Source organism: Hyperoodon ampullatus, assembly GCF_949752795.1.
Source record: "Hyperoodon ampullatus genome assembly, chromosome: 6".
Classification (NCBI taxonomy): domain Eukaryota; kingdom Metazoa; phylum Chordata; class Mammalia; order Artiodactyla; family Ziphiidae; genus Hyperoodon; species Hyperoodon ampullatus.
This window is the reverse complement of record NC_136919.1, coordinates 117,796,872-118,010,089: the sequence shown is the minus strand read 5'-3', so window position 1 is coordinate 118,010,089 and position 213,218 is coordinate 117,796,872. Positions and strand designations below refer to the sequence as shown.

Genomic DNA, 213,218 nt, shown 5'->3' with positions numbered 1-213,218 from the left:
TTAAATAGTACCACTCAGAGGCTGCTTGGTGGAATGAAGAGAACACGGAACTTGGACTCACTATGTTACCTTGGACAAGTCCCTTCCCCTCTCTGAGCCTCAGTGTCCAAATCTGTAGAAGGGGCTCAAGAACATTACTTAATTCCACTACATGAAGCTGTTCTAGTATAGGAGTGACCATTGCATTTGTGTCGCCTCTGTTATGTTCTCTTAAGAAAAAAGGCAGTAAGCAAACACAAACAGAAGGAAAGGAGAGCAAGAGAAGAAAAAGTGTCAATAGTCACAAGTATTTGACAGGAAACTGGTTCTGTGCAACCTTCCCACTTCTAGATAAATATGCAGAGAGTCTCATTTGAAAGATGCTATTCTTAGGCTCAGTGCACATGAATGCAAATAAGTACTAAGGGAAAAACTTAACTGTTAACCACACAGTTGAAATACAAGTGAAATAAACCACACATAAAAAGCTCGTCCGTGTGAGCAATACATTTGGACGTTTTCAATTGCTTCTCTACAGAAACAAATTTTCACAAAATATACCATTGTTGCTACCTCTCTTTGGTGGAAAGTGGAGCCCAACATAATTTGAGGAAGGACTATGGGTTTTTTGCTCTTCACAGCAAAATGAACCTGAAATGACCATAATCTCAGCTGTGCTGCTTTTGATGACACAGGAGCCCTCGTTATCGGTAGTCTTGGTTTCCATGGCAAATGACATTTCAAAATAAGAACTTAATCCTTTTGGCTCCCAACTAAATCAGAGAACATTCGCACCTTGAGGACTAGTTCAATTTATAGATGGGAAAGCTAAGGCCCAGAGTGGTACAATGATGGGTCTCAAGTCCTATGGCTCCTTTGATTTTGGCAAAGCCAGAACTGGAAACTGCCACACCTGATTTCCAGCTTAATGTCCTTCCCACCATATTATTTAGTTTAACTCAATGGCTATAGACTGAGGGGCTATACCACACTATCTCCTATTAATTGATATGTTTGTCTATAGGTTTTCCTTTGTAAGTGCCTGGCATTTATTTCATTCTGTCTCTTCAGCCTTTTAGTAAACGATCCCTTTCCATTTTCCAGTGTCTTCGCTTATCAATCAAATGGTCCCTTTCTGCCAGTGTTGGAACATTGGCAGAAGGAATAAATGAAGCAGAACTCACCACAACCACAACTCAAATAATTTCCAGTTTCTCCAAATTTCAGTTAGGGGTCACACACTACTCCTATACTGGTACCATAGATGCTTTACAGTGGGAGGCTCATGGTTTGGTGTCTGCATTGCAAACAGTTAAACCCAATCTAACCCCAGACAGTTACATGCCAATAACCCTTGCTGGCCACTGTGCACTGTTGATTTAATCAGTAAAGTCCTGTGACCCTGGGGAGCCCAAACCACTGCCCACATTCTAGAATTTGGTGAACACGTCTGCTTGTACTCCAAGTCCTTTTCCGTCTTGGATTGAAGGGCCTTAATCTCAGTGTTCAAACGGTGGTAACATGTACCAACTTGTTAGTTCGTTGGGGCTTCATCCGGCTTCTCTATCTGTTCCTGGCATTTGACTAGCAGAAGAAGCTGGCCTGAAGGTCTACAGTGGATCTGTCCCCTGGGAGGACCACACATGTTGTTTTGTTTCCAGTGCCCATTGTGATATGATGCCTAGCATTTTGTGTGACTATGGTTCATGGAGCTGCTGTCTTCAGAAAACAACAGATCTCTTTCTGAGGGGCAATTCCCAGTTCCTCATCTAAAGCTGATGACTTTACCATATTTTTCCCTCCTAACTCGCCTAGGTTTTGATTGGTTTAGCATTTCTAACTCAGCATTTCCAATCAGGAAACTCTCATGAATTTTAGTGACCTCGTAGAGCCCTCCCACCACCAGCTTTACGGGTGACCATTTCAAGCAAGAACACAGCATCTTAGGACTTAAAGAAGCCTTAAAATCCATCTAGTCCAATGCTATTATGAGGTTGCTCTACCAGTAAAGGTTTAGACACCTCTGGGGCAGAAAATTTGTTACATTGCATTTTGGACAACTCTGACGACCAGAGAATGTTCATCAAAAATGTGCTTTCTTATACTTTACACCTAGTGGATCTAGTTCTCCCTGCTTGGGACCACTGGAAACATGCATCGTCCGTCTTTTATATGCAGCTCTAAGGTCAAGTATTTGAAGACCACTATGAAGTCCTCTCCCTGTCTTCTGCCTTAGCCTGTGTCTTCCCTTCCTCAAGCTAAGCATTCTCAGTTCCTATGGGGCAGTCCTACCAAAATGAATTTGATTTGAAAACATCCTTTGGTATAGAATCTCATCAAAAGCTTCCCATCACTATTTCATTCATCCAGTCATTCAGCATTATTGTCAGTCATTGCACTTGATGATAGAAATGCAGCATTGAAATCAATGCAGCCATGACCTAAAACAGCTCATGGTTCAGTAAAGAGGAAGAGACATAAAGGAAGCATAGCAAGCATCATAGCACAGATGTCCTTGGAGCGGTGGTGACACAAGAAGGGAATGAATGGGAATCAGGACACAGTTGCACAGAGGAAATACTCAAACAAGATCTTGAAGAAAGAATAGGAATTCACCAGGAAGAAGAGGGGAAGGGTACCCTACACAGAAGTACGTTTCTTCTTGGATTCCCTGCCTCGGAGGACCACAAGGAGTTTGGGGTGGTCCAAGAGGGAGCCTCAAGATGAAGAATGGAGAGATGAGGAGCTCTAGTGAAGGCTCAGGACCTTGTATGTAGTACGGTCCACCCCACATTCAACAAACACCCACCAAGTACAGAAACCATTTGTTTGGTTTGATACCCATGATCCAAACTAAGAGTAAGAGGCTCTTTCGACGGATGAGTGGCGATTTTCGTTTGGGGATAATATGTAAACGAGGCACCTTCTCCACAACTAACGGCCTGTGGGTCTAGTCGGGGTTGACAGGTCAGGTGGGCTTTTGCATATTTCAGAAGGGCTGGTGACTCTCTGCTTTTGAATTACGCGGCTGAGTGATCCAAATAGCAACATCAGAAGTGGAGAAGAAGCACAGATGTCCCCCAACTTGTTTCCCTCAGATTCTCCTCAACGTGTGGGGACAAAGAAACTCCAGGAGAGCAGGGCCCACTGTTCTGAGCCTTTACGGACCCACTTCTCCCTCTGTGCCCAACCCTGTGTGCCCGGGACTAGAGACAGGTTGGATCTGGCACTGCTTTTGGAGGGGCCTCTCCTTCTCTCCGCCCACCCCGCCACCCACAGATGCCGCATGAGGCGGAGCTACTCATAGTCCCCAGTAGGAGTGTCTTCTTGATTGAAGTGGTGGGTAGGCTGGTGAGGAAGATCCAGAGACCCTAGTTGTTGCACCTCTCCTCCCCCACTCAGGGCAACTCCAGGGGGCCCCAGGAGTATCAAATATTCCATCCAACTCCCAGACACTTGCTGAGACCTCCTGGGACTCGACATCCCTGGCAAAGGAGTTCAAGGTTACCTGATGGGGGCGCTGATGTCTCCCAAAGCAGCAAAGCTATATAACTTCACCATCAAGGGTCTGGTCACTAGAGGTTTATTCTCTTTCCAGAGTAAGTTGCCTTAAAGATCTCAGGTCTTTTCAGTTTAAAGTTCTACGAATACAACTACTGTTGAAAACCAATAGTCAAACATGGATTTTTGTCATATTTAAACCAATGTGTAGTGAAGTAGCTGTTGTGATGGATTTGAAAATAAGTTAGAATGGCCACCACCCTTCAGAAGCTTGGGGTCTAACTGGGGTGACAAAGCGTAAGCAAAATTACATGTTATTCTTGGTTTTTTGCTTTGTATTTACAATTTCTGCATTCTACCCCTCCCACCTCCACCCTTGTACTTTGTGTGCATTTTTTTTCAGGCTGATGCTCTAAGTGGACAAAAGCAGGTGATTACACAACAGGAAATGGCAGAAACTGAAGATTTTGTGGGTCAGGAGCCACAGCCAGGTAACATCCCTACCATATCATCTGATGAAATGAATGGGAACTATTTACCATTATATAATCAAGGGCAAATGAGCTGAGACTGTATTGAACTATAGTCATTGTTCCTTGCTCTTTATTCAGAAGCTGCTTTCTCACGACACATTTTTAACAGTGAATGAACATCAATTATTTCAATAACAACTAAAATATCCCGTTCATAGTACAGTGAGTTGTCTGACCAGCAATTACATTTGTGCTCCCCCCTCCTTTAAAAGAAGGTTCCAGGAAACCATCTTGGGTTTTCTGAGGGTAGCACTCTCAGAACGGGCAAGGTGAGCCCCTGGAATCACTGCAGATGCTTTCCTTAGAAGGAGAGTTGTAGGGTGAACAACACTGGAGTCCGTGAGGGTGGCCCCCCTTCCTAGAAGGCTGGGTGTAGGGCCCCCGGAGACAAGGAGGGAACCTTCCCTCGAAGATGCAGGGGAGTAACCCCTATGTGCAGAAAGCAGGGTGTATCACATCCTCTGTGTTTTGAGAATTGAAGAGGAAAAATTGCTTCACTCCTGGGGATGAATTCCTTTAAGGGCAAGGGATCAGTGTTTCTGGGTCCGTGGGGGTAGTGCTAGCATCTGAAACGTGGCTGGGCATGAAAACTGAAGGAACTGCAACTTTGGGGACCCCTTGGTTGAGGTTAGCCCTGAAGGCGTGGGGCGCTCTGCTGGGAAGATCTGCGGCAGGTTCTGGCAACGGTCTGGATCAACACAGAGCCTGTATTGAGAGCAGTTGTCAAAAGCGACACCTTGTGGCAATAAGAAGCAACAGCAGCAGAGACTAAGGTAGACTTCTTTGGATCGCTGGTACTCACCCCTCTGCTCTTCCTTCGAATAAATCAGTGTAAAATGCTGGAAAAGGCGAGGGAGCGCTTGAGCAATTACAGGGAAGAATGAATGTGGCCAGTTCACACCAATTCATTCCGGTTACAGTTTAATATAAAACCACTACCCTTAAGTGGTTTAAATCCCAGATGAAGTACTTTTTCCTTTCCACGTGGTTTTTCATTTTAGAAGTTGAAGAAAAAGTTTAAAACCTTGCTGTTTTATCTGACTTCTCAGCGTTTGCTTTAGTTGAGAAATACGCTTCCAAACTTTTATCAGATTAATTGCCAGTCTTTACAAAATTGAAATAAAGGCCAAGATACACGGGCTGTATTGAGACTCTTTCGTACATGTGGCTAAGATACTGTGCAAACGTTGCTTACACAAAAGAGTTCCCGAGTTACAGAGTCAAGATCAAGGCCCTCCATCCTTTTACTTTCTTTCCACAGGCAGGGTGGAAACACACTGGAATTCCAAGACACCGTTTATAACATGTACTAAATTGTTCTTCAGCTGGCTGCTGGCCGCTGGCCGCTGGCCTAGGGGCCCAAATTGCATGTTGGTTTGGCTTTGTTTTTTTTTTTTTAATGGTTAAAAATTATTTGCTTTATTTTGTTAAAACTTATTGGCAGATTTTCTAGAATTTCACTTGATAGCTTCAGTCATGACATATTTATAACTCTAAATGTTTTTCTTTTCCACACTCTGGGATCATGGATAAAATAGAAGAATAAGTTATAAACATCGTCCACAATATCAAACCATAATGTATAATAATTTAAAGTATTAAGACTGTAATTGTGCATCCAAAAACATTGGACTTGTAGTTTACATCCTTGGCGTTTTGTTCTTGCTCTGTCATTTGCTAGCTCTGTGCCCGTTATAACAAGTCACGTGATCTCTCTGGAACTCTACATCTCAATTCATACATATTTTACATGGTTTTCCAGTGTAAAATCCTGTGATTCTGTCACCCCCCCTACTATCAATATCTAGGTTCAAAAGTTTAACCTACAGTGTATTCCCTTACTTAAGCTAAATTATTAAAGTTAGCTATTGATATTTGCATATTATAATCAAATAATCTGGGGACTTTGGAAAACCTTATCTGGCTCCACTTTTTTTTAACTTTTTTATATTGGAGTATAGCTGATTAACAATGTTGTGTTAGTTTCAGGAGTACAGCACAGTGATTCAGTTATACATATACATGTATCTATTCTTTTTCAAATTCTTTTTTCCCATTTAGGTTGTTACGTAAGATTGAGCAGAGTTCTCTGTGCTGTACAGTAGGTCCTTGTTGGTTGTCCATTTTAAATACAGCAGTGGGTACATGTCCATCCCAAACTCCCTAACTAGTGGCATGTTTTTCTTTCTTCTTTGCACATTCCACTCCGGCATAGCCACTGAGCCAGCAACCACTTGGTTGTTTCTAAGGCAGTCCTTAGACTGAGCCAGGATAACTTCTTTGAGTGGAGCTCACTCGTAAAGTTAGAATGTCTGAGAGAGAGGGTCTAAGGACAAGTTCTCTCAACTCCTTGTCACTGTGTGAGCATGAGGGCGCAGAGATTCGGGCTTTGGCAGACAGCTCAGCCTGTGCTGCAGTACTCTGTGGGGTGTGAACTGGCTCCAGAACACAGCAGAATCTGTGCTGGAAGATGCCAGGCCGAGGCCGCCTGAGTTATCTGGGAGACCCGCGTCTGCAGGCCAGTGGCAGAGGCTGGGCCTTCTGCTCAGGTTGCCACCCTGGGTCCCTGAGCGAAACTCCCTCTCTGTGGTTCTTGAAGAAATATGAACCCTGTGTCATGTTCGGTTTGGAGGCCTCACGCCCTTTTATGAGCTTAGAGAGTATGACTCTTGGGGTCACCTGTTTTTCCAGGTCACCTCATGGCCATTTCCTAAGGACCACGCCAGCCCCAGGGGCACTGGGTTAGAACCATTTCCAACAATCTTGACTCCAAAGATCCACCTACTGCCCCTTTCTAACCAGGTGAATCCTGCCAGGGGGGGTGTTGTCTAAAATTCACCCAAACACACAGTTTTGGTTACACCCTTTCCTGAGGTTTATGGACCCTTCCAGTTCTTCACTTCATAACTGATGGAAGCCACTAAAGTGAATAAATCTCTGCAGAACTACAGAGATTTTCTTCTTGGCAATTTTTTTTCTTGCCCATGTAAGGAAGCAGCTGCTAATGTCTTTCAGTGAGGAAGCGGGGGGAAAGCCCACCAATTTAATCTCTGAAGGATGTCCAGTGGGAGGGCACCCTCCAAAACTCTTGTATTACTTATATTGATATTTTTGTCAGCCGACTCATTTTACAGATGAAGAAACGGAGGCTCTAGGAGAAGAAGAGATTTGCTGTGGTCACGTGGCCTGCTATTTCCTCTGATTCTGCTCCCAATCAATTTCCCTGTTTGAAAAGATCTCCCAGGGGCCTTTCTCCACCCCACGCTGAGCCGTCTTGTGCTTCTCTTTACACTCTTGGCATTTGGTGAAGAATATCGAGCCATTTTGTCTTCTCAGGATTCCCAAACAGGAACTTTTCACGCCATTTTAACTCATCTTCTGGGGAGATACGTTGGACTCTGCGTTTTGGAACTAGATGCAGAGTCCTGGGACTCTGGGAATCAGGAATGGCCCAATAGGGCTGCTTCTAAAATGAGCTCACAGACATCCAGGGCTGGCAGGGGTCCTCCTAGACTCTTTGGGTTTGTGTATCGATAGAGGTCAGGCAAACACAGCGACCCCTGAACAACTCAGGGATTAGAGCGACAACCCTGTTTCAAAGTCAAAAATCTGCATATAGTTTAAAGGTCAACTGTATACTATGCCCCCAAGACCTATAATTTTATATAACCTCTGTTTATCTCTAGTTGATGATGATTTCTTTAAAGAACCAATGAAAAAAAGAAGACGGTCAGATCGAGACCAGCGGTTCCGAGCGTTTCCCTCTGCGGAACAAAGCGCCCTTAAGGAATGTGAGTGCCACGAAAGGGCTCTGCCACTTGTTTTAACGTGGCTCTGTTCTTTTCCAAATGTGTTAACATGCTCAAAGGAAGAGGTTACATTCAGAGCAGGATGGAACATCTCCGAATGATCCCGATCCAAAAAAGGAGGCGTCCTAGTCTCTGCAGAGATAATGTAATATGACAGTTCATCTCTCAGAATCTGGATAGGAGGCTTGTTACAAAAATAATCTCTTCTTGATTAGAACTGTGAATGAAAATGGTTGTTTTGGTTCTTTCATGGGTATTTATATGACGTCCTTGCTTTTTTTTTTTCTTTTTATGACCACAGGAGAGAAGAATCTAGAAGGGCTACAGCCCATGGTGAAGCACATGCTGACTTCTGTTACACTGAGCCTCAGAGCAGGCTGGCTTCATGGGATGCGCTCATGATCAATGATTGCTCTCCCACAAGCTATTATCTCTTATGTCAGATAACTTGTTCTCTTGTTTAATTGGCTTTTCATTTCTTTTTTTTTCTCCTTTGTCTGCAATATTGAGCAGATTCCTCTTGTGGAGACCAAGTACTTGATCCCTGCCAGGTACATCCCGGCTAATACATCTCTATTGATTCCAGATGAAAAACTGGAGTCACGGACCAGAAGGGTTTTGAGCAACACTTACCAGAAACTCATTCAGTCTGTATTCCTGGATGACAACATCCCTAATGGTGTCAAGTACCTCATGTGAGTCTGACATCAGCTACCATCAGATCTTACTTGGATGTATTTCCTTAGGTGGTGGTAGGTGCTTTTCTCCAACAATGAAAGGGAATTTTCAATTAAAAACTGAGCAAAGAAAGCCAACAAGTTCTGTGGCTATGAGCCATTATTGTTATTTCCGATAGTTACCATTCATTGAGCTGTCACTGCTGCTAGGTGATCTGCTAGATACTTTATATATATCAAATTTCATTTAATTGTCCCAATACCCCCTATAAAGTAGGAGCCATTACTATCACCCCCATTTTGCAGAAATTGAGGCTCTGAGAGGCCAAGACATTGACCAAGGTCACACGGTTGGTAAGTGAAAGGGCCTGGAATCCAGCCCAGGCTGTGGAACTCTGAGCCTGTGCCCTCAGTGGCCTGTGCCCAGCTGACTAGAAGGAGTTGAGTGGTGTCAAGGCTTCATCTCTTGCCCAGTAAGAGCAGTACGGGGGCCTCTCACTGTTGTGGCCTCTCCCGTTGCGGAGCACAGGCTCTGGATGCACAGGCTCAGCGGCCATGGCTCACAGGCCCAGCCGCTCCACGGCATGTGGGATCTTCCCAGACTGGGGCGTGAACCCGTGTCCCCTGCATCAGCAGGCGGACTCTCAACCACTGTGCCACCAGGGAAGCCCCCAGTAAGACTCTTAATGTTGCTCCTAATAACACTTCACCTCTGCATAAACTTTATTTCTAAGATCAAGACTATGTCATTTCCATGGAACACAAACAAGGAGACCTCACATCTATATAGACATTGTAGAGTTTGTGTAGAATTATCATTACCAAGTATTTTTGCATAATCTCGTTTGATCCTCATGACAACTCTGTATAGTAAACGGGGATGAATATTCCCCTTTGACCAGGGAGAGAACAGAGATTCAGAAAGATGCGGTGACTTGCCCAGGTTTAGAACTCAGTTGCTTTGTGTTCTGTTCTGATGATCTCCCTACTATTCTTCAATGACCGTGACAATGGGCATTTTTAAATTGATCTAGAAACAGGCTTCTTGCCTTGATTGAAAAACCATCATTGGACCCAATCTACATCGGATTATTTGGAAGCACTGGGGCTGGGAAGAGCTCCCTGATCAATGCCATCATCCAGCAAGCCATGTTTCTGCCAGTGTCTGGAGAAAGTATATGTACATCATGTATTGTTCAAGTGAGCTCAGGCTGCTGTGAGCAGTATGAAGCCAGAATCCACCTACTCTCAGACCAGGTAAGTGTTGCCTTCCTCCCTCCCTCCCTCCCTCCCTCCCTGTTATCCTCCCTCTCTCCCTCCTTTCCTTCCTCCTTCCTTCTCTTTCTTCCTTCTTCCTTTTCTTTCCTTCCTGCCCTCTCTCAGAGACTAACATTATGCTCCTTGTAAATAGAGCTCACGTCTTCGTTAAACGAAAAGAACACAGTACAGAATGAGAAAGTCCAACAGAACAAGATGGGGGTTCTAGTGGGTCCTGTCTCAGCTCTCTATGGGACTTTGGGCAGGACGTTTCCCTCTTTGGGTTCCTGTTTCCTCATGGACAAAACAAGGGGGTTGGATTAGATGATCCCTGACGGGATTAGGTGATTTTAGATTTCCTGGGTGTGCAGCCCCCTGCCCTCCACAGGGACGATGGATTTCTCTCTTTGTCAGTGTCTTCTGTATCTGTGTCCTGGGGGGCTTTGGCCCCCCACTCTGCCTTGGCAGGAGTGGAAGGAGGAGCTGAAGAACTTGACGAAACTCCTGCACAGGCCTGAGGAGCTGGGCAGAGAAGAAGAGGATGCCTGGGACAGGGGTGATGCAGTGGAGGAAGCCATGTGGAAGCTACAAATGGTTTATGGAAACGGGGTGGAAAGGAAGAGCTATGAGGAGTTACTAAGGGCAAAGCCCAAAGGAAAGATCCCCACCTCCAGAGTCATCACCCTCAAGGCGGAAGAGGTGGGTTCAGGATGTCTTCATGAGTCTCAAGGATAACAGTTGAATCCATTTAGGGGATTTGCACAAGGCACAGTGTTCTTATTGGAAATAAGTTGATACCAAAATCAGAAGTATCCATGAGAAAGTGGTTTTTCATTATTTACGGCTGTCAAATGGGAATTTTTAGTGTCTGAATGGGGAGTTTTTGTTCACAGGAAAGACTATTTACAGTTACTTGAAGATTAACTAAGGATGATTTGGTGGCAAATAATTTAAAAAATAAGCCCAATTTTTAATGGCTTAAACAAATAGGGATTTATTCGTTTTCTCACATAAGGAGTCTGGGGACAGTTGGGTCTGTGGGTTGGTTCAGTGGCTCAACCATGGCCGCATCCCTCTGGTTCCACCGACCTTCCACATCTGTTGCCTCATTGTAACAAAGTTGCTACTGAAGTGCTGGACTTCACAGCTAGCTTCATGGAAGGAAGAAAGAGATAAAAAGGTGGCACCAACCACATCTCCTCTTTCACTGGGAAGTAAAAGCTTTCCTAGAAACACACCCAACAAATTTCCATGTAGACTTTCTTGTTCAGAACTGAGTCACATGGCCTTTCTGAGCTGAAGGAGAGTCTAGAAAAAACAAGAAGCAGACTTGCCAAGATTGGCTGAGACCAATCTCAATCCACTGCCTTCCCAAATAAACAAATAGTCAGGATGCTGCTGGTGCCAGTGAAGGGCAGGATGGATACTGGATGTGCACCTAGTAGAACAATGCCCTCTTCATTTTTATGATCAATATTCATTTTATTTAAATTAAAATTCGATTTTAAATTAAACCAGAATACACGGGCAACTAATATGTAATTTATTAATGTTGTACATTTAAAAACCTGGTGTTTCTTGCATCTTAAAATTCACCTTTAGTATATTGTTATTCTGTTTGTAAATCTGGCAATTTTTGTATAAAACAAGAACAATTACTTACACTTGTTCTAAAATTTAATGTTCAATTATCTCCTAAGTTTACCATAGAAAAGCCTCCTTTAAAAGTTACTGCTACTTACATAATTGATCAACATGTCTTTTTATAGTTCAAATTTAATATATTTGATTCTTTCAAAAAAATTGAAATACTTGACCAGGCATACTTAGAAGTCAAATGAATTAAACCTTTCAAGGCATTTAGCTCTTATATATCTAGAAAATGGAACAAATGTAGTAGCCATTTCTTATATTTAAATGGCTATTATAGTTAAAACTCATTATGCTTCTAATATCTAAAACATAGACCGAGCATGTCCAAAGAAACATAATGATGATAAAACTGGTCACTTTATCTGAATACACATAACTTACACCAAGGTATCAATATAATATTCATTTCTTCACTACTCTGTATTTAGAAATATCCCTTCCTGGTGTTACGAATTTACCCATTGAAACATGAGGAACAGAATTAACATCCCTATGAATGAGGGCACAAATTCAGAGTTTGGGCCAGGGATTGTAGGCTGGGGTGAGGGAATCTGAGTTTCCCTCCCAGAATGACTCGCCTCCACCAGTTTATTGAGTGGAGCCCTCTTCTTATAGAAAGCCCATGCTTTTTCTTTTATGTTGCTCTTTTTGTATCTCCTTTATTTTTTAATCAAAATATCTTTTTTTTTTTTTTTTTTTTCGCGGTACGCGGGCCTCTCACTGTTGTGGCCTCTCCCGTTGCGGAGCACAGGCTCTGGACGCGCAGGCTCAGCGGCCATGGCTCACGGGCCCAGCCGCTCCGCAGCATGTGGGATCTTCCCGGACCGGGGCACGAACCCGTGTCCCCTGCATCGGCAGGCGGACTCTCTACCACTGCGCCACCAGGGAAGACCTAATCAAAATATCTTAAAGAAATTTTATCATTTCCTCTTTCACAATTTCTTGTGATTTGATTAGAATTGATGAAAGCTCTTACTCCCTACCCTGCAATTAAATCAGATTGCAACAAATCCTCTGACTTAATCTCAACTCTCTTAAGAATTTACTTTATCTTTCTTTCAGGACCATTCTGTAGATATTTATTAACAATGACCACCGTGCATCCCAAATCTTCTGTCCCCTGAAGTATCCCATAGAGATTTGCTGCCATACACAGTTGCTGGCATGAAGATGTCCTTGTACCAAGATATGTTTCGTGAAAAACAATAGGCTGAGAGTGATTCCCCATCTCACCCACCATCATTAAAACATCCTGGAAATGCCTATATGTCAATATATTTTTTGGCACTTGGAAGATAAATTTTAAAAATCTTTTTGAAGATCAACTTCAGTTTTCAATCTGGAAAATATGGTCACCATCTCACTATCCATTTTCCACAGTCAGGGCTTTCTGGTAATGAACATTTCACATTAACCATGTGGGAAGAATCCTCTCTCTCTCACATTTAGAATATTGCATATGACTTCCATTAATTTTAGAACTGGAATGGAATTTAGAAGATACACTCATTATCTGGTGAAGCTATAACTTTCCTGAAGCCCTGTTCTAACTGACTTTGTTTTCTGCATCTGTCAGTTAAGGAGCTTGAACTTCCTGATCTCCAGCGTCCTTTCTGGTTCTGAGTCTAGACCCTTCCAGGCTGGAGCTGAGGTCTCCTGGTGCCTGTTGCCCAGGTGCTGCTCTTCACGTTTCTCAGTGGACCTTCGATGAACCTGAGTCACAGCCCATTCAGGGTAGACGTGCTGGGAGGCTGTCTGGTGTGTGTGACCTGTACCTCTTCCTCAGGCAGGAGAGCTGTCTCTCAAGCTGGACCCCTACATCCGGACTCAGAGGAGAGGCTGGGATGAAGGATCAGCTGAGACACAAATCTGGCCCTTGATCAAACTGGTGGAAGTGACTCTTCCCAGATCGGAGTTGATTCCAGAAGGGGTTGTGCTGGTGGACATTCCAGGTACAGGCGACTTCAACAGCAAGAGGGACGAGATGTGGAGAAAGGTGATTCTCTTTCATGTGGCTTTGTTCCCTCTCTCCTCAGCTCCAACACCCTTTCTAAAGCAGCAAAGAATGCTTTGCTTCCCGCTTACAGGATTTTATGAGCTCATCGGAGTTAAATTCTTCCACGTTCTAAGCCTCTGGGCAATGGCAGGATATGGTTGGCCAGAGAAATTGGGGAGGGAGGAATCATGAGTATGTGACAGACGAAAAGGGCCAGCAATAAAGTTGTCCAAGAGTGAGCAGAGGAAACAAGGCCAGAGCAGGAGAGGGAGGCCCAGATTTGGGTACAAAGCAGAGAAGCCAATAGCCATGCACCAAGGAACCAGGAGGTTGCTCCCGTGTTTGGTTGTAGGGAAGAGAAACTCACTAAAGCAAATCCCAAGTCAAGAAGGGTTAATCAAAAGGCTATCAACGGATCTCACGAGACACAGCCAGGACCACGTATCAGGCTGGAAGCAGCTATTTTCTTGCTCATCCTCTGCCTGGTCCCTTGTGACCCTGTTTCTCTTCGTGCATCTGTCTGCAGAGTCCTGCTTCTCCCTTAGCTATTAGCGCCCACGTTGTGGAACAGGACCACCTTAGCTGCGTCTCTGAATGACACTGCTATTCCTGTGCCTGTCACTGTCTGACTATAGTCTCTATGTCTTTTAGTTCAAATTCCTCAGAAGGAAAATCTGATCAATTACCGCCCAGCTAAGGATCAACTCTCTCTGGATTAAGTATCCATCCCTAGTGTAGTCAGCTGTGCCTGAAGGGGGTCGATGAGATGAAAGTAGGTAGGAGTTCAATTCTCAGCAAATGGAGCATAAGCCGATAGGGCGCCCCCCACCCCGCCGCCAGATGTGTTTGCAGCCAGATAGTTAAGCACCAGGGCAGTTTGAGCTGTACCTAGTGATTAGAGGCTGGGGGATTTTAAAGAATTTATCTCTTTGTTAATTTGCTTTCTGTTCATCAAGCACATACAATATGTAAGGCTATGTGCTAAGCCCTGAGGATGCAAAGATTATAGCTAATAATAATAATAATGATAGCTGAGCTAATTTTATAGCTAATAACCCATGCAAGAAGGCTCAAGAGCCTCTCTGCTGTCAACCTCTACTATATCCTACATGATAAACAACACAAAATGAAGAGTGAATGAACAGATACAGAACATGACCTTTTATGTTAAGAAGCGTGTGTGTGTGTAATGTTTGCAAATGCATGGCAAAAGTCAGATTCTGCCTTCTGGTAAGGTACATACCCAACTGTTAACAGCAGTTTCTGTGTTTCCTACCGCTCTTTACTACAGACACCTCTGTATTGTTTGCATATTTTGCCTGAACATGTATTATCTTTAAAACTAAAAAGATGAAAACAAAATAAAACAATGTTAATGCGAAGCAGAGCCTTCCCTCAAGGGGCTTAGAGTCTACTAGGAGAAATGAAACAGGCAGATGACTAAATACGTGGCAGAAAATGATGTAAGAGAAGCATGGGGAGCTATGAGCTCTCAAAAATCGAAATCACCTCCAACCAGAGAGCTCATTCCTTCAACAAACAGCCACTGAGCATCTACTCAATTTTATAATAGGCTCTGGATAGACAGAGACAAAGTCCTTGCCCTTGGAAGGCTCATAGTCCAGAAGGGAATGAAATACACTAATGAACAAAGCCCATTACTTAAAAATGAAAGCACAAGGTGATGACTTCCTTTGGGAGGCGGGTGAGGCTTCAGAGTGGACACAGATGCTCAGCCTCCACCAGGTAGAGGAGGCAGGTGGGAGTGGGACCCTGAGCACCGTTTCAGGCCGGAGAGCAGCACTGGCGGAGCCCAGAGGGCTGAGGGCGTGGGGGAAGCATGGAGAAGGCGCGGAAGCCAAGCCTGGGAAAGGTGGGGTGGGCTTTAATACCATGCTTCCTGGGGAAGTTCGAGGGACAGGAGGGATTCGGGTGAGTGAGAGAGAAAGAAAGGGCGTCTTAGAAGGAGCTCAGGAGCGCAGGGTGGGAGGGAACACGGGGCACAGGACCAGAGCCAGAAGGGACTGGGAAGGAGGGCCAGTGTCTGTGAGTCACGATCAGTGCAGTGGCCGCCGAGAAACTCACTGCGGGCCCACTGCTTCTCTGTTATAGGTAGACTTTAAATTCAGCAGATTTGCACTAAATGAATGACTGTGGGCCGGCTTTGTGACTGTGGTTTCCAGTAAAGATCAGGATGACAGCTTACAGATAATCAGCCTGTGCCCTGATTTTACAGATAAGGAAATGGAGGCTCAGAGATGGGAAGTCATTTGCCCAAGACCACACAGCTACTGAGTGGCAGAATTTGAACCAGAGAGCAGGTTCCTACCTTCCCAGCTGAGGCTCTGTGTCTCACCCCCCCAGGACATCCCCTAACCGTTCTTCAAGGTGGAGGCAGTCCCAGCATCCTTCACCCTTGGTGGTCTGCTCAGGCCTGGCCGGGAGAGCCTTTGTTTCTGCAGGGTTTCAGCTCTTGGAGCGGAATTGCCAACCTCCTCCAGTTCCAGGCCAGTCCCAGGGAGCGACAGCCTGAGGAGGTGGCCGGCCTCTCTCACAGGATGGAGCCATGGCTGCTGCCAGTTCAGATACACCGGACAGCTTATCAGAGGCCGCTCAGAACAGAGGAGCTCTGAGGAGGTGGGGCTGAAGCGAAGTGATGGCTCCCAGCCTGCTTCGCTTGGTCGCAGCTCCCCCCCGTGCTTGTGGTTTTGTGATATCCTCTCCTGAGAAGTTACTAAAGACTCCCCTCCTTCCAGGGAGAACAGAACACGATGCCTCTCCCCCACCTCCCCAGCTGCCCAGCAGTACCTTCCCTACACTAGAACCATGAAGCGCTCAGACGTCCCCGTGCTGCCTGAGTCACCTGACCTCTTGGAGGCCCATTCTCATGGTGGGAAGGGAGGAGGGTGGCGATGGCAGGGGGCCATCCTACCCACTCCCAAATCCAGTGGCTCTTGTCTTATAGATCGGCTTTTTTCTGGTGTTTTCTGTGACTCTAATTTTGCCAAATCCTGGCAGTCGGGAGCTTTGTGTAGGGCCTGAACTTTAACCACTGCAACCTTTATGATTGCAGTTCTCTTCTCTTTTAATACACATTTATGAAGCATCTGTAGTTTACCAGGACCAGGGGAATATAAAAGTGAAAGAGGCCCTGCCCTAGAGGAGGAGCTTCATCTTCCACAGCCTGATGGAATAATCTGAAGCACCCCTAAATTGGTTATAATTTGGGAAGTGGGAGGGAGCGATTGGTTTTATTTTCCTGCCCGAAGTTGAGTCCATCCATGTAGGGGAGGAAGTTCAGGACCCATAATTGTGTGGCCTTAAGCTGATCCTTTGCCTCTCGGGGCCTGTTATGTACCTTCTTTATAAAACAATGAAGTTTGTTTGACTCTTGAGATGGATGCTTTCGTAACAATGATCCGTGAAGCCAAGAGTTTCATGGGCAGAGGGTGCGGGACACAGAGCAGGTGGGGACTCCAAACCCTCCACCCCCAATTCAACTATAGCAGTTCTATTTTTAAAAATCAAGTTTGGCAATTGGAATTCTTCCTATGATTTCATTTGAAAAAGGCTCCACCATTAAAAACATGTTTGAAACCCCCTGCTCTAGATCAAGCTGTCTCAGCCTCAGCTCTTTTGACATTTTGGGTCCAGCAAATTCTTTGTTGTAGGGGCCCGACCTGGGCATTGCAGGCTGTATAGCAGCCTCTGTGGCCTTTACCCACACTAGTGCCCCCTCAAGTCAAAACGGCTAAAAGTGTCTCCAGACATTGCCAAGCGGCGTCTGGGGTATAGAATCTCTAGTTAAGAACCATTAGTATAAAGCCAATAATGATTTAATTAGCAACTCGCAAACTTGTCACAGCTTTTTGTACAAAGTGCTGTTCTGAGGAACCATAAACAAACTCAGTCCTGGCGTTGGACCAGCTTTTCATTTATATGGCGAGATAAGATGAGTGAAACAATACAGTCAGAGAAATGTCACAAGGCAACACACTATTGCTTGTCACATGAAAGCTGCATATTAGCTAAAGCAATACATATGTGATCAATGAGTAGGTTGCAATTTCAGGTTCATTGGCCTTTGCAACTTGAATCACACGGTTTCTGGCTCCCTGCTGCCACCTGGTGGTAGTATGCTGAATATGCAGGGGCAGCCAGACATCAAAATGATGCCCTGTGGTGACAGCTTTGGGGTAGATCATGACCAAGACTAGCTCTGGAAGAACAATAATTTTCCCTAGAGGACAGCTGAGGTAAATCAAGTCCATGATGGATCTGGAACTGGAGGTCTGATTTCTTGAATTCTATCAATGACTACTGCCCCAAACATCTCTGAAGCCTCTACTATGGGCCAAGTACTGTGCTTGAGGTGATGTGGATTCCAAGCTGAAAGGTGCAGCCCCTTCCCATCCGGTACCTCACAGTCTGGGTGAAGAGGGGGAGAGGGGTATAGAGTGCCGGCCGTGTACAACAGTTCTGCCTGAGAAGTACTGTGGCAGGTAAGTCCAGGTGCTGTGGGATACAGAAGTGGAGGTGGCCAACTGAGCCTCAGGTGGCCCTTGGCAGTCTCAGATGGCAAATGGAGGTCAAGCAGAGGTCACGGCAAGGGCAAAGGCCCCAAGAGATAGATGAGCAATTTACATCCCAGGAAGTGTAAGAAGCTCGTATGGCTGGTGCCTAAAAGAATGTGGTGGGGGGCTTCCCTGGTGGCGCAGTGGTTGGGAGTCCACCTGCCGATGCAGGGGACACCGGTTCGTACCCCGGCCCGGGAAGATCCCACATGCCGCGGAGCAGCTGGGCCGGTGAGCCATGGCCGCTGAGCCTGCGTGTCCGGAGCCTGTGCTCCGCAATGGGAGAGGCCACAACAGTGAGAGGCCCGCGTACGGCAAAAAAAAAAAAAAAAGACTGTGGTGGGGAGGGATGAGAGGTGGGGTTGGAGAGAGAGTCAGGGCACAGCATCGAGACAGACATGGTACATTAAGGAAGCACACGCTCTACAACCGAGGCACCATTGATGCTCTTAAACATGCTGTGGTCATGTTTCACAGACCATTGATAAATGCTCAGTGATCTGGCTGATCACCGACATTGAAAGAGTTTCTGGAGGGAGAGCCCATGAAGACCTTCTGAACGAGACCATCAAAGCCTGCCAAAGGGGGTTCTGCAGGGACATGGCCCTGGTGGTCACCAAGACCGACAAGCTCCACCTGCCGGAATATCTAAGGTACGGTGCTGGGCTTACAGGGATGCGGGCTTTCCTCCATGGGTCCTGACTGCCGTAATTACGGTAACAACAGAGCTTTGAGTCATGGGCATTGCGGACTCAGGGAAGTGACCACTGGGGATAAAAGAGAAGTCTGGGTGATTTCCTGGGACATCAGGAACCTTGGGTAGGTTGTCTTCGGAATCTTCCAGAGCAGCTGCTTAACGCCCGACAGGCTGTGCTCTACACAGCTCCAGGGGCGCCACTCAGGTGTCTGAGATGCAAAGAGCAGCTCCTGGCATTTTACAGAGTGGTGGACCTGCCCGTCCCCCCAGATATGGGAAGTGTAGACGCCCCACAGCTAGTGGGCACTTCCTATAACACCGTCTGGCCCGGTACTGCTTTGAAGTGTCAAGATTCTGTTTCAGATTTGTCTCCTCCTGAGATTTTAAACCCACATGGAGCAAGGTTCTCAAAGTTTCAGAACTTGGCCCAAAGTGAAAGCATTCTTAGACTCATACTCTTAACAAAAAATAATGAAGGGTGAGCATTTTAGAGCTTAATAGATGTTAATATATGTTGATTTCCATGCACATGTCTGTTGCCCCTGTAACTAGGAGGACTGGAACTTATCTTCCATGTTGGGACACTCTGAAAGTGTAAGGGGTTGTTATTAATCTTTACAGAGGATCAGCAAGTGTACACTGGTCTGTTCTGGGGACATGGGACATATGGTCATGGGCTCTACCCTTGCCAGTGTTTCTCTGCTCTAACAAAAGCTTCTCCACCTGTCCCCTCTGCCGTATCCCCCCCCACTTGAGTCTACTGTCTCCAGGAACTAACTAAGCAGAGAAAAATTCCTCAGTGAAGAAACAGACTAAGACTTTTCCCCCAACTTCTTGCTTTCATGGTCTAAGTTGGAATTTCAGCTCCATCATTTTTTTGCCCTGCAAGTCCATTCACCCCACTCCCTACCACAGAATAGTATTTCAAATGCTCCCTTTCCAATGCCAGCTCTAAAACTGAACAGCTGAATTTAATACAGCTGAATTTATTAAATGTTTATTGAACACTGTGGTAGGGGCAGCAGATTCAGAGAGGCATCTTGCTTAGTCGCTGAGGTCACTGTCTTAAAAGAGGATGAAAGGTTATATGAGAGTGACAAGTAAAGTACCACGGGACCTCGGAGAGTGAGGGCTGCGTTTTGACTGAGCCAGGTGGTGAGGTCACAGAAAATTCCACCGATGACAAAATATTGAGAAATTAAGATACTTTTTTCAGATGGACACTGGAGGTGGGTCAGAGCCTCTGGACTGAAGAAAGAGCTTAGGGAGAGGCATAAAGGCATGACAGTATATGCTGCTTTCAGGGAAAGTCAAGACTGCTGTGACACATCATGAGATAAATAATTGTTACATTTCTCATTTCAGGGAAAGAAAAGTGGGAAGTGTAAGTATGGACTAGTTATTTTTTCTTTTCTTTCTTTTTTAAAGCTCAATTGAGATATAATTGATAGATAAAAAGTTACACACATTTAATGTGAACATCTTGATGAGTTTGGACGCGTTCTTCTTAAATAATACTTTTTATGATTAGTATTATATGATTCGAACACATGCACATTTGTCTGGGCCAGAGGAAGAGCTGCCCCCAAAATGTGCATCTCATCCCTTTATCACTCTTGTTAACCCTAGACTCTTTGCCATGCTTTCATTTCTTTTCACAATCCAGCAAGCTATTCAAAGTCAGCGAGAGGCTGTTTTAGAAAGAAATGAAATGATAAAGCTACAAAGGAATAAAGTTCTCAAGGAAAAACTAAAGGTAAGTTAACAGATTCTCCTATGCATTTTTCTGCTTTTCAACCACTCAGATTTTGAGAAACACCTATTTGGTCTTGTGCGGTAGCAAGGGCAGAAGCTTTGGAGTAGACAACTTAGTCCTGCTGATTCATTACTTTGTGACCTTAGGCAAATTACCGTACCTCTCTGAGCTTCCATTTTCTCATCTGTAAAATGGGGGAATAATAATGTCGACTGCCTGTGATTGTTGGAAGGATTGAATGAGCATATGGTCTACTGAGAACTACGTGCAGATAAAATCAAGGATCACAGTGCAGGTTGAAGTGTGCTTGGCTAGAGGGATGCAGCAGGGCTGGGGGAACACAGAGGAAGGGTGCCCCAGTCACGCGGGCCGCTGGGGGAGGTGGTGTTGAGGAGAAATTCAGGGAAAACTTCTCAGCCTCTTCAGCAGAATTTTAAAGAACCAGTAGTCTTGAGCGAGGTGAAGAAGTTGGAGAAAATATGTTTGATACAGAAGGAAGAACATGGTTGAAAAAAACTGCCACGCTTGGTGAATTATAGGCAAGTAGTTTTGAATAGCTCAGCAAGGGGCATATGCAGGAGTGTTGGGAGAAAAGCCCTGAGCTCTATTTTTCAAGCTTGGGTAATTGTTCTGTGGGAATCTTGCTGTTTCTTAAACTATTTTTATTATGCTGTCACTAAAATAGGTACAAACATAAAACCCCTTCCTGTAATAGTCTTATGCAGCTATAAAACTGAAACCAACTTGAAGATAAAATGTAAACAAAACAACTTAAGTGTTATATCACAGTTAGTATAATGTGATAGAAGGGATGGTTTTGCTGAAACTAAATCTCCAGTGTTGGATTTAACAGTAAAAACACATGGCCTTAGGTCCAGTTCTATGTTTAATTGCTTTCTGTATTTTGACTTCAATTATATTGATGCAGAAAATGTCTGGCGTACAATGTGGAATTGGAAATTTCAGGGCTTTTGTTTCTAATTCAGAATAATCAGACCTCATACTCAAGCCAAAGTCTACCGAGCAATTCTTGAATGTTGATTTTAATGAGGCAATAACTCAGTAAAGCTGTTCTTATTCTCTTTAATTGTTCTTCTTGGCGTTAAAGAAATATGCATTTTATGAGGACCTAATTATACTGTTTCTGGAAGCAGAAACATAAAATACCTCAATACACAATTTACAATTATATTTATTGCTAAAATATGTGGCAAATTGGTATGTACAAGATAGGGTCTGGGCAACAATACATCAGCTTGCAGGGTGACTGGTTTTGATTCTTATGGCACAAGTTCTTTTAGGTCTGCACACCTACACCTCTGATGGCTAGGTAACACCTTCATTCTCCAACCACTTCTTTTCAGTTTGAATTATTGTGAGACCTTTATTTGTACTGCAGACCTTCATTTGGAGCAAATTTAATTTTGATCATAGAAAATATGAGTCAGAAGTTGATTATAGGGTAGCCACTCATAGAGATGTCTATGCTTATTTTTTTAATTATAAAAAAGAAAATTAAGAAAAATATTGTAAGAAAAATTTCAGGCTCCTGGAACTACACTTACTGATTTCAATTTGGAAATATTATGCATCTTAGAAAGGTGATTTTCTCGGGAATATGGAGAATGGATGGTGGGGAGAGGGGCTGGTGAAGACTGGATGTAGAAAGACCAGCTGGGAGGCTTTTTCTGTCATCTAGGTGGTGTTAAAAAAAAAAAAAAAAAAAAGAAGTGATAGGGCTTCCCTGGTGGTGCAGTGGTTAAGAATCCATCTGCCAATGCAGGGGACATGGGTCTGAGCCCTCCGGGAAGATCCCACATGCCACGGAGCAACTAAGCCCGTGCACCACAACTACTGAACCTGCACTCTAGAGCCCGTGAGCCACAACTACTGAGCCCACGTGCCACAACTACTGAACCCCACACGCCTAGAGCCCGTGCTCCACAACAAGAGAAGCCACTGCGATGAGAAGCCCACACATCGCAACGAAGAGTAGCCCCCGCTCACCGCAACTAGAGAAAGCCGGCGCACAGCAACAAAGACCCAACGTAGCCAAAAAAAAAGAAGTGATAAGAGCCTGAACTAGGCAGTAACCATAGAAATAGAGGAGAGGAGATGCATTCAAGAACTAATAGGGGGTTCAGATGCATAGGTCTGGACGACTAACTGTATGTGGCAGGTAAAAGAAAGCTGGGTTTTGATGTTCTCAGGCATGTCTTTTAAGCTGATTATTATACAGCATTTTGCCTTTGCTTTAGCAAACCTGTAAAGAAAACCTATGCTACTGCGCCAGTGCCTCTCTCCTTCACTCGCACATGACTACCGCACTCATACTTCTGACACCAGATGTGTGGGAGTTTGCTTCACACTAAGCAATTCTCTCTGACACCAGCTGGGCACCTTACAATTTAACTCAATTTGACATGGTCTACCTGGAGATAGCGTCAGATCCCACAGGTTAAGGGTTTAGTCCCACAAGACTGCCTCCCACTTCAGATATGAATCGCAAGAAGTAGGTCCCCAGGTTACCCACAACTCTGCCTGACTTGGCTACAAATTGGTTCCCATGACCTCCTCTCCCTTGCATTGGGTTATTTGCTAGAACAGCTCACAGAACCCACAGTGAAACACTCACATTTACCAGTTTACTATATAATAAAGGATATGATAAGAGATGAACAGCCAGATGAAGAGATACATAGGGAGAGGTCTGGGAGGGTCCCCAGCACAGGAGCTTATGTCCCCATGGAACTGGGGTACACTGCTCTCCAAGTATGTGAATGTGCTCACAACCTGGAGGCTCTCTGAACCCCACACTACTGGGATTTTATGGAGCTGCATCAGATAGACATGATCAATTATTAACTCCATTTCCAGCTCCTCTCCCCTCTCTGGAGAATGGGGGTAGGGGGTAGAAATTCCAAGGGATTTGGGAGCTCTGTGCTGGGAACTGGGGCCAAAGACTCAATGTTAGAATGAAACCCCCTATTTATAAGGGGTTTAGGAGCCCTGTATTGGGAACTCAGGGCAGAGACCTCTAGATAGATAGAGAGATAGAGAGATAGATAGGTAGATAGAGATAGAGCTTATTATTTTGTAATACCTTATTATTTTACTCAGTTTGAGGATTATAATGAACTCATGGCTTTTCACAGAATTACTGTGTTCTTTTTGATGTTCAAGTTCACATCTTGGCCAATGGGAGCCTTTAATTTAAGCTGGTTCCTTTTAGCATTACCCAGACATTTAAAAAAATATATCTTTCCTCTCTGGCAACAAGAACATATCCAGGCCCATTTTCTTTTTCCCTGCCCCAAGGCATGGAACTATTACTATCAAAGAAACTTGGGTTGCTTTTAGCAGAGAATAATATTAAAAATAAAAGTTGGGGTGCAAGAGGTACATATCAAATAATTCATACAAGTAAAGGAAGTGGACAGGGTGATATCACTGCAAAGTCATTTTAATGACGAAGCTAGAAAATATAGATTTTTTTTAAAAATGGGGTTGCAACTAGTTCAAAAAGATACATGCACCTGAATGTTCATAGCAGCATTATTTACAATTGCTGAGACTTAGAAACAACCTAAGTATCCATCAACAGATGAATGGATAAAGAAGTTGCAGTGTATATATGTGTGTGTATATATATATATATGTAGATAAATAGATAGATAGATAGAGATATATCCACACACATACATACATACAATGGAATACTACTCAGCCATAAAAAAGAATGAGATTTTGCCATTTGCAGCAACGTGGATGGACTTGGGGGGCATTATGCTAAGTGAAATAAGTCAGGGAAAGATAAATACTGTATGATAATGGCTTATATATGGAATCTGAAAAATACAACAAACTATTGAATATAACACAAAAGATGCAGACTCACAGATATAGAGAACAAACTAGAGGTTACCAGTGGGGGGGGAGGGGCAATATAGGGGTGGAAGAGTAAGAGGCAGAAACTATTGGGTGTAAGATAGGCTCAACATGGGGAATATAGCCAATATTTTGTAATAACTGTAAATGAAAAGTAACCTTTAAAAATTGTATAAAAATTTTTTTAAATGGGGTTACAAATTATATTCCTGATTTCAATCTAACTCCAACTTTACTATATGCTTTTTGATTCTGCTTCCATCTTGTGTCACTTCTATTCTGAGCTTCCAGGTTTTCTCCTTTCTTATATACAATATCTTCTTACAAACTTAATACCTTATGCTATATATAGTTATTAAAAACCATGTATGTAAATGATAACAGTGGCTCATCTTTCTATAGGATAATCTGATGAGCATCTACTTAGCTCTTGGATCCTACCCTCCAACTGTAACTCTTTCTACTTCTCTTTAACAATAATACGGAACCTGCTACTGTAGCCATCCCATTGACACTATAAAAATACTTCTTTGGATTACAATAACAAGAAGTGTCAACTAATCTTCAATAGTTTTTAGAAAAGATATACAAAATTTAGAGGAAAATTTTAAATAATGCAAACACCTGGGTAAAGCTAGGAATACTCCTTTCAACTATTTTAAAACTCTACTAACATTTAATTGCACATTAGTTTTATCTCCCAGGAGAAAGTGGGGTCAACTTTCCCTAAACATTTTCCTAGAGTCAAAACTATCAAGCAGGGAAAAAATAATAATCTTGGCAGCTCCTTTATATAACTTTAGTCCTGACTAGAGTGTGGGGCTTCTAGCAATCTCTATTCCAGCCTTGACTAAATGGGCTCTCAACTTGCCAGAGATGCAGCTTCTTGCCTCTCCCAGTGGACCACTCACTCAGCCTTTTTATATCTTTGCATCAGAAGAAGGTTGACAACTCCCTACTGTGTTCTACCACCCCCATATACCCATGCATACACATGCATACTCTTTATGGCTTTTCTCTTTTAAGTGAGAAGAATGAAGGATTATGAAACATCATTTATGTGTCATTCTAGTATGACTTCTCTGTGGTGATGTTTTTCTAATCATAAAAAATTTCTCATATGATTCTTAATTCCTTGACATTTAAAACCATCATTTGCTTAAACATTACTCTGCATTTAAATGTGTAGGATGACTAACCACCCAGTTAAGAAACTTGCACTTTTATAGGACCTTTGCCCAGTGTTGTGTTGTGTTGTGCTGAAAAATTGATACACGTTTTAACAGTCAGCTCTCTGTTTAAAAAACAAAAAAGGCCCAATGTGTACCATTTGCCGATTCCTGTGGTGTAAATACTCCCTTGCCAGTCTCAAGGTACCAATGTGCTGGTGCTGAGGGGGGAGCCGGGAGGAGCTGTGTACGGTGGATGCTCAGGAGCTGGTCCAAGCTGGCTCCTGCCCATCGCTGCCTTTGTTAGGGTTGTGCTTCTTTTTCCAAAATGGATCCTGGTACTTTCCCCGCTCTGAACATTTAAATATACCTTTTTAAAAAGCTGAGGTATAGTTAATTTATGATGTGTTAGTTTCAAGTGTACAGCAAAGTGATTCAGTTATAATATCTATATCTATCTATCTGTCTATCTATCTATCTAACCTTTTTCAGATTCTTTTCCTTTATAGGTTATTACAAGATATTGACTATAGTTCCCTGTGCTATACAGTAGGTCCTTGTTGTTTACCTGTTTTATATATAGCAATGTGTATATGTTAGTCTCAAACTCCTAATTTATCTCCCCCCCCACTATCACCTTTGTTAACTGTAAGTCTGTATTCTATGTCTGTGAGTCTATTTCTGTTTTGTAAATAAGTTCATTTGTATCATTTTTTAAAGACTTCACAAATAAATGATATCATATGGTATTTGTTTTTCTCTGCCTGACTGATTTCACGTAGCATAAGGCCCTCCAAGTCCATCCATGTTGCTGCAAATGGCATTATTTCATTCTTTTTTATGGCTGAGTAGTATTCCATTGTATATATACCACATCTTCTTTAACCATTCATCTGTCGATGGACATTTAGGTTGCCTCCATGTCTTGGCTATTGTAACTAGTGCTGCTGTGAATATAGGGGTGCATGTATCTTTTGGAATTACAGTTTTCTCCAGATATATGCCCAGGAGTGGGATTGCTGGATCCTATGGTAACTCTATCTTTAGTTTTTTTTAGGGTTAAATACACTTTTGAACTATTTTCTCTATACATTTCCTTCTAGAATTGCTATTTTTTTAACTCCCAAGAGAATCTCTGCAACAGTGTCCTCACGACCTCTGACCTTGTAAGGTGGACAGAAGGGAGCATTTGACACTGGGACTATTGCTTGTTCCTACAGGGCTTGTGCAGAACTGAAAGCGAATGAGCTAAAGTTTGCTGAAGGCTCTTGTGGAGCATGTGCATGGTTGCCTTTGCAGCGGTTGAGTTATTCTGTTCTCTGTGTGCCTCTCTCACTTCAGAGAAAACTGCCAGCAGACTCCAGGGTTCTGGATGACTCAGAGCTGGTGTACACGGTCAGCGCCCAGGAGTACTGGCAGCAGACTCTCCTCACCGAGGAGGAAACTGGTAATTTATACATATATATTTTTTCATCTCAATCACTCCAAGTCTCAGGATTAAGCTTGGGACTCTGAAGTTCCCATTCTAGAACTTTCTGTGCCACACTTCTAGTTTCTATACCTATGAGCAGCTATATGCGTGTTTCTCTCTGCATTGTTGTGGTGCCTGAGACCACAATTCCTTTCTCCTCCAAATCTTACGATGAGTTGTCATTTCCTTAGTGTTTGCCTTGAGAGTCCTTGCTCACCCAGGCACAGGTAGAAAAAGCATCCATGGCATGCTTTTTCTTTGGGGGGGTGGGGGTAGGGTTACAGAACATGGCTCCTTTCTTCAGAGAACTTGAAATTTACCTGAAGAGCTAATATAGTAAGTCCCCTACATACGAACGAGTTCCATTCCGAGAGCACGTTCATAAGTCCAGTTTGTTCGTAAGTCCCACAAAATTAGCCTAGGTACCCAATTAACACAATCGGCTATATAGTACTATATTGTAATAGGTTTATAATACTTTTCACACAAATAATACATAAAAAACAAACACAAAAAATAAAGAAAACATTTTTAATCTTACAGTGCAGTACCTTGAAAAGTACAGTAGTACAGAATAACAGGTCGCATCCAGGGGCTGGCATGGAGTGAACAGGCAAGAAGAGTTACTGACTGGAGGAGGGAGAGGAGGTGGGAGATGCTAGAGCTGAAGGATGGTCAGCAATAGGAGATGGAGGGCCAGCTGCAATGTCACTCACACCTGATGTGGATGGCACAGGTTCTGGTTCCTTGCTGGAACCAGATGCACGTTTGCATCTTTGAAAGTGTGCAACGTGAAGGTTCGTAAGTAGGGGACTTACTATACTAAGCCACGTGCAAAAATCAAAGTAAAAATGAGACTAGTTCTATGGTGCTCTGAGTACAGCAGAAATTCAGAGGACTCAGGACCTGTGTGACTGGATTGCTGAATGAAAGCTGGGTGAGGAGGCAGGATCTGAGCTTGACCTTGATCTCAGCTGAAAATGGTTTAAAATGGGCCTATGTGTCGCTAGACATGGATGAGTGTCAAAGGCGATTAAGGAGCAGAAGATGTGAAAAGTTGCCAGAAATGGGGAACTGCTTGAACAAGGATATCAAAGAAATAATCAGCACGGCACAGGCAAGGAATAATATAGAAACATTTCCACTTACAGGGATAATGGAGGGGAAAGTAGCATGACATCTGTTATCTTCCGACTAACAGAGGATTCGGACTAAGATATGTGTCTAATCTGGAATTGCACGTGTCAGAGGTCCTACCCTTTCTACAGCAAGCATGCACTATTTTGATGTTAATGGTTATTTGATCTAGATAGAAAAGTCTAGCGGGACCAAATGGCTGAGGCTCTAGAAATGTGAGCCCCCGGTTCTATATACTATCCAGGTAACTACCATCCAGAGGGAAGTGCCCGTTTTTTCAACCAGCCTGAACTTTTCCACAGAGTTTGTTCTCTACCACTGAATAAAATGAGCATGCGTCACTGCTGATGTACCATCCATAGTTGCTGCTCCTAGACTGGGGAAAACAGATAGGGTGGTTTAGTGAGCAACCCACCCGCATAGGACCTCAGTGGAAGTTAATTCAGACTGCCAGCTTGATCTGTTAACTTGTAAGAATTCTATGTCCCACCAACTCTGGCCTTTTCAAATTGTTTGTGCTGCCTGTGAATTCCAGAAATCCCCAAGTTAAGAGAATATATCAGGAGAAGGCTCTTGGATAAGAAGAGGAGGATGGTGACCAAGTATGTCACTGAAGCTTTTGGCCTGTTACTCCTCACAGACACTTTCAGCTGCACGGACAACCTGCCGGTAGGAAGACCCCTGGGCTGTGTGTCCTCTGCCTCCTGGCCTGGGAAGAATGCTCCCTCTTACCAAGTTAGAAAATTAACTCACCGTAATCTTTCTTTTCTCATCAGAGGAAGACCCTAAGCTCAGAGAATCTAAAGAGAGCAGAAAGATAATTCAAGGGTTAACATTGTAGCCTTTGAGTAAAAAAAAAAAAAAAGAAAAGAAATAATGTTTTACCTACGACAGATGGGCTGAGAGGAAAAGGTAAAAATAGTCACTTTTGCCTCTTTTGAGACTTGAATCAGGTAGAATGTGCTTAATGGCAGGTGGGATTTGTCTACTTTTACTGGAATATGTCAGTTCTTGGTTATCCTAAAGAGGCATGTGTGCACATACAGTCCAAAAAACGTTCTTCTGCCTGTGGACTTCCTGCATGGCCTGGTGCTGTCGGAATCTCAAACTCAGAGCAGCGTGGTTATATAATGTAAGAGGAGGGCCTTTCAGCAGAGAGATATTATCTTCATGGTCTAGAATGCAGGTCTTCTGAATAACCAGTTAAAAATGACTTTTTTCATAGTAGTGGACAAAGTTATCTTTTTAATGGATGAATTTTTTTACCCTAATAGAAGAGGGATAAGCTGCTACATTCGAGGTTTGGGAGAGTTTGGGAGAAAGCTTTGTTGCTGGAATCAATCACCATCTGCATTGTTTCCTTGTGAGGGAATGAAAATACAAACAGACAAGCACATAGAAAAACAGAACTCTGACCCACAGCCTGCAGCAAACTGCCTGGGAAACCAACCCCCCATCTACAATGAACAGCTCAGGAAGCCAGCCTGCTCTAAAACTTGTAGGAAGTTAGACCGCTATCTCTAGTAACAATCTAAGAAGCTAAACAATAACTTCTGAAACAATCAGCCCCAAATGGCCAGACCTTTGTTAACCACGGATGGCTTCCCTTATCCCTTTTTTTTTTTTTTAACTGTCATCCATATTTTATGGCAAAGAGATTGCCATTCCTCTTAGGTGTTTTCACATACGAGCAATGGCTGCTTACAGAACAGAAAAAAGAATTTAAACAACCCGAAACACACAAAAACAACCCATCAAATTCAAATGACAGAAGTATGGCTGGAAGGTTACATCTCCCGTCCAAACTAAACCCTTTAGCAACGATTGCATTGCCTTCAATTCTGCAAATGACAGTCTCCCAGCAGGCTGCATTATTCTGACCCCACACATCCTCACTATAATTGGCTGCCCATGAAACTCTCATCACAGACAGCCTTGTTAGCTCATGGGCTTCCCTAATCTTTATCCCTGCTTCCAACTGAGGACCAATCAAGAAAAGATAAATATGCATCCTCATGAATCACATAAGATCCCTGCTTCAAGGTCTCCACCTATGGCTGCCCCATGCCAGGGGGCTCTGATCAGGGCACCAGAAGCCTTCCCACCCCTCTGCTTGCCTTTGAGTGTCTGCCAAACGCAAGTGATGGCCCCTGACTCTCTTGCTATAGCAAGCTCTAAATTAATAGCCTTTGTGTGTTCTCATTTGGTTGGTATTTCTGTATTTCCACACTTGCTGTCAGCTGTCAGATTTGCACAGCCAAGCTGTCTGACTTCTTGTTATGCAGAATAGGGAAAGGGGAGAGAAATATGTACCAGTAGGGCTGGTCCTGAGAATGTGGGACAGTGAACCTGGGAGGGCCCTGTGGAGTGATGAGCAGAGGCAGCTGGTGGGGACCTGACTTCAGTGTGAAAAGTAAGCAATGTCAACTCTTTTATTTTTAATTAACTAATTTATTTATTTATTTTTGGCTGCGTTGGGTCTTCGCTGCTGTGCATGGGTTTTCTCTAGTTGCGGCGAGCGGGGGCTACTCTTTGTTGTGGTGCGCAGGCTTCTCATTGCGGTGGCTTCTCTTGTTGTGGAGCACGGGCTCTAGGCACACGGGCTTCAGTAGTTGCGGCGTTTGGGCTTCAGTAGTTGTGGCTCGAGGACTCTAGAGCACAGGCTCAGTAGTTGTGGCACACAGGCTTCGTTGCTCCGCGGCATGTGGGATCTTCCCGGACCAGGGCTCGAACCCGTGTCCCCTGCATTGTCAGGTGGATTCCCAACCACTGTACTACCAGGGAAATCCCAGCAATGTCAACTCTTGATGGTCCACACAGTGTCAGTCAAATGTCCACATTTTAGAAATTAAAAGTGCCATATATAAGTGCCATATAGAGCAAGATTCACCATCTTTTTCATCGTATTTCTTATTCCTTGTTTGGGTCTAGTTCTGTGTAAGAAAAAAGAAACCCTCCTGGAATCTGAGATTTTCCAATTTGACTTTTGTCCTCTGAAATACTAGCGAATGTTTTGACATTCTAACTTCCCCCCAAAATTCTTTGGGGTGAAAGTTGCCTCTCTGCCCAGAAAAAGATTGCTTTTGGAAGTGCTGATGGAAAACGAATCAGATGTGGTGCTGTGTGTGGTTGGTTTATTTTATAAACACCAGGACAAAGCATTTTGCAATCAAAGTTGGAGCGTGGTATGGAGGTGCAACCTGTGTAGGGGATCAGTCCCTCCTTGTAGCCAGACTGCAGGTGACAGAAGACACAGAGGAAGGGGCTGGCTGGCACTTCTGTGATAGCCTTTTAGAAGGAGTTGCCAGCAGGCTTACTCAACATTCTTTGGCCTCAGATATTGGTCTCAGTCTTAGTTCTCTGATGAAAAGCTGGAAGCCAAGAGTTTGTCAGTTCCTTTGCATTCTGGAAAAAAAAAATCAAATCTAAAAATATATGTGACGGATCATTTTTTAAGACTGTGACTCAAACCAAAAATTTCAGAGTTTGGATAGTTAGTGATTTTAAATGAACAGGGATCTAGTCTTTATTTTTAAGAATCAGTGGGAAGTTGATTATGATGATCTCAATGTTGAATGAGTCCTGCGTTTATTCATAGTAGATGCCAGCCTTTCCCCTTCTTGCTGCTCTTTTGTTTCCAGCCCCTTCCCTTCTTATCATTCTTTTGCTTCTTCAACAAGGATTCTTTGAGAGTGAGCCTTTGTGAGAATCTTGCCCATGGAGTTTCTTCTCATGACTTTTTTCTTCTTTCACTTTGATCACTAGTGACACCACAAACTCCAAAGAATCTAGAAGGAACTCTGGGGGAGAAAGTACAGCTTATAGAATTCTAACTAGTGAAAACTCTGAAACTCCCCAGGGCTTGCCTGAAGTGGAATAGTTTCCATAAACTTCTAAAACTCCTCTATTCTGAGACTCAGGGTATAGGAGTTTGAGGCTGTTTTCAGGACCATTCAGCCCCATTCACTTACTTCACAGATGATGCCCTTGCGATCCAGAGATGCTAAGTCATCTCTGTAAGGTCACACCTCAATTCAAGAGCTATTTCTGTCATCAAATTTGGAATACACGTTAAGAGCCTACGTTATCCAGCCATTTCTCCATGCCACTCATTCACCCCAGAAATGTTTATGGACCGTGCTCTCCGTGCCCTGCCTTGGAATAAACAAACATGAATAACAGAGTCTGTCTCTCCAGCAAGGTCCTGGCCCAGGGCAGGAGACACATGGTCTGAGAGAGACACAGAACAGCAGGGGTGTCCTAAATGCAACGGGAGCCCAGGAAAGAGCACCCCAACTCTGCCCGGGGAGTCAGGGAGAGCATCACATGGGAAGTGACTTTTGAGCTTTGGGCATATGAGAACATGGGAAGAGCACATGCAAAGGACCAAAAGGATGGCACGTTTGGGGAATGGTTGCAAGTTCAGGGGCAGCTACGTGGGAGGAACTTTGGGGCAAACAGAGAGCTGCTGGTGCTGGAGAAATTGATTGAGTTCTGGCCACGAAGGACCTTAAGTGATGAGCTAAGGAGTGTGGTTTCTTTCCACTGCAGTCAGGCACCGTGTGGTCCCCAGGGTTCTCATACAGGGGACAGACACTACAAAGTTCCCAGTTTGGAACCTAGAGGTCAAGGCTGCCCCTGGCGGTCACTCCCTTGTATTATTTGAATAGATATTTTCTTCCCTGACTATTCTCCTTTGAAGCAGGAAACAAGTCTTTATTTTTGTGGTCCTGTAGCTTTGCTGTTTATTTAAAGTGGGGTCCAGAAGATCAGTATTACCTGGGGCTTGCTAGCAATGTAGAATCCCAGGCCCTTGGGTTTGAACCAACTCTTCTGGTGATTTCTATGCACGTTAAAGTTTGAGAAACCCTATCCTCCAAAACTGCTTTGTGCACGAAGTTCATTAAATATTTGTTGAATCAGATGTCATTGGAAAAATCTCTTTTAATGACCATTGGATTTTTAAAAAATATTTATTCTTTCAACTAACCTAATGGATTAAACCCCAGGAAAAGTTGCAGGAGGATATATCTGTTCGATTCTCCAATCCCACAAAGCTTAAGGAGGTCTGTGCCCTGAAGGGTGCCTTATTGGGATGACAGGGAGGAGTCCACCATGGGTGATCTGCTCAAGCTAAATCTTGTGTTGGTGACAGACTTAAAGAAAGCAGAGTTGGAGGAAACAGTGCCTTTAGGGAGGGGGTGGCCTCATGTTCCTGATGGCCCTTGTCCCTAGAACGAATACTTGCACGTGAGTGGCCTGCGGAGATTTGTGGAAGAGGAGATACAGCTGCTGGAGAAGGCCATCGACCAGTGCTTTGCCTGCATAGTGCAGCCTCTGCAAGAAGGGGTCCAAAATGCCAGGAGTTCCTACCGACGGATCCTTGGGGCGTGCCTGGTGGTGAGTGACCCTCTAAAAAGAAAAACCGTGATGTTCGGTGAGGCCTGCCTGATTCTCCACCTTTTTTCACTATCCATTGCTTTTGAAAGAAATAAAGAGCTAGAAGAACTTAGGAGAGAGTGAAAATTGCACACAGGAAAGCATATTGAGTGAATTGTTTGTGCATTGTGAGGACGCAGGGAAGGGTCCATGTGCAGCAGAAAGAATTGGAATTTAGGATCCGAGGGTCTTGTTTGGAATGCCAGCTGCAGCAAACATCCTCTCTGTGGGCAAGGCCCTAAACCCACTTAAGCCTGTTGGGATTTTTCTTCTGTAAAATGGGGATGGTAAACACTTGCCCAACCTATTTCACAGGGCTGATGTAAGTATCAATTAGATACACAGTAAGAAAGCACCCTATAATCTCTCACTTGGCACACAAATTGTTGTTTTATCTTTTAATTATTCAATAGTTATATGGGGTTTCTAAGGGATGAGAGATAAGAAATGTGTGTGGTTGTTTAAGCCATGAAGTTTGGGGTAATTTGTTTCATAGCGATAGGCAACAAAGTGACCTTGGAGAGAATTGTTTCTATATGATGGTGGAAGATCCCAGATCACAAAAAGTGAATGAGTGGGTGGGTGCTGAGAAGGTGAAGGCACGAGGTGGGAACCAGTCCTCTGAGACAATGTGCTTGTGGAGGAAGGAGCATCATCAGGCACCTTCAGGCTTCATCCCAGGAACCGTCCCCTCTCTCCTCAGCCCTTCAATGGCTCCTTTACTCTGTGACTATGGGCACAACCCAGGGCGTTCCTATTTGATAAGCAACTTGCCTTTGCGATCAGATATTTGGGCAGACATGTATGTACTAACATCATATCTTTAGGTAACATAGTAAAATAGCCTAAATGTCTAATCATACGAGAATGCTAAAGTGAATTATGATACATCCATATGACACTACGTGGTTGTTCAAATAATTTTTTGGAAGTATTTACAATGAATTCAGGAAATGCTCATGTTATAATATTAAGCAAAAATGGCAGAATATTAAAATAGAGATAGATGATAGATAGATTGGTATGGGAAGATAGATATGGATAGATAGAGATAGTATGATGTCAGTTGTACCATGCTACATGGCCATTCACTTAAAACATATTCCCTTAAAACATATATCATTGATTAATGATCACAAAGGCCTCTACTGAAATTTCAGTCAGTGCAAATGTATTTTTTATTCTCTTTACTGAGGATCAATCACCATGTGGCTAAAATTTATCAAGTCTCTTATAGCTCTAGCTTCATATTATTTTCTTCTTCCGATGTGTGAGTTTATGTCTCTGGGAGAAAATATTACAAAGAGATACACATCAAGTTACATTTTATCAAATATCTAATAAAAAGTGTAAAACATCGAGGCTGTGCTCGGAAAACCTAAAACACATACTCGCGGTAGAGTCAGAGCACATTTTCACTGAATAACTGCTCATTTAGCACATATTTATCAAGCATGACCTACACCAGGACCAGATGGTGAGGACATCACGCTGGATGAAACATCGGGCCTGATCTGAACCAGCTGATGGTCCAGTTTAGCAGTCTGATGAGTAAAGAGACAAATGCAAAGCTGTATGTAAGCAGAGAGCAGAGGATGTTTTGGGAACCCAGGGCAGTGGCACCTGCCAACTTGAGGTGTGACTGCTGTCCTCTCTGTGTAGCTTAATAATACATTGAAAGATCATGTCTCTACTCTTCCCTGTGATTCTCAGTAATGGTGTTTGGCCAAAGGCAGTGCAACTCTGATCCCGTGAATTCTAGGTAACACCTACTAACTCCACTATCTTATTGTTTAATTATCCAGAGGAGTAAAGGAAACCAGGGTTTTCACCAGACTCTGAAAGCGGTTTGCCTGAAAAACGGTATCTATGCCTCCAGGACTCTTGGGAGAATAGATCTGAACGAAGCCATCACGCAGCCCATCTATGAACAGATTGATCCTGTTTTCGGAGGCATTTTTAGGTAAAGGATCCTTCACTTGGATCCTCTGTGAACAAACATCCGAAGAACACTCATCTTTAAGTATTTATACTTTGGACCTGGAAGGGTCCAGAGTAGCTTGCAACTTGAGGAGGAAAACTTAGTCTTTGGCAAAACACAAAAGCCTTAGTTTGGTTTACTTGAAAATTTCCTCCCTCCCCAAAATAAAAAGTTTCCCATGGTGACCTGGAGTGCAGCTGGAGATGCTGCTTTCAGATTAATATTATGATTCCCATTATTTTTCAAATATCTCCTACATGCACTGGGGATCCATATAGATCTGAGCCCAGGACAGGGGTATTTTGGGTGGAGAGTGTGGAGTTAAGGAAACACACGGCCTTCGTAAATTTCCCTGAATGAGAAAAGGAAAAGGGGCTCACGATGACTCTGCTTGCTTTTGACACACAGCATGATCACACATGGCGTGGGGTGGGGGGCTTGAACCTTCACAGCGCCCCGTCCTTCCCTTCTTCCTTGACCTCCAATCCTTTTCTCCATCTACAGAAACAGTCTCTCCTAATCCCCAGCCTGTCCCCAGTCTCCCTCCTTTGCCCCTGGCATTTCACCTGGCCTACCACCCTCTCCTGTTTGAGCCATTCTACCTTTGCTCGGTTCTTACTCAGTGCCCACACCCCCGTGCCCCCAACCTTCCTTTAAATTTGTTTGGAATCCTGCTATTCTACCTACACTCACCCACCCCTGTTTACACATCTGTAGGGTAAACTCCAAATTCCTTGGAACGGCCTTCAAGACATTCCACCTGCTTCCAACTGGCCTTTCCCATCTCTCCCCACCCCCCTGTCAGTGTCAACCCCTGGCTTTAACCAGCCTGAGGACAGCAAAGAGCAACTGAGATGTACCAGGAACTTGTACTAAGCACTTTGCATGCATCATGTCATCCCATCCTCCCCATAACCCTCTGAAGTGGCTCTGGTCTTCTTACAAGTGAACACACTGCCATTCGGAGGAATCATATAGTTTTCCCAGGGTCACCCGGCTCATAAGTAGAGAGCTAGGACTTCAAGCCTCTGCCCTCTCCTCTACTCACCTGATGCTTCTTATTCCCGGGAGGTCCTGAAACCTAATTCACTATGTCGTCCCTGTGGAGAATGCCTCCTCCTTCTTTTCACGTCCCTAAATCTTACCCATCTTTTAAGGTGTAGTTCGTCCCACCCTTCCAAGTGGGAACACCTGGGCAGCAGAAAGACTATGAGTTTTGAGGTTAAACAGATCAGTGCCCAAGGTCTGGCCCTGCTACTTACTAGCTGTGTGACTTTGAACTCATTAGCTACTGTCTCTGAACCTCAGCTTTCTCATCTGTAAAATGGACATCATTGCACGGACTTCATTATAGGAATTTTATAACTGTTAGATCTCGTCCGCCTTCTCTTAAAAATGAGTAAAAGAATACCAGCTAGTTTCCTCTTTGTTTTAACCCCACAGTAGCCACCGTTGTCTCTTAACATGTTATGGTGCTTTCCCCTGTAGGTCTGGGAAGCCCGCTGATGGTTCAGCTCTGATGTCCCACATAGATGCTTTTAAGCACTCTCTGCAGGAGAAGATGACGGAAATTGGGATAAGAAATGGCTGGAAATATGATAGCTATAAAAAGAGTTTCCTGATCCAGGAGGTAAGATCCTTATAAAGTGAAGAGGGCAGCGAGGTTGGGTAGTGGTTTTCTTCCCAGCAGGATTTTGGAGGTTGCCTGTCTTTTCCCACTTGTTTCCCTGGAGTGTCCAGGGTCTGGGTGGACCTTATAGCAGGCACTGTGGGATACAGAACATAGTGGGATGGGGCAAAGAGAAGCGGTCCTGAGTCTGCTACAGACGTAGCAAGCTTTGTCCCACTGAGAAGCAAGCAACAGTAAATGCTGAGATTGTCAGGTAGCCCCAGTTCCCAAGAAGAATCTTCAAAGAATCCTTAGAAGTATAAACATTTGAATCCACTTGTAACATTCTCACTGACTTCTTTATCATTTTTGCCAATATCATGAAGTATTATCCACAGCGGTGAAGTTTAAAGAAGTGTCTTTTTTTGCAGATCATTTTTTAGTTTTGAGTCCTCAAGACTCTTGTCTGTGACTCATTCTCTTAGTCCAGGCTGTCTTAGTCTGTTTGGGCTGCTGTAACAAATACCGTAGACCAGGCAGCTTATAAACAGCAGAAATTTATTTCTCACAGTTCTGGAAGCTGGAAGTATAAGATCAAGGTGCAGGCAGATTTGGTGTCCGGTTGGGCCTGCTTCCCGGTTCACGGGTGGCCAAATTTTTGCTGTGTACTTACATGGCAGACAGGGCCTTGTCTATAAGGGGAATCATCCCAATTGGGAGGGCTCCCTCCTTAAAACCTAATCACCTCCAAAGGCCCCACCTCCTAATGCCATCACATTGGGGTTTAAGATTTCAACATAAGAATCTGAGGGAACATGACTATTCAGTCCACAGCACAGGCCCAGCCCAAGTTACAGGGTAACACTAGAGAAATCGCCTGTGCCTCCCCCAGCCTCCCCCAAATGCCCCATCCCAGCAGCTTGCATGCACCCGAGTTCGACTCTGCATATAGTTATAGAGTTTTCTGAGGTGCCCGGCACTGTGGGAAGCACTTGGGGCTATAAAAGTGCTTCAGATAAAGCTCCTGCTTGTGTGGAGTTCACAGTGGCGGAGACGTGTGAACAGCCAACGATAATACAGGGCAGAGGAGGCGGTGGCCGTACACGGGAACCCCTGCCCTGTTTCTATTAAGGGATTGTCACAAATGGCTTTTTGTTAACGTGGATTCTCAGATAAGCGCCATCCTGGGAGGCCTGGAGGGACACATCCTCAGAAAGAAGAGGAGGATTTATGAGTCTCTCAGCACCTCTGTTCAGAACGACCTGAAGCCCTGTTACGAAGGTGGGCCCCCGAGAGTAACTTTTCCACCTCCTCCGGGGTCTGTCGGCTCCTTTAGCATCCTTGTCTGCTGCTCCCTCTTCAAAGTATTTGTCCTCCTGTGTCCTAAGTCCCCATAACACTCTCGGTCTACAAATTAAAACCAAACAATTGCAAGGGTGTGGGGAGAGGTCATTCATGAACCATTTCTATCTGTGTGTTTCTAGTTCTTTCTGTCAACCCTTTATCTAGACACCTTGCTTCTCTCCATGCTGCATCTCAGCTAATTAAACTATAAAATCCATTATCCAATTCTCATTCTTATTTTCTTTAAGTATTTGTAAACTCACTTTCCAGCTTTTTCTTGGTTTGGTGGTCCCACTGTTCTTTTTTTCTGGGGTGGGCGGGTGAGTTTGCAATTTTGGAAGCTTCTGCTTAATTCACTCATTAGATTTTCAACATGAAAATGATCTAAATATTGAGTTAGTGTTTTGTATCATGTTATTCTATTTCCACGGTGTAGAAAATGGTGCTACATGTATGAATATATATAAGTGTATGTATAATATATATGTGTGTGTATGTGTGTGTGTGTATAGTTTGTTTGCTTGTCTTTTTTTTAAATGTGCTTTTTAAATTTATTTTTTATTTTAAAAATAAATTTATTTATTTACTTTTGGCTGCGTTGGGTCTTCATTGCTGCATGCAGGCTTTCTCTAGTTGCGGTGAGCAGGGGCCACTCTTCATTGTGGTGTACGGGCTTCTCATGGCAGTGGCTTCTCTTGTTGCAGAGCACGGGCTCTAGGCATGCAGGCTTCACTAGTTGTGGCACGTGGGCTTCAGCAGTTGTGGCTCGTGGGCTCTAGAACACAGGCTCAGTAGTTGTGGCGCACTGGCTTAGTTGCTCTGCAGCATGTGGGATCTTCCCGGACCAGGGCTTGAACCCGTGTCCCCTGCATTGGCAGGCAGATTCTTAACCACTGCACCACCAGGGAAGTCCCTGTTTGCTTGTCTGTCTTTCTGATGCTAAAGGTCTCTAAGCAAGTCCTTGCTGTGCTGTGACTGTGACTATCATTTTTGCCAGAGGCAGCTCAGATCACGGGCAAAAAAGCATGTGAAAGAATGAAAGATGTCCTCAGAAGAGGGCTGGACCGGCAGGTGGCCGAGGGCATGTTCCAACGGGCTCAAGGAAGGATGCAGCACCAATTTCACCAGCTGAAGGTATTTGACATCCATGGTTTGAATTCCAGTCTCAGAGAGGCTCCTGGGGGAGCACAGGAAGCAGGTACAGAAGACAGAAGAAGTAGTAGTTGTTTGGGCCCAAATAGAGCCGGATGCCTTCTCCAGAGAGGGCCCAACCGATGGCCATGATTCTGGGGAGGAGGCCAGCCTCCACTGCCACCACATGCTGGCTTGGGCTTCTCTCTGAGGCCGTGGCTTCAGAAATGCAGCCCCTCCATCTCTCTCCTGCCTCTTTCCTCTTTACTGAGTCATCACTAGGACAACTGTAATATCTAGAGGGGATCCTAGGCTCTTCACAAACATGAGTTCATTGAATCCCCAGCAACTCTGTGAAGTATACTATTATTGTTCCCATTTTACAGATGAGAAAACTGAGACAGAGAGAGGTGTATCAAGAGGTCACACAGCTCGTAAGTTACAGAGCAGGGATTTGGGACCAGGTAACCTGGCTCCGGCAATAGCATAATCTTAAGACAGATTTTTTTTTTAATGAGGGAAAATGACTTGTTTACATAAAATACCAATAGATAAATGCCAGTCAACTATTATAAGTCAGTCCATTACAGTCCCTGGCATAGATTTAGGTGTGACGCTATCTATCTCAGAAGACAGTTCCTAACAGTTTCCTCAAACCTAAGTGCTTCTGTCAAGTACGCTTGGATGATCTTATCCCAGCCCTGGGTCTCTTAGCTTGCCAACCCCTCCCCAGGTAATATAAATTCTTTGTTTTAATCCAAGGACTGCTGGCTGCCCCCCACCCCACCCCAGGTCCCAAGCCAATAGGGTTTCCAAATTCATCAGCCTCAGTCCAGGCTTAGCTGACTCTCTCCCAACCTCCTGAGGACCCCGGCTCCTTGCTATTTCCGTCCACCTCTGAACCAGCCTGCTTCCTGAAACCTGCTTCTGCACAATCTCCTCTCCCCGCATCACCACGGTTACGGAAAATACCTTTCTCCACAATACAAGGCATGTAATATCTCTTGGACCAGGCTAAGAGGTATCTCATTTACCAGGCGTGGTTTAGTTTCCATCATTTAACATATTACCACCGACTACAAATACTTGCAGAAAATTTGCCAAACTCTACGGCTGCCAATCCCCACTGAATGTATAAAAACCGGCCCTAAGGTGCCCAAGAAAACAATTCCACTGAAAAATGATTAGCACGCTGAGTGTGTACAAATGTATGAAGGTGAAACTGGGCAAGACCACAGAGGGCTCCCATTCTCTGATCTCACCAACAAGGAAGCTGAGGCCAAGGGCCTGAGGTACTAGAACAAGGTTCACAGATGCAGCCGAGATTAGAGCTTTGGGTTCCCAGCCTGGTGCATTGAAGAAAAGACCATAAGACTTGGAGTCAGGTTCAAGATGCAGGTTCAAAACTAGGCTCTGTCAGGCTAGTGGAGAGTCCAGTGTTTTTCAAAGGGAGGCAAGAGATGCTTAGAAGAGGAAAACTGGTTTTAGTTGATAGAACGACTGAGAGTAGCAAGAAGACATTGCTCAGGTAGTTGGAAAGTTATATATTAATGGTGTATTATGAAAAGCAGGAGGTCAACTAACATTTACGCAGTGACTAAATGCATGATAGGACAATGGGACGGTGACCCTCGCTTTGCCTCTGTTTCTGTCTCTGTGGTGGCTGTTCTCCCCCCACCATGCCTCTGTGCCTCCTCATTACTCCTGATTTGGTCATTCATCATCAGAGGTACAATTTCCATGAGTCTAGGAAAGGAGATACAAAGGCAGGTGGGACCCCTCAGAAATGTTGTCCTGATGACCCTGGTCACCCAGGGGATTCTCAAGTGGTCCACCCTTGGACCTGACTTTGAAAAAGTTGCCAAAAGGCAAACTTTGAAAAAGTTGCCAAAAGGCAACCCCAGTCGCTAACACTCTCTCTGGCTGGGGGATTGGGTGGGGTCCCTTTCATGAGATTCCTTTCCCTTCGGCTGTGCCCTCCTAACAGAATGACCGTCCTTTGTCGTGTAGAATGGAATCACGGAGAAGGTAAAAGGCAGCATCACCACCATGCTGACCCTTGCTTCGTCCCAGGGGGATGGGCTCTACAAGGAGCTTGCAGGTAAATACACACAACCTTTGCATGAAGGGTGATGATGCCGACACCCCTCCCACCAAACTGTGGTTGCTCTTTGCTGGATTTAAAGAAATTCAGTTAGGAAGAATTTCTAGGGCAAGGGATGGAGATGCTGAGGACCATTAGGACTGCCCCCTCCTTTGCTGAGCACCCAGTTGAGACCAAGCATTATATTCGGGTTTTGTGTACAATGTCTCACCACATGCTTACATTCACCCTCAGGGGCAGGCATTCTTGCTCCATTGTGCAGATGCAGAAACAGAAACTTAGATAATGTTTCGAGAATCCATAGCTGGAAAGCGGCAAATTCAAATCCATACCTCTGTCCTGGTGTCTCCATACACCCATTCTTTTAGATTGATATCTTCCCATGAGAAGCCTCATTTTCTGGTTGTGGTGGAGAAGGTTTGTTTTCATCCACCAGGAAGCTGGGGATGCAGCACCAGGGGCATGTGGTACAGGCAACCATCTCCCTTTCACACCATGGGCTCCACCAGGTCCCCTGGTGTAAACTGGAAAGTGTAAACTGGTGCAAACAGCAACTGGGCAATTTCTAGCAAAATTTAAAATGTGCGCATCCTTTGGCCCAGCAATCCTTCTTCTAGGCATTTATCCTCTGATATCCTCATACATGGCAGAGTGGCATGCGCACAAGGTTATTCAGGGCAGCATTGTTCATGGTGTCAAGACCTCAAAGATCCATCCGTAGACTTAGGGGTCGTGACTGTTAAGCTCACTTAGCTACACCACTAGTAGAGGACCTCGCAACTGGTTAAAAAAAAAAGCAGCTTTATATGTAGCTGTAAGAAACAAGCTCCAAGATATAAAGTAAAAAAAAAAAAAAAAAGCATGTAATGTGTTGCCATTTGTGAGAGAAACAAAAAGGAAAAGCATATGTACGTGTCTGTATATGCAGAAAAATCTCCATGGGATACACAGGAACTGGTCACACTGGTTGCCTCTAAGGAGGGGAAACTGGAGGCTGGAGAATGGGGAGGGTGGAGACTCGCTTTGCACTGGGTCTTTTAGGTTTTAAACTATGTGCACAGTTGCCTGCTTGGAAAAAAAAAGAGCTGCTGCCTTTGGAGAGTCCATCAGGGTGAAATTGGTCAGGGTTATTTCCAAAGAGAAAGCCATAATTTCCGCTTCTAAAGATCTGTCCTGCACTTATGTATTTCTTTGGAATTCATCGTTCTCTCCCAATTCTGGCTGGTGAGACGGCGCTCTAACCTGTTCCTAATGGTCTCCGGGAAGGAGATACGACACCCTTGCACTGCACTTTATTGGTCTTTCCCATGACCATCTGTCCTGAACCTGTTTTAAGATTAGAGTCACCCAATCGTGTCTTCTTTTAAGAACCACCCCCCCCCCCAGGGCTTCCCTGGTGGTGCAGTGGTTGAGAGTCCGCCTGCCGATGCAGGAGACACAGGTTTGTGCCCCGGTCCGGGAGGATCCCACATGCCACGGAGTGGCTGGGCCCGTGAGCCATGGCCGCTGAGCCTGCACGTCCGGAGCCTGTGCTCCGCAACGGGAGAGGCCACAACAGTGAGAGGCCCGCGTACTGTAAAAAAAAAAAAAAAAAAAAACCACCCCCTCGAAGTGGTCAACGGTCTTCCAACTCTCCAGGTCTCACAGACAGAAGATGTTCCCCTGAGTTTGATGTAAATTACTCTTTGCTATAATTTAAGACCGTCTCCTTTTCTTCCCATCACCAGTGAATATACACTATGTAGGGAGTACTGTGCCAGGTACCAAAGAGGTCTGAAACAGTGCCTGCTCTGAGTCTTAGCTGGTTGTTAAGACAAGATGTGCAAGACTGTAAATCACAATAGCAGATCATATGCGTTCACTCTACAAGAAACCACAGCCCCCTCCTAGGCGCTGGGCAGTGTTCTAGGTACTCAGGATACAGCGGTGACCAATACAGACAAAAATCTCCACCGTCATGGAGCCTACCACCCAGAGGGCAGAAGGTAGGCAGGAAGCAGAATAAATAAAGTGTGTGGTAAGCCAAAGAGCGATACATGCTATGGAGAAAAATAAAGCAGGGAAGGAGAGAGAGAGGTCCCGGAGGAGGGGAGAGGGTGGCCAGGGAAGGTCTCCCTGGAAATGTGACATTTAAACAAAAACCTGAGGGAGGGGATGCACTTGGGCACCAGACTGTTATTCCCACAGTGCAGGAGACAGTGGTTATTCAGGGCTGGGACACTGGGGTAGCTTCAAGTAAGCTGGGCCCTAGAATGGAGCCTGGAAGGATAAATATGATTTAAGAGGCAGTGAGGAAATGGGAGACCTTCTAGACTCAGGAGAAAGGCAAATAGACTCAGAGTTCTGACTACCTTCTTTTTTTTTTTTTTTTGCGGTATGTGGGCTTCTCACTGTTGTGGCCTCTCCCATTGCGGAGCACAGGCTCTGGACGTGCAGGCTCAGCAGCCATAGCTCACGGGCCCAGCCGCTCCGCAGTATGTGGGATCTTCCTGGACCGGGGCACGAACCTGCGTCCCCTGCATCGGCAGGCGGACTCTCAACCACTGTGCCACCAGGGAAGCCCCTGACTCCCTTCTTGGTCAAGGTCTTGGCTCCCATCACTGGCCAGCTCAGGGTGGGTGGGTCTGAGTCATGATGCGGGGCATATAGGGCCATGGGTGATGGAGAGGCTTTTGGGAGCAATGCCAGAGCCAACCCCAAGGTCAGTCTGAAGTGTCCCTTCAAAGAGGACTGTTTGTCAGGGTTCTCCAGAGAAACAGAACCAATAGAATGTATACGTATGTCCATATATATAGAGAGAAAGAGATCATTTTAAGGGATTGGCTCATGCAACTATGGCAGTTTTGTGCATCCAAAATCTGATAAGGGAGGCCAGCAGGCTGGAGATACAAGAAAGACTTGCAGTTCAAGTCCAAAAGCAGTCTGCTGGAGAACCAGGAAAAGCTGACATTGCAGATGAAGTCTGAAAGCAGTCTGCTGGAGAATTCCCTCTTGCTCAGGGGAGACCAACCTTTTGTTTTAGTCAGATCTTCATCTGATTAGATGAGGCCCACCCACACTGTGGAGGGCAATCTGCTTTACTCAGAGTCCACTGATTTAAATGTAAAGCTCATCCAAAAATATACTGACAGAAACATCCAGAATAATGTTTGACCAAATACCTGGGCACCACAGCTCAGACAAGTGGACACATAAAATTAACCATCAAAAGGATCCCATTTGATTGCAGATCATGGGCTAAGAACCTGAGATGCCAAAAATAAGAGCAGATTCACTTAGAACGGCCACAGCTGTGGTTAGAGAGATTGGAGAAGGAGAGAGATGCCTGGAAAAGACTTGGGGGAGGTTTTGTGTGGGGTGTGCTTTATATCTCCTTCCACTGAACACTTATGAGGCCTTTGTAAAGACTCAGTGATTTCACAGACGTTTTTTATGGGTAGGTTTGTGTTTATTTTCAAGGTGCCCCCTATGCTAAGATAAGCCTTAAGGTAAGAGCAAGAATGCCTGGTTTGATCGAGCTATTTATAAAACATATTGACTGGACTCTCTGGTCTCTAAGCTCCATTCTCAAGCTCACATTCTGGGACAGGTGACCGAGGTCAGAACAGGATTCTCGGGGGATTTGTTTTCTGGGGACATTTCTGAAAAGGACTAACTCCTAATGCTTACTTTCTGCTCTTCTGTAGATGTCAAAAGTGAATACAAGGAGATGGAGAAGCTGCACAGGAGCCTGAGGGAGGTTGCTGAGAATGCACTGCTGCGTAGGGGCATGCAAGATTTCCTTCTGAGAATGTCCCCCAGCAAATCCGGCCCCCCCAAAACATAGATTTAATTCTTGGGGCTTAGCACCATGGAATACAAACCTGGAGGCAAATAATCAGATTTACTACTGTTTGTTAAAAGCTAATAAAGAACACCTCCCAACTTTGGGGGCTTTACAGACAACTCAGTATATTGTTACTTCTGTCATAAGCTGAGTACGGAGCAACATTGTTTCATTTTTCTACTATTGCCAGAAAGAGTCGTCTTGAAACCCTCACGAAGGTCTCAAGCTTTAGGGATAAGAAACTTGTGCTTTACTGGAGAAAAATATCTAAACAGTGAAAAACTTATATGTGGAATCTAAAATATGATACAAATGAACTTATTTATGAAACAGTACAGACTCACAGACATAGAAAACAAACTTATGGTTACCAAAGGGGAAATGGGGTGGGGAGCGATACATTAGCAGTTTGAGATTAGCAGGTAAAAAGTACTATATGTAAAAAGGATAAACAACAAGGTCCTACTGTATAGTACAGGGAGCTATATTCAATATCTTGTAATAAACTATAATGGAAAGAATATGAAAAAGAATATATATATATATAACTGAATTGCTTTACTGTACACAGAAACTAACAAAATATTGTATATCAACTATAGTTTAATAAAAAGCAAAAACCAAAAATAAACATTGAAAAACTTAAATATTGTGGGAAAAAATTGCAAAATAAAGCTTTAGGGACCCAATTCTATTTGCCATTTTAATACTGATGAGACTTTTGGGTAAGGAGGTAACATTGTGCCATGGAAACAACATGGGTTGTTCTGTGGGTTGAGAGCCAGACAAATAAGAGACCTAGCTTCACCAATTCTCAGGATTGTTATCTAAAATGAGCACTTCTCAAGCATTTTGATCTCAGGACCCCACTCTTTAAAAATTATTGAGAACCTTAAAGAGTTTTTTTGATGTGGGTTATATTGGTTGATATATACTGTACTCAAAATTAAAACCAAGAAAAATTGTAAATAATTATTTACTAATTCATTTTAAAATGACAATAATAAACCCACTACATGCTTTCATAAATAACATATTTTTATGAAAAGAAAACTTTTCAAAAAAATTTAGTGAAGAAGAGTGACACTATTTTACACTTTTGCAAATCTCTTTATTCTCTGGCTTAATAGAAGACAGCTGGATTCCCTTATCTGTCTCTGCATTCAATCTGTTGCAATCTTTCTGGACAATGAAATGAAAAAAATACAGTCTCACAGATACAGAGGTGGAACGCGGAAGAGTCTTTTAATAGACTATTAGGTCATTTCTGGATATTCGTCTTTGATATTACAGTCTTGACAAGTGGTAGTTTCTTAAAGATTAGTTGCAGTGTGGAATCTGAAATCATATTGAATTTTTTTTATATCCTGTTACATTAAAATACATTTCTATCTCATATTCTGAATGTATCTTTTACCAATTGTGGTGTCAGGCATTGGTCATTTTGAAAACATTCATTCACTGGGTTAAGCAGATCTTCCAAATGTTGACATTTCACTATATAATACTAAAAATCATATTTGTTGATATCTCCACCAACTTCACCAGGAAAGTTTTGAAGTACTGGGAATCTGTCAAGCTTGTGGTGGAAGATACAAGTTTTATAAATATCCATTTTCCCCTAAAAGCTCAGCTTATCATTGGCAACAAATACTGTCAGTTGTTTTCTTTGAAGTGATAGTTTCATTTTGTTCATTTTTGAGAAAATGTCCACGATATAACTAAGTATGATTAACCATAATTTGTCTGTCAAATGCCATTTCAAACAAAAATGATGTTCCATGAAAATAGTGTCAAGTTCAACTCACAACTGAACCATACAAGTGCTCTTCTTTGAGGCAGTAGAAGGGCTTTAAGTGTACTCCCCATTCTGTCACATAAATTGGCATCTACTTAAGGGTCAATAATGAATAGAATTAATAACATAATATTTCACTAAGAACATTTTAAAGTGAAACTGGTCTTTTTTTTTTTTTAACTGCAAGTGCAGAATAGTGAGAAATACAATAGTTACTAGAATAGTTTGGCATTGCCTTGGCTCATGCTAAGGTGCAAGTGGTTTTACTACTTTGTTTTTAAACCTTCCATGTAAGGGTCAACATGGTAAAAAGAAAAAGGCAATAAAGTCCTAATTCTAGTATAAAAATAGTTTGACCGGGCTTCCCTGGTGGTAGAGTGGTTGAGAGTCCACCTGCCGATGCAGGAGACACGGGTTCGTGCCCCGGTCTGGGAGGATCCCACATGCCGCGGAGTGGCTGGGCCTGTGAGCCATGGCCACTGAGCCTGTGAGTCCCGAGCCTGTGCTCCACAACGGGAGAGGCCACAACAGTGAGAGGCCCGCGTACCGCCAAAAAAAAAAAAAAAAAAAGTTTGACCTACCAGACCCCAGAAGTATTTCAAGAACCCCTGAGAACCACTGTTTTAGACAAATCATTTGAAGTCCCTCAGCTTCAGGCTATTTATCTGTAAAATATGATAACAATAATACCTACCTTGAAACTACTAGGGGTGTCAGGAAGTTTAAAATAATGCTTCCAAGAATGCTTTTGACACACTGTCCTCAAGAGTATTTGATAAATGGTTGTTATTTGGGGGCAGAACAGAGGTATCATGGTTTAATGGCTTGTTTATTGGGATACTTGGTTAATCCCAGCTCTTCTCACTACTAATATGACTTTTGACAATTCCTTAACATCTCTCAGATTTCATTTTCTCATATACCAAACGAGGGAGATGAACTGGATGGTTTTTAAATCTTTTGTGTCTTTAAAATTCTAGGATTTTTAAATTCCTCCCTTCTTATTTTGGTGGTTTTTTTTTTTCCCTGAGTAAGATAAAACATGATTCATCCATTAGGTGGGTCTCAGTGCTTCCTTTTCATTTTAAAATTCTAAACACATACAGTTCCATTGCAGTTTGCATAGTTTCACTTTTTATATTTCAAGTGAGGAATGTGGATGACTTCTACTTCCAGCCATGCATGAGTAACAGGGACCAGATTTACCCTCTGGCCTTAAGCCACTAAAAAACAGACACCAAGCAAGATTTATGAAACAACGGTTTTCAGGTAGGAGAAAATAATAGTGTGGGACAAGGATCCCTGCCAGAAGGAAGACAAAAACGGTGAGCCCTACTGTTGCCCATTCTGCTGCCTGAATAGAGTTTCCAGGTCACAATACAGGAAGGCCGAACCCAAACAGAGTCTCAGGTCTCCCTGAGTTGAGACAGAGTTCAGAGTTTGGCGAGTCCAAAGTGGTTAGAATTCACAGGGTGAGTACCATGAAGAAAAGAGATGTACAGAGAGAAAGCTCCAGAGGTATGAAGCAGGTTTCCCTTGAATCTTAACTGAGTACTGACTAGCACATGCAACTGCCAAGAAAGAACCACTGGAAAGGAGCGGGCAGAAAAATACCTAAATCTCACATCAAGCTAGGGGCAGCCTTGGTGGAAAGACCTTCATACACATGGGGTGTCAAGTAGAGTTCTCAGAAGAATATTGCCTTAATATTGAGGCCAAAATAGTCCCAGATTAAAGGTTGTTGTGCACCCACCTAACAAAGTTTAAAAACAAGCTTCAGAAGGATCAAACTGTTTTCAAGTAACTGCATCCCAAAACAAAACATGATAGCATTTAAAGGAATAAAACATTCCAGCACCCAACAATGGAAATTTCACAAGGTATGACATCAAAACAAAAATTACCAGGTACGCAAGGAAGCAGGGAAATATGACCCATGTGAAGAGAAAAATCAGTAGAAGCAGACCCAGAAATGACACAGGTGACAGAATTAGCAGACAAGGATATTAAAATGGCTATTATAAATTTACTCCAAATGCTCAAGAAGATAGGATAAAAGATAAACATAATGAGGAGAGAAATGAAAGAAATGAAAAAGACCCAAATGGAACTTCTCGAGATAAAAAAATTTAATGTTCAGCTGGAATTAACAGCAGAAGAGATGCTGTTTAAAACAAAAAAAAGACAGGCTTCCCTGGTGGCGCAGTGGTTGAGAATCTGCCTGCCAATGCAGGGGACACGGGTTCGAGCCCTGGTCTGGGAAGATCCCACATGCCGCGGAGCAACTAGGCCTGTGAGCCACAACTACTGAGCCTGCACGTCTGGAGCTTGTGCTCTGCAACAAGAGAGGCCGCGATAGTGAGAGGCCCGCACACCACGATGAAGAGTGGTCCCTGGTTGCCACAACTAGGGGAAGCCCTCGCACAGAAACGAAGACCCAACACAGCAAAAATAAATAAATTAATTAATAAACTCCTATCCCCAACATCTTCAAAAAAAAAAGATTACTTTTTAAAAAAGGTAAATATGTGAGGTGATGGATGTGCTAGTTAATTAACTTGATGGGGGAAGTCCTTTTACAATGTATATGTATATCAAATCATACCAAATCATCATGTTGTACTCTTTAACTATCTTACAATTTTATTTGTCAATTTTACCTCAATAAAGCTGAAAAAAAAGAGAAAAGAAGAGTGAGCCTGAAGACAGCATAACAGAATACAGTCAAAATGAAACACAGAGAGGAAAAAAACTGAAGAAAATAAAAGAACAGAGTATCAGTGAATTATGAGACATCATAAAGCAACCTAAAATATGTGTTACTGGAATCACAGAAGGATAGGAGAGAGATGTAGATATGGAGAAAAAAAAACATTTAAAAGCACAATGGCTGAGAATTTCCCAAACTTTATAGAAACTATAAACTTAAAGATTCAAGATGCTCAGTGAATCCCAAGCACAAGTAAACAGGAAAATCTCACCAAGACACACCATAAAAAATTGCCGAAAACCAGTGATGAAGAGAAAATCATAAAACCAGTGAGGGGGGGAAGATATTAAACACAGAGGAATAAAGATAAGAATGACAGCAGACTTCTCATCAAAGGCAATGCAATCCAGAAGAGAGAGAAATGATCTCTTTAAAGAACTGAAAGGACAAACAAAACAAAACCATTAACCGAGAATTCTACACCCAGCAAAAACATTTTTCGAAAACCAGGTGATACAGACTTTGTCAGACATACAAAAGCTGAATGAATTCATTACCAGAAGATTCATATTATAAGAAATGTTAATAGATAACTAATAAGAACCTACTGTATAGCACAAGGAACCCTACTCAACACTCTGTAATGACCTATATGGGAAAAAATATCTAAAAAAGAGTGGATATATGTATATGTATAACTGATTCACTTTGCTGTACAGCAGAAACGAACACAACATTGTAAATCAACTATACTCCAATAAAAATTAATTTAAAAAAAGAGGACTTCCCTGGTGGCGCAGTGGTTAAGAGTCCACCTGCCAATGCAGGGGACATGGGTTTGATCCCTCGTCCGGGAAGATCCCACATGCCACGGAGCAACTAAGCCTGTGTGCCACAATTACTGAGCCTGCACTCTAGAGCCCACGAGCCACAACTACTGAGCCCTTGTGCCACAACTACTGAAGCCCACGTGCCTAGAGCTCATGCTCCACAACAAGAGAAGCCACCACAATGAGAAGCATGTGCACTGCAACGAACAGTAGCCCCCACTCGCTGCAACTAGAGAAAGCCCATGTGCAGCAATGAAGACCCAAAGCAGCCAAAAATAAACAAATAAAATAAATACATTAAAAAAAAGAAATATTAAAGAATGTTCTTCATTCAGAAGGATAATGGTACCAGATGGAATTTTTGATCTTCATAGAGAAATGAAGTACACTGAAATAGTAAATGTGTGGGTAAATATATAAGACTTTCTCACTTTTCTTTCATCTCTGAAAGATTTAAAATATTGTTTAAAGCAAAAAGAACAACACTGTATCACAGGGTTTATAACATGTAGAAGTAAAATGTATCAGTATGACAACAGCACAAGGCCAGGAAAGGAGAAATGGAATATATTGTTGTAAGGATTTTATATCTAAAGTGATATAATATTACTTGAAGATAGAGTGTGATAAGTTAAAGATGTATACTATAAACCCAAGAGTAATTACTAGAAACACAGAAGAAAGATATCTAATAAGCCGCTAAAGGCAGTAAAATGGAATATTAAAAATACTTGAATAATCCTAAAAAAGGCAGGAAAAGGAGCAAAGGAACAAATAAAAGATGGTAAAATAGAAACATATAGCCAGATGGTAGATTTAAACCCAACCATATAAATAATTACATTAAATATAAATGACCTAAAACACTAATTAAAAGGCAGAGATTATCAGATTGGATTGAAAAATGCAAGACCCAACTATGTGTTGCCTACAAGAAACACTATTTATTTATTTTATTACTCACTAGATTACTGATTTATTAAAAAAGGATACAAATCAATAGCCAAATGAAGAGATATATAGGGCAAGGTCCTGAATAATGGAGCTTATGTCCTTGTAGGGCATGGGGCCTGGCATGGTGGCAAGTAGAAGTATGATTCACCATCATGAAGCTCTCAGAAAGGGGAAGAAACCCACTTTAAATATAAAGACACAAGTAGGTTGAAAGTAAAAAGATAGAAAATATATACTTCAAATCCTAACATAAAGTTAGAGTTGCTATATTAATATCAGACAAAGTATTGATTTCAGGGATAAAGAGAGTCATTGAACAGTGACATAATGGTTAATTCATCAAGAGTATATAACAATCCTAATTGTACACCACAAACAATTTCAAAGTACATGAAGCAAAAGCTGATAGACCTCAAAGGAGGAAAAGCCAAATCCACAATTACAGTTAGATATTTCAATACCCCTCTTGTTAGTTGATACAACAAGTAGAGAAACTCAGAAATGATACAGAATACTTGAATAACGTATCAACCAACATTATAAATTGATATTTATAGAACATTCTACTCAACGGCATCAGAGTACACATTCATTTTGGTGTACTTGGAACATTTACCGAGATAGGCCCTATCCTGATCCACAAAACAAGTCCCAATAAGTTTAGAAGTGTTGAAATCATACAGAGTTTATTCCCTGACCACAGTGGAATTAAATTAGAAAACAATAACAGAAAGAAATCTGGAAAATCTCCAAATATTTGGAAAGTAAACAACACACTTCTAAATAACCTCTGTGCAAAGTGAGGTCTGCAGACTAACATCTTGTTGGATTTATATCTCTCTCCTCCAAATCTTAGTTTTTCCCAAATAAAATTACCTCGTTGCTAACAGGAAGTGTAGAGTTGACTCCAGCCAAAGCTTAGAAAGTTAGTCGGAGCTGGCACTTGGAGTGGGGCTGTTTGTTAACTGCCTGAAGAACATAACCAAGAGCTGTCTGTTAGGAAGGCACTTAGCTGGCAGAGCAGAACAAATGGGGAAGAAGCTGGGGCAGAGTTTTGAGTCCTGGATGATGCTAACAAGAATCCAGGAGAGAAGATCAGAACAGATGCCAGAAAGAAAGGGAAAGCTTATACAAAGGTTACACACGAAGGGTGGAATCAAGAGGAATACAGGAGATTCAGGAACAAGAGCTGCTGGTTCAGGTGGTTAATGTCGGGAGCAAGTCTTTCATTTGCACCAGTCAGAATGGACATGATTAAAAAGTCTACAAATAATAAATGCTGGAGAGGGTGTGGAGAAAAGAGAACCATCCTACACTATTGGTGAGAATGTAAATTGGTGCAGCCATTATGGAGAACAGTATGGAGGTTCCTTAAAAAACTAAAAATAGAGTTGCCAAATGATCCAGCAATCCCACTTCTGGGCATATATCCAGAAAAAACGAAAACCCTAATTCTAAAAGATACATGCACCCCAATGTTCATAGCAGCATTATTTACAATAGCCAAGACACGGAAGCAGCCTAAATGTCCATCAACAGATGAATGGATAATGAAGATGTGGTATATATATATATATATACAATGGAATGCTACTCAGCCATAAAAAACAATGAAATAATGTCACTTACAGCAACACGGATGGACCTAGAGATTATCATACTAAGTGAAGTAAGTCAGAGAGAGAAAGACAAATGCCATATGATATCACTTATATGTGGAATCTAAAATATGAAACAGGGACTTCCCTGGTGGCACAGTGGTTAAGAATCTGCCTGCCAATGCAGGGGACATGGGTTCAAGCACTGGTCTGGGAAGATCCCACATGCTGTGAAGCAACTAAGCCCATGAGCCACAACTACTAAAGTCCACACGCCTAGAGCCTATGCTCCGCAACAAGAGAAGCCACCGCATTGAGAAGCCCATGCACCACAATGAAGAGTAGCCCCACTAGCCACAACTAGAGGAAGCCTGCACGCAGCGGTGAAGTTCCAACGCAGCCAAAAATAAATAAATCAATCAATTAATTAATTAAATTAAATTAAATATGACACAAATGAACCTATCTATGAAACAGAATCACAGACATAGAGAAGGGTGGGGGAGGGATAAATTAAGAGTTTGGGGTTAGCAGATACACACTATACTATATATAAAATAAACAAAACAAGGACCTACTGTATAGCACAGAGAACTATATTCAATATCCTGTAATAAACCATAATGGAAAAGAATATGAAAAAAGAATATATATATGTATAAATGAATCACTGTGCTGTACACCAGAAACAAACACAACATTGTAAATCAACTATACTTAAAAAAAAAAAAAAGTCTTTCGTTTGGTCCTTAGTCTAGCCCACGGGCTCCATCAAGGTTATAAGTCACAGCTGATCCATCTTCCCAGGAAATGGGACACTGGCTAGAGTTAGGCAGGATGCTACCATCAGAAACAGCAAGACTGGGGTTCAAGCCAGGCCTTGATTCTAGAGGAGACCAGGGGAGAATTTACATTGCCCAGAAGACTGGGAGGTGGGCAGGGAAAACAATAGTTTTTGAAAACATAGCTTTAAATGCCACATAGTATTCTGATGTAGAGATGTACTACCCTTTATTTTACCATTTTCCTATGGTTGGACATTTATATGGTGCTGTTTTTCTCCACTGTAAATAATATCGTAGGAAATATTCTTATACAGATAAATCTGTCTCCATCTCTGATTTTTATCTTCAGGATGAATTTTTAAGAATTCCATTACAGGATCTAGTATAAGAGCATTTTAAAGTCTCAAATGTTTTCAAGAGACACTGCTTATTAGGAATGAGAATTCCTGTGATACCATTTTTTTTAAACCAAAAATGAATACTATTCTTTTCTGCAGTAGGTCCATGGGATCAGATTTATAATATTACTGCCTTGTACTGCTTGGGTTGACATTTTTCTTTATACTTTGAAAGAATTTCAAACTCAGAAAAGTTGCAATAGTACAAAGAACTCCCATCTACCATGTATCAACTTGCCAACCTTTTATAACATTTGCTTTACCGTTCTTTATGAATGTATGTGTGTGTGCTTGTGCATATACCTGTCTCAACTATTCCAAAGGAGTTGTGTATATCATGTCCCTTCACCCCTAATATTGTAGTGTATTCCATAAAAACAAGTATGTTGTCTTACATAACCCCAATATAATGACCAAATTCAGGAAATTCAACATCAGTATAATACTATCACCTTATCCACAGTCTACTTTCAAATTTCATCAACTGTCCAGTTGGCTTATAAAGCAATACTTTTCGGTATAGCATCCAACCCAGGACCAAGAACTTCATTAGATTCCTTTAATCTCAGACACATTTGAGGAATACAGGCCATCTGTTTTATAAAATGTGGGTTTGTCTGATGTCTCTTCGTGATCAGGATTAGATATCTTTGGCTAAAAACAACCACTTAAGTGCCTCATCCTTTTTAATGAACAGAGTCGGAATTCACCACTGACCTCTTGACAATGAGGGAAGAATCTGGAAACTAAAAGCAGATACAAGTCTAGAAGCAGGTCCCTCACTTTCTGTCCTGCAGAGCAGTCCTCACTAGCCCATGGGGGTGAGTGTGTAGGGCAGGGAGATTGAGGAGGACTGGGAATAAGCCTCCCAGTCCCTTAGACCTGGAATGTCATCTGCCCGTGGCTTCTGGTGACCAGGAGGCATTGCCAAGATACTTTCACAATGTGGAGCAGGAGCAGGGAGAAGGCAGTGGACCCTCAGCTCCATATCAGCCTGGGGGTTTCAGGAGGCAACACCTTCCTTTCTCAAGCTTCCCTGACTCTCCAGATCAGCTGAACCCCTGAAGCGTAGGGCACATCTCAGAACACAGCAGTTGTGGGGGACAAAAGGCATGACCTTTGCCACTAAGCAGAGGACCCTGCCAGGCTGAGACCACTAGCAGCTCCCTGTCTCCTGACCTCCCTTGGTCTCTCCTCCTCTTGTTCATTTTCCAGCAGCTCCCTTCAGGCCCCACACATCCTCCTTTGGGAATTTCTCCCTTTTCTATCTTCTGGTGAAAGCTCCAGAGCTCATGGCCAAAGACTTTTATATATATAAACCTGAATCACTTTGCTGTACACCTGAAACTAATGCAAAATTGTAAATAAAATATATGTCAATAATTTTTTTTAAGTTTAAAAAAATTAAAAAATAAAAAATGTTTCACTGGACATAAGGGAATGTGTTGTTTGTGGAGCACGTCATTACCTGACAACATGGGATAAATGAGGTGTTATTATCAAAATACAACAGCATCAGCATTTCTGTGTCAAGGAGAGAATTGAGAAGCGACCTCTCATTTTCTCTGAAAGCATCATACCACGCGCAGTGTGGGTTACCAATTTACCTTCAGTTCTTCTGTTTCTTTTGCATTTCTCTCCATTCTAATTGAATTACCCAGAAAAGTGCGAATGTGTGCTGGTTTATTCTCTTCTTTCTAACTACCATGTCATAGCTCAGTATATCTTCCCTTCTCCCAGCCACATGGTTTAATCTGATTAGGGATAAAGAGAACATTGATAACAAGCCATGAAATCTGGATGAGACTGTGTTCTAGACACCCCCTGTAATAAGAACCACTTTAAATTTCTATTTTAAAATCTTGCTGCCTAGTCTTTATACAAGTCTTCTCATTTATTTTTCCCTCTGGCAGAAACATGTGGGTTCTTGCTGCTGGAAAGGGGACAAGTTATGTGACTGTGGTCTTTGTCTTTTGGCATCACATGGAGAAAAAGGCAGATTTTACTTTAAGTGAGAAGATGAGAAAAGGCAGTATAGACAGGTAGAAAGAAAGCTGATGACCACTGATTGGTGCCCTCTCTCTCTCTCTCTCTCTCTCTCTCTCTGAAGTCAAAACCTGTAGTAGAAAGTTTTTAAAAACCTGGTAGAATTGTTGAAACTCTGAAACTACCTGTGTCTTAGAAACAGTTCAGGGTGATTGAAACATTCCTACTCAAGTCCAGATTGGGCAGAGCCAACATTAGGTAGGAATAATTGAGGACAATTAAGGACTATATTTAAGCATGTACTTCTTTACATCTTACTGAGACTGTTCAATTTTTGTTATTTTGATAATGACATTTATTTATGCTATTTGAGTGAGTATAATAAAGGGGCTCAAAGAACTCAGGAGAAGAAAGGATGAACAGTGTGAAATTAGAAGTTTTTAACAAAGAGTTAGAAAATATAAAGAGGAACCAAACAGAGAGAAGAATACAATGACTGAAATAAAAAATACACTAGAAGGAATCAACGGTAGATTAGATGATACAGAAGAACAGATCAGCACACTGTAAGTCATAGTAGTGGAAATCACTGAAGCTGAACAGAAGAAAGAAAAGGGAATAAAAACAAATGAGGACAGTTTAAGAGAGTTCTGAGACAACACCAATCATACTAACATTTGCATTATAAGGGTCCCAGAAGGAGAAGAGAGAAAGGGTCAGGAAACATATTTGAAGACATAATAGGTGAAAACTTCCTTAACCTGGGAAAGGAAACAGATATCCAAGTCCAGGAAGCACAGAGAGTCCCAAACAGGATCAACCCAAAGAGGACCTCACTGAGACACATTGTAATTAAAATGACAAAAATTAAAGATAAAGAGAGAATATTAAAGCAACAAGGGAAAAGCAACAAGTTACATACAAGGGAACTCCCTTAAGGCAATCAGCTGACTTTTTAACAGAAACTCTGCAAGGCCAGAAGGGAGTGGCATGATATATTTAAGGTGATGAAAGGGAAAATCTACAACCAAGAATACTCTACCCAGCAAGGGTATCATTCAGATTTGATGGAGAGATCAAAAGTTTACAGACAAGCAAAAGCTGAAAGAGTTCAGCTCCACCAAACCAGCTTTACAAGAAAGGATAAAGGGACTTCCCTAAGCAGAAAAGAAACTAGAAATATGAAACTTATGAAAGGAAAATGCTCATTGGTAAAGGCAAATATACAAGAGTAAAGGTAAAAATCAACCATGTACAAAGCTAGCAGGAAGGTTAAAAGACAAAACATTAAGTATGGGAGGAGGGAAGTAAAAATGTAGGGTTAATAAAATGTGTTTGAACTTAAGAGATCAGTAACTTAAAATAATCGTGTATATATATATATATACATATAGATAGATAGATTGCTATATATAAAACTCATGGTAACACAAACAAAAAATCTATAGTAGATACACACACACACACACACAAAGGAATCTAAACATAACATTAAAGGTAGTTATCAAATCACAAGGGAAGAGAGCAAAAGAAAAAAAAAGGAACAAAAAAGAAAACTACAAAAACAACCCCCAAACAATTAACAACATGGCAATAAGTACATATCTATTAATAATTATTAATACTTTAAATTAAATAGACTAAATGCTCCAAACAAAAGATATATAATGGTGAATGGATAAAAAAATAAGATCCATGTATATACTGCCTATAAGAGACACACTTCAGATCTGAAAACATACATAGCCTGAAAGTGGAGAGATGGAAAAAGTATCCCATGCAAATGGAAATAAAAAGAAAGCTGGGTTAGCAATACTTATATCAGACAAAATAGACTTTAAAACAAAGACTATAATAAGAGACAAAGAAGGACATTACATAAAGGGATCAATCCAACAAGAAAATATAACAATTTGTAAATATATATGCACACAGCATAGGAGCACCTAAATACATGAAGCAAATATTATCAAATATAAAGGGAGAAATTGACAGCATCACAATTAGAGTAGGGAACTTTAATACCCAACTTATATCAATGAACAGATCATCCAGATAGAAAATCAATAAGGAAGCATTGGCCTTAAATGATATATTAGAACAAATGGACTGTATATATACATTCCATCCCAAAGCAGCAGAATACACATTCTCTTCAAGTGCACTTGGAACATTCTTCAGGATAGATCACTTGCTCAGGCACAAGACAAGTCTCAGTAAATCTAAGAAGACTGAAATCATATCAAGCATCTTTTCCAACTACAATGCTATGAGACTAGAAATCAACTACAAGAAAAAAAGCTGCAAAAAACACAAACACATGGAGGCTAAATGATATGCTACTAAACAACCCATGGATCACTGAGGAAATCAAAGAAGAAATTTTAAAAATATCTGGAGACAAATGAAAATAAAAACACAATGATCCAAAATCTATGGATGCAGCAAAAGCAGTTCTAAAAGGGAAGTTTATAGAGATAAAAGCCCACCTCAGGAAACAGGAAAAATCTCAATAAACAACCTAAACTTACACCTAAAGAAACTAGAAAAAGAAAAAAAAAAACAAAACCCAAAGTTAGCAGAAGGAAAGAAATCATAAAGATCAGAGCAGAAATAAATAAAACAGTGACTGAAGGGGGAAAAAAAGAAAAGATCAATGAAACTAAGAGCTGGTTCTTTGAAAAGATAAACAAAATTGATAAACCTTTAGTCAGACTCATCAAGGAAAAAAGAAAGAGAGCCCAAATAAGTAAAATTAGAAATGTAAAAGGAGACGTTACAACCAACACCACAGAAATACAACGGATCATGAGAGATTACTATGAACAATTATACACCAATAAAAGGGATAACCTAAAAGAAAAATGGACATATTTATAGAAAGGTACAATCTCCCAAGACTGAATCAGGAAGAAATAGAAAATAGGAGCAGACCAATTACCAGTAATAAAATTGAATCAGTAATTTAAAAACTCCCAACCCATGAAAGTCCAGGACCAGATGGCTTCACAGGTGAATTCTTCCAAATATTTACAGAAGAGTTAACACCTTTCCTTCTTAAACTATTCCAAACAAAATTGCAGAGGAAGGAATATTTCCAAATTCATTCTATGAGGCCAGCATCACCATGATACCAAAACCAGACAAATATATCACAGAAAAAGGAAAATTATAGGCCAATATTACTGATAAACTTAGATGCAAAAATCCTCAACAAAATTTTAGCAAACTGAATTCAACAATACATTAAAAAATCAGACACCATGATCAAGTGGGAATTAGCCCAGGGATGCAAGTGTGGTTCAATATCTGCAAATCAATCAATGTGATAACCAATTAACAAATCAACAAGAAAAATAAAAGGAATCCAAATTGGAAAGGAAAAAGTAAAATTGTCACTGTTTGCAGATAACAGGACACTATATATAGAATATCCTAAAGATGCCACCAAAACACTATTAGAACTCATCAATGAATTTGGTTGCAAGACAAAAATTAATATACAGAAATCTGTTGCATTCCTATACACTAAAAAGGAACTATCAGAAAGAGAAATTATGAAAATAATCCCACTTACAAGAACATCAAAAAGAATAAAATACCTAGGAATAAATCTAATTAAGGAGGTAAAAGACCTGTACTTAGAAAACTGTAAGACACTGATGAAAGAAATTGAAGACAATGCAAACAGATGGAAAGCTATATTGTGTTCATGGTCATTTTAACAATGACCATACTACCAAAGGCAACCTACAGCTTCAATGCAATTTCTATGAAAATACCAATGGCATTCTTCACAGAACTAGAAAAAACATTCTAAAAATTATATAGAAACACAAAAACCCCAAATAGGCAAAACAATCTTGAGAAAGGACAAAGCTGGAGGCATCATGTGCCCTGATTTCAAACTATACTACAAAGCTATAGTAATCAAAACAGTATAGTACTGGCACAAAAACAGACACATAGATCAATGGAACAGAATAGAGAACCCAGAAGTGAACCCAGGCATATACAGGCAATTAATGTATGACAAAGGAGGCAAGAATATGCAATGGGGAAAAGACAGCATCTTCAAGTGGTGTTGGGAAAACTGGACAGCTACAAGCAAAAGAATCAAATGGGAATACTCTCTCATACCATGCACAAATATAAATTCAAAATGGATTAAAGACTTAAATGTAAGACCTGAAACCATAAAACTTCTAAAAGAAAACATAGGCAGTAAACTATTTGACACTGGTCTTAGTAATATTTTTTTGAATATGTCTCTCCAGGTAAGGAAACAAAAGCCAAAATAAACAAATGGGACTACGTCAAACTAAAAGACTTTTTTTTTTTTTTTGCGGTATGCAGGCCTCTCACTGTTGTGGCCACTTCCGTTGCAGAGCACAGGCTCCGGACGTGCAGGCTCAGCGGCCATGGCTCACGGGCCCAGCCGCTCCGCAGCATGTGGGATCCTCCCAGACCGGGTCACGAACCCGTATCCCCTGCATCGGCAGGCGGACTCTCAACCACTGCGCCACCAGGGAAGCCCAAACGAAAAGACTTTTTGCACAACTAAGGAAATATCAACAAAACGCAAAGGGTACCTACTGAATGGGAGAAGATAATCAATATATCCGATAAGGGGCTAATTTCCAAACTATACAAAGAACTCATGCAACTCAACATCAGAAAACCCAAGAAACCCAATTAAAAAATGGACAGAGTGTCTGAATATACATTTTTCCAAAGAAGACATACACATGGCCAACAGGCACATGGAAAGATACTCAATGTTACTAGTTATCAGGAAAACGCAAATCAAAACCAGAATGAGGTATCACCTCACACCTGTCAGAACAGTATTATAAAAAAGACAACAAATAACAAGCGTTGGCCAGGATGTGGAGAAAAGGGAACCCTCATGTGCTATTGGTGGGAATGTAAATTTGTGCAGCCACTATCAGAAACAAAATGGAAGTTCCTCAAAAAATTACAAATAGACCTCCCATACGAACCAGAAATCCTACTCCTGGGTATTTATCTGAGGGAAAAGAAAAACACTATTATCGAAAAGTTATATGCGTGCCTATGTTCACTGAAGCATTATTTACAATAGCCAAGATATGAAAGTAACCTAAATTCCCATCAATAGATGAATGGATAGAAGATGTGGTGTATACACACACACACACACACACACACACACACACACACACACACAATGGACTGTTACTTGATCATAAAAAAGAGTGAAATCTTACCATCTGTAACAACGTGTAACAATATGGATGGATCTAGACGGTATTATGCTAAGTGAAATAAATCAGAAGACAAATACTGTATTATTTCACTTATATGTGGAATCTAAAAACAAAACAAATGAACAAACATAACAAAACAGAAACAGAGTCATCGATACAGAGAACAAACAGGTGGTTGCCAGAGGAGAGAGGGGAGGAAAGAAATAGGTGAGGGAGAGTAAGAGGTACAAACTTCCAATTGCAAAATAGATGAGTCACAGATATGAAATGTTCAGGGTGGGGACTATAGTCAATAGCTACGCAATATCTTCGTACGGTGACAGCCATAACTATGGTGATCATTTTGAAATGTATAGAAATATCAAATCAGTATGTTGTATAACAGGAACTAACATAGTGTTGTAGGTCAATTGTATTTCAAAAACAAACAAACTCATAGAAAAAGAGATCAGATCTGTGGTTACCAGAGGCAGGGAACAGGGAGGGGGAATTGGATAAAGGGGGTCGAAAAGTACACAGTTCCAGTTATAAGATAAATAAGTCCTAGGGATGTCATGCACAACAGGATAAATGCAATTAACACTGCTCTATGTTATATATGAAAGTTAAGGGAGGAAATCCCAAGAGTTCTCATCACAAGGAAAAAACGCTTTTTCCATCTCTTTCATGTTAAGTCAATATGAGGTGATGGATGTTCACTAAACTTATTGGGATAATCGTGACATATGTAAGTCAGATCAGTATGTTGGACACCTTAAATGTATACAGTGCTGTGTGTCAATTATATCACAATAAAACTGAAATTAAAAAAGAGATTATATGCACTATGACTACCTTTTAAAAAAGTGTTTCAAGTGCTGCTCTCCTGAGGCATAGAATTTTAGAAATATTGCTGGTGGACTAATAACCAACAGATCAAATCAGACCCTACACTGTAGGTTCTCTGGCTCCTATGGACGTCTAATTATGCCTGGAAAAGGGAGTGTACACACTCCCTGCTGTAAAATATGCTAATAAAGACCTCAGCCATAAGACAATCAGATATGCTGCAGATTCTTTTCCAGTAGGGATAAAATTTTACATTTTCTCCACAGTCTTCTGTTTTCTTCTATCACTTGTTTATAACAAAGTAAGAGAAGAAGTTTTTCACGATGAGCCTAGACATTGCTCCAATTTCTTCACAGAAATGGAAAATAATGTCTGCTTGGTAAGTCAGAATCTGGTTTGCTATACATATTCATGGGTGTCTTAGTCTGCTGGAGCTGTTGTAACAAAAAAACACAGACTGCGTGGCTGCAACAACAGAAATTTATTCTCTTCGGTTCTGGAGGCTAGAAGTTCAAGCTCAAGGTGTTGGCAGGGTTGGTTGGAGACCTCCCTCCTTGGCTCGTAGAAAGCTGCCTTCTCACTGCAGCCTCACACCGTCTTTCCTCTGTCTGTGCTCCCTGGAGTCTTCCAGTGTGTCTGAGTTTTCTCTTTTTATATGGACACCAGTCAGATTGGATTAGGGGCCATTCATCAGCTTCATTTTAACTTAATTACCTCTTTAAAGACACTATCTCCAAATACAGTCACATTCTGAGATAGTGGGTTGTTAGAGCTTCCACACGTGAACTTGAGGGGGACACAGTTCAGCCCATAACCATCAGCCAGTCGTCCCAGAACCAAGGGGCGCCTGGTGCATCCTTGACAAGACCCAATGCTGGCTGCCTCCACACTCTGGACATGTGCTCTTCACCACTCCTTCTCCAGTAATTCATGGTCGGCACTACCTATCTACTAAGTCTGATTAGGGCTCCAATGCCCAAGAGTAAGCCCCCCCTCATGAAAACTTGCAATTTAGCTTTGGAGATGTGGAGGTGACCTCTATAAACAAAACCAAACCTAAAGAGAGGTCCAAAGAGTTATGGGGCTTCAGTGGGGAGAGGGAGCTTGTTGCCTGGTGTCCTAGTCTGTTTGGGCTGCTATAAAATACCACAGGCTGGGTGGCTTATAAACAACAGAAATTTATTTCTCACAGTTCTGGAGGCCGGGGAGTCCAAATCAAGGTGCTGGCAGATTCAGTGTCTGGTGAGAACCCACTTCCTGGTTCATAGCTAGGGCCTTCTCCCTGTGTCTTCACATGATGGAAGGAGCAAGGGAGCTCTCTGGGGCCTCTTTTATAAGGGTACTAATCCCATTCACAAGGGCTCCACCCTCAAACATAAATTGGTGCAGCCACTATGGAAAACAGTTTGAAGAGTCCTCAAAAAACTGAAAATAGAGATGTCATATGATCCATCAATCCTATTCCTGGGCAGTTACCCAGACAAAACTATAATTTGAAAAGATACATGCACCCCTATTTTCATAACAGCACTATTTACAATAGCCAAGACATGGAAGCAACCTAAATGTCCATCGACAGATGAATGGATAAAGAAGATGTGGAGTGTGTATATACACACACACACACACATATATGTATATATATACACATATATATGTGTGTGTATATATATATAATGGAATATTACTCAGCTATTAAAAAGAATTAAATAATGCCATTTGTAGCAATGTGGATGGACCTAGAGATTATCATACTAAGTCAGAAAGAGAAAGACAAATACCATATGATATCACTTATGTGTGGAATCTAAAATATGACACCAATGAACATGTCTATGAAACAGAAACAGACTCACAGACATAGAGATCAGACTTGTGGTTGCCAAGGGGGTGGGGTGGGGGAGGGAAGGATTGGGAATTTGGGATTAGCAGATGCAAACTATTATATATGGGATGGATAACTAACAAGGACCTACTGTATAGCACAGGGAACTGTACTCAATATTCTGTAATAATTTAAATGGGAAAAGAATTTGAAAAAGAGTAGTTACATGTATATGTATAACTGAGTCAGCTTGCTGTACAGCAGAAATTAATACAACATTGTAAATCAACTATACTTCAATAAGATTTTTTTTTAAAAAAGGGCTCCACCCTCATGGCCTAATTACCTGCCAAAGACCCCACCTCCTAATACCATCACACTGGGGGGTTAGGATTTCAAAATATGAATTTTGTGTAAAAATATTCAGTCCATAGCACCTGGGTAGCTGTAGCCTCTTCCTGAAAAGTGACTGCAGGAGACGGTAAGCTGAGCTGAGCTAATGGCACTGGAGGGTGTTCGAGTTCAAGGGCCCTCACTCCTCCAGGCCCTCCTCCCTCTTCAAAGGGTCATGTTCTTGATATCAAGAGGGCAGGGAGCCAAGAGGTTGGGCCTCTGTTCAGTAAGGCAGAAGTCAAGACAAAAGCCTGCTCACGTAAGAGGATGAGAGAGGACGTGAGGTCATACTTCCCCAGACATACATGAGCATGCCCCATGGATGTCCCTCTGAGGCTGTCCATCTGGAAGGGTACAGTTCCCCAGATGAGTAGATTCTGAAAATGCACACATTAGTCTCTCCTCTTTCTCCCCATCAATTCTCTTCCTTCCAGAGGGCAGGGGATAATTTGGGTTATTCTGAAAACAAGAGCACACGTAGAGATCTCCATGATTTCTTCTTGGGTGCGTGAAGGTCAGCGCTTGGAACTTGCATGTGTATATACAAGTGACCAGGGAGTCTTGTTTAAAGGCAGGCTCTGATATAGCAGGTCTGGGGTTGGAGCTGGAGATGAGATGCTGCCTTTGCAGCAGGCTCCCGGATCTGCTCAAGCTGCTGGTCTCTGGACCACTCTTTGGGGAGAAAAGAGGGAGAGGAAGTCAAGAGCCCTGGCTACAGGTCCTGCCTCTTCTGCTGGGATGCCTGCACCAGTTACTTCACTTCTTCAGGCCACGGACCCCCTCATCTCCAAAATGGGGAAACAGTGTGGCACTGAACTCAAAGGTCCCTTCTGGATCTCACATTCTAAGAGACTAACGTGAAGTTTGCCAAAGGGGTGGGGCATTTTCCCAAATGATAATAGACTGGATGAAGAAAGAGGAAGGCCACAGTAGATAGCAGTGCTGCACAACTCCAGGGATGCATGTGAGTGGGACCCCCTGTATTTGTACAATGGAGCAGCCCCAGGGTTACCAGGCAAACTTTTCTATGTCTGTTTATTCCCTTAACTCGAGTTCCCACAAAAGTTCCTCTCCATGTAGAATGCATTGCCAATTTTTAGAATTGCTGTATGCTTGAGGGATCAGTACTCCTCCAACTGCCCACTAATGACTGGTCCCCCAGCCCCCTGAGAAGTGCTTTCACCTCTCCATCAGAAAAGACTAGGCCTAAAAGGGCCTGGTGCCTGGAAGAGGAAGCTTGGGCGCAACTGCTCAGTGCTTTGAATGTGTGCCAAGGTGTGCTGTAATATGAGACCACATGCTCAAATGTGCCCAGCTGAATACTGGAATGTCAGCACCAAAGGGGTCCTGGGAATCACCAGGGTGCAGAGAGGTCAAGGGTGTGGGCTTGGCATGTTGGCACCTGGATGCTTGGGCTTCAACCTTTGGGCAAAATGCCTGTGGTCTCTGGAGATGCTACTGACCAGTCATGCAGGGGAATGGGCTCAGTAGTTGTGGCATGCGGGCTTCAGTAGTTGTGGCATGAGGGCTCAGTAGTTGTGACTCACGGGCTCTAGAGAGCAGGCTCAGTAGTTGTGGTGCACGGGCTTTGCTGCTCCGCGGCATGTGGGATCTTCCCGCACCAGGGCTCGAACCCACGTCCCCTGCCTTGGCAGGCAGATTCTTAACCATTGCGCCACCAGGGAAGTCCCAATAAGTGTTTAAAGATTGGCTAAAACAATCATGGATTAATCAATCACAATAATGAACTAGTGTAAAATTACATGTGCAAAGAATTTTTAAAAATTAAATAAATGGGGCTTTTTTCTCATATTTATCAATAGAGAATAGCAGAAGTGATGCTGTAGGACTTCTGAAGCAGTTCATAAAAGACCATACAGCCTCTGCCTGGTTCTCTTGGAATGCTTGCTCTCAGAGTGCTCCCTCTTGGACCCCAGCCATCACTCTGTGAGAGACCCAAACTACATGAAGAGACCATATAGACAGTCCCAGCTGAGTCCCGCATAACAGACCGAGTCCAGTCCAAATCATTGCAGCCCAAGTACCAGATGAGTAATGAAACCATCTTGGAAGTAGACCTTCCAGCTTCAGCTGTTTCAATCTTCAGCTATTTGAGTCACATTTAGCCATCTGAGTCTGCCCAACTGAATTCCGGACATCATTGCCTGGCCTGCCCACATTCCTAACCCATGGACTCCATGAACCTGTTGAATGGTTTTAGTTTCATGCTATGAGGATTTGGGATGGTTTGTTACACAGCAATAGTAACTGATACAAACCATAAAACTCCCCAGAGTCTCAGGAACTGACAGTACCAGATACCTTTCGAACGAACCAGTTTGAAGGTAGAGCTTAAAACTGGATGATTTTGAGAATCTGTATATTAAGCATTTCAACTCCCAGCCAGTCTCTCTGACTCTATACTCTGGGGAAATTGTTCCTTCCCTTCCCCAACAGAAAACTGTGGGCTGGTCTCTCGGGGGTTTCTAGACTGAGGAACATCAAGCCTGGTTATATCATACTGATAGCATACTGAAAACAAATTAAGTACACAGCAGGATGCTGATGCCTACTTGTCAGCCCTCTTTCCCCTTCAGCTCCCAGAAAATTGACTGCCAGTCTTAGACTCTCCAGAGAGAAGGCTGAAGATGATCAAACAACAAGAAAAAAATATTAAAGACAAATATTGGGGGTTCCCTTGTAAAACAGCCCATTCAGATCACCCCCACAATGAAAGCCTGAGTTGACCCACCCACATCCACAGATTTTTCAAAGAGCTTTTTCAGTCCTCCACTCTTAAACACAATCAAGACTTTAGAGAAAAGTCTCTCAAATAAGAGATAAAGACCAAAACAAAGAGAATATAAGCAGCTTAGAGGAAACAGAGACCATTACAGGGAGAAGAAAATATTACTTAGAAACTATCATTAATATCTTTAGGGAGGGCTTCCCTGGTGGCGCAGTGGTTGAGAGTCCGCCTGCCGAGGCAGGGGACGCGGGTTCGTGCCCCGGTCCGGGAAGATCCCACATGCCGTGGAGCGGCTGGGCCCGTGAGCCATGGCCGCTGAGCCTGCGCGTCCGGAGCCTGTGTTCCACAACGGGAGAGGCCACAACAGTGAGAGGCCCGCGTACCGCAAAAAAAAAAAAAAAAAAAAAAAAAAAAAAAAATCTTTAGGGAGACATGTGAAGATATTGCACTGATGAGAAAAGAAAGTGCTATGATTAAAATGTATCACACAGTAAGAAACTCCTGGAAATTAAAAAATTTGCTAGCAGAAATTTTTTAAAATTAAAAAGGGCATTTGCAAGATAAATTCAAGGAAATGTCCCCAAAAGTAGGACAAAAAATGAGAAGATGGAAGCCGGGAGTGAAAAGCTGGGAAAATTAGAGAACTTGTTCAGGAAGTCCAACATCTAAATAAGAAGAGTTTTGAAAAAGAAAAGGCAGGGGGGAGGGAGGGAAGGAAACTGTGAAGGGAATAATTCAAGAAAATGTCCCAGAAATATAGAACCTGAGATTTCAGATTGAAAGGTCCCATTTAGTTCCTGGAACAATGGGTAAAAACTGACCCATATCAACACTCATCTTTGTAAAATTTCAAAACACTGGGGACAGAGGAAGTTTCAAACACTTCTAAGGAGGAAAGGACGAAGGTCATAGGAAAAGGTCAGAGATAAGAATGGTTTTGAACTTCATAATATTGGAAGCTAGAGGACAATAGTAGAATGCCTTCAAAATTTGGAGGAGAAAATATCTCAACTTAGACTTTTATACCAAGACAAACTATCAGTCCAGGGTGAAGGTAAAAGTAAAGATATTTTCAGCTGTGCAAAGTCTCCATAAAAGTATTCTACCATAAATGTGCTCCACCAAACAAGGAAGAGAAAGGCAGGATAATAAGAAAGCAGAGCCTCCAACCCAAAACAGAATCAAGGAGAAGCTCCAGGATTAAGGTGAAGGAAAATTTCTGGATAATAGCCATGAACTAGGTGTAGACGGCAATTGGTCTACATGAAGCCAATCAGAAAGTCTGGGGGGGATATCTACAGAAATATAAATTAGTAGGATATCTGATGTATTTGATTATATCTAGAAGAGAGGGATGCAAATGATGCTGGGCGATGGGTGGAGACTGGAGAAGAATTCATGATACATAAATAGAAAACTACAGAATCAGAAAAATAAGATAATTACTAACTCCACGGAAAATCAAATATTGTAGAAGAAAATATGTCACATGGCTTGGCTGTAAATAGTATCTACATAGTCATAATAAAATAAGCTGAAAAACCGTCTAAACAGAAGTATGATATGGCTTTACTAGGAGGGCAGGGGAAGGAATGTGTTTGAGGTGGGAGGTAGGGAAAGCTAATTCTTTTCTCCACAGTGGGAATGGATAATGCATAAAACACACAAAAATCAGGAAATAGCAGTATAACTGTGTTATTTAGAAAGATGGAAATAAATATAAAAAAATAACAGTTTAAAGACTGAAAATGGGTGCCTATGGGAATTAGGATTTGGGTTTGAGCATTTAGGGAGCTGTTGTTTCATAATAAACCTGTAGAACTAATTGATTATTTTAAAAAATTATTTAAAATGCATGCATATCTTTGATAAACATAAAATCTAAATTAAAGAAAGAAAACCTTCATGTTGCACTAGCTGTGATATATACCCAGTGCTTCAGGAAGGGAGAGAAAGAAAGAAAAATATTCTATCACTTGATATTCTGTCTGATTCCTTCACTCTTCCCCCCACTTCTTCTCTCTCTCCCCTTCTCTTTTTCCATTTATTTGCCTTGTTTTCCTCTCTTTTACCACCATAATTCTTTCTCAATTTCTCTTCAACATTTTCCCTTTTTTCTCCTTTTCTCTCTTTCTGGCATGACATGTAGCCAAAACATCTTTATTATTATTACTTATTATATTTATTGAACATAGTGTTTCCTGTTCTTAGTTCTTAATATTAAAAGCATGCATGGAATGTTCTTTCTTTCCCCCAACCAAAGCAATCTAAGCAGCAAAGTCAGTTTAAGTTACTTTTTAACAAGGTGGAAAACATTTTCATGTAAAGGCGCTCTTAGACTTGGGAGAGATGTCAGAGGTCACTGGGTCCAACCAGTCACCTGGTTTAGGAGACCCTCTCTGCGGTATTTCTGTTCAGCACAGACTACCCAGGCTCTGATTAAACAATGTGAATTTTCAGTCATCAGCCAGGACATCCAGAGCCAGACAGCTCAGTTGTGAATAAGAGCTTCTAGACGTCGAACGGAAATCTGCCTCTTTCTCTAGGATTAAAAAAAAAAAAACCTAACACTGCTCCCCATGACAGCTCTTCATATATCATCTGTCAGCAGAAATCCCAACCCCATGAGTGATTTCTGCTCTGGGCTAAACACTACTCTTTCCTGTTGGTTTCTGGACCCTTCTCCACCCTACTCACACCCGTGGGCACCCTCTAAGCTGCACCTTACTCTTCCAATCAGAGGCACCTAGAACTGAACATACTTCACCAGGTGGGAGCTCAGTGGTACAGACTGCAGGAGCTCTGTCACCTCCCTTTTTCTGCTCACCATGCTTCTGCCGATGCAGCCTAAGTTTTGAAATAGCTGAATATCTATTTCTCTCAACTCTTGCTGACTTACATCACCCTCAAAGTCATTTAAAATCTTATTTTTTTCTCTTATGTGTTCCTGAGAGGCCTGGTATCCCATAGCCTGTACGTAAACAGATGAGTTTTTCCAGCATTGCTGTCTATTTCACATTTATCCCATTAATCTCTTCTCACAAGTTTTGGCCCCAATTTTCACCCTGTTTCGAGAAGTTCCTTATGATTCACTTGAATGAACATGTTTCGTTCCCAATTACAAACTGCTCACATTAAAATTACTTCATCACCCAATTCCCAAACAAAATTTTCATCACCTCAGCTCCAAGACAGATCTCCTTCAAGCCCCTCACTATATGACCCATGTTGGATCCCCTGGGCCATTGAGTTTGACAATAGGAGGAAGTCCGGGCCAGCCCTCCTCTTGGGTCTCTGGCCTGTGCCTTTGACGGGGAGTGGGATTCATGGCCTTTACTGCCTACAACCCCGGACCAGTGTCAGAAAACTTGAGCTGTCTCCTGTAATCCGTCATCCATCCCCACATCTTCTAGGAAATAAATGAAAATGAGCCGAGCACGTGGGGACAGATCAGATGGTTGGGGGGGTTCCATACTGGACGCGGAGCAGGGAACCCCACGAGGTGGAGGCCCCTGCTCCCGCTGCCTCGGACTCCGTGCCAGCTGTCAGCAGCTGGACACTAGCGAGAGAGCCACGTCACAGTGAATACTCCATCTGTCAGGGGCTGTCAACTCTGAAAAATGAAAACAATGGCTAACATTTGCGAAGTGCTTTGAGTTTTCAGCATTGCTCTCCCTTGTAATAACCCTTGAGACGGGAAGGCCGGGGAGTAGCAACCCAGTGTGACCGATGAGGAAACCAAGATTTGAAGAGGTTCGGAGATTTGCCCACAGCCCCAGCGCTTGGGAGGGTGGAGCTGGAGGCAAGGTTGGGCATCCTGCCTGCAGTGTTCTCACCACAAGGCGTCTCTGAAGCCAACTGTCAGGTCATCCGTTAGTAAGTGTTGACCTACCAACTGCGCTGGGCCTACTGCTGGGCTAGATGCTGGAGGGGGTACACACAAGAGTATGACACGTGAACCCTGACCTCCACGAGCTCAGAGCAAGCTATGGCACTTTGTTCAGGCACCTGAGCAGGTGGGGCAGCCTCTGAGCACAAGAGCCATGGAGAGAAGAGGAGGCCCACTGGGTGCAGGATGCTTCAGGAGAGGGGCAGGGCATGGGCTGGTCCTGCAGGGTGAGCTGTGTTGGAAAGTCTGGGGAGATGGGGGTAGGGGCCAGGCAGTGGGTGGGTGTGAGTGGGGAGGGGAGGGGTGAGAAGGGACCGGCCTAGCAGGGGTCAAGGTGAAGAAAACAGGATGGAGAGGGTAAGCCGGTGGCAGCTACTGGCCTTGAGCAAGGAGGTGAAACCCATGCTTTAGGCGTCCAGCTCACGAACATTTATGGGGCTGTGCTGCAGCCTGGGGTGGCAGTAACAAGAGGGACGCGGTCCCTCCTTCAGGAAGGTGACAGGCAGGATTATCTTACACCCTTACAGGATGAACGCCTCCTCCCCACATGACAGTAGCACGAGACATCTTCTACTGTTTGGTACTCAAAGGAATACGACTGACAATTTTCTAAAATTTGTTTTGGTTTAATTGTAAACAAAGTCTTTTTACTATTATAGCTCAGAATTTCCTTCAGCATGCACTGTAGAACACCAGCCCTGTTCTCTGTGTGCACTTAAAAAGGGAGAAAACTTAATATTCCATCCCCCTCTTGGAGAGGCACCATGCTCAATAGCATCTTAAAGGCTCTGATAAGTCCTGCAATAAAAGGACACTTTTTTTTTTTTTTTTTTTTTTTTTTGCGGTACGCGGGCCTCTCACTGTTGTGGCCTCTCCCGTTGCAGAGCACAGGCTCCGGACACGCAGGCTCAGCGGCCATGGCTCATGGGTGTAGCCGCTCTGCAGCATGTGGGATCCTCCTGGACCGGGGCACGAACCCGTGTCCCCTGCATCGGCAGGCGGACTCTCAACCACTGCGCCACCAGGGAAGCCCAAAAGGACACTTTTGCTTTGACCAGAGAATCCTTTTTCAAGGGACTCCTACAAACATCTCATGAAACTAGTGGGCTCACAGTCACTGTCTCATCCCATCCGATCCTCAGAACTGCCCTGTGAGAAGGGGTTATTATCTTTATGTCCAGTGAGAATGCTGAGACTAAGAACTTAGTGCTTTGCCCAAGGACATGCAAGTAGGAACCCTCAGATTAAGGTCTGGACTCAACACTGTGAGTCTATGGCTTTGTCCGAATTCAGGCGTACAGTGTCTGAATCATCTTTTTTTCTTTTTTAATGAATTAATTTTATTTTATTTATTTTTGGCTGCGTTGGGTCTTCGTTGCTGTGCATGGGCTTTTCTTGGTTGCGGCGAGCAGGCTTCAGCAGTTGTGGCTTGTGGGCTCAGTTGCTCCACAGCATGTGGGATCCTCCCGGACCAGGGCTCGAACCCATGTCCCCTGCATTGGCAGGCGGATTCTTAACCATGCCACCAGGGAAGCCCTGAATCATCTTTTGAAGACAATTATTGTATTTTTCCTAATTAACAAAGTATACATACTTATTTGGGGGTGGGGTGGATACAGAAAGTTATGGAGGAGGAAATAAAATTCACTAGGAATGACTTAAAGCTGATCAGACATAGATTCTCCAGAGGCCTGGGCTGTTCCGATTCAGAAACCCCTTTCCTTGGGTACATTCTTCCTCCCCTCACATTTAGCTCTTATTGGCAGGGGCCGTTGGGGCTAGTGGCTGGAGGTGGTTGATGGATTTCAGTTAAGATCAGATGGGTGCTTTGAGATAAACAATAAGATGACAAGCCAGAAAGCATTTATGTTATTGATCAAACAAACTTGTATAAAACCACGTAAGCCAAATTCCTACATTATTTCATGTGTACAATAACTACTTTTTACCAAAACTCTCCTGAACAAGACCTAAACTGACGAAATTCACTGTATAATTAAACAATAGTTACTTTTTTAAAACGGTAAATGTAAATTCTGGGTTTTGAGAGATTATGTACTTTTCACCAGGACATTCCTATGAAGCCTACAATGACAGAAAAAGATAAACACTGGTTTGTGAACCATGGACAAAAATTGTTTTTTAATATTTATATTTCACCCGAACCAGATTAAAAACAAATGATGAAGAAAAGACTAAAAGTAAAAATTAATGAAGAATATATTTTTGTAGAGCAGGCCACTAATAAAGAAATAACTAGATCGTCACATTCATGGAGACAAAGTATATGGGAGCCCCCAGGGGCTGGGGGAAGGGAGTGGGGGTTTATTATTTGATGGGTATGGAGTTTCCATTTTGCAAGATGAAACAGTTCAGGAGAAGGGCCGCACAACACTTTGGATATACTTACCTACTGAACTATATACTTAAAAATAGTCAAGGTGGTGTATTTTATGTTATGTGTATTTTAGCACATTAAAAAATAAAAATAAATTAGGCGTTTGGGATTAACAAATACACATTACTATATGTAAAATAGATAAATAACGAGGACCTACTGTATAGCACAGGGAACTATATTCAATATCTTGTAATAACCTATAATGGAAAAGAATTTGAAAAAGAATACATATATATACAAGTATATATGTGTGTGTGTATACATATACATATATATATATATATAACTGGATCACTTTGCTGTACACCTGAAACTAACACAACATTGTAAATCAACCATACTTCAATTAAAAAAATAAATAAATAGCAAACTATAGTGAAGATATCTGTAAAAAAAAAAACCTGAATATATGATATGGACCTTTGTGCTCGCTGGAAAAAGAGGATGATATGAGAAGGGCGGTGGCCTGGGCCTTCCCACTGTGCTCAGAATAATCCAGGTCCTTCCTCCTGTGTTCTCTGTGCTCAGCCTTGCAGTCCTCCTGTCTGCCCCGCTAGCTTGTCCACTTTGTCTCCACACTGGGGTCTGTGAATCTACTTGCTCCCTGTGCGTAGAAAGCTCTTTACCCAGCTCTTCACACAACACATATCTGTGCAGCACTCGCTGTGTGCCAGGCACTGGTGTAGGCATTTGGGATGCATGAGTGAGTTGCCTTCTCAGAGCTGGGCTTCTACAGGCCATAAACAATACAGTAGTAATCATTTGCAAGCATAGCGAATTATGTGGTAAGTTAAGTCTATTGGGATAATGGGAAAAAAAGACCAAAAGTGGAGTAGCGTAAGGAGAATCTCCAGGCAGGTCCTGGAGAGCAACTTTAAACAAGATTCTTAGGGTCAGCTCCACTGAGAAGGTGTCATTTGAGAAAAGACTGGAAGGAGGCAAGATTTCACCTTGCAAACATGTGGGGGAACCACTCCTGGCAGATGGAACAGTCAACACAAATTCATCAGGCAGGGACGGAGATGCACAGACAGCTGGGAGTTCAGGTAAAAAAATCAAACTAAGTAAGTATAGTTACAGGAGCTCAACTTCACTGGTCGTCAAGGAAATGTAAATTAAAACCACAATATGACGACTCCACAAAAGATAAACATCACTAACACAGGCGAGGATGTGGAGCAACTGGAACTCTCATGCTTTGCTGGAGGAAGGTAAACTGGTACAATCACTTTGCAAAATTCTTGGGCAATATCTACTGAAGCTGAACACAGGCCACCCTAGGACCCAGCAATTCCCTTCCAGGGTATATACCCAACAGAAATGCACCCATTTGCTCACCAGGAGACATGCACTGAATGATCATAGCAGCACTCTTTACAACAGTCGAAACCTGGAACCTACCCAAATGGCCATCCACAGTAAGAAAGGATATTCACACAATGGAGTACTTACAGCAACGAGACGAATGGACTACTGCTAAGCACACGGGAACAATCTCAAACATGATGTTGAAGCCAGACACGCAGTGAATGATTCCACGTTAATGAAGTTCAAAAACAGGCAAAATCATCTGCGGTGATGGAATATGGGATAGTAGTTATCTGGTTTGGGGGCATCAGGGACCAGAAGGGGCACGAGGGGAGCTTCTGAGGTGTTTGGAATGTTCTGCTCTACCCTCAGGTGCTGGATTCTATTCAGTTTGTGAAGAATGTACAAATTGGATTATGATTTGTCCGTTTTTCCTTAGATATGTTAAACTTTTTAGAGTTTTTTTCCCCATGTTTCATTTTAGAGTTTTATTTTGGTTGCCTGGGGACTTTAAAAAAAATTCTGTGTCTTTTTAATCCCAGTCACACACACACACACACACACACACACACATATATATATATATATCCTGAGATTACAAAAAGAAGTTAAACTTTTTAGAGTTTTTTAAAAAAGATTCTTGTTGGGGGGGAAAAAAAGAGTCTTTTGGGGGAAAAACCTGGCCTGAGGATGAATGTGTGAGATTCATCCAACCTGAAGCCACGAGGAGCCCCTTGAGGGGTGCTGGGCTATGATTCTCTGCTCTCATACCTTCTCTCCCCCTGGACCGAGATCCTGAAGGACAGGGGCTGGGTCTAATTCATGTTTGTAGAAATATTTGGAATACATTGCATGAAGGTTATGTAACAGACGTTTGTTGAATGAATAACTGAATGTATGGAAGGAATCCCTGCAGATGTAGAGGCTCTAGAGGTAGAGGACAGTTGTGAAAGTTGCATCCGAGAGCCCAGCGTCGTGACCTTCAGTTTCAGCATTGCTGGGTTTCTCCATATGAAAACTGAGGATGATAACTCTCTCCCCATCTCCACCCTAGACAGTTGTTGGGACAATCAAATGAAATCATTCAAAGAAAGCAGGAAGCCCTTGAGCACACTGATGTGCCTCATTGGCTTCCACATCCATAGATGCAGCTACTGCAGAAGTTTATTCTACTCTCCTTCAATGTCATCACAGTTTCATAATACCATCTGGTGGGAAATGCCTATTATAAATGCCTTCTGCCATTGAATGGAAGCAAGCTTTTTGGACCATGCTGATTTCAGGTGGCAAGAGGGTATCATCGGAGCTATGAGCTGCCAGAAGGACTCTCATCCACTAGAAGACATGCCTCCCAGGTCACTCCTATACTTTGCTATCAAATGTCTCCTCGCCTGTTTGGGCAGCTTTATTCATAACAGACAAAGATGGGAAACAACCCAAATGCCTATCAAAAGGAGAATGGATAAACAAGTTGTGCTCTACGCATATAATGGAGTATTACTCAGCCAAAAGGAAAAGACAAAGAACAAACTACTGCTATGTGCACTGATATGGACAAATCGTATCACTATAAGAAGTGAAATAAATCAGGAATTAATGAGAGAAAATCATGTCCTTTGCCTGAAGCTACTGAGTTTAAAAGGCTAAGCTTTGTTCCTCCTGCAATTTTAGAGTTTAATAGTTCTGTACCCACTCGTGGGTCTCACATGCAGAGAACGAGAGCCCTCCATGTCTGTATCATCAATTACCAATGGTAAGGAGAGGCTCAGCCAGTAGTCTGGGCTGCATTTGGGTCCCCATCCTTCCTTTCCCCTATGGGCAGGGCACACCTGTATAGGAGTGTTAAAAAAAACACGTACCCTCCTACACCGTTGGTAGGAATGTAAATTGGTGCAGCCACTACGTAGAAGAGTAAGGAGGCCCCTTAAAAAACTAAAAATAGAGTTACCATATGACCCAGCAATCCCACTCCTGGGCATATATTCAGAAAAAACAAAAACTCTAATTCAAAAAGGTACAAGCACCCCAGTGTTCACAGCAACACTATTTACAATAGCCAAGATATGGAAACAATTTAAATGTCCATCGACGGATGAATGGATAAAGAAGATGTGGTACATATATACAATGGAATATTACTCAGACATAAAAATGAATGAAATAATGCCATTTGAAGCAACATGGATGGGCCTAGAGATTGTCATACTTCATACTAAGTGAAGTAAGTCAGAAAGAGAAAGACACATACCGTATGATGTCACTTATATGTGGAATCTAAAATATGACACAAATGAACTTATTTACGAAACAGAAGCAGATTCACAGACATAGAAAACAAGTTTATGGTTACCAAAGGGGAAGGGGGTGGGGGAGGGATAAATTAGGAATTTGGGATTAGCGGGTACACACTACTGTGTATAAAACAGATAACCAACAAGGACCTAGTATATAGCACAGGGAACTATATGCAACATCTTGTAATAATGTATAATGGAAAAGAACCTGAAACAGAATATATACGTACGTATAAATGAATCACTTTGCTGTACACCTGAAACCTTGTAAATCAGCTATACTTCAAAAAAAAAAAAAAAGCCTTGTTTCACATAAGTAGGACATCACCAGGGTCTCACCAACCACGGCATTTATTGCTAATATATACATCTCCACCATGAGATCCCTGGACATAACATTTTGAGCACATTTCCTGCTATTTGTAAGATTACATTCCCAGGAATATTGGTGACTTGATGGGTGACTAAAACACACTTTTTTTCATCAGAGGCAGTTAGGGGAGTTGTTCGGGGCACAGACTACAGTCAAAGTGCCTGGAGTGGAATCTAGCTCCGCCACTTACAGGCTGCTTGACCTTGGACATATTGCTTAGCTCTTCTGTCTCAATAAAGTGGGAATAATAGCAGTACCTACCTCATAGGGCTATTGTCAAGGTTGAATGAGTTAATACATGAAAAGCACTTGGAATTGCCTAGCACAGCGTATATACTGTGACGTGTTGTTTTCTCACCTCTTCCTCCCTCCTCCCCTCTTTCTTCCTCTTCCTTCTCCAATTATTATTATTATCATCATCCTTATGATATAATTACTGGGTTTTTTTTCCTGTAAAACGGAGCCTTGGAGCCTCACATTGTAGCTGCCTGCCAGGGCCGGTCAGAAGGCGCAGTCACTGCAAATGACCAAGACATTTGTGACTCAGCTGTGGTTCCCCCAGGCAGTGGGGGGTAGGACGGCGTACGCAGAAACTGACCATGTGCCTCCGTTCAGACTATTTTTGGAATTTCCCTGATGCCTCTGCCATCACCACCTCAACCTGAAGGTAATTACCCCCTTAACATTTTGGTGAAATCTCCTTTTTTACACGTCATCAGTTATGCTTAGGTTTACACTAGGTTTACAGTTATCTGTGCCCAAGCCCACTTCTTGGCCTGGACTGCAACCCCCTGCGGCCTGCGGGGTCCTCTCATTCACCTCTGTATCCCGACCTTTGCACAGTGTCAGTGCTCCAGAAATGCTGCCTTCCTTACTGAGTTGCATTGAACTTGACTTTGGGAAGTGCCTTCAGCACTCCCAGAACGCTCTTCTGAATCAGGCAATCTGTGTCCTTTACGGGTGGATGTGACTCCAGGAAAACACAGAAAGTAATTCTAAGCTAAGTTCGGTGAATGAACCGAGCGATGCCAATTCCGTCCTATGAATAAATTTACGAGGCTGGTTTTCTTGCGCGGCTCATAAGCCAGGTCTAGCTGCCATTCCGCTAGAAGCGTTCCCAAAATACCTTGAGCAGGGCCTTTAGAACAAGCGGGTGGAGTCCCCAAGACCGAGGCTGCTCTGGATCCAGCGGGTGTTCCTGCGTGGGGCTGTAATGCTCAGATTGGCCACTAGAGGGAGACGCGTTCCAGACCCCATAGGAGCCTCGCAACTGCTCCAAGAACTTTATAAAGCCCGGCGGCCAGAGCAGCTGCAGTTCACAGCTCAGACAGTACCTCGCAGAGCCGCTGGTGCCTCCACAGAACACCTCCCGAGCGCTGCCCAAGGCTGACCAAGGCGGGGCACCAAGACAGGGACTCCCACTTGGGCACAAGGTTGAGTCTTGCCTCCTGACCTGATCCTCCTGGAGAAGTGACCCCCGAGACCCTGGGCACGGTGCAGCCTCTTTCTATGACTCCATCTGGATTTGGCTGGCAGTGGGAACAAGCTCTGAGGGGCTGCCTGGGTCTCGGGGTGGTGGCAGCAGCCAGCTCTCCAGCCACCATGGCAAATGCCAGGAACTGAGGGGACGGTCGCTGCAGCCTCACTGGGGGCCCTCAGGTGAGTCTTGGTGCTGACTCTGTCCTAGCACCTGGGCATAGCTTCCTAAAGGCAGCCAGGGGTCACAGGGCGCTGGGTTTGAGCATCCCCAGGACGTGGAGCGTGGAGGTGCTAGTGCTGGGTGGGAAAGTCCTAGCTGTCAGCCTGGCGGATCTGCTGGGCCCTCATCCAGCTGCCTGGGCTGGTGGGTGTGAGCCTGCATTTGGGAGCCAGAGGAAGCGATTGCTTTAGTGGCAACTCTGCCAGGCTCATGTCACAGCTCCAGAGCCTATTCAGGGAGCAGATGGGACAGGTGACAGTCCCTTTACGTGTGCGTGCGTGCCTGCAGGTGTGTCCAGTGGTGAAGCGTATGAAGGCAGAGCTTATTTATAAACCATCTGTGCCTCTCCAGCTCTGGGTTATGATTTAGGTGAACTAAGTACCGTTAGAGGAGGAAAGGGCTTAAAACCGACTTAGCGATTCTGTCTCCAGAGAGGGCCACATTCAGGGTGATCTCTATTTAGTTTTGATGAGTTACGAGCCCTGTAGAGTTAGATGCGGGAACCCAGCAAGGCTGGGGCCACCCCTTCAGCAGGAAGAATTGATTGTGTCCTGCTGCTGCCCAGAGGGGTACTTGAAGCACCAGGCTCCAGCTCTCAGCTCTGGTCTGCATTCGTGATTGCCTTTCGCAAAGGGATCCAGATGGCATTGTTTCTGGGATTGGCTAGGCAGGAGGGTGGCCTCAGGAGACCAGGGACCCCTGTACCTGGCTGCTTGGCAGGATCAGAAGATGCTGAGGGGCTGTTGGTTCTCACCAGACTCCACCACCGACTCCCTGCATGCCCCTGTCCATACAGCCCTCCCACATGCCCTGTCCCACACGAGGCTCACTGGGACCAGGTGGCTAGCAGATGTGTTCTTCCTGTCACAGAGGTAATGGCCTGAGGCTGAGCGAGCTCAGCTGATTGGGCCAAGTTCCCCAGGGACAAGAAGTGGAGCCGGGATGGGACCCCGTGTCCTCTGAGCCCGCACTCCCCACAGGTCCCTTTGGTGTCTCCACCCTGCCCGTGTTTCTGTGGCTCTGGTCCTCTTCCTTCCAGCTCTCTTGGCTCCAGGTCACCTAACCTGGCCCTCTTCACTGCATCACTTTGGGCCCGAAAGGGGGCCACCAAAAGGGACTGCCACATGCTTCCTGGACAGAGCAACTTCGCGCTAAGCCAGTGCCCTGGGTGGGAAGCCTCACCCTCTCTGACACCCATCGGTTCTTCCCCTCTGGGCCTTGGTTGGCTTATCTTTAGAATGGGAATACGACAGACCAATGCCACCTGCCTCCCTCACAGGGCTCCTGGGAAGCAGAGAGGTCCCAAAGGCAAAGGGTCTGTACTGCGGGGGCCGCACGCACACGGGTGCGGGGCTGGGAGGTATTGCTGTGTCGTCACTGCACTTGGCAATTAGTTGCACAGGCTTGGCCCAAAGGCTATAAGACCAACACTGGGAAGGTCCAAATTCCTGACCCCCATTCCCCAAGAAAGAAAAGCAGCCCCAGATAAAACCTGGGGCAGACAGAACATTCTTAGGTTTCATTCCCAAGTAGCAAACATCAGCAGCGCCGGCTGAGCACTGCCAATCTCATGGCGTGGCATCTGGCCTCCAGCTCAGCCCCTTTCCCAGCAGGGTCCCCAGGGCTCCACCAGCTGAGGGGTCCGGAAGGGCAGGGGAGGGGCCGCCCTACAGACACACTCCAGATAACGCGCTGCGCATTCCAGCTCTGATCCAGGAGCTGATGGGCAGAGAGGGAAGCTGGTCCAAGCCCGGCTCCACACCTCCACCCCTGGTTCTCGGAGACCCCACGGGCTCTGGACGGCAGCTGCTGTTGCCTTTGGCAGAGAGAAGGTTCTCTCTCTCAGAGGAGACACCAGCCTCCTGCTTTGCAGCTCCCCAGGACTGAGGCCAGAGGGCGGGGTGCCGCGCGAGCGCTTGTGAAACGAGGGATGGTCCCCTGTAGCTTAGCAGCAGTGGAGCTGCCCACGGCCGCACCTAGAGGCCCTCCCTGGGTGGAGGACTTAGACGGAGGGCCAGCATCAGGGGACTCGCAAACTGGACACAACTGCAGCCCGGAGAAGCGGGGCTGGGAGCCGCCTCTCCAGGAATCCCGGAGGGCAGGGAAGAGAGATGCTGGCAGGGCTGCGGGCTCCTCTCCACCCTTCCCTCCCACTGGCTGGAGGAAAGGCCCACAGGGCCTGGAACACCCTGAGTGTGTGTGTGCCTGCGTGTGTGTGTGTGCATGCGTGACCATGTGTGGGGGGCAGACGGCATGAAGTCAAGAACAGAAGCCCCAGCCATCCCTTCCGGGCCAGCGGAAGGACAGGTGGATGGCAACGGGTCAGCTCTGGCCTCCTCCCAGCCCTGAGGTCAGAGGTCTCTGCAGAGAAAAGTCAGGGTGTGAAAATAGGGGATTTGTGTTTGCTGTGCCCGGCAAAGGAGTCTGGCCATTGTCCCTATTTATTGGAACAGGGTGGGTGCCTCCTTTCCCTTCAGTCAGTTGCCACTGTCCCCCCACTGCCACCTGCCAGGCCCTGTCCCCTTCTCACAGCGGTAGATGCCTGGCTAGGCTCTCTGGGCCTCAGGGCTGAGTTAGCTTCACGCTGGGCCTGGGACCCACCTATCCTCCCCGGGGGGCTTTTATCTTCCACAGAATTCACTTTTTAAAAGCGAATTTGGGGGTTCAATATCCAGATAGTCAAAGAGCATCAGAACCGAAAGTCAACGTAAATCAATGGCTTGAACTGAGCAGAAAGTGGAGAGTCATTTGCAACATCACCGAGTGTATATGTGGGAAAAGGATACTGAGTATTTTATGTAAATAAATACTTTGTGATCTGGCTCCGCAAATGATTGCTTCTTATTACGCAAAGAATGCAAACGTATCATAGAAACCCCAGAAAATCCAGCAAACAAAAATAAGCACAAATCCCCACAATCCCAACCAGAGTCCTGTAATACATGCCTCACCCAGGGAAACCCAGAACATCTCTGAATATCATCTTTCCCGTCACGTACTTGGGACATGTGTAGATATTACAAAATGGGATCACATTGTGCACAGTTGTGCAAACGGGGCTGGTTCATTTCAAATAGCATACACAGCATTTCCCCATGTTGATGGGACATTCTTGAAATTCCATGGGGTCCCCCCCCACAAGCCCCAGCGATCCAGCCTCAGGAGGCCATCGGACACCAGGGCCCTCCCCAGTCTAAGGCTGCCCTAAGACCTTAGTGTCCGGGGGACCTCACCGAGGCCACCTGCCCCTTGGGCTCCCATGGGGGTGAATCCCTGCTCTGGTCCCCTGAACCCAGCCCTTCTGACCATGCCAGCCCAGCCAGGTTTGGGAGCAGTTGTGGTCTTAGCTGTGTTGGCTGGTGGTCTCTGTACCCCATTTTATATCTAGTTTCCCTCCATTTCCAACACAGAGCAGAAGCCCAAGTCTCCCTGGTGTGTCCAGGGCTCCAGAATCTTGGAAACTCCTCTGCTTGGGCCAAGAGGGTTGGCTTCTCCCAGCCCCACCCAGCAAGCATGGCCCTCGGTGCCCCCCAGCGCAGGGCTCCAGCCCCACCAAGACCTATGAAAGGGAGGGGACGGATCCCATGGTCAGAAAGGTCCAAAGGGCCTTGGCCTCCCCAAGCCAAGGAAGTTGAGGAGGGGGAATTGGGGTCCTAAGGATCCGGTGGCTGATGCCTGCTGATGAGGGAGTTTCCCAGCGTTCAGGCTCTGGGTCACCACTCATTTGTGTCTCCACCTACAGCTGATGTTCTTTCTCTCCCCCCTGCGTCCTGCCTTCCTCTCCTGCTGTTGCTGCAGGACGCGATGGAGAACAAAGCCATGTACCTGCACGCCACCGTGAGCGACCGCGACTCTGGCTCCATCTTTGAGGAGCCCTTTGATGGCAGGAGCCTGTCCAAGCTGAACCTGTGTGAGGACGGTGAGTGCCTCTGGCTCGGTCTTCGGCGCGAGATCAGCCCTGCCCCCTCCACCCGATCCTGGCATTGTCCCAGGGTGCTGGTGACCGCCCCCCACTCACACACACAATACTGCACAGGTGGAAATGCGTGCTCGGAAGGGTCTTTTCTGTGTGTTTTCTCATTCATGCATCTCAACACACCTGTGTGACCAGCAAGATGAGACGCATTTTACAGATGAACTAGCAGAAACTGAGAAAAGCATTAAGCATCACACAGCTCGTCGGTCATAGAGGGGCCCCAGCACTGAGTCTCCTGACTCCTAGGGCAATCCTTTTGCCTCTCTGCCATCCTCTCCTCTGGATGAGGCTGGGGTCACGCAAAAGGCAACTGAACAAAGAAGCCCAGACACTCTCGGGTGACGAACATCCAGTGCACTTCCTAAAGCGTTTGCAAGGAGGGAACACACCTCTCCAGGTGCTCATCCTCCCCTGGGCCTGAGGCCTCAGGTCATGGCACAGGAAGGGGCCCCATCCTAGTGACCCAGACCGCGCTGGATCTTTGGGGGCTGGTTATTTGCTAAAACTCTGGAGATTCAACGGATGCGGTTTCCTCTAGAGGAGCTCAGAGCACCTTGCTAACAGCCAACTCCTGTGCATCCAGCACAGAGCTTGATACTTAGTAGGCTTAATAAATGCTTATTGCCTGAATGAATACATTCCTCTTTGCAGTGAGTATAGGAGATGAGAGCTTCATCCCAACTTCAAAGATGAGTAGAAGGAAACTCACAGGAGAGTTTTGTAAAAACTTGTGGTCAATGAGATGGAAACAGGCTGTCTTAGGGTTCTCCAGAGAAACAGAAGCATGAGGATGTCTACACACACAAAGAGACTGATTATGAAGAATTGACTCACATGGTTATGGAGGCTGAGAAGTCCCACGATCTGCTGTCTGTAGAGTGGAGACCCAGGGAAGCTGGTGGTATAGTTCAGTCCGAGTCAGAAGGCCTGAGAACCAGAGAAGCCAATGGTGTAGATCACAGTCTGAGGGCCGGAGAGGATGAGCTGATATGTCCCAGCTCCAGCAGTCAGGCAGGAAGCAAAAAGTGAATTCCCCCACCTTCTGTGCTACTCAGGCCCTCAACTGATTAGATGAGACCCACCCACATTGGGGAGGACAATCTGCTCTACTGATTCCACCAATTTAAAAGCTAATCTCATCTGGAACAGCCTCATGGACACCCAGAAATGATGTTTAATCTGGTTACCCTATGGCCAACCAAGTTGACATATAAAATTAACCATCCCAGATGCCTTTATTCAACCTTCTTCTCAAGCACCATGTTTCATTGTGCTCCACTCTGCCAACTGCCTTTGTCTTGAAATTACTCAAAATTAGAAATGACTCCCCCTCATTCAACCCCATCTTTCCTCCCATGAGGTGCTGAGTGTAGGAAGGGAAGTTGGGTGGCTCAGAAAGGCAGGGATTAGGGATTGTCTCAGGAGGGAGAGGAGACAGGAGATTTGGGCTCGTCACCTGCCCTAGTAAACTACCCACCATCAGAGCCCTTCCTCTGAATTCCAGCCCACAACCACATTTTGAGGACCCACAATGTGTCAAGCTATGGGTTAGGTGCCAGAGATGCTCCAGAGAGAAATGAAACCATCCTTGTCCTCCAAGAGCTTCTGACCCCAGTGGGAGGGACTGGCATGGGGACAATTACCCACCATGTAAAGGAGGTAAAAATATGTGTGATTATTAAAGTCAAGCAGGGCGAAGCCTTTCTGGTAAAGGCCTTAAAGACTGAATACAATTTTGTAAAAGAGGTAGTTGGGGAAAGGTATTACCAGCTGAGTTGCACCAGACAGGCCAGTGTTTCTGTTAAGTTAATGACACCTGGGAAGAGAGGAAGCCCTCCCTCCCCCCCAGGGAGCTGGATCACTACCAGTGCTCAGCTTTTCCCCATCAGTACATCAGCAAAGCCAAGCTGGCCTTCACAGCGTTCATCCAGCCTCTCTCCCCACTGGCCCATCAGTAAAGAGGCCTGATTTGGCAGGAAAGAACTGGGGTACAGCTCAGGGAGGTAATTGCAGGACCACCAGGGCCATCCTGGGGTGCCAGTGGGGAAGGGAATGGCAGGGGGACCCCAGGGGTGGGGAGAGGCCTGGGGAGTGTCATTGGGCCATGGTTCCCCCTTCTCTTGACCTCATCTTACCTCCCCTTTTCTGAACCTGAGATTTTAAAAAAGGCCATTTGGACCATAAGGACTGAAAAATAACAGTCACCCCAGCCATGGGGAGATCTGGTCAGAGGGCAGTTTTAGAACCAGGCCAGCAAGTGTCCCAGGGGTCACCTGAGCCACAGCACCCCCATGAAGTGTGGACAGCAGAGGTCGGAAGATGTAGGCTGGATGCTGACTCTTCCCTCCCCTGTCCCCAGCCCCCCTGGGGCATGTGACCTGATGGACACGTCCCCTCTCTGGGTCTCAGTGTCTCCATCTCAGTGCTCCACAGGGGCAGAGGGGGTGTCTCTGAGCTCCCATCCAGTCCTAAACTTCTGTGCACAGAAACAGACTTGGATGTTGTACTTGCAGTGTGGTCCTTTTAAAACCTAAGTTGGAGCAAAGCCCAGCAAAGGCTCCCACGTTGAAGGGAATAAAAGCCCAGGCACTGACTGTTGGCCAAGGAGCCTCTGGCCCTCACAGTGGACCTGCTGGCACGCTCTGCCCGACACACGCTGCCCCCAGACCCTGCAGGCATCCCCCTCACCTCCTTCTGGTCTTTGCTCAAATCTCACCTCTGTGTCAGGGCTTCCTGTCCTCCCCTGCACACCCATTTCCCTGCTTCTCGTTTTCCTTTTTCACCTAGTCCTAGTCTCCTCAACACACTCTATCATTTTCTTATTTATCATGTTTATCGTTTACCCTCTGTTCCTCATGGGAAGAACATAGGCTGGACCAGGGCAGGCATCTCTGTTTTGTTCATCAGTGTCTCCCAGCCTGATGCGCAGCAGGTGCTCACAAGTATCAATATTTGTTGAATGACTGAATGAACAGACTCATGGCTGAGCAAACACAGGGGTCCTTGAAATCTAAAGGTGGCAGAACAAATAAATTCTAAACCTGATTTCCACATCGTCTGGGTCTCCTCCACACTTCATTCCTGGACGCCAGACATGGGGCCGGGGGTGGAGGGGCGGCCGTGAAGACCCCGGAAAGACTGCAGTGTTGACATGAAATCACCACCTAAAGGCTCCTAGGTCTCTGGTTTGATTTTTTTTTTTTTCCCCTTCCCTCTCATTTCTAAGAGGAAAATGGTGAGCTCCGACTTGGGGAAATGCAAGCCAGATTTGACCTGTTTCCCCGGCACTTTGCTGCTTTGATCCTCACCTCTGCGGAGTCACAGGAGAGGGAGGAAAGGTGGGGGGGCTGGTAGGGGCGGAGGGACATTGATGGGAAAACAGAGGTGGACGGAGGTGGGGACCCTGCCAGCCGCCCACCCCCGACTCCGGGCCTTGAGTAAATGAAAGCAGTGTCGTCTGCTAGGCCTTGTAGGGGCTCCAAGTCCCTCCCAGGATTTCCCCCTTGAAAGCGGGGAGACGGGAGGTGACGGGGTGCCTCCTCTTGGCCCCGGGGATCTTGGGATCGGGGGGGAGGAGCAAAGCTACAAAACTGCAGCCTAGATACTGAGGTATGACTCGGGCGTTAACGCAGGTGGGACTTTAAAGACAGGGTGTGAACGCGGCGTTCTTTACAGGTCCCTGCCCCCACCCCTCCCCTTCTGTTCACGCACCAGGTGAGGAGGAAGCTGAGGGGCCGGTAGGCGCCGCCATGACAGGCCATCTTGCCCCTCTTCCCCCGTGGTGCCACCCACATCCTTCCAGGCTCGCTCTCTCTCACCCCTGCTCCACGGTGACACCTTCGGGACCTCTCCATCCTCTGCACCCCTTGGCCGGGCCACCTCTCAGGACCCCGCCGCCTCCTTCCGGTGTCTGAGCCCCGCTGTGGATGGGAAGACGCGCTCCTCACCTGCCGGCCTCCAGCGGGGCAAGAGCATGGGCTCCACCTGTGTGGCTGGAATTTGTGGGTGGGCTCACGGCAGAACGCCACCTCCAAGGTCTTCCAGCCAAGCCCCCGCTGACCTCAGGGCCCACCTACACCTCCCTTGGAGCAGAAACCCACACAGGGGCTGTCTGGGCCCGCGACCCTCCTCACCCCGCCTCCTCTGTGCACCCCTTCCCCTCCCCCTCCCCTCCCTGGTCCTGCCTTTCTCTTCCCGCCGCCGACAGCTGAAGCCTCTCCAGTCTGGCGCCCACAGGCGGAGGGCTGGGCGTGGGTGGTGTTCAGCCGGGCCTGGCTCCTCCACGGCCCTCTCTCCAAGGGCCAGAGAGAGGTGTTAGTGTCAGAAAAATATTGCAGTCACGCTCACCCCGTGGCCTCGGGCCCTGCACCGCGCTCCCAGCATCATCCATCGGCCGCAAATGGGAGGCTCGCAGAGGTAATGAGTTACACATGCTCCTGGCCGCGCCCAACGCCTGCAAGCCAGGCCGCTTGCTGAGTTTAGGGCCCGAGCTCCCCACTCCTGCGTCCCTGCCCCGTAAAATTAAATTATTCTCCTAAGGGAGCCCCCACATCTACTTTCTCATCCATCACATCTCCCTGGTTCATCTGGCGTAGCTGAGGGCTGCCGGGCAGCTGCCCAAGGGTGGGAGTGGATTTCCTGGGAGGGTCTGGCTGGGGCCTCACAGAGGGTCCGGCCCTCTACAGGTTGGAGAATCCGGCACTGGAGCAGGAGAATAGCAGAGATGTTAACTCATGCGATGCCGTGGTGCACTCAGCGCCCCCAGCTCACTGGGGGCTGGGGGCTAGGAAGGATCCTGGATCTCTTGGGCCCCAGGGACTGTCCCTCCACAAGCGGGGGGACAGCCCAGGGAGGTACCAACATGTTGAACTTTGGCAGGTCTGGGCTCGGCGCGGGGTGTCTTCTGTTGCCGCTGCATTCCCACCCGCTGCCACACGCCACTCTCCACCTTGTGGGGAGCCGCCCTGGCAGGACGGGGAGGATGGAAGATGGGAGGTTGTGTGTTTATCCCCAGCTCCTGCCCTATGGGGTCACCTTGGGCCACTGTGTCCTTCCACCCGAGGTCACAACCCCTGGTAAGCCACCCTCTCCACTCGGGCTTTCTCCTTCTAGGCTCCAGTAACTGCTCCCCTCCTGGGCTTTGTAACCGAGGTGGTTACAGTCCAAGGACACCACTCTGGCCCTTGTGGGCATCTTACACCCTGGCCACACCTTTGCATATATTCCCTTTATTAAATTCTATGACATTTCCTAATTTAAGTGGGCCATCTGTTTCACTGGGGCCCTGACCCTCTCATCCTCAGTGTTCCCATCTGCAAAATGGGAATAATGTTATTCAACTCACAGGACCCGTGGGGGAATCACATGATATAACCCAAGTAGAGCACCTTGGACACAGTGCACCCTCGATACGCACTTATTTCAACTCCCTGCCCTTTGGGGAGTCCCCTGCACATGTTGGGGAAATGGAAAAGGACAGGGTGAGACAGGGAGGTCAGGGAGAGCTGCTGCCACCCAGGGTCTCCCAGGAAGCACCCACGCCACTTCTCAGAGACCCCTGGCCTGGACAGTGTTTTTTTCTTAATTTATTAATTAATTTTTGGCTGCGTTGGGTCTTCGTTGCTGCGTGCAGGCTTCCTCTAGTTGCGGTGAGCAGGGGCTGCTCTTCATTGTGGTGCGTGGGCTTCTCATTGCGGTGGCTTCTCTTGCTGCGGAGCACGGGCTCCAAGCCCACGGGCTTCAGTAGTTGTGGCACACGGGCTTCAGTAGTCGTGGCTAGCGGGCTCTAGAGCGCAGGCTCAGTACTTGTGGCACACGGGCTTAGTTGCTCCACAGCATGTGGGATCTTCCCGGACCAGGGCTCGAACCCGTGTCCCCTGCATTGGCAGGCGGACTCCTAACCACTGTGCCACCAGGGAAGCCCCTGGACAGTGTTTTAAGGCTGGTTCCTCCTTCTGCTAAAGAAGGCAGAGTTTTGGTTAGTGGGCTTCCTTGTGAAGACTAGAGGAAACCAAGCAAATTCTTTTAGTCCTAATCCCCAAAGAGTACAATAGGATCTGTAAGAAATATTCTGGGTCCTGAGGGCACCTGGCTTGGTGGCAGGTGTGGGTCTGTCCACCCCTGGACCCCCATCAGAGACAGTAGGTCCCTGAGGTTGGCTACCAGAAGAGTCGAGGGGTGCATTTCATTGTTCCTGGTGGAGGGTGGCATTTGGTGCAGACTACAGACAGCCTCACTTGCCCTGGGCACCTGAGTCCACACAGGGAACCGGGACCTCCTTCATCCAAAGAGGACGGGGTTTTACGGTGCTACTGGTGAGTGCAGCAATAAAAGGTCTTGGTTCCTGCCCTCAAGGGGCTTCAAGTCCCCAGAAGACACAGACCCCACATTATAACGTGATTCATTTTCAAATGGAAGTGCCGTTTAGAGGGGAGAGGTCCGCAGTCTGCCTTGGGGAGGAAGGAAGTTCTCCTGCAAAGTCAGGAGCATGGAGGCGTGTCCTTCCCTTCCCAGCCATGCTCCACTCTGTGGATGCAGTGCAGTTGCAGCGTTAGGTTTAACCAGGGTCAGAGCGCTGTCCAGTGAGTGAGAGGACGCCAGAGAGGGAGGAGAGAGGGGAGACTGTGGGAGAGAGTGGATAACGTAAATCATGGAACGCAAGTCGGACAAGAAGGGAAGGCTGGATGGGAGACGGGAAGGGTGGTGGAAAGACGGTGGGGTCCATGGTTAGGAGGTCCTGGTGAGGTCAGGGAATGCCGAGTTGGCGTTCTGGACGGAGGGCACCAGGAAAACCTGAGAGATAGCTCTCACCTGGGACGCGTGAAATTGGGATTAAGAAAGGGTCTTGATGATTGGTAGAGCCAATCAAAATGTCATGTGAGCCACATGTGCAATGTTAAACGTTCTAGTAGCCACACAAAAAGGGAGACACAGATGAATCAAATTTAAATACAGGGATATATTTGATTTAATCCAGTATATCCAAAATAGTATCAATTTGATATGTGATCACTGTAAAAGTGCTGGAGATATTTATACATTTTTACTCGGGCTGAGCCTTCAAAATCCGGTGTGGATTTTGCATTCCGAGCCCGTCTCATTTTTGCCCACATTTCGAGTGCATCAGGGAGGACGTGCCATTAGGAGAGGGAAGGTAAGGAAGAGTCAGAACTGGAGATTGAGAGAGAACGACAGTGAGCGTGGAGATGGGGAGGAGAGCAGGTGTCCCTCAGCGCAAGGAGAAGTGTACAGTCGTGTGATGTGAGAGCTGGGATTTTTATGGAGAAGAGAGAGAAGGTTCTGGAAGTAATGAGGAGCAAAGAAAACCACCTACCACACCCTTAGGTCAGTTGCATGAATGTGGGAGAGAGAAATCCATACTTGAGAAGACAAGGGAAGCAGGGTTCAGTTAGAGGAAGAAAGAAAAGGAAATGTTCCAGCAGAGGTTGGGGAAATCAGGGTTTTTTGGTTGACTGGCTGGGACATCTTGGGCCACAGTGAGAAGGTTTCAGCAGATGGGGAGGGAGGTGTCAAAGGAGAAGAAACAAGGCTGTCTGGGGATTATGGTGGGTGATGGGGAGCCCTGGGGCTTCTGTGGGGCTGATAGAAGTCAGGATGGAGGACTCAGTGAGGTTGGGGTGCTGGTCTCAGGGCAGAACTGCTGGCAAGACTGAGTGTTGGTGATAGGGGTCTTGCCAGGAGCACACAGCCCTAGGGCACCAGTGCCCCCTTCCCAACCATGGTGTGTGGGCCAGGGGAGGGGAGCCTTGTCCTGGAGCTCCAGGAGCTCTGGAGATCATTTTGGCTCTTGTGGGGGCAGGGAGATCGGGGGAGGCCAAGGGAGGTGGTGGGAAGGGGGCAGGGGTCCTGTAGCAGTGATGATACGATGTGATACATACAAGCGATCATGATACAATGGTTCCCTTTGATGGAGCACCAGGCTGTGCTCAGGGCTTCAATACATTGTCTCCAAAGCACAGGGAGCTCAGCTCGGTGCTCTGTGATGACCTAGATGGGTGGGATGGTGGGGGTCAGGGATGGGAGGGAGGTCCAAGAGGGAGGGGATATATGTATACATATAGCTGATTCACTTCGTGGTACAGCAGAAACTAACACAACATTGTAAAGCAATTATACTCCAATAAAAAAATAATGAAGGTAAATTTTAAAAATACCTCAGGACATATTATTATTCCCAGTTTGTCGGTGAGAAGGTAACATCTCAGGTGACGCAAATTGCCCAAGGTCCCCCATGTAGTCAGAGGCAGAGCCTGGATTCAAATCCACATCTGCCTGGTCCTTAAACCCCGCCCCTCAGCGTAGCTCACCCTGTTCACTGCGGTTCCAGGACTCGGAGACCCTGGCCTTTCAGGAGCTAGGCTGCCAGTGGTGCGGGGCTGAGAGTGGATTCTTGGCGTTTCAGGTTTCAGAGGTGGAGACATCCTGGGCAATGACAAAGCTAGGACGGGGCCGTGGGAATAAATGGTTCTATTGCAGGAGAGAGATGGAGCGAATTATTCTAAGAGGAAATAGATATAAACCCAAATAGGTTTGGACGAGAGCACAAGGACAGGGTCTTACATGGCTTCAGAGGGACACTATCCTCTACAGACTTTAGGTCAGAGAAATGCCTCTCTCTCCCCAGCATCCTCCCCCTTCCCCCCACCATCTCCTGCGGCTTCTGGGCTGGAGTCTAAACGGCATATGCAGAGTTCAGCAGTAGGTTTCGGAAGATATAAACACGGCCATGAAGAGGGAGCCCAGCAGGGTAGGGCTGGCCGGGACCCTGCCCTGCAGACGCAGATGCTGGTTAACCTAAGACCCAGCCACAGAGCCGATGGGGGCCCGTGATGGTTCCAGCCTTCCGCACAGTGCCCTGAAGCCCACCTGTTCCCTGGTACCTCCCTACCTCCTGCTCTCTGGCTTGAGATTGAGTTCAAGTCAAGATAACCCAAGATGTTCATAGCGGGCGGAAGAAGCCATGTGTTTAGGACGTCCTGGTAAGAGAGGGGGCTGTAGGGAGGGGCTGGCTGCTGGCCTCGTCTCCTGACACTCTTGTGGGTGAGTTTCTTCAGTTGATGGAGGAGGGACTGGGAAGATAGAACGTACCAGAGACCCGAAGGCGGCAGATGGCAGCCATCAGGTTGGGAGAGGCAGATTGAAAAGGATTAAGAGGGCAGGGGAGACTGGGACAAGTGTCCTGTCTGAAGCTCGCAGGAACCGTTTGGTTTATGGCGCTCGGCTCTCCCTGCGTGTTGATTCATAGAGCACTATTCACTCTTAACAGTGTCTCTGTTTGAAAATGATCTCATAGTTTGTGCACGGGTAACAGTGAGCTTGATCTTGTCCCTTTGCCCGGCAAGTTCTATCTGGGCATCTTGGTTCTCTGGTCCCATTCTGACCTCAGTATATTATGTAGGAATTCCTTTCTTCCCTCTGGAGCTATGATGATCTCCCAACCCTGACCTAAGGACATCTATCAAAATGTAAATATGACATCTTAAGTATTCTAAGCATTTCCAATGTGTCCAGGGGGAGCTGCCTTTCACATGTAGGTTTATGGGGATTGGGGGCCGGGGGGTGGTCCCTGGATGCTGACAGACTGAAGGTGAAAAGGGCATTGTCTTGCCAGTGGGTGGAAGTAAGAAAAGCCTGCCTACCTCGGGACGCCCAGGGCAGCCCCAGGACCCTCAGCTTGTTGGGTGTGTCCTTTCCCTGCCCTCTGAGAAAGGCCCTCCTGGTAAGGTGTTCTGTTTGTGGCCAGGAATATAAAAATGGTTGTTCTAGCTACTCTATTTCTAGGTAAGTTTTCAAAGCCCCAAAGTTCTTTGTATCTAGTTTAGGTCCTAGGAGATCATGAACCTCTCTTGGAGGGGCAAAACTCCATCACCAAAGGAAACAGCACAAGTCCTGGATACAAAGGTGAACTGAGTGGTGGAGAGGAGGATGTTTCCTATCCCAAGGCTCCAAGATATCAAAGCATCAAATACAGAAACTAGAACACATGGTTATTACCAAAGCCTAAACAATGGCTTGGAAGGCCCAGTAAATGTGTGTTCAGTTTATTAGTCTCACTTATCTACAAACAGCCAACTGATGTTAATTGAGTATCTGCTACATGCCAGGACCTGTGGGATCCAGAGATGAATCACAGACCCTGTTCTCTGGGAGCTGACCCTCGACAAATGTGATTGATGGGTGCAATTCCGTTCTCATTATTAACTATCCCATTATTGGCCATGATTTCCCAGTGAAGCTCGATACCTGACAACGGTTGGTTCTAGGCCTTAGCAGGTGACAGAGGTTCGGTGGGTCTGAGGACCATCATCTTTGCTCAGATCTGCTGAACTCCCACCTGTGGCTCAGCCTGCACTGCTTCCTGTGCAGAGGCCAGAGCTGGAGGCTTCTGAGCCTGGAGGCTTCAGGGACAGTCCCAGCTCCCTCCCATACAGGTGGCATGGGCTGAGACTTTAGCCTTCCTGTCTTCAAAACCAAACAGCCAGGTGGCCCTTCCAACTCAGTTGGTGGTGGGATTTGGGGGAGTGAGACAGGGGGGTGGGGCGGAGGGTATTAAACCTATCCCTTCCTGCCCCGAGGATAAACCAATTCATCAAACCAAGGTGGACCAAGGCGTGGGCGGGAGGTTGCTCTAGCAGCCTGGAAAGAGTAATGATTTAAACGTGGAAATAGCTGAGCCCTGGCCTCCACATTGCTAATACATTATCAGATGATTTATTTCCTCTGACAAGGCGCCAGGAGAGGAACTGGGAATCTTTCTGGAAGGGATCCAGAGCCACTCTATTGGAGGAGGGTCTTTAGCCCCGATTTAGGCCAAACCCTGAGCCCACTGTTGTTTTGAGTCTCTCTGCATTGAGACAGCATTTCTTCCCATCCACGCACTGCCCATGTTGGGTGAGAGTATGGGCATCTTCCCCCAGCCCCAGGACCTGCTGCTTCTTCCAGGGACTCCCTGGCCTCTCCCCTCCTCCTGGGTTGCAGTGACCAGCCAGCTCACCTTGACTGACCTCTAACCCCTCCCACCTGGCTCTCTCTCTTCATCCGTCAGCCCCAGCTGCAAAATTATATGCACACCAGCCAGGGTCCCTTCCCACTGCTGATAAATAAGCACACAAACCCCTGATTGTTCTCAAGAATTTTTATGCAGAGTAACTTGAGAAATAGATAGGGATGGAAAAAATAACAAGTATTGCAGGGAAGTTACAAAATATCCCTAGAAGTACTTGGAGAAACTGTCCTAGGTCATCATAACATCTAGATTGAATTAGCTCCCCCATCCCTCCCTCTCCTCTTCTTAGAAATGGGATCCCATAGGATCATGCAGAGGACTGTAGTGTCCTTTGTCTGGCGCCCTCACTGGGCTCTCTGCCTTGAAGACTCAGGTGTGTGGTCCAACAGGGCAGAGGTGATTGGTGCTCACCCCACCCCGGTTGGTGGTTTGGGACCCTCTTAGACTCACCTCAGATGAAACTGCTCTGTAATGTCCCTGCCTCACACCCTCCTCTTCCCTTGACTGAGGAAAAGTAAACAGAGGTCTCCATGAAAGCCAGAAAGTGGTGGCAGCTTCAAACACAGAGGTTATTTGGGGCTGCCTATTACAATGAACAAAGTGAGGGATGAGTAACCAGAGTGAGGATGATGAAGTCACCTTGGGAGGGTTTAACAAGATCCTTGCATGGGATGAGCGCCAAGGTCCCTCCCGGCCATAAACCCTTATCTCCACCTGCTGTGTATGAGCTGTGCGACCAAAGAGAACAACAACAATGACCAAAAAATGGCCGAGTGTTTGTTGTTGGTAAAACTCAATTAGGTGACAATTGAATCCTTTCATCCTGTTTTATTATTTATTTATTTTTATTTGTTTTTAATGTTGTTTAGACCCAGGTTCTTTGGAAAGAAGTAAATACCCACTTTTATCAGATGCAATGTGTGAGTATTTTTTCAAATGGAAGGAAAATAAATTCAAACAGATAACTCCCCAAGTGCCTTCAAATTATGGTTAAGAAATTGAAAACTCAGTTTTGCAAAGAAAGGCTAAATTGATGCAAGGGCTAACTCAGAATGCTTTCTCCTGTCTCCCAGCCAATATGTGCCAGAGGCAGGCTTTGGATCTGTCTACACAGAGCCCCAAAACCATGCTTGTCCCCCTGTGAGAGTGTCAGGGACCCTCACCTGCCTAATATAGTACAGGGAAACAAAGACCCAGAGGTTCTGAGGCTCCTGCTAACATTGGGGACCATCTCACGACTCATCCTCAGCTCAGCTGCCTGGGACCAAGTGGGTTTCAGATAAACTTTCCTTTTCTGTTCGTTAATCCTTGCTCCCAAGCACTTCACCACCCTCAGGAAGCAGTATTTTAGCAAAAGCTCTTTAGGGGGTACTCTTGTTCTCATGATTAAAAGGAACTCGTCACAATTTTAACCTCTGGGAATAATACAATAGTTTGAGGCAACCTCCTTTTGTGTGTGTCCTATTAAAGAGAAATCAAAGTTCAAAAAAAATTAAACGAAGCTCTGATAATAGAAAGATTTTAATTGATTTTCCAAAAATGTGTCTTCACATTGTTTGGATATGACAAATGCCTTACTCCAGAACTGGGTACCTCGATGCCATAGATGCATGATTTCATCATTGAATCAGAACAAGAACGTTCAGGGTTGCGGCTTAGGCCTCTGGATGGCATCAACAGCACCACACGTGATGATGATGCCCAGCTAGGATTAAGTGCCAATTCAGTTCCAATGAATTGCTCCCACAGTTCACCTGTGTGGGCACTAAGTGGCTATTCCAAGTCATGGGTGAATAAGGAAAGCCAAGATGTTGTTTATTTTTTCAGACCAAAATTTTGCTCAAAAATTTGTTTTTCAGCCAACAAAAATGTGTCAACTATTTGCATACGACAACTGTAAGAACCAGCCTTTGCACCAAAAATAAATGACTTACACATGTCTTTTGTTCTTTTTATAAATTTATTTATTTATTTAATTTTTGGCTGCCTTGGGTTTTTGTTGCTGTGTGCGGGCTTTCTCTAGTTGTGGCGAGCGGGGGCTGCTCTTTGTTAAGGTGCGCGGCTTCTCACTGCGGTGGCTTCTCTTGTTGCGGACCGTGGGCTTTAGGTGCGCGGGCTTCAGTAGTTGTGGCACGTGGACTCAGTAGTTGTGGCACCCGGGCTTAGTTGCTCCGCGGCATGTGAGATCTTCCCGGACCAGGGCTCGAACCCGTGTCCCCTGCACTGACAGGAGGATTCTTAACCACTTCGCCACCAGGGAAGTCGCACATATCTTTGTTCTTGCAAAGAACCTTATTGCAGTTCTGCTGTGTGCTGGTTGATGGGTAGGGAAATGGGTGAGTCTCAGAGAACCTTTAGACAATCAGGGCAGGGAGAGATGGAAATCGACAATTGTGAATAATGAGGTTAGTATCAGAGATGAGGGCAAGGTTCTGATGTGGTTATTTCAATGGCACTTAATCCTTAACATTTTACCTTCTAGATTATTCTTAATCTTGAACATCTAAAAGGTTTGGTTTTGCTTCTCTATAAGTGAATTCTTCTATGGAGAGCATCAACTTTTTCTCCACAACTTGCATTGAACTGTGATTTAATTACTTTTACTAAAGTCAGTGATTCTCAGAATGTGACTATATACGATAGTGGTATTCAAGGTGACATATGGGTGTGAATTTGTTATTTTAATAGTTAGATATTTATTTTAAAGGAATAAGTACCATTTATTTATTCCATTAGTAATAATGGAATAGGAAGATACTAATTTTCCACTTATGAGGATGATATAAAATTTCCTTCTTACATAAATTTGAGTTAAAAAAAAAAAGTGGAGTGAGAAAGAAAATAATAGCCCAGGGATACTCAGCTACAGGAAAATTGTGCAGCTACATGTAGATAGGTGTTTAGAGATGGGGAAACCACCCATCGGACTGCTTCTAGCCATTCATCACCAAGCACGGTTCCACATAACATCTCCCAGCCTGGCCTTCGGAACCCAGTCTGCAAGTCACTTTGTACTTATTTTTTAGTTCCTATTTGCCGTTTTAGAGTCACTGTCCTCTCCAAGCCTCTTGAGCCTCCTTCTCTTGGCTTCCTGATCGTCTGAGATGTCACCCGCCTTTCTGGAGGCCACTGCAAGATGAAAACCCTTTCCCTTGATTCTCCCAGATCTTGCAAGAGTTTTTGTTTTGTTTTCTTGGTGCCATTCTCTCCCTCGATCTGGTTTTGTGTGTGACCACATCTGCAAGCAACGACTATGTTTAATAACTAACAGCTTGGTCTGGTACTTTCCTCAGAACAGTTCTCACACGGAGGAAGAAAGTTTTCTTCTTCAAGTCACAGTTTTCAAATTTCTAATAGCTATAAATCAGACGATAAAGCTGGAGAGAAAGATAACGGATTTCAGCCCATCTACAAAAGCCTGTCCTTCAAAGCCCTGCTGAGTTGCTGCCTCTTCAAGGCAGACCCTGAGATGACCTGCAACACAGAAGGACTCACTGCCTCTGCAGTGCCAGGCTTTGTTTGTGCCATATCGCCCCTCCACATCTGCTTCATTCACACCTGTGTGATAGTTATCAGTTTATATGTCTTCTTTCCCTCGGGTGTGAGCATCTGAAAGGCAGTGATTGTATCTTCATCTCTCATTCAACAGATATTTTCTGAGTGCCTGCTGTGTGCCAGACAGTGGTTTAGGAACTGGAAAGTTCGACGTGAATGACACTGACAAAATCTCTCCCTCACACAGCTTGTTATCTTTGTATTTCCCAATGTCTACATAGTGTATTAGTTATCTACTGCTGCGTAACAAATGACCCCAAACCTTAGCAGCGTAAAACAACAAAAATTGTTATCTCACTCCGTTTCTGAGGAAGCCATGGGTGTGCAAGGAAATCCAAGATTTTGTTTATTTTTTCAGATCCAAAATTCTGCTCAGAAAATATGGATATACATATAGTCCAATCTGACAGAAATCTGGGAGCAGCTTAGCTGGGTTGTTCTGGCTCAGGGTCTCTCATGAGACTGCTGCCAAGATCTCAGCCAGGGTATAGTCATCTGAAGGCTTGATTTGGCTGGAGGACCTGCTTCCAGACTCATTCACGTGGTTGTTGGCTGAAGGCCTCTGTTCCTTACCATGTAGACTCTCCATAGGGTATTCATGACATAGTGGCTGGCTTCTGCCCAAATGAATATTTCAAGAGAGAGAAAGAGTAAACAAGAAGGAAGCTGCAGTGTCTTTTATCTCATCTCAGAAGTGACCCACCATCACTTCTGCCATATTCTACTGGTCACACAAGCCAATCCTGGTACAATGCAGAAGGAGACTATACAAGGGGATGGGATCATCTGGGGCCATCTTGAAGGCTGGTTACCACAGTAGGGCTACCACAGTAGGACAGTGGGTGTTCAATAAAAGTCTGTTAGAGTTTTTACCCCAACAATCCATAAGTCAAAACCTTTACTGAGACTTCTCTGGTGGTCCAGTGGTTAAGAATCTGCCCTCCACTGCAGGGGACGTGGGTTCAATCCCTGGTTGGGGAACTAAGATCCCACATGCCTCAGGGCAACTGAGCCCGTGCACTCTAGAGCCCACGCCACAACTAGAGAGGAACCTGAGTGCTGCAACAAAGATCCCTCAACTAAGACACAATGCAGCCAAATAAATAAATAATTTTTTTAAAAAAACCTTTACTTTTTTTTTAATAGACTAACTTTTAGAGCAGTTTTAGGTTTACAACAAAATTAACTGGAAATTACAGGGAGTTTCCATGTACCTCCTGCCCCACTTGTGCACAGCTTCCCTTATAATCAACATCCCCCACCAGGGAGGTGCATTTGTTACAACTGATGAACCTACACTGACATGTCATTATTGTGCAAAGTCCATAGTTAACATTAGGTTTCACTCTTGGTGTTGAGCATTGTATGGGCTTAGACAAATGTATAATGACATGTATCCATCATTACAGTATCATACAGAGGAGTTTTACTGCCCTGAAAGTCTTCCGTGCTCCACCTGTTCTTCCCTCCCCACTCCCAACCCCTGGCAACCACTGATCTTATTACTGTCCCCATAGTTTTGCCTTTTCCAGAATGTCATAAATCTGGAATCATACAGTTAGTAGCTTTTTCAGATTGGTGTCTTTTACTTACTAATTGGCACTTAAGCTTCCTCCATGTCTTTTCATGGCTTGATGGCTCATTTCTTTTACTTTTTTTAAAAAATAAATGAGCATACTGTTTTTACTGATTGCATTGTTTTGGAGTGTTTTCAATCTTCCACCAAGCTTAAATAATTTGAATGGTCTACTCAGCTAACATGCTGCTGCTATGTTATATTAAAAAGTCAATAAATGTGTTTTGGGCAGACTTAGTAACTTGTCTTTCCCCTAAATTGTCTTCTTTCCCTTACAATCATATTGTCTAGCCATCGTGCCAGAAACATTCAGTGAAGTTCCACTTGTGGAATGGAAGTTCACTGAATGTTTCTGGAAAATCTCTATTTGAAACCCTTTTTATGTTCTATCTAGAATGGATTTTGTGTAATGCGCAAGGTAATTGAGTCTTGCTAAAAGGACTCTACTCTCTCAGAGGAAGGTCTATGTTGTGTGTGTAAGTTGGTGAAGGGACCTGTCACCAGGGGTGCTTGCTATTAGACAGAAGCCTCAGGTAGAGGAGAAGGGAACTACTCTTTTTTGATGGGGAAAAAATAGAACTATATCATTGCAGTTCGCCCCACTCTTACAATGAGTTGGCAATACACATGCAAGCAACAGGGCAAGAAGCAAGTTAACAGTCTTCTTGGCTGTGTGACTTTCCTCCCCCATTCTGCCAAATATTGACAGTTAGTACAGACTTGACAATAAAGGGATGATGTTCTAATTAGTGGGAGTAAAGGAAAAGTAGCCCTTGCTCTTGTGACTGATTGGTTTAGGAAAATGTTTTCATTCCTAGAGGAAGGAAGGGGTCCTGATTGCTTTGTTTTCCTCCCCAAGGTGAAAACTTTCAAACTGAATGACCATTAGCATTAAGCTAGCACTTTATAAATTGTAAGTAGCCTCACTAGTCAATCCGTGAATGTGCGTTGTTTGCACTTAATCCTTTACTGTATTAATGTTCAGCTTACTAAACAGACTGCCTCAAGCTCAGGCAAAGTATTAATATAATGTCTTGTTGTGTCTCAGTAAAAAAGTTACGTGCAAAAAGTTATAGCAACATCTTTTTGAGAGGACGATTTCTTTTTGTAATGAACAAGAAATGGAACATTTCAGTGAAACTGGAACAGTTAACAGCATATGGTTGAACTTAATTAAACCTTCAAGGGAAATAAGAAGAGGGTCAAACAAAGGCAACAAATGAAGAAGCCCAAGATAGATTGGGGATAAACATAAGGACAATAGCATTTCAGCCTGGGTATCTTCTGACCCCTCCCAGTAGCTAGGCTGCCATCATTATGTCAAGAAAAGCAGGGATGAGGAGAGCTGGAACAACCATGCAATAAAGATACTAATATTTGGGCTTCCCTGGTGGCGCAGTGGTTGAGAGTCCACCTGCTGATGCAGGGGACACAGCTTCGTGCCCCGGTCGGAGAAGATCCCACATGCTGCGGAGCGGCTGGGCCCATGAGCCACGGCCGCTGAGCCTGCGCATCCAGAGCCTGTGCTCCACAACGGGAGAGGCCGCAAGAGTGAGAGGCCCGCGTACCCACCCCCCCCAAAAAAAGATACTAATATTTGTATAATACACTATGCTATGCCTACCGCTTTGACTCTCGAGGGGAAAAAAACTTTTCTCTAGGAGTTGCAACCCACCAGCCAGCGGCTCTCATGAGGAAAAAAAAGACAAAAAGCTACAAGAAGCTTGCATATTTAGGAGCAAAACAGGTTATAGATCCTACTGTGTGGAAAGAGATAGAAAATTCTGGAAAAGAAGCTTTAGGCTGAGTTAGAAAGATGTGCAAGTCTTTGTGGAAAATCAGGTTAAGTCTAGAAAATTCGCTAACATTTAAGTGTTGATGAGAATGGTAACTGCATTTGTATTTCTCGACAACTTGTTCCAAATCGTACCCGATGTTTTACGGAAATATTATGTAATAGTCCTACTTAGCTGTTTTAACAACAGCATTTTCCATAAAATGGAGTAAAAGCGTGGGAAAATGTTCCTCACTGAACAATACCTCTGGAGAGCCAGGGCACCAGCGTGGTCACCGCCATTTCCCTTGTGGTCACCAAACCTCCTGAAGGCTGTGCAGGTGGCAGTGTTACCTGAGAGGTGATAAGGAGCCCCCGAAGCACCTCAAATGTTTTCTGACTCTCAGTTATTTCATCATCTGCTGTCAGCCTTTTCCGGTTCCCACCCATGCCTCCACGCGTGATGTTCTGCAGTTGGCAATACTCTCCCTTGCAGGGGGTGGAGAATGAGCATAATAGGGACATGCATACTTTGGAAAAAAAATGCCCTCCATAGATTCTTTTTTTTTTAATTAATTAATTAATTAATTAATTATTTTGGCTGTATTGGGTCTTCATTGCTATGCGTGGGCTTTCTCTAGTTGCGGCGAGTGGGGGCTACTCTTTGTTGCGGCGCGCGGGCTTCTCATTGCGGTGGCTTCTCTTGCTGTGGAGCATGGGCTCTAGGCTCATGCGGACTCAGTAGTTGTGGCGCACGGGCTTCGTTGCTCCGCGACATGGGGGATCTTCCCGGACCAGGGCTTGAACCCGTCTCCCCTGCATTGGCAGGCGGATTCTTAACCACTGTGCCACCAGAGAAGTCCCCCCTCCATAGATTCTTACCTGCCGTGCTGGGGGTCAGGGTGGAATGGCATCCCTTCCTCTCCATTGTCAGCTGACAGAGCTGGTGGAGGTTGGTGAGCTTGCTGGCCTCTGCACCGGCCATCTGAAGGCTGCCTCGAAGGAGAAGTCCAGTGGAAAGAGGACAGAGAGTCAGGACACCTGGGTGCTCACCCAGGGTTTGTCACTAACATTTGACGTCCTTCATCTGTAAACAGAAGGGGTTGTACTAGACAACCTGTAAGTTCCATTTGAACTCTGATATTTTGCTGTTCCATTTTGGCCAGAACCTGGTGAGCCTTGTGTAGTTTCACAGGATGAAGTTAGGTACTATGTTTTCCTGTAAATCTTAACCTGAGGTTGTAAACTGGTGGTTGGATCCGGCATGTAAATGTGTTTTGTTTTGTTTACGCTTCCTAGTGGTTTTTTTGTTTTTTTTGTTTTTCTAATTAGTTGTCAACACTTAAGAAAAGGGCGATTTCTCCAAATCACTTCTGACTTGTCTTGAAGCCAGAAGTGGTTTTGAGAAGTGATTTTTGGATCTGCCAATGCCCGGCCCTTCTTCCTGCATGGCAACCTCTTCCGGACTGGGCATGCACTGTTGGGTTCCCCAGGCCCACCTGGCCCACATCCCTTCCAGGCCACTGTTAGAAGCTGGAGTTTGCAACCTCGTTCTAAAATTCTCTCCATCTTCTGATCACATGGGACAATAACACTTTATAAAGGACACATATTCCAGCCTATTTGAGCTTTCTCTGTGGCTTGGACTGGCTCTAGGAGGTGGGTTTGCATGGCCTCGTGAGCTGTGGGCATGCCTGTCTGGCTAGTTCATGAGCACAGAGGGTGGGAGGAGAGATAGAAGCAGAAAAGCTTCTCACGATTCAGAAAAGCTTCCCACCATTCCAGCTGCATTACAGATGTGCAAAAGTTGTGTGAGAGGTTCCATGTGAACATCTGCATGCATCAGGGAGAGACAAGACCAAAAGAGAAAAAGGGCTTTGGGGCTTTTCAAATGTCTTTTTTCCTCTTCTCCTTACCCTTATTGTCTAGGTCCGTGCCACAAAGGACGGGCGGGTGGCTGCTGCACCCAGCTGGGCTCCCTGTCGGCCCTGAAGCACGCAGTCCTTGGGCTCTACCTGCTGGTCTTCCTGATTCTCGTGGGCATCTTCATCTTAGCAGGTAAGAGCATCCTTTCCCATCCTGGCCTTTAAGGAGGTGAGCAAGAAGTGAGAGCGGATGGGAAAACTGGGGAGCTGGAGCTCTTCCTTCCCATAGTCAGGAACTCAGATACTGTTTTCCTCACCATGGAAACCACAAAGGAGGAAGCTGGCTGGTCTTTCCAACCAGGCATAAGTCTGAGCAGCATCACCTGCTTTGTGTGGGGGTGAGGAGCTGGCAGGGGCTCTATGAGCATGGGAAACCTCTTGAGTCCAGGAGTAGAGACCTAGCTGCTCCAGGTGGCTTCTGCCTTGTCCTGACTCATAGTCTGATGCTGTGCATTACACTGGGCCTCCCTAGAGCTCTGCACTATGGTTCATACTGAGCAGGCTGGGCCCCCTGTCCTGGGATGTGATGAAAATAGTTATGAGACACTTTGTTGCTGAGGCTAATCAGGGTCATGGTAAACCTGCTGCCCCTTTGTGATGACTGGGGGTGGGATGTTTGTCCCAGCTCAGTTGGGCTCTTCTCCCCAGTTTCTGTCCGTAGAACAGGCTAGTGACAGGCTGGACTTTGGACCATGTCCTCTAGCCCGGAAGCAGAGCTCATGGACCCAGGAGGGGATCAGATGGAAGATCCCATGCTTTGATCAGCCCAGCTCACACACAGGTCAGACCACCGTGATGGAGATGGTGGAGCAGATAGGGACAGAGACCTTGGTGGTCTCTCCTGACTCCCACCCAGAGGGAGAGAGGCTCAATTCCCACCTACCTCGATGGAGGTATATAAGGCTTGACAAAGTGAGGCCAAGGGATCAGCATCACTCATCTTACATGAGTGCCTACTTGGTGCCTGGTTCCACGCTAGGATTGGAGACACTGCTAAATAAGACCCAGGGGATCCCCTCCTGGAGCTTCCAGTCTAGGGGAGGAGGTGGGAGCACAGAGGTGGAGCCCTGTCTCAAGGCAGAATGTGACGGGGACTATGATGGGGCCTTTGATGTTGACACACAAGTGCTGTGGTGACCCAGAGGAGATGCACACAGAGCAAGTGTGGGTGTTGCATGGAGGGGCCAGGGTGGGGTACGGGGAATGTAGTCAGAGAAAGGCTACTGACCAGACAGAGCTGACTTGGAGTGCAGAGGGTGGGGTCCTTGACTTAACTCTTAATTCCTGCCCTTAACTCTAGTAATATGGAGGCTAAGCCCTTGAGGATGACCCCTCACTAGAAATCTCTGGTCTCGTGTCACTTTCTGTCAAGTGAGACTAGTCACTTGGGCCCGGTGATGGGATATTCAATGCTGCCTTTGCCCTCAGATTCCCACACTCGGGGCAAAGGGCATCACTAGGGGTGGTGTCTATCCCATCAACCATTGACCCGGGTTGGGGGGCAGCCAGCAGCAACAATGAGAGAAACTAATGATTCGTCCAAGGGATGATGTCCAGCCAGAGGATTTTTTGAACATGTTCTTGGGCTGCTCAGTGAGAGATTGGGATCTGGGTTTTGTGGGCTTGGCAGCCACGACCATAACAAATTTACAAAATTTTTGGAAAGTGTTTCGGCCCAGCAGGAAAGCTAGGCTATGGTATTACAACTACGCTGCTGAACAAGAATTTTTAGGTGACAGAAGAGGGTGTGGAGGAGAGAACCAGGCTGGTGGGGACCCTGGGGCAGGTCTCTGGAGGCCTGGAAGGCCTGGAAGGGCATCATCTCTTGGGTTTCAGGGGAATGAAAGTTCTCTTCCAGGGTCTGAAGGGCTGCCATGTGGAAAAGGGCGGACATATTCTGTGTGGTCTCAGAGGGTAGAACTAAGTGAATGAGTGGGTTTTGTAAAGAGACAAATTCCCATTCAAAATACAGGAGACTTTCTAACAAGAAGTGGTACCCAGCACAATGCAGAGAGGCTTTTCTTCTGGCTTGGGGGTCGAATGGGATTTATGATGATGTTCTGGAAGTTTCAGAAAGGAGGGTGGAGCGTGGTTTCCTAATCTAATGGAAACATTGCCTTGCTTCCTGTTATTCCATGTGGAAATCTGGGGAGGATTTTGATCATCATAATTACCTTTGAACCTGAAGTTTATGAGTACCAGATTGCCTGTGTGGAATGAAAATTTGGGGTGGATTGGAACTGATCTGATGAAACAGAGCATCAGACTTTATCTCTTGGCTCTGTGGCCTAGCCACTGTCACCTTCCCAGTTTCTTGTCCGGAAAATCACGTTGGCCTCTGGGAGAGGTTTGAGGAGGGTAGCCAATGAAAAACTATCATCACCAGCTGCCCCATCCCTAGGGAGGGGACTTAGGAAGGTGGTGGATGAGTCCGGGGTTCTTCAAAGAGGCCCTGCCTGACGTTGGGTAGGACGTTTCTTCAGATTACCCTGATTGAAGACCTCCAGGGATGCTCCTTTTCAAAAATACCAAGATGGTGGGGAGATGTATGGTTCAGTGTAAACCAGAGCTAGCCTCGCCTTTTCTTAGGTGTCCTGCTGTGGCTGCTTCCTCATTTGGGGCAGAACTTGCTCTCCAGTGCCCTACTGAGGTCACCTTTCATAGGAGGTACTATGGTCTGAATTGTGTCCCCTCCAAAATTTATATATGAAGCCCTAACCCACAGTGTGATGGTATTTGGAGGTGGGGCCCTAGGGAGCTAATTAGGTCATGAGGGTGGGGCCCTTATGATGGGGTTAGTGGCCACATAAGAAGAGGGGAGAGAGAGACAGAGAGAGAGAGAGATCTCTGCCATGTGAGGACACAGGGAGAAGGGGCCATCAGAAGCCAGGAGGAGAGTCCTCACCAACAACCAAATCTGCCTGCACATTGATCTTGGACTTCCCAGCCTCTACAACTGCGACAAATAAATTTCTGTTGTTTAAGCCACCCGGCCTATGGTATTTGGAAGTGGGGCACTAGGGAGCTAATTAGGTCATGAGGGTGGGGCCTTGTTATAGCGGCCCTAGCTAAGACAAGAGGAGTTCTGTATGAACCACTCTTAGACTTCAAAACCTCCTCGTCGACACAAAGCTCATACATCTGACAATTGTATGACAAAATTAACCACTGCAACCAAGTGCCATGTCTGAATACCCGGTTGGTAACATCTGATTGAAGTACAGATGCCTACTCTTACTTCAATATTACCAAATTATAGTCTCACTGCATAAAAATATTACTCATAAAATTTCCCATGGGATTTCTCTTGATTCCTTTCTCTACCCAAGTATTCAAAATAAAAGACAAATAGTGTATCTGTGTTTATGCAGCATCTCAGCATCCCCTCTCAGGTTAATCCAGCCATTGCCCAAACTATGTACTCAGTTGGGCTTTCTACCCACCACCTAATTCTCCATTCCCAACTAGCATCCTCTTGGGAACTTTCCTCTGATATTCCCACACCATCACTGGGTTCTATGCCCACAGTCTTCCATCATCTCCCAAGAAGGTGGCATCGGTCCATTCTTCCCAAATTCCTCTAAGTCTTTCTATGTCTTTAACCCATTTTACCTGGACTGATGGTTTCCTATTATGTTTTTGTCCTGTTCCAGCGTTCCTTTTGGGACAGTAAAGACTCTCAGGCTTAAGTTCATGAACAAGAGAATTGAGATTGGATGATCATGTGTTCAGGAGGTCCTCCATCTAGCACTTTATGGAAGATGTCCTCTGTGATGGAGTTCAAGGGTTAGAGGAGGTTCAACCTTATCCATGACTATTGTGGGACATCACTGTGGTGACAAAGGGTGGTCATCAGGAACTATCTCTTCCTCCCCTTGCCTGTCATGGCTCCATTGAAGAATTTGAACTCCCACTGTGACATGAAACAGCAGAAAGGGGACGTGTCAACATCTGGGGATCTAATTTGGTGGAAAGCTGGAGCATTACAGCAATCCAGACTATAGAGTTGGACCAGAGAGAGCTCCTGGTGATCGAGGGGTTCCTATCATGCCTTAATTTAATCCTTTCTTAATAGCAGTCAGCCATTGCCATCAACATCCTCAATAAGTACTTAACTTGTGCATGAGTGCTTAGTGGGTTTAGGACAACAGAGCAAGCCCTGGTGTCTTAGTCTGTTCAGGCTGCTATGACAAACTACCACAGACTGGGTGGCTTAAACAACAAGTATTTATTTCTCACAGTTCTGGAGGCTGGGAAGTCTGAGATCAAGGCGCTGGCAGACTCCGTGTCTGGTGAGAGTCCACTTCTGGTTCACAGATGGCTGTCTTTTTGCTGTGTCCTCACATGGAAGAAAGGGCTAAGGATTTCTCAGGGGTCTCTTTTATAAAGGTACTAATCCCATCCTGAGGGCCCCACCCTCATGACTTAATTATCTCCCCAAGGCCCCACCTCCTACTACCATCCCTTTGGGGGTCAGAATTTCAACATATGAATTTGGGAGGAACAAAAACATTCAGTCTATAGCTACGGAATAAAAGATGTAATTCCTGCTCTGGGAGGATTTAAAATCCTAACACACGTACACATTAGGACAGTGTGATGTAGCTAAGGCTCCGTGCCAAATTCTGCAAAGGAGAGCCTGATTCTCAAGAGCTGGAGGGGTTGGGGCAGCCTCAGCCTGGGAGAGCTGAACACCAAGTGACCCAAATGTTGTTTAAATTGAGCACCCCTTTTTAGATCACGTTGTTTCAAGGAGGTCTGTCACCGACTTTGCAATCTGGGAACAGCGTGCTCAGAGCCCACATCCCTTGATACGGCAGATTACTGACACCATCGTGCATCTTGGAATTTAGAGCGTGATGCCCTCAGCCTTTTCTGGGACACTCTGTCAGAAACAGCACGTGCGATGTCATCCTGTGCTTATTGTGAGGGCGCCCTTGAGGACATTGTTTGTTCTGTTACATAACGTCAACTAAGAGGACCCGTGGAGAAAGTATTTTCTGTCTCAGTCTCAGAAGGAGAAATACTGCTCCTGAGGAATTAGTTTGTTTTCACCTGAAGGAGACTGTGGATCTGAAAGTCATTAAAATCACTTTCCCTGCGGTAGTTAATGCAAACTGAGAGGGAGTTGTCATCTCTTTGTAAGATGTGTGAATTCGTAGGCAATTAAAATGGAAACCTGGAGACATCTCTGGTCCACCCACAGCAAGTGTATTGACTTCCAGGCAAATGTTTTTCTGCTAGTCTCATTCTTACCTTCATTTAGTGTCTCTAACTTGTTCTTCCTTTATCTTGTCCTCATCTACTGTTATTTTAGAATATTTATGTATCCTCATAAACTGCCTTAATCCTTTTTGGAACAAGGAAGGGTATTATGCCCAGTTTTGTCTTTTATTTTATTTATTTATTTATTTATTTATTTATTTATTTATTTATTTATTTATTTATTTTTGTGGTACGCGGGCCTCTCACTGCTGTGGCCTCTCCCGTTGCGGAGCACAGGCTCCGGATGCACAGGCTCAGCGGCCATGGCTCACGGGCCCAGCCGCTCCGCGGCATGTGGGATCTTCCCAGACCGGGGCACAAACCCATGTCCCCTGCATCGGCAGGCGGGGTCTCAACCACTGCGCCACCAGGGAAGCCCCCAGTTTTGTCTTTTAAAAATAATTCTGCCTACTGTATTCAATTCTGCAAGTGCATGATTTTTTAAATATGTGAATGAATGAATGGATGAATGAATGAGACAAGGTACCTTAGGGGGGATCTCTTAGTTGTGGAAAAAAGATGATGATTTCAGTTTTAGCCAAATATCTAAATGACATGGTAATTATGGACTCACCATCAGGTACCCTTGGCTAATAGAAGAAGTAGGTGTGTAATTAATCATATTAAGACACACGTCATGGTATCTACTGTATTGGCATCACAGCATTTAGGGAGAATATTAGGATAGAGAGGGTCACGTAGTACCTTATGCTGGTTAACACCACGGACTCTGAAGCCAGCCTGTTTGGGTTTGAATTCCCCATTCTCTGTTACCAGCTATGTGACGTTAACCAAGTGACATGAACTTTTTCTACCTGAGTTTCTTCATCTGAAAATGGGAGAAGTAATTGGACTTGCCTCTTTGGGTTCTTATGAGAGTTAAATAAGTTAATATATCTAAAGCGCTTAGAGAAGTGCCTGGCACACATTAAACATGATACAAGTAGTAGCTACTATTGTTATTATAGTAGTAGTACTACGCCTACTATCAGTATGATGACTTTTGCTTTTTCTTGGTTTTCTTTGCAGTCAGTTAAGCTTGATAACATAAACTGAGAGTCAGAAAAACTTGGGTCTATAGTCCCACTTCATCCATTAACACCCTGTAATCTTGGGAGAAATCACTTTGCTGTCTGAACCTTTGTACACTCATTTACAAAATGAGCAGGTCGGATTAGATCAGTGTTTCTCAAACTTTTTGACCATGACCTACATTAAGAAATACATTTTACATGACAACTATTTCACACATATATTCATAACTGAAATAATCTTAAATGAGTGATGAATGCTGATGATTTTCTATTCTGTTCACTTAACAAAAAATGGTCACAACCCACACATTTTTTTCATGATCCACGAATGGGGTACAAACCAATGTCTGAAATACAATGGGCTAAATGATAGCTCTATTATTCTATGTGTCTTTCAAACATTCTAAGAGAGTAGCTATGTTCTCTTTGGCGTGTGGGTTTGAGAGTAAATTTCTGGGTTCAAGTCCAGGCTGTGCCTCTGAATGTTTCTGTAACCTTGGGGCAAATCATTTAACCTCTCAAATCCTTGGTTTCCCCACCTACTGCATGCGATGACCATGGTACCTATCCCCCTAGGGTTGTCGTGAGGATGAAATTAATCCATGTATGAAAACTCTTCGTGCCCGGCACATTCTGTCAGAATAGCAAAGGGTTAGAAACCTCTTCATTTAGCCTGAGCACCCAGTGGTTTTGTGTATACACAGAGGGAACTAGGCATGCTTGGTGCAGTGGGAGAGGATGTGCTCAGAGCCCACATGGTTCCAATAAATTGACGGGAAGCCTGGAGACTCTGAGGGACCCTGCACTTGCTGTGGCAGCACAGGGAACAGGATGCCAAGAAACAGGACAGTGTTTCCAGCTCTGCAGTGCTACTCGGGAGCTGAGCCTTGGAAGGGGCCTCAGGGGACGCCTTGAACACCCTCCCTCCCACGGCAGGAACCTCCCTCCAGACTCCCCAGACAGAAGAGGTATTGTGCTCTTATGGAAGAACAGCCATGAGTGACAGGGAACTCCTGCCTAATCATCCCTGACTGTCCCACACATGCTGTTTCTAGTTTCTCTGGCAGGAACAGCTCACAACAAGGCTGTCTCCTCATCCTCATGGTTATTCTTCAGGGAGTTGAAAATACCAGGCTCAGCAACAGTCGCTTGGGAGACCTGGTTTGGGGGCCCCTGTGAGACGCCCTGATCTTGCCACATTATATTGAAGTCATCGGTTTAGGTGCCCGCTCCCCTCCTAGTCCAGAAGAAAGCTCTTCACAATAAAGCACCGTGTCTTGTTCATCTTTGTATTCCCAGTGCCTAACGGGGTGTCCTACACATAGTAGATGCTCATTTAATGTGTGGCCTAAACTGAACACCTCAGCATAATGGGCATCCTCCCAGCCCCTCCCAACGAGCTCCAGGTTTTAGTGGTAAACAGAATAGACACAGGACTGCTGGTGTGGCCCGGCCAGGATGGGGTTTGCTGGGCTGTGCCCAACTTTGATCTGTTTCGTTTTTTTTTTTTTGTATTGGCTGCACCACGCAGCATGCGGGATCTTATTTCCCCAACCAGGGATCGAACCCGTGCCCCCTGCAGTGGAAGCTCGGAGTCCTAACCACTGGACCACCAGGGAATTCCCAGACGAACTTTGATCTGGACCCTCCAGATCAAATTTAGGCTGATGTAGCCTAAATTTTCATGAACCTTCCCAGCAGTGACTCACAGTAACACGTGATACCACATCGAAATGATGGAATACTAGGCAGCCATTAATAATCATGTCCACTGCCCACCCACCCCAAGCCCAGATTTCTCTCAAAAGAAGCACTGCCTCGCGAGGGCTCCTTTGTCCCACATCAGTACAACTGGCTTGTGGTTGATTTTGTCGTTGCCTTCACCTAAATGCAGATCTTGTTAGTGATCCCAATTCCATGTCATCACACAGGTTTCTGCCAAGTATTGCAGCCTGTTGGATGAGTTTGAATCCAGACTCGGACATCTGTCACTTAACTTTTCCTCTCAGTCTTGTGTCATCAGTCGTGTCTGAGCCAGCATCCCAACCCGATCCCCATCCCACAGCCTGCCGCCACGTGGACGGTTCCCAGGAGGACATGACCAAAGGCACGCCAGCTTAGGCACGCGCTCTACCGTCCTGTGAGGCGAGGTGGGGACACCTCACAGACCCCCACCAGCCTTCTTCCTTAAACCTAGACCAACCCCACCTAAGAAACCACCTTTCTCCTGCAACCGACCTTGGCTGTGTGGGCCTTGCCATCAGAGCTCCCCCAGAAGTACCCCCAGCCTCACCTTAGCTCCAGGGCAGAGGGAGGAAAAGGAAGAAGGGAGTTTGACATCCTGACTTCTCCATAGAATATTCCACTGCCCTGCATGGGAGACATTTCATATCTCTCTGACTTTGATGGAGGCTTCCAACCACCCCTGAAATGAGAAAAGTGGGCACGGGGTAAGGTCACCTGCAAACTTGACAATATGCTCTCTGGGTCTTCAATCAAATTGTTACAATAATTAGATAGGACAGGGCAGAGGACCTACTCAGCTACATCCCCTAGAATCCTTTCTCTTGAGGAAGTGCCAAATCCAGCCACTGCCTGTTTTTGTCAATAAAGTTTTATTGGCACACAGCCGTGCCTGTTCATTTGTGTATTGTCTACAGCTGCTTTCTTACTACAAGGGCAGAGCTGAGTTGTTATAACAGAGACCAGATGGCCTGCAGAGCCTAAAATAGTTACTCCCTGGCCCTTTACAGAAGAAGTTTGCCGACCTCCCCCTCCAGGCTTGACCACTAATTAACCCTTTAATCTTTCACCTCTGTGTTGTGCTTCACAGTTTTCAAAGAATTTTCACATACATGATGTCGTCTAATCCTTCTAACAATCGAAGGACTCCAGAAAAGAGTTCACAGTATCTGGATGAGGAAACAGGCTCTGGGGAGTTGCCTGTGCCTGCCTGTGGCCCCGCAGTGGGGCAGTGGGAACCTGGACCAGGACCATGGGAATGTGTGAATCTGGGACTTCTCTTACCCCAGACTCCAGTTGAAGGTACTATCTACCGCACACCGTCCAAGTGCATGGAAGCTAGAGTCGGACTGCCAGGGTACAGATCTTGGCTTTGCCATGTACTGTGTGACCTTAGGCAAGTTATTCAAGCTTCCTGAGTCTTAGTGTTCCCGTCTATAAAGTGGAAGTGATAATACTTTCCACTTCAAAGTGTTGCGGTGAAGATTACATTAATCCATCCGTGTAAACAGCTTACAGTAGTCCATGGCATGTAGTTAAGTATCATCAGTGTTGTTAGGTGATTGTAATCGAGACTAACGCCCATCAACTGGGGAATTCCCTGGTGGTCCAGTGGTTAGGACTCTGTGCTGTCACTGCTGAGGGCCTGGGTTCGATCCCTGGTCAGGGGACTAAGATCCCACAAGCCATGCAGCACGAACAAACAAAACAAACAAACAAACAAAAAACAACTCCCATCAACCGTACCACAATCCAGCCCTCATTCGTCCATATCTATACAGAAAATAGCAAGAGAGCCTTGTCAGTTGCTTTGATTTCTCTCCCAGAAGCCAGGATTGGAAGAAATTTTAGAGGCATTGTGAACACAGCACCCAGGTCTTGCTAAGAGAAGAGCTTTCTTATTTTAGCGAAAGAAGATGGAATGGGCTTGAGTCAGGCTCTTGCTTCCTTCTGCAGCTTTCAACTCCCTCTTCACGGCTCAGCCTTTGGACCTGTGACACCTGCCTTGCCTTCTGCTTTCCGGTTCTATCTTCTGCTCTATGTGCCCTTAGCCATCAGGGCACACAGAGATCTCATCACTGATGGCTCTGAGTGTGGCCTGGGATTGAAGCTGAGCCACGAACAAGCTCTCCTTCTTTGCTCTTTTGGAGAGAAGAAGTTATAAACTTGGAATTTCTGCAACGATCCTAGGCACTTTGCCTCGTCTGCCCCCGCCCAGGGGCTTGGAGCCCTCTCACATCAAATCCAAAACAACAAACGCTTGTTGAGTGCCAACAACGTGCCTGGCAGTGTGTTAAGACACAGCGAGATACAAAGAGGAATGAAGAGAGGCCCCTGCCATAAAGATTGTAGCAACTGGAAGAGCAGATATGCAAAGATAAACTAGAAACACAGTATAGAGCAAAGAAACAGAAGTTTTGGAGCGAGGCAAACCTGAGTTCAAATATCGGCTTGATCATTTATGAATTGTGATCTGGGGAAATGATTTAACCCTCATAAAAGAAACATTAAATTGGGGATAATAATGATCACTTATCCGTATTATGAGGATTCAGTGAGAGAACACATAAAATGCCTTGCACAGTGCCTGGTTTATACCAGGGGGTCCATGCCATCCATCCTTAAGAAGTCCCTCAGAGTTGGGAAACCGAGTGTTTTGGCCTCAGCCGTCCTTCCACCTGAGCAGCCCAGCATGGGCTGATGGCTGCAGGCATCCCTGGGCTCCTGCCCTTTTCTGTGCTCCTTTGTGGGAGCCCCACGTTCCCCAAGATGCTTTTCAGAGCAAACCAAGGGATGCGGGGAACTGCGGCAGGGGGTGGGTGTGGGGTGTGCCCCCTTGGCGTATTCCCAGCTCATCCTCCCGGGGTGGTCTCATTCCACAGTCTCCCCTCCTCAGGAGATCCCAGGAGACAGGCAGGCCCAGGCTCTGCTCCAGCTCAGAGCACATGGGTGGCCTCTCCCAATGGTCCCTCGCTGCAGTCCTCTCTGATGCTCAGCTGTTCTCCACTCTGGGCTCAGCTGTCCTCTAGGGGCGCTACCCAGAGGCAGCCCTCCTTTTCACGAGATCCCCATCTCTATGTGGGGTCTTTGGAACCCCCATCCCAACTTAGTACCTGCGTGAACATGAGGGAGGGCAACGAAGGTGTCTGAAGTGACTTCTAGGAGGCGATGGTGCCGGTTCCGAGGGTGGAGAAGCTGGGGAATCATCCAGAGCCCTAGCTGTGCTGAGTCACTCTGGGAGGAAGCCCTTCTGCAGAGCTCTTTGTTTCTTCTTCCTGCTGTTGTCAACGACGACAGGGTCTGGCCAGTTGTCCTCTGTGTAACATTTCAGCATAGTATCTGCCAAGGTTTTGGAAAAACCGCATCTTTCTGGGAGGAGTTGAGGAAAGGTGTCTCTGATTTACAAATTAACACCCATCCCCTGACCATTAGTGGCCCTCCAGCCTTAATAAACAAGCAGATTGCCTTGAGGAAACTGGAAAAAAACCTAAATGCCAACCTTAAGGGATTGTTTAGCTAAACTTTGGTTAAGTCAACCCAAAGGAATATTACACAGCCATTCCAAATGATAACTATGAAGCAACATGGGGAAACGTTTATGAAATCATGTCAAGGGAGAAAAGACTGCCCAATTGCCTGTGTAGGCTCCAGGGCAGTTGTGCAAGCAGATGTGCATATAAAAGGAGAAAGGCTGGAAGGGAACTTGGAGGAATGAAAACAACTGTGGTAGAGTGAGGCTTATCTGTACACATTCTTTTTTTTTTTGCGGTACACGGGCCTCTCACTGTTGTGGCCTCTCCCATTGCGGAGCACAGGCTCCGGACGCGCAGGCTCAGCGGCCATGGCTCACGGGCCCAGCCGCTCTGCGGCATGTGGGATCTTCCCAGACCGGGGCACGAACCCGTGTCCCCTGCATCGGCAGGCGGACTCTCAACCACTGTGCCACCAGGGAAGCCCTGTACACATTCTTCTTTCTCAGTTTCCTCTAATGTTGTTGGTGATTTAATAAAACCACCTTTAAAAAAGCCACGGGAATCCTTCTATAACCCCAGGAACACCACACACAGCAACCAGCCTAGTTCTGACTGTCCTGGATTCACCAGCACACCCTCAGTTCTCTCCAAATGTATGTGGGTGCTGCCCCTGCCTGGTTTCACATGGCGACCAGTAGAGGCTTCCTGGAGGCCGGGACCAGGGGACACAGATGGAGAGCTGGACAAATGCCCCGAGGGCACAGAGCAAGGGAGAGGCTGAAGGACAAATAAAACCAGGGCTGGGAAGGGGGAGTCCTGACCTCAACCTTGTAAATAAGACTGAGGCCCAGGGAGGGGGTGTCTGGCTCAGGGTTTCCCATGCCTCTGTGTCCCAGTACAGACTTGCAACCAAGGCTCCAGATCCCCCCAAGCTCCTGGTCCCCCAGGAAGCCCTGTCTTCCCATGCACCCTCCTCAGGGGTGCCAGCTGTCCTCCAGAACCAGGCACATGCTTTCTGGTGCCTCCCTTTGTTCTCAAAGCTCTCTGCTTGGCTAACGTTTGTTTGTTTGTTTGTTTATGACTTCTACTTCCTTTGGGAATAAAATTAAATGCTCCAAGTTTCCATTTAAACTGTTTTTCTTTTTTCTTGCTTTTAGCTTTCCCCACCGCCCAGCTTTAACGAGGTGTAATTGACAAAAATTATATAGATTTTAGGTGTACAATGTGATGTTTTGATATATGTTATGAAATGATCATCACAATCAAGCCATTAATGTATCCATCACCTCACATGGTTAAGATTTTTTTGTGTGGTGAGAACACTTAAGACCTACTCTCTTAGCACATCTCCAGTGTACAGTACAGTATTGTTTTTTAAATTTATTTCAATTTTATTGGAGTATAGTTGATTTACAATATTGTGTTTCAGGTGTACAGCAAAGTGATTCAGTTATACATATATTCATTCCTTTTTGGATTCTTTTTTTTTTTTTGCATTATGCGGGCCTCTCACTGTTGTGGCCTCTCCCGTTGCGGAGCACAGGCTCCGGACGCGCAGGCTCAGCGGCCATGGCTCATGGGCCCAGCCGCTCTGCGGCATGTGGGACCTTCCCGGACCGGGGCACGAACCCGTGTCCCCTGCATCGGCAGGCGGAGTCTCAACCACTGCGCCACCAGGGGAAGCCCCCTTTTTGGATTCTTTTCTCATATAGGTTATCACAGAATATTGAGTAGAGTTCCCTGTGCTCTACAGTAGGTCCTTGTTGGTTATCTATCTTATATATAGTAGTGTGTGTATGTTCATCCCAAGCTCCTCATTTAACCCTCCTCCCCACCACGTTTCCCCTTTGGTAACCATAAGTTTGTATTTGAAATCTGTGAGTCTGTTTCTGTTTTGTAAATAAGTTCATTTGTATCATTTTTAAAAAAATTAGATTCCACATATGAGTGATATCATATGATAGTTGTCTTTCTCTGTCTGACTTACTTCACTTAGTATGATCATCTCTAGGTCCATCCATGTTGCTGCAAATCGCATTATTTCATCCCTTTTTATGGCTGAGTAGTATTCCATTGTATCTATATACCACATCTTTATCCTTTCCTCTTTTGATGGACATTTAGGTTGCTTCCATGTCTTGGCTATTGTAACAGTATTGTTAACTATAGTCACCATGCTGGACCTTAGATCCTGCATAACTGCAACTTTGTACCTTTTGACCACCATCTCCCCACGTCCCCTACCCGCCTAGCCCCTGGCAACCATTCTTTAACTCTCTGCTGTTATGAGTTTAATTTTTTTAGATTCCACCTATAAGTGAGATCATACAGTACTCTGACTTATTTCACTTAGTGTAACGTCCTCCAGGTTCATCCATGTTGTTGAAAATGGCAGGATTTCCTTCTTTTCTATGGCTGAGTAATATTCCATTGTACGTATATACCACATTTTCTTGATCCATTCATCCATCCGCAGACACTCAGGTTGTTTCCACATCTTGGCTATTGTGAATAATGCTGCAATAAACAGATATCTCTTCGAGATCCTGATTTCATTTCCTTTGAATATATGCCCAGAAGTGGGATTGCTGGATCACAAGGTAGCTCTATTTTTAATTTTTTACTTGTTTTCCATAGTGGCAGTACCACTTTACGTTCCCACCAGCAGTGCATGAGGTCGTCTGTTTCTCTGTGACTTCTCCCCCGCATGCACGCCCACCTCCTTCCATGCTAGGAGCAGGCCTCAGCGCTGTGACCTGTGTCCCCTAACATGTGTCCACTTTCACAGCCTCCAGCACCTCCTGCACATTCTGAGGACCCTGAGCCCCTAAGTCCCTCCTTACAGGCAACTGCCTTCTAAAGAACTCCTCATGGAGGGCACCCAGGCACCTCAGAGTCAACAGTCCCAAACCCAAACTCACCGTCTCTCCTTATCCCAGCCTCCCTTATTCTTCACCTTGCTTGATAACATAACCATCTAAGATGTGAAGCCCATTTTATGGGTGTACCATTATTTCTTTAACCAAATCCCCGTTGTTGGACGCCAATGTCTCCAACTCTTCATGAGGGACAGGACACAACAGTTGATTAATGGTGACATTGTTCTGTGGCTGGCAGAGTTCAGGAGGGCATGGGATTGCCCTTTTCAGCCCAGGCTCCAATGGCCCACCAGGTCCTCCCCCAGGTGGGGAGAGGAAAGGGCTTCTGCAGCATGTCACCTGTGCCCATTTGCTCTGGACTCTGGGGCCATCTAAGCATCCCTTTCCTGACATTTCAAGGAGCCTCCCTGTTGCTCGGTTGCTCAGATGACCTGGCCCAATGGGCCCCTCCTCCTCCGCCATCCCAGCCCACCCCATCCTACCGCTTCCTCACAGCCTTTGGTCCTGGATGTCAGCCTTCAGGCCATCTGGCTTCCCTCTGGGCTAGACTACAGAAAGAGGGACTGGGATTGTATTAGTCAGCTCAAGTTGCCATAACAAAATGCTACACACTGAATGGCTTAAACAACAGAAATTTATTTTCTCACAGATAGGAGGCTGGAAGTCCAAGATCAAGGTGGCGGCAGGTTTGCTTTCTCTGAGGCCTCGCTCTTTGGCTTACAGACGGCCGCCTTCTCACTGTGTCCTCACATGGTCCTCCCTCTATGTGCACATCCCTGGTGTGTCTCCCTCTTTTTATAAGGCCACAGTCCTATTAAATTAGGGCCCCCACTTTATGACCTCATTTAACCTTCATTACTTCCTTAAATGTCCTATCTCCAAATACAATCACAGTTGGGGTGGTGTGGTGGTGGTTAGGGCTTCAACGTATGAATTTAGAGGGGACACAGTTCAGTCCAAAACAAGAATGAAGAAAAACAGCCCTCACTGGATCTGCTTCACGGTCAGATATCTATGTGTATCAGAACTTCTCCTGCAAAAATGACCTACTCTAAGCAATTTCCCCATGGACTATTGTGCTAAAAAGGAACTCCTGTCACCTTTCTTTCTCTTTGTGGCCTTTTACAAAGGACCCCTTTTCTTTTTGAACCCAAGCTTGGCCTTTGCTTGGTCCCAAAAGGAGTTGGGTATGTGTCATAATGAGGAAGAGGGTGAAGGGAGAAGGAAAAGAATCCGTTCTGTCTCACTGTTTTTTGCTATAATAAATAATGCTTGCACATAAGCCATTGTCCACATAGCAAGTAAATCATAACGGTCCAATGATTTCCTGTGGATAGATTCCTGATGGTGGTATTGCTGGGTCACAGTGGATATATGTTTTTAAGGTTTTATGGAAAGATTGCACCAATTTACATGGAAGGACAAGATTTTTAATTATTCTGTCTTAACTATGTGTAAATGGTTTGTCACTGTTGGGTCTACAAGAAAGGTCTTGTTACTTGTGAGAAATAGAGGAAGTAGCTTAATTGCCCTTTGGGTAACCAGCTGAGGACTCAGGACCCAAGGGAAGCAGCACTTTGCTGGGTCTGCAGCCCATGCCCTTAGGTGATGGCAGTGAAGACAGAAAGAGTCCACTGTCCTCCACCTTTCCAAGGACTTGGTCCATACAAACTGGGATCTCTACCCCGACCCTCATATTCCAACTTTGAGCTGATCAGAAAATGACTCCCCGGGTCTATCCGTTTCCTAGGGCTGTCCTAACAAAGTGCCACAAACTGGGTGGCTTAGAACAATAGAAATTTATTTTTTCACGGTTCTGGAGGTTAGAAGTCCAAAATCAAGGTGCAGGTAGGGCCGTACTCCCTCTGGAGGCTCTAGGGGAGAATCTTCCCTTGTCTTTTCTAGTTTCTGGTGGTTATCAGCAATCCTTAGTATTTATTGGCTTGTAGCTGCATCTTATAATATGTGCCTCATCTCTAAGTGGCCTTCTCCCTGTGTGTCTGTGTCTCTGTGTCCAAATTCCCTCTTCTTGTAAGGACATCAGTCATATTGGATTTAGAGCCCACTCTAGTCCAGTATGACCTTAACTTAACTTGATTATATCTGCGAAGACCTACTTTCCAAATAAGGCCAACTCACAGGTTCTGGGTAGACATGACGCTATTTGATCCAGTATACCAGGGAAAGAAAGTACGTTTGAAGTCATTGCTGGTGAAAAGCATTGAAAGAAAGAAAACATTTTGGGCTTCCTCTTCTGCTGAATCTCAAGGGAAACTCCCTATTTCATATTCTTTCATGATATGGTCAGTCAGGTCACAGGTCCCAGAGACGGGAGGCACACATGCCACACAGAGCCACATGGGGAAGCATCAGGGGACTCAGGAGGCAGAAGACAGGAGTGTGGGGAGTACTTTGGTCATGACCTGTATTGGGGTTCAAGGAAAGGAAAGACAGGGCAGAGTAAAGTTTAAGACTGGCTGCTTTGAATAATTCCAGTGGGCTGTGGGCTATCGGGGTGGCCTCTAGTTGCCTGGTACCTGGCCCTGGGATGATTAGGACAGAGGAAAAATGACTCCTGGGGCACACAGGCCAGATAGAGGGGGTGTGGCTCTGGGTTGGTTAGTTTGCACATCATAGGCGTGCATCAGGCGGGGCTCTTGCTGTCATCTCTAAGAATTGGCTAGCCCAGGGAGGGGCTGTCCCTGCCCAGCCAGGAAGAGATGTCAAAACATTGTAATATACAGAAAATTAAACACATATACAATACACACCCTCCTGTGGGAAAGAGGAAAGACCCGGGTTCCTTGGTCCCAGCTCATGTACACCAGTGCAGCGTTCTTGGGGGGCTGGCGGGGTGCACTCACATTCTAGAGTGGGCTCTGTCTTCCGCCTCACTGGGACACCGTGGGCAAGTCAGCAGCTGCCCCAGGAGGACAGGTCTCCACACTGGTGGCCCGGCCCCTGGCTCTCGGCCTCAGCACTGCCACTAGCTCTGTGGCCTGGAAGCCTGGAGACCTGATCATTTGGCACAGGGATGGTTACCTAGAAAACCCATTTCTACCCTGAGGCTCTTTAGAGGTTATATCAGGGACTCCAGGTTGATAATTTCTGGACTAGACCTTTGACGTCCCATCAGCTTGGAAAAGGTCCCCTGGTGTCTCCCTTCTGCATACATTTAGCCCATCTTTCATCTCACTCTTGTATTAAGGCTGGTGGTTTCTATGACTCCCCGCTAAACTGTGCCCTCTGTGAGGGCAGGGGCCACATGCGAATACCTTTGTATCATCCACATTGGCCTAGATTTTGGAATTATACGGACTTGGGCTCCGGTCCCAAGCCACTCTTTTTCACTCTGTGACTTTCGGCAAATTACTGAACCTCTTTGAGCTGCAGTTTTCTTCTCAGTAAGTGGCACTTCTAGTGCCATCCTCCAAGTGACGTGGTGATCCTTGAACGAGACAGTGTGTTTAAGTGCCCACCATTCCTCTTGGGAAGGAGTCCCAGTACACCATATATTACGGTAATTCTTGGTGTGGGCTACAGAAGAAGCTGTTTAGTGCACGCTAACCTAGTTTTTTCTCTTGGAGCTGAGCGCTCAAATAGGTGTTTTGTGACAGATCTCAGCTGAGTAGACTGAGTGGGTGCACCCATGGTATTTCTTAACCTATATTCCAGGGAAAGAGTCAGCATTGGGGTTTCTGGGCATTGCTGAGATGGACAAGGTTAGTGCCACTTTGAGATCCAGGCACCTGGACTGGAGCCCCTGCCCTGTCCCCATACTTTAAAGGGACCCACTCAGTCTCTCATCCTACCACATTCGATCCCACAAGGCGAGACCTCTTGGGCACTAAGAAAACATACCTGCCTGGAGCCCTTGACTCCTCCCTCTGGGCCCTGCCCCAGGGACCTGGTGCTGGGGAATTTCCTGCCCTGAAGGCCCAGCTCTCTTCCAGGGCTTTTGGACCGTCTTGCTGAGGGCAAATCATATTGCTGGCCATTGGGTGGCAAAGCAGGAGCTGTTTGCAGGTGTTGGGGGGATGGGAGGGTGGAATTTGGATGTTGGAGTGACCCCAGGCATGGGTGTGAGGCCCGCTGTGGTGCAGGACCGCACAAGGGTGGGAGGGTGAGGGTCTTCTCACCAGGCAATGCCTGGACCAGGTTCTGGGGAGGCGTACGTGTTCCTGGCACCTCCAAGTTCTGGCTCTCACCAAAGCCCAGACATGGGTGATTTAATGGCTACGAACGTGCTGGTGTCACTGTCTCCGACTTCGAGGCTGGCGTCCAGTTGGCAGTGGCCATGTGCTAAGCCTGGCCCCTCCTCGGGGGTTCTGGACCTCCCCGGCTGCAGGGACTCTGCTCAGAGGCAACCAGCGGGGGGTGGGTGGAGGGGATGCTCTCAGCCCAGGCCTCGCAGGGAGGAAGGATGCTCAGACACACTCGCTGCGCCTTCCTGGTCTCTACCCCGTTGGTGCCCCCAGACCTGCCCGGGACCAGCCTGCTGCCTCCGGCTCTGGTTCTTCCTGCAGCAGCTCTGCTCTCCTCGGCTGGGCCAGTGTCCCACCCCGCCGCCGCCCCCAGCCCCTCTGCAGGAGCCATACCTGTGCCCACCGGCCGTCCTCACCCAGGCCGCCTGCAGTGGAGGATGCAGACCTGCAACACCGTCAGGCTTCAGGCAGGGGTGCTCCCACTTGGCTCCAGCCACCATGAGCTTAACCGTTTCCACCAGGAAGAGCTCTCTAAGGGGCTGTGGTCAAGGCGGAAGCGGGTTGGCTGGGGGTGAGTTAATGTATCACTGCTATGCCCTCTTCTCACCCTCCTCTCTCTCTGAGCCTTCCCGTGGCAACTACGGCCTAATGCCCCAGCTGCCCAGTTGGTGGTGCCCGAGTCCCCCACCTTGTCACACGGCAGCTGCTACCTTCACCACCCCGGCCAACATTACATCACAGTCATATTCTATTTTCCATCCACCATTTCACTTGGTGGGGTAGATACCATTATCCCCATTTACAGATGAGAAAACCAAGGCCCAGTGAGATTGCTAGTTCCCACAGGTGAATAGGTGTTCATGAAGTTTAACTGGCACCCATGGTTGGGGTCTGAGCTGGGCTCAGACTCGGGTTTTCCAGCCAAGAGCTCGTCCCACGCGCCCGCGCAGCGTCCACACGGTTTCCACCTGGCCCCCAGCAAGGGGATGCAGCTCAGCTTGGAAGCAGATCTCTGAGCCAGGCAGGATGAAAACAGGCCTGGGGCTCACGTCCTCGTCTCTGTTCCCATAGCTCACGGCCTCTGGGCAAGAGGTAGGTAGAGAAACTGAGGCACCTGGTAGTGAGGGACAAGGTGGGTGGTTTTTCACAAAGAAGGCTACTTCCAAGCCAATCCACCATTCCATCCCTTCGTGTCTGTTCACACAGCCTGGCCATGCGGGTTTTTATGATGTCTGCTTTTCTAGCACACATTATACAAACAGATCTACAAAAAGGGCTGTAAAGCATCGCAAATGGCAAAGTAAAACGCACGAACTCTCAAGGATGGATTTTTAAATTTTCTCGATAAAACAGGGTGTGATGGAGATGTTCCTGTTCCTTTCCGCAGCCCACTGCTTTCAATCTAATTAGGCGTTTGGTCTGGAATAATTTTTTTTTTTTTCTCTCAATCTTGGAAAATGTCCCACAGCTGGAGCCGCCTGCTCTCAACTGTTTGTTTTTCTTCCTTGGAGAGGGACTTGGGAAGGTTACCCACCAAACCCCAGAGGAATAGGCAGTTTGAAGAGCTTTCAAGTCCCCAGGCACACAAACCCCAAACACACGGGCCCCAGGCTGCACTCTTTCTCCCAATGAGCCAAAAAGCTGGCCCAGGGTCCTGACCTCCCCCAGAGCAGGGCCCGCCCCAGGCCCCTCCTCCTTCCTTTACGTTTGATGGCAGAGAAGATGGGGGAAGGGAAAACGATTCCAGCCCATGGGCCCCAGGCCAGTTCCTGAAACTTCAGTTGTAAAAGCTGAGCTGGGGCTGCATCAGTGGCTCCCGGTCGGCCCATTTATCATCTGGCCTTGGGTGGGACCCGGCAGAGCCTGAGTAATGCTTGCCTGGGGTGCACGCTTAGACCCAGCCAGACTCTCCCCTCAGCCCCGCCCTTACCCGGGGAGGATCAGTCCCTAGACCCAGGCGAGGCTTCATCTACCCCACCCCAGCTCTTCTCTTTAGCTCCCCTTTAGAATTTTTTTTTAATGTGGTAAAATAGGCATAAAGTAAAACTTACATCTTAACCATTTTACTTTATTTATTTATTTTTAAATTTTTTTGGCCTCACCATGCAGCTTGCAGGATCTTAGTTCCCCGACCAGGGATCAAACCCGTGCCCCATCAGAGTCCTAACTACTGGACTGCCAGAGAAGTCCCCATCTTAGCCATTTTAAAGTGTACAGTTCAGTAGCATTAAGTACATTCACAGTGTGCAACCGTCACCCCCATCCATCTCCAGAACGCTTTTCTTCTTCTCAAACTGAAGCTCTGTGCCCTTTACTCACCAACTCCCCATTTCCCCTCCCCCCAGACCCTGGCAACCACCCTTCTGCTTTCTGGCTCTGCAAATCTGACTACTCTAGGAAGCTCATGTAAGTGGAAGCGACAGTATTTGTCCTTTTGTGACTGGCTTATTTCATTTAACATAATGTCCTCCAGGCTCATCCATGTTGTAGCATGTGACAGGATTGCTGTCATTTTTTAAGGCTGCGTAATATTCCGTTGTGTGTCTATATATATTCTGCTTTCTGTTTATCCGTTCATCCATCAGTGGACACTTGGGCTGCTTCCACTGTTTGACTGTTGTTAATCATGCTGCTGTGAATATGGGTGTACAAATATCTATTCGAGTCCATGTTTTCAATTCTGTTGGGAGTATCCCCAGAAGTGCAAATTGCTTGCCCTTTGGATTTTTGTACTTGAAAGTTCAGCAGGACATTCTGACCACCTGGGCCCTCTGTTTGCTGGGAGAGACAGAAGAGATTGAAGGAAATTAGAGAAGAAAACCAAAAGTGAAGGAGATAATAAACTTTCATCATCCCACAGCTCTCAGCACAGCAATGTCACTGAAACAGAAATGGGATAGGGTTTTTATTAGAAATGCAGCTTGCCAGGGCCCAGCCCATTCCTAAATTGGAATCTCCAGGCTATAACCTCAGAGTGACTTGGGTGCTTCTGATTCATAGCAAGTTTTAGAGCCACTGCCTGCAAATTACACATTCCACCCACTGGGCTAAAGTGGGTAAAAGGGACCTCGTGAGATTCTCTGTGGTCCTGGGTACACTTGGAGTGTCGATAATGACCAGTCCATCACATCTGGTCTTCTGTTTGCCAGATTCTTGGTCATAGCATAGTGACCCCTGCCTGGCTGGGTTGTCTACAACAGTCTGTATTAGCTCAGGCTGCCGTAACAAAATACCGTACACCAGGTGGCTTTAACAACAGAAATGTATTTTCTCACAGTTCTGGAGACTGGAAGTCCAGGATCAAGGTGTCAGCAGGGGTCGTTTCTCCTGAGGCCTCTCTCCTTGGTTCGCAGATGACCGCCCTCTTGCTGCCTCTTGACCAGGTCATCTCTCTGTGTTCTTCTGCCCCTGGTGTCTTCTCTTCTTATAAGGACACGAGTCATATTGGATCAAGGGCAATGGCCTCATTTGAACTTAATCACCTCTTTAAAAGCCTTACGTCCAAATACAGTTAACATTCTAAGATACCAGGGGTTGGCACTTCAACACATGACTTTTGGACGGGGGGACACGATTTAGCCCCTAACACAATCATTTCCTCCTTTATTCAATAGATGATTATTTTATTGTATTTTATTTTGCGGTACGTGGGCCTCTCACTGCTGTGGCCTTTCCCATTGCGGAGCACAGGCTCCGGACGCACAGGCTCAGCGGCCATGGCTCACGGGCCCAGCCACTCCGCGGCACGTGGGATCCTCCCGGACCGGGGCACGAACCCGTGTCCCCTGCATCGGCAGGCAGACTCCCAACCACTGCGCCACTAGGGAAGCCCGATGATTATTTTAAATTCTTTCTTTTGCTCAAATATAATGCCATTAGAAAATAGAATAAAAATTACTCATGATTCCACCACAAAAAAATCAAAAATTTTTTTTTGGCTGCATTGGGTCTTCGTTGCTGAGTGCAGGCTTTCTCTAGTTGCAGCAAGCAGGGGCTACTCTTGGTTGCAGTACGCCGGCTTCTTGTTGAGGTGGCTTCTCTTGTTGCGGAGCACGGGCCCTAGGTGCGCGGGCTTCAGTAGTTGTGGCACGTGGGCTCAGTAGTTGTAGTGGCTCAGAGCCACTACATGTGGCTCGTGGGTTCCAGAGCACAGGCTCAGTAGTTGCAGCGCATGGGCTTAGTTGCTCCGTGGCACGTGGGATCCTCCTGGACCAGGGCTCGAACCCCTGTCCCCTGCGTTGGCAGGCAGGTTCCTAACCACTGCGCCACCAGGGAAGCCCCCAAACTCAATTATTTTTAAGAATCCCAGTCTTGATCTGTGTGTGTGTGTTTGCTTAATATTAAAGCATATGCATTTCCCACATTGTTACATAATAGACCTCATAGCTGTCATTTTTAGGGCTTCATCAAAGTCTACCAAGTGGATGTATAATCATTTAATTATTCCTAAATGGTTCAGTCCTGACTTTCCCCAGTTTTTTACCCCTACAAACAAGGATACAATGAATTTCTTTGTGCTATCCCATTTCCCTTCTTTTGGACTGTTTCCTTAGGGTAAATTCCCAGGGGTGAGATTATTGGACAAAGGATGTGAACATTTTTATGGCTCTTGATACATTTTGGCAAATTGCTTTCCAAAAGTATTTGATATTGTCATCAGCAATACATAAATGCACAAGTTTTCACCATAGTTTTGCCAGCATATGTAGCACTGTCCCATTATTTTTAGAGAGATTTCATTTTGTTTTATTCTGCATTTCTCTGATAACTAATAATCTCATAAAGTTTTTCATACATTTGATTATTACTTGTAGCCTCTCTTAAGAAACTGGCTCTTTAAGCCTTTTTCCTGCTTACCTATGTGAGGCCACATCAGATATTTATCAAGTATCTACTACCCGCTCCGGGAATACTAGAGGGCGACCAAGGGTGTGTAAGGCTTAGCTCTTACCTTCCAGAAGCCTGAAATCAACAATCACATCTTATTTAGTTATTGCTGATTTCTCTGTACCCAGTCCACTGCTTTGCACATTTTGTGTGCTCAGTAAATTTTGTCACGTGTAGTTCAACCCCAGATAACACGTTTCTGTTTCTTGCAGTTCACAGAGATCTGTATTCCGTTCAAAGGAATGCAGGCTCAGAATCCAAAAGGAGCCTGAAACCCAGAGAGATAGCCCAAAACTGAGAATCTTACTTGGATGAGCATGAGGTCCTGTGTTCCAGCGTAGGGAAGGTGCACTTGACAGGAATTTTAAAGGAAGATTCAGGGTTTGAGGTTGGCAGAATGAGGAACTGTATAATACAGCTGCTCACCAAAAGCTGTTGCCATCAGAGTCATGTTAATAGCGGTGCAGTGTGTAGAATAAGGGAGGTGACAGTACTGTCTGGCTCCACGTAGTTTAGACACCTCTGCAATTCCCGTTTGTCCTTTTTTCCTGTCTTTTCAGTTTTTTATTTTGAAAAACATTTTAAACCTACAGAGAAGTTGCAAACATTGTATAATGAGTGTCTATATACCCTTCATCTTGGTGCCTCAAGTGTTAACATTTTGCTCCATTTTCTCTCTCTCCTCTCCTCTCTCATTGTTATTAGTGCTATTTTGTTGATGTTGTAGAACCATTTGAAAGTAAGTTGTAAACTTCACCCCTAAATACTTTAGTACGGATTTCCAAGAACAAGGGACTTCTCTTATATCACCACTTAGAGTTTTTACATTTGGAAATTTAATGTAGGTACAATGCAATTGTAAATGTATCATCCATAATTAACTTGCTTCCATAGCATTTTTTTTAACCTGCTGCAGGATCAAAGCTGTTGCTGAAACTCAGCCTCTGTTCACTGGTGCTGAATAGAAATGCGGAGACAGTGTTCTGGGTGAAGTAAAAAAGAGTAGCTTTTTTTTAAAAAATTTATTTTATTTATTTTTGCCTGCATTGGGTCTTCATTGCTGCATGCAGACTTTTTCTAGTTGCAGCGAGCGGGGGCTACTCTTTGTTGTGGTGTGCGGACTTCTGATTATGGTGGCTTCTCTTGTTGCTGAGCACGGGCTCTAGGTGCACGGGCTTCAGTAGTTGTGGCACACGGGCTCAGCAGTTGTGGCACACGGGCTCAGTTGCTCTGCGGCATGTGGGATCCTCCCGGACCAGGGCTCGAACCCGTGTCCCGTGCATTGGCAGGCGATTTTTTAACCATTGCGCCACCAAGGAAGCCTGAGAAGAGTAGCTTTCATTGCTTTGCCAGCAGGCACAGGGGAGCACAGCGGGCTAATGCCCTCAAGACTGTGTGACCCACCCTGGAGGGGGGTAGTGAGGAGTTTTATAGTGTTCAGGGAGCAGGGTGTGATCAGCTCGTGGACCATTCTCGCATTGGTTGGCATCAAGGTGAAATTTCAAGCATCATCAACCTTCTGGTTTCAACCAATCTAGGGGTCCATGCTCCTGTGGTCAGCAGTTTTCATCTGGTGGGTCGGCTTCCTGTACAAACAACTTAGGAATGTGTGTCAGGCCTTTATCTGTATCTTTCAGGGAACTGGGAGTTCAGTGATTCTGCGATGTGGCAGATTTATAGTCTAAATTGTTACTGGTTCCCCAGAGCAATGGCTATTCTCTGTTTCTCCATCCTCACATTTCCCAATCTTTACTCCTGAGTCAGCATTTTACTTCAAAAGGCAAAGACACAGGGGCTTGTACACGGCTGCAAAGCCAGGATTACCCATTCAATTACCATGTCTCTTTAGTCATTCTTTTATCTAAAATAACTCCTAGCCATTGATGGTTTTTCATGACCACGATATTTTTGAAGAACACAGGTCTGTTGCTTGGTATAATGTCCCTCAATTTGAGTTTGTTTGTTTCCCCGTGATTAGATGTCAGTTAAACATTTGTGGCAGAATTATTTCATAAATCCTTCTCAGTGAATTGCATCAGGGGCATATTATGTCATTTTGTTCCTTTACTGATGACATTAAATTTGATCACTTGGTTGAGGTCTTCATCTACTGTGAAGGTACCTTTTATTTCCTTTCTAATTAAGAAGTGATCTGGGGGAGACTCTTTGATACTGTGTAGATATAGTTTCCCAACAGTCTCTCACTCAGTGATTTTTATCATCCACTGATAATTATTGCCTGAATCAGTTATCACAAAGGTGGTCATAAAATGGTGTTTTTTCCTAGCCCACCTCAGTGACACTGGAGTTACAGGTGGACACAGACCCTGGAGTGCTGAGGCCGGCTTCAATTACAGGTGTCTTTCCCCAGCTCCGAACTGTGATGTCCTCTCCGTAGCTTGATGTCGGCCATAGTGGGAGTATTTACACCTCAGAAATTGGCAAGTGCTACAAAGAGGGATTTTTGTTTTTCCCTTGGAGAACCAGTTGTTAAACATTTACTGCTAATTGCAGACAAGCTGAAACACATTCAAAGGAGAATGGTTTGGGCAGTGATGGGCCTTGAAACTTTAAGGAAAGGGGATCTGTCTTCAAATATTAAAATGACTACCTTGTGCGGACTCTTCGTTATTTAGGAGGAAATCCATGAACACCCCACCCTCTCTCCCCACCTGGTGCTCCAGCCGTGCCTGAGCCCTTGAAGGAATCACAGGCACTCTACGTTCCTTCCCCACCACTGACCTTCCTGTGTGGAGCTGAGGGGTGTGGCACGCAGGGCAGAGGCAGCGGGTCACCTTGGGAAGGGAAAGGGATGCTTCTCACTCTGATCTTACAGGAAACAATGTGTTTTCTGGTTTTTTTTGGCTGCACCGAGTGGCCTATGGGATCTTAGTTCCCTGACCAGGGATTGAACCCGGGCCCTCAGGAGTGACAGCGCGGAGCCCTAACCACTGGGCCACCAGGGAATTCCCTGACCTTAGAGGAAACAATGCGCATGCAGGGCTGCGAGGTGCAGAGGACATAGAGTTCATGGCTTTCATATCCTTGGTAAAGTGCGTACAGAGTTACTTCTAAGAATGAGGAATAAAGTAGGCTTGGGCGTCAGGAGCCTGAAGAAGGTTTTGAATGGCTGCTAAGGGGATTTTTTTCCAGCCTACCATCCCACTCAAGGCCGTTCAACTCCAGGTGTATCCCAACAGCACAAGGATAAGCCAAGTCAGCACAGTTCTTCTTCTATGGGGTCCAAGAAGTAAAGCAAGGAAAGGAGGGGGATGCATCTACCTGGGGTTTGTCACTGATGAGTATAAAGTAGGAAAACTCCCCAGAGGCCTGGGCATTTGAAAGCAGGTCTGAATCCGGGCACAGCAGTGATTCAGGTGTAGCCAGAGGAGGGCTCACGGAGGAAGTCGAGTTACTAGGATCAGTCTGCCCATTGAAGACAGTGGCAGGTCCCCTCCTGATGGGAGAGCCGACAAGCTTGGTGGCACTGGTAGAAAGAGGGGAATCAGTGTTTGGGTCTCTTTGGAAAGTACCCAATGATACCAGGTCCCAGGGGAAGGAGTGGGGTGGGGGGTGGTCTTCACCCTCTTCACCCCCAGGGACCCCAGAGAGTCACAAACGGGAGGAAGATGAGGGACAAATGTATGTGGCACTGCATCTCAAGGCCTGGCTGTCACTGGCTGATGGTGGAAAAACCATTTCTTTTCACTGCCCTCAGTTCTTCCTCTAATGTAAATGGGGATTAAGTGCTGGTGAAATGTATACAATTATGTAAAGCTCTATACAACTCTTCAGATGTACCATTATGAATATTCATGTCAACTAATCCGATAATCAATGAAGGAAGGGAAGGCACCTAGAGTAGAGGGTTACCTGAACACCAATAGTTTGAATTTGAATAGGCCTTCGCGACAGAGCTGGGGTTTTCTTCCCACATGTTTGATTTCCTTAAATGAGATAACATCTACATAAAACACAACACAGTGCCTGGCCCATAATAAGTGCTCAATGAGAGTTTACTCTTTTCTTTAGTCCTCACAATGCCCCCCACCCCAGATAGATGTTGTTAATTCTATTTTTAGATGAAAAGGGAGAGACTCAGAATGATGAATTCCCTTGTCCAAGAGCAGCAAGTGAAGTGGTGGGCAGGACTTGAACCCAGGCCTTTGGCCTCTAAGTTCGATATTCCTTCCTTTCTAATCTACGTGTAAGGACCCATCCAATTTTCAGAGTCTATGACCTTCTCAAATCCACTTCTTTATATAATCTGCACTTCACGCCAAGATGTCAGTTTTTGAACAATTGTACATGTGAGATACATGCCGTGTTTTGGGGTTTTTTTAATTACAATATGTTAAAAGTCGTCATTAAATTTTTCCCTTTTGTAGAAAAGGCGCTAAACCCACATAATACCACATCGTGATTGGTGACTGTCACTGGCCCAATTTCATATGACTCTTTTGCAGTAGTAAATAGTTTTGTAATACTAACAATATCCAATCTAATAATGCAAGATACTCTGGGGACCTATTAATATCTCAAAGTAACTCTTACTCTTGGTGTAAATGTTTTTAGTTGGAAAAACTCTGCCTGTTTGGGTGAAAATGCTTTTGCATTATTGTTGATAGTGATTCACATGGATGGATGGATGGATGGATGGGTGGATGGGTGGATACCTTATTCTGATTTCCTGGACAACAGTGTGGTATAGTAGAAAGAGATGTGAACTGGGTTTCAAGACATATGAGTCCTAGCCCTGATTCTGCCACCAATTGTTAGATGACCTGGGACATTTTCATATCACCTTTCTCAGCCTTCATTTCCTCATCTGAAATTGAGAAGTAAATGATTATTAAGGTCACTCTTAGCTCAAAGCATCCATGATCTAACTGCACCATGAGTCCGAGTTCTGAAGAACAAAGATATAAGAGATTTGACACATTGGCTGCAAACCTCGTGTTCCAAAAGAGGAAACTCAATAAGTGCCAAGACTCCTGGCAAGTCTGGCTCAGAGTCCTCACATGTTTATTAGTGAGAATAATTTCCAACCTCCTCAAAATACTTTATGACAGACTCAAGCAATGAAGAAAGATGAAGCTGAGAAAATCAGCCAATGGGGAGAGCTCACAGGACTCCAACCAAAAGCTGCATGGAAGCCCTAGGGGACTGATATTGAGCTGTTTGAAAACAAGCACTTATGGAACAAATTGTCCAGAAAGATAGAAACACAGAAACATGCTTGCTGCCCTCCCTGATTTCAGATTATGGCCTCATGTGACTGTGGCTGGGAGGCGGACTGGAGAGATGGAGGGGGCCCCTCTAACCCAGCATCAGGAGGCTCCTGCTGGCGCCAGAGGGATGGACCGCACATGGGGTACAGCAAAAAGTCACATACTCTGGGGTTTAAATCTGGATTTGCCATTTGCACATAGTGTTTTCTCGAACAAGCCGCTCAGTCTCTCTGAGCTTCATCTGTAGAACTGGGGATATGAGCAAGTCATGTGTTCTTTTATGAAATGGCCAGGCATGTGAGGCCACAGAGGAGACAGAGGCTCAAGCTAAGTGTATTGTACTCACAGGTCCCAGAGACGAAGGCCACACAGGGCCACATGGGGAAGCATCAGGGGCATCAGAAAGCAGAAGGCAGGAGTGAGGGGAACAGTTAGGCCACGGCCTTTCTCGGGGTTTCTGTGAGAAAGACAAGGCAGGGCAGGGTAAGCAATTTAGGATTAGCTAGTTTGAATAATTTTGGTGGACTTTGGGCTATAGAGGTGGTCTCTAGTTGCCTTTGACCTGGCCCTGGGATGATTAAGGCATAGGAATATTGCCTCTTGGGGCCAGAGAGAGGAGGTAGGGCTCCAGATTGGATAGTAAAGGATGCTCCCCGCTGGGTCCTTTGCATCTCTAAGAATTGGCTAGCTTCAGGAAGAGCTGTCTCTCCCCAGCCAAAAAAGGTTTCTTAAGAAGTAAAAATGTCATAATATACAGAAAATAATTATATATACAGGCATACTTCAGAGATCATGTGGGTCTGGATCCAGACCACCCCAATAAGGTGAATATTGCAATAAAGCAAGTCACACGAATTATTTGGTTTCCCAGTGTATATAAAAGTTATGGGGCTTCCCTGGTGGCGCAGTGGTGGCGAGTCCGCCTGCCGATGCAGGGGACACGGGTTCGTGCCCCGGTCCGGGAGGATCCCACGTGCCGCGGAGCTGCTGGGCCCGTGGGCCATGGCCGCTGGGCCTGCGCGTCCGGAGCCTGTGCTCCGCAACGGGAGAGACCGCGGCGGTGAGAGGCCCGCGTACCGCGAAAAAAAAAAAAAAAAAAAAAAAAGAAAAAAAAAAAAGAAGTAAAAATGTCATAATATACAGAAAATAATTATATATACAGGCATACTTCAGAGATCATGTGGGTCTGGATCCAGACCACCCCAATAAGGTGAATATTGCAATAAAGCAAGTCACACGAATTATTTGGTTTCCCAGTGTATATAAAAGTTATGGGGCTTCCCTGGTGGCGCAGTGGTTGAGAGTCCGCCTGCCGATGCAGGGGACACGTGTTCGTGCCCCGGTCTGGGAAGATCCCACCTGCCGCGGAGCGGCTGGGCCCGTGAGCCATGGCCGCTGAGCCTGCACGTCCGGAGCCTGTGCTCCGCAACGGGAGAGGCCACAACAGTGAGAGGCCCGCGTACCGCAAAAAAAAAAAAAAAGCTATGTTTACACTATCCTATAGTCTATTAAGTGTGCAATAGCATTATGTCTAAAAAGACAATGTCCATACCTTAATTTAAAATACTCCGATGCTAAAATATGCTCACCATCATCTGAGCCTTCAGAGAGTTGTAATCTTTTTCGCCAGGAGATGGAGGATTGAAATATTGCAAGAATTACCAAAGAGTGACACAGAGACACAAAATGAGCAAACGCTGTTGGGAAAATGGTGCCAATAGACTTGCTTGATGCAGGGTTGCCACAAACCTTGAATTTGTAAAAGACACAGGGTCTGTAAAAAGTGTAATAAAGCAAAGTATCATAAAACAAGGCATGCCTGTATGTATACTCACAGATACAATACAGAACACATCTCATTTGTGAAACTGGACATACGGACGACGATCTCAAAGGATCACATGAGATAAGATACATGACACCCAGCCCACTATCCGATACTGAGTGGACAGTCATTAATATTAGTTTTCTCTCTTCTTCTGTTCAGTTAAGTGGAAGGACCATGGGATTAGTCATCCCATCTACACCTCTGTCTACCTGTGTTACCTGGGGCAAGAGGTTCCTTCTGTCTAGGACTCTGTTTTCATATCTGTGAAAGAGGGAGGGGCATCCACATGGTCGCCAAGGTACCTTTTTTTTTTTTTTTTTGCGGTACATGGGCCTCTCACTGTTGTGGCCTCTCCCGTTGCGGAGCACAGATTCCGGACGCGCAGGCTCAGCGGCCATGACTCACGGGCCCAGCCGCTCCACGGCATGTGGGATCTTCCCGGACCGGGGCACGAACCCGTGTCCCCTGCATCGGCAGGCGGACTCTCAACCACTGCACCACCAGGGAAGCCCGCCAAGGTACCTTTAAGGCCCGATGTTGCCACTTTCTTGTCTGATTCCTGCTGAGACTGGAAGTGCACCTTTATGGGATGGAAGGACTGGGACAAGAGGTCCCACAGGGGGGCATGGAAAAGGCAGCCTTGGAGGTTGAAACCGTGATGCCAGATTGAAAAAGAGATTGTCCACACCTTTGAACACAGAGCCCAGCTCTGATGGCCCACACTGGGCCATCTCTTTAGAGCCCACACAGTTAATCTCCCCAGTAACCAACCATGGGCCCAGCCTTGGTGAGCCAGGGAGCAAGGACATTGCGTATGAGGTTGTGAAGCACAAAAGTACCTATTCCACCGCATACATTTAATCTTCACACTGATGTAAGTATCTTGCCTGTAGACCAAACCCCTAAGTTTCCCCACAGCATCTAACTCTGAGGACTGCTATAAAAAAAAAAAAAAAAGATTGGGGTGGGTATCCGATATTCCACACATGGTCAAGTGTCCAGCAATCAATAAGTGCTGAATATGAAAGTTTCCTCTCTTGTGAATTATTCATGACCCAATGAAACTGTCTCATGTCTTAATAACATTCAAACACTTATTTGTATCCTTTAAAAAATGTGAATGGTCCATTTGCTAGCCCAGTGATGACATGAGAGTCTAGAGAGGAGTTTATGCTCTATGATGGGTGGGTACCATGTATATAGAAGGGCCGTGCATTAAGTGAAATCCAGCAAGTTTTAGGTTTTTTTCACTTTCTTTTGTGTTGTTGTTTTACTTTCCTTTTCAAATAGAATGAAAACTGCTGGAGATAAGATCAACTCTGGGCTCTAAAAGAGCAGTACTTACAACCCGACCCCTATTTCTTGATGGATTGCTTCATTATAGCTTAGGGGTTTTATTATATTGTATATCAATGGAGACTCCAGCTTAAATGCCAAAGAAAGGTGCCTGGGAAAATCACTGAGCGTGTACCATGGGGCAAGTCACTTTTCTCTAAATGGGACTCTCCTTTCCATGTGTGGTTTGAGAATAAGGGTCTAAATTTGTCAGGTGAGGTCTTTATTTATAACTATATTCCATTAGTAAGTCTTTGAGGGCCACTTTGTAGAAATAACTGCAATAAAGGACCAACAAGCCCCATTAAAGTATAGAGAAGATCCCCCACTAGATTTTTGTTTCTAAATGAAACTGTCACATCCCAAGAGTGCATCATCACCCAAAGGCAGCAGTGATTTGAAGAGGGGCTTGGTCCTCAAATCTCCAGGCAGTCTGGCTCCGTGAGACTCAGACTGGTTGCATTCTAGGCTCTTCTGAGTTGGCCAGGATAGTACCACCTAAGGATGAGACCAAGGCCTGGAAGTCAGCACCCACCTTTACTCTCTACCCCAGCTTCTTCCCAGTTAATCTCTAGTAAAGGCCCTCACTTATTATGGGTTAAATTGTGTACCCCTCAAAATGGATATGTTCAAGCCCTAACCCCTAGTATCTCAGAATGTGACTGTATTTGGAGACAGGGCTTTTAAAGAGGTGATTAAAGTCAGATGAGGTCACCATGTTGGGCCCTAAATCGGTATGATTAGTGTCCTTATGAGAAAAGGAGTTTAGGACACAGACATGCACAGAGGGAAGGCCATGAAGACACGGGATGAACACAGCCATCTACAAGCCAAGGAGAAAGGCCTCAGGAGAAATCAAACCTGCCAACACCTTGATTTTGGACTTCCAGCCTCCGGAACTATGAGACAATTAATTTCTAATTTCTGTTGTTTAAGTCATGCAGTCAGTGGTATTTTTTACAATTAATTTATTTTATTTATTTATTTTTGGCAGTGTCGGGTCTTCATTGCTGTGCGTGGGCTTTCTCTAGTTGTGGCGAGCGGGGACTACTCTTCTTTGCAATGTGCAGGCTTCTCATTGCAGTGGCTTCTCTTGTTGTGGAGCACGAGCTCTAGGTGCACGGGCTTCAGTAGTTGCAGCATGCAGGCTCAGTAGTTGTGGCACACGGGCTTAGTTGCTCCGTGGCATGTGGGATCTTCCTGGGCCAGGGCTCAAACCTGTGTCCCCTGCATTGGCAGGTGGACTCTCAACCACTGTACCACCAGGGAAGCCAGTCTGTGGTATTTTCCTATGGCAGCCCAAGCAAACTAATATATCATCTATTTGTCTTTTAAAAAATGCATAAATAAAAGAAGGAAAAAACAAAATAAAAAATAAAGACAAAAAAGGGAAAGAAACAATGGTAACAACAAGCATATCCATGAGTAGAATGGTTTTTAGACCTGCCTCTCCCTGGATGGCCCACTGAAGCTTGGCAGGGTGATTACAGGTACAGCTTAGAAGAACCACAAGAAATCGTCTTCTTTACAGCCCCTGCTTATAATATCACACCACTCTGTTTTCATGGTGAGTGCTTTTTTTTTTCCCCACAATGACGTGAGGCCAAGAGGAGTCTGATGGAGAGCCTCTGCAGTTGGCATCAAATCACCCAGCTCCCAACTCTGGCTTGCCCCTTCTTAGCTATAAGACCTCTGAAATTTACTTAGTTTCTCTGAGCTTTAGCTCTCCTCACTTTAAAACAGGGATAATAAATAATGACTACTTCACAAGTCGTTCTGAGGATTAAGTAGCACAGGTACATGGAATGTCTGAGGTGTTGCTAAGAATTTGACAAGGATGAGCTAACTAATGTTGAATCCAGGGATCACTTTGAGAGTCTGATTGTAAATGCAATATACCACATTTGTCCCTTTTATATGTAATCCTCTTGCCTTCAGCTGAGATTTCACATCAATTAAGATAATTTTGAGTTTTGATTTTGTCACCTACAATATTACTCTTGACAGCTTTGCATCGGCTGTTGGTTATCTACAGTAATTTGATTCAAAATGGCTTGAAGGCTTAAATATAAGACATGACACCATAAAACTCCTAGAAAAGAACGTAGACAAAACATTCTCTGACATAAATTGTACCGACGTTTTCTTAGGTCAGTCTCCCAAGGGAATAGAAATAAAAGCAAAAATAAACAAATGGAACCTAATCAAACTTATAAGCTTTTGCACAGCAAAGGAAACCGTAAACAAAACAGAAAAACAAACCTATGGACTGGGAGAAAATATTTGCAAATGATGCGACCTACAAGGGCTTACTTTCCAAAATATACAAATAGCTCATACAACTCAATAACAAAAAAACAAACAACTCAATCAAAAAATGCGCAGGGGCTTCCTTGGTGGTGCAGTGGTTGAGAGTCCACCTGCCGATGCAGGGGACACGGGTTTGTGCCCCAGTCCGGGAAGATCCCACATGCTGCGGAGCGGCTAGGCCTGTGAGCCATGGCCGCCGAGCCTGCGCATCTGGAGCCTGTGCTCCACAACGGGAGAGGCCACAACAGTGAGAGGCCTGCGTACCGCAAAAAAAAAAAAAAATGGGCAGAAGACCTAAACAGACATTTCTCCAAAGAAGACATACAGATGGCCAATAGGCACATGAAAAGATGCTCAACGTTGCTAATTATTAGAGAAATACAAATCAAAACTGCAGTGAGGTACCATCTCACACCAGTCATAATGGCCATCATAAAAAAGTCTACAAATAACAGATGCTGGAGAGGGTGTGGAGAAAAGGGAACCCTCCCACACTGTTGGTGGGAATGTAAGTTGGTGCAGCCACTGTGGAAAACAGTCTGTTCCTCAGAAAACTAAAAATAGAACAATAGCAATTTTACTCCTAGGTATATATCTAAAAAAAAAAAACCAAAAACACTAATTCGAAAAGATACATGCACCCCAATGTTCATAGCAGCACTATTTACAATAGCCAAGACATGGAAACAACCTAAATGTCCATCGACAGATGAGTGGATATAGAAGACATGGTACATATATACAATGGAGTATTACTCAGCCATACAAAAGGAATGAAATAATGCCATTTTGCAGCAACATGGATAGACCTAGAGATTATCATATTAAGTGAAGTAAGTCAGGCAGCGGAAGACAAATACTGTATGCTATGAATTATCATATGGTGGAATCTAAAATAGGACACAAAGGAACTTATTTATGAAACAGAAACAGACTTACAGACATAGAGAACAGACTTATGGTTACCAAAGGGAAGAGGTGGTGGGGGAAGGATAAATTAGGAGTTTGGGATTAGCAGATATAAACTATTATATATAAAATAGATAAACAACAAGGACCTACTGTATAGCACAGGGAAGTATATTCAGTATCCTGTAGTATACGATAACAGAAAAGAATCTGAAAAAGACTATATAGTTTCTGAAACTATATAGAAACTAACGCAACATTGTAAATCAACTATACTTCAATTTTTTAAAAAGTTGACCCCCTTCCGCCCCCCACAAAATAGCATTTTGATTCCTCCAGGTTGATACCATATCATTCAACAGTACTACAGCCTTCCTATTCTTCAACCTCCAGTTCCAAGAGGCCACTGAGTCCTAACAATGTTACTTCTCTATCGTGTCTTGTATGTCCCTCTTCTCTGTCCTAACAGGCGTGGCCCTGCTCCAAGGCCCTCCTCTGTCACCAAGACCACAGCCTCCTACTGCATTTCCACATCTCCTCCAGGTCCTGTTCTTTGCAATTCACTCTCGGCACCACTGGCAGAAGCATCTGACAAGAAGCCACTCCAGACTACTAAAGAAAGTTCCCTCATTACACTCATTGCATTCAGCTTCTTCAGATAATCTTAATATTGGGTTTGGGTTTTCTTTTCCCAAAGAACATTTGGAAACACATTAGAAGAGTTTTAAAACAGGTTCCTTTTGTGTGTACTTTTCTCCCTAAGTAAATGATAAATTTCTTGATAGGAAAGCTTACATTTTAGATTTCTGTGTATTTACTGCTGCCCAAACCCATATAGTGAGTTGGTACGTCACAGACATGTACTGAATGACTTAATGCATGAATGAACAAATGAATATCCCCAACTCAAACTTAGTTGTGAGCTCTTAGGACAACAGGGAATCAGGATGTGAACAGGGAATCTGCCAAAAGGGAGATGGGAAGAGAGCTGGCCTCTTCATGCCTAGGGAAGAAGGGATGCTTCTTGTCTTAGCCTGGAACTACTTTGGAAATCAGAGCCAGAGACACGGGCTTGGTAGTTTACTGTGAAAAGTGATCCTGGGAGGCAGGAGTTAGGGACGGGAGAGATCAGAAAGGAGGGAAAACAATGACAAGGATATATCCTTGAGCCGGTCTCTGCTGTGGCTGCTAGAGCTCAGCCCTTCCAGGACTTTCCAAAGGGCTATGTAGTAAAAGCTGCAGACTTGTCTGTCTGTGGAGAGTGTTTGTCCACCAGCTGCTTCCTGCATAGGTCGGGGTTACCCTGAGTGGCAAGACCATGCATGGATGAGGTCCAGGTGGCTCCCATGATTCTGAGAAGTCACAGAAGCCCTGGGGGCAGACAGCTAGAGATCGGAGATGCGGATGAAGTGCGGTGTTGCCGGGTTACACCCACCTGAAGTTGGTCATTGTAGCCCTGGCCAGAGTAAAAGGTGGGCTGAGAGAGAGCGAGGCTGGGCTCGAGGGCTGTCCCCATCTCCTCCACTGGTCCAGGCTTTTTTTTGTTGTTTTTTTTTTTTTGGTGCACTGCATGGCCTGTGGGATCGAACCTGTGCCCCCTGCAGTAGAAGCTTAACCGCTGGACCACCAGAGAAGTCCTCCAAGCTCTTCTAAGAAGAGAGGTGGGCACTTCTGTGCCTCCTACCACTCTCCATTTTCAATCATTCACTTATTCATCTGATAGCTATTTACTGACCAGCTACCAGGTTGCAAGATTCTGCACTAGGCACTATGCTAGTCTAAATAGCAAGTCCCTAATTCCATTTGCGAATTCACAAAGCATTGGTCTCTTTCCTATTAGACGTATGCACCCCATCAAAATGCTGGGTTGCCTGACATTGCTGGTAATAATTTCAGATCATTTAGCCTCCGAAATGGGAATCCCGGGGATACGTTCTCCAAGAGAAGCCTTCTGAGTTATAATTTGTCTTGGACCCCATTTCCACAGTATCAACAGTGAATTATCAGAGACTCCATCTGCTTGGACCACCAAAGGGAATGCTTATGCCAGGAGCACAGAATATCCAGCCACACCTCTGAGGAAAGTAATCAACATGTTGATGGGGTTTTTCTTCCTCTGAGGTTGTACCAGGCCATCCTAATATGGATATCCAAGGCTGTCCACTGGCTTCCAGTCAGCCTGCACTCCATGCATCCTCCAGCTCCCAGTCTGTGCTCATCCATGGGCCAGAGTCAGGGTCTATGTGTAAAGGATGGGTATCTGGGTTGCAGCCAACCCAGCATTCCAGGGGGCAGGTAGTCTGCATCCTTCATGCCTGTTTGTTGGATCCTGCCTGTAAGACCGAGAATTGGCCACCTGTGCTTGCTTACTTAGGGAGCCCTACCAGCCTCTGAACTGACAAAGGCCACTGCAGGTAGGCTCTCAGGAGGGCACACCTATGTGGGCAAAGCCTGTGGCCCCGGGAGCCACTGCTTGATGAGTCTTCAGATGGACCGGGCATCAAAGAGCTCAGACCACCTGTGCAAAGATGGAGAGTCTGTCTGGCTTCCTTCTCAAAGGGCCTCCTGATGCTCTGAGCTGAGGCTGCAAGCTCCCGGCTCCCTCCTGTGTGAGCAGGGGCTGGTGAGGCCACAGACAAAGGGGAAGCCAGTCTCCAGACTATAAATGTTTATCCTGGACATCCTGCTGAGCTAGGAATGAGGGCATGTGGTTCTTAAAAACAAATAAGGCAATAAGCTCACCCCAAATGTACCAATGCGCTGCCCCCCTCTTTGGGTCCTTATGAATGTCCCCTAATACCCTCCCTCCCCAATCTGCTTTATTTCCCCTGCCTCAGCCCTTCACTTACAAAACACGCGTTCGAAGATAAAATTATGCAAAATTTCAAGAGAGTGACCGCAGAGCAGTAAGCGCCAAGCACAGGGCCCTTCTGCACGCAGCGCCGCCGTGTGTCACTGCACTGGTCACACACCACGAGGCTGGCCCCGGTTTCCTCCTACCTCTTGGAAACAGGGGGGCCCTAGTGAAAATGTGCATCACTTTAAGTGCTAAAGGTCTACTGATAACCTCTTCGTTATGCAATTCTGAATGAATATTATGCTCCACTTTTAAATTAATTTTCTATTAAAGTCACATGTCTCCAGATCGCAGAAAAGCCAACCCTGTCTTGCAGACCTCCTGAAAGAAAGCCCCTGTCTTTTTCTTGGTGCTTAAATTGAGGTGCTTACCTTGCAGTTTCATTTCAGCCCCATCCTTTCCCATCTTTGCCCTTAATGTGATGCTCTGTGAATTCTGATACCCGCCTTCCTTCTGTCAGCTTAAATGAAGACAAGGCAGGACCGCTGCATGGGGCAGTGAAAGAGCCAGGCAGGTCCACCTCCTACTCACAGATGGCCTTGAGTTACTTACTTCATCGCTTGAGTTTCCATTTTTCATCTGTGAAAGGGTGATACCCTCTGCCCGTAGGCTTGGGAGGACCACAGGAGAATTGTACGGCCCTTGGCAGTGTCCTAGCATCTACCTCCCCAAGGGCCTCCATCCAACTTGGATGCTATTTCTTCGTGCCACCCCCCTCCCCAAGCCTCTAACAAGTCCCTCCTGCTTCTTGGGCCCGTACAGGGCCTCTGCCCAGGTGGTCTGGGTAGAGAGGGAGGCAGATGCCTTCTGCTGTTTTGTGTAAGGGGGTTGGGGGGTAAGGAGGGGCCAGCAGGGCCTTCAGAGACCGAGCAGCCTGAGCTTCCTTTCACGCTCCGCCACCTTCTCGTGCTTCCTCATCTGAACACGGGCAGAATTCCTACTTCACAACTGTGCTGGGACGAGGAAAGGAAGCCACTTCTAGCAAGAAATGAGAACCGAGTCTGGTATACAGTAGGCGCTTAATAAATGTCATCTCCTGCCCTGCTTCCCCGTGTAGACTTTGGAGTTCAGTATGGGACTGACCTTCCCTGCAGCAGGTATGGAGGACAGAAGACTGGATTGAGGGACAGGTGACCCCATCGCGTCCTTATTTCATGCTTCTGGCATCTCTTGCCTTCTCTGAGCCTCTTGTTTTCACCCTTCGATGAGATTAGGAATACCTACCCTTCCTACCTCCCGAGATTAGTTACAGTGCAAATTAAGGGAGGTAATGGATGTGAAATTTTGTACAGAGATAAAGGGTTATTAACACCAATGCCCAAGGTTTAGGTGACCAGACCTCACACAGAACACTTAGCTTCCTTCCTCCCAACTCATACACACTTCCCCTTCCTCGCTGGCACTGTGGGTGTGCCTGATGTTTTTGGGGAAGACATCCTCGCTGGTCAGTGACATCTGGAGCACCTTGACTTAACCAGCATGTGATCATTTTTTAATGAACATAGAAGACAAGTATGGAACAGGGAGACATCTCAGGGCTGGGGTGTGGGTACGAAGGCTGCAGGAGACGTGTCTATGCGAACCACCTAGCCCAGGGCATGGCCTGAGACAGACATGAACACATTAATCATATATTATGACAAAGTAAGTGTATATTAACACATTCATTAGTATTCAGCAATTAATACTGAATCAGAATCCCAATTAGAATCCATGATTCCTGCCAAGCAGCCTGACTCCCGCCTGGGTGTATGATGGGGAACTCATTACCTTCAAGGTTTATTCCATATTTGTGTGTCTCTGTTAAAAAGTTTGTTCTGTGCCTTCCACCGTTTCGGCAGTATCGCAAGGGGAACTCTGGACCCAAACTGCCTGAGGCCAAAGTCAGCCTCCTCCGTCAACCAGTGTGTGACCTTGTGAGTGACTCCACCTCTGTGTGCCTCAGTTTCCTCATTTGGAATATGAGGATCATAACAACACTTATCTCAGAGGCTTGTTATGGAATTAAGTGTATTAATACGAGAAGCACTTAGAAGAGTGGCTGGCACATAGGACTCAGGAAATGCCAGTTATTAGTGTTACTCTATAGTTTATTTTCCCCTTGTGAAAGTATGAAAGTTGAAGCATAGTTAAAGCACATTAAAAGTAAATACAGCAGGCAGAGAGATAAATGAACTGTTTGCATAAACATGAATTAAGAGAGTCACACTCAAGGAAGAATTGTTCCCTGTTGAGGACAGCAAACATCTGGAAGGAATTAAATGGCGGATGAGAGGGGGTGGGGGTAATGTGAGCTAAGAACACACTGTGACTGTTGGAAGGAGATAATTCAGTTCTCGGCTAGGTAAGTGATCCCAAAAGGGGGAGGCTGCTCTGGGCTTCTAAGGCATGATTGGATGCCTGAAGAGTATTAACCCCTCAAAATAATTTTGTTCTGATTAGCTGGAGTACCTAAAATGCCTGTAACATTCCTTTGAGCTAATGCATTGCCTTGAAACAGCCATTTCTTAAATGCAAATATACTAACATAAAATAACAAGGTATCGTTTTGTATCTGTGAAATTAACAGTATGAAAATTGTAAGAGTACACTGAGGTTTCACTGAAACTGGCACATTTAAAAATCTATAATATACCTATAAATAGGTATAACTTTGGGGGATGCGATTTGGCTGGAATTTTTAAATTCTTTTTCTTTTTCTTTTGTGATTGGGTTGGAATTTTTAAGAGTCATAAAAATGTCTATAACTCTGGCTCTACTAATCCAACTTCTGGGAATTTACTGGTAGGAAAAATTCCAAAAGAAGGAGGGACCTTTCTGTGTTTATTTTCCATGATTGAGAATGGGTAAATTACAAGACATCTCCCTGACAGACTCTTAGGCAGCCATCAAAAGTATAATTATAAATGACAGGTGGGAGAATATTTGTAAAATAATCATTCACAAATTAAAAAAACCCAGAAATCAAATTGTAAAGATTGGGTATGCACATGGATGGAACTAGAAGAAGAAAATGGAAGGAAAACCAGTGGGCTTTGTTGGAGACTGTGGGATGGTGGAAGAATTTTTTCTTTTATTTCAATTTATGTTAATATTGGTTGTGCAATAAACAATCATCAAAGACCCAAATGAACCCTCCTGGAGGGGGTAGCTGATTGTCAGCTTTTACCATACGGGCAAGTTTCAGTCCAGTTTTCTGGACAGAGAGAAGGGGTCTTAAAGCTGGTACGTTCTGAAAGGAGGGGGCTGATGGGCAAGGCCAGGAGCCTCCAAGAGCACAGGGCACCAGTTGGGCGTGGGGACCACCTGAAGAGAGAAGGGGGGGCTGGTGGGAGCTGGCGGAGAGTGAGTTTAAGGGAAATTGCCTCCTTCATGGCATTGCCTCTGGCCGGCCTGAGCTAATGGAGTCTTAAATCAAGTAGTTGCACTGTTACTCTTAGTCACTCACAATGCCAATTTTAAAACCAGAATTAACAAAAGCCACAGTGTTTTACTACTTCTGATAAGCTGCGGTATCTCTTTGAACTTTGGAACATCAAGAGCAGAGACTGCCACTAAAATATTGGGCTTTCTGTTTTCCAACTGCCCTGTCTCTAATACTTGTCAAGCAATCTGGGTCGAATATTGTGGACAAACACATGATCTAATCCTGGACTGCAGTGATTTCTTAGGTAGACAATTCCTGTGGTTACTTGGGCTGTGACGGGTTCATGGATTCATTTCCCCAGAACCTTTACTTGTATTGACAACTCTTTGGCTAATTTTCCAGAGTAGCAGAGTAATGGAGGGCACCACTGGACCAGGAGTCAGGAAGCATGCCATTAGGCAGATCACGAATACTCTCCCGGACTCAGTCTTTTTATCTGTAAATTGGGGAAACTTTTTACAGATGACTGCATAGACCTAAATTCTGTGATGAAAGTCTGAAAAACCCAATTTGGGTCGTATTAGAGGGTCTTATGCCCAGAATGAAGTTGACGATCCTTCTAGCATACTTTGCCCAGTCTTTCCACACCATGGAAAAACCAAATTTAGATCAAGCCGCACCCTGTAAGGGGATGTTGACACACTGAGTATGTGCAAAAGAGGTTAGCCAGGATACATGGAGGCTTAGAAGCTTGTTGTGAGACAGCAGATGAAGGAACTACAGATTTAAACCAGAAACATTGTTACGTAGCAGGGATGTGATAACTGTCTTTGACATGCTGAAGAGCTGTCTTGTGGGAAAAAAAAAAATTCACTTGCTTTATGTGATCTCAGAGGGCAGGATCAGTGGATAGAAATTACAGGGAGGCAACTTTCAAGTCTGGACGGAATGTAGAACTTTTGAACAGTTAGAACTAACTGAAGGTGGAGAGATGGGTATATGCAGAGGCTGGGCATATGCTTTTCTTGGAGATTAAAGGGCTGAGTGAGGGAGAATTTGTTGTTGTTGTTGTTGTTGTTGTTGTTTGGTTTTCGGGGGGTTTTTTTTGGCCATGCCAGGCGGCATGTGGGATCTTAGTTCCCCGACCAGGAATCGAACCCTTGCCCCCTGCAGTGGGAGCACTGGACCACCAGGGAAGTCCCGAGGGAGAATTTGAAGTGGGGTTCCAATGCCCAGCTAGCACTGTGAGCTTCTGAATCTAATCTGAAATGACTTATCTCCTGCAGCGTGGCCACCATCAATGCTGTGCACTTCTGGAAGCATCAGCCCCAGCACCCTCCCAAACTACCTTCCCCTTCCAAATCTTCTCATCGCTTGAACAAGCTGTGTACCAAATTCCACGGCTCGCTCCATTCCAAGATTTCCAAGGCACAACTCCCTCTGTGCCTCGTTTGCCCCCAGCTCCTGCCCTGCCCCCCACCCCCTTCTACTAGTTTCCATTTCTCTGGTTTGCAGAGCAGGGCGGGAGACAGCTGTGCATAGTGAACAGCAAACAAACAAGCATCCCTAGACCTCCCAGGATGCACCAGGGTTTGTAGTGTACCTGAGTGCAGTCCCTGAGCTTCCAGGAGACACCAGATGCTAGCTTAGAATGATTAAGATGCACACCCCTCCCCTTCGTGTTGTGAAATAGCTTTTCTTATAACCAAGAAAAGGAAACCTCGCCAAGAGGAAAGGGTGGGAGATCACTGAGATGGGTTGTTTGCCTGAGGAGGGAAATAGGAGATCTAGAAGTCAGAGGCGGAGAAGGGAGGGTATGGATGTTAAAGCATCTCCACCCACCCAGAGGGAATGGGACCCTGAATTCAGGAGTGGGAATTACCAGTGTTGCCCAGAGCCTGGCTGAGTCTGCTGCTGCCGCGGTCCCTTCAGGCAGTCCCCTAGCAGACTTGTAGGGAAGCATCTGGGTTCCGGAGCAAGCAAGCCCTCTGGGTTGGAATCCTGGCTCCACTTCTTACTTGCTCTTCTGCCTGGGGCAACTCTAACAGCTCTTGCCCTAAAAGGGGATAAATAAGGGTACTTCCCTCCTAAAGTGGAGAGGATGACACACAATACTGTAGGGTGAGCCACGTGGAACCGCTGATGTCTGATCATTTCCAAAATATAAAAAAGACAATGTCGGGGCTTCCCTGGTGGCGCAGTGGTTGAGAGTCCGCCTGCCGATGCCGGGGACACGGGTTCGTGCCCCGGTCCGGGAAGATCCCACATGCCGCGGAGCGGCTGGGCCCGTGAGCCATGGTCGCTGAGCCTGCGTGTCCGGAGCCTGTGCTCCGCAACGGGAGAGGCCACAACAGTGAGAGGCCCGCGTACCGCAAAAAAAAAAAAAAAAAAAAGACAATGTCTTATGGATCAACCTCATCCATAATGAGTCCCCGGTTCCCAAACATCCGCACCTTAGAATTATCTTGGGCTCTTTTTAAAATTCCAAAGCCCGGGTCACCTCCCAGACCCATCCAATCACAATTTCGACAGGTGGGATGCCTGGCCAGGTGATTCTCACGGGCAGACACGTTTGGGGACCACTGGCTGAGCACAGTGCCGGGGATGTACTGAGGCGCTCAGCCATGGCCACCTCTGATTTCCCTTCATCTGTCGTTTATTGAGCACCTCCGGCCTGCCGGGCTCTGTCCGGGCCTGCCTCTTGGGCCCCGGGGGCCTCCGCAGCCGCCTCATCTCTCCCCCCACCCCCACCCCTCCTCCTCCTCCGCAGTGTCCAGGCCCCGGAGCTCCCCGGACGACCTGAAGGCGCTGACTCGGAACGTGAACCGACTCAACGAGAGCTTCCGGGACTTGCAGCTGCGGCTGTTGCAGGCTCCGCTGCAGGCCGAGCTGAGCGAGCAGGTGTGGAAGGCGCAGGACGCTCTGCAGAACCAGTCGGACTCGCTGCTGGCGCTGGCGGGCGCGGTGCAGCGGCTGGAGGGCGCGCTGTGGGGACTCCAGGCGCAGGCGACGCAGAGCGAGCAGGCGGTGGCCCTGCTGCGCGACCGCACGGCCCAGCAGAGCGACGCGGCGCAGCTGGAACTCTACCAGCTGCAGGTGGAGAGCAACCGCAGCCAGCTCCTGCTGCGGCGCCACGCCGGCCTGCTGGACGGGCTGGCGCGCCGGGTGGGCGCCCTGGGCGACGAGCTGGCCGACGTGGGCGGCGCCCTGCGCGGCCTCAACCTCAGCCTGTCCTACGACGTGGCCCTGCAGGGCACGCGGCTGCGGGACCTGCAGGTGCTGGTGAGCAACGCCAGCGAGGACGCGCGTCGCATGCGCCTCGTGCACCGGAGCCTGGAGCTGCAGCTCAAGCAGGAGCTGGCCGTGCTCAACAGCGTCACCGAGGACCTGCGCCTCAAGGACTGGGAGCACTCCATCGCGCTGCGCAACATGTCCCTGGCCAAAGGTACCTCCGACCGCCCGGGACCCCGGGGGCTGCTTGGGCCCTTCTGCTCAGGCCTTCTTCCCGCACCTGCCTCCCCAGGGTCCGGGAGTCCCCCTCCCTCCCCGAACCCGCTCCCCTTTCATGAAGTCTTGCCCTCCAGGACCCTGGAGTGTTCTGCCCAAACGGACTGTGCCCATTTCCAGGCCCGCACAGGATAAACCTCCTCCCTGCTGCCCCCCGCCCCAGACAGTGCACTCTGTCTGCACCCCTAGGCGTGAGAATGGCCAAGATGGCTCCTGGGGACCTGGGTGGTCAGAGCTTGGATGTGCCAGCCGGAGCCTCCAAGAGTCTGGGGCTGGGGAGGAAAGCTGGGGCTCAGGCCAGACAGGGAGGCGCTCCCCCAGTGTCCTGGTCCTTGCATATGGTGTTCCATGCTGTTGGGCTGTGCCCGGCAGGCCTACAAGGCCTGCACTTGCCCAGCTTTAAAACAGAAGAAAGAGCCTGCAGTCAGCAACAGAGACCTCAGTGGTTTAATGGATTGGGGAGTTTACACGTCTGAAGCAAGGTCCTGGAGTGACACCCCACCGTGTGCGTCGGATGGGCGGGCAGGACAAGGCGGCAGTCTTCTCTGTGGGGCGGGGTGGCGGGGGGAGATTGCCAGTTGGGAATTGATGTCAGGTGGGCTCATCGGTTACCAGGGAAACCAGCAGAGGGTCACGCCCCTCAAGGCCCCTTTGATAAGAACAGTCATTAGCTGGGGCGGAGGCAAGTATGTAGGAGGATGAGTCACGTGATTAGGGTGTAGGTGAAGCAGACACTCGCTGGGCAGGGGATGGTCAGAGAACAAGAGAACAGCCATCTTGGGCGGCCTGACCGTATACATGGTGGAGCTACAAAAAGTTGGAAAATTCCACATTTGAACCTGGCCTTCCAGGCTGTTATAAAGCTATATTTATCCAGGTAGAAGAACATGTTTTATTTTCTTTAACAATGTGTTGGCTTCATTTATCACTCTTGAATATAATGGCAAAAATGCACGGGCCTCCATTCGTACTCTCGCTCGGGGTCCACAAACATCAGCACCTTTCCAGCCAACCTTCCTCTCTTGCACCCCTGACTGACCACTCCCCCGCTTCCCTCTCCCCCATTCCTTCCTGCTGCTGTCTGCCCTGCATGTCACTGTCAGAGTGTTCGAGAAATGTACTCTTCCTGCATGACCCCCTGCTCAGAACCCAGGTCTGCGAGGTTCACCAAAAACTCCTCAGGCTGACAGTGGACAATGAGAATACCATTTTGAACAACAACTATGTCAGGTACCGTGCCAAGTGTATCTCACAGGGTGTCTTTTGAACACAGCCATGAATGTGCTGAGATTCAGGAAGCTGCCCACAGTTGCAGGCTAGGAGGTGATGGGGCCAGGACTTGAACCCTAGCTCTTCTGATCCCAGAGCTGATGTGCCTTCCATCACAGCCCTGGCCCCAGCCTGTCTTTCCTGCCTTCTCCTCTAACTGGTCCCCTGTACCAGGGGTTACAAACAGAACTGTCTGCAGGGGCCAGTCGAGCAATGTCAATGCCTAAAATGACTTTGGTGTCAGGGGAGTAGCAGGGGCTATGGCAGGTCCAGCCCGTTTTGGCCTTGCATTGATAAGGTCTTCCCATCTGTTCCAGAGAAACTGGAAACATAGAATGTTCTAGAAACTTTTAATTATTTAACTCTGTGGGCCAAATACAACACATCTGTGGGTCGTACATGGTCCACAGACGGCCATCTTGCATCCCCTGCCCTATGTGAAGCATCCAGTCCAGTGGGACACGTCTTGTCCCTGCCCCAGAGACACAGCCCACCTTTCCCACTGCCTTAGCTTTACTCCAGCGGTTCCTTCCACTGCAAACCCCCCTTCTTCCTCCTCGTGATCCAAATCCCACTGATCCTTCCCATCTCAGTCAAACCCACCTCCTCCAGGAGCCCGCTGGCCTCTGTAACTCACCGAAGTCTCCCTTCTCTGGGATTCTGTATTTATCAGAGCAGAAGGTAGTCATGATGGAGACTTATATTTGCATGGAACTTTCCAGATCCAGTTAATAATAATAGAACATTATTTTGTTTTAAAGTGGGTCCCCATCACCAGCTATGAGCTTGGTTGAAGGCAGGTTTCGCTATGGAGAGCGGGTAGGATTCCTGCAGAAAAGCAACTGAGGCTGCAGGAGAAAATACCAGGCTTACTCCAGGACACACAGTTAGAAATGATCCAACCCAGGGCTTTTGTATTCAACAGCTTTAATAAGGTGTAATTTACATGCCGTTGGATTCACCCATTTTAAATGTGCCATTCAGTCACCAGCCCACGACTTTCAGCTCAACGCCAGTGCTCAATCTGTCACAGCCAGTCACCCTCAGCTGTGTCCCCCAGCACCTAACAGTGTGATACATGTGACTGGAACTCGAGGAATGTTTGTGGAACAGCTGTTACATCTTTTGAACCCGTGCCATCAGAGGATCAGTTTTCTTGTCCTGGGTCCCTTTGGTTTCATGTCTCAGAAATCAAAGGAGAGTAGGCGGTAGCATGTCTTCTTCCAAATCCGCACCCCTGGGGTCTTAGCTTTTCCCATCTTTTCATTTCCTTGACCTCCCCAGTCTGTTCAGTACTCAATAATAGCAGCGACACCGAATCATAACCTACCACGAGCCAGACATTTTGTCAACATTTATTCTCTAAGTAGACATTAAAGGGTGCTAATCCTCACATCCTGCAAAAAAGGTATTACTGAACCCATGTTATAGCTGAGAAACTCGAATAACTTTCCCAGTGTTTCTGATACAGTTGGCAAGTGACAAAGCCAAGATTTAAAGTGGGTCTTTCTGGCTCAGAAACCATGTTTTTTCACTGACCGTGGTGCTTTCTGGGGTGGAGAGAGACCAGCTAGCAGCCATGAAGTGAGAAGGGAGCATGGTCCCTCGGGTCTATTCCCGTATTTGGGGGGTAGGCCCTACCACGTGCTCCTCCTTCCTTCTTCTTCTGGTCAACAGACATCACCAGGCTTCCTGCTGGTGCAGCCTCTTTGGCCTCAGCGAACATTTCACATCCTGATTCTTTAATTTCTGAGTCCCTCTCCTTGGCTCGGGCTGAAGCGGCTCTGGGTCATGCATTTGCCATGGTTCTTCTGGTGGAATCCTCTAAGCAGTCTTTCTTTGGTTCTGAAACTAAGTTTCACACTTGGTTCCTTTGAACTGAAGTTTCATCTCGGTTCTGCCCAGACCTGCCTTCCAGTCTTCCAGCTTGGCATTATTGATGGGTTGCTGGCTCTTCAGAGGTGAACACCATTCGGCCCCTATATCTCCCAGGACCACCACTGTGGCTTGTGTTTCCCCTTCCCACCTCCCTCTCTCATGGTGGTTAGGGACCCAACTGGTATGATTAAAGAGAGTTCTGTTTGGTATATCTGAATGTAATTACCATTCAACTTCAACAGCACAAAACTCTACCCTGGCTTTTAGATAAGGGATGTTTCACCAGATAAGCTTTCCTGCATTTTTACACTGCTGTCTGAGGGGCCTTTCTTTACTAGTTTTGTTCAGTTCCTCTCTTAGTCTTTAAACACACACACACACACACACACACACATGCCCTTTGCCCTTTCCTGGCTCAGAATCCACAAATACCCCACTATGTATATTTTTCAAATATGAGCTTGTTTATGTTATTCTTGAGCTTGACCCCAAACGGTTTCATTCTCTCACTTTATTACACAGTTTTCTATGAGTTTTGTCTCTGGGTTCGTCTTTTGTGTACATTCACAGTGGGGCTTTCTGTTTTCTGCTTTGGATTTTCAGCATTTATCAAGTCTGTTGAAATCTCTCTGTGGCTCTGAAAGAAGCAGAGAACTTAGATGATCAGACAGGCGAGGCATCCCAGGAGGGGGAAAGCTAACCAGAGAGGGGAGGCATCCCAGGAGGGGGCAGTGTGTGAGCATAGGCCTGAAGGCAAGACTCCCCAGCCACATGCATGCAGGTGGCTCAATTCGCTACATGGGTGTTTATAGATTCACAGAAGGTTAGAGTGACAATAGGGCTCTGAAATCACCTAGTCCACTCCCCTCATTTTGTAGTTGAGGCCCTTGAGGCTCAGAGAGGGGAAATGATTTGCCTACATCAAATCCCCAGCCAGTGCCTCGGCTGGGCTAGAAGATTCATCTCTCAATTCATGAAAGCAAATTGACAAAGCAAACTTATCTGTGGGCTGCTGTTTCGAGAAAAAACACCATCTAGTAGAGTAGAGAGTCCCACTCAACAAATGTTCATAATGGGAATGGGGTCTCGGGTTCCAGGCTGGAACGGTGGGCCCTGGTCTCTGGTGCACAGGGATGTGCATCCCTGAAGGTGGTGGGCATCTCTGTGAACAGAGGTGTTTCTATCCCACCACGGGCTAGGAAGCATGGACTGGTGGGGCCCTCCCCAACCCCGGGGCAGGCTGCAGGGGCTCTGCTGGGAGGGGAATGGAGCGCCTGCTGTGAAAATTAGCAGTTGCTCCCAGCCTTGCCCACCAGCCCTCTGCCTGAGGCTCAGAAGAAGGCTGGCTTTGCAGGCTGGGCCACGGCCCCATGCACACCCTCAGGGTCCCAGAGAGGATGCATGAAATGAAGTGAGAGAGCTCTTGATACAGTAAACGTCCTAGCGCTGAGAATGCAGAGCCCCAGTGACATCAGGGCAATGGGAGCAGGGACCGACCTCTGGCAGCCGCCCCAGGATTAGCGTGGTTCTGCAGTGGTGTTTACATTACGAGCTTGGTCACCGTTCTGCTGGCTTCGGGCCCGAGGCATCAGCTGTCATGATCATTTGTTCTTGGCAGGGCACTGTCTAGATTCCAGCACACATGAGTCCCCCACCCCGTCTCTCGTTCCAGGATCCGGGAAGGGAGAACGGATTGCTTTTCCCTCCCCATTGGCTGGTCCCCAGAAGAATCCTGGTGTTTCTCCCAAATGCTCAGTCCCAAATCCTTTGTTCTGTGCTGGAGATGCTTCCAGCTGGAGCGGCTCACGGCAGCCCAGCGAGGGCAGAGCTGTGCTGGGGGCGGCATGGGGGGTGGGCTAGACCAGTGGACAGGCTCTGAGGGGGGCCCGGGCCCAGGGCCAGGAGGTTCCCTCCCCACCTCCTCTCACTCCCAGTGCCCCCTGTGGGAGGTGGCAGGAGAGAGGGGCTGGCACCCAGGACCGGAAGCCCAGTGGAGGGGCTCTGGACTGTTTCCACAGTTGAGGAGAAGTGGACTCTGCTCTCCTTGTCCCAGCCCACCTCTGCCCTGGCCTGCTGCAGTGATGGAAAAGGTGAGACATGATAGCGTAAGCTGAGAAGCTTAAAAGCTCATCCGAATATTACTCAGTCATCAAAAAGATGAAATAATGCCATTTGCAGCAACATGGATGGACCTCGAGATGATCATACTAAGTGAAGTAAGTCAGACAAATACCATAAGATATCACTTATATGTGGAATCTGAAATATGATACAAATCAACATATCTGTGAAACAAAGCCAGACTCACAGTTGTAGAGAACACACTTGTGGTTGCCAAGAGGGGGATGTGGGAGGGATGGAGTTTGGGATTAGCAGAGGCAAACTATTATATTTAGGATGGAAAAACATTAAGGTTCTACTGTATAGCACAGGGAGCTATATTCAATATCCTGTGATAAGCCATATATGAAAAAGAGTATATATATATATATATATATATATATATATATATATATATATATGAGTGAGTCACTTTGCTGTACAGAAGAAATTAACACAACATTGTAAATCAACTATGCTTTAATAAAAAATTTTTAAAAAATGCTCATCTGGGGACCACTGGGACCACTGACACCATAACAGCTTCCATGACTGCCCAGAAGTCATTCCTTGAAATCTCTCCTGTGTGCCAGGTGCTGTGTGAGGCCCAGGGCCACAGAGAGTGGGGCTCCAGCCCTTTAGATAGGCCTGTCCTCCTTGGGAACCACAGTCCAAGGGGAGTGACAGTGGCTGGCGTGTGGGCACAGGGTGGCCTGACCAGGCTCTGGTGCTCCCCTGAGCAGTTTGTACATGGTGATGCCTGAGAGTCCTTCCAGTTCTGAGATCTGGGGGTTCTGCCCTGGTGCCCTCGGAGATGGGAGGGATGAGTGTGAAGATGAGCTTCAGGGCTGAGAGTGATGGGACTCTTAGAAAGGAAAAGATTTGGCTAGTATTTGGGGATGCCATGAGGAGAACGTTTTTGCTGAGGTGGAAGAGAGTTTGCGTCGAGAAGCATCAGGCTGTGAGTTTGCAGAAGAAGGAGTCAGGTTAGGAATGATTTTCAGGGGGTCCCCAACAGAGGGGGCTGCCCATCATGGTGTGAGGGGCCTCCAAGGGCTCTGAGTTCACTTGATTCTGATGAGATTAATCAGACAGCAACAGTGGGCTGGAGAGAGAGGCTGGAGCCAAGGAGGGAGGCTGGGAGGACCCCAGTGAGTGAGGCAGTGGGGAAGGAGTTAGACACATGACATGGAAATCACCTGGATGACAGCCTTGAAGGGGGCTGGGCAGAGGAAAAGGAGGAGTCCAAGAAAGCTCCAGATTGTTAACCTGGATTCCTGAGAAAATGACAAAAAGTCAGACCCCAAGAGTGCATCACCCATGGGCAGTACTGGTTTAAAGAAGCACTTGATCCTCAGAGCTCCAGACAGCATGGCCCCATGAGACTCAGACTGGCTGCATTCCAGGCTCTTCTGAGTCAGCCAGGCCAGTACCACCTGAGGACATGACTAAGGCTTAGAAATCAGCACCCACCTTAACTGTGTACCCCAGCTTCTTCCCAGTTAATCTCTAGCAAAGGCCTTCACTAACCACTTAGTTATGTCTTAAGAACTCTCCATGGGTAGGATGTTTTTTGGATCTGGCTCTCCCTGAATTGGAAGGGTGATTTCAGAGCCTGGAATAACCATCTCCAAATAGATCTGAGGAAGCATTACAAAAAGTGAGGTACAGATGGTCAGGGATGGCCTTGCCACTCAAAGCTTCCCAAGCCTGTTTATATCTACCATGTCACTGAATTCGCTTCTTCCTCACCACAAACGCCAGAGGAAGGGATTTTTACTTAGATTTTATGGAACCGGGACCTGAACCTAAGATCTTGAATATCCATCCTCAAACCTCACCTTCCAAATGATCTCTGCCACCTTGATGCCTTACCATCAGGGTCAGGCCACTGGGCAGCATCCTCTCTTTGCCAGAATTACTCCCGGGAAGGTCCATATGTTGGGTCACACCCACATCAGAGCAAATAAAACAAATGGAGGGCATGGTCCATGGTATCCTTGACCTGCTTGATTCCCGGAGTGCTGGGTTACCCATGGGGAGGCCTAGAGGGAGCAGAGAAGAGTGAAAAGGGATGGAGTGGACTGGGGGGAGGGGGAGGGTGACAGCCCAGTGACAGCCCATGACGTACAGAGATCCAGGAACCGCTCTCAGCTCCCTTTGCTGCAGCTTTGACCTGGCCAGGAGATAGTCGGAATGGGCACTGTTAAAGCTCATTTGCTTCTGTACTCTATCTTTCTTTGCCGTATAGTCTTAGGCGTGTTCCCAGCAGTTCCTGTGGTCCAAAAACCGAGGTCAACATGGCCAGTCTTACTTTGCTTTTCTTCCTAGAAAAGAGGAAGATGACTACAAACCCCAGTCCTCCTTAAATGATTTGTGTAACTCACAAGTCATTGTGTAACGATGTGTGCATTTTTCAATTGTTGATTACTTTTTTCCCTCTGCACGTGCCATTGAATTCTTAAACAGCTGTCAGCTTTGGTTAGGGTCTGCAGACAGTGTCAACTTTGGGAATGTATCTGTACATCCTGATCTTGGCCACCTGGCTGTTTCATGTGTATTAACACCCTCTGATCTCATATACTCATTCATTCATCAAATATTTATTGTGCAAGACATGACTGCTCTGCTGCGAGTATACGTGTTTTGGTTTCCTAGGGCTGCCATAACAAAGCACCACAAGCTGAGTGGCTTAAAACAACAGACATGTATTCTCTCACAGTTCTGGAGGCCAGAAGTCTGAAATCAAGGTGTCCACAGGGCCTTACTCTCTCTAAAAGGTCTAGGGGAGGATCCTTCTTGGCCTCTTTCTAACTTCTAATGTTGCCAGCCATCCTTGGCGTTCCTTGGCCTGTAGACACATCACTCCAGTCTCAGCCTCCATGGTAACCTGGCCTTCTGCCCAACTGTCTCTGTTTTCTCTTTTTATAAGGATGCCAGTCATTGGGTAAGGACCCACCCTACTGCAGTCTGACCTCATCTTAACTAATTACATCTGCAAAGATGCTGTTTTCAAAGAAAGTCGGATTCTGAGGTTCCAGGTGGACGTGAACTTGGAGGGGACCCACTTCCACCCAACGCAATACAGTTTGGGCATTTTCCTTGGTCCTCTTTTTTCTCTCATCCAGCAGCCAGAGCAGGGCAATTTAGAGTCTGGATCTTCACAGCCAGTACGAGGATGTCAAGGATGTGGTCTTGTCTCAGGGAGCTGGCCATTTTCTTAGGAAAAAGAGAACACGTACTCCTGTGACTGTAAGACCAGGCAGTGTGAGATAAGCGTTAAGTGGCACCAAAGACGTGCATTCAAACAGGCCATGCCCACTTGCAGCAGGAATGATAGATCAGAGAAGGTTTGGCCAAGAAGGTGGTCATGAGCATCCTTGGGGAGCAGGTAGCCATAGGAGATTGGCAAGCAGGCCCCCCCTGGCTCGCCAGTCTGGGAACAGCAGGCTGCCGTGCGGGAAGGTTCGGGTGCGGTCTGGGAATGGCAGGAGGTCTACATGAGGAGCAAGGCAGGGTGGGCGGGGCCAGGCAGACCTGAGTTGAAACCACGGCTCCCTCACTCGCTAGTTGGCTGTGTAGTCTCAACACCCAGCATAGGGGGCCTGAATCTGATCACACAAGCTAGAATCCCTGCCATGATGCTGGACCCTCGCTCTGGAAGGAAGCCCCGCTAAGGAGCAATTAGAAACCTCTTCTTCCATCCAGGTGCTCAAGCCAGAGATCTGAACCTGATCCTGGCCGCCTCCCCTGCCTTCACCTAGTTTAGCCAATGTCTGTCTCTTCTACTTCCTAACAGCCACTCACATCCCTGCCCACGGCTACTTCCCTAACACAGGGCTCCGCCACCTCTCACCTGGGGTGCAGCCTCCTCCTTGACCTCCCTGCCTCTGCTTTCCCTCTGTTCCAATCCCTTTCCAACACTGCAGCCTGAGCAGTCTTCCTCGTGTGCAGATATGACCACACTCTTCTCTCAGGCCCCTTCTGTGGCTTCTGGTGCCCCCAGGGTCAAATTCAACACACTTACACCAGGCCTCCAGGACCCTCCACTTTCTCACCCTTCTTATCCCATCATGGGACCCCCACCCCCAGTTTCTAATCCCATCATGACTCACAGATCTCTTTCTTATCTTTAAGCTCTTATAGGGATTGTTCCCTCCGCCTGCAACTTTCCCCTTTTCCTCTTAGTTAAGGCTGTTATAACAATACCACAGACTGGGTGGCTTACACAGCATTCCTTTCTCACAGTTCTGGAAGCTAGAAGTCTGAGATCAGGGTTGGGTTCAGAGGAGAGCCTTCTTCCTGGCTGCAGATGGCTGTCTTCTTGCCGTGCCCCCCTATGGCAGAGAAAGCATGCTCATCGGTGCCAGCGTGAGCAAGGGAGGAAGGGAGAATGCTCTCTGGGGTCTCTTCTTATAAGGGCGCTAATCCCATCATGGGGGCCCCACTCTCATGACCTCATCTAAACCTAATCATCTCCCAAAAAGGCCCTGTCTCCAGATACCAGCACATTGGACGTTAGGGCTTCAACATATGCATTTGGTGTTGGGTTAGGGGAGCCACAGACATTCAGTCCATAACACACTCCCACTCCTCTCTTTCCTTAGCCACCTTCTGTTCCTCCTTGCAATTTCACTTTGGATGTTACTTCTTCCGGGAAGCTTTCCCTGATTCCTACCTCCCCAGTGCAAACACACATACACACACGCACGCACACACACACACACGCACACACACGGCTGGACTAGATGGAGCCCTGTGTGCATCCAAAGCATAATGCTGACCCTTCCTCTTTTTAGGAGGGAGTTTCCTCTGCAGGTGACCTACTCCAGAAAGCCATCCTCTAACCTTAGTGCTGTTTGTAACCCTTTCAGGACCACCGGGCCCCAAAGGCGATCAGGGGGATGACGGGAGAGAAGGCAAGCCTGGAATCCCTGGATTACCTGGACTTCGAGGTAATGGGGAGGCCCCTGGGAGGGAACTGGACATACCAGGAAGGGAAGGGGCTCTGCTATCCATCCCTGACCCTCTATTTTCTCTTTGGTATCAGTGATGGGGCTCCTGGGACAGTGCCCAGTCAACTCAGCTTCAGATGCTCTGTTCTGTTAAAGCTTCAGATGCCCTGTTCTGTTAAAGCTTCAGATGCCCTGTTCTGTTAAGAGACTAAGAGGTTATTGGTATAACTATAGGATGGAGCAAATCCTTTTGCATAGAGAGTACCAGGACCTGAAGGAAAAGGGAACACACGAGGCTCACAACTCCTTGAAGCCATTTCCCACCCCAGCAGTCAGGGTCCCTGTGACCAGGGCCACTGGAAGGTATTGAGGGTGTCCCCTGATCCACAACAACCCATCAAGTATGCTGTGTCCCCTCAGTGTTTCCTGAGTCCCCAGCACCTGACCCCCTACCTCCTGTGGAACCTGCCCCGGTCAGTAGATACCTGCCCTCTCATGCCCTCTCCACCCTGCTACATGCACTAGTGACAGCCTGGAGGGTCCAGTAGCTGGTGGGGAGGGTACTTTGAGGCCTTCTGGAAAGAGTCTGTTCGTCTTAAATGCCTCATCTCAGGAGTTCCCGTTCTGTTACTTTACCACATTTTGCATCCCAGCCTGTCCATTCCCGAGCCTCTGCTGTGAGCAACGTTTTTCTAAGGGAGTGTAGAGTCTTCTAAGTGATGTAAGAAGAGGGGAGGTTTATCAGGGGAAAGGTGTCGGCTTATTTATGTCAGGAATTATACCTCCAAACCACCCCCTTCCTAAATCTCTAAGGAGGCTGAGAACAGGAGAAGAGGCTGGTGGAGGCAGAACCCACGGCCTGGCCTCCACCTCTGGCCTCCGCTCCTGGCCTCCACCTCTCAGCACAGCTCCCTAAACTCAGAATCAAGGAGGCCCAGGGGCTCCCAGAGCTGTGGAACCTCCTTTTCTGCCTTAGTCAATGACGGGATGCAGGATCCCTGGGCATATCCTGCAGGAGACACAGAATGCCGTGGCAGCAGGGCTGTTGGGCTCCAGGAATGCTGCGTTAGGGAAAAAAAATAAATCAAGCCCTCGTCTGAGGTGCTACCACCCTCTTGGGGCCCCCATCCTCTTCCAGCCGTTTGATGTTTACGGCGGAGGAATCATAAGTGCGAGACAGATTTCTCCGTGTCACGGAAAAGGCCAAAGGAAACCAACTAACATTGGAAGCAGGAGTACAATTAATTAGTTAATTAGAGTGCCCTGCTTTGCAGAGATAACTGTGGGCTTAGGTCAGACCTCCAGGGCCGAGGCCTCACTGGGCGAAACCACTTGTTTACTCTGGCTTTCCATGGTGACGTGCAACCAGTGCCACGGGGCCTTGTGGCCAGGAGCCCTGGGGACTGATGTGACAGCAGCCTGTCTGCCCCAGTTACTGAGCTTGCAGACTTCCTGCCTCCTCCTCAGCCTACCTTCCCCTTCTCTACACTTCCCTGTGTTTACCACAAGGAAGGGACCTTTCTGGTTTTTTCTTACATAGCATGGGGAGTGATTTAATCTTCCTCCTACCCCAAGTACCAGTAAGCCCTTTTCATCCAGCTGAGATGAAGCCAACCAAGCAGGGATAGGACCCTGCCTCCAGCGCTCTCTGCTGTGTGACCATGGGCAGGTTACCTAACCTCTCTGGGCCTCAGTTTTCTCATTGGTAACACAGGTGAAATAATACCTCAGTTTATGGGGAGGATTAAATAAGATACTTAATGGAAAGCGCCCAGAACAGTGCCTGCCACGTTCAAAAGGCTCCAAAAAATTTTGCAAGTCTAAATCTCTAGCAAAGCTAGAGGTATAGAGACACCTCCCAAATGAGCTTGGCACTTCCACCGTCACTCACAATAGAATTGGACCTTTCGGGAGGAGGGGTTCGGCCTCACTGGATAAAAGGTGCTGACGGGGAGGGTTTGTGCTGACCTTTTGGACACTGTCTTTGTAGCATCTTTAACTGAGAAGAATCAGGAAGCAGGGACAGCAGGAGGATGCATGGTTGAGGTCTGTGGCTGAGCTAGACAATGGCCTCTGGGGGCCCTTCCAGTTCTGAGTCTGAGGCTCCAAAACTTTCTTGTCTCCCCAGGTCTGCCAGGGGAGAGAGGGACCCCGGGACTGCCCGGCCCCAAGGGCGACGAGGGGAAGCTGGGAGCCATGGGACCGATGGGCATGCGTGGGTTCAAAGGTAACAACGCATCTCAGCTCACCCTCGCTCACCGCCAGCCCCTGTGCACCAATGTGGGCACTGGAGTGTGGACCGGGTTCAAATTCTAGTTCTTCCACTGACAAGCTGAGTGACCTTGAGCAAGTCACTGAATCTCATTAGGCATCAGTTTGTTTTCTTTTCTTTTTTTTTTTTTTTCTTTTTTTGGCCGCACCACAGGGCTTGCGGGATCTTAGCTCCCCCGACCAGGGATGGAACTCACACCCCCTGCAGTGGAAGCGCGTGTCCTAACCACCGGACTGCCCAGGGACTTCCCATTAAGCATCAGTTTCCTCATCCCCAAACTAACGAGCCGCGTGATACCATATTTCACAGGCCTGTCACGAGGATTACGTGGAACGTATATGAGTGAAAACACGGTAAACTCCAAAGCGCTGTAGAAATGCAAGGGAGTGTTACTATTGGTTGCAGCTCGGTGATGTAACCAGAGGAAGGCAGGCCAGGAGAGCGGGCTTGCAGGAGAAACACAGACCCAGGATGGCACCCTCCCCCCAGTACGGCCACATTCCTCACAGCCCCTCATATTCTTTTTATTCCCCCAATATTTAAAACATTAGGGGTTTCCCTGGTGGCGCAGTGGTTGAGAGTCCGCCTGCCGATGCAGGGGACACGGGTTCGTGCCCCGGTCTGGGAGGATCCCACATGCCGCGGAGCGGCTGGGCCCATGAGCCATGGCCGCTGAGCCTGCGCGTCCGGAGCCTGTGCTCCACAACGGGAGAGGCCACAGCAGTGAGAGGCCCGCGTACCGCAAAACAAACAAACAAAAAACTTTAATTAATCCTCAGATTTCCATTGCCAATAGTGTTTCTTCTGACTTTTTTTCCTTCCCATTAATAATCATCTTGTTCATTTTCAGGGAATCCCACTTTATAGTCAGTCCCGTCTTTCCACGTTCATTTCAAGAGTGTCCAGACCTCTTAGCACCATTGCAGAAGAAGAAGAGGAACTCTGATATTCTTTCCCCAGGCTCTCTCACTTGTTAAAATGAAAACTAAGGAAAAGAAAAGTACTATTAATCATTCCCACCCCACATCTAGAATGACCTCTTAATCTAGGATCACTGGGAACTTTTATTCTACTTTCTGGTTGGTGATTAAGCAGACTGAGGTTTTCCTTCCTCTTAGGATCCACATTTTAAAAAATAGATTTTAAAACACATTACAAAAGCAGCACATGCTTATTGAAAACAATTTAACAATACAGAAATGTATAAAGTAAAAAGTGAGTGCCTTCCCCCTAGGTCTCTTAAGTGCTTATTCTTCAGAATAACTACTGTAAACACTTTGGAGCACATCCTGCCAGACCCTTTTCCAAGCACATTCATATTTACATATATGGTTGCTTTTGTTTTTTTCAAAACTTGGAGCACATGAGGCATCCTCCCCTGGAACTTGCTGGCTTGCTTTTTTTCATGAGAGAATATGCCATAAGCTTTTGATTTGCAGATATCTTTCTGGAGGCAATTGGATGGAATTCCCCGGTCATTTTAATGTCCCCTTGAGTGGTGTCAGGACCCTTCTACTTCTTTGTAGAGTGAGATGCTAGCTGAGAAAAAAGCTCTGTTGTTTTAACCATATCCTGGGAAGGAAATTCCACAATTCCCTGGAAACTCTCCCTCGTGTTTTATAGCCTCCTCCACTGATAAATCTGCCTGACATAGAACCTATGTCTCTCCCTTTGTAACTGAAGACCCTCCCTCCCTTTTCTCTTTCCGTGCTTATTAGAACAACCTTGGATTTGGACTTCTGAAACTTTGGCTGTTTAATAGGAATATCTTTGCTTTGTCTTCTTCCTGTGGGATACCATGTACTCCTTAAGTCTGTGCTGCGCTGCTCCTCTATGCTTTAGTTAGGAGGGAATGAAACTTCTCTGCTTGGTGCCCACCCACCCTGCTTCCAAGGGGGACCAGAATAGGCAACATAATTGGCCCAAGCTCTTACCCTTTCAGCCATGCATGCCCTCCAGGGCTGCGGGCTCCTCCCTGAGGATTTCTCTGGTCTTGGGTTAATGTTTCCTGCACGTAAGACTTTATTTACAATTAGGATTTATTTCCATTTCTAATGTCCGTTTTCCTCCTCTGTTTCAGGTGACCGAGGCCCAAAAGGAGAGAAAGGAGAGAAAGGAGACAGAACAGGGGATGCCAGTAAGGAAATTCTGTTGGGGTCACTGGATTCTGTGTCAGCACAGGTGTAGCTGTTGCCCAAGCAACCCAAGTTTCGGTGGCTGGAGGCTGGAGCCATAGGCTGGGGCTCCAGTGTCAAAGGAGCTCCCTGGGCTCCCTGAACCCACTCCAGGGCTCAGCTGATCCAGCAAGAGAGAATTATACCCCAGGGGCACAGGCCACATTTCCAGACATGGTATAAACCAGTGGTTGTGTGGGAGGGACTGGAGGCAGACTACATGGGCTCCCTTCCGGCCACCTCACTATGTAATGTGTGCCTCAGTTTTCTCATCTATAGAATGGGAAGAAGAAGCATTCTTATGTCATAGAGTCATTGTAGAGAATTAAATGAGTTAATCCATGTAACAGGTGGTTAGGACACGTGGTTAGGACTCAGTAAGTGTTTGTTATTATTATCCTATGTAATACACCTATTTAGACAGGCTTACATCATTGGAGATGCTTGCTAAAATTCAGTTACTGACCTTGTTAAAAGTCAGCAAGACCTCATGGGGAAAGGTGTGGAGGTGAAGCAGAATCCTGTTTGTTTTCCTCCTCTGCCACTAACTGAGCAGCGATGCTGGAAATCTCATTATTTGGAAGACCACCGAGGCCAGGAACGGGTGTCTTTCCAACGAGGGTCCTTCCTAAAATGTTTAAAAGGGAAGCCAGCTTATCTAGTTATGACACTCTTTTCCAGGGTTTATTTCCCCCACAAAGGGCTACATGTAGAACCTTGGAGAGAGTGCCAGAAAAGAGCAAGCCTCCCAGCCAAGTTTCGATGAATAGAGTCTCCTAGCCAAGATTCAAAAAAATACCACCATATAGTATCTGTTGGGCTCTGAAATGCTGCCATCTGGGTGAAGGCTCAAGCAGTTTACCCACTTCTAGGGCATCTGGGCCCTGGTGTGGGGCTGCCTAAGAAGGCTGGACCTGGGGAAAGGGACAGATACCACTATAGATGCACACTTTGGACCCAGATTGAGGGTTTCTTGAAGGCTGATCTTTGGTTTCAGTGGGTCCTTAAAATGACATTTCCATCCCAGCCACGCAGGACCAGGAGACCTTGCCCTTGACTAGTGCCCTTCTCCAAGGTCCCTGAAACTCTAACTTGCCTCCTACTTCCTCTGCCCTTTCCTTTCCCAGGGCAGTGATTAAGGATCAAACAGGAAAAGTGTACGTGACAGCTCTCTGTCGCTCTAAAGTGGTGGGTGTACCTGAGGAGGAGGTATGCCTGTGTCTACCCTGGACTCCACATGCCCATCTTACCTTAGATGCTGTAATCCACAAAGCCATCTATGTGCTTCGCAGTCTTTCTGGCACTATGTAGAGTCCCTTCCAAGGATAGCCAAGGGCTTAACTGAGAGCGACCCACCTAGATGAGATCTGCTGGACCCTGCAGGAGCCAAAAGAAAATTTGGAAGGGGGAGGACGGGAGTCTAGATGTGATCTAGGATGTCTGAGATAGATCTGACGCACATTTATCTAAGGGCTGGGCACCAGGACTTTGTCTCTTGGATGCTGCCTTCTGCAGCTCTTAGTGGACTGGCTTCTGACGGAATGCTGCCCGTGCAGCTGAAAAGGACCGTGGCATTTAGCGGTGTGAAATAAATAACTCCTGATGGGGTGGCGGGAAGGGAGGGACTGTGGAAAGATCACCTGTGAGAGGGGAACGCTGCCCGCGTACCCAGGGGTGCTTGTCAGGACTCTTTGACAGCCGTTCTCCAGCTGGCTCAAGAGGATGGTGTGGTCTCAGCTAGCCGAGCCTGGGAGAGGTGATGGTTGTCAGTCGCCATTCACCCCAGGGATGCTTGCGTCACTGTTTACCTTGCCTCTGTGGGCTCAGCTGGGTGGGATTTGCGCTGGGATTGGGCTCTGAGGCTAGGGGCGCTGTGTGTGCGTGGGGGGGGGGGTGGGATGTGGGGGGTGGGAGCTGAGCCACGTGGGGGCGCTCCCCAAGCACGGGTGGGGAGCCTGGGGAAGGGTAGCTAATCCACTTGACCCCGGAGCCTATTGACTGCACCGCAAGAGGCCCGTGTCAGCTCTGATGGCCCCTCCTCGGGGACTGCCCTGAAGATGCTGTACCCTCCCTGGAGCCAGAGCTCACATAACAGCCCCCTGCCAAGACCCCAAAATGTCTCCATTTGTGATGGAGCTGGAAAGTGGGGACAGGGACGGCCCCATCGACAGGCGGCCATACACAGCGTGGGAGGCACAAGGGACACATATGGGGATCGCAAAACCACCAGGCTGGACGGCCATCCATCCATCTCCCATTCTCAGAGGCCTGGAATGGGGAGAGGAGACACCCAAGGCAGAGGCTGGACAGAAAACCCAGGCCTCGGCCTTCTCTGATTCTGGAATGAGAGCTCAGGCCCCTGGTCTTGAAGAGGAGGGTTGGGCTCCTTAAACCCCCTAGATATATGGCTGGAAGGGCCTGAGGCTGAAGCGGGGGCTGCTGAAGCAATTCAGGGCTGAGACCTGGGCCTTCCCATGGCTTCCACCCTCTGGCCTGTCTCTGCTCACGCCAAACCCACACTGTAGTCAGACTCCTGGTCAGGTTTCTAAGGAAGTCTGGTCCCAGAGGCCTTCACTGGATCCCTGGGACTGAGGTCTGAAGAGGGAGCCAGGGATCATCTTTCAGAAAAGTGTGGAAATTCTGACCCAGGCTGAGTGCCCGCTTCTGGGGGGTTCTTAGTCATTCCCTGGGCCCAGGGCAGCCCCACCGTGAGATCCAGTGGGTGGGAAGAAGGAGTTCTCAGCACAGGGCTCCACCCTCCTTCAGAAAAGGATACGGTGGACGAGGCCCCCTCCTCTGGGAGCCCAGCTTGCACCTAAGGCCTGGAACCTTTACCAAACACCTCCCACCTTTAGCAGCGAAATCCTAAAGCTCCAGCAGGTGGGGATGTTACTACATTAAAGGGGTTGATGAGAAAAACAACAAAGACCCCCGCCTCAGGTCAGAATTGGAAATTAGGGGTTTTCCTTTGAAGAGGGCGTTACAGAAAAAACTTCTCAGGACCCCTGTTTTAAGTAAATATTAAAATATTTTTCAGAACAAGATCTTGTAATTGTTTACCCATGTTTTGGCCTGGAGTCCTAAGGTTTTAGAGTTCTAGGGTTTTAGAGTCCTAGGGTTTTAGAGTCCTAGGGTTTTAGAGTCACAGGGTTTGGATGGTGTTTCAAACCAACTCCTCTCCCACCCTTGACCCCACTGAACGGTCCTCTGAACAGAGAGCTGGAGAGAATTCCCAGAGTCCCCCAGCTAGGTCATGGCCAAATTGGGGCTAGAATACAGAGCTCTTGACTTCTGCTTGATGAGAAGTAAGGGTGTTTGTTTGTTTTTAATTTTTATTGGAGTATAGTTAATTTACAACATTGTGTTAGTTTCAGGGGTACAGCAAAGTGAATCAGTTACACATATACGTATATCCACTCTTTTTTAGATTCTTTTCCCATATAGGCCATTACAGAGTATTGAGTTCCCTGTGCTATATACGAGGTAAAGGGTTTTTGTTGTTGTTTGTTTCAGGCAAGGGTGATATCAGTCATTCTATTAGATGTTTGGCTTTTGAGAGTTTCGCCAGGAAAAAAAAAAGTTACATATACACATCTCAAGACAGAAAGACATTTGTTTTACCCTCATATATGGTCCATTTGCAAGAAAAATAAATAGTATTTTTGCAGCTAAGGGGTGGGTGAAGGATCCAGTCTTGTTTAAGGCCCACAGCATGAATTTCAAGCAGGATATAAATTCAGATTGTTTAAATACGTTTCCTCAATTTGGTTTCACATGGAAAAAAGTATGCAGAATGACCCAGGGGTAAATTCCAAGCCAGTGCTTGTTGATAGCTATCAGTTGCATCTCAGAAAACTTGAAAAAATGTTTAACACCTTGTGTGTGTTTTCAATATTTAGGGAAGTAGGTTTGTGTGTGTTTCGCAGAGAGGGGAACCAGTGGGCACCCCAGCATGCAGTATAAGCTCAAAATAAACGATCAGGATGGTGGTTTCTAGACAGTTTTTTTTTTTTTTTCCATTGCTACTGAGGTGTCTCTATCTCTGTTTTAACAGGTACTCATTTTGGGGGAGGGGGTGTGTGCTGCGTGGCATGCAGGCTCTTAGTTACCCAACACGAGGGATTGAACTCGTGCCCCCTGCAGTGGAAGCGTGGAGTCCTAACCACTGGACCACCACAAAATTCCTTCTATCTCTGTTTGAGAATAAGGGCTGCAAAGATAGTCCTTTGGAGTCCGTGAATTCCCTTCCGCCCATCCCTGTCCCTAGAATTGGCGGCACTGGGTGCCCCAAGGGACCTTTTTGAGCACCAGAAGATAGCATTCTTTCAGGCCTGAAAGACAGATCTACTGGACCTTTTATGTATAATTATATTTCTTTATTAACTCAACTGCATGTACATCTTTTTTTTTTTTTTGCGTTACGCGGGCCTCTCACTGCTATGGCCTCTCCCGTTGCGGAGCACAGGCTCTGGACACGCAGGCTCAGCGGCCATGGCTCACGGGCCCAACCGCTCTGCAACATGTGGGATCTTTCCGGACCGGGACACGAACCCGTGTCCCCTGCATCGGCAGGCGGACTTTCAACCACTGTGCCACCAGGGAAGCCCCCTGCGTGTACATCTTATTCCTTATACAACTTTAATGCCCCAGCAACAACATGGTTTAAAAGTAAACCACACTTCCAAGAAAAACTAAGCACTCACACAACACTGCTCACCAGTTTGCACCGGTACTCTGGGGAGTAAAGTCTCTGTGCCTGACATTTCACTTAATTCGCCAATCCTTCCTATTCAGGAGGCATAATGATATCCCTGTTCAAGAGTTGAGGAGGCTGAGGGTAGAGGATAAGGAACCCGCCCAGAGCCACCGGCGTTCATCAGGCACAGAGCCAGGACGCAGATCGGGTCTGTCCACCCTGCAGCCTACCACCAGTCCTGCTACCATCTTGGATTATCTTTTATTCCTTTTTTCTCTCTGGCCTTTGACATGGGGGTCAGCATGGGGTCCTCTTGGGCTACCATCCTTAGTGGGTTTAATATGAAAGCGCTAATTTCTTCCTTAGCAAGGCTTCCTTTTTTTTAATTTATTTTTTAATTGCAGTATAGTTGTTATAAAACATCATATAAGTTATAGGTGTACAACAAAGCAGTTCACAATGTTTAAAGGTTATCCCCCATTTACAGTGATCACAAAATATTGGCTCTGTTCCCCGTGCTGTACAATACATCCCTGTAGCCCTTTTTCTTTTAGTACATTTATTTATTTATTTTTGGCTGCGTTGGGTCTTCATTGCTGCACGCGGGCTTTCTCTAGTTGCGGCGAGCGGGGGCTACTCTTCGTTGAGATGCGCGGGCCTCTCATTGCGGTGGCTTCTCTTGTTGTGGAGCGCGGGCTCTAGGCACGTGGGCTTCAGTAGCTGTGGCTCGCGGGCTCAGTAGCTGTGGCTTGCGGGCTCTAGAGCGCAGGCTCAGTAGTTGTGGCGCACGGGCTCAGTTGCTCCGCAGCATGTGGGATCTTCCCAGACCAGGGCTCGAACCCGTGTCCCCTGCATTGGCAGGTGGATTCTCAACCACTGCGCCACCAGGGAGGCCCCCCGTAGCCCATTTTATACCTAATACCTTTCCATCCTCTACCCCTGTATTGCCCCTCCCCCGTCCCTCTCCCCACTGGCAACCACCAGTTTGTTCTCTGTGTCATTGAGACTTCTTGTTTGTTATATTCACGAGTTTGCTGTATGTTTTAGATGCTCAGTTACTTTTGAGAGACTTTTCCCCGTCTCAGAGTTCGCTCTTCCTTTCACCAAGCCTTAACTGCCTCCCCTGCCTGGGGGCTCTGGGATAAGCCAGACTAAAGTTTTCACACTGGGGATGGGGGTCTCTGCCTCTGCCAGTGAAGCCTCCCCCCTCGTGGGCGTTGCGCATTCTTCGTGACTATGCGATTGTGCCTTCCTCTGTCCCTTCTTTTATCCTCACATAGCGAATCTCTGACAGATGCAAACATCACAGGGTGGGTGGAGATGGAAAAGTGGTTTTTAAATGTTTCTCCCCCTATGCTTATGTCTGGTGACTGAAAATACACAGACACACAAGACTCACTGAGAAAAATTGTCCCGCAGCAAACACTGTCTCCTGTGCTGGCTGGAGCAGAGTGGGGGACACCCCAGAGAGAGAAATGGGCACAGGGATGTGGAAAACGAGGAGCACCGGGGCAGGCAGGGCCTCAAGCCCGCGGATCAGAAACCGGGCCGGCACAGCGCGGAGCTGGCTGTTGAAGGGGGCCGAGGCAAGAGAAGGTGAGGGGACCGCCCTCACTTTTGTCCTAGAGAAAAGGTACATGTGTGGCAGGAAGGAAACGTTTAGGCAAGAGAGCGTCGGTTATTCGCTTATTTAGCGAACATTCGTGGAGGCTCCGCTGGAGATCAGGCTCTGGCTGAAGGCTGGGGAGCCCAGATGAGGAAGGCCTGGCCTCACCTTGAGGAGCTCCCAGGCTGGCAGGTGACAATCCTAGGAGAGCATGGTGAGGGTTTTAGGAGGCGAATATACAAAGGGAGTCACTCAGTGAGGTGTCTTTGACCCAAGTCTTGAAGGGCAAGTTGGTGTCCAACCGGTGCCTGGAGAAGGCGAAGAAATGCCAGGGAAAGAGAACTGCGCATGAAACAGCAGAGCAATGTCTGATAAACCCAAAGCGTTTGGTACAGCAGAGGTTTGCAGAGCAAGAAACAAAAACTAAGGCCAGAGGGATATTCAGGGATCTGTGCGCAGGAGTGCAGGCTTGGTCTCTGGGCGACCTGGACGGGCTCTAAGCAGGGTGTGACATGACAACAGTGGGAGCTGACCGGCCAAGCGGAGAACCAGACTAGAGCCAGGACCTAGGCCGTGACAGTGGAGCCCCAGGCATCCCTGATGGCCCTCAGCCCCTCAGCCAAAGCCGGCACCTGGCAGGCTGGCCCTTCCCCCGACGGGAAGGTCCTCGTTCAGGTCCGGGCTCCCCCGCTGCCTCGGCACCTGCTCTTGGCTGAGCTGCTCTGCTTTGAAAAAGACCTGTTTTTCAGAAACCGCCGTTTCCTGAGAAGAAGAGGGGATGGGCGGGCTGTGGAGCAGCAGTGCTGAGATCCGAGTCCCCTGCAGACCCAGCCGTGTGGCCCTGAGGCCACTCGCTGAGCCTCTCCAGCCACAGTTTCCTCTTTTCTCCCCCGTTCTGTGCAAAGGATGGGATCGGGACCCGCCTTGCCAAGAGCCTACCTTAAGCCTTCCAAAAACCAATCCAGTGACTTTTCCTGAAAGCTTCCTAGTGACCCCTTCCAGGAGAGCTTCAAATCGCTCTGCCCAGAAAGCAGCTCAGTTCCGATGAGCCCAAGCCGCCCTTGGTTTGATGGCTTCAAATAGATCCAGGAAGGCCTGGAAAAACACAAGGGCTGGCTCCTTTAAGAAGCCAGGGGGGCGAAGTGGGAGAGTGTGATAGGGGAGCTGTGCTGTCTAAGATCCAGGGACACTCCCGGCTTGTAAAACAGAGAGAGAAGAGCTGCAGCTTGGGCCCCAGAACAACGCAGCCCCCTTGGAGACTCCACGCTCTCCCCGCATAGCAGAGGATGCTAGGAGGTCCTTAACAGGCCCACTAGTATTTGTACTCTAGATACATAGATGCTGAGTGAACCGACGCAGGAGCCCGCTGAGGGCCACAGGGAGAAAAATGAACAAGCCAGTGTTCAGCGTTTATGTCGAGAGTGAGTGGCCAAGGGCTGGAGTGGCACTTGGAGAGGTCTGCTGCCTTTAACCGTTAGGCTGGTGGATATTTCTCTTGTAGGTGGAGGTAACCTGTCTGCCCCCTAAGCACCTGTTCTTTTTATGATGAGTGATCCAGGGAGCGTGTCAGCACCGTCTGCACGTCTCGCATGACCCACACTCAGCTGGCACTGCTCAGCCCATCCCCCCGGGGGCCCGCAGGACCACAACATCCTCGACTCCCTGGCCAACAGGCGTCGGTTTCTGGGATCTGCCCTAAAGAAACCTTGTAGGAATACAAACCTCAGATCGCGGGTGAGAGAGGCATTTTCTACAAAAACAACGCCTTGGAACCACTGAAGAATTGAAGTTTTGGCCTTTGATGTGGGTTTTGTATGAGGAAAGTTTTGAGACGTACGTTAAAACCAGGAATGATTGAACTGTTTATTGAGAAAGCAACTCAACCAACTCAGGAATTGTTCGTAATCCCCGTGACCCTGCACTCACTCATTTTAGGTTGGGTGGTAAACGTGCTGCAGGCACTAGATTAAATCCGGGAGGTCCCCGCTGCCGTGTCTTTTTGATGTAACTGGATCAGAGTTAGCTGCCACTGCATGAACTTCATGGCTCCACTTCCTCTCGAGTCCTTTGCCTGTGGAAAACCCCCTCGGGGTGTACTTGGAAACAGTGGTCTAGATGGACTTACTTCCCCTAGCGCTGGATTTCAGCGGCTCTTCTAAAGAGTGCCATTGTGGAATTCTGATGGAACAAAGAGGTAGGCAAAGCCTGTGGACATCCCGGGAGGTCTTGTGGATGCTATGGTCGGGGGAGCTCATGGCTGATGCTTCACCGACTCAAAGGCTGGGCCAGTCCTTTGCTGCGGCGGCCAGCACCATCCTTGGGAATTATACTCAGCTCAGTACTATTTACTGAGAACTGGCCACCCCGGTCCCTGAGCTCCCTATATTTCAGAAGTCTTTAAGGTATGTGTCATTATCCCATTTAAACAGATGAGGAAGCTACTCTGAGAGGTTAAATTACTTGCCCAAGGTCAGAGAGCTAGAAAGTGGTGGACCCAGTATACAAGCAGGTATGTCTTCAAGGGTTTAGAATATGCAGATGGGAAGCATCCCAGCCAGGGGTCTCAGACCTTGAACTTGGAAGAGAGCAGAACCAAGAGAGAGGAAACAGGGAAGGGCGGGGACACGGTGAACGAAGCCAGAGGGTGTGAGAGAGCCTTCTTAGGAAAGGCCACTAGTCTTGGTCATGAGCCCTAGAGGTAAGGCAATGGTCCGTGAAGGCTTTAGAGGGATGCCGTGTAAACGTCAGCACCTCCTCTCAGCTATACCTGTGACAAAATGAGGGTTCAGAATCATGGCCTTTCTCCCGGCTCTACAGCATTTCTTTCTAGTCCTGAAGGCCTGTTGACCCTCTGTGACCCCTCACTGCCCTTGGAGAGGCCCAGGAGCAAAAGCAAGGCAAAGGACTCACCTCTCCACCCAGGCCGCCCAGTAAATTCCTACAAATCCAGCTCCAAGCAGAGCTTCTGGGCACTAGTGACATCCTCCCACTGTGATGGGGTGAGCCTGTGTTTCAGGACTGGGCAGGGAATGTGCTTCGTTTATTATTTGATCAGACACATTTTCATTGAACACCTGCTAGGAGCCAGGCGACCATGGCTAGGGCATTAGAGGAACAAAATCAGCCACGACAAACTCCTGGTTTCCAAGGAATATGCAGTAGAGTTGGGGAGACCAATGGGAGAGTCAACAGTTAAGAAAAAAATCCAGCATAAAAAGTACAGTGATAATTGGGAGATACTTCTGCTATTCCTTCTGTCCAGTAAAGTCCCGAGCACCCCCATGTGACCCCCAATGAAAGACACAGTACAGTGGCCTGTGGGGCTGGAGACCCAGATGTGGCCACTGTATCCTGGGACCTTAAGAAAGTCACTTTCCTTCTCTGAGCCTCCGCTTTCTCATCTGTAAAATGGGTATCACACCCACCACCCCAGAGGAGGACTGCCAAGATCAAATAAGACCATCTAACAAAAGTTCTTTGAAGAGGCATAAATCACCATATTTGGAGCAGATTGCCATTAGGAAATAGCATTTTATAAAGTGCACCCGCAGGCCAGACCACATTTTAAAAGCGATGCCCTCCAGCATCGCTTTTCCAGCCTGACCGGAAATTCCTTAGGCTTGTGGGATGACTCCTGTCCTTCGCATACAGACCACATTTCCTGTGGATGTCAGGGGAAAGAGCAGTGCCCCGTCTAGGCAGGCACAGAGCCCTTGTGCTGCAGGCTGGCTGGGGGCATGGGGAGTTCTTTCTTCACAGGAGAAGAGAAGTTCAACTTCCTTAAAGGGCAGCTGGTCTAGATTATCACCGGGTCTCTACTCTGCAGCTGCAGAGAATCAGAGCCTATTTTCCCAGCCCCATGTGTTTATTTCTGTTCCCCACAACCTCCTTTCTTTCGACTTGTTTTGCTTTGGCAGGGCCTAGAAGGCAGGATAAATACACCTAAAGGAGCTATGAGGTTTCAGTATTATGCTGGGTTTCTCCTCCTCTCATCTCTTGAGAAGCAAAGTTCCCTGGGCTTTTGGGCCCTTCTGATGCACAACCAAGCAGGTTCTGGGGTATTTAGGGATCAGTTCTGTTCCTAGTGCCCCTCAACCATTCATTCATCCACTCACTCATTTAGTACCGTTTGTTGATGGCGACGTGCTAGGTCCCTGCCTGCAAGTGGGGCTGCGACTGGGAACCACAAGGATGCTGAATGCCTGTCACTTCCTGGGAGCTTCCAATGGTGGGGCATGCGGGCTGGCCAAGGGAGCGGTGCTGGACTATTTCTCATCTGTGGGAAGCGCATAGGGGGGCCACAGGTCGGGGAGGCCCTCCTGGAGGAGGTGACCTGACTACTGTGAAGTCGTGTAGCCCAGGCTTGATCCCAGATCCATCCTCTCCAACAGTGCTTCTAGCCCTGGCTGGGCATTTCCACTACCTGCCAACTGTTCAAAAATGTCCCACCCCCGATTCCCCGCTGGTAGATTTTGAAGCACCCTGGTGATTCTTACATGAAGCCCAGGGTCAAGAACCACGGCTTTAAGTCCCAGGCTCTTTCCCTTATTCCTAAAGACATGAATTCCTACAGATCCAGGGGGCTGCTGGGAGATAGATGAAAGGTACTTTACATATGGTGTGGGCTGTTATTAAATATTTGTCTGAAGTGTTCAGCCTGCCAGTTGGCTCTGTGGTTTGAAAATGAAAGGCCTTTGCTCTCCCTGGCTCCACCCCGGAGCAGCTGTGTGACCTTAGGCAAGTTATTTGACTTCCATGGGCCCATTTCTCCTCTGTTAAGTGAGGGTCATAATGCCTAACTCATGGAGCTATTGTGAACGGTAAATGAGCAAGGGCGGGCGTGAGCACTCTGCACGGGGCCCGACATGTCGTGGGGACTGAGTGTACATGAGTTCCCTTTACCGTCCACCCTTGACTTGAAATCTCTCCCGGGCAGCACCCAGGACCTGCCTTTGTTGTGTTGGGTTTGGGGCGGCTCTGAGCCAGGTTCAGACAAGCCCCATAGGCAGTGGGTAGTTCTAAGGCTGCCCCAGCCCTGGAAACCAGTTCCGAGATGGTAGCTACTGGTCATTAAGCTGTCCTCCCGGACCCACTGAGAGGCTGAATAATGCAGCCACTCCCTCGGCTGTGCTCCCACCAGATGCTGGAGAAAGAGGAAGATATTCTGCATCTCGCCCCCCCCAGTTATAACCCTGAAACCCAAAGCAAATAGAGTAAAATAAGGTAGGGAGTAATTGGATGAAAAAAACGCTGGAGCCCTCCAGAGGTGCCAGTGCCCTGTGAGCGAAACCAGATGTTGGTTTTAAAATCCTGGAATGGATTCCCAAGAGATACCGTCAAGTTCCCTTCCATCCCCAGAGGCAGAATGAGCAGCTGTCAGGCCTGGTACAGAGTGGAGAGGAATCCTGTATTTGAAGTGGGAGGGGGATTCAAGGCCAACATCCAGAGTCCCTTCCAGCTCTGGGGCTCAGGCATTCAACGCCAAAGCTGGGGAATCTGGAGCAGACCCAGCCTGCTTTGTCTAAGACCTTGCTTTTCCTACATCCACATTTACAAGGCAAAGAGAGCAAAGATATTTGTTTTTTAGAAAAGAATCCCCACATATTAGATATGTGCTGGGAGCCCCAGAGTGGCCTCAGCCCTGGCTTCACATTCCTGGACCATTCCGGAGTGGCCTTGCTTAACGAATCACATCCAGCTTGCATTAGTGAGCAGAAACTTGCTGACAGCAGGAGCCAGTCTTCTGCTGACGCCCCTGTCCCCCTCCCCTAATATGCTAAGAAGCCAGGAACTGAGCCCTGGGGAGAGCAGAGGAAGTTAGGAGGAGATTAATCCAATTGGAGGGATGAGCCCCCCCCAACCTTGCTCCCGCTCCCCAGGCAGCAGGCTGGCTTTGCAACGAGACTTCCAAGGATACACCCCTGATGGGGCTACTGGTATCCAAGCCAAACTCAGCAACTCATGAAGACGTCTCAGAGCTGACGCACATGTTTCTGGGCGAAGTGCTGGCTGACCGAGGGTAGAGCTCACAGTAACGGGTGCCCGTGGTGTGCCAAGTCTTTGACATGTGCGATTGCTCCCAGCCATCACCATTGTACCCATTTTAAGAAGAGGGTAAGTGTAGAGAGGTCCTATCTGGTCCTATAGTGGAGCCAGGATTTAGACCCTGTTCCTGAGTCCAGAGCCAGCCTCATTCCGCTCTCCCCTGGTGCCTCCCACAGGGATCCCCACCACCGTGTTTTCCTCCCTCCACATTCCCCAATCCACCGAGGGCAGAAGAGGCAAGTAGCTAAGCAGCTTTCAGATGGGGGCGTGGGATTCACAGGTGCTCTCTTTGGGCATTTTTGGTAGCAAGGACCAGAGAGACTCACTGGGTCACTTCACATAATGGGGTCACATGGTAAGGACACCTGGGAAGACTTTGGAAGACTGGGGCTCATAATACCAGTGGGCCTTGCAGAGCCTGGAAGGGGACGTTCTTTCAGAATCCCAGGCAGTTCTGGGGGCTTCAGGACTGGGGTTCATGTCTTCACTCTAGTGTCTCATGTCCGACACGGCTTGTTAATTCCACTGTCCCTGCCTCTTTTTGCTTCTGCTGCGTCTCAGCTGCCTGCATATTCCCCCCACTCAGATTCCCGAGAGGGTCTGGGTGATCCTGCTACATCATTCTAGTGGTTTGGACCGAACTCCTGAGCCAGACCCATCCATCACTCATGGCCTTACACATGGGAAAGGAAGTGCCCACGGGCTGTGAGCATGGCATACAGGTTGACTAGCTTATCTAATGCCAGTCTTATCACACCTGATGTCAAAGATAAGCAAAGCTGGGTGCTAAAGTGATCAGGACAGATCTTACTCAGTAATATACTATATGTAGTGGGGCAATGAGGTCAAGAGGAATTGAATTCAACTTTGATTCGTACAGGGGTGACTGGGCATTTTAATGGGAGAGTGAGGGAGTGAGGGGTGAGTGGGGACTCAGTGGAGTCAGGGACGTGAAAGATTACTAAAAGCGTGAGGGGGTTGGTCCCTGTGAAACCCATCTGGGTTGCTAACTGGGACTGATTCAAGTTAAGCCCCTCCCCTCCCACAGAGGCTGGGAGACAGGGCGCTGTCTTCAGATGGTGGCTGGAACGAACAGTAAATTCCTTTAGCAGCCTCGAGTGTTCTCAGGCAGGCACTTTAAGGGGGGGCTGGGGTCATCCTAGGGATGCAGCTTGGAGCTGTTAGAAACTGTGGGTTTGGTCAAGGAGAGGGTCTTTGTCACTGATGCCCTCAAGCACCCTGGGAAGTGAGTGTGACAGGGGAAGAAAGGAGGAAGAGAGAGTGTCCTAGTGCCTCTAAGGCTTAAGAAGAACGCTGGCAGCGTGCCCTGCCTGGCCCCTGCCAGTCCCCTCCTCCTGGCTCACCACCCTCCTACCTACCCCACACTGCCCACCCCAGATCCCGTCTGGTGGCACTTAGCAGGGGCAGTTTGGAATTGCCTTGTAGCATTTTTGTGTCCAGAGAAGAAGCAGGTTCCAACCCTCTGTGTCCCCATGGCTGGGTCAATCCATGTTTAGAAATCAGTAACAGGGAGTCTAGAATGATCTACAGAAAAGCAGCACAAATAGATACAACCCGGGGTCAGGGCCCCCCATCACGGTCTTCATTCTGGTGTGGTGGGCTCAGTGGGTAGACACTGCACCCATTCTGAACAGCCAGGCACCAAAGGTTAAGACTAGAACCAGAGAGATACATGAACCATGTGGTACTCAGCTGGGGATTCTGATCGGATCCCCTGACAAAGTCATGTATCCATCCACCCATCTGCCGTTCATCCCACCTAGTCATCAAACATTGACTTAGCTTTTTCAGCCGGCCAAGCGTAATGTTAAGTATTGAGGGTACTGAAAATGCCAATGCTGGAAGGAGCAGTGGTCTAGAAAGAGAGGGGTCTGGCGTCCCAGCTCTGAACATCAGTTTCCTCATCTCTAGATGAGGGGTTTGGACTGGGATGTCCCTGAGGTCTCTACCAGCTCTGACATTCTGTGGTTTTATCCATTTTAGGCTGTGAGTTCATTTGAGTGCCTCAAGGGTAGACAATACTTATTTGTCCTTGCATCCTTAGCACCTAGTACAATTCTGGAATATCGTAGGGATTCCATAAGTGCATCTGGATGGATCAGTAAATGAGTAACTAAAAAAAGAACTACATACATTGTATAGAGAATTAATAAAGATAATGCATCTTCAGTCCCCCACATCTGTGCACAGGAAGTAGAATCACATTGGATGTCAACGGAGTATTATCACTTCTCTCGAAAGCTAAGACAGGTTTATCCTTTCCCCAACTGGAAACAGCAACATCTTCATTTTCATAGACAAACTCAGCAGTAGCTGTGCTTCATGAGGGTATTCCTGCCATCTTGGAACTCCCAGAAGACTTAGGAGAAGCCAAATTGTTTCTGTGCCTTTAGGGTAGAAGTATTACTATTCAAGGGTTAAAGTCATTTGTTTTTAAGGGGACTCCTCCATCCAAAGACATCTTGCATCAAAGATGCGAAGCCGACTTAGTGGACCCACGCAGAGATCCCATGAAGAATGAAGGACTCGGGGAATTCTCTGGTAGTCCAGTGGTTAGGACTTGGTGCTTTCACTGCTGTGGCCCAGTTTCAATCCCTGGTCAGGGAACTGAGATCCCACAAGCCACACAATGTGGCTAAAAAAAAAAAAAAAAATAGAATGAAGGACTTGGAGAGAAAGGAAGATAAAGATGGAGAACTGGTTCCAATGTGAAGTCTCAAGTTCAGTCCCAGCTCTTCTACTACTGACTGTGGGATGACCTTAGGCAAACACAGCACCTCTCTGGGCCTCGGTTCCCTTGTGTATCACATGAAGAGTTTGGATTATGATGATCTCCAGGTCTCTGCCAGCTGGGAAATTCTAGGCTTCTCCATCATTTGTGATGGTTAGAAAAGCCCAGGGACTTCCCTGGCGGTCCAGTGATTAAGACTCGGCACTTCTACTGCAGTGGGCATGGGTTCCATCCCTGGTCAGGGAACTACTAAGATCCCACATGCCACACGGTGCAGCAAAAAAGGAAAAAGAAAAGCCTAAAGACTGTGTGACGATTACCTAAAAGTAGCTCAATGCACCAAATAGTGGTGACATCTGTAGCCTACAACTGAGCGTGAGGAAGTTGTTGCTAGACATATCTCCAGAAAATGCAAAGCTCCTTCATCCAGACACAATGTCTTGTTCTTCTCCACCATCTGACCTCTTCTGTGCCTCAGCCCCACCCTCTTTACTGAGGGGCCGGGTCAGGACTGGAGCAGACCTGCGATCCTGCTGCAGGAGGGTGGATGAGGGCCTCATGGTCGGTCCCAGGAGTGGCCTGGATAATGGGCAGGGTCAGCAGAGCAGGGCAGGGAAGGAGGAGGCGGCTTCTGGGGTCTGGCCCTGCAGCTAGGCAGGAAGCTCCGAGCAGGGATTAGAGCCACGGATGCTCTGGGAAACTTGTTGGTGAAATGACTGAACCCTTTGATCTGGGAGAGAGCAAGGAGGCTACCCAGCTGGAAAGGACCAGTCTCCTGCCCTGAGTTCCATGCATCAGCTTCCTCCTCTGTTAGTTACAGTGATGCTGCTGGTCGAGGCTTTGATGGAAGGGACTCTTCTCTGCTTCTCTGTATAAAAAGGGAGAACCTCTGACCCCAAATCTGGGGCAGCAGGCAAAAAAGAACATCGGGGGGTCCTTGCTATGGGAGGTAGGAGGAAAAACTCGTGCCCAGGACTTAGTGGGCTACGACTTGGGACAAGCTGTCAAGTCAGGAAACCCTCCACTCATCCTCCAGGTGTTCGGTGGGGCACAGTGTTTGGTGTTTCCCTTCAGCTTGGGTCTCCCAGACCAGAGATGGAACGCGGGCAGGGCTCTTCCTGCAGAGAGCAGGGTGTGGGCCAGCCTGGTGGTCGCTACTGTCCTCTCCACTTACAAACCGTAGGCACATGTCCAGGTAGATTCCAGTCTGCAGAGTAGGGACCCCAGAGCAAGAGAAAGAGTTTGATATTCTCTTCACTCAGGGGGGTTCCCTTTATGAATCAAACTCAGATAGCCACATGAGCTTCGCTGGGCGGACTGGGTTCTGTGGAGTTGTGGATCCACATTTTGCTTGGGAAGGATTTCCCAGGGCTCCCCGAGGTGGGAGGTTAAGAAGAAAGTAAAGAGGCCTGTCGGTCAAGGGCAGCTATTAGGGGAAGTCACATGCAGTTGTGACAGCCTAAGGTCCTCTGCCCCCCACCTGGGCCATCCCCTCTGACTACTGGCCTAGGAGTGCCTGGGCTTTGTACAATCAAAACCCCTGCCTTCCGTCTTCCTCTACTGTCATGTGCAAAGAGAGGCATCTCCTTGACCCCAAATACACACTCCTTGGGGAGCACTCTGGGTGGGTGTCTACGGAATAAGCTCCCTGGACTTACAAGAAGTGTAAGGGGGTGGGGGGTACGTACCAGGCTGAGGCAGCCTCCCAGACACCGCATCTGATTATGTCGGGCTGACACAGCTGTGGGGTAAGAGCGTTTCCCATAGGTGGTTGGTTGCTTGGTGGGAAAGCCTTGCTCTAGGGCAGAAACTGCCGGGAAAAAGCGAAGTGTACACCCTCTGCCCACAGAAACCCGAACCTCTTAGCAAGTCATGACATTCTTCTCAGCTGGAGAGGGGGTCAGTGTTGCCATCACTGGGTGATTCCACAAGTGCATTCCAGGAGGTGGCATCATGGCTCAGCCTGGGAGAGGCTGCCTCCAGGCCCCCCGGTAGCTTTCCAGGGCAAAGCAGGCTAGAGATTCTGTTCCTAGGACAGCCCCTTAGACTGTCTGATTCCCTGAATTGGGGCAGTTTGCATCATAATCAGGTCAAATCTCAGCCACGGATTTCCTAAGGGAGGTATCCACAGGGCTGGGCTTTTGTTAGGGGAAGAAAGGATTAAAAAATTACAGCTTCGTGCCATGTTCTGTAAGATGGAGCTAGACCAAGATGAGCCTCATTGATTCTTTTGGGGCATGCAGCATCTGCCGATCCCGTGGGCAGGGAACTGTGCTCAGCCTCCATCCAGGGAGAAGCCCTGGATTGGGGAGACCTGGGAACAAGTGACAAGGAACAGGCTCCAGTGCTTGATGAGCCAACCCTGGGGTCCGGGTGTGCGGGGCACGGGGGACACACATAGCCACAGGACTGATGGGGGCTATGACCTTGCTTGGTGTGTGGGGAGCATGGGGCATAGACCAGGATTGACGCTGTGTCCCATAATTATGGTTACCATATGTTTCCAATTTTTGGAAGTTGACCTGTTTCCAAATATTCTTTTGCCACTTCCATATACATTGAAGCCTCCTGGGAATTCTAATATTTCAGCAACCAAGTGACGCTCTCCAGATTTCCTTCAGCACTCACTATAATCACATGACAGACCACAGCCTTATTTGCTCATTTGGAATGTATGGTCATTGTACCAATAGCTTGAATTCTGGGTCCAGAATCCAGGACCGTCCCACCGAAAGAAGCCCTCAGTGAGGGGACTGAGTAGAAGCGGCTGTGCTGTAATAAAGAGGGTGTTGGAAACACTGGTAGCCCTGATGCTGACTCTCCTCAGGCCCCCACCAAAGCCGTTGGCTCTGGGGAGCTGTGTCCACTAGACAGGACTTGCCCACTGGGGTATGTACTGTCTGAGCGCATTCATTCGTGCATGCCTTCATTTAGCCCAGCTTGGGCATCTTGATGTTCCAGGCACTGTATCAGGCCACATGACCTGTCTTCAGAGTGCTTACAGTTCCCAAAAGAGTAAACAGGCAGTTACTACATGGAGTGATAAGTATGTCTACAGAAGGGGCTGTGGCCAGGTATGGGGGAACCACAGAAGGCTTTCGGAGAGATGTGACATTCAAGCTGAGATTTAAAGGACATGAAAATCTTAGGCCAGAGCACAGACATGGGTTTTTCTGAGTTGGGGGGGTGGGGGGAGGTCCGTGTTCTCCCTCTGCTCGTTCAGGTCTCCACTCAAGGCCTTCCTTGTCTCCCCGTCCAGGATGGTGCCCCCGCACGATCCATTCCCTTCCTTGTCTCCCCATCCAAGATGGTGCCCCCCCACGATCCATCCCCTTCCTTGTCTCCCCATCCAAGATGGTGCCGCCCCACGATCCATTCCCTTCCTTGTCTCCCCATCCAAGATGGTGCCGCCCCACGATCCATTCCCTTCCTTGTCTCCCCATCCAAGATGGTGCCCCCCGCCATGATCCATTCCCTTCCTTGTCTCCCCATCCAAGATGGTGCCGCCCCACGATCCATTCCCTTCCCTGTCTCCCTGTCCAAGATGGTGCCGCCCCACGATCCATTCCCTTCCTTGTCTCCCCATCCAAGATGGTGCCGCCCCACAATCCATTCCCTTCCTTGTCTCCCCATCCAAGATGGTGCCCCCCGCCATGATCCATTCCCTTCCTTGTCTCCCCATCCAAGATGGTGCCGCCCCACGATCCATTCCCTTCCCTGTCTCCCTGTCCAAGATGGTGCCGCCCCACGATCCATTCCCTTCCTTGTCTCCCCATCCAAGATGGTGCCGCCCCACGATCCATTCCCTTCCTTGTCTCCCCATCCAAGATGGTGCCGCCCCACGATCCATTCCCTTCCTTGTCTCCCCATCCAAGATGGTGCCCCCCGCCATGATCCATTCCCTTCCTTGTCTCCCCATCCAAGATGGTGCCCCCCGCCATGATCCATTCCCTTCCTTGTCTCCCCATCCAAGATGGTGCCCCCCACCAAGATCCATTCCCTTCCTTGTCTCCCCATCCAAGATGGTGCCCCCCGCCATGATCCATTCCCTTCCTTGTCTCCCCGTCCAAGATGGCACCCCCTCCACGCTCCATTCCCTTCCTGTGCTTCTGTTCCCATCTACGCATCACTATGTGGCCATAGTTATATTTTTATTTGTTTCCTAGCTTTATCGCTAGTCTCTCCCACTACAGTATCAGTCCACGAGGGCAGAGACTTTGTTCATGGATGTATCCATAGCTCCTGGAACAGGACAAAGCCCCTAATAGATGATCACTTTTTTGGCAAAACAAAGAAGTGAACAGAGTGAGTTCAGGCTGGCCAGAGTGGAGCGATTAAGGGGGAATCTCTGACCACCAGCCCTGTTTGCCCACACTCCACCCAGCTTCTTCCTGTTATTTTGACCCTGGACTCGGCTTGGCCGGCTCTGGGACACACAGCATGCTCCTGCCCCTTCTCCCTCTACTGATGACCCCACACGGAGGCTGCTGTTGGAGGCCTCCTGGCCTGGCGTGGCCCACTGCCACCGTGACAGTGTGGTGACAGAGGTGAGGCGGGTCTGGGATAAATCAAGGCTGACATCTCAGCCTCGGCCAACCCGCCAGGAGCAACCCCTGACCCGGGGCCAGGCCTCCTTTGCTGCTGCTGGCTCCAGGTTAGCTTGTCATGACTGCTCCCAGGGGAGCGTCCCTGTCTCAGACCTGGCCTCTGCATCCTGTTTCTCTCTGTGTTTTCTGTCTCCAGGATTCCTGCACTCTCTTGCTCATCCTCAGCCTTTTCTGATAACCTGGCTGGAGCTTGTAAACCCACGTGGGGAGAATAGTCAGGGATGAAGGATGCATAGAAAATGGAATTAAACTTTTCCAGGAGCCTTTCCATGCCATCACACTGTACTCTTGCAGCATCTTGGAATGGTGTGGTCTCCTGGGGACTTCTTTGGTCCCCCTGTGCAGAATATTCTGGGGTTTTCCTAGCCTGGGCAACTCAAAACAGACACACAGCCAGTTCTAATTCCTCTCCTTTCCCATGTGGCACAGATGCGGGGTTTATCAATTCTGCCACCTCCTCCAGGAGCCTATAAAGGTCTTTGCCAGGACCTCCCTGGTGGCACAGTGGTTAAGAATCCGCCTGCCAATGCAGGGGACAAGGGTTCGAGCCCTGGTCCGGGAAAGTCCCACATGCTGCGGAGCAACTAAGCTCATGCACCACAACTCCTGAGCCTGCGCCCTAGAGCCCACGAGCCACAACTACTGAAGCCCGGGCACCTAGAGCCCGTGCACCACAACAAGAGAAGCCACTGCAAAATGAGAAGCCCACACGCCGCAATGAAGAGTAGCCCCCGCTCGCTGCAACTAGAGAAAGCCCACGCGCAGCAACGAAGACCCAACACAGCCAAAAATAAATTAATTAATTAATTTTTTTAAAAAAAGGTCTTTGCCAAGTCACAGTCATTAGAAGAGGGAATCCCGTAGCCCAGCCGGTCAAGAAAAGAAAGACAAACACATAGTCCAAGGGTGCAGTACTTATTGGGAGCAGAACTTGATTGGCTTTGCTATTTTCTTTCTTTTCTTTTTTAAGATAAGGATTTTAAAAAATTAATCTATTTATTTTTGGCTGCGTTGGGTCTTTGTTGCTGTGTGTGGGCTTTTTCTAGTTGCAGCGAGCGGGGGCTACTCTTCGTTGCGGTGCACGTTCTTCTCATTACGGTGGCTTGTCTTTGTTGCGGAGCACGGGCTCTAGGCACGCGGGCTTCAGTAGTTGTGGCATGCAGATTCAGTAGTCATGGCTCATGGGCTCTAGAGCACAGGCTCAGTAGCTCCTGCCACGTGGGATCTTCCTGGACTAGGGATTGAACCCATGTCCCCTGCATTGGCAGGCGGATTCTTAACCACTGCGCCACCAGGGAAGTCCAGGTTTGCTATTTTCACGGGCAGTTCGTGGAAGGGTTTTCCTGCATTGTATCACACACCTGTCACTGTGTCACAGCACAGTTGTACCCGTCTCCACCCCACATGTCCAGGCGGCTTCTGGCTGCAAAAGTGGCAACCTTGACCTCGTCCCTGGTCTTGGAATCACGGAGCCATGGAGCCGGAAGGAACCTTCCAGGTCACTTAATCCCATCGCTCCCAAAGCCCACTCCACAAACATAGATTACCTCACAGTCATTTGGGACACTGGTAAAAAATACAGATCCCTAACTCCTGCCACCAAGATTCTGATCCAGTAGGTCTGAGTGGGCCCAGGAATCTGCCTTTTCACAGGCATTGCTAATGATTTTGTTGTGTGGCCAGACTTAAGACTCAGTGACCACTCCAATATCTTGTCAAGAGGAAGCTCAGGGCCCTGAGGGGCGAAGATACCTGCCCCTCCACCCCAACTCATGGCATGGCAGGCAGGTTGGTGAAAGGACCTTAGATGACACATCAGTAGACCCAAGCTGCCATCACAGCTCTGGCACTAACAGTGTGTATCTCCCTGATGCTGTAACTCTCCAGCCAAACACTGGCTTTGAAATGATCCAAAGGCTCTTTTCAGCTGCTCCCCTTGGAGAAGTAACGCCTTGCTTTGTAATGCAAAAGAATGAATCTTCACTGTTTCATCGATGTAGCAAACGTTTACTGTACATTTCCTGCAGCCAAGCTCTGTGCTGAACAGAGTTTATAGATGAACGTGACAGGGCTTCAGCCATCAGAGATGGGGATTGGGGGTTGCAAACTAGGACTTGCTTATTTCCTACTGTGTGCCAGGCACCGTGCTTGGAGCCTTAACGCAGTCTGCAAAACAGCCCTATGCGTTGTCCCTGTGTCACAGTTGAGGCAATGCCCTCAGAGAGTCTAGAAGACTTTCTTAAGGTCGTTCAGGTAGAAAGAAGAATCTTGTATGTGCCAGGTGCCGTTCTAAGCTCTTTACACCTATTGCTGTATTTCACTGATTCTGTGACACACATTTGAACATCTCTGAAATCTGGAAGCCTGTAGCAATCTGTATAGCCTGCCACTGTAACTGGCAAAGCTTCTTCCTTCTTAGTAGCATGTACAATAGTGATGGGCCTTTCAAAACAGCGGCTTTTTAGATTGATGAATTACTGTCCCCCACTTAACAGGTAGTAAGGGACAGAACCAGAATTCACGCCCAGGTCTGTCTGGCTTCAAACACTTTCGTGCTGACAGCCTAGTGGGAAGGTGGACACAGATGACAGCGCAGGGCTGAGACACTCCTGGGGGACCTCTCCACCTACTAAACTACGCGGCAGGGCCATCTGTTCACAAAGCCTTGACCGTCCCTTGATTTCCTCTGTGCCCCTTCACCCTCCGCTCTGGCAGGCCTGACAGCCGGTCACCAGGTGTCAAAGGGTAGAGAGGAATCCTACAATTCTGCTCCTTGGTATTTACCCAAATGAGCTGAAAACTTCTGTCTACACAGAAATCTGCACAGGAACGTTTGTAACAGCTTTCTTCATAATTCCTTCCAAGAGGTCCTCCAGTGGGTGAATGGATAACTAAACTGTGGTACATCCAGACAATGGAATATTATTCAGTGCTAGAACGAAATGTGCTATCAAGCCATGAAAAGACATGGAGGAACCTTAAATGCATATGACTAAGTGAAAGAGGCCAATCTGAAAAGACTACATACCGTATGATTCCAAGTATATGACATTCTGGGAAGGGCAAAACTATGGAGACAGGAGAAAGATCAGTCGTTGCCAGGGGTTCGGAGGTGGGATAGCAGGTGAATAAGTGGAGCACAGGGGATTTTTAGGGCAGTGAAACTGCTCTGTAGGACACTGTAATGATGAAGACATGTCATTAGACATTTGCCCAAAGCACAGAATGGACAACACCAAGAGTGAACCCTAGTGTCGACTCTGGGTGATCATGCCGTGTCATGTGGGTTCACAGATTACCGCCGTGGTGGAGGTGTTGATAGTCGTGAAGGGGGCTGTGCATGGGGTGCGGGGGTAGGAGGTCTATGGGAAATCTTTGTACCTCCTTCTCAATTTTGCTATTAAAAGTAAATAAAGTCTATCTTTTGAAAAAAGGTGGAGAGAAGACGGGCAGGGGTGATAATGGGCAGGGGTGACACCACGGTTTCTTCTGGCTGCCGGCTCCGCCTCGGCTGTAGCCCCAGCTCTCCTCTCCTAGGCCGGGTGGTAGCGGGGAGTCGGGGGGAGGACCCCAGGTGGGGCCCCACTGTGTCCAGCTTGGGTAGTGACCTGTGACCCTGTGCTTCTCCCGGCAGGTGGCATGGAGGCCTTGATGGTCCGGCTGGTGAATGGCTCGGGCCCACACCAGGGCCGCGTGGAGGTGTACCACGAGCGGCGCTGGGGCACCGTGTGCGATGACGGCTGGGACAAGAAGGACGGGGACGTGGTGTGCCGCATGCTGGGCTTCCCCAGCTCCGAGGACGTGCACCGGACGGCTCAGTTCGGACAAGGTAGGGCACCCGGAGGAGGAGAACGTGGGGCGAGGGTCCTGGAGGCCTAGGCCTGCCCTCCTGTCCAGCATCCCCTTGACAGCAGTCCTGCCAGTGTCAGCCGGGCTCTGCCTGGATCCTGCCCGCCATGACCACAGGATGCTCACGGCCCCCAAGTGAGCTGGTCTGTCTTCAGACAGTTCTGCTTATTAGAACATTCTTCCTTCCCTTGAATTGACTCCCTTTCTTTTTTGGTCTCCTACTGGCCCCCGTTTTCAGCCGTGCATCTCAGGGCTCTTATCTAATCCCACGCCCATTTGTCCCAATTACATTTTTTTTACTATTTAGTGCTTAGATAGCACTGCCTGTGTGCCAGGCTCGGTTCTAAACATGTTAAAAATATTCACTCATGGGCTTCCCTGGTGGTGCAGTGGTTGAGAGTCCGCCTGCTGATGTGGGGGACACGGGTTCGTGCCCTGGTCTGGGAAGATCCCACATGCTGCGGAGTGGCTGGGCCCGTGAGCCATGGCCGCTGAGCCTGCACGTCCGGAGCCTGTGCTCCACAACGGGAGAGGCCACAACAGTGAGAGGCCCGCGTACCGAAAAAAAAAAAAAAAATTCACTCATGTAATCCTTACCACACGAGGAGGCAGGTACAGCTGTCATACCTATATTCCATATGCGGAAACGGTGGCACAGAGAGGCTGGATAACTTGTCCAAGGTCACACAGCTAGCAAATGGCAGAGCCCAGGTTCAGACCCAAGCAGGTAGCTCGGGAGTCCGTTCTCTTATCCACTCTGCTGGCTGTCCCTGCTCCTCTTTGAGTCTTTTCTTCTTCAGATGAAGATCTCCAAACACTTCATCTCATCCTCAGGGGAAAAGATTTCGGCAGTCTTCACCATTTTGGTTGCTTTCCTTTGACAGGCTTAGGCGGTACAGGAGAGTTTGAGGGAGAGGTGCAGACCCTTCCTGGGCAGGCGGCTGATGGGAACCACCTGTCCCTTTCCGATTGCAAAGAGGTTGGCTCCACCCCAGCTCCAGTCTCTATCCACAGCACTGTGTCTTCCCCTCAGGCTAGTTCTCTGTATTAGTCTGCTCAGCTGCTGTAACAAATACCACAGACTGTAGGACTTAACTGCAGACATTTATTTTCTCAGTTCTAGAGGCTAGAAGTCCAAGATCAAGGTGTTGGCAGGTCTGGTTTCTCCTGAGGCCTCTCTCCTTGGCTTGTAGAGGGACACCTTCCCCCTGTGTCCTCACATGGTCCTCCCTCTGTGTGGGTCTGTGTCTCTTCCTCTTAGAAGGACACCAGTCATATTGGATTAGGGCCCCTGTAATGACCTCATTTATCCTTAATCACCTTTTTAAAGGCCCTGTGTCCAAAGACAGGCGCATTCTGAGGTCTTGGAGGTTAGGACTTCCACATAGGAATTTTGGGGGGACACAATTCAACCCGTAACAATTCAGCTGCACACACAGCACACCACATGTTCACACTCAACTATAAATACTCACCGTCACAAATGCTTTGTCCTTATTCGGACCTCGAACTCAGAGAGACCTGTGTTGACTCACAACTAAAACAATGGTCCCACCTGCTTGAAGACAGTGCTCCCTGCACCTGTATAATAACGTGCTGCACCCAACTGTGTGATCTTGTTGCCCCTCCACCCTGGATCTTGGTGTCCCATCTGTAACTTAAAGGGGCTTAACAGACTCTGTGATGTGCCTTCCAGCTTGGGCCCCTGGGATGTGAAATACTTCTGCTCAGCTGTCACGAGGACCTGCATTCTGGCAGGTGCGAGGAGGGATTTGGACTGACCCACTCATACTCAGTTGCCAGGTCCCCTGGTGACCCGTGTAGGGCCCGCTGGCCCCGCTACGGAGGCTACTTGTGTCATGACTTGTGTCATGGAGCGTTTGCTGTCTTACCTGAGACCATGGTGGCCCAGCCCACTGTGCTGAATGGTAAAGGGCCTCATGGTGAGAGGAGGGGGCATCCTTTTCAGATGGGGACATAGAGCTGGGTCACATCCCAACTGGCCATGGAACCCTCCGCTCCCCATAGCTGCCTTTCTTCTCGCGCCCACTTTGGAGTGCCACAATCCTGGCTCAGAATCTTGTCCCTTAGACCTCAGTCACTGTTGCAGACTGAATGTTTGTGTCGCCCACCACCCCAGATTCATATGTGGGAATCCTCAGCCCCAATGTGATGGTATCAGAAGGTGGGGCCTTTAGGGGGTGATCAGGTCATGAGCAGAGCCCTCATAATGGGACTGGTGCCCTTATAAAAGGGACCTCAGAGAGCTCCTTCCTGCTTCCGTGAGGACATACAGTAGCCTACAAGCCGGAAGAGGGCCCTTCCCTAGAACCAGAACTCGCAGGCACCCTGATCTTGGACTTGCAGCCTCCAGAACAGTGAATAAACAGAAATAAATGTCTGTTGTTTAGAAGCCACCCAGTCTGAACAGACAAGACAATGACACTCACTGAAGTGACTCTTGTGAAATGTGTTGTGACAGCTGGCGGAGAGTGGCCGATTGACCCCAGCGTCCTGGCCTCTCGACTTCAAGGCCAGTGCGTGGGGAGTTCAAAGGGTCCAGCTCCACGGAGGGCAGCCCACTCGGGGAGAGCGCTTCCCTCCCATCTAAAGCTCTGGGCTGGGTCTCAGCCTGTTTTCTTCAAGGAAAACTGCCATTTCTGTTTGCATGAGGAACAGAAACAGTGGGAACGGTCCTCGTTTTCCTTTTTTGGCTCCAGTGAGGGCTTCTCCCTAATAAGTGGAAGTAAACCTTTGGGGGGGAACAATCATAAACTCTTTTAGTGAAGCCACATTAGGTCATGTGAATGTCACGGGCAGGGTTAGCCTAAAACTCTTTCATCCTGCCTTGATTTTTGTATTGTATGGTGTGAAGGAAAGCTCTACAGTTGCCACCGGATTTTTTTTTTTTTTTTGGCCGCACTGCATGGCTTGTGGGATCTTAGTTCCCCAACCAGGGATCGGACCCGGGTCCACGACAGTGAAAGTGCCGAGTCCTAACCACTGGACTGCTATGGAATTCCCACCACTCAAGTCTTTAAACCAGTCAGTGGGAAGCCAGACTCGCTTCCACATCAGCATCAAATGTGCACCGTAGTTTTCCATCATCATCCAATAACTTAGGTGACGTGATATTCGAGACCTGGACAAGTAGCCAGGTGTTCCTCATGGGTGCACAGAGGGAAATGGGGGCCGGGGAAGGGATGGGGCTTGCCTGGCACCCATCCTCCTAGCCCGGCTGCAGTCCCTTCTTCCCACAGCAGCTTCTGGCACTTTCCATGGGCAGGCACTAGGCTCAGCACTGGGGCACAGAGTTGAGTCAACCTAGTCTCTGACCTCAGCACATTCAGTTTAGAGGGGGAGGCAGACAGGTTCACAGATTCTACACGGTTGGAAGGGCTATCCTGCCCTCGCAGCTGGGGGCACGGGGAGGGGAAGCCCGCCTCTCCTGGCAGCTGGCGGGGTTTGCATCAGGTCCCAACGGCCCTCTGACCACAGCCTCCCGTCATGCAGGTGCCCCGACGCCCAACCCCAGTCCGCTCACCCTCAGCCTCACGGAGTCTCCCAAGCCCCCGGCCCCGCTCTCCATCCACTCGTTTCTCTTCCGGCTGTGCTTCCTGCCCTGCCAGCCAGGACTGCAGACTCGTCCCTTCTCGCACCCTCACCCACTCCCGTGTCCCTTATCTGCTGGGTCCCTGAGTCTTAACAGATGTTAACAGTGTCAACATCTCTGGTCCCTTGACTCTATCTCCTCCTCTCTGTTCCCCCTGCTCTTGCCTTAGGAGCCCGGGCTGGGTAGAGCAGTGGCTAGAGCTCAGTCTCCGGGTCAAAGCCAACCTAGCATCCCATATGCGCCACTTACTAGCTGGTGACCTGGAGCAGATTTCTTAACCTCTCCAGGCTTCCGTCCCTCCACTTTTGCAGGATGACTGCAAACTCGAAGTGAGATCACATATGGTGAGCAGTTAGCAGAGTGCAGGCCCTGCGGTGCACATTTATTTGCTGCTTGTTGGGTGGAGATGGGGCCGTCCTTCATGAGCTGCTTCCCACACTGCGGCCCCCAGTCCCCCTCCAGGCTGCCTCCTTTGCCTTCCTCCTCCTGGCTGCCAGGGATCTTTCTAAAATGAGCTCCTGCCTCTGTCACTCCCCTGCCCGATGCTCAGTGGGTCTTTCCTGCTCTCAGGATCAAATTTGGTTTCCTTAGCTTAGTGCCGAAGGCCAGTCCTCACACGCCTCCCACCTCTGGCGGCACATCCCTTAGCTGCATGCGCCCACGTGTGGCCTCTGAGCTCACACAGCTGTTTCCCAGCTCTGTGTCCTCTCACGTGCTGTTCCTTGGGTCTGGAATGCCTTTCCCTCCTCTTCACCTAGCTAATTCCTTCTCAGCTTTTTTTTTTTTTTTTTTTTTTTTGCGGTACGCGGGCCTCTCACTGCTGTGGCCTCCCCCGCTACGGAGCACAGGCTCCGGATGCGCAGGCTCAGCGGCCATGGCTCACGGGCCCAGCCGCTCCGCGGCATGTGGGATCCTCCCGGACCGGGGCATGAACCCGTGTCGCCTGCATCAGCAGGCGGACTCTCAACCACTGAGCCACCAGGGAAGCCCCCCTCCTCAGCTTTTAAAGTCAGCTCAGTGATCACCTCCTGGGGGGGGGCTTTGCCGCTCCCCCCCAGCCCGTGATGTAGATGCCCCCTCTGCTCCCGTGGCGTCTTCTGTGCGTACCTCTCCCGCGCTCCTGATCGATGAGGCATGTGGGAACACCTTGAGGGCAGAGCTCCAAAACCCAGGCCTGTGCCTGGGATGTGATAGGTGCTCTGGGTAAATGCGGGAGGGAGGAACTTCTGTGCCTGCCAAACCGGCGTCCTCCCCAGAGCCATGCGAGAAACTGCCCCACCCTGGCAGCCCTCTCTGTGGTCTGGCACCATCAGAGTTTTCCTGGACAGGGCTCAATAATTGAATTATCCGTTTCCCTGGGAAAAAAGCAAGGAAAGGCCCAAATGAGAAAGACTTGGAGATTTTTTTTTTTTTATTTTAAATTGGTCCAAGAGCTGTTGGACAGGGAATGAGTGCAGATCAGGAAGATGGAGGGTGATGGCTGGAGCAAGGGTCCAGGAGGAGATGGAGGGCGTGAGACCACCATAGCGCTGCTGGGAAATTAGTCCTGGACCCGCCAAGAAAATCTTTCTTTGAGACAGAGAGACAGACGGAAGGAGCTGAGGATGGGTACAGATGCATACAGATTTGTAGGCGGGAGTGGGTGGATAGAATTGGGAGTGTTCTCTTTTAATTCTATTATTAGCATTTTTGGGCCCTTTTTTTCTAAGATAAAATTCAAATACTGGGAGGTGGCTTAGTGCAAGGGTCAGCAAACATTAAAGGGCCAGGGAGTAAATAGTTTGGGCTTTCTGGGCCAGATGGTCGCTCTCACAAGAACTCAGCTCTGTAGTTGTAGCATAAAAGCAACTACAGACAAAATGTAATCAGACTGGGGGCAGGCAGGCTCCGTGTTCCAATAAAACTTTATTTACAAAAGCAGGCAGTAGGTCGAATTGGGTTTGCAGCCTCCTGGCTTAGTGATCTGTGCTGTGTGCCATGTATGTGGTCCTATAAGGAACGGGGACTGGACTGGCTGGACGTCAGAGGCCAGGGTCATGATCTCATCCCCTTAATCGTCGTGGGACAGGTCACTTAACCTTTCTGGGGTCTTAGTTTTCCTACCTCTTAAATATCTGTTTGATAGCCATCCTGCCTGTCCCTGTGTGAGGCTCAGATGGCAGCCCGTAGGAATCAGTGTAACTCATTCTGATCTCAGAGATCAGCAGTGAGTGGTGGCTTGAAACAGGATCTTAGTTCCCTGCCCAGGAACTGAACCTGGGTAGCCTGGATGAAAACCAGGAATCCTAGCCGCTAGACCCCCAGGGGCCAGAGGCTAGAAGCTAAGTGGCCCTGGCTCTTGCCCCCATTTGAAAGCAAGAATGTTTCAAGGAGGCAAAAACTGTAAAAACAGGTACAAAGTTTATTATTAGAGACACAGCACAAGAAGTGGGAGAGCACACAGAGAAACAGTTCGTTTATTAAGAGACTGAAGCAAGGCAGAGATACACATCTGGAGAGAAAGGGTGTAGGTGTCTTCTAATGAGGAGGCAATAAAGAGGTGATTTAAATCATTTATTTAGGACAGTCCTTCCGGGTCTTTGTTTACCTTTGGCCAATTTCTTGTTTCTTATTCCACGCCTGACCTGTCCTAGGACTCTCCCCAACATGCGTGCTAACTTTTTGCTAAGATGGATCCCACTGCAGAGGCCTATGGGGGTCTTGGCATCACGTATTATGGGGTGGCACCCCCTCCTTTTTGACCCCCCCCCAAGGAGTCTTAATGTGCCTGTGCAGTCAGGGAGTTTTTCTTAAACTCAGGGGTAGTCATCTTATCTCTTTACTTCAGCAGAGCTCAGTTTTTTGCCACTAACTTTGTCCTTGGAGTGTCTGGGGGAAAACAAAGCTTCAATTTTACTGCCCTTGACAAACACCAGCTGTCCAGGCCAGGGGCCCATCTACTTCCTACCTCAATTCCTTCTATTAATATTACTCAAATAAACATGCAGCAGCTCAAATGTTTGTTCCATGAAGCAGAGATTTTTGTTTTGTTTTTATACAATTTTGAAAGGTTGCTTTCCCTTTACAGTTATAACAACATATTGGCTATACTCCCCATGTTATATATTGGATTGGCCAAAAAATTCGTTCAGTTTTAAGTAAAAATAAAAGACACATTTTTCATTTTCACGAAGAACTTTATTGAACAACGTTTTCACTAACCAAACGAACTTTTTGGCCAAGCCAGTAATACATCCTTCAGCTTATCTTACAGCCAATAGTTTGTAGCTCCCTGTTCCCCACCCCTGTATTGCCCCTCCCCTCCCACTGGTAATGACTAATTTGTTCTCTATATCTGTGAGTCTGTTTCTTTTTCATTATATTCACTAGTTTGTTGTAGTTTTTAGATTCCACTTATAAGTGATATAATACAGTATTTGTCTGTCTCTGTCTGACTTATTTCACTTAGAATAATGCCCTCCAAGTTCATCAATGTTACTGCAAATGGCAAAATTTCATTCTTCTTTATAGCTGAGTAGTATTCCATGGTATATATATACCACAGCTTCTTTATCTATCCATCTGTTGATGCACACTTAGGTTGCTTCCGTATTCTTGGCAATTGTAAATAATGCTGCTATGAACATCGGGGTGCATGTATCTTTCAAATTAGTGTTTTTGTTTTTTTTTCAGATATGTACCCAGGAGTGGGATTGCTGGGTCATATAGTAGTTCTATTTTTAGTTGTTTGAGAAATCTCCATACTGTTCTCCACGGTGACTACACCCGTTTACATTCCCACCAACAGTGTTTCTCTTTCATCATTTTTTGTTCATTGATGTAGTTCCTACACCCAGAATAGGGCTGAGCATGGAGTAGACTCTTAAATACTTGTTGGGGCTTCCCTGGTGGCGCAGTGGTTGAGAGTCCGCCTGCCGATGCGGGGGACGCGGGGTTCGTGCCCTGGTCCGGGAAGATCCCACATGCCGCGGAGCGGCTGGGCCCGTGAGCCATGGCCACTGAGCCTGCGCGTCTGGAGCCTGTGCTCTGCAACGGGAGAGGCCACAACAGTGAGAGGCCCGCGTACCGCAAAAAAAAAAACCCCCAAAAAACAAAAAAACTTGTTGAATGAATGAGTGAATAAGGATAGAATAAAATCTCCACTTACGCATCCCAACGATAGCACCTTCCAACAGCTCTAAGTGTCAGAAGACCTGGCCTCTCATCCCAGTTTTTCCTCCTCAAGGTAAAAACCTCAGCCTGTTGTTTAATTTTTCTGACTGTACAGTGGGGAGCACAGTAGCCCCTTCCCTGCTTACCTGCTGGGGCTTCTTACGGAGCCAACAGAGACCGTGCGGGGGAGCAGACCTGATCCAGAGCAGGGCTTCTCAGACCTGAATGCGTGCCTGAGCCTAGGAGGTCTTGTTAAGATGCAGACTCTGATTCGGGTCCAGGTGGGCCCGACACTCTGTGCTGCTAACAACCTCCCAGGTGATACTTATCTCCTGGTCCTTGGGCCACACATTGAGTATCAGGTGTCAGCTCTAAAGCTAAAAGGATGATTGGTACCTGGAGTCATGGCAGTGCTAGCCCCTCTGACATGGCAAGGAGCAGAAACGGTCTTCGGGTTCATAGGCCCTTCAGCGATGTCCCAGAACCTGTAGATATTCAGTGCTGCTGAATTAACAACGCTTTTCTCATTTTATTAGCTCTTCCATGACTGGACGTTAGCCAGAACTCCCTAGCTGAACACCAGCTAGAGTTTGGAGTCTCGTGATCCTGTGTATGCATTTGGGCTCGTAACCTTGGGGCCTGTTCTGTATTTGTCGGTCTCCTTCATTTGCTCCTTTATTTGTTTTGGATGTGACTAATCCCACAGAGCTCTTGGGCCTGTAGCCCAAGGAAGGGTAATTTGTAAACTGATGTGTTTTCCAGGAGACATTTAATCTGAGAATTTTTGCTCGGCCTCAGAGAGCTTATTGTGTAAGAGGCACACTGTATCCGGCTAGGGAAGAGGCTCTGATGAAGAAATAACATCCAAAAAGACAGCAGAAGGAGGCCTCTCCTCCCAGCTCTGTTCCTGAATTCACTGCTTGGTATTCCCATGACAACAGATGCTGAAAATCTGGGCATAAAAAATATGTCCAAACCACTTAGTTCATGCGGTCGTTTTCGTGGGCAGCAAAATGGTTTAGGTGTTCCCTTGATGCTCTTTGTAAAGGGATTTCCCACGCAATCCAAGGGTGAGTGACAGTTTTAAGGGTTTTAATAATTAGTCCTGACAATTCCTCTAAAAGGAGAGGTTGTCTGGCTGCTGAGAGTTGGGACAGGGAGGAAATGGGGGTAGGGTCAGGGTACAGTACTAATCCCTGAGCTACCTTTTGTATAGGATTTTGGTGCATTTGAAAGCCCTTTAAAATACAGGAACTGGGAATTCCCTGGTGGTCCAGGGGTTAGGACTCTGTGCTTTCACTGCTGAGGGCCCAGGTTCAATCCCTGGTCGGGGAACTAAGATGCCACAAGCCACACGGTGTGGCCGAAAAAAAAGAAAAATATTCTCTTGGGACGTTCCCGGTGTCCAGTGGTTAAGACTCCACCCTTCCAATGCAGGGGGCACAGGTTCCATCCCTGGTTGGGGAACTCAGTTCCCACATGCCATGCAGTGTGGCCAGGAAAACACAAAAAACAAAATATAGGAATACATGTCACCTCATTGAACTTGCCCAGGTTGGCACAGTCAGTAATGTTGGAACGCAGTTTATGACCTTTGACCCCATGATTTTGGGTGCCGGCTCATAGACCTAACAAGTCAGGGTGCTGGAGTGACCAACCATCCCGGTTTACCCAGACCCTACCCAGCTTTAGCATGAAAAGTCTCATATTTCGGGACTCCCTTCCCAGTTTTACAACTGAAACGGTCTTCCTAGATGGGGCTGAGACTTGAATTGAGATTTATTCTACTTATTGTAAAGCCCTATTTCTGCTGTACCTATTTCTGCTTCTCAAACTTCAATGCAGAACCACTTGCTTCAAATGTAGATTTTGATTCAGTAGGTCTTGGGTGGGGCCTGAGGTTCTGCAGTTTTGACAAACTCTGGGGAATGCTGATGCTACTGGTCCAGGACCACACTTTGAGTAGCGAAGCTCTAAGCTACTGCTTCCATGGGAGACGGGAGCCCTAAAGCTCAGGCATCCTTCCAGAGGGCTCCCAAGTGAGCTCCCACCATTGGAGACCTTCCTTGGCCATCAGCCCAGAGATCCCACCTGAATCATGGGTGATGGCCCTGCCAGTTCATCAGTGGGGGCTCTAGGTGACTTCTCCCCTCTCCACTGATCCCTCTGACCCCAGACAAGCCCTCTCCATTCCCTTGGAGCCTCACCCAGCTGCCCTATTCCCTTGACATTCAGTAAGGGACCTCAGTGCCAAGTTTATGTCTCTTGAGACTCAGGTACAATCTTGGGAAAGCCAGCTAAAGGCTCCCCTGCATGGGCATCTTCAGACCAGTAGGTTGGTCCCCTTAAGAGATGAGTGAACAGACAGGCAAAACTCAGCTAGTTTGTCGTAGGGACCTTGTATTTTGGGAACTTGACCTAATTACTTGCGGTTAGGGATGCTTCTGCCTGTCATTACATAGATGTCTGGTTATAATGTTAAATTCTGGGATCCCCTGTCATTCCGAGTACCACTGTTTTGAGCTCATAGAAAGAGACCGTCTGCTTTAAATTTCAGAAGATTGAAGGTCATGTTGGTACTGACAGACTTGAGATACTTATGGGGCACTGGATCTGTCCAACCAGGGTCTGTCGGACACTGTCCTTCTGATTAGGCCCTGTCTGAATATCCATCAACAAATGCCGCAAGATATCGTATCTCAAAAACTATGAAGTGTCTCATATAAAGCGTGGCCTGGGAGGCAGCAAGACTTGGGCTTGAGTTCAGACTCTGCCACTTACAAGCTGAGCAACCTTGCACCAGTTGCCTTCTGAAGCTCAGTTTTCCCATCTAGGAAAAGGGTTTATTCATGGCTATCTCACAGCACCATGGTGAGAATGGACAAAGATCGTATGTGTAAGATGCTGACACATAGGGGCTACTCAGTAAATACCACCATCTCCACTGTCAATTATTCTTATTCTGCCCTCAAAAAACTGAGCCTAGAAAAGAAGTATTTGGTCTTGGTGGAATGGAGAAGGCAGATGGGAACCACTAGATTTGAGAACTGACAGCAGAGCTCGGGACAGCTGGGTCAAGGACAGACAGCAGTGTTCCTGTCTGTCCTGCCCTCCTGCATCTCCACTAAGAAATCGTGTTGACTTGTCTCCACAGGCACAGGGAGGATTTGGATGGATGATGTCGCCTGCAAGGGCACGGAGGAAAGCATCTTCCGCTGCAGCTTCTCCAAATGGGGGGTGACAAACTGCGGACACGCTGAGGATGCTGGAGTGACATGCAAGAGACACTGACAGTGGGCACAGCCCAAGGTCCGGACCCAGCTGCCAAGCCTCCTTCCTGCATTCCTGGGGTGGGGGCATTGCTCGGGGCTCCCCTGACCCACGCCTCCCCGCCCAGCACCCCCAGATCCCCGGATTCCCATCCCAGGACCCATGGTGGCCTGCCATCCTCCTCCCCTTGAACATTTTTTCCAAAGCACAACTCCGGGATCTACTGCCTGTCTCTCCCTTCCACCAGGGTTCCTGCATGGAGCCCTGGTCAACTGGATCGCCATTTTGCCAAGTCTTCTAAACACCATGCATCAGGCCTCCGTATCCGTGTTCTCTGTGGTCTGTGAGTTACAGAAAAATGTTGGCCACAAATGCATCCGTGAAGATGGGAGGGAGGCATCCCAGGTCGTTTACTCTGCAGATCATTCCCAAACCTCAGGCCAAGAGTTTTGACCAGCCAGAGACAATACTGAGTGATTCATTTTCCCCCTTTACTCTGCCTCCGCACAGCGTTTGTTAGTTGGGGGAAGTGACATAGAGGAGAGGCCAGCTGTAGGAGCCAGAGGGAAATGCAAGCCTCCTTCAGGAACCAGTCTGGATTCAGAGAAGAGGAGTGAAAGGAACATTTATTGAGTGACTGCCACGCGTGCTATTACATAGTATCTTGGGTGCTAAATTCATTTATCACTTTGCAGCATTCCTATAAGTCATGTTAGTGTGGGTACCACGTCACCTCCAGGTAGCATTCAACTGACCCCTTCACCTGGCCTGTTAATCAGATCGAGAATGACTGAGACCACTGTTGCTCCCTGAACTTTCCTGTGTCTTCGCCAGGCTCGAGCAAGAAGCTTGGGTGCAGGACGGGTGTGACTAGAAGGTTACATACTCCAAACCCCACAGGGCGTGAGTTCAAGGTCAGACAGGACTGACTTCCAGGGCAACCATCTACACAGGAGGAAAGCTGATTTGGACGGTGACATGGGGGCTGTCTGGGTTAAACCAAGATCAACCCTCAGTTATCTGGCAGTCAGGGTTAAAGCTGTGTCACCTGTGTCTCAGAGCTGTTTGGAGGTGATGATATTGAACCTTCCAGGCCTCTTTGGGTGTCATCCTGTGGTCAGGAGAACACATGTCCTGATGGAGCCTGTAAGAGTGGAAGGAGGGGACTTCCCTGGTGGCGCAGTGGTTAAGACTCCATGCTCCCAATGTAGGGGGCCCGTGTTCGATCCCTGGTCAGGGAACTAGATCCCACATGCATGCCACAACTCAGGAGCCCACGTGCCGCAACTAAGGAGCTGGCGAGCCGCAACTAAGGAGGCCGCAAGCCTCAACTAAGGAGCCCGCCTGCCTCAACTGAGACCCAGTGCAACCAAATAAATAAATATTAAAAGAAAAAAAAAGATTGAAAGGAAATGAGGATTCCCTACAATCTCTGGGGGGAAGAAGAGGCTGTGGCCCTTTCCAAGTCCTCAATCTGCACCCCTTTCCTAGTGATGGGGAGATCATATTCTGCTTTTGACACGAGGAGGAGGTCAGACTGGGCCATATATGTGTTCTAGACCTGGGGACCTACATGGTAGCAAGTGAGCGCAGACCCTCCTCCCTTGAGGGAGCCACAAACTCAGTCAGGCCTCGGATACACAATCACCTGTCCTATCTGGTGAGCACCACTTGCCTGGGGAAGGCGACAGCTGGGACCCTCTGGGTGTAAGACCAGCAAAGTTCCTGGCTGACAACTAAACCAATATGTGCTATTGGTTGTTCTTTGCGAACCATATGCTTGTTATTCATTAATGTCCTAATGATCAGAGACTCTCCTTCTGACTAATTGCTATGTTTACATAACACGCATGTACTCATGCATCTTTTCCCAGAGCCAATATATGTATGCATATATGAACACAGCACTCTTTACTATAAATAGCTCAGCACACTACAAAGTTTGCATTAAAAAAGAAAATACTCGAGGTGGAAAGATGTCACGTTGAACGATATAAATTCCCAAGTCCGTTCTGGCAAAGAATCCAGTTATCCTATCAATGAAGACCCACATAACTTTCTTACTTGGTCTTTTCATTCGAGAAAATACAAATCTTGCTTTACATCAAAGAAAAACAACGGTGATAAGTGTTTGAACCTTAAAATAAAAGTCTACTAGTTTACATTCCTACTTAAGAGGACATGGAGATAAAATAACCATGGACCTGTATTTCAGGGACTAAAGGAAATTAGGCCAGGCCTAAAATACATCAGACCTTTTATAAGAAAGAATTTCAATAAAGCTGAAAACATGTTGCTAACAAGCTTCCCCTCATATTCTTTCTCATGAAAACCCAGTGAGCGTGGGGAGGACGGGTGAAAATTGGATCGTCTGATAATTTTTCAGCGGGAATTGGTAGAATGGGTGGCTTATGAGAAGCTGTCTTAATACTTCCGGAGGACAATAAACATAGTCTAAGCCTTAGTACTTCCAGAGGACAATAACCACAGTCTAGACCAAGAACATGGTGGCACATTGATGTCTTAAGCCCTATTCGGTAACCTAAGGAAAGGGTCCCAAGCAGCAGAACAATAATCACGGCCCAGCTTGTAAGAGAATTGCTTTCATAGTCATTACAGTAAAGAACACCTATTTCCTCACTTCTCCAGAGTTCTTACTTGGGGATGTGCTTTCATCCGGAGTTCCATTCACAGCTAAGAAGACCGTCCGGAGTTGGGTACAAGGTGTGTGAAGTCACTGGGCCTCATCACCCAGTGAGAGATATGAACTCCCAGGCACAGGACCCAGGGAGAGTGTGGGGATGGCCCAGGTCACCGCGTAGTCCTGGCCACAAACTCATAGCCGCACCTGTGGGAAAACCTAATGGCCCAAGCTTCCTGTAGGCCATAAAAATTTGCCAAAGGAAGTCAACAGAGAAAAGTGGACTTTCTGGAAGTGCACAAAGGAGGCATCCTGGTTTTCTCCTCTAAAAAGTCCGGTGATACCCACCCCCAAATCACTGTGGTTCCCGTTCTATATTCAGTCCCATGGAGAAGGGTGGTGGCCCTTTGTCTTCTCCACTCTAATGTCTACAAGGCACTGCTTTTCCCTGGTCTCAGATACCTGAGGACTGAACTTTGGCACCTTCGTGTGTTGTGGTCAAGCCAACTACTGTGGTGGGTTTGAATTATGGAAAGGAGTTACACCATTCTCCACCATAGGCACCGTGGTTTCTTCAGCTACATTGTTTTCTGACAGTTACTCTCACATTTCTGTAAGATGTCAGCTGTGTGAATCACTTGTCTTTCTCTTCTTAGAAGCGCTCTCCCTTCAACCCTCCATGGAACATCTTTCCCTTCCTTTTCCTCTCCTTCTCCTCCTCCACCTTTCGCTTCTGGGAGCTGAGATGGGTTCTGACTGACTGGAGCTTTGTTATCGAATCCTCTCCACCAGCTCAGCCCCCAGTTAGAATAGACTAAGGAGCTTTCTGGGAGGACCCTCAGTCCCCCAGGTCATCCTCCCACCCTGGCTGGAGGGAACTTGAACGATTCCCAGCTCTGTATGAGCTCTGGTAATGATGCCTTCCTCAGAAGTTGTTCTAGCTGGCCTCCTGGGGTTCACACAGATTGGTATTCAGCGGACAAGTCAAGGGAACCCTATGCACCTTTCTGGAAATTTCTCTGCGTAGCTCCGTACTCTCGGATACTGTGCCCTACAAATTCCAGCCACCTTGGCCTACCCAATCTCCAATCTCTTTCTCCTCACCTCAGCGAGTTTGCCACTTGGCCACAGTCAGCAGGGAGCCTAGGCCAGGGGATGCTCACCTCACTTGCTGTCTTTTTCTCAAGGAGCACAGACTTATCCTACCTGTGGTCCAAAGTCTGAAAATGTTTTGTCAAGTATTTTGGACAATTTTCTAGTTATGATAGAAGGAGGATAATTCTGGTAAGGACTCTCTCATGGCCCAAAGCAGAAGTCTGCCCTGTGGGTATTTTCTGGTGGGAGAGAATCATAAGGGAAGAGCCTTCATGGTTAGAACTCAGCACAACATGAGGATCTGGCAGAGACTAGTTCTGGAAAGAGGCTCTCCAGGTGGGGAGAGGGCTTCCCTGTCACATTCTCTCACGGCCCCCGACCGCCCAGACTCCTTCCAAAGGTCAGCTCCCCGGGGCTCTTGCCTGGTTCTCCTCAGTACTTGGCCCAGTTAAACTAAGGATGGGCAACGAGGAAGTAATTTCAGAAAAAAGACAAACAGCTTTAAAACAGACAAGTCTCCAAAACGGAAGTCTTAGATCCTTCAATAGCTACTTGAGTTGTAGTCCCCAAGAGCTGGTAAAAATGTCCTGGCTCCTTGCCTGGTCTGCTTCCCTCTCAGCCCCTGCCTGTGTCCACATCATGGGTGCTTTCTCATTTTCCATCTTGTTCTCCTCAACAAGCAGAAAAGAGTGCACTGGCTCTGTTGCCTTCAGGACTTCCAGTCACTGAGAGCTCATTCTGGGCCCAGGGGAAGACCTCATCCTGCTGCTGCTGACGGATACAGATCACTTTAACAGGCACAATGGATCAGCTTTCTCTCCCAGTGGAAACCCAGGGCAATGGTTCTGACAAAGTTCTTGCCCTTCCTTCATCTGCATGTTCACTTAATCCATGGTTATTGAGTCTCTACCACGTGTGAGGCCCAGACCAGGTATAGGAGATATAGGACCAGACGAATTTGGTCCCTGCCCTCAGGGAGCTTACCTTCTAGCTCTTATATCCTTTTCACAGGCTTTCAGTATAACATTAACCACACAAGAACAATAATATCTAACAACAGGAAATGCCCAGGTGAGGGAACAGTGGTTGCCTGCCATGCTACTTATACAAAACACAAATAACTCAATTGTTCTTAAAAAAAATCATCTTCATTGCTAATGAGTTAACAACAGCATAGGTGGCTCTGGTTATACAAATAATCAACAAATAGGAAATGAGGATGATTGAACACTAAGTACATATGCCCATTCATTCCAAATAGCAGTACATAAGCAGAAACAATAGCTAACATCCCTTTAGCATTTAACGTGGGACAGGTTCTTCGGGCTTTACAAGAATGAACTCCTTCAATCTTTACAACCACTGGTTCTGTTCTAATCATTCCAGTTCTGTGGGGGAGACTCGGGCACTGAGAAGATCACACAATAAGTGAAGAAGTTAGGACTTGAATCCAAGAAGTCTTAAACACTACACTCTACGTAACACAAGCAATGATAGTACTAGAATTCTATAAGGTTACTTATATACCTGCCATACAATCTAGCCATTTCAGTCCTAGGTTTTTATGGAAGAGAAATAAAAGCATGTGTTCACACAAAGACTTGATATATTAATGTTCATAGAAGCTTTATTTCTAATACACAAAAATGTATTTTTTTGTGTGTCCATCAATGCCCAGCAACAGATGAATGGATAGATAAATTGTGAACAATGGACATAATTGTGGATGAACAAAGCCAAAGCTGGAAGTTTAAAAAGACAATGTTGATAGATCTGAGGCAAAACTGATCAAGAAGAAAAAGAGGTGAAACAAATAATATGTTAGGAATGTAAATAAGGACAAAGTAGAGACGTAGCAGAGAATAAAAAGAAAATAAGAGAATATTATAAACAACTTTATGAATTTTTTGAAAACTTAGATGAAATTTAGATGAAAATCGAGGTGAAATCACAGGTAATTTTTAAATGCCAAAATGGCACCAAGAACTTGACTTAATGCAATGACAATTTTTATTTATTTTTTAATTTATTTTTTTTATTGGAGTATAGTTGCTTACAAGGTTGCGTTAGCTTCTGCTGTACAGCAAAGTGAATCAGTTATATGTATACATACATCCACTCTTTTTTGGACTTCCTTCCCATTTAGGTCACCACAGAGCATTGAATAGAGTTCCCTGTGCTATACAGTAGGTTCTCATTAGTTATCTATTTTATAGATAGTAGTGTATATTGCAATGACATTTAAAGAAATAGAATCTGCAGGTGGTTGAACAGATAAGCTGTACCAAACATTCAAAGAACAGAGTGTGGAAATCTTACACAAATATTTCCTGATTATAGAAAAAGATAATTTTATGAAACTCATTATGTGAAACATGAATGACCTCCATAACAAAAGAAGAAAAAACACATGAAAAAGGAAAAATTATAGGCCAATCTCAGCCATCAACATAGATGCAAAAACCTTAAACATCGTATTAGCAAATAGAATCCAGCAAAGTATAAAAAGCATTGTCCAACATGCCAAGTTGGATTTATCCTAGGAATGCAAACTTGGTTTAACATTAGAAAATCTACTAATGTAAATCATTAACAGGTCAAAGGAGAAAAAGTAAATGGTTATCGCAATAAATGAAAATTCAATATCCATTAATAATAAAAACTCTTTGCAAATAAGGATAGACAGGAATTCCTCATAAACAAATATACTTACAAGACATGTAACAAATATACTTACATGTAAATATCAGCATGTAACAAAGATACTTACATGTAAATATCAGCAACTTTCCTTTCAAACATCAGAAACAAGATTAAAAATGCCAGCCATCTCTGCTACCTTTCAGCAATGTGCCAGACATCTTGGCCTGCACAATAAGAAAAGAAAAAGAAAACTGTGAGGATTGGAAAGGAAGAAACAAAACTAAGCATTTGCAGGTGATATACATAGGAAACATGATCATATACACACAGAAAACTTAGAATATGAACAAGCTATTAGAATCAGTATGAGTTAAATGCACGAATGAATAAGTGAGACAGAAAGAGATGTAAACATGCAGTCTCTCATTCTGATGTCTGATCACTTTTAGGTACACTCTTAATTCTGATGTTTAAAAAAATGAAATATTATATCCCAAGGTTAATTTTATTTTATTTTATTTTTTGGCTGGGCTGCACGGCATGCGGGATCTTAGTTCCCCGACCAGGAATTGAACCTGTGCCCCCTGCAGTGGAAGCGCAGGGTCCTAACCACTGGACCGCCAGGGAATTCCCCCAATGTATATTTTAAAGCTCCTCAAAAGATATGAATAGTCGCAGGATGCTCCCACTGAAATATATAAACAGGTGGCCTCATCACCAATAATTTTGGAGCAGGGAGTACTGTATTTGGACCATGAAGCCCTTGACTATGTGAACCCAGGCCATCTCTCTGACCTCATTTTGTCCCACTGCCCGTCTCCTGCCTCTTCACTCCAGTCTACCTGACAGCCCCGACACGTGTGCCATTTCCTCTGCAGAGAGAGTTCCTCCTTCCGCGGCCCCACTCCCACTCCTTACCGTTGCTGTCTTTCAGCTCTCCACCTAAATATCAGTGCTGCTGGGGGAGTCTTCCCGGAGCCCCACTCTAGGGTGTGTCTCCTTATTATCCACTCTCATGGTACCCTGCTCTTTCCTTTTCACATCACTACTCCTATTTGTCTGGTATCTGATTCCCTCAATAGACTGTCAGCTTCATGAGGGCAGGAACCCACTGTGTCATCAGCACATCAGCACCCACACTGTCCCCACTGTGTCATCAGCAGCTGCTGGAAGGTCTGATAAATAGTAGGTGCTTAATATCGGAGAAAAGAAGGAATAGAAAGAGGCAGGAAGAAAAACCCTCTCCTTTCTAAACTAGAGAGAGAAGAAAGAGAATTTGTGTGTTGGGGGCTGGGTAGAGGGAAGGTTGAGGGGACAAGGGGGTATTGGCTTTGTTACCCCCTCCCACAGTACTTGGGATATTATTATTTCTAAAATACATTTTTCCCAGTAGCAGCTTCCCAACCACAGACATAAGGAGACCTTTGGAAATTCCATTATCTAATCAGTTATTGCTGGTGAATTAACACAGCTCAGAAAAATATCAGTAGGGGAATTGCCTGGCCGTGGAGTGGTTAGGACTCCGCAATTCCACTGCAGGGGGCATGGGTTCCATCCCTGGTGGGGAACGAAGATCCCACATGCCGCACTGCCAAAAACAAAAACAAACAAAAATCAGTAGGTAACAATGTTACATCCCCCCAATTAAACACCTCAGTGGTGAGCAACTGTAGTTTGACATCATTCATTGAGCAGAAATTTGATTATAGTTAGGGGAGGCCATTTGGTAAAGTAGAAAGATTATAGAATATGGAATCAGAAGACCTGGATCCAAGTCTTATTTCCACAATGTACGAGATGAAACTCCAGCCTCAAGATCATCATCTATAATTGAAGTATCCTACACACCTTATGTTACAAGGATTTTTAAAAAATATGTTAAATTAAAAGTGTTTTTAAAAAGATCTAAAGGGTTATATGAATAATAACATTTATATAATAACATGGAAGACTTCAGCCTTTGGTTTACTGGAAAGATGGTCATTATAATTTAAAATTGTAAGAATTGATCGATAATATAATACAATACAAATACCTTAATAAATAAATTCTGGGACCCAAATAAAGTATACTTCATGGTAGTATTATATTGTTAGAGTATCAGCCACAGATTTGCCTGAATTGTCAAGGAAACACAGAATTGGGGTTTTAAAAAAATCACTCCATGGGAGTCTGCTCATGAAACAAGAGGTCCCCTAGGTCCAGTTCTTTTCTGGAAGGGCAGACACTGAAGCATCTGTAGTGTGAACAGCTGCAAAATACACTTTGCAGCCCATTTCTCCAGCTTACTGGATAACAGGCCAAAGAGTGTAGGGGAACTTGAAGGGCAGGAGGGTAGAATACACAAAAGAAAGGGCAATAAAAACTCTACACGGTTCCCGCCTCTCCAGTAAGATCACTGCTGGCTCTCTGGTGACACCTGCAGGCTATTGAGAGAATGAGGCTTGAAAGCCTTAGGGAAAGAACACAAACTATCTAAGGCCAAAATCAACCAGATTTCTAAAGACGACTCTAACGTGCATATGAATCGCCTGGGGATTTTGTTCAGATGCGGATTCTCATTCAGTAGATCTGGTTGGGACCCGAGATTCCACAGGTCTGTTTTCCCGGGTAATGCCCAAGACTGCTTGGCCACTCCACCTGCCGGGTCGCAGGGCTCTCGGGAACTTTCAGGGCATTGAATGCCAGAGGTGAAGAGGGTATTAGAGGTCATCTTGTTCAACCTCCTTATTTTACAGGTGAGGAAGCCTGAGGGCAAAGAGAGAAGGTGGGCACCTCCACAAATGTAAGCAATATAAGATGTTTCATTTCTCTAAACCTGGCTTCCTGGTCTGTAACAATAGACTACCTGAGCTCAGACAGGCTTTCCAGCTCTTACGTTTAAAGAAGACATGACTTGCCCAAGGCCACGCTGCTTAGATAGAGCAATGCGAGTCTAGTCTGCCTCCTCTGATGAGCTCAAGAGATCAGGTTGGATGGCAGGGGTGCCCGAAGATTCATCTGATTACCAAATGCCTTGGGCATCAAAATGGCTGTTTTGTACAACTGAATGATTTTTTTTTTTTTTCCCTGTTTCTCCTTGACCTCCTTGTGCTCCTGGCTGGGGAAGTAACTAGTTCTAGATGAGGTAGATGATGTTCTTGGTTTCCAAATGAAATTGATATTTTCCAGATGGTAAGAGCCCAGTCCAGATTGCTGAAGGGAAGTCTGGGTCAGAAATCACACTAGTTCTTCCAACTGTCATATCTGGCTGCAATTACAAAGAAAGGCCATCTCCCAAAACAGTCACAAGAGCACATGACCCACCAGGTTACAGCGGGGTTACCTCAAGCCTGACCCTTACATTCCCCAGAGTACCCACTTCCCCAGGTTCCATGGAACCCCCCTCCACCCCAGCCCAATGCCACAATTCCTCCCTATAGCCATGGTATGGGGGAAACGAACAGGACTCTTGATTTTTTAGTTCAAGGACACTTAGGGACAAATTCAACTAACTCTGAACTACATTGGGTGTCCTTGGTCCAAGTTTTGGAATGAATTACCTTGAAAAAACAGCTGACGCTGCATTTTATAATCCAGGGCCTTGGAGTGAATTACCCCCAAACCACAATTAATTGACACAATATGAAAATAAGCACTGACTCATGGAATTCATTAACATTACCATTTAAAGTAATGGTTCAGCTCTATGAAATTAGAAGTGCAGAAATTGACACTTGTATGTATGATCTGGCCTGGAGTAGTGGAAAATTCCCTGAATTGGGAAGCAGAAGATAAGGGCTTTATTCCTGAATCTGCCACTTATTAGATGTGTGTCCTTGGGCAAGCTACTTAACCTCTCTGGGACCCAGATTCCTACATTTGTAAGATGAAAGGGCTGTTAGATGATCTCTCAGTTCCCTTCCAGCTCCGATTTTTTATGACCTCAAAACCTGTATAGGTTTCACAAACAGAAGAAAAATGCTAGTAAGGGGTCTCTTATACCTTAATGTCACACACAGAACTGTCTGTTCTGCTCAGGAACTGTATACAGTCGTCCCTCGGTATCTGTGGGGGATTGGTTCCAGCATCTCCCATGGATACCAATATCCGAGGATGCTCAAGTCCCGTATATTAAATGGTGTGGGATTTGCATGTAACCTACACACGTCCTCCCATATACTTTATATCATCTCTACATTACCTATAACACCTAACACAATGTAAATGCTATGTAAATGCAGCTGACCCTTGAACCACTCTGGGGTTAGGGGTGCCAACCCTTGACATTGAAAATTAGAGGTGAACTTGACAGTCAGCTACCCATATCCGAAGTTCCACATCTGCAAATTCAACCAACCTTGGATTGTGTAGTACTGTAGTGTTTGTTGAAAAAAATTGGTGTATAAGTGGACCTGCCCAGCTCACACCTGTGTTGTTCAAGGGTCAACAGTAGTCATGGTTCAGACAAATTCAAATTTTGCTTTTTTGAAATTTTCTGGATTTTGGGGGGGAATATGTTTTATACACAGTTGGTTGACCTGTGGACCCCATGGAGGCAGACCCGCAGACACAGGCCAACTGTCCAGAACTGGTTGTTTGCCATCTAGGACCTTGATCATATTCAGCTGTGTTTCCTCAGCACCTAGCAGGACCTCATAAATGTTGAGTAAGTGAATGAAGCGAGTCAAGTCTTCGTTTAGAAATTCTACAATTCTGGCAGTGCTTAAGAACATAATTTCCTCGACCCTACTTCCCTATGCGTCTCCTCTTTAAAGCCAAATCTGAAGAGATGACTGCCGGCTCCATTTCCTTCTTCCCACTGACACCTACCCCTTGAGGGACACTGACATAATCCTAAGCTTACCAGTGACTTCGGTGTTGGTGTGACACTGTGAAATGTGTATATGTGGTCTTGGTCGCTGGTTCCTGGGACAGAGCTCCTAAAGCCCTTGTACTTTCCTGAGTGCTAAAGAGGAGAGGGGACATCTTTTGGTACTCATAGTAAGTCCCTTTCCACCTCACCGGAGTTTATGCTAATGAGGTGACTTTCAGAGGATGGGGGTTGGTTACCAAAGGAACCAGGCATTTGATTAGAGAGTTGAAACTTTCAGCCCCACCCTGATCTCTGGGAGGAGATGGGGATTGAGCTAATCACCAATGGCCAATATTTAATCAGTCATGCAACATCATGGAACCTCCATAAAAATCTTTATTTTTTTAATCTTTTTTTTCTGAGTTAAAAATTTTATTGTATTTTATTTTTTTACATCTTTATTGGAGTATAATTGCTTTACAATGTTGTGTTAGTTTCTGCTTTATAACAAAGTGAGTCAGCTATATGTATACATGTATCCCCATATCCCCTCCCTCTTGAGTCTTCCTCCCACCCTCCCTATCCCACCCCTCTAGGTCATCGCAAAGCGCCGAGCTGATCTCCCTGGGCCATGCAGCTGCTTCCCACTAGCCATCCATTTTACAGTTAGTAGTGTGTATATGTCAGTGCTTAAACAACGGGATTGGGAGAGCTTCTGGGTTGATAAGCACAGGGAGGTGCCGGGAGGGTGGCACACCTGGAGGGAGCATGGGAGCTCCTTGCCTCTTACCATACCCTGCCCTGTGCACCTCTTTTTTTTTTTTTTTTTTTGCAGTACGCGGGCCTCTCACTGTTGTGGCCTCTCCCGTTGCGGAGCACAGGCTCCGGACGCGCAGGCTCAGCGGCCATGGCTCCCGGGCCCAGCCGCTCCGTGGCATGTGGGATCTTCCCGGGCCGGGGCACGAACCTGTGTCCCCTGCATCGGCAGGCGGACTCTCAACCACTGCGCCACCAGGGAAGCCGTGTGCATCGCTTGCATTTGCCTGTTCCTGAGTTCTATCCTTCATAATTATCCAGTAATAGTAAGTAAAGTGTTTCCTTGAGTTCTGTGAGCTGTTCTGACAAATTACCAAACTGCAGGAGGGGAGTCCTGGGAACCCTTGATTTATAGCTGATCGGTCAGGAGTACAGGAGGCCCAGACTTGAGACTGGCATCTTGGGGGACTGAGCCCCTAACCCATGGGGTCTGCACTAACCCCAGGTAGTTAGTGTCTGAATTGAATTAAATTGTGAGACACCAGGTGATATCTACAGAGAACTGGAGGAATGTTTGGTGTGGACAACCCACACATTTGGTGTCAGAAGTGTCGTGAGTAGAGAAACAGTTTTCCTTTAGTTGGTAAACAAAATGGGCCTTTTGTAGTCTTTATTACACCTGCTCACTCACCAGCATTCAGCTCTGCTGTCCACCATCTTTCTTTTGGAACAAGCTCATCGGGTTTCCTTCACACTACACTTTTCTAGTTTCCCTCACCCTCTATAGTTTCTTATCTTTAGTCTCCTTTGTGACCTCCCCCTTTTCCCTGGCCATTTAGGTGCTGGAATTTCTCCAGACTCAGTTCTGTTAGCACTCCTTGGACTATCATGCATCTATATGCCCCTGACTCCCATATGTCTGTCTGCAGACCAGACATCTCTGAGCCCTAAGCTTATATATCTCCAAGGGCTGACCTTGTCACCAAGATTTCACCAAATCCTATCAAGTACAATATGACCAACTCACCAAGAAGAAAACAAACAACCTGATTAAAAATTAGACAAAAGATTTCAAGGGACACTTCAGCAAAGACAATATACATATGTAAAATACGTACATGAAAAGACATTCAACACTGTTAAACCCACACCACTATGCACCCACTAGAATGGGCAAAATGCAAAACAAACAAACAAACAATACCAAGTAGTGATGAAGATACGGTGTAACTGTTGCTCTCATAACTTCCCCAGTGGGAATACAAAGTGGCACAGCCATTTTGGAAAATAGTTTAGCGGTTTTTTATTAATTATATACTTATCCAAGCCAGCAACTCTAGAGAAATGAAAACCTATGTTCACTGTACATGGATCTTTCTAGCACCTTTATTCATAAATATCCAAAACTGGAAACCCAGATGTCCTTTAGTGGGTGAGTGGATAAACAAATGGGTACATACAAGGCAATACCACTTAGGAATAAAAAGAAAGGAACTATCGCTGTACATGACGACACAGATGAATCTCAAATGCATTATTCTAAGTGAAAGAAGCCAGACTCAAAAGATTACTATATACTAGAGGATTTCACTTAAATGACATTTTTGAAAAAGTAAAATTACAAGGACCAAGACTCTGCCGGGCATTGCCAGGTTTTAGGAGTAAGGGGAATATTTGACTACCAAGGACAGCTTGAGGGAATGTTTGGAGATGAAATTGTTATATAGCCTCAGTGTATTGGTGGTTACGTGAGTCTATGCACTTGCCCAAATTCATAGAAATGTATAGCCTCCAAAAGAAAAAAAAAGCCCTGATTTTTACTCTATGTGAATTTTTTCAAATTAAAATACAATATGTTCAAAACTAAATCCTATATCCCCTTCCATCCATGACCACCATCACACAGCAGTCCTCTGTCCTTCAGTCCTCTCGGGTGCAGTGAACAAGAAACGCCGCGGTCCAGGTGGCCTGCCAACAGCTTCCTCTGCTGCCGCTCCACCCACTGCATTACCCACCCTGGCTGCAGCTCTCCACCCCACGCCTTAGCCCACGCCTCCAACGCACCTGGGCAACTTCGGTACCTTCCTAGCTGGTTGCACCATTTCTACTTTTGCCTGCCTACAATCAATTTTCTCTACAGTAGGCAGAGAGAAGACCAAACACAAATTTGGTCTTTTCAGTCCCTTGATGGAAACCTTTCAACACATTCCCACCGCTTTTAGGATGAAATTCAAAATCCACATGGTCTGGTTGTTTCTCCCCAGACTCACCCTGGTGCCTCCACTGACGCTCCAACTCCACCTCCCGTACTCTAGCACACCAGCCTTTTGCTCCATCAGAAGCACCAAATGCCATCAGGCCTCAGAGCCTTGACATACTCTTCCTTTGGGGCTAGCAGTTCTTTCCACCTGCCACCCTGTTACGTTGATTAACTGCTGCCCGTGTGTCAGATTTCAGCTCAAATGCTCCTTCCTTCGCAGAGATTTCTGGGATTCCTTTGGACTAGGGCAGGTTTTTTTTAAAAAAATGCTTTCATATCCCCCTGTCATTTTCCCTCAGGGCATGTACCAAAATTTGTAACAAGAATGAAAATTTCCCATCCTCTTAAGAACAGGACAGTGGTTCGCAAATCGTGGTCTCTGGACCAACAAAATCAGTGTCTCCTTGAGGACTTGTTAAAAATGCAGATTTCCAGACCCCAATCTAGACTATCTGAATCAGAAACCCTGAAGAAGGGGGTCTTGAAGTCTGTGTTTCAATAAGCATTCCAGATGATTCTAAAACACACTCAAATTTGAGAACCACCATCCTAGTAAATGACTGATTATTCTATGGTTTTAAACCTGTTTAATCAATCAAGGCTCATTTGCTTGAATAACCATGCTTCCTTAAGGCAGCCAATTATTTGTGGCTAATCAGTGATTAATCATCATGATGATCGTCATCAATAAAAATAAACCCTTACATTTGCATAGTATAACTTAATTTAAGGCAGCTTTATGTGTTATCTGATTTGGCTTTTGTAATTGCTCTGTGATGTTAAGGCTGCTATTATTATCTCCATCATGTAGGTGAAGACACTGAGGCACAGCCAGGTTAGGTACATTGCCTAAAGTCACATAGCTGGTGCTATGGTCTGAATTTTTGTGCCTTCTCCCCACATTCACATATTGAAATCATAATGCACAATTAAATTAGTGGTATGGGGACTTACCTGGCAGTCCAGTGGTTGAGACTCCGAGCTTCCAATGCAAGAAGCGTGGATTCAATCCCTGGTCAGGGAACTAAGATCCCACATGCTGCATGGCACGGCCAAGAAAATAATAATAATAACAACAATAATAAATAAATAAATAAATTAGTGGTATGAAAATATAATAGATGTGTTTGACAAATAGAATCTAAGGTAAGAGGTAAGAGGCAATTGTAGTGATCCAGGAGAGAGAACAGTGTTATGGAGAAAGGAAGTGGCATTAGAAATGGAGAAAGAGAGCCAAATTCTAGATATATTAAGAAGGTAGAATCGATACGAGTTGATTGGTTTGAGGTAGAAGGTGGAGGAGAGGTTTCTGGAAGCATCAGTAGAAAAACATCAGAGCAGGAGCGATTCTTTGGATGTGGCAGGGAGTGGAGGTGGGAGAAACACACAGATTCAGTTTGACGCATGTGGAATTTGAGGTTCTTTTGAGATATTCAGGCAGAGGAATCAGGAAGGCAGTGCAATAGTTAAGTATTTATTGGGTGGGCCAAAAGGTTCATTTGGGTTTTTTTTCTGTAAGGTGGCTCTAGT

At 46.6% G+C, this 213,218-nt stretch overlaps 2 protein-coding genes across 3 annotated transcripts; both read left to right on the top strand.

Moving 5' to 3' along the window:
- Nucleotides 1–3,928: 3,928 nt before the first annotated feature.
- On the top strand, nucleotides 3,929–45,531 carry NUGGC (nuclear GTPase, germinal center associated; the record flags this gene model as incomplete). The annotated part of the gene is made up of 18 exons (XM_079705747.1): nucleotides 3,929–3,971; nucleotides 7,700–7,804; nucleotides 8,409–8,517; nucleotides 9,534–9,756; nucleotides 10,225–10,455; nucleotides 13,196–13,405; nucleotides 18,457–18,632; nucleotides 20,042–20,060; nucleotides 20,343–20,432; nucleotides 26,831–26,936; nucleotides 28,633–28,766; nucleotides 33,333–33,497; nucleotides 35,342–35,499; nucleotides 37,006–37,147; nucleotides 38,299–38,407; nucleotides 39,468–39,604; nucleotides 41,612–41,702; nucleotides 45,392–45,531. 18 exons carry the CDS (start codon nucleotides 3,929–3,931, stop codon nucleotides 45,529–45,531), a joined length of 2,388 nt encoding a protein of 795 aa, XP_079561873.1.
- A 37,859-nt stretch (nucleotides 45,532–83,390) lies between these two features.
- On the top strand, nucleotides 83,391–197,790 carry SCARA5 (scavenger receptor class A member 5; the record flags this gene model as incomplete). 2 transcript variants are annotated; one of them, XM_079706006.1, is made up of 8 exons in its annotated part: nucleotides 83,391–83,517; nucleotides 103,435–103,563; nucleotides 147,524–148,198; nucleotides 158,382–158,462; nucleotides 160,591–160,689; nucleotides 162,815–162,871; nucleotides 186,249–186,443; nucleotides 197,383–197,790. In XM_079706006.1, the coding sequence occupies 8 exons, from the start codon at nucleotides 83,403–83,405 to the stop codon at nucleotides 197,517–197,519; spliced, it is 1,488 nt and encodes a 495-aa protein (XP_079562132.1). In that variant the 3' UTR covers nucleotides 197,520–197,790. The 2 variants fall into 2 exon arrangements, with proteins under 2 accessions (XP_079562132.1, XP_079562131.1); XM_079706005.1 differs by lacking the exon at nucleotides 103,435–103,563 and having other exon boundaries at nucleotides 83,403–83,517.
- Nucleotides 197,791–213,218: the final 15,428 nt, after the last annotated feature.